Source organism: Lycorma delicatula, chromosome 12 (genome assembly GCF_047948215.1).
Source record: "Lycorma delicatula isolate Av1 chromosome 12, ASM4794821v1, whole genome shotgun sequence".
Taxonomy (NCBI): domain Eukaryota; kingdom Metazoa; phylum Arthropoda; class Insecta; order Hemiptera; family Fulgoridae; genus Lycorma; species Lycorma delicatula.
In genome coordinates, this window is record NC_134466.1 from 55,559,436 (window position 1) to 55,847,793 (window position 288,358).

Here is a 288,358-nt window from a genome sequence, read left to right on the forward strand (position 1 = left end):
CACACATATATACCATGGTCCATTTAAATTGAGATCTATCTATATCTCAAAAACTACACATTTTAGGAAAAAATGTTTTGTATTAACTTTTTCCATTTCAAGTGGTAAATACATTCACAACCTATGTTGACCTTGATAGGTCAAATAATGTCATTCAATTTCAAGGTCAAATTATTATTAATTTTTTTTTAAAGTTAGAACCTATATTTTTTATTGCAGAATCGAATTCTTTGAAAAAAGATAAAAAATTCATTTCAGACTTTTTTCTAAAACTGATTGTTTTTTAGTTATTCATCTTCAAAATTGCTGTAGGCCTATAAATTTGTATTTGTTCATAAGGGCTGGCCCATTTTAAATAAAAGAAAACTAAATTTTAAATAAAAAACAAACTATCAATGCTATCAATAATAAAGAAGAAGAAAAAGAAGTTGAGCATGTAAACACTAGCGAACGTTTTGAAATAGCCTAAAAATGAAGTTCAAGTTGCAACTGACATTTGTCTAAGTGAACGTTTATCAATGTCCCCAATTAATTTTTTTATTACTTTGTTACTTGCCAACTATTAAATTAATTAGTTTTTATTTATTGGACGTTATCGAATTACAATTAGAGAAAAAACTGAGGTAATTTTGCTTTACGGAAAACTCTACTGAAATGTTGATCAGACAATAGCTTTGTATGTTCTACGATTCCCTGGTAGAAATACTCCAAGTCATGCTTGTGTGTACAGAATTTTAAAACAGTTTAATGATGCTGGAAATGTGAGGGTCAAAAATAGGAAACGTCAAAATACAGAAAAACAATGAAATAGCGGTGGCTGTGGCGGTGATTGTAGATTCTCACGTTAGTTCAAGAAGAATTTAGCATGACTCCGTGATGTCAAAAACCAGTGTTCTAAGAATATTAAGACGCCTGAAATTCCATCCGTACATTGAATTACAATTCCATCCGTACATTTCACTGCATGGCAACGACTTTGAATTATGAGTAGGAATTTGGCGATGGGTGCTGGAAAAAGTACAGGTAGATCAAAATTTTTTTCTTAATGTTCTATTTTCGGAGTGTCTGACTTGACGTCAGAGTGATTGGTTGTTCCGTAATGGGCTCCGTATTTTGGTGTTGAAACTCGCTAAAGTTTCATGAAATCAGGGAAAATTTTCGATCCAGCGGTTTCCTGGTACTATTAATACTATTTTGGTGTTTTTTGTGAGTGTGTGAGGTGGATTGAGTGACTTTTTATGTGTTTTGCATTTTTAATAATGTATAAAACTCTATGTTAAATTTCATAAGGTTCAAACTCGCTTGATTTATATTATTATGGACGCAGATGTTCAGTATAAATTGTAATCTGATAAGATTACTTTATTTTAGTAAATAGCAATAGCTTAAAGTGATAAGCTACTGTTGCTTGAACAGAGTTAAATTTATTTATTTTGTTTGCGTTATCTTTTGATAAGAGACCTATAAAATATAATATTAAACTATTTCATATTATATTTAATACTGTGTGCGTTAAATACTTTATGTGTAGTAGTGAATGTATTATTTCATTTATTTACATTTGTGTATGTTATTAACATGCAGTGTGTTAGTATATAAATATTTTAATTTATAAGTTATTAGAATAGACTAATCTTGTCATATACAGACGTAGTTTTATTAGTCTTGTGGCTAGTAAGTGACCCCCCTGACCCCCGTTTTGGACCCCTTCTGATTATATCGAGTGGGGTACCAAATTAATTGGGATTGAACTGAGAGTCAGATTTTTAATTTTTTATAATTTTATCTGCTTCTACCGAATTGTGAGATGGCTGATAAAGGTTTTAAACCTAAAAAAAAAAAACGCTGGCCCGTTCCCCTGTTAGGATGGAAGTATCGTAGCAGGAACAGTCTGAGAGCCAATTGGAGAGCGTGTCTTCGCAGCCTACATCTAGTGAGAGGACGGCCTCGCTTCCTCAAAGAGACAAGAGGGTGGCCCTTGTTGATAAGGTTCCAAAACGGAAATTGGAGGAGATCGAGGCAAGTACTGATAGTGATTCTAACGAGGGTACGGACTTTGATAATTTGATGACAGAAATTGCAAATTTAATGATTTTAGTGCATGAAACCATCAATAATTATGGAGCGAGCTAGACACCTAGGAACTTCGATGCAGCTATGAACTTCGATGAGCTATCACATCCGAAAGAATGCTATGAGATTTCGACCCAGACTGAAACGATACGCCTAAGTCAAGTAGTTGACATAATGACTGATATAACCACGGATGATGATCTGATACGCCTCCTGCATAGGAAATGGCCGATTGAGTTAATGCAGCGTATGGTACAATTAGAGGAATATCCACAGGAGGGTGACACGTGTCACTTTTATGATATTGTGAAAAATAAAGGTGCTCAAGAATCCCGTAGGTATAGAGCCAAAGCAGGCAAAATAAAGCAAGATATCTCTACTATTATGTGTAGTGATGATTCTACGATTCAATCTACTCGTTTTACAATATTTTATGACTCTTCAGAGAACGAGGAGTCATTACTCAAGAAGATAATAACTGCTTTGAAAAGGGTCGTAAGTAGTGCTATAACACCGACTTTTGTTTTTGCCTGGAGGCAAATTTGGGACTAGCTTAACGCAAGATCATATTGTACTTGCTTCGTCAACAGGAGGAAAACATTAAGATTTATGTCCGACCTGGTGAAGGACCGCGTCAAGAAACAAAACAGGTCTTAAGAACTACACCGAGGATAACTGATAGCGGTACCGTAATCGTAAAAGCGCAGGGTAAAACATACGCAGATTTATTACGGACTGTTAAGTCTTCGGTGACTCAAGAAGAATGGTGATATCTTGTCACTAAAGAAAGGCATAAACGATGACTTACATATCCGGGTTCAAGGTTCAACGAAAGCTGCTGAGCTGAAAACACTGTTGAAAATTAAGGCGGCTGAATTAAAAGTCGATCTCAGGTCACGTGAAATTAGGCGGGCAGTGGTACACGTTAAGGATATTGCCACGGATACAACAGAGGAAGAGATAACCACTGCGATATCACGAGTACTCGGGGAGGATGAAGACTTTAAAGTATCGTCAATAAGACAAGCATACGGCGAAACCAAAAACGTCACCGTTATTACGAGTTTCCGAGCTGCGAAAAAAATTGACGGAAAGACGGGGTCGAACCTATATAAGGGATCCTGAAGACAGATGTTTTAGATGTTGGTCATTTGGTCACGTCTCTGCGACTTGCAAGGGTGTGGACCGAACACAACTGTGTTTCGGATGTGGAAAAGCGGGTCATCACAGAGCAAAATGTCAAGACCTTTCGTCGTGTATGTTATGCGGCAAGGAGGGTCACAGGACCGGTAGGTGCACCCTATCAAAATAAGATTTCTATAAATCAATTGCAATGGGAATAGAGAGCTGGCTATATTGTGGGACACTGCTGACGGAGCAGTTTGGGCAATATGGAGATATAGCCTTATGGTTTTGAATATTCTGTGATTTAGATAAATAATAAAAAATTGTAAAAATATAATTTATATATATATATATAAAATTCTACAAAAAATATATTAAAATATTTAAAAAATTAAAAAAAAAATTTATAAAATGTAAAAATGCCATTTATATACTGGAACTTCAACGAGGAAACACTTGTGGTTAAGGGGTAGATGAGGTTGGAGCTCTGGCTTGTAGGAGTTATTAAGAGGTGTAATGTAATTACATACACGAAGAAGGAGCATTTTGATACCTTAACTGAATGCTTGTATTTTAATAAGATTGTATAGGTTTATTTTCCTTACACGACTTTCAAAAAAATTTAAAAAAAGGTATAAAACAATAAAAACAGAATTAAAATCTATAAAAATAAATAAAAATGTCAAAAAATGTACATTATAAAAAAAGAAAATGATTAAAAAACTTTAAAATTCGTAAAAAAATACTGGAAATGTTAAGAGATACATGTTTATCGATGGGTTATTTAAGGTGGTGTTCCTGCTCTTTTTTTTGGAGAAGATCGGGTATGAAGACAGCAACAGATACGCTGGATGAACATCTATAAAATAAAAAAAAAGATCAAACCGGTTCGCTGACCTGCCGTGCCGGACATATAGACGGCGGGTGGGGAGCGAGTTTTGAGTTAAAGACACTCTTCTGGTTCGAGTCAAACTTAAGTGTAGATCCGTTCCAGAGGAGTAGGTGGGCAAGATGTTCCAAAAAAAAAAAAAATGTTCTATTTTCGATGAATCAGGTTTTACCAATTATGGAGCAGTAAACAGAAATAATATGCTTTATTGGACAGTGCATTATATCCGTTGTTGGACAGTGTAAAATCCACGGTGGCTAAGGGAAGTAGAACATCAACGTCCGTGGACAGGCAGTGTTTGGTGTGGAATTATAGGCTGTATATTAATCGGACCGAACTTTTTCGGTGGAAATTTAAACAGAGAGAAATATGCAGATTTTCTAGAAAATCAGTTGCCTTTACGGCTTGATGAACTACTCTTGGAGAAGAAAAGAACGATGTGGTTTGATCTAGATGGCTGCCCTGCATATTATTCAGTTATCACCAGAGTAATTTTGCACCGCGAATAGAATGATCGTTGGATTGGTCGAGCTGGTCCAGTACATTGGCCTGCTCGTTCCCCGACATTACTCCAGTAGACTTTTTTTTTATGGGGTTACCTTAAAGAAAAGGTTTACCTAGAAGAACCAACTACCCTTGAAAACATTAAAGATCGTATAACAAACCTCTGTAGAAATATCAAGAGAGGAATTCAGTTAAATGTTCATAGGTCGTTCTAAAACGTATCGAAAAATGCATAGAAGTAAAAGGAAATTTGTTGCTGTAATTTATACAGAGTAAGTTTTTCTAATTTTAAAGAACATTAAAAAGAAATGTTAAAGTATCAGCAATTAAATCAAATATTTTCATAGAGTCGACATAACTTAACCGACCAAAGCGTGTAACATACGTAGGCTATTTATCATACCGATATGTACTATTTGATTAAAAAAAATTATTAGAACGTAAATGAATTTTATTTAGGTTAGTGCTTTAATTGATTGGCTTTTATTTAAAATTTAATCAGCTGGATGTAACTCGTTAGCTAGGCCAGACCTAATGAAACTAAAAGCACAAATTTATACGCCTACATCATTTTTGAAGATGAATAACTAAAAACTATCAATTTTAGAAAAAAATTTATGAAATGAAATTTTAATTTTTTTACAAACAATTCAATTCTGCAATAATTCCTTTTTTTTAAATAAGTTGACCTTGAAATGACCTTTATTTTATCTTATCAAGGACAACATAGGTTGTAAACGTATTTCTCCCTTGAAGTGAAAAAAACTTTAATAGGAAATATTTTTCCCCTAAAATGTGTAGTTTTTGAGATATAGCTGGGTCTAAATAAGATAAATGGACCACCCGGTATAATAATGCCTAGCTTAATGGAAAGAGCAAAATTTATTTATTCACTTGATCATAAAAGGTGTAAGCTTTTACAATTATAATATTTATACGTCATTAACTGAACACTTTTCAAAAATTTCTAACATATTATTAAGTAGATCCTTTTTAAGTAAAACTTGCAGCATGTAAAATTAAATGCTGATAAACCTGTTAGAATTTTGTATTCACAGTTTATAGGGGTACTCGTACATTTAAGAGGGAGGAGATGAAAAAAATTATAAAAATAGAAGAATTATATAATCTATAATGTATTCTTTTAAATGTTGATGAACTACATGTTAAAGTGTGCTATTAGTGAACTTTGTCCTGATAGGAAGTATATTATTTGAAAGTTGTAAAAGAAGATAGGTATTATATTATACAAAACAAATAATTGGAAATGAATGATGGAGAATCATAGATAGGATAGAAACGTAGGTTGTCCAGAAAGTAAGAACCCTTTGCGCATCGCATGCGCGCAGTTTCACTCACAACAGAGGTCAGGCTAGCTGGTCTGTAATTTTTCTGCTAGTGATGTACGAAATTTCGCAACTATACTGCGATACGGAGTAATTTTGCGTCTGTTTAAAATGAAGAGAAAAATTGAAAATCATACCGACTGTGAGGTGCGATCGGTCATAAGTTTTTTGAACATGCAAGGTGTTCGTTCTGTGGAAATTCATTTTCAAATTACTGCCGTGATAGTGTAATGAATGAAAGAAATCTAGAAAGTAGTGTCTTTTATTTACCCATTTTTCATGACGAGAAATGCTCAGGACGTTTTACTCGGAACACAAAGATAGCGGCGATTTATATCCCCCTACTAATCGCAGAATCTGGACAACATTCCCTTGCTGCTGGATCTTTCTTATTATTGGGCGGGTATTTATTTAATGTCGGTTATATATATAAGTTTTGTTTATGGACGACGGAAGGCAAGGATAGCGGGAATTTATTTATTATCTTCCTACTAATCGCAGAGCCTTGACGAATGTCCCTTGCTGCTGTATCTTTCGTTTATTGGGCGGGTCATTATTTATTTAATGGCGGTTATAGATTTTTATGTTTTATTTATGAGATGAGTAGTTATTTGAGTTCCGGTCCTTTAGACCGTGAGATATAATTTACCGGGGCTGATCGTGGAAGACTAGGCGCATATGAGCCTTGTACTGCTGGCATAATTCCCCTTCAGTCCATCCACTGAAATCCATTTCGGTATAAGCGCCTTTCGGGCTAACAGGAATGTGCCTATGGGGGCCCTAGTTTTTGGTGGAAGCAATGCGCTCCCTTCTCCGGAGGTAGCCGCATGTGCTAGCTGAAGTAAAATTCTAAATTAGGAGAGGAAGGTGGGTAATTGGTAAGAAGAAATTAGAGAACTTCTTATTACATATATATATATATATAAAATGTGAGCGCGCGCACGCGTGTGTTGTAAAAATGCATATAATTAATAAATATATATATATAATAGGATAGAAATCAACTATACTAAACAGATTCTTTATGAATTATTTTACAACAGATTATAATAGATACATATTTAGTAACTTTACAGAAATTTTTAATGTTGAGTACATAAGATATTCCCTGATATAATCAGCCTTGAATTTTTAACTACAAAACCTAGATGCATTACATGGGTGGAATAATCTCTAAACTATTTTTCCCGTTTCATAATGTTTAATAACTCGCTTTGGTTACTAGATCAAGACTGTATCTTACATGTTCTTCTTCTTTATCATAACTCTGTATTTTTTTGGTAACATCATATTGCCCAGCCAATTTGCCCCTCAATAATCCCTCAGAGCCACCTTTTCCCTTCCTATAATTCTTTACAACTTTTCTCCCTCAATTCCAATCCATTTCCTTTTGAATATATTCACATGTTACAAAATTCTAAGGATGGCTCTTTCTTAAGGAAGTCTGAGCCTTGTCTGTAATGACCTTTAATACCTGAAGAAAAACAATTTTTTGCTGGACATACTTAAGCTGATATACATAAAATAGTAATAGAGTAATATATCACTTCACCCTGGGTAAAGATAATTCAGTTTCCAATGGTTTATGAGCAGAATGGATTTTCACTGCCTGTAGGCCTGAGATAGCTCTTTGGGTGTGGTTGCTTTGTTTTGTGATCCAGCTGCAGGTAGATCCTCAATTATCCTTTATTATAATAAAATCCTTTCCCTTACCCTTGAACCATTCCTGCAGGTGGTTTTCTATCTGTTTTTACATTAACCATTGAATTGATGTAAAGGATACGAGAACCACTTAGCCTGTAGACCTGTCTGAGGACTTTCCTATCTGATGGCACTGTGCAGACTCTATACCTGGGGTCAAAGTTCAGGAAGAGCTGGGCCTCATAATCTGTACTGTAAAGTTAACAGTGTAATATATTTACATTACTGTGAAATATATTTGTATTTCCTTATGTTGTACTTTAAATTCCTGTTCAGAATTTCAATTACCTCTTTAAATGGTTTTGTAAGAAACCCTGAATGGATTATTATCACTATAGGAGAGCTAGATGTACAGAAAAACTGTCTGCGTAGAGTATTACGACTTATCCTCAAAAATGAGATACTGAAGTTCCTCCAGCCCCCCAGAATAAATGTGTTCATCAACTCAGAATTCTGCTAGGGTTGGTAATTCAGCATTCCAGTGATTTCCTCAACTTAGCAGGTTGCGTGGTAAAGTTAAAAGGAGAAAAACTATAAGATATTTCTTGCATGAATATAAATTTTTATATCATATGATGCAAGTAGAAAGTATTGATGCATCAAAAATTCATCAGAACTGAAACTTCCCTGGGCTATTTACTATAGCTTATTATAATGTTCAGCCCTAATAGGGAGAATATAATAAATAAATATAGAACTGTACCCTTGCTCTATATTATTAAATAACAATGAGTTGTTTGAACAGTAATATTCTCTTACAATTAAAATATAATTCATTTTATTATGTACAACCTTTATTTCCTGACTTTGTGTGTCATTTAATTGTGGTAACATTTTATATATATTATTTATTTTTGAACAGATTAAAGTAATTATTATTTAAAGTTAATTAATAAGGATTGTATTATTATTATTATAGCTATTTTTATGTTTATGACTACTTTAATTATTATATAAATTTATTATTTAATTATTAAAAAAATATATAAATAAAGTTATTCAACATATAAATTCTAAAACCTGTTATTGGTGCATTCAAAGACTTTAATAATGTTATTAAATTAATATTAATAAATTATAAAATTGTAGAACGTTATTAATTAATGCTGCTTAATAAATATAAAAATAATGATAATTAAAGTATAAATTAATCTAAGTATTGCTGATTTTTCTCTATAATTATTTGTTTTATTAGTATTAATAAGACAATATTATTACTTATTTATTTATTAGTCATTATGTAATTATATAAATTATAATATAATTATTATTTATTGGTAAATTACTATTTTGATCATTTTAAAAATATTTGTAAATTTTGACCCTTGCTCAGGTAACTTATAATATAATATATTATTGAAGGAGAAAGATCTGTTATTGTAAATATAATGAAATTTTAAATGAATAAAATTAAATAAATAAATAAAAAATTTATAATATATATACATTAAGAGATTAAATAAACATTTGTCATTTTATATTTTTATTTAAAAAAAAAAAGACATGAACCTCTATTTAAAACAAATATATCATATTTTTATCGTTTTTATCATTTTCCTGTTCTTTACCACGATTTTAAAAATTCAAAATTCAGCTGGGAACTAGAAATAGGCAATGCAGTAGTGATTTATAGCGTAAAATATTTAATATAACTTAAAACTTCAATATAATGTAAAAATGATTGGAAAAATCCCTGAAACAATATATTTATTTATTTTTTATAGCATCAAATCATACCATATTTGGCATCATATTCTCTGTAAGAAATTTTAGGTCATTTCTGTAATTCTTCATTTCAATTATCTACATTTCATTTAAATATAAAGTTTATTCATATGCAGGTTGTATATGCCACAAATTTATCCAAGTAACTCCATTATTTTATGAGCAAACACTAAAACAGAGCTTGTGTAATATTTTACACCATCAATTTCTTTGTACTAACAAAAACTTAAGTGTTTCTGATTAAATTACATTTTCTAAGGGATACTACATGTGTACAGTGCAAAATATTTATTGAAATTTATTTAGATATTTATCAAAATCAAGTAAACTGTTTTTCAGATGTCAGTGACATAATAAAAGATTATATAGTATAAAAATTTACACCCTTTCAAGCAGAGTAAATTATATTTTGAACCAACTTTCTGTGTTTTAAGTGCATAGTAATTAATTATGCAAATATTTAAAAAAAAAATAAATAAAATTTGATGCAGAAGCTTAGATCATGAACTAATTTGCCTCTACTGGTATGTAAATTATTCCTGTTACTGCAGAGCAGCATTGTTTCACACTACTAAAGAAATTTCTGGTCAATTCAAAGTAATTGAATTGTACATGTAGGCTCTTTTAGGTAGATTTCATAAGAAAGCTACCTATTGTAATGGGTATCATGATTTGACTTCTGGAAAATTTTGACATATCTTCGTGTTTCACATTCCCCAGACCCCAAAACCATCGTCAGTTCAAAAGTTTATGTATACATTTTATACATATATCACTTTCTTGTGGACACGATAAATGTCGTAAGTTTTTACCAATCACTTTCAAATTGATAGATAAAATATAATAACCCAAAATCTTAGTTGAATTCATTAATGGGCAAAATTGGACCATGGGAGTGGAAATAGGGGGCTTTTTTGAAAAAGCAAAATATCGCTATAACTTTCTTATTAATTGAAATACCAAATTCGTTTAAAGTTCCTACTATTCTTTGAATAAAGGCGTAAAACTTATCGAAGAAGAGTTTTTTGATATCACCAACCATTGGCTCAGGGAGTGGAAAAAATGGGGTTTCGAAGCCAAAAAAAATCATACCTCCCCTAATAGGCATTGTATCGAATCGGTTTAAAGTGGTTGTTAGTCCTCTATATATTACCTAAAACTTTTGTCTGAAACAATTTTTGATATGACCAATCCTTATGGCAAGGGATGACCAAAATATTGCTTGAATTGTAAGATGGGATTTTTGTATGTTAAACGATTTTTCACATGCAACAATTGTCGTATTGAATAAATTTGAAGTTTTTCTTAACTTTAAGGTGGAAATCATTTTTATCTTTTTCATCAAATCTAAATTCTTATTTTTACTTTCTTTTCTTTCAGACAAATACCATTATAGAAAGGAATTCAGTTATTAGTTTACATTTTACTTTTGTAAAAGAAATCTTAAATGGAATAAATTCTGTAAGATTATGAATATATTATTAATGAATAATAAAATTGATAACAATTATTTCCTTTGCAACAATAGTGAAGATATTGCTGCTGGTAGTGAATTTTCTTTTTATTATAGAGTAAATAATCAAATTTTTGTGTTTATTTGTGTTTAATAATGATCTTGAGACTGCTTAAACTACTTTAAACTAACATTTTTTTTTTGAGATGTTTTACATCACATTATCTTTGATAATGTTGTTTCCACTCAATTGCTTCCACAATTCTATTGTTATGACTTTCAGTCACATATTTTCAATTTCTATGCAAACATTTTGAAATTTAGTAAATTTTTTTCAATTTTTCGTTATTGTAAATTATTTTTCATTATTTATAATATTTCCTTCAAATTTTGAATATTCTCCATAGAAAAAACCATCATTGCCACAAATTTTATTGGAAATAAATTATAAAAATCCTCCTTCTGTGAAATTTAATTATTATTTATTTGTTGAATAAATATAATAAGATGTGTTAATATTATAATTAATAATTTTTAATTAATATTTTTATTCATTATAGTATAAAATGTTTATTACAAAAAAAAAAAATAAAATTACATATACAACTAAATCTATTCTCCATAAACATGTAAAACTATAATTTAAAAAAAAAGGAAAACAAAACAAAAATATAAAATTGATTTAATAAAATTTATATATATAGTCAGCTAAAATTAATATTTTGTAGCATTTTTAAATATTAGGGTTCAAAATTCATTTTGTTTAGTAAAACTGCAGAGCAAGTTTTATTTCTACCAAAACACAAATTTACTTCAGATTTTATACAAACAGCATAACTTTTTCTTTTACGAATCTCAATTTTAGAAAAACCAGAATTATTTTTGTTTTTAAACCATGACAAAATCACCAATACTGTCAACATTTATTAGTGATATAGCTTTTTATCTTTTAGTTTGTACTGAAGACTACTGGAAAACGTGGAAGCCCATCCTATTTTCCTAATTGGCATTTACTATACAAAAGTATGTACATGTTCTCTGAAATGAATTAAATCTATTATTTTTTTTAATATATTTTTTTAAATTTTTACTGCACCCAATCAATCCTCTACTTACTTTCTTGTGTTCAAGCTATGCTTTTATGATGGTCACAAAAATTGTTTGGATGAATGTAAAGAGGTCCATTTTTTATTTTATTTTAATCTTCAATAGATTTAAATTAAGAAATCAAACTCGCCAACTCCATCCAAATGTTTATTTTATTGCATGATAAATTGTTCTTGGGATCAATTAAGTTTATATCTAACAAAGTTTTACAGAAATACATTTGATGTGTATCTACTTCTTCCCCCCTTCTTATATAATATGAACCAGCAAGTATAAAGACATGTCGATCCACCAAGTATTATACCATCAGCATATTTTTATGAAAAAAAAAAAAAAAAAAATGTAAAGGAGAACAGTTGAAGATTATACACATGTTGTAACAAACTTATTGGTCATGTACATAATATAAATATATGTTTTGTTATTGCAACCCCTACAGAGATAATTTTTCATATTGTTTTACAGTAAAATCTAGTGCTGCTAATTTACAAAAGAATATTTATATTATTTACAATTTTCTTCAATAGTAACAAAAAAAAACTTCATCTTTCATCTAAAATGACACAACCTTAAAAAAAATTATATAATTCTCAGTACAAGTCCTATACAGGACAGCAGGGATTAGTACAAAACATTAACTAATTTTTTAAATTATTTAAATTAAATATATACAGCTAACAAATCCCTCAAGAGAGGGATTTGTTATTTGTAGATAGCTCATCATATATATTTTATAAAAGTAAGGCTTCTTAAGAATATTGTGTATGAAAAATAATTTTTACACTAAATACACACTTTATTTTTATTTTTACACTTTTAAAATATTACAAATTTAAATTTATATACAAACATAAAATTCTAAAATCAATATGAGTATATAAAAAAAAAAATTTGTTAATTTATAGTAAATTCTACTAAAAATGTACATTTTTTTTAGAAAAATAAATCAAAATTAGTATTGGCAAGAACTAAAAGAAGACTTCTAACTATAAATTAAAATAAAAAATCTTCCTGTATTATTATGAAGAATAGCTCAAAGTAAAATATCACTAGTAAAGTAAAATCGCTATAATTATATCATATAATTATCATTTCTTCTGGGAATGATAATATCAGGCTCAGTATGTTATCACATCACCCAGATAGTGCACTATGACATCTTTTGTGTATCTATAATAAAATTTTCACTGACGAGTGTTTCCAGATACTTGGTCAGAGGCACTGGCTATCCCCATACTGAAACCTGGTAAAGATAAAACATGCCCCACAAGTTACTGCCCTATATCCTTGACCAGTACCCTATGCAAGGTGATGGAATGGATGGTAAACTATCATCTAGTGTGGTACCTTGAGAGAAACACCCAAATTGCCCCAGAACAGTGTGGTTTTTGCCATGGTAGATTGTCTATTGATCACGTAGTTGTCCTGGAAGCTGCTACTCAAAACGCTTTTTTATGTTGCCAACGTCTGGTTGCTGTATTTTTCACAGCAATGTTTGACATGACATAGAGGAGAGGAATCCTAAATACACTTCATGGATGTGAGGTGAACAAGGTAATCTCCTTGCATTTATCAGGGGTTTTCTTAGTAGTCGGTCCTTCTGAGTTCAAGTTGGAATGACAGTATCTAAACGTTTCACACTGGAAAACTGAGTACCTCAGGGAAGTGTCTTAAGTGTTACTTTGTTTGCCATAGACATAAATAATATAACAAACTGTGTGTGAAAACTGGTTATGTGTTCTTTATTTGTAGATGATTTTTCTAATTACATAGCATGTAAAACATTAGCTACTGGTGAGAGGCTGCTTCAAAACACAATAACCTGCTTAGAATTGTGGTGTAAATCTACTGGATTCATGTTTTCTCAGGAAAAAACCAAGTGCATTTGCTTTTCCTGATTGAGGGGACATGTTGATCTCAACTGTATTTACATGGTGAACTAGTTGAGGCATGCATGCGGGTTAGATTTTTAGGAATGTGGTTAGACCAACAACTAATGTGGGTAACACATTTGAAGGAGCTGAAAGTAAAATGTCTAAAAATATTAGACATGCTGAGGATTATTTAATACCCACTGCGGAGCTGATCATATATGCATGTTGCGCTTCTACTGAGCTCTAGTTTATTCCCGATTAGACTATGGCTAGTATGTCACCATGGGCCCCCACTCTAAAAATGCTCAATGCAGTCCATCATTCATTCATCTTTCTTGCCATGGCTGCTTTTTGCTCAAGCCCTGTGGTAGATCTGCTAGTGGACAGTGGTGAGTCATTTCTTTGTGACAGACGGAAGCAAATAATATGCTCATACATGGCTTGAATTAAAGCGCAACCAACTCATCTAACCTTTGATGTGGTACTCTCAAACCAGCATGCTAATTGATAACAGGAACAGCCAAGATTTACTGCTCTGCTAGGCATCAGAGCTCAATGTCTTTTCTCAGCTCTGAATCTACAATTACCTCCAGTTCTTACAGTTGCTCCATGTTATAGCCCCCTTGGCAGCCTTCTCTCATTAATTACTATTGCATTATTTTTTGTCATTATAATAAAAAGAACACAAACCTGGTTACCTTACAAAACGAATATATAATATTATAAATAACATGAATCTTGATATTACAATTTACACGGATGACTCTGTGGAAACCTTAATACTGTTGGTTGTGACTTTGTTGTTGGCAACAGATCATACATGTTTGGCCTTGCCGGCATCAACAGTATTTTCATTACAGAACTGTATGCCATTAATAAGACCTTACACATAATTAACCCAGAATATTAACATGTTCTTGTTTGCTCATATTCCATGCGTATCCTACAGGCAATTAATGACATGTACTCTAGACAACCTGTCATCTCTGAAATTCATTGTGTCATTTCACACATAATACAACAGTGAGCTTCTGCAGGACCCCCAGCCATACAGAAATTTCAGGCAATGAGCATGCATATTTTTCCACCCTCCTTCACAGATTGCATCCCTTCTAACGATCTTATCTGTTTCCTGAAAAGAGTGGTTCATAATGACTGGCAAGGTCATTGGAATACTACCATGAATAATAAACTTCACCCAATAAAGAACTGTATTTTACCATTGAGCTCCTCATGCTGAAATAACCATTGAGAGGAGGTTATTATCTGCAATTTACGAATAGGGTATACTAGGCTCATTCATGGATATCTGATGACTCAAACAGATGCACCAGTTTGAGCTCGCTGCGATTGCTGAGTTACAGTGCACCACATTCTTGTGAATTATATTTGTTATGCGATGCAAGTTTAAGCTGTAGGCTAACATTCAAACTATTCTAGGGACTAATGAAATGTTTCTATTCTATGTTTTACAGTTTCTTGGGGCTGTGTTTATATTCAATAATTTAAATTTCTGTATGTGTAGCAGCTATTCATGCCAGTTTCCTTACAGCAATTGAAAATTTTATTGTTGTAATTGAGACATAAAATGTAACATCTGCTTATTACAACAAATATGTTGTGTATAGGCAATGATAAAGCCGAAGTGTTTTTTGCCCAGAACGAACCAATAAAAAAGAAATACATTTCACACAATTGAATCACTTGTGAAAATAAAATTAATTTTATTGAAAATAATTATATAAAATAAATTTGTAAATTTTAAAAAAAATATGTAATAATTGGTGTGGAAAGAAAAATACTGAAGGAAAAAATAATGATTTTTTTTTGTAGGTTGTTAAATCCAAACAATAAAAATTGCATGGATTTTTTCTTTCTCCTTGTTTACTTTCCTAATGTGTATATAACTAGTGAACAGTAAGCAGCCCTCCCTGTGACAAAGAAATGAGGATTATATGTATGACATTTAAGTGAAATGTGGTCTTGTACCGGCAGGCCGACTATTCCTGAGATGTGTGGTTGATTAAATCCCAACCGCCAAAGTACATGGGTTTCCACTGCCTATTATTCAAATCCATGTAAAAGCAACCATCTTCTAATAGGAGTTTAACCTCAGAACCTTCGACATCGAAAATCAGCTGTTACACAAGTAATTTGCGACAAGTCATAGAAAATTTTTTTTAGCAGGTTGGATTTTCAATGTAAAAAAGGAACGAGCGTAATATCGACTGAGTTGGCCGTATTGTAGAAAAGTGAGGCAATAAAAAGAAAATAAGTATTTATTTACTCTGTGATGTAGAAAGTGTAGCTGTAATACACTTTTTAAACATATCACTTCTTTCGAATATTCAAACGTATTTTGCTTTTATTGTTGAAAAATGAAATCCATAATAACAAGTCACCCGCTAATACCTACGCACTACGCAAGGAAGTGTTTTTAGAACCACGCATAGTTTTAAATTTATACTAACAAACCCGCTCTCCAGCTGTCACAAACTCGCCACGTGTCAGTTACCCCCGCAGACAAGTGCTGCTGTTACGGACAATTTTTTTACCACTCATCTCTCATTATTGTAAGATTGGCGGTTTAAGAATTTTAATTCTTTTAGCAGTGCTTAGATTTATGGAAAATTTACAATTTTTCGACGTGACTTGTCAATTGATAATGACAGATTATCATTCTTTGCGTTATGAAAAGTACAACTCGACAGTTAAGTGAAAATGCTGAAGGATATACATGAAGATAATTTAACACTCAAACGTAGAGATGTCTGGAATTCTAATTATGTTACTTAGGTAAGTAAAATTTGTACCCTAATGAATCGTATTTGCATTTTATTCACGCAATATTTGTAGCAACAGATATTGCTTCAGTTATTAAAAGTAAGTAGTAGTCCTAACCTTAAAATGAGTAGTACAAAATGGAAGAGACCTTGAAAAGTACATTAAAAATTTTGGCGATGAAATAACATTTTTTATGTTGTTTTTATTTATAATTGTAATTGTTATGTAATGTTTCCTATATTTACATTGTACTTCATTTCTATGCTGATTAGCATTTCAACTGGGTTTTCAGCCCGCTCGCATTGTATTTTTCTTTTGCATATTAAACGTTTTACAGTTTGTTTTTAAATGTATGGTAATAATGTAAAGTATAATGATTTTAAATTTAAATTTGCCTATATACATAAATTGTTCCCAAATATTGACACTATAAAACTGTTAAGTCACATACATATTTTGGCTTGTTAACAATCTTCAGATTATTTTCACAATTATAAATAAATAATTACTGTTTTTATCTCCTTGTACGAAGTAAAGAAAGTATTGTAATCGTGAAAAATTTCGGTTTTCAGATTTCAACGGAAATATCTATTTGACCGTCCCTGAATTATTTTGACTAGTTCGGTGTGACAAATGTACTCTCATAACTCAAAAACAGTATTGCTGTTAAATGTTGAAATTTTGTATTTAGGACTTGTGCACCTAGTCCTAAAGTTCTAGTTGTGCACCTCCCCATTTGATTGCAATCGACTGGCTAAACATGTAATTACAGTCATACCTCTAAATAGATTTGGATTTAGGACTTTTTCTTAACTGTAGTAATAAGCCCTCGAGAGCTTTTCAATGATGTATCATAAGTGTTACTTATTTTCATTGGTTCCAGAGATATAGACAAATAAAATTTTAATTAAAGAAATATTTGGATCTTACAAAGAGAAGGCACAGTTATGTTGTGGTGCCTCAACCATTCAACTAATATGAATTATATTATGATTTTATTTTTCACTTAGTCATTTACAATGGATTCGTGAATTAATAATGACTATTGCATTATTGTGGACACCACATGAGTTTCCTTGTATGCCTATTAAATTACACATACACATTTTTTTTTTAAATGAAAAGTATATAAAATGTTATTTTACTAATAACTTCTGATATTTTTTCATATTTTTTTTATTGTTATATTGAATAACAATATTTATCCTAAAATTTTTTGTACAGTCAGAGGTTAATAATTATTAACAAATCAATACATTTAAATTAAGAAAAAAAAGAGATGAAGTCTGATTTGAACCGATGTGCCTTATCTTTATAAGATTCAAATATTTCATCAATTAAAATATTATTTGACTATAATTCTGGAACCAATGGAAAAAATACCAGTTATGATATATTGTTGAAAAGCTCTCAGTGAGGGCTTATTATTACAGTTAAGAAAAACTTTAAAATAAAATTGTTTTTGGATTTTGGGCTTTTTTGGACATTTTTGGTTCAGTTGATTACAATCAAAAGGGGGAGTTGTACAACAGTCCTAATCCAAAATTTCACCATCCTATGGCCAATTGTTTTTGAGTTATGCAAGATATGTGTAAGTGTGGACGTCACACCAGAATTAGTCAAAATGGATTCAGGGATGGTCAAAATTGATATTTCCGTTGAAATCTGAAATTTTCGCGATTACAATACTTCTTTTACTTTGTCGTACAAGGAATTAAAAAATGTATAAAACCTTTATAATGTTATTCTACATCTAATAATGTGTCAACACATAATCAATGAAAATATATTTTGTCAGTTAATTTCTTTTTTTTTTCTTTCTTTCTTTTAATAACTTTTTACAGTTTATTAAAAACATGAAGATTTGATTTCATATATATATTTTTTGAAAAAAATTAATTGAAGGTTTTTAATTAAATTAAAAAAAAAGTAATTTATTGAAGGGCAATTTATTAATAACCAGCCTCTAAATTTTGAGCTATTTATTGTAACACTTTTCACAGATGACATAACTATTATCTATACCTTAAGATAATCACTAAAAAGGATTTAAAAATTGTGCAGTAGTAGCTCAGAAATTATTCACTGGATGGTTTGTAACTGTCTAACTTGAAATAGGTTAAAATCATTGCGTTATTGCTTCATGGGTACAATTAAGTGTGTGATCATGTAGATAAAATTCTTGTTAATGATAACAGTATTATTTTTGTTACCTACAAAACAGAATTTCTGTATAATTTGAGATGACAAGTTCTTGTGGGATGAAATTGATTTCATTTGTAACAAAATCAAACTATAGTTTGCTCTGACGTGCTTTAATAGATACAAAGTTTGTCATCATTATTAAATATTTATTATGCCTACATATATTTTTGTATAAAGTATAATGTCATGTTTGGGGATTCCATATGAAGTCTGAATAAGTTTTTAAGATATAAAAATGGACTATTAGATCATTGTCTAGTGCCCATAAGTGTGAATCACATCTAGAAAATTAAATATGTTAATTTATCTGTGTGTTTATATTTATGAATGTGCAGTCGTTGCTTAAAAGAATAGTCGAATATTAACTCTTTAAAAAATAAATATTTACCCCTATCAAACCAGTCATTAGAGCTGTTTTTGTATAACTCAACAAAATACTTAGATTTTTGAAAAAGAGCCTTAATATACTATAACTAAACTTTTAATAAATTACTGAACCATTTAAAAAAATCTTCTCGCTAATTCATGCAATTAAAATATTTTATTTTCCTGAAATGGTATATATATTTTGTTGATGAATTTTTAAATAATACTAATTTAAAATCCGTATCCAGTTCATTGTGTACATAATAAATGCTCAATATAATATTCAGTAGCGGTTTATGATTTCTGTATTTTTCATAGTTAATTTTTTTTTTTAATGTTTAGGTTAATATTATTACATGTGTTTGTATTTTAATAATTAATGTGGACTTTAACACATCTTTTTTTATATTATAAATTTGTTTTTATATTTATTTTTTGCCTTATGTTGATGTGATCTATGTAATGTATTTTTTTTTTTGTACAGATCCAAATAAAAATTTATTTATTTATTTATTTAAGTAGAGAAAAAATGGTTTTGTAAAATGAAAAAAAAATAAATTTGTTATTTCTAAACCTGTTTTATGTAAAAAAATTATATAAAAAATTTAAACACATGAATAATAATAATTGAAACTAAAAAAAAAATTAATCAACAAAAAACAATTTTTACCTCTTTGAAATAGGAAAAATTGCCATTATTATATTACACTTAAAAATACATAAATATTAATTGCTAATTATTCAGTTAGATTAATATAGTTAGCTAACTTGAATACATTGCCAATACCACATATTGGCAACTATTTTCTGTTACTGGAAGAGTGGGAGAACTTAGGCTTAAGGTGGAAGAGTTTTGTAGTACTTAAGTCTTGAACTGCTTAGCACATGTATATTAATTTTAATATATTTAACTACCTATAAATTTGCTAAAAAAATCTGCAAGTAGATAGTCAAATAGTTTATTGAGTTTTTTACCTCTAATGTTTGTGAAAATTGGCTGAAATGGAATTCACAGTTGCTCATAACTTGCAGATGAAAAGAGATAGAGATGAAATGACACAAATATGCCATAAAATTGCGTCTTATTTGCTGCATAATCTTAAATTACTTTTTTCAAGTAGTCACCATTTAGAGATACACATTTCTTCCAACTGTGAACTAGATTTCTCATTCTGTTGTTGAAGAATGCTGGTGGTCTTTACATTCATGACTTCATTGCATTCTTCAGTTTATCATCTGTGATGGAATGAATCAATATTCACCTTACCAGCTTTTGTTACATAATAGTTTATTGCTACTTATTCACAGTATTTTGATCAACAGTGTTAATGATTCTTACTAGTGTTAACATTTTCCACTGTTAATAAAATTTAATTGCTGCATCTGTTTTTGATGCATTGACATAGCAAGTGTACTTCTTGATTCCATAACAGCGATGATGTGATAGAAAATGAGAACACATTGGTCAGCGAGTTTGGAATGTTAGTAGTTGTGGAGTGAAACTTACAAAATGGCAGCACCTGTTGCTTTGTGTGATATTTTGTTTTCTATATATGTCCTGCTGTGCATTGCATTTCAGTTGACACTCCTGTATTATGCTCATTGATTAAAAAATAATATTTTTCATTATAGATTATTTGCACGACAAATATCCATTTTCCACTGGATTTGAGTGCCACCTAACATGGTTTTATAGAAATATTATCACCTACAAATCAAAAGTTGTAATACTTAACTTCATTTTTACAAATCGGTACTTATTGTAATTCTCAAAATTTGTGCCAGTATTGAAACATATAAGTAAGCTTTTGTCCTCCTTAAAAAAAAAAACTTATGAAAAACTTATTTGAAAGAAAATTATACTGCCCATTGAAAGGGAAAAATTTCTGTTAGATTTTACTGAAACATTAATTAGAAGAAATGAACTCTCATGAGTACAGACATGTAAGTTTATTTATATGGTAAATAAGTTGTTGATTTATTATAATTTGTAAGAACGTAATACAGGATGTCCATAAAGTCTTTGAATAATTACAAAAATTTATTACAAAAAAACTGTTAAGTTACAGCTGTGAGATTTGTGGCAAAAGAAAGAAAAAAAATTATGAAGTTTTTTTTTTTACCATGTCAATAAACTTCAACGTGTGTGCCTTTTGTTGCTTGTAGAACGTCCAACCAATAATCAATTTCATGCCATGTGTTGGTCAACATTTCCTTGATAACACTGGTAACAACAGCTTCAGTTATTCTCTCTCTGTGTGTCCAGATCAGGAACGGGTATTGCGTAGACTCTGTCCTTAACATAACACCAGAGGAAAATGTTGAGGGGAGTTATGTCTGGTAATCGTGGTGGCCAGGGAATGAGACAGTCGCGCCCAATCCATCTCCCATGAAATGATTCATTCATAAAATCTCAAACTAGTAATTCCCAATGTGGTGGTGTGCCATCCTGCTGGAAAACCATCCTAGGTTGCATGTCGTTTAATTGAGGTATAGCAAAGTGTTGAGCATATCCAGGTAAATGCTAGTTGTTGTTGATTGTTCAATGAAAAAGAAGGGACCCATGATTCTGTTGTGCATCAAACCGCGCCACACATTCACTTTCTGGAAATCTCACCATAATTTTTTCCGTGATGAAATACGGATTTTCTGAGTCCCATATTCTCACATTATGGCTGTTTACTTACCCTGAGGTGTGGAAAGTAGTCTTATTTGAAAAACACACATGTTGCAGGTACTCATTGTTACTGATTTATTGCATAATCTTGATCACAAAGGCATCATGACGAGGGCCGTCATGTGGCTCTACATGTTGCAATATCTGAACTTTATATGTGTTCAACCCCTTAGTTTCTTGTGTAAAATTTTATTCACTGTTGACCGGGAAATACAGAGTTTACGAGATGCACAACGGGTAGATTTGGAAGAGCTGTGTAGAAATGCTTGCTACACAACCTCAACCTTCTCTTCACTAACGGATGACTGCTGTGTTCGCAGATGGTTGACTACACTTCCACTCTCCGTAAACTTTGCATACTACGCAACATTACTCTTGCTATCTGGTATTGGTCATCAGTATTCCCTTCTAAAATTTTGCTGCACAATAATTTGTGATTTCGACTTGTGATACCACAACATAAGTTGCATTTTCTCCTGGATTGACACCGTTTTATAAAAAATTGATCACAGTACCTTCTACTCTGCCTCTACTTGCAACAAAAGTTTAAAAAAACTTGATAATTTTTTCTTTCTTTTGCCACAAATCGCACAGCTGTAACTGTAATAGTTTTTTTTTTATAATCATGGAAAGACTTTATAGACATCCTGTATTAATGAAAATAAACTAAAAAAATGTTTAGAATGGTTTTTTTTAATGATTGGAGTATTTGCAAGGATGATTATTTGATAGAATTTGTATTATAAAACTTGAAAAACGAATCTGATGTGGACACCACATGCCTTCCTTGTACGCCTATTAAATAACATGCACACATTTTTCTAAAATGAAAAGTACATAAAATTTTATTTTATTAATAACTTTTTTCATATACTTTTTTTAATAATTATTGAATTGTTATTTATTATATATATATTTTTTTTTTTTTTTAGATTGGTTAATAATTATTAATAAATCAATATATTTAAATTAAAAAAAAAAGTTAAAAAAAAGGAGATGAAGTCAGATTGAATCGATGTGCCTTCCTCTTGTAAGATCCAAATATTTCATCAAATAAAATTTTATTTGGCTCTAACTCTTTAACCAATGAAAATAAGTACCGCTTATAATATATAGTTGAAAAGTTCTCGATGAGGGCTTATTACTGCAGTTAAGAAACAGTCCAAAATCCAAATTTTTTGGATTTTGACTTTTCTTTGGACACTTTTGGTCCAGTCGATTGCAATCCAAAGGGGAGATGCACAACTATATGTTATAACAGTCCTTAATCCAAAATTTCAACATCCTTTGGCTAATCGTTTTTTAGTTATGCGAGATACATATGTACTGACCATCCACCCTGAAACAAGTGAAAATGGATTCAGGGAGGTCAAAATGGATATTTCCATTGAAATCTGAAAACTAAAATTTTTCATGATCACAATACTTCCTTTATTTTGTACAAGGAAGTACATGAGTAAATTAATCTACTTCAAATTTGAAAATGAAAATGTTTATATCTTCCACTTATATAATATTTGCATACTAACATTTTTATAATCTTGATGACCTTGAAAAGTATATGTATTAATGCCCAAATTTTTTTATTTCTTGTAAGCTCAGTTTTGTGTTTTTCATTAAAAAATTGCCTAATCTGCATGAAAAACTTCACCAAAATATGCATTTAAATAAAAATTAAATTTACTAGAAATGTACTGATAGCAATGTCGATTTAAAGTCATAGATTTTGTAACAAATTGTAGTTAATTAAAATTGCTCACATTAGTATTTCTGTGGATTTTTAAATATATCTGTAATAATTTTTATGTACATTAAGATAGCCTTAAATGTACACATACTGTAAGAGAAATTTAATATTGTTATCGTTCAAATGTGTTAAAGTAAACGCTTTCCAATTTTGTAACATAATATTGTTAAAAAAATTATGAACAGAAACTGTAAATAGATTGTATAACTAATCTTGTCTGTCACTTTATATACTCAATGAACTATTCATATATATTCTGTGTACATATATATTGTATTTGGTCATAACTCTGGACTCCATTGACCGATTTTCTTCAAACTTGGTAGACAGGTACTAACCTCACGGGGAAAGAATGTATTAAAAATTGGAAGAAGGATTGGGGATTTCCCCTGAAATAAAATTTCAACTCTTCTGGGTCATTAGCAAAAATTTTTTCTTACAATATTTGAATTTTTTTTTATCAAGATGACAAATTACCAAAAATTGTTTTATTAGAATGGTATTTTTTTTTATGATTGGAGTATTTGCAAGGATGATTAAACAGTATAATGTGTATTATAAAACTTGAAAAATAAAAAAAATATGAAGTATAAATTAAGTTGCCTTGCAAATATGAAAATACTCTACATCTCTCTCTCTCTCTCTATTCGTCTCTCTCCCCCTCTCTCTCTCGGTCTCTTTCTTTCTATCTTTCTTTCTTTCTTGTAGATCTTTCCTATGACACGTTTCAATTGGATGTTCTTCACTTCTCTTGGTCCTGAGTGTCATCCTTCATTTCTCTATAACTTATCCCATTCTTGATATCCTCTAGCATTCCAGTCCATCTTCTTCCTCCTCCTTTTGTTTACCTTCTACCTTCCCTTCGATTATCGTTTTTAGTAGTCACGTCTCTTCCCTAGATATGTTCTAACTAAGATATTTTCCTCTTTCTTATTATTGCTGTTAACTTCCCCTCCTCCTTAGTCCTTGATAATACATCTTTATCCCATATTTTGTCAATCCACCGCACCCTTGTGTCATTCTTCTCCACAACCGCATTTCAAAGCTATTTAAATATCATTTTTATTTTTCCTTAATAGTCCACGACTACTTCCATACAGCACAGCACCATGCTCCAAATGTAGTACTTAGCAAACCTCTTCCTTAATTTAATCTATATTATTTTTGCTGTTAACAATCGCTTAAATCTTATCACATCCAGCTTACCCATCGCTGTGCTACTTTTAATTTCTTCCATACAACTTTCATCCCATTTCACCAAGTATTTAAAGGATTTTACTTGTTCTATATTAATTCCTACCAAAACTATATTTATTGAACCTTTTTTTCCTGTTTACCCTCCGGGAATCATCGTCAGGTATTACTTCACAGGATGAATGAGCATGATGTGTATGAGTGTAAATGAAGTGTAGTATTGTACAGTCTCAGTTCAACCATTTCTGAGATGTGTGGTTAATTGAAACCCAATCACCAAAGAACACCGGTATCACGATAGTATTCAAATCCACTTGAATACTAATGGATTTGAACCTTCTGTTCATTTTCATCACCTTGGTTTTTCCTATGTAATCTTCATCTCTAGTTCTTTACCTATTTTACTAATATTTTCTGGCATATGTTGAAGCTACTCGTCCGACTTCGCCAGCACTGGCTGGTCATCAGCATGTTTAATCATTTTTATTCTTTCACTGCCAACCACAATACCCTTTGCCTTTTCTAAGGCCTTTTCCATTTACTTTTCTGCGTAAATAAAAAACATTACGGTGATAACTACAACCCTTTCTCACTCATCTTCCAATACCTTATTGTTCTGATTCATCTTCTCAAGCCTTACACATTCCAGTTCACCCTACCAAAAGTTTTTTCCAGTCAATGAAACATATTAAATAGTCATATTTCTATTCACTTCCAAAATCCTTCTGCGAGCATCCTGCTGCATCTCGAATCCCTCTACCTGCCCTAAAACTACATTGGCCCACCCCCATGTACATCTAAATCCTTACTTCAATTTTCTTGTTCTTGTAACAGCTTTGGTGATATAACCAATTGTTCTATAATCTTTGCATTCTTTGGCATTCATTTCTTTGGTAATTGTATTAAAATTGTTTTAAGTAAATTAAGTAAATCTTCAGGCCATTACTCTGTTTCATAGATCTTATTGACTAGATTTGTTAATCTCAGAATTATACTTGTTCTCAAAACCTTTAAAGTCTCAGATAGTATTCCATCATAGCCCATTGCTTTCTTTTCTCTTAGATACTTCATTGGCTTTTCTAGTTCCGCTTTTAGTACTTTTGGCCCTCTTTGCTCCTCCTCCTCACATTGCTACTCCTCCTCAATCACCAGTCCTGACTGATCACATTCTTCCATTGTCTACGTTCATCCATCTTATCCAGAATAATCCAGTCCTTCCTTTTCGTCGTCCCTTGCATTACACCCACTTTTCTTTCAATGCTTTCAATATCAAATCAGGCCAGATGGGATGAGGCAGAGGGTGGGCGTTATACGCATGATCTTTTCCCAGACGTTATTAGTTTGCGGTGAACTCCTTGGGTTCCCCCTTATAAGTATATGACGTAATTTTCTTTCTGGTCATGGCACCTTCCGAGACTGATTCCAGCGATTTGGTCCGGTGGAATAAGGTGTATTGGTATGATATTTTCTTAAAATCAACGTTATTTGGAAAACCGTTGGTCATAAGTAACAAAATTGGAGGAGCACAAGGTGAAAGAATGAATTATGTGATTTATACTGATATTAAACATTTCCTTTGCGCATTGTACTTTCCTGATATTGTACCTTTACGATGTTGTACTTAAAAATAGTAGCCTTAAAAAAGGGCAGCGGGTACCATTCTTTAGTTATTCTTCAGTATTTTTGTTTTTTTCAATAAAATATTCAGTAGTGAAATGTAGTCACAACGGTTAATAAAAAAAATAAATGTGGCGTAAATTAAAATTACCTTTAATTTTTTTTTTTTAGTTGTGAACTAGTTGGTTTGTCGGTAAGGACCGTGAGTAATGTGGTATATAACTGTTATGAACGACTAATATAGTTCATATAAATATATATTAAAAAAAAAACCTAAAAAGAAAAATAACATAGTCATGAATTCTATTATTTTCTGATAGATATTTTTTAAATTAAATTCGCTCTATTGTACAAATGATATTACAATTTTCTTTCCTTTCTTTTATTATTTTTTTTTTTTTTAGAAAAAAAAGAAGATATTAAATACCGTAAAATTCTTTACCGCTTGTAATCATGTAAAAAAATCCTTCAATTTACACGACCGAATAAAAATCATTTCATTTAATGTTGTTTCTATATTAAAAGATAAAAGTGCAACGTGACACTTGGGTAGACAACTTATTTCTTACATCATTACATAGACTACTTATAAAAAAAAAATAAATAAAAAATAAGTATGTGTAACTATATTTTAACATCAGGTCGAATTGATTTCGGCAATAACAGATTTTTAACTGGTATAGTTAACGTAATAATATTATTAGTCGCTTCGTAGATCTGGTTCGGTTGTAATCGTTGTACATAGTAGTCCGGTAATCGAGTGTTAATTTCCATATTTAGTTTTTATTTTCATCGACACTGTGCTTATTATCTCTGCTAAATGCAATTTACGTTCATTTAATTGAAATACAGAATGGATATTAATAATATTAAATTTTATTGGTTTACGTAAGTAAATATTTTTAATATTATAAAAATATTTTTATTTTCTATTAGATTTTAGTTCTCGCCCAAAATTTATTTATTCACTTCGCATTAAATCGAATAAACTATATAGTATAATTAAACGTCTCTGGTTCAATTACCGGTTTTGTTTCGATACTTTTTGTATTAAAATTTCCATTTATTTTTTTATTTTTACCTACATACTAATTTATTTTTGATATATTTAAAAAAGTGAAAGGTTAAATTCTACCCGTGTATTACGTTGTTAAATTTTTCATCTTTTTTTTGTTGTTTGTGATCCCTTTTACTTTTCAGGCAACTTAAGTGGAAACATTCTTTTTAGTGGAAAATTTCATTTTGTATATAGACGATTTGAAGGAATTTTTTTTATCATAAATTTATTGTTGAATTGTGTAAGGCGTGATCTGATCTAACACACATACACACACGTCATTCTGATTTTTAAAGTAAATAAGCTCAATTCGGGTCTTTTTATAAGCTTTTATTTAACTTGCTTTAGTTATAATCAAATCTTGCAATGCTATATCTTTTGATCTATCGTATGAAAATCAATGAAATTTGGTACACGTATGTAACTTCGATGTGTAAAAATAAATATTTTTACTTTTTCGTATTAATAAAGAAACAAACTTGAACAAACAATAATATTCAGATATAAGTATTATTAAGAATATTTTATTTTTTGGATGTAAAAAGTTTATTGTTCATTAAGACTAAAAAGTAAAAAAAAAAAAAAAAAAAAATAAAAACACAAAAACAAATTACAAAAATATATTTGATTAAATATAAAACATTATTTTTTTAAAAAAGCTTTTATTTAATTAATATTAACATTAATAAAAAAAGGAAACAAATTAGAAAAACCCTCTAAAAAGTAAAAAATAAGAATTAAATCAAATTTAGAATTTTAAACAGAAAAAATATAATATATTAACAAATATAAAAATGCACTGAAAAGTAAAAAATAAATTATATAAATATCTAATAAATAAAAAATAAATAAATGTAATAATTATTAAATTTTAAAATTAAAAGTAATGAAAATATTTAGTTAAATAAAAGCGTGGCGCAGTTTTTATAACAATCTTTTCGAATAAGTATTTATAGATATTTGCTGTATTTTAAAATATATTTTTTGTTTAATGAGGTTGTTTAGTATATGTATATACTTTATTTATCTGTAATAAAGTAATTCAAGTTATAATTCTTTGATGGTTCAAATTTGTACCGAGGTGACCTTTAAGGATTAATAAGATTAATCCTTATTTATATTTGTACCTATAATTCATATTTGTACCAATAAAATTTTAATTAATGAAATATACGGCTCTTACAAGGGAAGGTGGATGGCACATAGGTTCGAATCAACTTTTCTTTTTTTTTACCTTTTTTTTTTATCTAAATATATTGATTTATTAATCATTTTTAACCCGTGATTGTAATCCACCGGGTTGGTATAGTGGTGAACGCGTCTTCCCAAATCAGCTGATTTGGAAGTCGAGAGTTGCAGCGTTCAACTCCTTGTTACTTTTTATATACGGATTTGAATATTAGATCGTGGATACCAGTGTTCGTTGGTGGTTGGGTTGGAATTAACTACACATCTCAGGAATGGTCGAACTGAGACTGTACAGACCACACTTCATTTACACTCACACATATCATCCTCATTCATCCTCTGAAGTAATATCTGAACGGTAATTCCCAGTGACTAAACAGAAAAAAATCCGTGATTTAAAAAAAAAAAATTTACAATAAATAATTATTCAATGATAATAAAAAAAATATATGACAAAGAATCATAAGTCATTAGTGAAATAAAATTTAATTGCTTTTAAAAATGTTTTTATGTAATTTAAATAGGTATTATTACATATGTGTATGTAATAGATTTGGTGAAACATCTGACTATTTAATATTAATTGAAAATTATAATTTAGAATCGTATTATTTTTGGATTTTCTGGTTTAATTTTGTTTAATTAATGTGGAATTTATGTTTAATTTAATCTACATTAAAGTAACTTACAGAGTGACTGAAAAATAGACCCTCCCAAAAACAGCATATACACAGAGGCATACATGCCAGTCTTTAATAAATTGCAAAAAATTCTTTTCTTTTAGTTCATTACTCCTTTGATATTATCGGACAATATTCTTGCATAAGTCGGAGTTGATCATCATTTCGTTTATTTGTTTTTTGTTGACATTCATTTAATCTCTCTGTGGTTTTGATATAATTTTTCTGATCTTAATTTGCGTACACGTTCTCTAGTTTTCAAATTTTCTCTCTTTTATTCTTTCCTTGTCGTAACCGTTTTCTTCCTCTTTATATTTATTATTTTTTCACGTTTTTATTCTTTCTTTGATTTTAACATTTTCTTCCTCGTTCATCTCTTAATTTTTTTATTCTTTCTTTTTTTAGCTTTAACATTTTCTTTCTTTATATCTATTATCTCTTAATTTTTTTTATTCTTCCCGTATTCTTAACCTTTTCTTCCCCGTTATATTCATCTTGTCGTTTTTTTGAGATATATTTCTTCATGTCATTTTTCTTTTTCCTGTCTGATTGTTTCTTTTTCAGTTTTTATTATTCACCAAATAATCCAATAATAAAAACCGATTATTTTACACCGTAAGGTCGAAATTAACATTTGTAACCAGTATAAAAGAGTTCATTAAACGGAATAGTTTAATTATTATTAACTATTAAAGTTTTTTAAACGAAGTGCAGTGTAAAATGTGTGTATGTAATTTAATTGGCGTTCATGGAAGTCATCTAGTATTCACATCAGACTTTTTTATTAAATGATTGAAACGTCTTTTATCAATCTAGAACTAGAGTTTAGATTGGTAGATTTATTTTCGACATCGATGTTAAGAATTCCTGTTTGGATTAATTTGTAGTTTTGTGGTCTGTTCCAGTTTTAACATTTTATAAGAACTTTCAGTTTTATTTTTTGTTATTTTTTTATATAATTTCATTTTTGTCGTATTTGTCGTCCCGAATGTTTTTTTTTTCTTTTATTCAGTGGAATCTTAATAAAATTGTACTAATCAGATTCTATATGAACACGAAATTAGCGTATGAACCGAATTTTGAATGAAAAAAAACAGTTCCTTTCATAAAATTATACCTTTTTGTTAATGTCATAAGTAAACTGTTAACCTTCATTATAATAGATTTTTTTTTTCTTGTTGGCAAGTCCTGAATACGACTGTTGGGTATAACTAGCGACAAGGCCTGCAGTTCGTGATACTGTAGGCTTATGTCTGCGTGGTCAGGAGAACCTAACGTCTTGGTTTGTCTGACTGCCAGTATCTGCTAGCTCATTTAGCGTTACCCAGGGTGCACCACGTTTGAATACTAGATCGTGGATACCGGTGTTCTTTGGTGGTTGGGTTTCAATTAACCACACATCTCAGGAACGGTCGAACTGAGAATGTACAAGACTACACTTCATTTACACTCGTACAAATCATCCTCATTCATCCTCTGAAGAATTATCTAAACGGTAGTTAACCGGGAACAGGAAAAAGAAAGAAAGGGTGCACCACGTGGAGGCGAACTACCCTTTATTGCAATAGAATATTAAAAAAACCTGTATGTAAAAGGAGGTAAACTAACCGAACCTTAGCTTAACTTATTGATATGTGGGAATTCAAACTGATAAAATTTTAGTACGGTATAGCGTAACCTTTGGATTTAAATTACTGCGTGAACCGGGCTGCGGAAGACTTCCTAAATTTTCAGGCAAAGTAAATAGAAAGTCTCTAATCTCTGTTATTTTTTTTTCGACTGTGGTGGTTTTAGCGAATTTGAAATAAATGTAACGAGACGTAAAATACAATGTAATGAGGCATTCGGAAAAATTCAATTCAAAAGTTTTTTTGGATTTGATTTATATTTTTTGATTGGGTTTTTTTCTCGTTGTTTTAATTATTTAGAAGTCAAACGTTTTTGTGCCACGATAAAAATTAATGTAATTTTGTTCATTTTTATTTAATAGTTTTATTTTATACAGGCAAATTAAATAAACCCATCATTTAAAATAACCTGATTTCCTTCCTATTTATTACACCGGGTCCGGATTATAAAGCTAACGATTTTTGAGGGATAATAATTAAACTGTGTTAGTACGAAACACAGTTTAAAACATTTAATATATCAAATTAAAAATCAATTTTTGCAATTTATAGTGAATTACTTACATAGATTTTTTTTTATTTGAATATTATGTCGTCCAAATGTTTTCCATTACTCCTCACGCACTCGCTTAACCTCATTCTAAAATTTGACATTACTCGCTCAATCATCACTTGTGGAACCGCTTCAATTTCTCGTTGAATGGCCTCCTTGAGTTCTGCAATTGACTGTGGTCGACAACTGAAGACTTTATGTTTGAGATATCCCCACAGAAAAAAATCACAAACAGCCAAATCAGGTGAACGCGCTGGCCAAGGAATGTCGCCAAACCGGGAAATCAAACGTCCAGGAAAGGTTTCTCGCAGAACATCCATTGCAATTCTCACCGTACGGGCGGTGGCACCATCCTGTTGAAACCAAATTTCGTGTCCTTGAAAGTCATTCGGTTTCGGTAGCAGAAATTCATTCGACATGTTTACGTATCGATTAGATGTTACTGTTACTCTGCGATTTAACTCCTCAAAAAAATACGGGCCAATTATGCCGAACTTTGAAACCGCACACCACACTGTAACATATTGATTGTGAAGTGGTTTTTCAAGAATTTGCCGTGGATTATGCGAATCCCAATAACGGTAATTTTGTTTATTCACAAATTCTGACAAATGAAAATGCGCCTCGTCATTTAAAAGAATAATGGCATCCTGGTGGACATTTTCGAAGATGATCTCGCAAGCTGCTTTGCGAGGCGCCCAATCATTTTCATTAAGTCGCTGCACTGATCATCTTATACAAATGGAATTTCAAGTCGGCATGAAGAATTCGTCGAACACTTCGATCAGAACTGCTAGCGCAGCAGCATGTCTTGCTTCTGAACGCCGTGGAGACCGCGTAACAGCGGTTAGCTGTTTTGAAAACATTAGCGTTAATGTTTTCAGGCGTTCTCACAGTCCGTTTTCGTCCTGTCGGTTTCATTTTTAAAGCAGACGATGTGCTCCTAAAATTCTTCACCCGCAACAATATCGTATTCCTACTAGGAACAGACGCGTGTCGATTTAAATTGAAATGTCTGCGAAATAAACGTTGTTGTTACTATAACAGAGTCATTATTTTTAAAATAGGCTTCAATCACAAACGCTCGTTGTTGACCCGACCATGACATACTGGCTACTGAAATAGCATGAATAGACCTGTCGATGTACAACACTCCCGCCTTCTCATTGACATTGGTGCCAACATAACAATTACTACAAAATCGTCAGATTTATATGCCGGACCCTGCATTATTATTATTATTATTGTTTATTACTATTGTAGAATCGAATTGCCGATTTCTTTGGCGAAATGCTAGCAGTGTATCATCAAGAAGTTCCGGGCGTATTCATAACTAGTTTATTCATATTATGGAGATTAATACAGTGACTGTAAATGTTTAAAACCTGTTAAGAAAAGTTTAATTAAGTTTTTAAGAAAGTAAATTGCGTTCACAGGTATTCGGAATAATACTAGTATTGTTATAGTGTGAAAGTAAATTTAAATATTAAAAAAAAAAAAATTAATTTTTTTTTCACATGCGTTTATATAATACATATGTATATCATAATTTTATAATCTACATACAGTAGTTGCATGTTATAATGTTATTGTTTTGTTTTATTTATTTGTTAATTGATTAATGAGTGTTCTAAGAATAAACATTTTTATATGAAAATTATCCTAAATTAATGTGTGTATTTGCTTTAATTTAACAATTAGTTAAAAGATTACTTGGTTATGAAATTTTGTTTAGACTTTAAATTAAGCTTATTCTGTGCAATGTAACATTATTAAACTGTCGTTGAAATAGTTCGGTTAGAAAAAACGTTTTTTTTGTTTTTTTTTTTTACTTAAAAAGTAATGCATTTCTTTCATAAATGATTATTATTTTCGTAATCCTTGCGCGTTAAGCCGTAAATAGTTAAACGATTTTATTAATTTCGATAATCGAATTTGGAAATCACATAAATCGTTCCGATTGATATTTAAAGGTAAGCTTTTTAATATATTTTTCAATTTATAATTGGTTATTTATTGTTATTTTTTTATTTGAGGTTTTATTGTTTATTGTTTTATTGCGAAAGATGTGTAGTTGAGAATTTAATAACTTAGCTTTGTATGTTTATGTTTTTATCAGGATGATTATTTAATTATTCTGTAAAAATAGAAATTTTCCGTTTTTTTAATATTATAAAAACCTATTTTTACTCTTTACCTTTGGGATAAAAAAGTTTTCAATTCGGGCAAAAAAATTGTATTTTTTTGTATGTTCATGCCTTAATCTTCAATAATGGTCGATTTGGATGTTCTACTAGTAGATGCATTTCTTTTGATTGTCTCGTTACTTTTTTCTGCGTTACGTAGTTTGTAAAAATTTGTTAATGATGTCTTCGTTACGTATTTATTTTTAATTATATATATATATATATGGGATATTTACCTTATCGTTTATTGTGAACAGCTTTTCTTAGCATTTTAAACGAATGATGTGTATATTTAAAAAGAAAGTTAAATGTTAAAAACTCTCGCTTATTTCCTTATTACTGATTCTTTGTACCCAAAAAATTGAAATCTATTAGTTACTAATGGCAACATTTAATTAGTAAGCATAAATTATCCTTTCTTTTCCTGTTTAGCCTCCGGTAACTACCGTTCCACCGAACGGTAGTTACCGGAGGTAGGTGGTTACCTACCGGTAACCACCGAGAATGAATGATGGTATGTGTGAGTGTAAATGAAATGTAGTCTTTCTTGTACAGTCTCAGTTCGACCATTCCTAATATGTATGGTTAATTGAAACTCAACCCACCAAACAACACCGGTATCCACGATTTAGTATTCAAATCCGTGTAAAAATAACTTACTTTACTAGGACTTGAACGCTGTAACTCTCGACTTCCAAATCAGTTGCTTTGGGAAGACGCATTCACCACTAGACTAATCCGTAGAGTTAAGCATAAATTATCCTGGTCTATTAATTCATCTTTAAAGGAGTTGAAAAGAGATTAAAACGTCTTCATATCGAAACAAAACAAAATATTTAGAGAATATTTTCCTCTTAACATCCCGCGCAAGCGTACGGCAGTATGCTTGCGCACCATAATGCCAGCTGATAATTTTTATTAATTTACTCTTATTATTTATAATTTTTATTACATTTATTTGAGGAAATAAAAACGCAAGCATACTGCCGGGTTAATTGTCTGCAATAAATCGATTGTCAACGAATTTTTACAAATGAGGTGTCATTTTGTTATTAGTAAGTTCAACTCGTTGAGAATTTTACTGAATTCTGTTATTTCATTATTTTTGACAAAGAAACTGTACCATTTTAATATTTTATAAAAAATATAAATTTTTCAAAAGCCAAATGAGGCTAATCTAATTTTCGTGGGTGGTAACAAGGGTTTTTTTTGTGAAATTATAATCGTGTAGTAATAAATTAAAAAAAAAATAAAATAAAAAAAATATTTACCGGTAACAAAACAATAAATTTGCAACGCCGTAGATTTGGCTTCAAATTACGTACTTATGTAGATTCAACTGGGCATGAAAAGTAGTTCCTGGTTGGTTGCATGTAGAGAGAAAAATAAAAAAACAATAAAGTATATTATTTTAAATGATGTTTTCTATAAAAGAGATTACGCGTTTCTATTTATAAAAAATAAAATTGGTTACTATTTTGGAAAAATGAATCTATTTGAAAAATGTTTATACCGTATTTTAATAATAAACGCCCAAATAATTAGCCCAAAATTTCGACATATTTTTGTTTTTCCTTAAATTCCAAGAGTGCTTTACAAAGGATTAATGACATGTACGAGTTCTAAACACACCCTGTTGTATGTGAGATTCATTGTATCATTTCGCAAATGAATCACCCTAATACAAATGTAAGCTTCTGCTGGATCGTCAGGCAAGGAGCGCGCTGCGCTGATGGGGCTGCAAAGTAGGCTTGTTTCCAGCCTCCTTTCACCAATCGCGTCGCTTCAAACTAGAGTTTATACAAAAACCGACTTTATAAGAAAACCGGTTTTCGAATTTTAACTTTCCTATGAACCGGTTTCAAATTTTTACAGTTAAAAAACAAGATTTATATTCAATATAAGAGAAAAGCTTTTAATTATTTTTGTTTATAATAATTTAGATATGCAAAAAAGGAAAACATTAGGTTCACGTGCGTACATACATAAAATTATTAAAATTTATAAATTTGTTACAGAAATTAACAAATATTTTGTATTTATGTAAATTATTATTTTACTTCTTTCTTTGTTTAATAAAATATGACTTCAAAAAGCAAAGAACCTCATTGGATTAATTGTTAGTCGTGTCCTTATTTTGCACATAAAATTACCAGAAATAGAATAAACTCACTTACTTGCTACTTACTACTGGGCTTAATGTCTTTAAAACATTAAATAATAAGTCTAAATAATTTGTTTTTCTATTTGTAGCCTCCAAGACCAAAAAACTCCTTCTTTAATGTTTGAGGACTACAGGAAGTCACTTCTTCAGGTTCTTGCAGATATTTATTTATTGATATTTCTATAGCATTTTTCATCATAGATATGTCTTTATTTCTCTTTCGTCACTTTTTTCTAACGTTGCAGTCATCCTCTGTATAATAATCCTTATATAATTTTTATAATATCTGTTCGGATAATTTAATAATGTCAGTTTTTGTAGCTAATGGAAGAAATATACTAGAAGATTTTGTCCAAACAGTCTGTGAATTTTGTAATTAGAGGAGTTACTAGAAGATTTTGTCCAAACGGTCTGTGAATTTTGTAAATAGAGGAGAAGTGTTACTAATTCCGTGTCTCTTCTTTCTTCAATTCGTGTCTTTATAGCGTGTAATAATTTTCAATTAATTTCAGTTTTCAAATTTTTTAATTCACCAAACAAAAATTGATATATGCCTTCACTTGTTAATAAATTCGCGTCTTGTCTGCCTAAGGCTTCGGCTGCTAATCTTATTGGTCTTAAAACTAAAAAGCTCTACAATTTTGCAATATTCTTCTTTCTTCTTCCTTCGAGACACATTAAGGTCATTCAGTGAAAAAACAACATATTCTTTTAAGTGTACAAATCTTGCTAACATGGTCTCCAAACTGTTGCATCTCGTTTGACAGTGAAGAATCGCGTTTAATTCTTTTCCGTATTTCTGTTTCACATAATTCTGAAGAATGCTATTCTTCAGAATAATAAAATCGACGTTTATTTATGCAACCAACACAGCCACTACTACCGTAATTGAGACTGGCCGCAGTTACCTTCAGTACCTTGACTAAAAAACATAATATAAAAGTAATTAAAAGATTAAAAAAGATGAGAAACGAAATACGGTCAAATGTAACATGTTTAGAAAAAAAAGAGGAGGAAGAAAATATTTACTACGAACAAAACAAAAATAATAATATTAAGTACAAAGTGTAATGGGTTGCATAAAAAAGTATAAAAACGCATTGAAATAAGTAAATTCATTAAGATAAATTAGTACAGTACAAGTTATAACCAATAATGAAGTTAGTAAATGTATTTTACTAACTATATTTATAAATAGAATATAGATTTATCAAATCTGATAAGAAAGAAAAGTGAACACAGCAACCGGAGGCATAGAAATATTCCCTACAGTACTCGTTTGGAAGCTTATGATTTATTTATTATTTACTGATAATTTATTATTAACCTCGCTTAAATAAATGGAACGGAACGGAAGAAGGGCGGGAGTTTCATTATTTCTTCCTACAGATCGTAGAGCCTGGACAATGTTCCTTGCTGTCTTTCTATTATCAGGCGGGTTTCATCTGTTATTTAGTGGCGGTTATAAATTTTAAGTTTTATTTATGGACGGATTTGGTAATTTGCGTTCCAATCCGTATGGATCAACGTGAAATTTATTTAGCGGGTCTGATCGTGTGATACTAAGCTTTTGAGCCCAGTACTCCCGGCGTGATTTCCCATCAGTCCATCCGCTGAAGTCCTTTCGGACTAGCAGGAATACAACTACCTGGGGCTATAGATGTTTTGGAGGAAGCAGTGCGCGCCCCCTTCTCCGGAGGGATTTGTATGTGCTGACTGAAGTTTAAATAAATGAGTCGTTCAAACCTATTTAATAAACATTCTCATGTTAATAAAAACAAATTATTAATAGTAAAAAAAATTAGTCGTTAAAGGAATATTAAGTAAAAACATCTTTAAATTGAAAATATAATTTGGTAATTTATCGCAGACATAACACCTTAATGACTGAGAAAGAAAGAAATCAAAAATGAACGCGTAGTGTAATCTAACAAAATAAGAAAACACATAGAACTAGCTACAACAATATAATAAATTCCAGACAATATTTCCTTCTTATTACTTGTCAAACAAAGTATATCCAATCATTTTTCTAGCAAAAACAAAGGAAAAGTAATAATAAATAAATGAAATTAGAATACCTTACACAAATCATCCCTGCTTTCTATTTTCAAGGTGATCTACTCATCGGACTTTTTTACATAATTTTTTCGCTGTGAACCCAGACATATTTATAATTGAAGTCTTTTTTGAACTTTTAACAGGCGAAAGGAGCCTGCAGTCAGAAATGTAATTTGTTTACATTAAAAATTAATTTTAACGTCAGGAAAACATTTTTGGAAGTATATGTTTGGAGCATAGCTTTACATGGAAGTGTCTAATGCTTGACACTTTACTTGATTTTAGTCTGTCGTAGAAAGGTCCCATTAATTTTTTTTTGTCTTCAATCATTTGACTAATTTGATGCAGCTCTCCAAGATTCCCTATCTAGTGCCAGTCGTTTCATTTCGGTATACCCCCTAAATCCTACATCTCTAACAATTTGTTTTACATATTCTAAACGTTGCCTGCCTCCACAAGTTTTTCCTTCTACCTGTCCTCCAATATTAAAGCGATTATTCCAGGATTCCTTAATATGTGGCCTATAAGTATATCTCTTCTTTTAACTATATTTTTCCAAACGCTTATTTCTTCATCGATTTGCCGCAACACCTCTTCATTTGTCACTTTATCCACCCAGCTGATTTTTAACATTCTCCTGTAGCACCACATTTCAAAAGCTTCTAATCTTTTGTTCTCAGGTACAGCATTTGGAAAAATGTCGTTAAAAGAAGAGTCAGAATTAATTTTTCTTTAACTCAGAAGCTCATGAATTTTAGTTAGAAAAAAAAATTACCGTGATTTCCGATGCTGAAATATAAGTATTTAAGTCGTACATATATTTACTTATATTTATGTAACGGTAAAGATTTTATTTTTGAGTTGCCCATTTGAAGTTATAGTTGAATCAAAAGTTAACAAGTTCTGTTTTTTAATCGGTGGAATGGTACAGAACATATTTACAAATTCAACGTCTGAGATATTAAATTTTTATTCATTTATAACTAGTTCAAAATTTCATTTTTTCATCTAAAAAATCTCATCTATATTCGTTTTTCTTTGTAACAGACGTGGTAAGACATTTATTTCTTGGATTTATTTGTTTCTTGATTTATTAATCTAAGCTTACTCTTATATTGAACAATGTCTAATTGAATCCATAAAATGTAAGGTAAATAAACATTTTCCTCTTTGTAACGCTAAATCGTGTAATATTTAATTCAGATCTATAAAAAGAATTAATTCCTTACCTATGTAGAATAAAGTATTAAAAAATTCTTATTAATTTGAATGTTATTAATGATTCGAGTAATGAAAACAAAACTGATCAGTCATGTAATATAAAATTAGCATTGAATAAATAACATAGTTAAATATGTACTATAAATTAAAGATGTATTTTATAGTAATTTCAAAATTATTTGAATAATGTAATACAGTTAACGTAAACATGCTTAAAGGGCATTCGGTTTTATAAATGAAATTATAATAGACCAAGGAAAAGGAAGACGGTTAATAAATGTGAATTATAAAACGTAAATAGATTAAAAATAATTTTCTGCAGTATACGTCACCGCATTATTATTCCCATTAATAGATTACCGTGTATGCATATCTGTGGTAGTTAGGTGAAAATTTAGACTCCAATATAATAGCAATTATTAATAGAACCAGTTTTATTCAATATAAGTTTTGCTGTTGGAAATAATACATTTATTAAACTTGTTTTATGGTAGATATGACCTTACAGTGGAAGAAGAAAAACAATCGATTATTTTATTGCGATAACAAAAAATAAATAAATAAAATTATTATTACCACCTTAATTTGTACTTTAATTATTAAAATAGTGTAACATAAATAAATAAAATACACTGGCTGAGCGAAACGCATTCTTATAATTCGTCTTCCTGGCGTGTCTTCTGTTTGTTTGGAGTTACGACTGAGCAAGTGCTTTTAATTTTACGAGATTTTTCAGCTTTTAGACGGATCTTTATTTGTTTAACGATTTTTTTTTTTTAATTTAAAGTTTAAAAATAGCAGCCGCTAGTTTTCGCAAGATTAAGCCGCAAGATTAAGGAGAAGTAGGTTGGAGGGAAGATTTCTATTATTAAGTCGACGTTGTTCCCAGAATGAATACATGATATTATCTCCAACGGGAAGTTAAATTATTCATTCTAATTGTTCTTACATATATTTTTCCCATATATGAAATTATACAAAAAAATCAGCAATAACATATTAAAGTTTGACTACGGAAATTAAAAAAAAACTCAGTTTACTGAATCGGATAACGTAGCATTGAAAATCGTTGGAATGGTCAGTCTTTAAAAACGTTTACACCTTTGAATGAGTCTACTGCAATTATCGTAGAAAAAGTATAAAACGTAAAATTTATAACAGTGTATTATCGATTCGATTCAATCAATCAAGTGCAATAAGATCGATGTGTAAGAAGGCATACGGAGATAATGCAAACCTTTCAAGGGAGAAATGTAAAAATATTGGGCATCAATTATGATTTAATTATATTTTAGATTTAAACTAAATATCCTTCAGATGTTTTTCAAAATTCTGTTCAAAAATTACTTTTCAGGTTAAGTTAACTAAATAATTTGATCATTTTAATACGCTTAATTCTGTAAATAATTTGTTTTTAACCGAATTTCATTAATTAAGTTCAACGGCGAAATTGATTTAAAAAAAAAAAATTGATAGAGTATAAAATGTAATTTTCTATGGTAATTGATTATGAAAGCTTTAATCAGTGCCAAAGTTAATTTTATTACAATATCGTAAGGACATCGCAGACTTTCGGGTAGGAATTTCCACTCTATTCCCAAATTATTTGGATTTTTTTAATATCCTTCTTTGGATTAATAATTTTGTTTTTGTAAAGAGAGTACTAGAGATAGTTTTTATAAAAATCGTAAGTATTTAATAGTGTAATGAAAAATGCGTATAAAATCACAATATATGGAGAACGGTGTCAAGAAATAAATATTAAGATTAAAATAAAATATAAACAGCCGTTTACGTATTAAACGGCTTAATTTATAAACATTTAAAATGTATTCAGAGTGATAGACTGGAAATTGTAATATAAGAAGTGTTTGAGGGGGTGGATGGTTTTTTAAAGGAGGGGGTGTGAGACAGAGAGAGTGATAGTCGGTGACTTGTGTGACAGAGAGAGAATGAGAGTGTTAGGGAGAATGTTTGCTTAATACACTAGTTTAGCCTTGCACGGGATGCTCGCTTAATACACTAGTTTAGCCTCGCACACAGGTACTCGCCTTGCCTCACACCAAGACGCACCTCACCCAGCACTGTCGGATGACCTTCAATTTTCCCCAACTTTGGTAAACCTACACTACTGTTACTATCTTATGTTTTACGGTTTTTAGGCCCGTCCGTTCATATTCAAGTATTTGAATTATTCTAGTGTTTCACTTATTCATACCATTTGCCGTAAAGCATATGGTAATTTTATTTTGAGATATATACTACAGTATAAGATATATTTCTTGTAATAAACGACGATATATCACCATATATCTTTGTTTATTGCAAGAAATGCATGGTTATTACAAGAAAATATATATAACGCGGAAGCGTTTTTCACCCAGAAAAACCCAACAGAAAAAATTTTAGCAGCTAAGCTATAATGGTAGAATCATGTAGACTGGGAAAAGAATCCCCAAAAAATCGGCTTATTTTTAAGTTTTGTACTTTAAGGAGGCATTAAAAAAATAGATTTAAATAAATTGTTAATATTATGCGAAAAATTATTTTATTCCAATGCTTCCTATTTTTGTGTGAGGGCGTTTGAGCGTACGAACGCATCTGTGTTTGCCTGTATTTGATCTTTTAACTGTGGACCCCGTTGGCGGATTTTCTACAAATAAATTTTGTAGGTGTTTTTTTTATATCATCGGAAGAAAAATGTATTAAAATTTTGTCAAAATTGAAAAAAGGTGTTGGGTGTTTTGGAATTAATAAAATTTCTGATTTTTACCGGACACTTTAGCGAAAAAAGTTCTTGAAAAGTTTTTATTAAGATCAAAACTTACCAAAAACAATTTTTTAATATTCACCACTTCCCAAAAAATGGCTACATATTTCCCTTTTTACTTCCTTGTACGTCGTACAAGGAAACATTTCGGTTTCCATATTTCAACGGAAATATCAACTTTGACTATCCCTGAATCTATTTTGACTAGTTCGGGTGTGACGTCTGTACGTACGTACGTTGTTCAGTTTCATGTTATTATTATTTATTAACAAACTGACTTTTTTCTTCTTAGTTACGTCAGGCATATAGATATGTTAATCAAGTTTAGTTAAAGAGCTGTTTTATAATATATATATTTCTTGTTGGTAATACTAAGTACAGGGTGTCCCATATAAAACGCAACCCAACCTTATATTGTTAGGTATTGAAATAATAAAAAGGAATGTGTAAATGTAAATGTAATTTTTATTATTACCATCCATTACCTTACATTTAGAGTAAATGTTGGAAGTGGCCGCCATCTTCTTGAATACAAGCTTCAATTCTTTTTACAGCGTTTCTTGCAACTTTTTTCAAAGTTTGTGGGTGGATATTTAATACAGCTTGTTCAATATTGACTTTCAATCGTTCAAGTGTTCGTAGTTTGTCGCTGTAGGCTTTTTGTTTGAGGTAACCCCGTAGAAAAAAATCCGCCGCAGTCAAATATGGAGATCTTGGTGGCCACAAGCCTCGACCGATAACACGACTACCAAAGAATTCCTCCTCGACGAAATCAGAAGTTGAACCTGCATAGTGCGATGTCGCACCGTCATGTTGTAGCCGGCAGTGTCTGTCTTACTCTTCCAAGAGTGCGATGAACCGAAATAAAATAACCTGATATCGTTCTGCATTAATGGTATACTCGAAAAAAATAGGACCGATTATTTTCTTCCTCGATATCGCGCACCACACGCCCGACTTCTGCGGGTGTAATTGTTTTTCGTGAAAACGTGGGGATTTTCAGCGCTCCAAATTCTACTGTTTTGGCTGTTTACGTAGCCATCCAAATGAAACCGTGCTTCATCTGTGAAAAATAACGAATCCGTAACATTAATTCCCTCACGCGGAAATCGACGGAACCGTTGACAATATTGTAGCCGTTTTTCTTTGTCGGGCTCAAGAAGTCGATGAACCGTTTGAATGCGATATGGTCGTAATTGTAATTGTTTGGTCGCCCGATGAATAGTTGATTCAGACAAATTAATTTCAGCAGACAAACGTCTGATCGATTTATTTGGCGAGGCGAGTAATCGGTCTTTGATTACAGCGACTGTATCTGTATTCAACACCGACGCAGATCTTTTGTGTTCCTTGTTATTATTAACAGAACCGGTCTCTCCAAATTTTGCAACTAACCTTAATACTGATGTTTTGTTACGAGCCGGTTTATCTGGGTACTTATGGCGAAACAAATTTTGCACTGCAACCGCTAATTTCGTACTGAAGTACGAATCGACAATGAAAACACGTTCATCTAGCGAAAACACCATCTTGTCTTTAGCAATACACTGAACGTTATGATTGCATTGTTGTTACTATCGGTAGTGTTGTACTGCGTCGCCGCGATGTTCAGATGTTGGACGAGTCCATTTCAGTAACGAGTAAGGGAGTAAGCTTGACTTTTGAAATTTCATGGATGAGTGATTGATGGGTTGCGTTTTATATGGGACACCCTGTATTTTCACTTTTAAGTTGTTATTAAAGTAAATTTTCTCACTTCTAAAATGTTGTTACAGTAAAATCATTCTTTAAAAATGCTATTAAAGTAAGTTTAATAAAATATGTCTTAAAGATTAAATTAATGCTATTTAAATTGTAATTTAAAAATATGAATTTAAATGTATTTACTGATTAATCTCAATAATGTGAAACATGTGTAGCTACTAGTATAGTAATAAAATAAATGAGTTATGTCTAAATCTATAATAAAATGTTTATATAATAAAAATATAATTAAATACATTGACAAAGTATTTATTGAAGTTATTATTGATTCAGTGGCATACGTTTCGAATACTGGAAGGTACAATTAGGCACAGTTACTCGAACAAACTTATATCGCATAACTCAAAAACGTTTAGCCGTAGGTTGTTATTTTGGATTTAGGATTTTTGTAACATCTAGTTGTGCACCTTCCTCTTTTGATTGTAATAGATAACCAAAAGTTTCCAAAAAAGCTCAAAATAAAAAAAGAATTAGGATTTTGGACTTTTTCCTGACTGCAGTAATAAGATCTCATTGAGAGCTTTTCAACAATATTTCATAAGTGGTACTTATTTTCATTGGTTCCAGAGTTATAGCGAAATAAAATTTTAATTAATGAAATATTTGCATCTTATAAGGGGAAGGCACATCACTCGAATCGACTTTTATTTAAATTTTTTTTTAAATTTAAATATATTGATTTATTAATAATTATTAACCTCCGATTGTAAGCAAAATTTTACAATAAAAATTCAATAACGATTAAAAAAGTTAGAAGTTTTTAATGAAATACTTTTTAATGAAGTCATGTGTTGTCCACATCAGATTTTTTTTAGTTATATTTTGCTTCAGAAAATGAGTTAATAAAAATTGTTTTGCATCTATATTTTCTACATCAATAGGTCCTTCAAAAATTGTTTGCCCATCCCACTCTAATGGTCTGTGGAAAACTAAAAATATTTTTTTAATTTTGAGAAATTTAAAAAAAAGTTATTTTAAATTTAAACTCATCTCGCTAGTTACGCATTGCATTTAACATGTAAAAAAATCTAAATTTTTTTTGTAGCCCTTAATTATTTTAGCGTTTCTTGAGAAAGAAAAAAATCTGCCAAAAATTTTCACCTCCTTATAAAATTACAACTTCCTCTTTTTTTTTTTAATTACGGCTGTATTTCTTTATTAAAAAAAAAAAAATGTTAAAAAGCTCTTTTTTGAAGTTTATTATCGCTACTTGGGATTATTTTCTTAAAAATTAATTTTATTCGAATACTTTCTTATGAGTTGGGAGAGCCGAAAAAGAAAAAAAAAGAATTTTTTACAATTTAAAATTTTTAATGCTCAAAGCAGGTTTTGTTAAATAAATAAAGTGACTAAAATAATTTTATAGCCCTCCCCTGATGATGATGAGCTTCCTAATTTAAAAATAAATCTAAATTTTTTTCTTAAGTTTCAATTATAATTTATTTAATCTCAATTTTAGTGAATCAATTTTTTGTATTTATTTTATTTATCTTTGTATCTTAAAATTAGAAATAAATATTTATACATAGAAATTTGAAAACAAGGTGTTCTTCCGTTAAGTGTCAAGAAAAATTATTAAATCTAGTTATTTTATTAAAAGTTTTATTGTATTATGTGATCTGAACAACATCACTTTGTCGATATCACTGTATCGATAGTTACTGTATATGTTATGCATGTCCGTACACGTCCGTACTGTGCGCATTCATACAGGTCCGGTTATTTACCTAAATTAATCAACATCCAGTCTCTTTTTTGCTTTCTGTCGTCTATCGTGAATTTTACGCGTGTAGTTGAACACGTTACAAATAGAAACGATGCTGTTTGATTTTCTAAGAACACGGCTTCTATAAAATCTGCGGAGATATGATCGGGGGGGGGGGCACGACATAATTTTACGAATGGGTGCGCACGTGAGTTCTAAGGAGGGGTGTACAGAATTTAAACGGTTACGCCGTTTAAATTTCTGACTTTGTTTTAAATTACTATTTCGGAAAAAAGTATTCTTCATTTACGCTTAGGCAAAGTTCAATATCATGATCCCTAAGGAGAAGACACCCGCCACGTGACGGATCCAGTCGCCACACCACCCCCTTCGTACATAACCCTTAGGGGCTTTACCGGGGATCGTCTTCAACAAGCCTCAAGATATTTTGCAGTATTGGGCTCGGTCAAGTTGCCATCAGTGCGAATTCCGCGTGTAACATTCCCAACAAACCAACGTAGGGGAAGACCAAAATCGTCATAAGGTGACGATTCCGGTCGCCACACCACCTCCCCCCCCATCGGGTTGTTCTAGTGGTTAACGCGTCTTCCCAAAATCAGCTGATTTGGAAAGTCGAGAGTTACAGCGTTCAAGTCCTAGTAAAGCCAGTTATTTTTACACGGATTTGAATACTAGATCGTGGATACCGGTGTTCTTTGGTGGTTGGGTTTCAATTAACCACACATCTCAGGAACGGTCGAACTGAGAATGTACAAGACTACTCTTCATTTACACTCATACATATCATCCTCATTCATCCTCTGAAGAATTATCTAAACGGAGGTCGTACTTTGACCCTCTAACTGATTACATATCACAGTTATCAGCCAGGTTTCAGTTGGGATACCACCGATGTAAATGTTTCGGTTGGCATTTTGAATTTTAACTCGGCCTTTAACTTCGCTGTAGACTTCTTTCAGATATCTTTGTCCTACATCGTTGCCCTCTGAACTACTAACCTAGTTCGCGGAAGCACAAATCCCGCGCCTAGTTGAATACTTTAGCTATGAGTGACTATAAATGTCTCATAATACGAGTCTGTTTCAGTAATAATAATGCACATCACGAGAAATGTTCATCGCAACAACGAAATTTAAACTTAAGTTCCCTTAGTGATCTCAACATCATGGATTCTAAGCCTTCAACTAAATTGCAACTACGGACTCCGGTCTGGTCTACCGGGGAGAAGAGGACAGACCTCTTACTCCCACTCGGCCAAAAATCAAACAGTCAAGTTTTGTGAACTTGAATTATAAATAAAATGCACTTTAGTGGACTGAAGTAACTATATGCGAAAGGGTTTGTGTTCACCATATCATTAACAATCTGGTGTTAATCGGCGAACCCGATATAGCAGTTGAAATTGACGTGAATGTATGTTTACGCGATGAAAAGATAATGTTGACCGTATACCGCCTCAGCAGTGGGTATTCGGTGACTAGTATTTTGGTCACGGTGCCAAACAAAGCCCGCAAATTTTATTACTTTTAATTAAGCAGTATCGACAATTATTTTGGACCAATGGCGAGCACATCGGCATTTGCAAATTTACCGGGAAACTACGTTCATCCAACAGTTAATCGTTCGTAAAAGTTTGGCCCACAAACGGGAGCCCGTATACATCCAACTATAGATAATACAAGGAAATTAGTGAAACACCGTAACATAATGTGGTGTGGTACAGATAGAGAAATGATCGGATCATAACTTACCGTAGCATCGTGACAGACATAAAGATTGAGATTTATTTTAGAAAATCTTCGTTGATATTACCGCTTATTGGATTCCTTAGTAAAAGGTAAGTTGATATTTAAGATAATGAAAAACCATCTTACTAAAAATGTAATGTAATGTAAAACCATTTTACTAAAAAACCATCATTTAACAACCGTTATTTTACTACGTTGTGTAATAACAACCGTTATTACACATAACGTAGTAAAAGGAAAAAAAAACATTTAAAAAAAAATTACTTCATAAAATCTTCAGTTACTTGCAGAATATTGTTGCCATGATAAACGGTAAAGTATCGGTTGAAAATTGATAATAGTCGACACGTAACGGAAGAGTACAAAAAAAATATTCATAATTTCGGTTATTGTTTTCAATAAAATGTAATTATTTTATCGTAATGAAATATAATTACGAAATAAATACGAGATAATTATTTTATCGTAAAAATGCACATTAAATGCATTATTTTATACGAAGAATGCTTAAAATTAATGACTCGAAAAAATCGGCGTAGCCGGTAAAATTATGCGATTCATTACCGGCATTTTTTATACTCACGAAAAAATAAAGAGCTATTTCAAATAAATTTATTACTTCCTTATACGAAGTATTGTCATCGCGAAAAATCTCGGTTTCAGATTTCAACGGAAATATCCATTTTTACTATCCCCGAATCCATTTTGACTAGTTTCGGTGTGACGTCTAGCTAGTCCAAGACGAATTTGCACAACCCACCAGGTTAGTTTGGCGGTGAACGCGTCTTCCCAAATCACCTGATTTGGAAGTCTAGAGTTCCACAAGTTCTAATAAAGGGCAGTTACTTTTATACCGATTTGAGTATACTAGATCGTGGATAACGGTTTTCTTTGGTGGTTGGGTTTCAATTAACCACACATCTCAGGAATGGTTGAACTGAGGCTGTACAAGACTACATTTCATTTATACTTATGCATATCATCCTCTGAAGTAATACCTGAATGGTAATTTCGAGAGGCTAAACAGAAAAAAGAAGCCAAATTGGTACAGATCTGATGAACAGCATAGCTGTATAGATTGCTGCCTAAGAGCACGGGTTTATAATACTACTCGATTAAAGACAGTATGTATACGGTACGATTATTATTCATTCCAATCGATGAACAAATTTACTTATTGTATTTATTAATTACTTGTTTATTCCTGAGTTTATAATTATTAGATTAATTTATTTATTTATTAGTTATTGAAATAGATATGTTGTGCAATATTATGCCGACTAATCGGCTGTTATTGATTACTGTTTAGCTCTAAATGTATTTATTTATAGTTTTATAACTATATAAAATATCCAAACCAAATACTACGCACAAGATTGACGTCTTCTCTTTTTGCTAAGCTTGTTAGCCCTTTGTTCTGGCAGGTATGGCCTAAAGAATGGGATGCGTGCACCCACTCTTTAGGCCATTCACGCTTTTGAAAAAATCGGCAAAAACATCAAATAATTTTAATTTGAAGCTACGACTTTCACATAATCTTATATCACCGTCATAGCTCGTCGTCAAATCCAGTCTGAGATACCATCCTAAAATTATTTTTTTTATCTTTTAGTGCGTTTAATTTAAGAATGGCGTTTTAAAAAAAATTTACATATTTTTTATGTTCTACTTTTTAGTGAATTTAATATAATAGTGGTTTTTAAAAACTTTTTTTTAATATTATTTATTTTCTTTTTAGTGTTCATAAGTTTATACTTTACGCGAACGGAGCGTACGTTTTAAAGATCGGAGCGGTACGTTTTATGGTAGGCGAGTGCAATCAAAACACAAGACTAAACAATTTAATTTCCGGATAATCAAGATCCGGTCGATCAAGAGTGTACCGGATGCGTTAAACAGTTAGCGCTCGACCTGCTGATACATACCGCCGTTTGAATCGTGAAAATCGGACGAGCGATTGCCGAGATATGGTGGCACCACATCGCACCTCTTCACCGATTTCCGAACGGCGTCCCGGAGACACTTGAAAATATTATCATCTGACGGGTACCACTGGGAGCGGATGGAATTATCGTGTAGGGGGGTCAAAAAACTTTTCAAGAGCACTAGGACCGACCGTTTTCGAGATATTTGCGATTTTCTTCTTTTTTCTTTTGGAAGAGACGTTTTCCGGGTATCGCTCAATTTCCAGGTAGCTTAATCGTATTTCAATAAAAAAAATTGTAAGAAATAGAAAGGAACAGATTTTTATGTTATCAAAAAGTAAATAAAATAATACGTCATCGATTTAGTGACGTATTTGAAAATATTATACGTAAATCGTAAAAATTGGGATGATTGTGCATATCGATGTGTAAATCTTATTTATTCTTAATGCTTTCTTGATGTTAACTGAGTGACGTCAGTAAGTGTTTTTTAATTTCTCGTCAAACGAGTAGCGAATAAGTTAGGACCTTAGTGCATCGCATGCAGTACACTCATGTTCTGAGAGTGGTTCAACTAGTGCAATCAAACTCAATGTAGAAACTGCTGTTGCATTAAGCGGTGTGATTGTAGTTGCTGCCGTTTATTATTCGGAATGAGTAATTTTCAATACGATTAGGCTATACGTGCTTGAGTTAAATTTTACTTGATGATAAGTGCTCATGCAATTTTTTTTTTATCTTAACATCAGTTGTTAACATCACTTGCTTAAAAAAAAGTCAGTAACACGGTTATTTGTATTGTAATTATTATATCGCATTTATTTTGTGTATAAATTTATCTATTTGTGAAATTTTTATTTTGGCTTTTAAAATACTCCTTATTAAAAAAAATTGGATTAATTTTAAACGAAAAGCATAACTCTTAAGTAAATATATTGGAATTTTTTTTCACTAACTTTTAAAAATTCAGAACGCTAACTACGAACATAATTCGGATCCGGTTAAAAAGTACTAAATATTCTCAAAAAAACTTCGGTCGCGAATTTTAGATCCAAACTTACTGAAATAGGCTAGTAATATATATGTGAACGAGGTTGCATAAGTTCAAGGGGAATTTTTTTCCACTTAACAATTAGCGACTTGGAAATGCTGCTAAAATGTGTTGTCATCAGGATGCAAAATTTCAGAGCGAATGGATAAGCGGGAAGTGCTTCAAAATTCGACTGAAAGGTTCCGTAGCATGAATCTTGCATTCATTGTCCAAAAGCGAGTTAATATACTTGCATATATATCGTAAAATTTATTATACCGTATATATACTGTCTTCCAGAAGTAGCATATTATAGTCCCGCGCTAGTTGCGCAAACATCGCCTAGATCAGATCTGGCTTGGACAAGCTATACGTATGTACGTATCTCGTATAACTCAAAAACCATTGGCCGTAGCGTGTTCAAATTTTTGGATTTAGGACTGTTGTAACATCTAGTTGTGTACCTCCTCCTTTGATTGCAATAGACCGGACCAAAAGTGTCTAAAAATGCCTAAAATTCTAAAACATTTATATTTTGGACTATTTCTTAACTGCAGTAAGTCTTTATTGAGAGCTTTTCAATGATATATATCATACGTGGTACTTATTTTCATTGGTTCTAGAGTTATAACCAAATAAAAGTTTAATTAATGAAATATTTGGTGTTACATATCGGTTCGAATCCGATTTCATCTCATTTTTTTTTTAAATTTAAATATATTGATTTTATTATTAATTATTAACCTCTGATTGTAAAAAAAGTTGCAATAAATAATTAAATAATGATAATTTATTAATGAAATAAAATTTTACGTACTTTAAAAAATGTGTAATATAATTTAATAGGCGTACAAGGAATTCATGTGGTATCCACATCAGATTTTTTTTTAACCATCTCTGAGTTCTTTCATGATGGCACAGAAAAAATGAATCTCTCTCTCTCTCCCCCCCCTCTCTCTCTCCCCTAATAGATATTTTGCTATGTAATATCTTTTTTCTTCGATTGGTGTTTCTTGTTTTTCAAGGTCATTAAATTCATTTTTATTCATTTTACGGTCATTAAGGTCATTAATTCGGTTTTATCTATTGGGCTAAGTATACATACGAAATACCTGAATCACTTATGATTGTTAGAATTTTTATTGTAAATATTCATTTATTTTAATCAAGCGAATTATCTTTTTTTTATTTATTTATTTTAAATTTATGCGATTGTTGTGTTTCTGTTGTTATGCATAATTATATTTATTTTTACTTTTTTATTTTTTTTGTTATTCAATTTTATCTAAGGCGTTATTTAAAATTTGACTTAATGATTGGTAAATATAAATTAACAAAAAAAAAAAATAATAGTACAAGTACGTATAAGTACTATTACGTATAAGTAATAATAGTAATTCTCTTTTATCCAATTTTGTTCAGTAGCTTAATTTATACGTAAACGTTTGTTTGTGGTTGGGGGGGGGGAGGATTTGGTAGATGTATAAAAGAGTTACTTGTTTGGTCGAAATCATTTTCTTTAGTGAATTCTTAAAATAATATTTTGTAATATAGTGTGATAAAACGTGAGTAAAAGTATAATTTTTTATTCTTTGTAGATGCATTATGAAGTCGTTACTTTTTAATTCAGAAAAAAATAGTGTAACACTTTATCGGTGTATATTTTTGTGTTGACTGATTAAATCTTATTTATGTATTTTAATTAGGCATTATGGTAAATTTCAAAGTTTTTAAAATATAATTTTAATAGCTCCCTATCGCAGCTTCGCCCGCGCTTTATGGTTATTTGCGTTTTCCATTAGCGTTCAATATTTTTATTTTATGTTTTTTAATGAAGTAATCGGAGACGGGTGCAGCCAGTCATACATACAGTATTCATAGCAGTGACTGTGTTGGTTGAGCCACAGCGCCGTATATTTTTGTGCCCCTTAAAAAAATCGGAATTCAAAAAATCCAAAAATGGTTTCTAAATATTTATTTGAAAAGTGCAAGCCCAAAATTTGGTGACTATCTCGTTTAGTGTTGTCGGGATTGGGAAAATTTACCATTATCATGTTCAAAATTTGTTTACTTTTCTTCACCCACTTTCAAGGTCAAATTAAAAAAAAAAAATAGAAATTGGTTTATTGGTATGAAGATTACGTTCACCAAAAATCAGATTGATTTCTTCATTTGTTACCGAGAAATTAAAAAAAAATTAGTAGGGTTTCAAAAAAATTCAAATATCCATTTTAAAGTCGGAATTTCAATTGGTTTCTAGATGTTCGCATGAAAATTACACGCACAAATAATCAAGCTGATATCTTCATTTGTTACAGAGACATTAAAAAAAAAAAATAAATTTCAATGTTACTTCATTTTACCCCTTTAAACTCGAAAATTCAAAAAATCCTTTCTTAGTATGCAGTTAAGAACATTCATACGTAAGAAGACAAATCTTCATTTTATCTTTTGTAGTTTTTGCTTGGCGTTGATTATGAATCGCTCACTATATATTGTCTTCAATTTAGCTAAGACCTCATTGAATATATTTCTACTGAAAAATATCTTGGGAGCGGCTCGCTTTAAAAAAGGAGCATGAGAATTTATTAGCGGCTTGCCACCTAGCGGTCCGAATAAGTGCAGCACCGTAATGGATTATGTATTATTTACACGTTTTAATCAACAATTTTTCGTTATTAGATAACATTTCCGAATAACCTTGATCTATTAGATCGAGAAAGTACCTGATGCATGTAAAAGTTATTCTTCAACCTACTAACAAATACCCCGTTTGAATTTTGAAAATTGGACGATTATTTGCAGAAATTTTATAAGAGCACAACATTGCAGCTCCCAAAACAACACGTCACGGCCTCTCCGTTTGTTATCAGTTGATGATAATAATTTGTCAGGCCTACCACGAGGTGCTCGTATATCTATCTCACCATTCTAACCTCATACGCAGTCCCCATTGGAAGTCCATTTTAGGTAAACAGAAATTTTTTTAATTTATTTAACGTAAATTTAATTCTATATTTTTTTGTAATATTATTATTCGTTCGATTGATTCGAATCATTCATTTCAAACCCAGCTCACACAGTGATACAGACTCGCAGTTCACAGTTCATTAAAGTTTGATTCGGATTCTGTTTGTAAAACTAAACAAAAAATATCCTTAGCAAAAGTTTCTCCTTCGTTCTCCGCATGAATTAAGACATTTATCGTAGCGACACACCAGCTTCAATTTACCCTCGTCATATTCTCTTGCCGCCAGTCAATTCAGCCACTGATTAACAGCATTTTTAAGTTCATCGACACCCGCGAATTGCTTACCATTAAAAACTCGTTCAATTTAAAAAAAAAAGAAGATAATCAGAAGGAGTTAAGTCCGAACTATATGGTGAGTGATCGTAAATTTCCCATCCAAATGTTATCAGTAAATCACGTGTCGAACCCGCAATATGTGGTCGTACATTATCGTGCAGCAGGACGACGCCGTCGGTCAGCCGCTCACGTCGCCGATTTTGAATGGCGCTCCGTAACTTACGTAGAGTTTCGTAGTAGGCTTCTGCATTTATAATCGTTCCACGCGGGCACGAAATCGATCAGAAGTATGCCAAACCGATCCCAGAAGAGTGTGGCAGTCAGTTTGCGTTCAAATGTCTGTGGCTTGACCTTTGTCGGTCTGGTTGGTGGTTGAGGATGATTTCTCTCTGGCATGTAATACGAAATCCACGTCTTAACGCCGGTAATAATTGAATTAAGGAACTCACCACCTTTTTCTGTGTACCGCATCAAAAATTCCAAAGCAGATCCTATTCGGATTTTTTGTGACGTTCCGTTAAGACTCGCAGCACCCAACGTGCGCAAACTCTTCTGAAGCCTAAATGGTCATGAACTGTGCGGACGATAACAGTTCTTCAAACATTAGGAAAAAGAAGGGCCAAGTCGGAAATCCTTGACCGAAGATCTTTTCTGATTTTTATCATCGAATCGTTTCAAGTCCTCGGTGATTGTCGAGAGCCTTCCCGAACGTTTTTCATCGTGCACATTAATTCTGTTATTTCTAACAGATTCTGTCATTTTCAGCCTGCCTATGAATTTCAGCCGGCTTAACGTTTTGATGGTTTAAAAAACGTATGACTCCACGTATTTCACAGTCGGCGGCAACATCGATTTTACTATTCATTTTATAACGTAATAACTCTCACGTAATCAAAGATACTACAACGCGACAACTTACAGACAACAATGCAGTTTGTACCATGATGAAAGTAACAAGGTGTCGCACACCCAGCGTTGCGCAGTGGCTCGTTCCAAAATCCTTTTCTCGCCATGATGTTTAAATTCGTTTATGCGGTTGGCGCACAAACAGAAACAAGACATCAATGTGATTAAAGCCAGAATTATCAAGGGGGAGGGGACAATTCATCTATGCAAATATTTAATTTGTATAAATCATATAATTTTTTAGATTAATTAATTTTTATAACTTAAAATTTAATAATAATTGAAGATAAAGTCAAAATAAGTTTAGAGAAAATTTCATTTCATTGATAGATTAGCCAGTAATATATTTTTTTCATTTTTCCCATACAGGCATTTGAATTCGAAATTTCATCATATTTATTTCGTCAAAATTTAAATTCAGATAAAAAACACACTTTTGAACTTACCATGTTCAATTTTTATATTATCACGTGATTTTCCGCATTTTTGTAGCCACACACTTTGTAATGCTTCATTCTCCGGGAACGGAATATATTTCACGTTCTTTTTCGCTAGCGAATCAGTTCTGCTCAAAAAATTGGGGAAATAACACGACGGCATATTTACATTTGTATCAGAATAAATTTGTATAAATAAAAAAAAAAAACACTGTTTAAAAGCGAGTAGTTATAAAATCGAGAAAATTCATAGACAAACTATCCGTGTAAAAGCTAAAACAGAATTGTGTCTTTAGAGAGAAAATTCTTTTCTGCTTTGTCAAGGTAAAAAAATGAGTCGGAGTTATAAAACAAAACGGATTAAGATATCAAACCTGAATGCAGAACAATTGTTCTCTTTATTGCACGCGGTTTAAAATGGTTTACCTAGAAAATCCGTTGCATTTCATTTGACTCATTAGAAAAATATGTTTATTGAATATAAAATTATTTTTCACTAAACAACAACTTTTTATTTTATTTTTATTTCAGTATTATAAGTAATATTCATTTTGGTATCCGTAAAAAAATAAGTAATATCTAATTTTTCCGTGTAAATTAGATTATTAAAAGCGATTTCTTTCAAAAATTGTTTTGTGATAATATTTTTAATTAAACTAAAAAATCATCAATTCCGAAGATTGACCAAAATAAATAATATCAGATCTTTAGTTATAAAATTTTGAAGTTGCACTTCATAAGATGTGTCCCCTGTTTGTTTGTTTAGGTTTTCATTCATTATTTTGAATTTTATCTTAATTAACAATCAATTTCAATATTCTTAAGAATCAATAGACTTGTATAAAATATTTATTTTTATTAAGGATTATTAAAAAAAAAAATTTATTATATTTAATAAATATTCGATTGTTAGCTCGTTTAATCATTATCATGTATTTAAAATTTTGTAAAATTTTTGTACAACTAAAAACTTTTGTCCCAAAATCCCTTACTTATATGTTCAAATAACCCGGTAGAAAATGAGATTTTGGGACGAGCGTATACGCATGCGCGCCGAATACTGTGCGCAATGCTACACCATGTGTTACTTTCATCATGGTTTGTACATTACTATCGTGGCCACGAACGACACAGGTTCGCCAACCTTAAGGAAAGAAATTTCCCAGTGGTCTTTATGTTAGAGGTATCCCTCGTATATGAACTGTAGATGATAACATGTTGTCATGTTTACTTCGATGGTAAACAGTTGATTTGATTCTTATGATTTTTCGGAAATGTTAAAGTTGTATGGAATCATTTTACTATGAAGTATACGTGGATCTTCCTGTCGTCGACTAGAAAGAAGATTTATTTTCTAATTTTTAGTTTGATCGTTCCTTTTATTCATTCGAACAGATTTTATACTTATCGTAGACACATGTTATCTTTTTTCTACGAGTTAGAAACTTTCCTAAGAAACATCGCTTCATAGTCACAGTAAAGAACCTTATGGGTACTTTTTTGTCTCCTAATCACACGTCTCTTATTATATGAAACTAAATCGTTAAAATTTTTATTTAAATATCTTGAATAAAAGGAAAGTTCTGTTTTGATTAATTTTTTTTTATCAAAGTTGACTTTATATTCTACTGAATTCTTCAAATAAAGTTCTATAAACACAGCTTATTAACTAAAGAAGATATGATTTTTTTGTTTTCCTTGTGAAATTCCGATTTTTTTGTTATGGAATTATATATTTATACTTTACAGCTGCGGTAACACACAAGTTTATGCGTATTTAGCGAAATGTCGGAGCGGTACGTTTTTCAGTGGGTGAGTACAATCAAAACACAGGGCTAAACGATTTAATTTCCGGATAACCAAGATCTGGTCGATCAAGAGTGTACCGAATGCGTTAAATAGTTTTCGCTCGACCTGGTGATACATACGCCGTTTGAATCGTGAAAATCGGACGAGCGATTGCCGAGATATTACGGTGGCACCCCCAACACACTCCTTCCCCAATTTCGGAACGGCGTCCCGGAGGCATTTGAAAATGTTATCATCCGACGGGTACCACTGTGAACGGACGGGGTAACCGTATAAGGGGATCGAAAATTTTTCAGAGCACTAGGACCGACCGTTTTCGAGATAATTGCGATTTTCGTCTTTCTTTTGGAATTTCCAATTTTTCTTTTTTGGAAGAGAGGTTTTCCGGTTATCGCTCAATTTCCAGGTAGCTTAATCGTATTTCAATAAAATAAAAGTAAGAAATAAAAATGAAGAGATTTGTTTTTTATCGAAAATAAAATAAAATAATACGTGATAGATTTAATGGTATTTGAATATTTTATAGGTAAATCGTAAAAGTTGGGATGTTGTGCATATCGATGTGTAAATCTTATTTATTCTTAATGTTATCTTGATGTTAGCTCAATGACGGCATTAAATGTTTTTATCAATTTGCTCGTCAAACGAGTAGCGAATCAGTTAGGACCTTTGCGCATCGCATGCAGTACACGTTTCTGAGACTATTGCAGTCAAACGCAGTGTAGAAACTACTGTTGCATTAAACGGTATGATTGCAGTCCTTGTTGTTTGTTATTCGGAATGAATAATTTTCAATACGATTAGATTATACCTGCTCGAGTTAAGTTTTACTTAATAAGTTGTCATGCAATTTTTTTTCTTTCTCTTAACATCAGTTATTTATAACTTGCTTAAAAAAATGATTTTTTTTAAGCAAGTTGTATTTTAATATTTTATTTTATTAAGCATATTTTATTTTAAGCATTTTTTAAAAATATGCTTTATTATTATATCGAATTTATTTTTGTGTATAAATTTAGCATTTTTTTAAGCATTTTTTTTAATATATTTTATTATTATATCGTTTTTATTTTTGTGTATAAATTTATCTATTGTGAAATTTTTATTTTGGCTTTTAAAAAACTCCTTATTAACAAAAAAGCAAAATAGGTTTAATTTCAAACGATAAGTATAATTCTAATATATTGATATGTTTTTATTTTCTTCTCTAACTTCTACAAAAATAATTCTTTTGCATGTCTATAAACTGTAAATAGGTGTAGGAGGATAATACAGATTAATATGTTAATGTTTTTTTTAATCTTAAATACAACATACGTACGAGGGCGAAACTGAAATGTGAAATTGGCGTCTTATCAGCTATGTTAACAACCGGTGGAACTACGGAATGTGAAACGTCATACTGTTATTTAAAATACTTTCAATTGTTTATTCCAATTTGTTTTTAACTCGTTACGATAGCTAATACAAAAAAACTGTGAAAGTTATATTGCATTTGATACCGTTAATCCTCATAATACATCTTATCCTTTCTAATTAATAAAGATTTCATTATAAAAAATCTGTTGTTGTGATGCCATTAATCCGTTCAGATTATCCAACAACATTCTTTACTGTCCAAGAAATATTGGTTTGTTAACCGTTTCGTGTTATAATTACGTTTTTTTTTTGTCTTCAGTCATTTGACTGGTTTGATGCAGCTCTCCAAGATTCCCTATCTAGTGCTAGTCGTTTCATTTCAGTATAATACCCCCTACATCCTACATCCCTAACAATTTGTTTTACATATTCCAAACGTGGCCTGCCTACACAATTTTCCCTTCTACCTGTCCTTACAATATTAAAGCGACTATTCCAGGATGCCTTAGTATGTGGCCTATAAGTCTGTCTCTTCTTTTAACTATATTTTTCCAAATGCTTCTTTCTTCATCTATTTGCCGCAATACCTCTTCATTTGTCACTTTATCCACCCATCTGATTTTTAACATTCTCCTATAGCAACGCATTTCAAAAGCTTCTAATCTTTTCTTCTCAGATACTCCGATCGTCCAAGTTTCACTTCCATATAAAGCGACACTTCAAACATACACTTTCAAAAATCTTTTCCTGACATTTAAATTAATTTTTGATGTAAACAAATTATATTTCTGACTGAAGACTCGTTTCGCCCGTGCTATTCGGCATTTTATATCGCTCCTGCTTCGTCCATCTTTAGTAATTCTACTTCCCAAATAACAAAATACTTCTACCTCCATAATCTTTTCTCCCCCTATTTTCACATTCAGTGGTCCATCTTTGTTATCTCTACTACATTTCATTACTTTTGTTTTGTTCTTTTCTTGTTTATTTTCATGCGATAGTTCTTGCGTAGGACTTCATCTATAATTACGTTACATTCAGCTTTATTTTTATGGATGATTTCACGCAAGTTTCCATTGTGATCCTGTGAAGCTGTTATTTTTCCACGATCACGGAAGTGAAGTATAGAAAATGGGGATATTCTACTTAAGCTTGATTATTTACCTGGGATTTTGAATTTTTTTTTTTTGTGTTAGGATGAGTTGAGTATCACCACCACTTTACTTGGATTGATTATGGATTCTGTGTTGTTTAAATAATACTCGAGTATGACCGATACTGTTCATCATGTATGATGTTGCATGGTAGCATTGCTCTTCGACCTCATGTAGTTTTGCAATTTTCACATCATCTATTAACTTCATCCTTGTTTCTTTTCTCCTTCTACTGATCTTTCCATTACCGTTGGGTGGGTGTGTGGGTGTGTGGGTGGGTGTGTGTGGGTGTGTGTGTGTGCGTGCGTGCGATACGTTATAGTTTCTGTGTTTAGTAATGTTTACCATTCTTAGCTTCAGCCTTTTGTCGCTTGTTAACGTGTTTCGGAACCACTCCATTGTCAAAACTTATTGTATGGTATTTTTAAATTTCTGTTAATCTTTATTTAGCGTTTAGTGAAAGCCCCTCCCTATATTTTACGCCATGCCTTATATGGCCTTCTTGTTTATTTGTTATTAATGGTTATTCGTATCTTTTAATACCAATAAACAAGAAGGCCAGATAAGACATGACGTCAAATATAGGGAGGGGCTTTGATTAAATGCTATATAAATACAGGGTTTCACAAAAGAATGGTGCGGTTTTGAACATGGTTTAAATTAAAGCAGAATTACTTACAGTTTTTTTTTATTTTTCAAATTTGTCGTCTCAAACATTTTTTTACATAATTAATAAATTTCAATATTAGTCGTTCGACAAATGTCCAAACGATACTCAACTTCTCTCCAAACATTAGTTAACATTTCTTCGTTAATGGTTGTCATTGCTTCATTAATCCTGTTTTTTAAGTACTTTAGGTCGCGAATTTTTTGTGTATTAACAACGCTTTTGATGTACCCCCACAAGAAAAAATCTTTTTCGTTCAAAGCGTCCGTGACCAATAAATTGAAGTGCGGGAGAGCACAATCTTGTAGAAAATGATGTCGATGAATGTTTTCGAGTTCATCCGGCTGAGGAAAGCAATAATCGAATCGGTTAACATGTCAAGATACGCAACTCCATTAATTATTTTTTCAGCAAAGAAGAAAGGCCCTGTTACACGATTTTCATCATACCACACCAAACATTAACTTTAAACTTTAAACATTAATGCGAATCGCGTTGTTTTTCAATAATTGCGTGTGGGTTTTCAGAGCCCCATATTCGTGAATTGTGTCTGTTAACACATCCATTCACATGGAATGTAGCTTCGTCTGTAAAAATTATATCGTCTAAAAATGATTCGTTTTCACTTATTCTGTCCAGCATTTCAACAGCGAAATTGTAACGTTTTACACCATCATCGGGTTTCAATTCCTGCAGTATCTGGATTTTATAAGCGTGTAATTTCAGTTTTTTACGTAAAACTTTGTGAACTGTTGATTTTGGAATACCTAATTAGACGCTTCGACGGGAGATGGACTTCCCAGGACTTCTAATTGCCGATCGTCTAATTAGTTCAACCGTTTCGTCTGGTACACTTGGTCTGCCGGTTGATTTCTGTTTCTTAACCGATCCAGTTTCTTTGAATCGTTTGAACCAACGTGTTATGCTATTTTTGTGTGGTGGATCTCTTCCGAATTCACGTCGAAAAGCACGTTGAACTAAAATTACGGATTTTAATTCAGATATCAATAAAACACACTTTGCTTTGTCTTTATCCGAGAACATAGTAACTCGCTAAACTCACCGCAACAACAATACAAGAACTGATTGGTTACAACTGCTGATAAACAAACCTTTGGATTGGAGGCTTTCAGGGATACCAATATAACATCTAGAAATGTCCCTACAATCTTCCTATGAATTACTGAAACCGCACCATTCTTTTATGATAACCCTGTATAACAGAGATTAAAAATACCAGTACAATTACTTTTTACCATGAAGTCGTTCCGAATTTCATCAAGTGATAAAAGAATAACCCTAAGAAAAATAAGCAGTACTAAACGTAGAAAATATATTAATCTTAGTAGAAAAGTTAATAGGAATTATTATCTTAACAACAATTTTATACGTTACAGTTTCTGTTTTGTACTTAATGGTATGAAGGCATCACGTTCTGGTTAATTATTTCGGGTAAAATGTTGAAACAAAATTTACTTTCAGTTCAGCCTTCGTATGTATTTGTAAAAAATTAGATAACAAAAATAATAGAGTAATTTTCCTCTAATCGTACTCCTGACTAATAGCTAATTATTTGTCAGGGCATAAGTAGAGGTATATTAAATATTCAGTTATATACATTTTTATCTAGTTAATGTTTTTTTTCTATCATTACCTAGTAATGTTTATTTCTGAACAATTAATCCTTGAAATCTCAGGAGTTTTCTCTTATGATGCCAAACCTGAAAGGGTTTCTCGAACCCTTTCGAGAATTTTACAAATTATTGAAATAAATTTTACAATAAATAAATTTTACAATTTATTTATTTAAATGTTTATTTTCTTTTTTCTTAAAAGTTTGACTTTTATTGATGTAAAATCAATCTGGTCGTAGAAGACATATTGTTATATATACTGTTGATTACATTTACAAATTAATTATACGGTGATCATATATGAGTAATGATTGTAATTTTGTATATAGTTATGGCCGCGTTGTGAATCGGTACCGATGCAAGGGACAACGTTTATTTATTCTTCACGGTATAAGCTAAATGAGTACAGTATAATTGTTTTCCTCTAATCGTACTCCTGACTAATAAATAATTATTTGTCAGGGCATAAATAGAGGTAAATTAAACATTCATTAATATACATTTTTATTTGGTTAATAAATTAATCGTTATCCGCTAATGTATATTACTGAACAAAAGAAAAAAACTATAGCGATGATTTCACCAAAGTTTGTCAACGTATTTTATTATAATTTACGTTCCGTCACTTAGGCGGTCAGCTTTAATTAATAAATTTCTCATAAATAAAAAGTACATCCGTGTAAGACTTGTAGCATTCGTTCTCAAAGTGGGCGATAACGCTCCCTTGTGGGCGTTGGAGCTCTTGGGGGGGGGGGCTAGAAGGCCCACAGAAAATTTGGGGGCGTTCAGGCGGTCTAGGAATTGCTGATTAAAAGAAGATAAAAATTATGTTTTCCTGATATTTCTAACTAAAATTAAATACCTAATACACTAGTCCAAAAAATTAAAGGGACACCTATATTTTATGATAAAAAATTATTGTATTCAAACTACTTTAACTTTGTAACGCTTAGAGATGAATAAAAAATAATAATAAAGTTTGAATACTCTACTTTTTGACAAAATATTCAGATTTCAAAAATCATCAAATTAAAAAAAAAGAAAAAAAAGAAAAGTTTAAAAAATGTTTTGCTTCGTGTTTGATCAAGCGCGTGGGGGAAACGGGCATTTTTTCAGCAATATGCATTAAAATCGTTTAAAAGCTTTAAGACTTTAGCTTTAATTAATTTTTTTTTTTGTATGTCTACGATTTTTCTGAACCGAAATATTCCTCTTTGAAGAGAGGCCAATTATTGTTTAAGAGAGAAAGCAATTTTAATAAAAATATTTCCAAATATGATTAAATATGCGTTTTAATTGATCTCATTTAAAATGTAAGTTTCAACTCACAAGTAGGATATACCACGTCAAAAAACAATAATTGCAATTGCTGTTTTTAACAGCGGATCTTAAAAATAGCAGTTGCTATTATTATTTTTAACAAATGGTAAGTTTAAAAATTTTGGGCGCGCTAGAAAATTTTTGATTCTCAATGTGGGCGATGGGCGATAAAGATTGAGAATCAATGACTTAAATTTGAGTAATTAGTAGTTGTAATTAAAATTAATGTAGTTTTAAGTCATAACCGTGCTGCTTAGTTTCATTCGACGCAGAATCTGAGTTGAACAGTATAATTTTAAAAATCGATACGCATTACGTTTTTTTAATTTAAACTGTAAATTAATGGATTTAAATTCAAATTCTTAGAATTAGTCGTCCAGATTTAAACAACGCAGTACTAATTTCCCCGAGACGCTCTAAGAAGTTACTTTTTTGTTTTTTAAATTTAATTTAGGCTTTATTTTTATTTGTCAATATTAGCTTTGTTTATATTATTTAATTTCATTATTTTTTTTTATAACACTATTAGCTCTGCGAATTGTAAACCTCGCTCATTTTGTACTAAATTTAACAGACTTATTTTGAATTAAATATTTTTAATTGTAGAACATACCAGAATTGCCAATCGTAAATGTTTTTGGAAAAGTTTAGCAGATTTCAAAATAGTTTTATTCTTAAATTTTATTCGCGAAATAGATATAAGTCTTAGATCATAGAAACAGTCAGCATTTTTTTTTTTTTTTAATAAGAAATGAATTTTGTAGCGTGTGAAAAATAAATCAAGGTTGAACAAAAATTGAACCCTGAATGTTTTTGGATTATATTGTATAAAAGAGACAAATATAATGAATAAATAACGTTTATCGGAAACCAGATTGATTTAGAGACTTTAGTCTGAATTTTATCTCTTGGACAGATGGTTAGTCTTAAAGATGGAGTAAATCGTGAATTAGTGAATATCTAACCCGTAGCCATTGATATACAGGCTGGAAATTATGTGTCGGCAGAAGAAATCACTCCCTCTGATTTCTTCTGCCTTGATGTATAATTTGTGAGATTAACGTGTCTAGCTGGAGCAGCAAAGTCTTGGTAACCTTAATCTGGCTTTCTGAAACGGAATTTAAAAAAAATTAAAAATCAATATTATTGTGTCTTTGTTGCCAGAGCCAACTGGGTGGGAATAATTCATTCATCGGCGTAAGAAACCAATTTTGTTGTACTATACACGATTTCATTAAGTAATACTGATAGACAAAAAGAACTTTTTTGTTTCTCTAAGTGTGATACCATTTCTTGAATTGCTTTATTTCGTACGTTACAGATCTGTAAATACAATTTTTCTATCATCCTTAGTTTTAAATAAAGTACGCTTCAAAAAACATTAAGGGAAAGTATAATTAAAATCTGTAAAATTTATAATTTTGCATGGCCATACCTGCATTAAAATGATTTTATTGATGATTTCCTTTTATAAATAGCCTCAGGTACATCCTGAATTAATGTCCAACAGTATTCCATTTCCCTTTATAGAGGCTTTCCATCACCGAAATGTCGTGTACGTCACCGAGGTTGTCGGCAAAAAATCCAGAGCGAGTGGAGGAAATGTATTTTCAAAGACATATTACATCCCATAGCCCTGTATGAAATAAGAAAGAAGTTGATTAACAATATCATGGTAATTTTCGGATTTTTGTTTGCCGAGAAAATGTTTGCAAACGTCTTTAAATGTAGCCCAAGCTGCATTTTCTACATTATTTAACATCGAGTTAAATACGTCATCTTTGACCAGCTCTCTTATTCAGGACCAACAAATATTCCTTCTTTAATTTTTCCTTCACTTACATTCGGAAATTTCTGCCTGATGTACAAAAATCCGGGAATATCCTTCTTCATTGCTTTTATAAAATTTTTCATTAGTCCTAGCTTGATATGGAGAGGAGTTAATATTTTTTGGGGTTCAACTAAGGGCTCGTGAATAATATTTTTCCCATTTGGAGTTAAGTTGTCTCGTTTCTTCCACTCTTTGGTAACATAATGTTTATCCCTAGCTCGGCTATCCCATTCGTAAAGAAAACACGTGTGCTTAGTATAACTTAACTGCATACCTAACAAAATAGCTATAACTTTCAAATCACCACGTATGTTCTAGCTATGTTTTTTATAATTTATTTTTTCAGGAACGTCTTTCATCATATCTTACGTCTCTTTCAAATTAATACCATAAGCGATTGGTATCGAAGGATAGTTTTTACCGTTGTGTAGTAGAACCATTTTTAAACTATACTTGGACGAATTTATGAAAGGGTTCCAGTCCTCAGGTTTATGAACTTGTCCTAAGTGCAACATAAGCTCATCAATATTTTTGCAATAAGCCAAATTATTTTCATCAATAAAGTGCTTTCCAACCGAAAAAATTCTTTTTGTCGGTTTCGAAAGCCCAAAATTTTTATATATTTTTTAAAAGTAAATTCCAACCTTGCAGTCTTGATGCTTAACAGTTCAGCTTGACTTTTTGATAAATTTAAATCCCTCATCAAGTCATTTCACCTTAAATATGGCTTATTAGAAAATAATTTAAAATCAAATCATCTTCTTCAGTACTGCCTGATTCTTCATCGCTGCTTTCAAAACATACATTCACAGGTGGCTCAGGAACTAGAATAATCTCATTGTGAGGTACATATGTGTTATTTATAGCTTACAAATTATGTTAACAAACAGTAAAAAATTTGCTAAAAAAATGTTATTTAAGAGCTTAAAATGCTATACGTTGTAAAATGAAAAAATCCTTTAATTAATTTTTTTCAAAAATGGTAGTGGTTGATAGAAAAATTCAAGTTCATATTCATTTGCAGCATCAAAAACGGATTAAAATCATGTATCACATGATAGGAAACAAAAATTATGTTATCAGTGTAATTTTTAACTGAAATTTGGGGATAAAAATGGATTTTCAGCAAGAGTTGAAATGTGGGAAATATCTCGAACTACTACCATTTTCGTGGTTATACAGGTGTACTTCCACCTTTTGTAGTCGTTACAAATTTTAACGTTAAAGGTACGATATTTTATTAAAATGACAAATTTGGTGAAACCAGGTAATTAGTATTAATATTATTCTTCATTTTTATTTGGCTTTTTATAACATCTAATATTGATGGTGGTGGTAAAATATAATAAACATATGCCTTTTAACGGGTTAAGCGAATAGTAAAATAGTAATTTTTAGAGATGCGATAGATTTCTGGGCTTTTATCGGGTAAGTGTATTTTGTATATTGCATAAGGTACGTACGTACCGGTTTTGTAGATGATTCTTCATATTTGCCTCGCTTGACTTAGTACTTTTCTGTAATTGAACATACACAGCATTTGTTGGGACATACGTCTCTCTAAGGGCGAAACTGGTTTATTCAGAATAAAGCTTGAAAATGATAGAATTTTATTTGTTTTTAGGCTTTATTAAATTATCATCAATTCAGTTTGTAATTTGTTGGGCACTTTTTTTAGATTTTTTGTTTAACAAGGTGCCAAATAAAAAGTATTTTGTTAAAGGTTGAATTCCGTTTGAATAAACGTTTTATTTATCCTCAAATTGTGAAAGGGGTGTTTTTTTTTGTCTTCAGTCATTTGATTGGCTTGATGCAGCTCTCCAAGATTTCCTATCTAGTGCTACTCGTTTCATTTCGGTATACCCCCTAAATCCTAAATCCCTAACAATTTGTTGTTCATATTCCAAACGATGCCTGCCTGCACAATTTTTTCCTTCTACCTGTCCCCCCAATATTAAAGCGACTATTCCAGGATGTCATAATATGTGGCCTATAAGTCTGTCTCTTCTTTTAAATCTTCTTTCTTTTTTCTGTTTAGCCTCCGGTAATTACCGTTCAGATAATACTTCAGAGGATTAATGAGGATGATATGTATGAATGTAAATGAAATGTAGTCTTGTACAGTCTCAGTTCGTCCATTCCTGAGGTGTGTGGTTAATTGAAACCCTACCACCGAAGAACACCGGTATCCACGATCTAGTTTTCAAAGCCGTTTAAAAATTACTGACTTTACTAGGAGTTGAACGCTGGAACTCTCGACTTCCAAATCAACTGATTTGGGAAGACGTGTTCACCACTAGACCAACCCGGTAGGTCTCTTCTTTTAACCATATTTTCGAAATGCTTCTTTCTTCATCGATTTGCCGCAACACCTTTTCATTTTGTCACTTTATCCACCCATCTGATTTTTTAAATTCTCCTGTAGCACCACATTTCAAAAGCTTTTAATATTTTTTTCTTAGGTACTCCGATCGTTGAAGTTTCACTTCCATAATATAAAGCTACGCTTTACTTTCAAAAACACGTACTTTCAAAAATCCTTTCCAGAAGTTTAAATTAATTTTTTATGTAAAAAAAAAGTATATTTCTGACTGAAAGCTCGTTTCGCCTGTGCTATTCGACATTTTATATCGCTCCTGCTTCGTCCGTCTTTAGTAATTCTACTTCCCAAATAACAAAATTCTACCTCCTGAATCTTTTCTCTTCCTATTTTTACATTCAGTGATCCTTCTTCGTTATTTCTACTACAATTTCATTACGTTTTGTTCTTGATGGTTTTCATGCGGTAGTTCTTGCGTAGGATTTCATCCATGCCATTCATTTTTCCTTCTAAATCCTTTTTACTCTCAGCTAGAATTACTATATCATCAGCAAATCGTAGCATCTTTATCTTTTCACCTTGCCCTGTTACTCCGAATCTAAATTGTTCTTTAATATCATTAACTGCTAGTTCTATGTAAATATTAAAATGTAACGTGGATCCCTAACATCCTTGACGGGCTCCCTTTTTTATTACGGCTTCTTTCTTATGTTCTTCAATTATTAGTGTTGGTGTTTGGTTCCTGTAAATGTTACCAATCGTTCTTCTATCTCTGTATTTGAACCCTAATTTTTTTTAAAATGCTGAACATTTTATTCCAGTTTACATTATCGAATGCCTTTTCTAGGTCTGTAAACGCCAAGTATGTTGGTTTGTTTTTCTTTAAGGAGTGTAGTTTTATGAAAAATAACTATTTATCAAGTTTGAGAAATCTTCCTTTCTGCACGACAAACTTTATTGATAATCTAAATGTATTTGTTTTATTTTTTTTTTTTACGTTGAAGAAATTCGATGTGTCAGAATGAGAATTTCGTTTCACCATTTTGATATAATTTTAATCGTATGTCGTAGTATTAATAAATGAATTATGTAATTATTGTTTTTGAATTTTCTGTTGAAGTTGGACTGGGTAAATATAAAATAAATTTTCTCTGATACGATATTCGTTTAGTTTTAAGTTTTTCGTAGAAGTTAAAAAAACCCTGCAAAATATTATATTAAAGCAAAGCAGTTGCTCTTTAAAATACAGTAATTAATTTTTTAAGAAGAAAGTTAAATTGCTGGTATGAGCAAAAAATTATTAATTTTGTGAATACCGAGCAAATTAAGAAAATTTAGGTCACCTAACAAGGGGAACGCAACCTCACTCCGGTCCGCGCAGGAGCTGGGGACCCCTCCCGCGGTCCAATCCTGGTGTCTCGCATCGCTTTACAATCTCACGATCAGGACCGCCTCTGGCGGAGGGAAGCCACACTTCCCTCCGTATGTTAACTCGGTCGCACGGGTTAACATACCCCGCCGGCGCGGCCACCCCACCAGCGGGAGTCCCAAATCGAATCGCAGACATTACAAATATAACCGTGTCGCACGATGCCAATGCGCCACGGGCATCGAATGTCTAAGCAATCCAATGTCTAAGCCGGAACCCTGGCAACCCTTGGGGGGGGGGGGGGATCCTACCACTTTCGAGTACCTCGATTTATATTTCTATTATCAACAACAGAAAAGATTACATCAAGTGATCGAGATAAAGAAACCAGAATCGATCGATAGGCAAGGTATCTTCTTCCATCACCGCCACGCCGAATACCATTCATGTTTAGGTGACCGTTCAAAAATTGAGAGAACTTGGCCGGGACGTTTTCATGCATCCACCGTTTAGTTCTAACCTTGCATCTTCCGACAACCATTTATTTCAGTCTTTTCGGAACTTTAACAGTATAAATCTGGCCTTAAAAGATGCTTGTGAAAATCACAATTTTTTGTCCGGAAAACAGAATGTCTAAAATTACAGGATTATGATGTGATTTTACTTCAAAAATTGTAAAACGTGGTCGATCAAAAGAATGTATATTTGGTTTAATATAATTCGTTTGAAGTATAAAAAAACTTCTTTTTTTACATATTTTTAAAATACGAAGTATCGTTTTACCCGACTCAATTTTATTAAAATTTTACTTTTCAAAATCTGTTTTAAAAATACCTGTAGTATTTTTACTTAATAAATAAGAAAGAAAAATTAACGAATTTTGTTTATGAGAATAAGAGGTCATTTTAAATACATATACTGTTGTTTTTTTTGATTTAGCCATGAAATCTTTCCTGAGCGTAATTGTAATTTGTTCGATGTATCTTTATAACCTGTTTGCCTGCGCATTCTCGGATATATTTTAATGACATTCGGTAAAATTTGACAAAAAAATGTAGTCGAACATTTAAATGATACTAAATCCAATTATTAATTGTTAATTGTTTTAACGAGTTGGATCCGTTATTATTCGACATACTTTCACAGTTTAACGGTTAACATATTCATTTATTAGGATACTAATATTAATTTAACATTTGAATTTTATTTTGTAAGTTATAGTTTTAAATTATGAGGCATGTTTATAATCTGTTGAGCGATAATCTTGTAGTTTTTATCTGTATAATTAATTATAAGAATCGGTGATAAGTATTTACGATAAATACTTTATCAGTATTATGTTGTAAATTATCAATTTATATGTAATCAGTCTTTATTTTTGATTTAATATTCTTACGATCGATGCTCGTTGCAAATGGCGCTGTATTAAAACCGCAGGTATTTATTAATTTTTCTTTAGTTTGTTTGGTTAAATCTAATAAGAATTTTGTTTTTTCAACATCTTATAATTTGAGTATCAATAAGACTTTTTCAATAAGTCTTTGTGTTTTGTTTTTTGTCGATACTGTTAATTCGGGACGGCCAAATTTAGAAATATTAAATTAAAAAACAAAATTAACAGTTTTAATATATAAACAACTATAAAGTAGATAAAAGAACAGAAAAAATTGGTAAATTAAATAATACGTACACAAATTAAAATATCTTAAAAATAAATCTATATTGAAAAATTAAACGTTTTGTTTTAATTGTGAATTTCATCTTTTTCATTGAAGTTTGTGGCAGATTGAAAATAATTGATTAGTCATAGCTCTCTAGTCCTTAATTTGATGCCAACTTTAATAATCTGATGTGGACACCACATTGTATCCTTTTTACGCCTATTAAAATATATATATTTATTCATATATATATTTTTTTTATTATTGGATTGTTATTTATCGTAAAACGTTTTTTACAATCAGAAGTTAATAATTATTAATAAAGCAATATATTTAAATTGAAAAAAAATTAGAAGTCGGATTTGAACCGATGTGCCTTCCCCTTGTAAGATCCAAATATTTCATTAATTAAACTTTTATTTGGCTATAACTCTGGAATCAATGAAAATAAGTACCACTTATGATATATCGTTGAAAAGCTTGCAATGAGGGCTTATTACTACAGTTAAGAAATAGTCCAAAATCCAAATATTTTGTATTTTAGGCTTTTTTTTGGACACTTTTGCACATCGAAAGGAATTGTGCCCGGCTAAATGTTAAAACAGTCCTAAATCCAAAATTTCAACATTCTACGGCTAATCGTTTTTGAGTTACGCGAGATACATATGTACAAACGTCACGCCGAAACTAGTCAAAATGGATTCAGGGATGGGAAAGTGGATATTTCCATTGAAATCTGAAAACCGTAATGTTTCGCATTACAATATTTCCTAAGTAAAAAATGAAAAAAGATTACGGTCACTGGTCCCTGGTCCTGGAAGGATTACGAGATAAAGGGACCAGAATCGATCAATAGGCAAGGTATCGTCTTCCATCGCGACAACGCCGAATTTTACACATCTTTAGGTGACCCTTAAAAAATTGACATAACTTGGGGGCGGGAAGTTTTGATGCATCCACCGTTTAGTTCTGATTTGCATCATCAGACAACCGTTTGTTTCAGTCTTTTCGGATCTTTAACGGTATAAATGTGGCCTTAAAAGAGACTTGTAAAAATCATTTATCACAATTTTTCGTCCGGAAAACAGATTGTCTAAAATGATAGGATTATGATATGATTTTACTTCGAGGTAGTAAAAAGTGGTTGTAAAAACTTCGATTGAAATAAAAAAAATTGAAAAATTATTGTAATTTATTTTTATAAAATCTTTCTGTATACTTTTTTGTCATACTTTAATCAAATACATACTATTATCATACATTGCATGATTATTGATGGTAATTGCAAGTGTAATAGTGGAATATTTTGTTGTCACTCGACCTTAGTAACTATGCAAAATTTCATCAATAGGCATTGTAAGGAAGTATGTTAAATTATTACACCTGCAACTTTAATTTACCCCAGTACGGTAGGATGTTTGCAAAAGGAATTTTTGATTTTCGTAGTATTTCTCCCGCCACCATCCCATTCGGTCGCCCTAAAGCATAGCAGACCGAATGTCGTGCCACAAACGGCTACTGAGCCTCGAATCAGTTTAGCGACCGGTGTCCTAACTAGCTCCTAGAGCTAACCTAATTGCGCGAGCGAACTATGCATGGTGCCACACACCACTTCCTTCGTGGCCCACCGGTCACTTGTCATATATTCCAAAACGGGTAGGCGCACCCCGTCAACTACTAAAATATATATGACATTCAATAAATTAAATTTATCTCGTCAAAACAGCAATTCGCTGCCACGCCTAGGTCGTCGAAGTCCATCAATATTAAAGCGCTTGGAGCATTAATTGGCTGATGGTGAGCCATAACTCTCGGGTAGCTTCGTACAGCAGCACGGTAGTTTTCTTTCCCTTAAGTTAACTACTGATGCCGGTTGAACAAAGCAACGGCATCAAGGAACACCCACACGGTCCGACAATTCGGCTCAAGCCACATTGACTAGCTGCTTATAAGTGGCCAATTTTTCCCTTGATCTTTAAGTTGTAGGGTGGCCTGAGTTCTAGGCAGTCGAACATCATATCTTGGTTCGACTGGACCTCCCCGCAGACGCACAGCTCATCAGCTGCCAGGCGAAACCGAAACAAATATTGGTTAAAGTTCTTGTGTTAAGTAATGGTTGAATATTATTCTATTGTTACCCGATCTTAGTAACTGCAAAATTTCATCAAAAGCCAATATCAAGAAGTATGTTGAATTATTTCACCTGCACCCTTAATTTAATCCCGTATTGGGGGATGTTTGCAGAAGTAATAGTGGAATATTGTATTGTCACACGACCTTAGTAACTGAAAAATTTCAACAATCGGCGATGTCAGGAAGTATTTTAAATTAAGGATACAAGATTGAGGACAGACATGAAAACAAAAACAATGTGAGTTAAAGAAAAGCAAAAAACTTCTTCTTTTTTACATATTCGTTAAAATACGAAGAAACGTTTTTTGTCCGACCCATTGTATTATTTTATCCCTGATTTATTATTAAGATTGTATTTATTCAAAATCTGTTTTAAAAACTGTAGTATTTTTAATTGAAATAAAATAAAGGGAGAATAATTAACAGATTTTATTTTGTGTTTTACGAGAAAAAACGTGATTTTAATTATGTAATTATACTGTTTTTTTTGTTTTTTTTTTGTTTTTTTTTCTATTTACCCATGAGATTATTCTGCGCGTGTTGTAATATTGCAATATCCTGTTTAAGTATTCTCCCATATATAAGGCGTGTGTATTCTCCCATATATAATTGAAGATAGATCGTTTTACCCTCCTAATCTTGCGCTGACATAGATGACTCGTTCTTGAAAGTGAAACTTCTGTAAAATCTCATTATAATTACATTATTACATTGTTGATGTGTGAAGTCAATAAACGAATAAGTTTAAATGTCTTTCGGTAAAATTGAACATTAAAATTTAGTCGGAACATCTAAATAATACTATATCCGAAGTATCGCATTTGTATTAACGCGTTGGATCCGTTATTCTTCGCCGTTTCGACTTTCACAGTTTAACGGTAAACATATTTCATTTATTAGGATACTAATATTAATTTAACATTTGAATTTTATTTTGTAAGTTACAGTTTTAAGTTATGAGGCGTGTTTATCATCTGTTGAGCGATAATTTTGTAGTTTTTATCTATAATTAATTATAAGAATCTGTGATAAGTATCTACAATAAATACTTATTTTGTAAATTATTAATTTTTCCTAAATTGTCCTTATATGTAATCAGTCTTTTGTTTTTGATCTAATACCCTTACGATCGAGTCTCGTTGCAAATGGCGCTGTATTAAAACCGCAGGTATTTATTAATTTTTTTTTTATTTTGTTAAATCTAATAAGAATTTTGTTTTTTCAACTTATTATAATTTGGTTATCAATAAGTCTTTGTATTTTGTTTTTGTCGATACTGTTAATTCGGGACGGCCAAATTTAGAAATTTTAAATTAAAAGCAAAATTAACAGTTTTAATATAAATATTTAAACAATTATTAAGTTGATAAAATAACAGAAAAAAACTGGTAAATTAAATAACAGGTACACAAATTAAAATATCTTAAAAATAAATCTATATTGAAAAGTTAAAACTTTTTGTTTTAATTGTGAATTTCATTTTTTGATTGAAGTTTTTACCAGATTGAAAATAATCGATTAATTATAGCTCTCTAGTCCTTAATTTGAACCCAACTTTAAACAATTTAAAGAATCTTTATTTTTTTGAAATTTTACTTTTTTTCTTTTAAAACTTGGCTGATAAAAAAGAAACGTTTGCTTGTTCGAAAAATAGCAATAAATTAAAAAGTAAACAACTTGTCTCTTGATTAAAATAAGAAAAGGATGGATAAAATGTCATGAACAATCTACTTCCAGTTAATGAGATAAATGAATACTTTACTCAAGTTTTTTCAACTATTTTTGAGCTTTTTTTTTGTGAAAATATTTTTACGTCAGAATGATAACAGGAATGTTTCTGGTCATCTGGAAATAACTTAAATGGGAACCACTGGGGAAATGTTTTGTACAAAAATGTTATTTAAATACCATTGTAAAATTTTATGCGAAAGTATTAAATTATTTCCAGTAACTAGTAGACGAAAAATATAATGTAGTTTTTTTACTGAAGGGATACGCTGATGAATTGATTTACTTTATCGGTTCACATCTTTCTTATATCTTTGTTGCATGTACAAGAGGCATTATTTACAAGTTATTTTCTTTGAAATTAGTGATATTCACTTCAAAAAAAAAACCCACCGGGTTGGTCTAGTGGTGAACGCATCTTTCCAAATCAACTGATTTGGAAGTAGAGAGTTCCAGCGTTCAATTCCTAGTAAAGCCAGTTATTTTTACACGGATTTGAATACTAGATCGTGGATACCGGTGTTCTTTGGTGGTTGGGTTTCAATTAACCTTACGTCTCAGGAATGGTCGAACTGAGACTACAAGAGTTATTTTCTTTGAAATTAGTGATATTCACTTCAAAAAAAAAACCCACCGGGTTGGTCTAGTGGTGAACGCATCTTTCCAAATCACCTGATTTGGAAGTTGAGAGTTCCAGCGTTCAATTCCTAGTAAAGCCAGTTATTTTTACACGGATTTGAATACTAGATCGTGGATACCGGTGTTCTTTGGTGGTTGGGTTTCAATTAACCTTACGTCTCAGGAATGGTCGAACTGAGACTACAAGAGTTATTTTCTTTGAAATTAGTGATATTCACTTCAAAAAAAAAACCCACCGGGTTGGTCTAGTGGTGAACGCATCTTTCCAAATCACCTGATTTGGAAGTTGAGAGTTCCAGCGTTCAATTCCTAGTAAAGCCAGTTATTTTTACACGGATTTGAATACTAGATCGTGGATACCGGTGTTCTTTGGTGGTTGGGTTTCAATTAACCTTACGTCTCAGGAATGGTCGAACTGAGACTACAAGAGTACACGTCATTTACACTCATCCTCTGAAGTATTATCTGAAAGGCAATTGCCGAAGGCTAAACAGAAAAAAGAGGAAAGGAATTGTTCACCACGAGTTACTCCGGATCTAAATTGTTCTTTACCATCATTAACCGCTGGTTCTATGTAAAGATTAAAATGTAACGGGGATAAGGAGATCCTTGTAGGACTCCCTTTTTTTATTACTGCTTCTTTCTTATGTTTTTCGATTTTTTTCTGTTGCTGTTATTACTGTTCTATTATTACTGTTACTGTAAATGTTAGCAATTTTGTTCTATCGCTATACTTGATCCCTAGATTTTTTAAATGTTACTGCGAAACACTACGTAAGTTACGGCCCGTCATTCAAATTCGGCGACGTGGGCTGCTGCACGATAATGCACGTCCACATGTTGCGGGTCCGACACGTGATTTACTGAGAACATTTGGATGGGAAATTTAAGAACACTCACCACATGTCCGGACGTAGTTCCTGATTACCATTTGTTTGGAAGATTGAATGAATTTATGAGCGGTAAGCAATTCGTTGGTGACGATGAACTTAAAAATGCTGTTAATCAGTGCTAAATGGACTGGCGGCAGAAGAATACGACGAGGGTATATTGAAGCTGGTGTATCGCTAGGATAAATCTGTTAATTCATGTGGCGATTATGTATAAGGTATGTTATTTGAGGAATAAAAAATATCTATAACGTTTTCAGAATAAATTTTTTTACAATGAAACAATCTTTACTAAAGATAACCTCTCAGATTTATTTATTTAGCGTACGGCACTATACACAACACCAATTACAGTCAAAAATAACAAACAAAGATTTAACAAATTAATATAAGCTACTGGCTATTAATATAAGCTCTGGAGTCGCCATCAGGAAATGTTCAAGAGTCCCTTCATAAGCTGTCCTAGGGCAAACTTCTGTGATGTGTTTAACAGTTTGATTTTCATCACACTCACAAAGGGGGCGTCGGTGTTTTACCCCTTTTATACAGGAAATGGGCGCGCCTACCATGCTGAGTTCGTATTCTGTTTAGCATTGACCATGTCTTACCTCTCATATATATAGTTACACACGCACACAAATATGAGTGTATCAGGACACAGAGGAGTGTATGAAGTGTACTTATACATATGTAGATACAATTATTCTTAAATGCTCCGAAACTGTCGAGAATATAAAAATTTTCATTTTCCGAAAGTTTCACCGAAAAAATGCGATTAGTTTTTCAACGATAACTTTTTGAATTTTTAAGCTATCCAATCGCTCAAAAAACTATTTCGCAGGGAATTTCAAGAGTTACAAGGCATGTAAAGTTCGAAGTCCTTGACCCCTTCGTTTTTGAAATTTTTGAGTTTAAAAGGCTTGGGGAAGGTGGTCCTCGCACTCAAATGCAAACTTCTAACGGTGATATCTCAATAAATTTTTATTCTGCTGAAAAAAAAACAAAATTTTCAGTAAAAAGAAAACTAAATTTTTTTACTCCAGTATTTTTTATTTTCTTTATTTTTTGAATTACTGTGAAAAAAGAAATTGTTTTAAGAAATTTCAAAACATTTTTCAAATTTGAATCAACCTTTTTTTCAAATCTAGGTATTCCCAACCGGTGAAACTTCTACAATATATTGTTAGTACTTAAATAAAGTAAATAGTAAAAGGATTACGTTCAATTCCAATTCTTGCGGAAAAGTCATATGTTTCTTTGCTGATTTTGTTTTCTCCGAAAAAGCGAGAAAACCATTTTATTTTCATCATAACTCTGTTAGTTTTCATGCTAATGACTTTTACCAAAGCTTTCAAGTACATTGAAAAATATCATATAAGTTTTCTTCGAAAAATTTTCCGCTTTTTAACGTTGAAAAGTTCGACTTCAGTTTTCGGTGAACAAAAAGTTACCTCCTACGTGGTATAACTCTGTTCGTATTGCATCTACAGAAATAAAATAAAAAATAATCTATTTCTTTTATAAATTTTATTTTTGCTAATAATAATTTTTTTTTTTCTCGATAAAACATAAGGTTTTTTTATTCGTGAAAAATCGTTCAATGATTAGATGAAAAAACAACGTTTTCAGTCACGAATAACTCAAAACGTATTGATAATTATACAAAAACATTTTTTGCTTAGAATTTATTCCTCCATCGATTTCTCGGTTATTTTGAATGTAATAATTTCCATTCCCAAGGTAAAAGTACACATTGGCACTATATAACTTTCGTTCTTTGAGCTATTCCCTAATTACTGCCCAAATTTCACGTCAGTCGGTTTTTTCCGAAAGAATTCTGAGCGAAAAACCGTCAAACACTACTATATGGTTGGACGTTGTACTCTGGAACTTGTTTTAGTAATGTTTATTTTTAATCGTGTGTATATATATATATATATATATATATATATATATGTGTGTGTGTGTGTGTAAAAGAAAAAGAAAACAATATTATTTCCTCATATGTGACTGAACAAGTTCCTTATAAAAAAAATTAAATAAAAACTGGTAAATGTTTAGTGGAAAGACCATTGTGTGATAGGAGAAAGTTGTAAAATAATGTATTAAAAAAAGAAGTAGCCGATATATAAGGTTTGACAAACTAGTTTTCAGCTGTTCTGTTGGTTAAATTAACAAAAATATTTGACCTCATTTGTTGTAAAAAAATTATAACTAAGATACCGTGCTAATATATCATTAATCAAGTATTAGACTAAAGTTTAATTTTATATTTTCTACGCAATGTTTTATTTTAAAACCTGTGTTTGTTTGGTTTGTGTACTTAAATTTTTAGTTATTGATGTACTTATTGCTTTTCGATTGTTTTTTCTCCTGTTTTTACTCGGCATTATAATAATTTTATTATTTGTACTACGCTTGTATGTAATAATGCTTCAAATGACACAAATGTACAGGTCATTGGACTTTCGACTATTATTTGCACAGGTTCGGCAGACGTAGTTCCCCCTGCCGCATGTATTGTAGTAGGGTGGATACTGCGAAACATACAATCTTCAAGTGTGACGAATGGCGCGTTTTACGTAGGTAGGCTGGCCTAGATGGGCTCCAGCCCATTTAATACGTTTTATTTTGACATAAGATGAAAACCGGATCAATTTTACTGTGGTAAGGTAAAAAATAAGTGCATGTTGAGATAACATATACCGATGTAAATAAGATATGATTGTGAAACGAGTTGTAAGAGGCAACCGTGAAAACTGATTGCACAGAATGGTACATTTCTGACACCAATATCTTGGCGTTGGGAAAATAAATTTCTTTGTACTCGGTAGATTGTTTTAAGGCGCATAACTCTGGTATGTCAACATTTATGTGTTACTGAAAGGTGACCTGAGTATTATGTGTCACTGAGTATTTTTAAAACTTCTGTGATGAATTAGTGTATTTATTTTAAAATTATTACGTCTTGAAAACGAGTGAAAATAACAAAAAAATTCATAATTTAGAAATTTTATTACAAATTCAATTAGGCTGGTAACTAAAAACGTATGTTAATGGACTTGATACCGTATCAGTGCGAGTGGATACAACTATTTCAAAAGTTTTCAATATGGAAATTTTGATACCGATGATGCAATTCGCTCTGGTCGGCTATAACTAAAAAAGTCGATAAAATCAAGGAAAAAATTGAACAAAAGCGGCACAGTTGTGATATCAGTAAGGAACTAAATATCACAACAAAACGGTTTAAACAGTTTGAAGAAGGCTGGAGACAAATAAAAATACCTGATATTTGGGTACCTGATGATTTAACAATGAAAGATTTAATGGATCGAATTTTCATTTGCGAATCTTTGCTAAAACAAAACGAAATCAAACCGTTTTTGAAACGGCTGATTACGGACGTTGAAAAACGGTTTGATCACTTACGACCGTAATGTATTGAAAAGATCGTGGTCGAATCAAGAAGAAGCTTCGCAAACTGTGGTAAAACCAAGATTGACATCAAGAAACGTTATGGTGCTGTACAATGGGATCGGAAAAGAGAATTGTTCACCACCGGCTTGGTCTAGTGGTGAACACGTCTTCCCAAATCAACTGATTTGGAAGTCGAGAGTTTCAGCGTTCAAAGTTCTAGTAAAGTCCGTTATTTTTACACGGATTTGAATACTAGATCGTGGATACCGGTGTTCTTTGGTGGTTGGGTTGCAATTAACCACACGTCTCAGGAATGGTCAAACTGAGACTGTACAGGAGTACACTTCATTTACACTCATACATATCATCCTCTGAAATATTATCTGAAAGGTAATTACCGGAGGCTAAACAGGAAAAAGAAAAGGAATTTTTCACCACGAGTTGCTCCGTATCTAAATTGTTCTTTACTATCAAATTGCTGGTTATATGTAAAGATTGAAATGTAACGGGAATAGGGAGCATCCTTGTCGGACTCCTTTTTTTTTATTACTGCTTCTTTCTTATGGTTTTCGATTTTTTTTCTGTTATTGTTATTACTGTTCGGTTATTACTGTTTTACCGTAAATGTTAGCAATTTTGTTCTATCTCTATACTTGAACCCTAGATTTTTTAAATGCTGAACATTTTATTCCAGTCTGCGTTATTAAATGCCTTTTCTAAGTTTATAAATGACATATATGTTGGTTTGTTTTTCTTTAATCTTTATTCAACTATTAATCTCAGCGCTAAAATTGTTTCATTTGTCCCCTATAAGTTTCCTGAAACCAAATTGGTGTAACAATTCTTTCACTCTCCTCTCAATTCTTCTGTACAAAATTCTAGTTAAGATTTTTGATGCACGAGTAATTAAGGTAATTGTTCTGTATTGTTTACATTTATCTGCTCCTGCTTTCTTTAGTATCATGACAATAACACTCCTTTTGAAGTCTGACGGAACTTCCCCTTTTTCGTAAATATTACACAATATTTAATCTATCTATCGCTTCCTCATCTGTACTGCTCAGTAATTCTGCTTGTATCCCGTCTATCCCAGGAGCCTTTCTCCAGTCAAATCTTTTAATGCTCTATTAAATTCAGATCTCAATATTGTACCTCTCCTCCTTATAACTCTTCACAATATTCCATCCACCTATCGATCTTTTCTTTCGTGTTATAAATCGGTGTACCATCTTTATTTAACACATTATTAGATTTTAATGTATGTACCACAAAATTCTCCTTAACCTTCCTATGTGCTCCGTCTATTTTACCAATGATTATTTCTCTTTTCAATTCGGAACACTTTTCTTTAATCAACTCTTCTTTCGCTAATTTGTACTTTCTGTTTTTAGTATTTCTTAATTGTCGATAGTTCCTTTTACCTTCTTCATCATTAGCATTCTTATACTTTCTACGTTCACCCATCAACTGTCTCCTTTGTTCTCTAAGTTCGCTTCTGCTGATTTAAGAATTTCCTTTTTAACATTCTCTCATTCTTCTTCTACATTTTCTACCTTAAAAATATATGTTCTCCTCCAAAAATCAAAAATCTTCTTTACCCCTAATCTAACACACCCCCTTCAAGAAAGACTAAAATAAGAAAAAGAAAATTTCCAAAAAAATCTGCGTTTTAGGACCGAGGTTTATAATTTTTTTTTTAATTTAGATATTTCTTGATTGTTTTAAACTTCCAAAAACCTTTGAAAATTATTTAAACCGAAAGAAGATATAGCGAAAGAACAAAAAACATATATCTCAATTTTAAGACATTTGGGTTGATTAACACATTTACTTTAATAAAGTTTTTCTGTAAAATGCTTCTCTAGAAGATCGAAATCTGTTTTTCTGCGATATACCCCATTCCGTTAAAGAATTTTGAAAAAAAAATTAATACGAATTGTGCTCCATATTTGTCATTTAGAAGAAATATTTGAGGAAAATTTTGAAGAGTTAATCGTTTCGGTCAATCGTGAGATGTAAGGTCAAAAGCAGTGCGACACAACATACATAAGTGTTTTTTTTGCCATGAACTAGTTGGATCCTTAAACGTTAGAGATTTGCCAAAAACCAAAATCTCCATTTCTGACATCACCATTCTTTTCCCATATAATATAAACATTCTAGCTATATTTGCTGGAACAGTAAAAGTAGAGAAAAAAAGACCAGGTAGATGTTTTTTGATTTTCTACACTGGAAATCCATATGAAGATTTCACAAATAAAAAGAAAATCTATTTTTTACTTTCTTGTACGAAGGAAAAGAAGTATTGTGATCGCGAAAATTTTTTTTTTAGATTTCAACGGAAGTATCCATTTTGATCATCCCTGAATCTATTTTACTAGTTTCGGCGTGACGTCTGTACGTACGTATGTATTTCTTATAACTTAAAAACGATTAGCCGTAGAATGTTGAAATTTTGGATTTAGGACTGTTGTAACATCTAGTTGTCCACCACCTCTTTCGATTGTAATCGACTGGAAAAATGTCCAAAAAAGTCAAATTCAAATTTTTTTGGATTTTGTACTTTTTCTTAACTGCAGTAATAAGCCCTCGTTGAATGTTTTTCAACGATGTTTCATAAGTGGTATTTACTTTCATTGGTTCCAGAGTTATAGTTAAATAAAATTTTAATTAATGAAATATTTGGTCTTACAAGTGGAAGGCACATCGGTTCGAATCAGACTTCATCTCTGATTGTAAAAAAAATTACAATAAATAATTCAATAATAACAATAAAAAAAAATATCAAGTTATTAAGGAAATAGAATTTTATGTACTTTTCATTTTACAAAAATGTGTATATATAATTTAATAGGCGTACAAGGAAGTTATGTCCAAATCAGATTTTTTTTTTGAAATTGTTATGTTCTTGTCACAACTTTTCATGATTATTGATTATTGATTTTCATGATTCATTGTGAAGCATAGAAATAATACCAATTGTTGCCTAAGTTTTCATGTTTATTGATGAATTTTGTTAGAAACTGTACTATTTGAAATCTAGACCAGCATCACTGATATGTACAATACATTTTATTCTTATTCTTATTATTGTAAATATACCACTGTAGCATTGTTATAACTATTATTCATTAGTGTTTTTATAGATTTTAATGAATTTAAATTCCTGAGAATATGTATGGAAAAAACCTTTATTTGTGCAATTTTAGTTTAATTATTTTATTTTAATTACTTGCAGTTTAATTACTAGTAATACGTAAAAGTAGGAACTGTGAAACAAGTATTCATGAAGGAAACAATTATTCGTGAAGGTTATTATATTAAATTGATATTAATCAACATCATTAATAATAAATATTTAATTACTTTCATGCTCTTATCACTTGTATTTACTGATTATTATCATTTATACCTTAATTTTTTCTCCTTCAGATTTAATTATTATTAGACAACTGGTTTTAGTACTTAAAAAGAAAAAAATGCTTATTATTTTTATGATATAAATAATTGAAAAATATTCATTAATGAAGCAAGTCAATGTTTTTTTAAGTATTTTAAACCTACCGGATGAGAATTTAAAACCAAACTGGTACAGACTAAACCCAATTACAAGATGTAAAATCTTAGGAATGAAATAAAAACGTAAATAAATTAAATAGTAGCGTATTGCTTCGAATTTAAGATGCACCTTTTTTTTACATATTAAAGGGTCAAAATGTCAGGTGCGTTTTTCAGTTGGAGGTTTAATGCCATTTGACATAAACGCATAGTTAAAGCTGAAGTTTTTGAATCCATACGCTAGTTCAACATCGATTAGAGACCAGACAGGAAACGTGAAAGAACATTTGTCATCGTGTATAGAACGTACACAAATTTCTAAAAAGGTGACTCATCTTAAAGAGCTTTACTTCTCAACTTACTTCATAATGGAATTTGTGCATGTGTTCAATACATGATACCAAAGTTGTTTTACCTTTCCTGTCTAATCTACATTCAATGTTGAACAGGCGTACGGTCTAATATTGTAGTTGTAAATCGATCCTTTCTTTTCATAACCGTTCCGTTCTATCTATTTGTTGTGTTTTTCTAACCGTTTCATCGTCATGGAAAAAGCATATTTCACAAACGATGCTTGTGCGTTAAACACAAATCGTGCGCCGGTAAACTGTTCTCGATAAACGAAGCGAATGGGCGTCGTCGGTGGCGCAGTATGAAACAGAAATTATTTTGTGTTTAAACGAACGAAGAAATCTTTGGGCGCACGTATTGAATAAATTTCAATACGTGCGCCCTTAGTCGCTCGACAAATGTCCAAACGATACTCAACTTCTCTCCAAACATTGTGGTTAACATTTCTTCGTTAATGGTTGTCATTGCTTCATTAATCCTGTTTTTTAAGTAGTTTAGGTCGCGAATTTTTTGTGTATAAACAACGCTTTTGATGTACCCCCACAAGAAAAAGTCCCAAGGTGTCAGGTCTGGACTCCTTGGAGGCGAAAGTAATGGGTCCTTGCCGGCCTATCCATCGATCTCCAAATTTTTCGTTCAAAGCGTCCGTGACCAATGCATTGTAGTGCGGGGGAGCACCATCTTGTTAGAAATGAAGTCGATGAATGTGTTCGAGTTGATCCGTCTCAGGAAAGCAATAATCGGTTAACATGTCAAGACACAAAACTCCATTAATTGTTTTTTCAGCAAAGAAGAAATACCCTGTTACACGATTTTTCATCACACCACACCAAACATTAACTTTAGGCGAATCGCGTTGTTTCTCAATAATTGCGTGTGGGTTTTCAGAGCCCCATATTCATGAATTGTATTTGTTAACATATCCATTCACATGGAATGTAAATTCGTCTGTAAAAGTTATATCATCTAAAAATGATTCGTTTTCACTTATTCTGTCCAACATTTCAACAGCGAAATCATAACGTTTTACACCATAATCGAGTTTCAATTCCTGCAGTATCTGGATTTTATATATGCCCTATATTTTACGCCATGCCTTATATGGCCTTCTTGTTTATTTGTTATTAATGGTTATTCGTATCTTTTAATACCAATAAACAAGAATGCCAGATAAGACATGACGTCAAATATAGGGAGGGGCTTTGATTAAATGCTATATAAATACAGGGTTTCACAAAAGAATGGTGCGGTTTTGAACTTGGTTTAAATTAAAACAGAATTACTTACAGTTTGTTTTCTATTTTTTAAATTTGTCGTCTCAAACATTTTTTCACATAATTAATAAATTTCAATATGTGCGCCCTTAGTCGTTCGACAAATGTCCAAACGATACTCAACTTCTCTCCAAACATTGTGGTTAACATTTCTTCGTTAATGGTTGTCATTGCTTCATTAATCCTGTTTTTTAAGTAGTTTAGGTCGCGAATTTTTTGTGTATAAACAACGCTTTTGATGTACCCCCACAAGAAAAAATCTTTTTCGTTCAAAGCGTCCGTGACCAATGGATTGAAGTGCGGGAGGGCACAATCTTGTAGAAAATGATGTCGATGAATGTTTTCGAGTTCATCCGGCTGAGGAAAGCAATAATCGAATCGGTTAACATGTCAAGATACGCAACTCCATTAATTATTTTTTCAGCAAAGAAGAAAGGCCCTATTACACGATTTTCATCATACCACACCAAACATTAACTTTAAACTTGCGTGTGGGTTTTCAGAGCACCATATTCGTGAATTGTGTCTGTTAACACATCCATTCACATGGAATGTAAATTCGTCTGTAAAAGTTATATCATCTAAAAATGATTCGTTATCACTTATTCTGTCCAACATTTCAACAGCGAAATCATAACGTTTTACACCATAATCGGGTTTCAATTCCTGCAGTATCTGGATTTTATAAGCGTGTAATTTCAGTTTTTTATGTAAAACTTTGTGAACTGTTGATTTTGGAATACCTAATTCGACGCTTCGACGGGAGATGGACTTACCACGACTTGTAATTGCCGATTGTCTAATTAGTTCAACCGTTTCGTCTGGTACACTTGGTCTGCCGGTTGATTTCTGTTTCTTAATCGAATCGTTTGAACCAACGTGTTATGCTATTTTTGTGTGGTGGATCTCTTCCGAATTACGTCGAAACGCACGTTGAACTAAAATTACGGATTTTAATTCAGATATCAATAAAACACTTAGTAACTCACTAAACTCACCGTAACAACAATACAAGAACTGACGTTGTGGTTACAACTGCTGATAAACAAAATTTTGGGTTGGAGGCTTTCAGGGATACCAATATAACATCTAGAAATTTCCCTACAATCTTCCAATGAATTACTGAAACCATTCTTTTATGATAACCCTGTATTTTCTAAGTGCTCACATAAACAATTATAAGGAGGATCACTTTTTCTAATTTTTCTGACTTCCCGTTCGTCCCAGACCAAAACGCTTCCGGTTCTCCATCGATCCCGGCCTTCGCTATCTCCTGCCCCAAAATTCAAAAACCCCCAAAAAATTACCCCCCCCCTAAAAAAATCTTCGCCAGATCAAATCCTTCTGTTTAAAACCGTTTTTCGCCATTTCTGATCTTTTTCCCAAAATACTCAATCAAAAAAAAAAACATTAAACGCCTAGAAATGGCAAGATTTTGGCGACGAAACTTTTTTTGGGAGGCGTAATTTTTGGGGTTTTTAGGATTTGGGGTCAAGTGATGGCGGTGGCCCGGATCGGTGGAGATCCTGAATGGTTTTGGTCTAGGATGAAAACAGGAAGTCAGAAAAATTAAAAAAAGTGATCCTCCTTATAACATAGTGATACATAGATTTTCTCCTAAAACTGAGATGAGAACGGTTGTATACAGTAAATCACGAAGAGAAAAACCACCCCGTTTGAGAAAAGATTTTATCGGATCGCGTTAATTAGTTATTAACGATTAAAGTTAATAATTTTTTGACTGTCAACCATATGATTTTTTTGATATGTGTGTATTGGACATTTTATACAGAATATGAATTTCTGAAAATTATATCAAAAAAAAGAAAACAAGAAGAATATTGATGTCTGAAAAATAAATAAATAAATCGAGAAAAGGTGAAATCGGGAAATACCTTCAAACAAGTGTTAAAAATAAGCTATAAGGGTAATAAACAGTGGTTTGCCGTAGCATTTTTGGGCCGCCGTAGTCTTTACAATGAAAGGTACGATAAGTCTCTTAATTCATGTGGTGATTATATAGAAAACTATAGATTATATAGTAGAAGGTATGTAGTTTAAGAGAAATAAAAAGTATTTATACAACGAAACTGTCTACTTTAGAGATAACCTCTTGTACAAGCTGTGTGCAGTTTGTTTATTTCTTTTTTTAAATGACAATTCAGCATGAAAATGTATAACTTTGATGCAATTATAACGCATTAGATTTATTATAATAATTCAATAAAATTATATTTTTTATTATAATCGCTTATTGTTGTTTTCATTATTATGTTTATATGAAGTTAAACTGAACATTTTAAGTTATTCTTTAAATTAAACTGTAAAACTGCCAAGTGTTCAAAAACCATTAATAAGAAACGTAGGTTTTACATTTAAGTAATTTTGTAGTAAACAGTATTTTTAGTGCTTTCTGCTTATCTAATATATTTATTTTTATGTTCATTGTTATTTAACTTTGTATTTATATTAATTTTTTTTACAAGATGTGCTGTGTAGGAAAAAAAATTTATTTAAAATTTATATGCAGGGCTTTTAACTTTTTTGTAGTATTGTATTTAAAAATACTAATATATTACTTAGTATTGATCACAATTTTTTTTTTTCGTTTTCATCAGTTAACTGGTTTGAGGCTATTCTCAATCTCTTTTTCTTTATCATACCTTTCTTGCAGTGTTGAACCCTCTAGTCGCTTTCAATACTAATTTTACTCTTCTTTCAGCCTCCTTAAAGTATAATTAATCTATTCCCCTTTCTCTCCCTAACTCTTTATTTATTGTCTTTTTCTCTCCTAGATGTCTCCTCTTCTATTTCCCTGTGTTCTTGCTTCATATATCTGTCTTCTCCCTTTTTATGTTCATTCTGACCTAGATACTTGCTCCTTTTAATGAAATTTAGTGTGGTTCTTCCCATACAGTTTATAAAATTCTAACTTTACCTTTTAGTTTACATCATTATTCTTAAAAATTTCTTTTCAAAAGCTGCTGACAGGTACTATCGACAATATTCACTTGGTTTTCTAGCACTTGTATCGTGCATCAATGAAGAGAGGTAGGTTATGGTTGTTTATTTTTTCATCTACTTTGCTGTCCCTTCAAATATTAGATCTGCTTAGTGTGACCCTTCAAATATTAGATCTTATACTTGTTCTGAACCAACTTAACTTTCATTACATCTTATCAATTTTATTCCCCCCCCCCTCACTTTTATTGCTTTATTGTTGCTTGTATTGTAACTTTCATTTCTTTTTCTTTTAGTGCAGTGATCCATTCCAAGATTGCTTCTAGATCTGATTTTTCAGTAATAAAACAAAATTCATGTATTTGAGCACCCCAACCATAATTGGCCTTACATTCCAACATCCAATCTTAGACTTTTCAGTTTGTTGCCTACATTGATAACTGAATTCACAAATATGTTAAACAGGAGAAGTTTTCAGGTACTCCTTTGTTTCATTTCGTTTTCCCACTTTGATTTTGCCTGTTTTCTGTTCATTCAATCTTTAGCATGATAGACATTTATTTATACAATTTATATCATATTTCTGAATTATTTTGTACTTTCATTTCCCTCATTGTTTTCCAGATATGTGTCTTTGTATGGTATTAAAGACCGAAGCAGTATTTAGAAAAATGCCAAGTTTTGCCTGTTTTTATATGATCTTGCGACTAGTGTCAAGATGTAATTCTGTTTGTTTTTTCTCCAGTTTATTTATATTTCTCTTTTTTGTCTTATTTTCAGATTTCTTTTTTGCAATTTTCATTCACCCCTAACAAGCTGAATATTAATCCCTTTATACGTTTTGCAATTTGTAGTATTTTCATTTTTATGAATAGGTATATAATTACATTTTGTTACTATTTCTTAGGTATACATTTTTCTCCCCATGCCTCTTTAAATGTACTGTGTAACCACTCCTTCAGTTAGTTGGTTTCCACTGTATTTAATAATTTGTAGAGTTCAATCATGACCTGTAGCTTTACCTGTTTTTCTCTTCACAATTGCTCATACGGCTTCTACACTAGTATTATATTCTCCAAACTATTGTATTAAATAGTACAATAGCAATAAAAAAGTAATATTAGTTTCTTCTGCAAGTTCCTGTTACTTAAAGACTACTTCATAATTTTCCTTCTGTACTTGTAGGAATGTAGTTTCTGTGTTCAGTATGTTCAAGTGTACCTCTGACTTGCTTCCCTTTTGTATTTCTTAGATCTTTATAATTGTTGTCAAGCACTTTCTATTATTCATTTAAAAATTGTGTTCACTTACAAAATTTTCCCAGAATTCCTTCTTTACTGCATTTGTGCCATAAACATAGTTATTTAGGTTTCATGTCTTAAACTGTGAATATTTTTTCTGTACAACAATTTTTATTTCTTCACTTTCTACCTTACCGACTCATTGGTATATTTAATATGCTTATTATTTATGCCCACAATGTACAACATACGTCTTCAGTTGACAAAAGACATTCACTTCAACTGACTGATTTGAATGCCTACTACTGTTCTTGAAGAGATTGTCTCGATTACTTTGTTACAATCTTTGAAGATATTTTATGAGCTATGTTTAACAAGCTTATTCCCTATGTGGTTCGAGCACTGAGCACTCTATAAACAACAACTTCTTGAAGTCTTGCTTCTCCTTCGCTCTCATCACGGATATCTATTGTTTGATTTTGTTTCACAGTTCTGTCTTTATTCTGCTGTAGTATGTTTTCTTATTTATTAATTTTGGTGATTGAAAATGTGTTTTCATTATCAACAGTTTTATGTTGATAACTGTGTTCTACACTGCAGTAAACACTGACATCCCAGACTCCATTGTATACATGAAGCAGCTATTTTTTACTCTTCTCTTTCCACACACAAAACTTTATAACTTCTTGTGATGAGAAAAGTGTTTTACCAATCAGTATAATGAATTCAAGCTTTCTTATCTTTCTTACCTTTCTTATCTTTGAATCAACTTAGCACTGTAACTTCCCATTTAACCCTGATTATTATCACATGTGTACTTTCATTTGTAGTTACTGTGAGTTTTCCGTAGTTTCTTAAAGTTTCTGTGTAATTCATTAAAGAAGAATTCCTTTTTCAGCATATCTTTGTCTCTAGTAGGTGTATATGCCTATATGAAAGGTATCTTTTTTTTAGTTCAATTCTTAAAATATGTTGATTTCCAGGTTTCTGGTTCCCAATATAAAATTTGAACTTATTTCCTTTCTAAAAATAATATAAAGTCATTTTCTATTATAATATTTTCTATAAATAATTTTAACATACATGAAATTGATCTCAGTGTGCCTTTACTTTAGATTTTTTACTGAAGTTATCAAGTCATTCCTACAACGTGAAATATGTGTATTGTTGCATGCTGTATAGTTTCTTCTCATTTGGATATAAAAACGTAGTTGTGAGCAAACAGTAAAGTTTGGACGCTGCCATTATTTATACATGTTTGTCTTAAAAGTCTCATTTTCCAATTTCTTATTGTTCCCTGGTATGAATATCCTTGAATCCTTATGCACACATTTAATCACCTCCACTAGATGACTTGGAATTCCTGTCCTCAACAAAATATCAAACATTTTCTTTCTTTGTACTATATCAAAACTCTTATTATAATCCAAAAACAGAAAATTAGTCTCTTTGTTAAATTCTTTGCATTCAACCTCCCCGTAGGACCTCTCTGTTCTAAAACCTGATTGCTTCAGTTATGATCATTTTAAGTAATTGTCTCGATTACTTTGTTACAATCTTTGAAGATATTTTATGAGCTATGTTTAACAAGCTTATTCCCTATGTGGTTCGAGCACTGAGCACTCTATAAACAAACATCTGTTAGTTGTATAATTTTGTGTTTACTAGGAAACAGTTAGTTGTACTTCTGCTCCCTCCTGCAACTCTTGAATATTTATAGATCACCTAAATATGGTATTTACTCTTTTGAATTAGCTTTAGGGAAGAAAAGTCACACAATATTTTCCCATTTGAATTATATACATTCCTGTTACGGTTTCCTGACATTGTATTCCTATTTGTACATCTCTGTCCCTTGCATTTAGATCACCATTTTTTAAAATTAAATTATTCTTATTAAAATCATCTACTTTGTTTTTTTAGTAGAACATAGAATTCTTAAGTTCTATTTTTTCTTCCCTCTGTTGTGTAGACACATACAGAAGTGATATATTCTCTTTCCAATTATATATGTATATAATAATATGCCTTGCTACAAAATGATGTTCATAGAGGTGGATCTTGCATTGATGATGTAACTAAGTGATTGAAAAGAGGAGGAGTTTGGTTTGAAACACCATTGCATTTGTTGATAATGAAAAACCTTTGGATTGTATTTTAAAGCAGAAGCTTTGGAAAATTATGATAAAAAGGAGTTATCCACTTCATCTAATAAAAGTGATTAAAGTCTACATATTAAAACAAAAAAGTTAAATAATGCTTTTAAAAACAAAAGTAATAATGCCTTTAACAGCAGTGTATTGGTAGATATTTACATACGTATAGGACAAGGATGTTGTTTATCGTCTAGACTTTTCAATATTTATATTGACAATGTTGTGAGACAATGGAAAAGTAACGTTTATTGTGGTATAATGCTCATTCCAAGAACTACCGTTTTAAATGCATTACTTTTTGCAAATGATCAGCTTATTATGCAGCCTTCAAAAGAAGCTTTACAGAGAGATCTTTATATTAATTGTGTAATACTATATTCAGTGTTTTAAAATATCAATGTGTAAAAAAAGTTATGGCCTTCTGGGCAAGGATCTGATAAGATCAAAAATAATTTTGGAAAACAAACTAATTCAACAGGTTTCAAATTTTAAGTATTTAGAATGTGATATCCACTTCAGATCAGATATAGATGGAGAAAATAAAATTCAGAGTTTTCAAAATATGTGTGGTACAATAAGAAGAACCGTTAACAATAAAGTTAGAAATGCAATGCTGAAGTTATATAGAATAATGGCTATGCCTCTTACAATATATGGAAGTGAGGTATGGGTTGGTCACACGAGGACTAAGTCAAAAGTTGTAGACTAAGAGGCAGCAGAGATGGTATTTCTTAGATTGCTAAAAGCTTGTTGTAGATAGGATTGTTTTAAGAATAATAATATAGGAAGAGAGTTAGATACATTCTCTTTTAATGAATGAACTGCACATTACAAGGAGAATGGGCTTCAGGATATTTCTAGATTTGTTAGATAGGTTAAGAAAGTAATTAATTATAAACTCAGAAGAAAGAGGAGTTAGAAAGACCACTAAAGAGGTGGTTATGATTTCTGCTTAAAGTTGGTACAGGTTTAATGCCTATCCAGGATAGCAAAAAGACGAAAAAGAATGTATATGTATATATTATACATATCTGAAATCCAATTATAAGAAAGAATTTTATGTTACATTTTTTTGTTCACGATAATGGCTACTTCCAATGCTGCACAAACCTGGATCTCCAGTCCGCTATTATTCACTGTATAGTTGCTTTCAATCATAAGATATTTTCTGTTTTCTGTTTAAATAAATTAAATATCTAACAACTAGGTTTTTAACTAAAACTGTTGCATTTTAAGGTATTTTTTATTTTACAAATTTAAAAAAAAATCAGAATAAGGTTTAGTGTAACACGACTATGTTTAGGAAATTAGCTTCGACCTTGGAACCACCAAAGATTGAACTAATAGTCAAAAGAATGGATTAATATATGGACACAGTAAAACTGTATCGGTGTACAGTTTTGTAAGGAGAAAAAGAAATACTAAAATGATATTGATATGACCTGAGATTCAGTTGGGAAAAAATTATTTTTAATCTAACAGCTTCTATATATTTTTGTTAATGTTGAGATTAAATATAATTTATAAATAGTTGTGTGGTGTGCTTGTGAGCATATACATGTTAATTTAAATTTCTTTCAAGACTGAATTATGTTAAAAAAAGAGGAATTAGTTATTCTGAAGTAGTTATCGTGACAAATATAATTACATTGGTTAAAATTGAATAATTTTAGTGTATGAAAACGGTATATATGTAATATTTTATTAATCCGATCAGCCCAAGTACAGAATTAATAAAATAAAATAGGATGATACCTACCTTATTCCATAATCCAAGCAAGAGCACTTTCGCAAGTACTTTGCATCATCAGTTGTTCTATAGTTTTTCAAATTTTTCGTCACAAATTACACATTAAAATTAAAATTGTATGTACATTGTAAATTGCACATTAATTAAAATTGAGATTTAAAAGTGTTAAAAGATCCTTGTCCAATTAATTAAACAGAAATAAAACTTAATATTTTTTACTTTTTTTATATATTCAAAATTTAAAATTAAAAGTTAAAATTAATAATAATAAAAATATAATAAAAGTCTATGTAGATTAGCTAGCCAAAGTTATGCGACTCAATATTAAATTAATTTTATTTCTGTTTTGATTTAATTAGAAAAGGATCTTTTAACAATTTTAAATCTCAATTTTAGTTTTAATGTGTAATTTGCAACAAAAGATTTGGAAAATTGTAGAGCAACTGATGATGCGAGATACTTGCGAAAGTGCTCTTGCTTGGATTATGCAATAAGATACTTGTCATGGTATTTTATTTTATTTATTCTCTCTGGGGTTGATTGGATTAATATAATTTGTATAGGGCAGAGGAATATGATTTCCCAAAAGGATTGATTTTATAAATAATATATATATATATATATCTTAATAATAAATATCAAACTACATTATTATTTCAGCTGTTAGTAGTATAATTTGATTTCATCTTTCAAATATGTATTTTATAATTGACTTTTTGAAGTTGTGCATATGTAATTTTTATATTTCTATGTATATGAATAACATTTATAACAATATTTTTGCCATTGCTATGAATACACTTTATTTTTTAAACTGAAAATACAGTTTTATGGAACTTTCAGTTCCATAAATTAATAGTGCAGGATTAATCCATATTGAATAAAGTTAATTATAATAAAATTTGTTATGTTTATTAGTAGTAATTATAAAAGCAAATAACCAGCTTAATGTAAATTACATGAACACTTGTAGTACATACTTGCAATCCGTCTTGTAACCACATGGATGTTGTGTCAAAACTGGTGGTGTAGAAGTTATTAATTCACAATTTTTCCACCTTCAGTATTAACTTGGATGGTTTGAAATTAAATATTATTTTTGTTAATTAAGTACCGATTATTAATGTTAATATTATATATTAATCTTTAATTTTATATTTCTTAATAAGTAATAAAAAATAATAATTTTATGTAGCAATACTAATTAAATTGTAATAATTTTGTTATTACATAATTATCAATACAGTTTTATTACCATTGATGGGCTAGGTTACCTAAATTAGTTAGGAAATGGATTATTTACTTCTCATCACGATACAGTTGTCCGATTCTTTTTTAACATATGTGTGTTTTTTATGTAGAAGTTTACCTGTAGAGTTTTATAATGTAATCAGTAATAGTTATCTTTTTTATTATTATTTCCATATTATTTAATGAATGTTTGTATAAAATATTCTGTGATTTTAAAAACTGATTGCAATAATTATTATCCTGTATTTGATGTTTTCATATCATTAGTTTATGTTTTGTATTAGTATAAAGAATTCTATTAAATTTTTAGGTAATGCCTTTCTTATTTTATTTCATTTATTTTTAGATCTATTTAAATAAATCGTAAGTAAATTCATCACAGTTTAATTTTTTTAAATTTATTTAGAAATATGATTTATTGTTGAGTTATAATCTTTTACTGTTAATTTATTTCTTATTTACTATCAAAGTTTTTAAAATATGTTTTTGTTTTTGTAATTTATATTGTAGTGATTTTAGTAAATGCTACATCAAGGATACTACTTGATGTATACTGACAATAGAATCAAATTTTTTAATTATCCACATAGATAAAGGATACATTAAACAATGTATTAATTTTTCACGAAGTGTAATATAATCAGATTTCAAAATAGTCTTGTTTTTTTTTCTTTTATATAAATAAATAAATAAATAAAGTGTTTTTCTAAGTTTTGAGCAAGATTGTAAATTATTTCTATAGATTATTTTATCTTATCCTTGTGTTTGTATTTATGAATGTTCAATCTTTGCCAAAAAAAAAATTGTCACTCATTCATAAAAAATATAAATATAAAAAACAACCTCTATCAAACCGGACATCAAAAATGTTTTTATACAAGTCAACTCAATTACTTCAGCTTAACTAGAAAGATCTTATGCTTTCATTTTCACTAAGTTCAGAGAAATGTATAGAGGGAAACAAATGAGTATTTGTTAAACCGGTCCAAAACAGATCATTGGCAACACTTCGGCAGGTAATTAAAAATTATATTTATGAAGGAATCTTGTCATGGATATTTAACAACTGATCTTGAATGTGGGGGTTTTGTCATTTCAAAATGAACCACTGCTATGACTTCATCGACCAGAAACGGGAGTACATATCTGAATGATCGAATGGTTGGGGATCTCTGAAATGGCAAAATAAGGTCCATCATGGGTCAGTTCACCACCATCTGGAATCCTACTAATACAAATTTATTTGGGCTCGTTTGTTCATGACAAGGACTCTTTCAAAGAAATTTTGTTTGCAGTAAAGGATTACTAGCCTCTGTCAGTAGGTATGTAAATACGTGAATCGCTTCAAAATATACCATTATATTTTGCACTAGTAAATGGAAAGTTAGTGTTAAATAACTGTTGATTTGTGTTATTAACATTAGAGTTATTTAACATTACAAAAATTGATGTGGCACTGAAACTCAATTAGTGAGTTTCTTTTACTGTTACAAGAGAGGTAGCATGTCTAATTATCTTCCAGAAAGTTTTGGGTTCAAATTAAAATTTGGCTAAATAACTCTAATAATAAAATATGTGTAATTGGAGGATAATTGTAATTGGATGTCAGTAAGTTTTTGTCAGAGGAATAAATAAATACATTTCAAAAGTTTAAAATACATATTTTGGCAGGAATTTATTTCTTAACCTGTTCTTGTCTATTATTATGTTAGTATTTCTGTGCGTTTAGTGAATTATTGAAAGTTTTATGACTCACTCCTACTGTATAAATTTTACTGTTATTGTTTAAATAACTCTTTCTTTTTCCTGTTTAGCCTCCGGTAACTACTGTTTAAATAATTCTTCAGAGGATGAATGAGGATGATATGTATGAGTGTGAATGAAGTGTAGTCTTGTACATTCTCAGTTCGACCATTCCTGAGATGTGTGGTTAATTGAAACCCAACCACCAAAGAACACTGGTATCCACGATCTAGTATTCAAATCCGTGTAAAAATAATTGGCTTTACTAGGACTTGAACGCTGTAACTCTCGACTTCCAAATCAGCTGATTTGGGAAGACGCGTTAACCACTAGACCAACCCGGTGGGTTATTGTTTAAATAACTACCTTTATTTAATTTTTATTATTTATTTAAAAATTATTTTCTATTTTATTCTGAAAATCTTAAATTATTTTTCAAGTGTGTGACATTACGTACAAGTGACATTACGTTTAAAAATTTATGTAAATATTATTTCACATTAAATGATATACATTCATAAAATAAAATACATACACACAAAATAATAATATACATAAATTGCAAATTTGGAGTCCAGGTTTTATTATTCGTTGTTTAACTGGAAATACACAGCAGTGTTTCAATTGTAATTGAAATATTCACTTTTAAAATCGTTACAAAACTAAAAAAAAATCATAAAATAGTTGTGTTTTAAATCTGTTGATCCAATAGTACAATTAATTATTAATTAAAACAACAAATGTTCTATCAGTTTATGTTGTTAAATTGATGATTTATTGTATAAAGAACTTAAAAATGCACGAATATATTGTATAAATTAAAATTTGTCTGTTGATCAGTTCAGAAAACTTGCATAAATAATTTATCCGTGTACAGTAAAATTTTCAAGTTTATATATTTTTTGTATCGATTGAAATTTAGGTTATGCAATATTAAAAAATGTATGCTCAGGACATCTCATGGGTTGACTTCTCATATGTTCCTTCCTCTTGGCTGGAAATAATCTTTTTCTCTCTAATTTTTTTTTATGACATTTACATAAAGAAAAATACTGAATCAGGCTAGCAGTGACTATCAAGATAGTGCTTTATTTCTATTCCTTCTCAAACAATAATGAAATGTAAATAACTTTCTGGATAGCCATCGTAAATCTTAGTAAAATGATGTGAAATCTAATAAATAAAAGTTAAGATAAATGAAGATAACTGGTTGTAATAAAGTTGTTTTACATTAATTAATAAGAATGCGACTGTGACATAATTTAAAAAATAGAAATCCTCATGAATTAAAATAAAATATTATACCTGAAAATAATTTTTTATGGTGTCTTTTAAATATTTATGGTAATTCCAATAAATCTTTGAAAAGTAGAATGAAAGAGTGGTATCTGTAGAAGATAAAGGACTAAAATTTTATTTATGGTTGTTACAAGTTTTAAGCCACCCTACACGTACATACTAGTATTTTATTCTATCAATTTTACACATATTTTTGCCTTCCATACATGTATCTGTTCTCTCTGTTCGTTAAATATCTGCATTATATTTGAAATTTTTTTAAATTTCTTTAGTATATTTAAAACAATTTCTCCTTCTCAAATTAAATAGCCTCCTTTTTATATAAGTAGTTATTGGATTTATTATTTTATGAAGTAAATATAATAATTCAGATAAACAAAGAAAAGTTGAATAGGAATTTCAGGGTAAGAACTGTGTAAAATTCTTAGCTCACCAAAATATATCGATTAAAATTACATATTTATTAAAATTGGTATCTCATTGTGTTTATATATTATGCTAATATTATACTGTATTGTATTGTAGTTTTAATAATTATTCATTATTTAATTGTTTGTTAATGAAGGAAGTTTATAAGGTAAATTTTTTGAAAAACTTAGTTATTCCATATATCCATATATTTTATAGGATAAAGGGATAAAGAGTTTTCCTTGTTCAGAAAAAAGAATTGTAAGTAATGGCTAGAAGAGTATTAGAGAATCATTCCAACCTTTTTATGAACGGTTTAAAATTCCTTTGATATGGTTTAAAATTCTTCCTATTCTAAATGTATGGTTGTGATATAATGAAACTGATTATCATCCTTTATAAGTAGGAAGTATTTAATGAAAGAATATTATTTTATTTGAGCATCTTTGTTACCTGCTAATTTGTATCATTTCCATTGTTACTTATTAAAAATTCAAGAATTGCTTAATGAATTGTTTAGTGGAAAATAATTTATTTAGTGTTAGTGAATTATTACAAATGTAATATTTCTGTTTATTGGATATGTTTTTCTGCTAAATATTGATTTCTTTATGTTGTTTTTATTATTTCGATATATTCTTAATTGTGATACACGTTTCTAGCCTGTAAAGGATTGTCTCTGTGATGATGTAATAATATTAAATGCACCAAATATATTCAGTGATTCCCTATTTAAGGATTGCAAAGGAAATGTGTAAAAGGGTAATAATTTAGGTCAAGAATAATGTAGGTATGATGAAAGGATTTAACTAGACTGAAGGCGGCAGAATACCTCTTACAAGTCTGTTATTTAATATTGTAATAATTAAATCCAATATTTAGTATTTGATTTTGTAATATATGAGGGGTGGCTGAAGTGTACTGCGCAGTTGCTTATAGCTCACAAATATATTTAGAAATGAAACAAATCTGGCATAAAAGTACATTTTATTTGCTGCAACACAACTTATTTATTTTTACATGTAGTCACTGTTTACAGCTGCACATTTCTTCCAACATTGAACCAGTTTTCTCATTCTGTCAATGAAGAATGGTTGCAACCATTATTAGTAAGCTCATGGATCATGAAAAGTGATCCGTGACCTCATGTTATTTCGCAGTGTGTATCTCAGTTTATCATCTGTGATGAAATTTATACCCTTAGTAATTAATTGCAGAAAGTAATGAAAATCAAAGGGTACCAAATCTAATGAGTATAAAAGGTGTTGAATAGTTCAAAATGTCAGTTTTACAAGAGTATCATGTTGCATACAATTTATCTGGCCAAGTATTATTGTGTTGCAGAATTATTGGTTCTGCGAATTGTTGAACACAAGATAAACATCTTGTATATTTATTAGCATACATTTTAGAAGCACCAAATTATTATTTTCCCCTCTTTTGGTGCTTCTCATTAGTTATAGAAACCGGTCTATCAGGTTCATCCTCAATATTCACTTTGTCAACTCCTGATTCACAAATTACTATTTCTTGCTACTCACAGAACTTCAGTCAATAGTTTCTCCAACATAAACAGCTTTTATATGATGAATGTTACTAGCGTTCACTTTTCTGCTGTTAAGAATTCAGTTACCATATGCTGTTTTAGACACATCACAATATAGCTGGCTTATCATCTCATTAATAGTGGTGACTGACAGAAAGTGAGAGGTTGTGGATCAGTAGTTTTGGAATGTTTGTGGTAGGAGAATGAAACTAAAAGACAGCAACACTTGTCACTTTGTGCAACATTTTGTTTTCCCATTATGTTCCAGTATTCATTACATCTAAGCCGCCCCTTGTACGTGTGTTTGAGGGATTAGAAGAGTAAACCACCGTGGAGTATGTTGTTTGTTTGAAAGTATTGTATCGTGTATTAACAAACTGGAGGAATAGAGGAAACAACTTGAAATGACTGTGTTCATTTTCATGAACACAGTCCAAAAATGAAGTGCATAGTAAAAGAAGGAAACGAGTTATTTATAAAATTTTAGAGTGAAAAGTTACCAAAAACTAATATAAATTCATCTATTAAGAAGCAGAAGTTGAAAAAAATCACAGCAAAAGTGCAATTGAAGAAGATAAAGCTGCTGGAAATGAAAATTCTTGGCAGATGAATGAAACAATGGGAAGTGGGTAGGTAATGGGTCTTGGGTAGTAATGGCACGACCATCACTGCAGCCTCATACTGCGTGACTCTTCAACATCTACGAAGGGAAATTCAGAATAAGCGGAGAGGAATGTTGTCATCAGGCATTGTCTTTCTCCATGACAATGCTCGACCGCACACTGCAGCTGTAACAAAGAAGCTCCTGCAGCGTTTACATTGGGAAGTGTTTGATCACCCACCATACAGCCCGGACTTGACTCCATCTGATTTTCACCTCTTTGCTCACATGAAACGCAGGGCTAGGAGGACAACATTTTGACACAGACATCGAGCTGCAGATAAGCGTAGAAACATGGCTGAAAACACAGGCGGCTCCATTCTATGACGAGGGTATTGGAAGGTTGGTACCACGCTATGACAAATGTCTAAATCAGAGTGGCGACTACATAGAGAAATAGTGTAACTATGTAAGTACTTGTTACAAATAAAAAGTTTTTTATCCTCGCTGTGGTTTTAATTTCGTGTCCGATCAGACCTTGAAAAAAAATAACCCTCGTAAACAAAAACGAATTCTTTTTTGGTGATGTGAAAAATCTGTAAAACCTAAACTTGTTAAAAATTCTAAACAGTTGTAAAATAAAAATTACTTAGATAATAATTCATCTATTAATGACAGAAATACCATAAATTATTTGGAAATTTTTTTCAAAGTTGGCAATAAAATAATAACGCTGATTAACAATGCGCAATACTAAATATGGTATTATATTTTATGCTAAATATAGTATTATATTTAGTATAATATTATACTATATTTATATTTATATTCAGTTCACAGAACCTGATTAATATATCAGGTTCTGTGAACTGTGTTGTCGTTAGCAAACGTTTTCTATGAATTTTAGTTTGAACATGATCAGTTTGCCATTGAAGTAATGCTGCACTTATTTATATCACTATGTAGTATTCATACCAGCTACGAACGACCATTCCAACACGACGCTGTTATTGATGAAGTTATTATCAATGCAGTCCAGGTGTCACTACTTGACGTTTTTCTAAGCGGATCGCAGTTTCGTAGTCTGAGATATGGGGGCACACATCAAACAAAACAAGTTTTAAACTTATCATAAACAACCGTTCAATATCTACACCCAGGAGATGGTTCGCTTCGGTTGGAGTTCTGTTGGGATACAAATTGACAACTCTACTAGTATGTTTTTGTTAACCAACGAGGCAAATTTCACTGACGTTAATTTCACTGAAGATGGCATCAACAAATTACATAATGAGTATACATGGGCAGAAGTAAATCCTCAAAACTGAAGGCAATTTTCAACACTAATTTAGCATCAATGTATGGTGCGTCCTTCATAATCAGTTGTTTGGACCGTTCATATTACCTGGCCACTTAAATGGTGAGGTCTATGTGCACTTTCTTCAAGAAGAATTTTGCAGTCGGTTGTGGAGGCCCACATTCTTGGCTGCCAAGATCGTCTGATCTAACACGTTTAGATTTTTGCATCTTGGATGAATGAAAAATATTGTACACAAAACAAAAATACATTCTTGTGAGGAATTAATAGTCCACATTATGGATGTGGCTGAGTAACTTAAGGACAGCCTTAGAGAACTAAAAAGAGCAACAAAAATAGTACAGAAGCATGCCAAGAAATGTGTTGAAAACGGCAAGCTTGTTTTTGAACATTTATTATAAAGTTGTACATATAGTGCTTGGTGCTGTTTTAATGTTATAAAAACTAATATATTTAAATCTCAATCTAAGTAATTCTTTTTCATTAATTATTTCATTGTTTTTTGGTAGCCTGTAGGGTATCACCTGTACTGTAGATGGGTTTACTAAACAAATAATTTTTTTTTTTTTGTTGGATTGTTTGCTACTCATCAAAGCTACTATAATAAATCATTTGAACAAAAATCATGCTATAATTATAAAGTTAATAAGGCTTTAAACATAACAGGAACATATTGATGACTGCTGATCTCTTCTCAGTTTCATTTACCACTGAAAATATTTGTTATCTTGAGAAACTAGCAACTCAAGCTCTTTATATTCCTTTTTTTATAGTTCTTGATATTATAATCTCTAATGTAATTTAAGTGCATTTCTCATCATCATCATCATCACTCTCCATAAAAAAGGATGTTGTGTGTGTGTGTTTGTTGTATCTGTCAGTGCACGAATGATTTATACTTCTTGAATGATTCATTCATTTGAACAATTTATACTTCTTCATATGAATGATTTATCTAAAATTATATTTTTGTTTTGAGGCTAAAAAGAAAAACATTGGAGTTAGATTTGTTAAAAAATGATAACTCAATAAACAGCTAAAATGTTGAGGATTTTGAAGCTTTTCGTTGTAAAAGTTTTTGTTGTTAGTATGTTAAATTCATGAACGTTATTTAGTTAACAATTGGCAAAAACATTTAACAAAATTATGTTTAATGAAACATAAATTATGTAACATTTTTGGGGCGGGCCTTATTCCTAGTACAGTATTAATATTAAAACTCACTACACATTTTTTTTTTAAATAAGTAGATATATATTAATGAATAATTTGGATTTCAAGAGTAGAAAGTAGTTTGAACAACTTAGGCATTTAATAAAATAATTTTTAATGTTGTAAAATTACTCATCACATTAGTCATATCAGTGTTTGTCTTAACTCATTCTTAAATAACCTTGAGATTGTGTTGGGCCAGAAGATCGTTTCAGTGCCAATTGTATGACACCTTTGTCAGTAGAATTATCAGAGGTATTCACCTTGAAATGATTAGAAAGCCGTTTTATAATTGAGTCAAGTAATTAATTGTGGTGCTGGTTCTATCAGTAAATTTCACGTTATATTTTGAAAGCCTCTATTCTCTTCCTTTCTGTTGTACCTGCTCTCCATGATTCACTATCATAATGCACTCCATGGAAATATTTTCAAGAATTTCTTTCTAATTCTTAAATCTAGTTCAATTTATTCATATTAAATGATATCTTCTTATTAACGAGGAATTCTGAAAGACTTAAGAATTTCTATAAATGATTTATGTTTATTGAGCGGAAAAAATGTATTATATAATAAAAGAAGAAAAATGAGATATAAATATATGATACAAATTTTTTTATTCTTACAAATAACATGATTATCTACAGATTATATAAGATTTTTAAATTTTTTTTTTAAATTAACTCAAATGATAGTTCATATTATTGAATGTTAATGACATACTAAATTTTATTTTATAGGTTATTTTAAAGGATATTGTAAAGGTTATTTCTATATTTCTGTTTTTATTTTTTTACAGAAGTTACTCAAAACTCCATAACACGATGGCGAATTATGTAAATATGACAACTGTTGAACATGTACGGTTGTTTATTGAAGATCCTAATCATGGTTTGTATATACTTAAATACATTTTTTATTAAAAAATAAAAAACTTAGACAATATTTATTTTAACAGTGTAGGATTAGCCCAATACTACAAAATCTCAGTATGATCTGGGAATTTGTAGTGTATTTCTGTTTTCTGGTTCTAGCTATAAGGTAAAATAATATGTTTTCTATTAATTACATCCATTTAAATAAATTACTAAGAACAGGACATGAATAATATCCAAACAATAGTTCAGGTTATGTACTGTACGTTTACCCTATACACATTTCAGTTTTTAAAAAGAAATTACAGTTTTTATGAGATTCTAAAAAAATTAAATGTATCATTTTGATTTAATAATTCGAGACCTTAATTATTAGCAAGTTATTGTGCTTTAGTTGCAATCTTTTTTTTACTTAATTTGAAAAAATAAATGAATACAAAATTTTTTTACGTCTTATTACTAAAAAACTTTTTTATAATACATGATGTACTCATCATGAGGATTTTTTAGCTCATGATGATTTTTCTTAGCATAACACCTTCAGGTTTGAGGTTTATCACACTCAGCTCCCTACACAAACTTACACGCTGACCCAGAAGTCCTCTGAAATTGTTCATCTAGCTTTTCATTGGGATTTTCAGCTCGGCAATTAATTTTAGATTCTGTTAGATGAGTACAAACACACACACACACACACATACAGTCTTTTTCTAAAGGTGTCGGAAAAATGAGTAAGTTCACAATAGTTGTTGAAAGCCGCCTCCTTTATGTGACTCACTTAATTAAATGTAACTTTTGTTTAGGAATTTCAGCAACACATCATTCAATTTCACTCTATAATTCGAGAATGGTGTGAGGATGAGTTTTGTAAAAGCATCTATGAGGTATCCCACAAGAAAAAGTCAGGAGGGGGGGGGGGGATCACAACCGGTTTGAAATCACTTTTCATTAAAATACTGATCCTAGAAAGTCATAATGTTGTTGGCTGTATAAGCTGTAAGATTGCCTAACTGGTCTGCAGGTGTAGCATTTTGAAATTGTTGCACCATCTGTATGCAGCATAGAGTTCACTGTGTTCACTATGGCTAACGAGGCCAAACTGAACACTGTGGAATTTGATCAGTACAAGGGCAAGAAGGTGACCTCCGTTAAAGCCACAACTGGCAAGGAACGAAGGGGTGGTGTAGCGACCAGACACGCTATGAGGCGGGATCTTCTCCCCTGGAGGGGGGGCTCTATGACATGAAAGAATGTCATGAAGATTCGCTTTCGTGACATTGCACACCAAACAACCCACTTTTTGTCCGTGCAGAGGAGACTCGTGTAGCTGATGTGGATTTTCTATACATCAAATGCGTGATAAATTCTGTGCATTCAGGTATCAATCAAGGTGGAAACGTTCCTTGTCAGACCAAAACCTATCGTAGATTTCTTCCCCATTTAGCATTGCAGATGAAATGAACCACTGACAGAAAGCTAGATGTTTTCCAGTATCTCCAGGTAACAACTTATAAACAACATGAATTCATCTTTAACACTTGCCTGATGCAGTGTGGGCCCTAGCGATGGAGAGACCAGACCAGCTAGATAGGCATTGCACAGACTTCTTGGGACTAACAGAATGTACAGCTTGTACATCGATCAACGTTTCTGGTATTAATATTTTCGATCGACCATTGTAGCTGCATCTGCCACATTTCCTGTCTCTTTGCAGTTGTCGACAGTCACTTGATGGATGACTTGGTTGCATCCGCGCCATACTTTTCTGTGAAGGCATTATGGGTCTGGGCACAACTGGCACATCTAATGTATTAGGAGACAATGAATATTTTCTGTTGCATTGTGTAACCATTCTTCCTCAATTAAACCTGCAACAAAAGAAGGAAACATTGTTCCATAAGGTTGTGTCTGTTTTTGAACATCTATAGAAGTAACCATTAAAATGTGGATCATTTGAAACAAATTCAAATAACTACCCACAACAGCCTTAAAATTACTGGGACCCTTATATTCAACATAGCCAATATATATGTTAGACATTTTTAGAAATGTAAGGATTGTTCTGGTAAGTAACACCTTGGAATGTTAACTTCTGTTATATTAAGAGTAAGAAAATCAAAAAATGATAATAATCAATGATGTCAAGGTGTTGTCCCAGTTATGAAAAAGAAGTCATCAATGAGTTAGGTGGTTACTACAGGTCATTAACCTCAACGCAGTCTTCTGAATCATAAACAATACTCCTACAGCTGGTTACTAGGTTCCAACTTCTAAAGACTGTTACATAACATGGCTAGGTAAGGGCATGGTTACCATCAGCAAATTTGATAGGTCTCCCCTTAGCTTTCTATTGTATTTCCTAATACAATAAAAAAGTTTTTAATATACTCAAATATTAAAAACTGGAGATTACTCAAATTTTATTTTATGTATCTTTCAGTACTTTGCATTTTTAATAATAAGGCAACTATACAATAAGTTTCCCTTTTGTTTTTTTCTGTTTTGTTTGTTCCCTTTGGTTTCTATCTTTTTTTCCAACCATGATTGCCTGAAACTGTGGATTCTAATGGATGAAGGTTAACTAATGCAGGTTTCAGCTGATTTAGACTCATTATTTATGGTAAATAATTGTTTTTTCATTATTCTATTATATCATTTTTTGTTAGTGTGTAACAATACAGTGCAACATAATTTTTCATATCTTTATTCTTTGTTGATTAAATTTTTTCCTTATTCGTTGCAGTAACTGAATTCATTACAAAATATAAAATTGTCAGATCAGCATTGCTGATTTCCTTTTAAAAAAAATTGTTATTTCATGTAAGTTTTTTAAGTACAGGGTTATCATAAAAGAATGGTGCGGTTTTGAGCATGGTTTAAATTAAAACAGAATTACTTACAATTTATATTTTTTATTTTTAAAATTTGTCTCAAACATATTTTTACAAAATTAATAAATTTCAATATGTGCGCCCTTAGTCGCTCGACAAATGTCCAAACGATACTCAACTTCTCTCCAAACATTGGTTAACATTTCTTCGTTAATGGTTGTCATTGCTTCATTAATCCTGTTTTTTAAGTGGTTTAGGTCGCGAATTTTTTTGTGTATAAACAACGCTTTTGATGTACCCCCAAAAAAAAAAAATCGCAAGGTGTCAGGTCTGGCATCCTTGGAGGCCTATCCACATCGATCTCCAAATTTTTCGTTCAGAGCGTCCATGACCAATGCATTGAAGTGGTGGTGGGGGGGAGCACCATCTTGTTGGAAATGAAGTCTATGAATGTTTTCGAGTTCATCCGGCTGAGGAAAGTAATAATCAGTTAACATGTCAAGATACACAACTCCATTAATTGTTTTTTCAGCAAAGAAGAAAGGCCTATTACACAATTTTTCATCACACCACACCAAACATTAACTTTAGGCAAAACGTGTTGTTTCTCAATAATTGCGTGTGGTTTTTCAGAGCCCCAAAGTCGTGAATTGTGTCTGTTAACACATCCATTCTCATGGAATGTAGCTTCATCTGTAAAAATTTATCATCTAAAAATGATTCGTTTTCAATTATTCTGTCCAACATTTCAACAGCGAAATTGTAACGTTTTACACCATCATCGGGTTTCAATTCCTGCAGTATCTGGATTTTATAAGCGTGTAATTTCAGTTTTTTATGTAAAACTTTGTGAACTGTTGATTTTGGAATACCTAATTCGACGCTTCGACAGGGGATGGACTTCCCAGGACTTCTAATTGTCGATTGTCTAATTAGTTCAACCGTTTCTTCTGGTACACTTGGTCTACCACCGGTTGATTTCTGTTTCTTAATCAATCCAGTTTCTTCTAATCATTTTAACCAACGTATTATGCTATTTTTGTGTGGTGGATCTCTTCCGAATTCACGTCGAAACGCACGTTGAACTAAAATTACGGATTTTAATTCCGCCATCAATAAAACACACTTTGCTTTGTCTTTATCCGAGAACATAGTAACTCGCTAAACTCACCGCAACAACAATACAAGAACTGACGTTGTGGTTACAACTGCTGATAAACAAACTTTTGGGTTGGAGGCTTTTAGGGATACCAATATAACATCTAGAAATTTCCCTACAATCTTCCCATGAATTACTGAAACTGCACCATTCTTTTATGATAACCCTGTATTTTAAAAATTTTTAGATAGATTTTATATCCATTTGGAAATCATTGCATAATTTAAGTTTGTCGTCTTAATTCAATCTCTAATAGTCTTAAAATTAGCTATGATTTTATATTTTTATTGTGTCACCATCTTAATGTGTTTTACTCATTGATTGAAATCATTAACCAAAACTGAGGGCTTCCTAAATTATGTTTGTCAAGTATGCAGTTTATTTTATTGCATCATTTACATCATCTAAAGGTTTTTCTATTAATGGTACAGATGTACCATTTTGAGGAAGAAGATTTTCTTCCTCATCACAAATATAGTCCTCAATAATATATAACGCTGCTACTAGCTAATTTTTTTTGTTTTTTCACTAGTGCTGTTTCACAAAATTCTTAAGCAGTTTTCTTGTTAATTCAAAATAAATATTTGGTTAGTACATAAAGGATAATGAAATTGATTTAAATATTTTTAAAAATGAATGTCATTATTTTAATATTATTTTTTTAATATTTTGCTTTTAGTAGCAGATTTTGATCACTGGTCGTTAATGGAAAGCCCATGGAAAATTCTGTTAACTGCAGTTATGTATTTAGCATTTGTTTTAAACATTGGTCCAAGATTTATGGAAAGACGTAAACCATTTAAAGTTAAATATTTTCTTATATTTTATAATTTAGTAATGGCTGTATTTAGTGCCTGGTGGGTTATACAGGTAATTTTTTTTTTTAATTTTTCGTTAATAAATGTTAGTATTTATGTATTTTTAAGTCTTACATGTAGGAGAAGGTGATTAATTTTAGAAAGATTATATTTATTGCAAACTGTACTTTTTATAGCAATTGCTTTATAAAATAATTTGTTGCAATCATTTCTGTTTTTGCTTACATATATATTATAACTTTATTGCTTTAATTAATGCCCACTGATAAACAATTTAATTTAATCTTATCAGATTTGTTGTTGACAGATCAGGTATCTCCTATATTATTCAGCCCAAAATATTTTGCCACCACTAAACTAAGACCAGAAGTGTGCAAGTGTTTATTGCAGTTTATAATGATCTACCTTGAAATATTGATCTGCCTTAATAACTGATGTATTAAAAATAAAAAAAAAACAAAAAAACAAAAAACAGATTCAAACAACACAGAATTTTTGGAAATGATGTAAACAGAATTGACCAATTTTCAAATTCATGAAATCAATTTGCATCATTAGTAAAACAATATTTTAATTTTTGGTTTTTTACCTTTAAAATAATTAAATATTATTAAAAATATATTTTTATTGCATTTTCCATTGATTTTTATTTATTACAAAACAATGTTACTTAATAAATTAATTTTTTTAGATTAAGGTTATACAAATTTTTGTAATAATACATTGTATGTCAAAAAAAAAATTTTTTCCGTAACAGTGTCCTACTTAATTTTTATTCTATTCGTTGAAATATTTTTTATAAATTAAATTCGCATGTGGTTTATGTAAGTAAGGTATTTATTACAGGTAATTATTTTGGAGACAACTAAACAATAGAGATAGTTCTTTAAGTTTTTAAGATGTCAAAAACTTGTTTTCTAGAAATTATGCAAATCTAGAAATTTTACTGCTGCAATAAATTATGCAGCAGTAAAAGAAGACTTAGTGTTTGAAGGAACATTGTTATGATGTGGAAAAGAAAATATTTTCAAAGAAAATAAATTTATCATACAGAAAATATAAGAGAATATCAGAGAAATTTTACGTAAAATTAGTAATGCAAGAACTATGGTGAAAAACCATTATTAGAAATAAAAAAAGAATTATAGGTAACAAACATACACAGAAGAACCAACAAAATTATGAACCACCAAATATTTCATGAATAGAAAAATGTTACTAGAAATTTAAAACAATCAAAAGCTTCAGATTGTAAAAGATACTCAGATACTCAGAGTATATGATCAGGTGCAGAAATGAATGAGTACAATTCTGTTTTCCCTTTATAGGTTTTTCTTTCTTTTAAAATAAAAATAATATTGTCAATTTAATTATTTTTTCAATATAATTATTTCTTGATTCTAGACTGAAAGTGGTCTAGTTCAAAAGATAATTTGCTAGATCTTTCCAATAATTTGCTATGTTTTATCAATTTCTTATTTAATTGGTTCATTTGTTGATAAAAAAAAGAAAACAAATGTTTTGTAATATCATAAAAAATGACATTTTATTAAAGTTACATGATTATTGATTCTATGATGCTGCAAAAGGTTTCCCAATATATATGGAATTTTCTTGATCTTTAATTACACTGATAAACATGATTTTAATCTATTTTTTGATGCTGAAAACGAACATGAACTCAGAATCAGTCTTCTATCACCCACCATTTTTGAAAATTTTTAAAATTTTAATTAAAGGATTTTTTCATCTTTCAATGTATTAGAAATGTTAGCTCTTATATTGTATTTTATTAGCTCATATTTTATTGTTTAACTTTGTTAACATAATTTGTAAACTAAAAATAAATATACTAAACAAAGAATTAAATCATATCATAGTCATGTATTATGACATCATATCTAATACTGAAGACTGAACCTTCATGGACAAGATTAATCATGTCTGTGCAGGCCAAAACTTGTAGCTGAAAACACAGCTTTGTTATTTTATTAACCACTGGATTTAGGAATGAATTAATTTTGTTCAATCTTATTGCTGTCTTAAGTTTGTTAACAGTGCATTATCATAATGCCTCGAAATTGTGTAAATGATGTGGATGCCTTTTGTTATGTACATGGTGAGTTTACTGTAAAATCAAATAGAAAAACATTACACCTTTAATTAAAAAAGCATATCATTTTTACCTTCAGTATAAAATTGGTGATCAGGATAAGACGTGGTGGACTCCTCATATAGTACGCACTAATTGTTTTGTATTTTTAAGAGGATGGCTGAAAGATACACGGAAGGCTTTCCCATGAACCAAAGGATCATGTAATCAATTGCTACTTTTGTTTAACAAGTGTGTCTGGAATTTCTAAAAAATCTAAACATACTGTAAAATGTCCTTCATTGCAATCTGCAATCAAACCTGTACTTCACAGTGAAATTATTCCAGTTCCTGAGCCACCTGTGAATGTATGTTTCGAAAGCAGCGATGAAGAATCAGGCAGTTCTGAAGAAGACAACAATGATTTTGAATTATCTTCCAGTAAAACATCTTATATCACAAGGTGAATTAAATGCCTTTGTTAGGAATTTAAATTTATCAAAAAATCAAGCTGAACTGTTAGGATCAAGACTGCAAGCTTGGAATTTACACAAAAAAAATACAAAAATTTCGGGCTTTTCGACAAAAAGAGTACTCAGTACTTTATTGATGAAAATAATTTGGTTTATTATCCAAATATTGATGAGCTTATGTTGCACCTAGGACAAGTTCATAAATCAGAGGACTGGGCGCCTTTTCGTAGATTTGTCCAAGTGTAGTTTAAAAGTGGTTCTACTACACAACAGTAACAAATATCCTTCGATATCGCTTATGGTATTAATTTGAAAGAGGCATACGATATGATGAAAGGCGTTATTGCAAAAATAAATTCTAAAAAAGATAGCTAGAACATATGTGGTGATTTGAAAGTTATAGCTATTTTGTTAGGCACACATGGCTATACTAAGTACATTTGTTTTCTTTGCAAATGGGACAACGGAGCTAGGGATAAACATTATGTTACCTAAGAGTGGAAGAAACGAGACAACTTACACCAAATGGAAAAAATATTATTCATGAGCCGTTAATTGAACCCAAAAAATATTTTTACCCCCTTTTCGTATCATATTTAATCTAGGACTTTTGAAAAATTTTGTGAAAGCAATGAAGGAAGAAACTATATCCCGGATTTTTGTACATCAGACAGAAATTTCCGATTGTGGTGAAGGAAAAATTAAAGAAGGAATATTTGTTGATCCTCAAATAAGAGAGTTGGTCAAAGATAATGTATTTAACTTGACTTTAAGTAATGTAGAAGGTGCAGTTTGGGCTTCATGTAAAGACATTTGCAAAACATTTCTCAGCAAACAAAAATTCGACAATTACCACGATATTTTAATCAACTTCTTACTTCATACAGAACTATGGGATGTAATATGTCTCTGAAAATACATTTCCTCCATTCACATCTGGATTTTTTCCCGGACAACCTTGGAGACATAAGTGATGAACATGGTGAATGTTTCCACCAAGACAAGACATTTTGGTGATGGAAAGTCACTATAACGAGAAATGGAATACTAACATGCTAGTCGATTACTGTTGGACATTAATTTGGGATGTGCCTGAGGCTATTTATAAAAGAAACACATCAGCGAAATCATTCTAACACAGGTATGGTCATGCAAAATTATAAATTTTACAGATTTAACTATATTTTCCCTTAAAGCGTATTTATTTAAAAGTAAGGGTGATAGAAAAATTGTTTTTACAGATCTGTAATGTACGCATAAAAGCAATTTAAAAATGGTATCACACGCAGAGAAATTTTTATTTTGTCTATCAGTGTTAACTAACTTAAGATTATTTTTCTACTCGAGATGTAAATCCGAGATGATGTTAGCAACATTCTGAGATAAGTTCTGATTTATTGTTTACAATAAATTATATTTACTTGGTTTGGTTATTGATGACATAATAAAATAGAACAGTGCTAAATAGTAAATGAGAATTATCAAAAACTTCAAACCATCTGTTATAATTGGTAATATGGTCAGAATAAAGGCATATAGATCAGTAATCTACCGTTGATTAGGGCTCATGTTAATATCGTGTTTACAACGAGCTAGTAACTTAACTCAGGATTTTGTACATTGGCCGCCTACAGTGATGATAGTGGTATGAAATGTTGGGGAAAGAACATGTTAAACATGGATTTGGTAGCCTAAAATTTCAGAATTTATGCTAGGGTTATAAGGCTATGGTGTAATAGGAATATAGGCTGTAAAAAAACTGTTGGCCCCAACAAATGATGTAGAATGTAACAGAAATTTTAACATTTAGAAATTAGAAAGGGATGGTGGGGAGTGTATTACTATCAAGGGACTAAGTAAATTTATATATTTTTGAATCGGTAGGAAAAAGTGTTTATTCATTATTATAATATTATTGTAATGATTTAAAAAAAATTTTTTTAATGATTTATTATTAACCTGATATTTCTTCTTTTACAGTTTTTGAGGTATAGATCAATAGTAGATGGATATTTTCATAAAGCTTGTCATTTTAATCATTATTATAAAAGTATGGATCCTGCAGAATTAAGTGGTGTAAGTCAGTCACAATTATGTGATTTACATAATATTTTTTTTATCTTATTATTTTTATTTTAAGGACCATGAAAGATTTTAATAGAATTAATTGCTTTTTTATGAATTCTATTATTTTCTTAATGTTTTTAGACAAGAAAAACATAAAAATTCACAATATTGTGAAAATTAAATTATTTTCATTAATATTTGTAATTTATTTTCAATTAGCATGTTGTGTCATTTTTGATAGCTTCAAATTTGTTATTATTCTACTCCCTTAATTTTTTATAGAATTTCATTAAACCCTTTCTTTTGTCATTTCTCCATTCCCTCTTTGGGGATTAATCACTGGTAAAACCTTGAAATTTGTCAGTCTGTAGGAAAGTTTTATTAGATACAGTAGTTCATCATCAACATCGTCATCATTCTTTCTCTTTACCGATTTTTATCGGCTCCGGACCCAGATCATGGACTTCCCCTCATACCTGCTGTCTTGTCAGTGTTCTTTTTCAAACACTTTCTCTACCATTATTATGACAATAAAAAATTACATTAAAATAACAATAAAAAATGTTACATCTTTTGCTAGGAAAGCTGTTATTTCGTAACAATTAGATAAAAATAAATGGTAATATATAATTTAAAATAAACATGTTTTGAAAATATAGCACCCTTTATTATGACTGTGAAGAAGAGACAGGTAGAGTAAACCCGTGGTATATAGTAGTGAAAGATATGAGATAAACTCCTGCAAAGCTATAATGATATTTACTCGCATTTTGTAGAAAAACAACCAGTTATTTGAGCTATTTCTTCTTTATCTTACAGGATCCATTTCAAAAATGTAGTACATAAGTTTATATGTAATTTTCTTTCAGGCCCTGAAAAATAGATTCTTTGTGCACGATACCTTTAACAGTGTTTGTCTGCTAGCATCCACTAAAATATTTATTTTGTAACTGAAGCCATGCAGTGTGATTCCTGATTCTAATGATTGTTTTTATTTTATGATGTAAAACTTTTTGACAGAATAAAGTACGAAGTTATAATGACACTGCAGGATAAAATATTATATTATAATAGCCACTTAATTTAATATGCATAATATATATATAACTTTGTTGTCAGCATATAATATTATGATTTAACATTTTCTAGTTTTTGTTAATTGCTAAATGATTCGTTCACTGGTGTAAATAATAAGAATTTTGTACAATTCATGTTATAATTTATTTAATTTTGTTAATTTTACAATTATGTGACTTACCAAACATATATTTTGTTTGCCTATTTTTGATTATTATCTGTTTGCAAAGAAAAGTAAAGTTTGGAAGTATTGACTTGAAATATATATCTGAAAATTTATATTGTAAATACGATTTTTCCAGTCATAATTGAACGAACATTTTCTTAAATAGTAATAGTACACTTTCTGGGCTTAGGAACTCGGAAATATAACATTTTTCGCCTCCACTGTATCAGCGAACATTTTCTGGCCAAGGATAACAATCCTGACCATTCACTTTTTAATATGATTCTACTTCCATCCAACATGTCTACTACAGTATATATGTATATATATATATATATATATATATATATATATATATATATATATATACTTCAGTCATTCTTCGAATGACCGAAGACAAAAAAAAATTTAACATTGATCAGGATATAAACATTTTTAGTTAAATTTTATTTGTGTGCCTGCATAATTCGTAATGGTTTTCAAATTACTGATTTTCTTTTAGCTACATTTTCACCAACTTTTAATAAAACTTAATGCATTCATTGCTGCCTTTCTTGATATATATGTATGGGAAACTGTGATTATAGTATCATACTGCCAGTGTATTGGTGGCTGGTAAGACTGGATTATATGTAAGCATGTCTGAATTATGTAATACTTAGTACAAAATCAAGTATATTATAAGAGTTCAGAGAATTATTACATCATTTATTAGCAAAACCTAATTGATAGCATGGAGACTACAGTAAAAAATTTGTAACTGATTTCATATACATACTTTCTGTTATTCGTTTACATTTTCAGGAATACAATGATAAACAACTTGAATCTAGTCCTAATCACAAATGCATAAATTGAGCATTACTTTAATTTTTTTTTTTAATTTTCAGATCGATGTACTTATATGGCTATATATGGCATCAAAAATAATGGAACTGACTGATACTGTGAGTATAAAATGATTTATGAATTATGTGATTATCTGTTAGATAAGATATGTTTGCATTTTTGTATGTGTATATTAATTATGAAAATAACTTTGTATGTAATGCTTTATCTTTTTTATGTCTTCTTTGAATACTTCCACAGTTATCTTTTCTTCTTCAGAAGATATTATTTATTCTCATGCTTTGAAATAAGATGAATTATCCTGCTCCATTGCAATCTATTGATCAATTTTAATTTGGATGACTGGCATAGGTAAAAAATAAATTTTAATTAAATTATTCAAAGTTTGTGCTTTACATTTTTTTTTGTCTTCAGTCATTTGACTGGTTTGATGCAGCTCTCCAAGAATCTCTATGTAGTGCTAGTAGTTTCATTTCAGTGTACCCCGTACATCCTACATTCCTAACAATTTGTTTTACGTATTCCAAACATTGCCTGCCTACATAATTTTTCCCTTCTACCTGTCCCTCCAATATTAAAGCGACTATTCCAGCATGCCTTAATATATGGCCTATATGTTTTTGTCTCTTCTTTTAACTGTATTTTTCAAATGCTTCTTTCTTCATCGATTTGCCGCAACACCTCTTGAATTGTCACTTTATCCACCCATCTGATTTTTAACATTCTCCTATAGCACCACATTCAAAAGCTTCTAATTTTTTCTTCTCAGGTACTCTGATCGTCCAAGTTTCACATCCATATAAAGCTACGCTCAAAACATACACTTTCAAAAACCTTTTCCTGACGTTTAAATTAATTTTTGATGTTAACAAATTATATTTCTGACTGAAGGCTCGTTTCGCCCGTGCTATTCAGCATTTTATATCACTCCTGCTTCGTCCATCTTTAGTAATTCTACTTCCCAAATAACAAAATTCTTCTACTTCCATAATCTTTTCTCTTCCTATTTTTACATTCAGTGATCCATCTTCCTTATTTCTACTGTATTTCATTACTTTTGTTTTGTTCTTGTTTAATTTCATGAATTAGTTTGTACGTAGGACTTCATCCATGCCGTTCATTGTTCTTTTTATTCTTTTTTACTCTCAGCTACAATTACTATATCATCAACAAATCGTACAATCTTTATCTTTTCACCTTATACTGTTACTCAGGATCTAAATTGTTTTTTAATATCATTAACTACTAGTTCTATGTAAAGATAAAAAGTAACAGGGATAGGGATCATCCTTGTCAGACTCCCTTTCTTATTACGTTCTTCAATTATTACTTTTATTTACTTCAATTAATATTTTTAAACATGATAATAAAATAATAGTTTCTTATTTACCAGTATATTGCTGTAGCAGAATAATTCATTTCATTGAATGAAAGGAAACATCTCAGTTTACAATTAAGAAATTGTGATTTTAATTAATAAATGATGATAAAATATATTTTCTAAAGAAACAGATCTCTACAAAAGTACTAAATGGACACATGCATTTTACTTTTTTTCTTGAAGCGTGGAAAACATGCTACTTTTACAAGAATGAATTGTTTTATAGTGTACATTTGTAAGAAATATTTAAAAATAACAAATCTCTGATTTTCCATTGTTACATTATTGAACATTTTTAATACTATAAATGAAACTGTAATATACAAATTTTTAATTAATCGTTTTTGCATGAAGAAACAAAACTATGCTTATTTATTATTGTTTAATTTTTGCTTGTGTTTTTGTTTACAAATGTGCAATTTTTGCTAAAAAGAATGGTCACTTTATCGTACAAAATAACAATATTCTCCTTTACATATCATATATGAAAGCGGAACTGTTTTCATTTTAAACAGATGAGAAAGGATCCATTAATGAAGTATGGAATCCATGGGATCCATGAAGTATGCTTCCATTGCCATTTTTATTAAATTCCCAATCCATTTGTGAAATCTTCCCACTAATTTATATAAAATACAATTGTAAGATTTTACTTTATGGAAATATTCCTCTGTTGATGAAGTTTTAAATATAACAAAAAAAAAATTATCTGCATCCAGCTTAAAGTGTACAAAAATATATGCTCAAAATAATTGTATTAATTTGTTCTGAATTGTGTTATTTTGTTGTAGTATTTTTGTATATTTAATATATTTACTTAACATTATTTCATGTGTTTGTATTTAAGTAATTAATATTGACTTAAAAAGCACATCTATTTCTGATTTGATCTGTCTAATGAATTAGACAGTATGTATGTTTTGAAAGTAAGATTACAACATTTTATTAAAATCAAAAAATGCATATTTATTAATGAAAGTTATATAACATATTACACAATTTACACATATTACAATATTTTACTTCATATTTTCCATTCAGTTCCAAGCATTTTATCAGCCGGGGTATCAACTTTTGTAACCCTGTGTCACATGTCCCTGCCGCCATCTCCTTTGCCTTAGACCATTCACACTTGTCATTCGTCACCTTTTTTGTCAAATTGAAAGTGTTTCCGCCCATAGATTCTTTTAAAAGGGTGAAAAGAAAAATCACTTGGTGCCGGGTTAAGTCTGTTGATAGGATGGTTGAGAATATTTCAACCAAACTATTGAGATCACCATTTTGTGTGCGCTCTGGAGCACACAAGAGCCGAGCATTAAACATGCAACAGACCCATTCCCTTTGTCAGCTGTTTTCTGTTTTGGATGCCTAAAACAAAAGAAGAAAACTTTTGTTTTGTTGAAGTTTCGGAGGGTCTTGCAGTATCTGTCTACATTTGTGGATTGACCTAGTCAAAAAATTGATAAAATAAAATTCCCGTTCAATCCCAGAAAAATGTCACCATGATTTTTTTTTACAGACTGTTGTGTTTTTAATATTTTTGCCAACAGGAAACCAGTATGCTACCACAGCATATATTGCCTTTTGAATTCTGGTGTGTAGTAAACCACTCAGGTTTCATTTCCAGTTACAATAGAGTCGAGGAATTCTTGATCCTTGAGCTCATAACATTGAGAAATTTATGATCACAGTGAACCTAATTGGTTTTGTGTTTTTCAGTTAACATTTTTGGTACCCACTATGCATACAGTTTTTGAAAATTCAAATAGTTGGTTATTGTTTCAACCAGCACAGTTCGACCGACTTCTAGACAGATATGAAGTTCGTCCACATCAAATGGTGATCTTTGTGAATTAGCCGCTCGACATTTTTTATCAAAATTTGTCTGTCACAATCAGTGGTCTTTCACACCTCTGTTCATCACGAATGTTTGTTCTGCTATTTTTAAACTCCGTACATCACTTTGTTACATTATCACATAACATTATATCACTGTAAACAGAAATAATTTCACAGTGGATGTTGGCAAACTTTTTATTTTCAGCGATAGTGAGGTATCAGATGAAGCTTGCAATTCATACGTGGTTGGATCAGGAATTGCCGGGTTGATGTTAAGACTTTTTTCAGTTAAGCATTTTTTCCACAGAGGATGAGATGAATGTTTCGTAGCGTGTGTGAAAAATGCCATGCCTGACCGAGATTCGAACCCAGGACCTCCGGGTGAGGTGGTGATGATGTAACCAATTATGATACTGAACACCACCTAGGCTAGTTCTCTTCATTTGGATCTGCCTTTCACACAGACATATTGACTTTGAAACAAAAACTTTCCCTGATGTTTTAACTTTATTTTTCGAACATACCTTGCATTATGTACTGATCAGAATAAAGATCTATTTATTATTCATAATCTAGTCACTATATACTTCCATTATTTCCTCTGAATTTTAATTGCATGAATCTTTTCACTTATAAAAATGAGCTCTAAATTTTTTTTTATATGTTTTAAATCTGGTAAACAGTAATAATATATTTTGTCATGAAACTTAGAACAGATTACGTTAATATATTACAGAGTTAACTGACTGTAACATTGGTGACAGGTTACATATATGAATGCTTTTCCCCACATCTTTTTTACTTTCAACACAAAACAGGATGTGTATATAATATATATTTTTTTTTTTTTTTTTTTTTATATATGTTGTTTATACATTTATTGACAATTTCTGTTTTAGGTTATTTTTGTGATGAGAAAAAAACATTCACAAATAACTTTTTTACATGTGTATCATCATGTAAATATGCTTGTGTTTACGTGGATATTTGTTAAGTATAATAGAAGTATGTATTGAAGTTGTTTATTCTAAACTAGTAATGTATAAGTTTCAGTTTGCTTGCAATTATAAACATAAGTATTTAGATTTACTCCAGTTTACATTGCGCATTCATTTTACAGTTATATTTTCAGATAATAATTACGTCCAGTTGATATGTTTACTGCTATACTATTATTATAGTCCCTGAGCTGAAATTGTTTTTGAATTTATGGTATAACTATTTTATATCATTTTTGTAAAAAAAAATTCAATTTGACCAAGAAAATTTATGTCTGTACCCGACATGTTCAACCTAACAGTTCAAAACAAATTTTAAAGTTTATTGTGCTTGGGAAATGCAGTATTGTTTATGTGCCATAAAGACTACTTTGTCATGGATGAAATAATGTACATTAATATATTAAAAGAGTAAAGCTTAAAAGGTTTCAATGTATGTTTGAAAACTTTAATAAACATAAATTTTACTAGTTGTTTATATACTTTTTTTCATGCTGCATATTTATTAAAAGTTAATTCAAAAAATTAATTTATTTATTTTAGGCTTAGTTTTATTTACATTGCTGATCTTTTAACGTGAAAACTTGTTTTCAAGAATTTTAAAACAGTTAAATAAAGCCATCTCTGAAGATAAATTAACTAGTTTGAATAAATTTTAAGTATTATATAATAAAAAGTTATGTTGTAATTTAGATTTATAGTTTCATTCTTAGATCCTCTGTTACTGATAAGACGTTATGGATTATTCAGGGTTTACTGACACAAAGCGTGAACGTTTTTGAAGATGATCCTTCTGCATACCTAGGTACCTAGGAACAAACTGCACAACAACAAACTTGATTGTTTGTACTGTTCCAAATGACACATCGATGATGTCAGAAATTTTGTTTAAAGTCATGACTTCATTTATGATTATGAAGTTTACTTTTACATGAGAATTTGATAGTTCTCAGCATGGGATGCTAACATGTATCTTCACCATTACTGTGCATGCATACCTGTGCTGTGCTCTGCTCTGCATGTTTTCATTTGGTCTAGTATCAAAAAAAATTTTAATTTTATTTCTAATAATTAAATATTATAATTTATAATAATTAAATAACATTTTAAAAAAAAGTTTGAAATGTAAAATATTTCTTATTTAAAATAATTGGGTAAAATAAATAGTAAGATTTACTTTGCCTTTTAACTTACACTGTGTGTTTCAAAATGAATATTGGGATTTTAAAGTTATATAAGATTTATTAAGTTTTATTTACATTGATAAATCATCACGGTGCATCATTTCATTTGTGAAGCTAGCACGCTAACCATAATCTGTAGTAGACTTTAGAGCTTGTAACAGTTGTAAACGTTATGGATGCAGTTGTAAGCATTTCCTTAACTCTACACTTAGACATCACTGGAATTGCTAATTTGTGGCTAGCCGTCCTAACAGATTTCCTAGGACTACGCACAGAATACTCTCTTCCACGTTCAATATTGCCTTCGGACACACTTGGTCGTCCTGTACTCTTCCCTTTACAAATACAGCCGGTAGTTTCAAATTGTTTTTGCCATCTACGATTGTTATTGTCACTCGGGGATCACAATGGAACTTCAAACGAAATGCACGTTGAATGGTAATTACAGATTCACACTTTGCAAATTGCAAAAACAGAATGCTCCCTGTTGGGGGATCGCCATCTTTGCTAGTACGGCTTTCAAGTGTAATTAATCAATTTATGTGAAACTTGAGAAATATTACTTAACTTTTAAACCCCGATATTTATTTTGAAACAGCATATTTACCAGAAATTATTGTTCACAATGACAGTAACGCTGTGTATAAGTGAGAATTACAACTTTGTTTTATATTTTATATAAAAAACTGTTTTCTTAAAATTTAAATTAATCTTTTAAAGATTTATATTATTCCTCTTTACTCTTAAATTATAATTAAATTTTATTAAATAAACCGCCTAATACAGAATATTGAGACAAGACATACCTTAATTTTTTATGAAAGACTTTTGCAGGATCCTGCATCCTCATCATGATTGAAATAATTCCATTATTGCATGATAAAAATATAAAAATAAATATTCAAAATAATAATTGTGTATTCATTTACAAGCATGTTACTATCTGTTGTAGTTATTTTAAGAAAAAATCATCTCCCACCTGTTTGAGGGAGGCATTTTTATAAAAACTGCAAGAGATAGCAGCACTCATTTAAACTAACAAGCAATTATCACTGCCCAACAAAAAATTTTTTTTGAATGTTTCCTTCACTTCATAAGTCACATCTTACTAATTTTGGATTGAGAAAAACAAATATGACAAAGAACAATTTTTATTAGCTCTAGTTTCTGTGATATACAGTAGGTAGAATAATTTTATCAACAGATTAAGAGAATAGGATATATTTTAATTACATATGCCAACAACATAGTAAGTCTATTTGATATTTTTTTAATGACAGTTACATTGTAAGAGTTCTTAATAGATGGAAGAATACCTGGCAGTTGGTTGGGGTCTGAAGAGAATCATGTGGTGGTTTCATGAGATCGTTGTCATTTGGTTTTCCTCTTGTAAGTGAGTTCCAGAGCATTCCTACTTGCAGACTAGCAGTAATCCGCAAGCATTGCTTCATTCCAACGGCCCTGATATGTTTTTTCCATTACAGAAATATCCTGGTCGAATCTTCCTCCGTTTCATCACTGTTAACTCCACAACTAGGAGGGAAAAAGTTCGGGTGTGAGTGGAGAAAATGGATTTTAAGAGACATTTTGCATATGAGTTGATGGTATTTTTGCAGAAGTACTGTCACCAACTGCCAGTAGTTTTCATCTCTTTTGTTGCCTAAAAATCAATGAATGACACCCTTTAAGGCTTCCAAAGCTTCATTTTCTTTCCCTTCAAAATTTGCCCCAACAAAAATACTTCCTTAACTTTTGCATTACTTAATGCAGGAAATTTGTCTCTTAAGTACTTAAAAGGCCTGTCCTTGTTGGTTCATACTTTTGACAATGTTTCATCAAATCGAGCTTTATATGAGGGGGTAGAAGAACAACTTTTGAGTCCACAAGAGGCTTGGCAACAACATATTTCTCGCTGAAATTAGATTTCTTGCAGGCCAGGCTGTTTTAATATAATGTGATTTCCTATCCCTGCTGTCCCACAAATATAAAAAGCAGCAGTATTTAGTGTACCCCAGTTGCATTGCTTTGAGTACAGTGATGACTTTTAGATCGCCACAGATTTTCCACTTGTGTTCAGCATATTTGATTGAGTCTAGGAGGATTGTTTCCTTCATGTGAAATCTTTTTTTCTGTTTAGCCTCTGAAACCATTGTACTTCAGAGACTGAATGAGGTTGATATGTATGAATGTGAATGAAATATACTCTTGTACGGCTCAGGTTGACCACTCCTGAGAAGTGTGGTTAATTGAAACCTAACCACCAAAGAACATCAGTATCCATGATCTAGTATTCAAATCCGTATAAAAGTAACTGCGTTTACTAGGATTTGAACCTTAGAACACTCGACTTTGAAATTAGCAGATTTGCGATGACGAGTTAACCACTAGACCAGCCCAGAGGGCTCCCTTCATGTGAACTACTGCACGCAGCTGACTGTCACCTTACACCCTCGACCACACCAGTTACAAAACTGGTGTGGTCGAGGGTGAACAATTTACTTCATGTGAACTGCATGACCAACAGGAATAGAAGGAAGGCAGTTGCCATTGTGAAGTAATACAGCTTTCAAACTAAGCTTGGAGGAATCCATGAATAGCCTCCAATCTTTGGATCATGATTCAAATTCAAACATTTCATCAAACCATTAACATCACAGTAAATAATAAGATTGTTTTTCTTCTCAAAAAAATAAAGCAGATCCTTATGATGATGTCTGTACTGTGAGACCCTGACATCATGTTGGAGAAGATTCCATTGCTGTAGACTTGACCCTAGAAGTTCTGGCTTCTCCTTTGACAAATCTAGGTCTCGAATTAGATCACTCAATTCTGCTTGACTCTCAGTCTGTGCAGTTTATCATCTTTTTCATCAAAATCTGAATCATGGAATGTAGAAGGTTTATTGGGTTCTTCTTCCACACTGTCTTCATTTTTTACTTCAAGCTCATAATTTTCTTGGGTGGAGTAGGAACGTAAACTATCTGTTGAATGTGGAATAGGTTGAACACCAGATGGAAGATTAGGGTATTGAACTGTTCCTCTTTTCTTCATTGACAATCCTGTCTTTATAGATTAAGTGAAGCAGGAATATCAGTTATCTGTATGGTTTGTAGGCTTCTGCCAAACCATAGGCACAGCAAAAGCCATAGATCATTTTTTTTTATTTTTCAGCCATTCTTTTAGTGTAACTGATCCAGAGTTGCAACATATATGTGGAGCCCATGACTTATCCTGGTCCCCTGCCTTCATACCAAAATAATTGGTGGTAGGCAGTCTTCACAAGAGGCATCAGATTGTTTTTCTGTGATGAAAATTTTATTTCACCACAAATTTAACAAAAATTATTCACTGAATTTACACATTTTCGTGACATTTTGATTTAACAAATTTTTCACTTCAAAAGCAGTCGAAAATCAGAAATTCTGTAGTAATTGCATCACAAACAATATGAAACTCACAATGACAGCAACAGTAATAATGTTTATAGCCTACAAACAGCTGGAGAACGTTGTGTTGTCATTTAGCAGGTGTGACAACACCAAAAACAAAATTACCCCCAAACTAAAAATGTAGATCGGGTAAAAAATGGCATGTCATTGTTTCTCCAAAGCAAGAGCTAATTGGTCATTTCTATGGTGATTTTTAAATTCAGTAGATGGAAATACATAAAAATAAGATACTTTAGAGCCTGAAAACATTTTCATTGTTGGGTAGTATTATTTTTATTTTATTTTGATATATTTACTATGCAATAACAGAATTATTTCAATCATGTCTGAGGATGTGAGATCCTGCGAAAGTACTTCAATGAAAAATTAAGGTAAGATATGTCTTATCTCAATATTCTGTATTAGGTGATTTATATAATAGAATTTAAATGTAAAAACCTTTTTATTACTAAAAAAATAACAATTTTTTTATCTTTTACAGATTTACAGATAATGTTTATTGCTCTGTGTAATAGTACAGTACATGCAGTAATGTACATTTATTATATGCTTTCTGCTTTGGGACCATCAGTACAGAAATACCTTTGGTGGAAGAAATATCTAACTGTATTTCAGATGGTACGTTAAATATATACTTAAAAAATATATAATTTATTTTAAGAATAATAAAGAATTATATTTTTTTGATTTTAGGTACTGAAGATATATTCATTAATATATAATCATTTCATTTATGTTTAGGGCTAATGTAAAAACACTGTTCTGCTACAAATTGGATTACTAAAACCATTCCAACCATAATGAATAGATCACCTGTATATATCTTTTATCCTTGGCTATTACCAGGGATTAGAAAAATAAAGATAAATTAGATAAACCATTTAAAATTATTAACAGTGTTACATGTGTATATGGGGATGTCGTACAGTAAACAATTGTCAGCGAGTTCAATGACAAGGCCTACCAATAACAGACTATTACATGTGTTTAAATTAATTCCATAACCATAAAAGGAAAGAATTTAAATTTTGCCAATTTGGAACTCTAAATTCAGGGAGTTGGGTGAAGATTTTAACACTCTTGTGAGTAAAACCTCTATACAAAATCATATGTTGTGGAGAGGGTAAAAATGTTATCACTTGGGTGTTGTAATGAGATTGGATTCATATCACCATATTGTTTTATCCTTAGTGGGCCGTTTACATAAAATGAAAAGATCCTATGAAATATATATATATATTTTTTTTAAAATCATTACATTGAAAACTGAACAAATTACAGTGGTATTGTTAGATAATTGATAAATCTCACTTTAGTATTTTCCACAAGCTGTTGTGGTGCGTTGCTCATAAGATTGTGCCCCAACTAATCATAGTTTTATGAGAATACATTGCTCTCACTTGCAGGAAATACACTTAATTACATTTTTAGTTTACCAAAATCTATTAATTCACTCTGTAATGATTGTGATGTTCTTTGAAATATTTACATTTTCCCAGGAAAATGTATACATATGGTTGAATTTTACTGTACGAGATGTTAAAAAAAAGACCAAACTTTTTTAATTATGCACCAACAGCAATATTTAGTGACATCCAGTTAGCAGCATTATGTTCCGCAGAACCTCCTCAGTAACCAAATCTTTTTGGATTGTTGATGTCTCATTTAGTTTTCGTGTTACTGTTATTTGAGTGCAACATGTTTTAAGTGTTAGAGCATTTGCTTTGTTCAACCGGCATCCATAGTTAGTTTTCCCTATGCATAGAATAGGGATAAACTCTTGCCGCGGTGCTGTGGGAAGCTAACCCTGAGTATGGCTGACCACCATACCAGACCAGCCAGTTATTATGGCTTCAAGCGCTATAAAATGGTGGACAGGTTCTTGCTGGCATTCAGCTACCTAGGCATCGCAACAAATTGCTGCCTAGACGAAATATATTTTATTAAGGATGTCATATATATTTTTAGTAGTTGACAGGGTGCGCCTTTAGCAAATAATCGGTTGACAAGTAAGCGGTTGGGACACGTAAGCCGGTGGTGTATGGCACCACGCTTAATTCGCTCATGCTCTTAGATAAGCTTTAGGAGCTATGTTAGGATAATGGTTGCTAAACTGTTCGAGGCTCAGTAGCCATTTGTGGCACAGACATTCAGTCTTATGCTTTAGAACGACCGAATGGTGTGGTGGTGGGAGAAATGTCATTTTAAAATAAAAGAAGGTGTTAGTAGTGATTTTTGTAATGTGTGTTTTTTGTAGTGTGGAAAATTTTGCATGAAACTGGGGAAAACTTTTACAGTAACTTTACAAGTTTTGAAACAAGCTTACAGAGATGATGCTGTAGGTTGTATGCAATGCTGTGAATGTTTTTCACGATTTAAAAGCGGTTGTCAGTCAATTGAAGATCACCTTCCACCAAGAAGGCCTTCTACTTCAACTGATGTCACACGTGTTCAGAAAATCAACAATCTGGTATATGCAATAGACTGTAGAAGAACTTGCAGAAAGGGTTAGCATCTCGATTGGATCATGCCATGACATTTTGACTGAAAAATTGAACATTCATCGAGTTGCAGCAAAGTTTGTTCTTCGTTTGATGATTGAACAGCAGAAAGAACATTGAATAGACAATTGCTGCAACTCCTTGAACAAGCTGATGATGAAAAATTCATGCAAAGGATCATAATGGGAGACAAAAGCTGGGTTTACGGCTGTGACATTGAAACAAAAGTTCAGTCATCAAAAAATCACTACTAACACTTAAACATGTTGCACTCAAATAACACAAAAAACAGGACGAGATATCAACAATCCAAGAACATGTGATTACAGAGGAGGTTATACAGAACACAATTGTTCCAACCGCATGTCACTAAATATCTCTGTTGGTGCGTAATTAAAAACATTTGGTTATTTTTTGAATAGATCTCGTATAATGTCAAAGCAATATAAATATATTTTTTTTTTTATATGAGTGTAATGGTTATTTTAATTTTTACATCTACTATTTTTTCCTATAGTACATTAAAGTTCCAAACGTTTTGTGATATACCATAATTCTATCGCTATACCCATGACCAGAATTCATAGAGCATATAGATTATGGGTTCATTAAAAATGCCCCACATTTTTGTAGAATTATGTTGTCTAGGTAATTATGAACAAACCTTTATCTTAAACGATGAACGTTTAAGATAAACTTCATCGATTATATACATAATCTTTCTCTCACAGTTTTGGATAGGTTCAGTTTTATCATTGCATAATAAATTTATTATGCTTAATTATTAATAATATCCTCATAATAGATTTTCATTACCATAAATGTTTGCATTGTCACATCAAGTTTTATTTTGAAATTAGATTTGTTGTTGAATATCAGATTCAAAATCTTAATTCAAATGTTTTCCATTTTTGCTAAAATCTGTCAGAATTCCTCATCAACATATTTCTATTTTTATCGGTGCACAGATGATGTTACAAATGCATTTAGAGGTATGTTAAAATTCTCTGTATAGTTTTCAGTGAAATGCTTGTTTCTAAATACTAATCAGTGGTGCAGGTTATGAAGTATTATTTGTAAACAAAATTATTGTTCAGTTCACTTATACATGTTCTATTAAATGTACATTTTATAGTTTAAACATACTCCAAATTCTTAGCTTTCCTTGATGGATCTTGCCAAAATTATTTTCGGTAATTCTTGCAGATTTCTATCAAGCTCGTTTTAGTATTTAATGTTCCCCATTGTGTCTAACAATGTTCTTTTTATTTTCAAAAGCCCATCCGAGTTAATAAATTGACGTGTATAAATTTTTCTGTTTATTACTATCAAAAAATAACAGCCACAAAACAGATATGTTTTGTGAAATTTGCGTAGCTCAGAAATTCTATAAACAAAGAGTAGCTAAAATAATTATAGTAATCGGCAAATTGAAATATGATCACTAAGGTATTCACCAAAATGACCTAATTTGGGAAAAGATGATGGTTATTAATGTACATTAATATGATGTAAAATAGTTACAGAACAATATTTAATATATATATATATATTTTAAATCTTTTTTTGAAAATTCAAGTAATTCATTAACATATTGACCACTGTGTTAGTAAAATGTAATTCTTTTAAAAAATTTATTTTAATTTTATTTTAAAATTTTAAGGAACACATTTACAATTTTGCTGTCCAGTACTGGACAGAAAAATTGATTCTTGGAAATTAAAATTATAACTTACCTAATTACTGTGTTTTGGTGGTTTATTTTCATATAATATTAAATATATATATATATATATTTTTTTTTTAGTTGGTTACAAAGTTATCAGCTCTAACTTGGGTATCCTCTTTCAGTGGCCAGATTATAGATGTTTAATTTATATTGTGTTGAATGTTATCAACTAACAATTGATTGATGAGCCATAGCCCCTGCAATTTTAAAATTTAATAGCTAGGTATTATTTTATATTAAAACAAATTAATTAATCATATATTTCATAACAACCTTAATATCGCAAACTCTGGTAAAAAGAAACAAAAGTTCTTTTAAAAGACACAATTTGCAAAAGCTTATGATCTAACCTCTTGAAACATGTTATAAGGATTAAGGAATTATATTAAACTAAAATATTTTCTTTATTTTTCTAATTTTTTGGGGGAGCTAAAGCTAAAGCTTGTGTAGCTTATATGTAAATCCAAATCCAGCACTGGCAACGTATGTATTTTGTAATGCTTTGTTGTGATGACTTATATACAGATATTTTTAGACCGGCAAAGATTCTGTGAGAATATTGGCTATGGTCTCTGGAATTCTTGCCTAATTTGTTTTATGTTTGAAACTGACTTCATATGCTACTTTGCTGGGATACCAGCATTATGAAATTTTTCTATTGACACGATTCTTGAAAGGATCCATAATACACGTAAGCCTCTGCTATATTAACTTTTTCCTTTATTGAATAAGCATTTTAGAAGAATTACAAAAAGTGAAATGAAGCTATATTGCACAGAAACAAGAACTATCTACAACTAACAACAGACAAAGTAGTAAAATACACAACAAATACTGGCTGTAGTAGTAGAAATGTTAAAGTTAAAATAATTACTTCATTTGCTTGTAAGAAAATTATAAAAACACTGCATTATTAACATATTAATTAATGATTTGTGAACATTGTTACAGGCCCAGTTCATCTGTATAATTATATTTTATGCGTGGGTGATAGCAAATGGCTGTGATGGGAGTAGAGCTTTTTCTATTTTCTCATTAGTTAACACTGCATCGTTCTACTTTTTGTTCTCAAAATTTTATAAAAAATCTTATAATATTAAGGAAAAGTTGAATTGTAACTAATTTTTTATTGTAATGCTACAAATTTGTGATTTTTTAAAGAATTTATTTTAATGTATATTATCTGCTGTGTGGTTTGGCTTAATATACACATACAACATTTTTTCTGTAAACAAAAAATAATTAATAAAATATATAAAAAATCACCTCTATTCTCGAAAAGAATATTATTATTTATGAAAAAGGGAATAAATTTATAAACTGAATTTTTATCTTAGAATTTATTATAGCACAGAAATCTTTTAAATTGTTAAAATTTATCTTTGAAATGACCAAAAATAATCAAAATAGCAATCCATTTAGTACAGTATTATTAACTAAAGTAGCAAAAGAAAGAAATATTTTCTCAAATTTAATAGAACAATTGTAACGTCTTTAAGATGGAGCACTGATACTACAGGCTGATGTCAGAGTTACAATTACTCTCTTTTTACGATGCGAGTTTTTTTGTAGCTTGTGAAATCAATTATGGATGAAAGAAAGAGGATACAACCGCATGTCGTATGTAAGGAGAGGATTTTAGAAAAATATTCAGTTGTAATGGGTTAAAATTTATTATTACTGTATACAACTGCTAATTCCTGTCATGAAATCTAGGATACTTAATAGTAATAAAAACTTATTTATATAGTATTATTTTTAACCCTCTATATTCTCAATAAAAAATAATAGAATAACATTCTTTATAAAGTAAATTTTAATGATAGTTTTCTATCATTCGTAAAGGTTTTATCCAGAACCGATGTAAAATTATTGGTAGGTGCTTCATTAGCTCTAGTGGTACCAAAAACAGAAACAGTAAACCAAAATGACATTTTTATCAAATAATTGAAAATGAAATTTGAGCTATTTAAATAATGATCTTTCTATTCATTTTAAACCATATTATATAAGTATTTATACATTTTTTCGTTTTTAATTTGTTAAATTATTGTATTTATAATAAACTATTGTTTTGTTAAAAAAAATGATTTATTTATTTTCACCTTTTGATATGATTTTATGAAAATAAGTTAAGCAACTTTTTGATTACAACTAGTAAACATCTGATTATTATATTTTAAAATTGTGAGAATCTAATATTTAGATTTCTTTTTTATATTGTGAGGCATATTTTTAAAAGGAAAGCTAAGAGTGGTTGTTGATGAATGTACAAATTTTATGAAATTCCCCGAGTGGAAAAAGTTGAAAAACTGGAATTTCTTATAGCCCAGTTTTCTTAGGAAAAAGTATCTTATAAAACATGTTGGATCTGGTGGTGGTCTCATTTTACCATGAATATACATACAATCTCTTCCAAATATTCTGTAAGGTAGACTCTTTTATACAACTTTATTTTATTTATAGCTTTAAAAATCAGATTTATTCATACTGGTCAATACATTGTTTTTCATTAAATTTGTAAAAAGCCTCAATTTTAAAAAAGTGTTACTTGCTGTTTACTGTAAAAACACAGGTCTAACACAAATCTAAATTTTACATTCTACAATTTTCAAATAATTTAATTGCAGAATGCAGAAAGTGCTTTACTTTAGAATACGACCTAATTTAAAAAAAAAAAACAAGCAGCTTGAGAATGTTTAAAAGTTCATCTTTGTTTTTTTTAAATTTGCTCATATTCTAAAGTAAAGCAAGCACTTCTATATTCTGCAATGAAATAATTAAAAATTGTAGAATGTAAAATTTAGATTTGTGTTGTTAGATTTGCAATTAAACAGTAAATAGCAGCAAATAACATTTTTTTTTTTTTTTTAAATTGGGCTTTTTTACAAATTTAAAGCAAGTGTTGACCAATAAATAAATTTGATTTTTGAAGCTATAAACTTCTTTGGTAAACAGCAGTAATCATCTTAGTATGGAAGTGAATTAAAGAGAGCAGTCTTACATGACAAATCTTTGAATTACATACAATTTTTGTATTTGTAATTAATATGGTGTTTGCTCTGCTGAAGATATTACTACTAAATATATTGAAATTAATAAATGCTAATTCTTTGTGAGTGTTCCTTAACACAAAGGACGTAAGGGTTTTATGCTTAAAACAAAATGACAAACATTTTAATTTGATATGAATATTAAAAAAAAAAAACAATGCTTTATAGTTTTAGAAAATGATAACTCTCTATGCCAGTCATGACTACTTCAGACCAACTATATGTGATTCATTACATACAGGTAATGTTATTATTTGTTAATGGTACAGTTTGTTTATCATAAGTTAGGTAAAAATAAATTAGATTGATATAAAAACCCCCACCGGCTTGGTCTAGTGGTGAACAAATTCGTAAATTGGCTGATTTTGAAAACAGGAGTTCCAATGTTCAGATCCTACTAAAGGCTCTTAAAAGGATTTGAATACTAGATGATGATACCAGTATTCTTTGATGGATGGGTTTCAATTAACCACACATCTCTGAAATGGTTGAACCGAAACAACAAGATTACATACAAATCACTTACACTCATACATATCATTCTCTGAAGTATGATGGTGATTCCTGGAGGCTAAACAAGAAAAAAAGACTGATAAAATTAAAAAATAAGCATATATAAAAGATAAACATTGTTTTATGATCGACTTGAAAAATGGGGGCAGCAACATTCTATAGCACTTTCGACTTCTTCATACCTATTACATGCTATTAAAACTCTGTTGTGGATTTTAAAAAAGGGAGAGTACTTTTCTGTGATTCTCCCCTCCCAATTTTTTTAACATTTTTCATTTTGAATTGTTGGGAAAATGCTTAAAATATGATATTCATCTCAATTTGGAATGGGGTAATCATTTTTTATCTTTGGCGGTTGGATTGCAATTAACCACAGATCTCAGAAATGATTGACCTGAGACTGTACAAGATTATACTACACTTCACTTACACTCATATACATTACCCACTGAAGTATGATGTTGTTTCCTGGAGGCTAAACAGGGAAAAAGAGATTGATAAAAAACAAAAATTAGGATATTTATAACATAAACAATGTTTTATTATTGACTTCAAAAATGGAAGCAGCAACATTCTACAGCAATTTCGACTTCTTATCTATTACATGGTATGAAAAATGAACACCTCTGTTGTGGATTTAAATAAGTGGGTACTTTTGTGTGATTCCCTCCCAATTTTTTCATATTTTCATTATGAATTGTCAGGAAAATGCTTAAAATATAATATTCACTTCATTTTGGGATGGAGTAATAATTATTTTTTTCTTTGTGGTTGGGTTTCAAGTAACCACACATCTCAAAAATGGTTTACTTGAGACTTAACAAGATTACACTACACTCAATTACAACACTAATACATTGCATCCTTTGAAGTCTGATTGTGATTAATGGAGGCTAAACAGGAAAAAGAAAGACTGGTAAAAATAAAAAAATAAGCATAATTATAAAATAAACAATGTTAATTATCGACTTGAAAAATGAAGGCAGCAACATTCTATAGCAATATCGACTTCTTCATACCTATTACATGCTATGAAAAATAAACACCTCTGTGGTGGATTTTTAAAAAGTGGATACTTTTCTGTGATTCCCCTTGCAATTTTTTTAACATTATTCATTATGAATTGTTAAAATGCTTAAAATATGTGATATTCACCTCACTTTGGAATGGAGTAATCATTTTTTATCTTTGGTGGTTGGGTTTCAATTAACCACTCATCTCAAAAATGGTTGACCTGAGAACTGTACAAGATTATACTAACTACACATCACTTACACTTATACATATCATCTTCATTCATCCTCTGAAGTCAGATGGTGATTCTTGGAGGGTAAAATACAACTGATAATAAAATAAAAAGTAATCATATTTATAAGATAAACAATGTTTTATTATCGACTTGAAAAAAGGGGGCAGCAAAATTCTATAGCAATGTCGACTTCTTCATACCTAATATCTGCTATTAAAAATAAACACCTCTGTTGTGGATTTAAAAAAATGGGAACTTTTCTGTGATTCTTCCTCAACTTTTTTTTAATATATTCATTATGTATTGTTTGGAAAATGCTTAAAATATGATATTCACCTTATTATGGAATGAGGTAATCATTTTTTATCTTTTGTGGTTGGTTTTCAATCAATCACACATAACAGAAATGGTTGACTTGAAAAAAATAGACTGATAAAAATAAAAAGTATCATATTTATAAGATAAACAATGTTTTATATAGACTTGAAATGTGGGTGCAGCAACATTCAATAGCAATTTCGACTACATCATACCTATTATATGCTATGAAAACTCTGTTTTGGATTTTAAAAAAGTGGGCACATTACTGTGATTCCCCCCTCCAAATTTTTTTTATGAATTGTTGGGAAATTGATTAATATATGATATTCACCTCATTTTGGAATGGAGTAATGATTTGTTATCTTTGGTGGTTGAGTTTCAGTTTATTTTACATATTAGAAATTATTAGCTTAAGACTGAACAAAAGTACACAACACTCATACCTATCATCCTCTGAAATATGATGGTGATTCCTGGAGGCTAAACGTGAAAAAAAAGACTGATAAAAATAAAAGATAAGCATATTTAAAAGATAAACAAAGTTAAAAGGACGTAACTCGAAAACGGTGCCTCCTAGCCCATCAGAGAGTGTATTATGAGTTAAAAAGATCAAAAAAATTTGAAAATGATACAAAATGTGCTATGTGTAGAGGTGCGATTAATGGGAAACATGTAAGACACCATTCACATAGAAGTGGTAAATTTATTGGACCGGCCCATGAACAATGCAATTTAAATTGTAAACATGCAACATTTATTCCAGTTGTATTTCATAATTTACGCGGTTACGATTCAATCATATTGTATTGGCGCTGAATGAATTGAAGGATAAATTAAAAATTTCTTGTATGGCAAATAACAGAGAAAAACTTGTATCTATAACACTCAAGAATGAAATATCATACTGCTTTATAGATTCGTACCAATTTTTATCTTATAGCTTAGATGATTTGGTGTAAAGTTTATTTGATCATTGTCATTTATTTAGTAAGAATAAGGAAGGTTTTTTAAAACAACATATCTTCAATTTAAAGAAAATATAGAAATTGCAAAGAAAAGGAAAAACAAATAGAGTTGTTTAATATGTTGATTACAAAATATTTGAAAATTTTCGTAATAAAATGATTGACACAAACAATTTGGATTTCTGTCATTATATATCGGCTCCATATTTATCATGGTTTGCAGCACTCAAGGTGACAAAAGTACAATTGGAACTTGTTACAGACCCCGATATGTATTTGTTTTTTGAAAAAGGCATTCGCGGCGGGGTCGTCCATGATTCCCAAATGTTATGCAATGGCAAAAGATCCCAATATAGACAACTATGATGAAAATAAACCAACGAAATTTATTAAATATTATGATGTCCGATCTCTTTATGGAAAATGTATGATGGAACCGTTGCCAGTAGATGGATTCAGTTGGTATAATGAAAATAAACTCGAATATTTGTTTACAAATGTGCAAAATGTAAAAGATAACGAGGAAATGGTTATATATTGGAAGTTGATTTAACATACCTTCAACACTTGCACGAAACACATAAAGATTATCCATTTGCGCCAGAGAGAAAATCCATTTATCATCTGTGATGAAATTTATACCCTTAATAATTAATTGCAGAAAGAAATGAAAATCAAAGGGTACCAAATCTAATGAGAATAGAAGGTGTTGAATAGTTTAAAATGTCAGTTTTACAAGAGTATCATGTTTCATACAATTTATCTGGCCAAGTATTATTGTGTTGCAGAATTATTGGTTCTGCGATTTGCTGAACACAACATAAACATCTTGTATAGTTTATTAGCATACATTTTAGAAGCACCAAATTATTATTTTCACCTCTTTTGGTGCTTCTCATTAGTTACAGAAACCGGTCTATCAGGTTCATCCTCAATATTCACTTTGTCAACTCCTGATTCACAAATTACTATTTCTTGCTACTCACAGTACTTCAGTCAATAGTTTCATCAACATAAACAGCTTTTATATGATGATGAATGTTACTAGCGTTCACTTTTCTGCTGTTAAGAATTCAGTTACCATATGCTGTTTTAGACACATCACAATATAGCTGGCTTATCATCTCATTAATAGTGGTGACTGACAGAAAGTGAGAGGTTGTGGATCAGTAGTTTTGGAATGTTTGTGGTAGGAGAATGAAACTAAAAGACAGCAACACTTGTCACTTTGTGCAACATTTTGTTTTCCCATTATGTTCCAGTATTCATTACATCTCAGCCGCCCCTTGTACGTGTGTTTGAGGGATTAGAAGAGTAAACCACCGTGGAGTATGTTGTTTGTTTGAAAGTATTGTATCGTGTAAAGTATTAACAAACTGGAGGAATAGAGGAAACAACTTGAAATGACTGTGTTCATTTTCATGAACACAGTCCAAAAATGAAGTGCATAGTATTAAAAGAAGGAAACGAGTTATTTATAAAATTAAAGAGTGAAAAGTTACCAGAAACTAATATAAATTCATCTATTAAGAAGCAGAAGTTGAAAAAAATCACAGCAAAAGTGCAATTGAAGAAGATAAAGCTGCTGGAAATGAAAATTCTTGGCAGATGAATGAAACAATGGTAAGTGGGTAGGTAATGGGTCTTGGGTAGTAATGGCACGACCATCACTGCAGCCTCATACTGCGTGACTCTTCAACATCTACGAAGGGAAATTCAGAATAAGCGGAGAGGAATGTTGTCATCAGGCATTGTCTTTCTCCATGACAATGCTCGACCGCACACTGCAGCTGTAACAAAGAAGCTCCTGCAGCGTTTTCATTGGGAAGTGTTTGATCACCCACCATACAGCCCGGACTTGGCTCCATCTGATTTTCACCTCTTTGCTCACATGAAACGCAGGGCTAGGAGGACAACATTTTGACACAGACATCGAGCTGCAGATCAGCGTAGAAACATGGCTGAAAGCACAGGCGGCTCCATTCTATGACGAGGGTATTGGAAGGTTGGTACCACGCTATGACAAATGTCTAAATCAGAGTGGCGACTACATAGAGAAATAGTGTAACTATGTAAGTACTTGTTACAAATAAAAAGTTTTTTATCCTCGCTGTGGTTTTAATTTCGTGTCCGATCAGACCTTGAAAAAAAATAACCCTCGTAAACAAAAACGAATTCTTTTTTGGTGATGTGAAAAATCTGTAAAACCTAAACTTGTTAAAAATTCTAAACAGTTGTAAAATAAAAATTACTTAGATAATAATTCATCTATTAATGACAGAAATACCATAAATTATTTGGAAATTTTTTTCAAAGTTGGCAATAAAATAACAGCTGATTAACAATGCGCAATACTAAATATGGTATTATATTTTATGCTAAATATAGTATTATATTTAGTATAATATTATACTATATTTATATTTATATTCAGTTCACAGAACCTGATTAATATATCAGGTTCTGTGAACTGTGTTGTCGTTAGCAAACGTTTTCTATGAATTTTATTTTGAACATGATCAGTTTGCCATTGAAGTAATGCTGCACTTATTTATATCACTATGTAGTATTCATACCAGCTACGAACGACCATTCCAACACGACGCTGTTATTGATGAAGTTATTATCAATGCAGTCCAGGTGTCACTACTTGACGTTTTTCTAAGCAGATCGCAGTTTCGTAGTCTATGATTTGGGGGGCACACATCAAACAAAACAAATTTTATCCTTATCATAAACAACCGTTCAATATCTACATCCAGGAGATGGTTCTCTTTGGTTGAGTTCTGTTGGTATACAAATTGACAACTCTACTAGTATGTTTTTGTTTACCAACAAGGCAAATTTCACTGAAGATGGCATCAACAACTTACATAATCATAATGAGTATACATGGGCAGAAGTAAATCCTCATAAAACTGAAGGCAATTTTCAACACTAATTTAGCATCAATGTATGCTGTGGCCTTCATAATCAGTTGTTTGGACCGTTCATATTACCTGGCCACTTAAATGGTGAGGTCTATGTGCACTTTCTTCAAGAAGAATTTTGCAGTTCTTTGAAGTTGTTCCTCTAACACTGAGATGCAAAGTTTACTTCCAACATGGTGGCATGCCTCCCCACTTCTCTTGTGCCATTTCCACTGACTTAAACCATCATTTTCCCTGAAAAAATGGATCGGTTGTGGAGGCCCACATACTTGCCTGCCAAGATCGTCTGATCTAACACATTTAGATTTTTGCATCTTGGATGAATGAAAAATATTGTACACAAAACAAAAATACATTCTTGTGAGGAATTAATAGTCCACATTATGGATGTGGCTGAGTAACTTCAGGAGTTAAGCGGAGGTTAAGGAGTTAACTTAAGCCTTAGAGAACTAAAAAGAGCAACAATAATAGTACAGAAGCATGCCAAGAAATGTGTTGAAAATGGCAAGCTTTTTTTTGAACATTTATTATAAAGTTGTACATATAGTAGTGCTTGGTGCTGTTTTAATGTTATAAAAATAATATATTTAAATCTCAATCTAAGTAATTCTTTTTCATTAATTATTTCACTGTTTTTTGGTAGCCTGTAGGGTATCACCTGTACTGTAGATGGGTAGCTCCTTCTCTTCAAGGAGCACCTTCAGTATGTGGCGAAGAAGGCAGTTGATGCTTTCTTCGGCGTTCTTCGGGGTTGAATTTCCGTACCATGCGGATTCTTTATAAAGGCGTTTCGAGGCCATTATGATGTACGCTGCGCCCGTCTGGGCTCATCATTTGCGGTACCAGTGTTATAGGGACATTCTATTACGAGCCCAGCGTCTTCTTTTGTTAGCGGTTGTCGGTGGTTACAGGACTGTCTCGCGAGAGGCAGTAACTGTGATCGCGGACATCAAACCTGTAGATATTTCGGCTACGGAACGTAGCCAGCGATATGTTGCAAAGAAGGGAGGCCTTCTTACTGCTGGGCGTATGCCTGAGATCGAAGACACACAGCTGAAAGGTGTAAACATCTGGAGGTAGTGTGCTTCCACTTTGTGGATGAGAGTCATAAACGAGAGGAGTATACCAAGACGTCGGAGGCACGACTTGTGTTAACAGAAGACGTCTTGGGAAGGACCATAAGCACTCTGTAAATAAGTAGTGTGCGCGTTATAATCGGGCTTTCATAATGTAATACAATTTAAAATTGTTAGATGGTTAAAATTCAGTAAATAATTGGGTATGGGTCTTATATTGCACAGTTAGAACTTGGCGAGATCGCCACGCGTAGGGGGTTGGATGTTGTCTTGTTGCAGTATCCTATGTTGTGTCCGGTGAACTGCCAGGTTTTTCTGGTTGGAAAAGTTTTTAGTTTGTTTCTGTTAGCATGTCTGCTGCAATGTGAAGAAACGAAATCATTCTACTGTACGCAAACGATCATCACTTTGTTATCCGTGCGATGATCAGAACTTGCAACTGTATTCTTCAAGTTCATATTTTCATTATAGAGATACTGCTGATCTCATTTTGAGGTCTGGTATAAAATCCTACGTTTCTCAGGTGGCAGTCGATTCTTTGTTTGTGCGGATGTAAACCCTAAGTCTCTTTTGTGGCATAGCGGCTTCAACGATGATGGCGGTTAATTAATAGGTTGGTTTTTTCGCACAACATAAGTTGCAGGTACATAATGTACTTGGTGAGTTGCCCACCTTAGAAGGTACGGAGACGAGCGTCGGGTTTTTTTACTTTGAACAAATACAAGGACAATGAGTTTGGGAAAATACTGTAAAGTGGTTGTCGCAGGACAATGTGGTGAATAAAGCCGTAGATTTATTACCAGTTGAAGCGCATTTACCAGGTTACAGTTATTGTGGGCTCGGCACAAAATTGGATAAAAAGTTAAAACGTGGGGATAAAGGCGTTAATAAGTTGGATGCTGCTTGTAAATCGCACGATATTGCCTATTCGAAATGTTCAGATACCAAAACCAGAGCCCAAGCCGACAAAGCACTGGCTGACAGAGCTTGGGAACGTGTAATTGCGGCGAATAGTAGTTTGACTGAAAGAGCGGCTGCATATGCGGTAACAAATGCGATGAAATTTAAATCTCAATTCGGAGGTCGATTAAAATTAAAGAAAAGTGGCGATAAAGTAAAAAAAAACAAAAATCAATTCAATACCTAGGCGTGCTTTATATGACAATGAATTGATTGAGAGAGTATGCAAAACGATTGAAAATTCTACATTTCAGAGGTGTTTTTATGTTGGACGCTTTACCAAAAAAGATTGGAAAAAATGAATGCGATATAGTCAATTTGGACACTTCAATGGGTAATGGTACACATTGGGTTTGCTTTAGAAAAGTCGGTAATAATGTAGACTATTTTGATGGTATAGGAAACGTACAACCACCGCCAGAATTGATGAATTATTTTGGAAAATCCAATGAGCGTACAATTACAATAGATATCAAGCCGATGATGATGTAATTTGCGGTCGGTTGTGTTTAGAGTTTTTATCCGAATAAATTGTACATTTTAATTTTAATTTTTCTCATTTTAGACATGTGGTGTTTGTTGTCGATTATTCCTTGATTAAAAAAAAAAAACATTTTTTCCTCTAATAGACCTTTCAAAAGGCCAACATGAATTGGAATTAAAATGGTTGATGACGGCCAATACGATTCCAAATGTTGAAGAAAACAAAAATAATAAATTGTGTTTTGCGTTCGACAAGGACGTTAAAAAAGATAACAATTATGAATTTACAAAGAAAAATTACATAAGTTATGAAATTGAAGATGAAATTGGTAAATATATGCAAAATGAAAAGAAGAAAATTAAAAAATCATTCACATTAAAGGCGAATACCAATACGTTACAATGTGAAATTAAAAGCACCGTGCGGATAGATTTTTCAGATGCAGATTCAAGTATTGGCAGTCTATTGGGTTATGGGGCGAGAATTCTCAAACCAAATCAAACACATCATTCAGATCGAATAATAAATATCGCTCCTGTAAATGTAATACATGTAAAATGCAATATTATTTCGGGTGGATATAAAAACGAAAAACAGGATTGCATTTTGTATGATTTCCAACTGAGTGTCGATCCTAGTGAAATGATTGAAGAATGTCCATTTTATATTACATTCGTACCGGTAGATGAAAAAGAAATTACTAACTTGTTAATAAAATTGACCGATGAAAACGATCAGTTGTTAAATTTACACGGCGAACGGGTAAGCATGTCGTTCGTATTGAGAGAATGTAATTAAGTTGTTGCAATTTGAATTTTTTTTCTTTTCATTAGAAATGCCATATAAAAGTGATGACTATGACGTCAAAAAAACATATACACTAACAGAGGAAAGCATTAAGAAATTGAAATCTCTAGGATTTGAAATTGTCGGTGGAAAATTAAAAAGCACCGATTTTTTTTGTCTTCAGTCATTTGACTGGTTTGATGCAGCTCTCCAAGATTCCCTACCTAGTGCTAGTCGTTTCATTTCAGTATACCCTCTACATCCTACATCCCTAACAGTTTGTTTTACATATTCCAAACGTGGCCTGCCTACACAATTTTTCCCTTCTACCTGTCCTTCTAATATTAAAGCGACTATTCCAGGATGCCTTGGTATGTGGCCTATAAGTCTGTCTCTTCTTTTAACTATATTTTTCCAAATGCTTCTTTCTTCATCTATTTGTCGCAATACCTATTCATTTGTCACTTTATCCACCCATCTGATTTTTAACAGTCTCCTATAGCACCGCATTTCAAAAGCTTCTAATCTTTTCTTCTCAGATACTCCGATCGTCCAAGTTTCACTTCCATATAAAGCGACGCTCCAAACATATACTTTCAAAAATCTTTTCCTGACATTTAAATTAATTTTTGATGTAAACAAATTATATTTCTTACTGAAGGCTCGTTTCGCTTGTGCTATTCGGCATTTTATATCGCTCCTGCTTCGTCCATCTTTAGTAATTCTACTTCCCAAATAACAAAATTCTTCTACCTCCATAATCTTTTCTACTACATTTCATTACTTTTGTTTTGTTCTTGTTTATTTTCATGCTATAGTTCTTGCGTAGGACTTCATCTATGCCGTTCATTGTTTCTTCTAAATCCTTTTTACTCTCGGCTAGAATTACTATATTATCAGCAAATCGTAGCATCTTTATCTTTTCACCTTGTACTGTTACTCCGAATCTAAATTGTTCTTTAACATCATTAACTGCTAGTTCCATGTAGAGATTAAAAAGTAACGGAGATAGGAAACATCCTTGTCGGACTCCCTGTCTTATTACGGCTTTTTTCTTATGTTCTTCAATTGTTACTGTTGCTGTTTGGTTCCTGTACATGTTAGCAATTGTTCTATCTCTGTATTTGAGCCCTAATTTTTTTAAAATGCTGAACATTTTACTCCAGTCTACGTTATCGAATGCCTTTTCTAGGCCTATAAACGCCAAGAATGTCGGTTTGTTTTTCTTTAATCTTCCTTCTACTATTAATCTGAGGCCTAAAATTGCTTCCCTTGTCCCTATACTTTTCCTGAAACCAAATTGGTCTTCTCCTAACACTTCCTCCACTCTCCTCTCAATTCTTCTGTATAGAATTTTAGTTAAGATTTTTGATGCATGACTAATTGTTCTGTATTCTTCACATTTATCTGCCCCTGCTTTCTTTGGTATCATTACTATAACACTTTTTTTGAAGTCTGACGGAAATTCCCCTTTTTCATTAATATTACACACCAGTTTGTATAATCTATCAATCGCTTCCTCACCTGCACTGCGCAGTAATTCTACAGGTATTCCGTCTATTCCAGGAGCCTTTCTGCCATTTAAATCTTTTAATGCTCTCTGAAATTCAGATCTCAGTATCGTTTCTCCCATTTCATCCTCCTCAACTTCCTCTATAACATAATTTTCTAATTCATTTTCCTCCGTATAACTCTTCAATATATTCCACCCATCTATCGACTTTACCTTTCGTATTATATGTAAAGCACCAATAAGTTGTTGAAATGAAAAATATTTTTTTCTTCTATAGAGATGAATTATTTAAATGTTAAAAAAGTTGCGTCTACTGACGAATCGTTAACATATAAACAAATACATAAACACATCCCATTTGAAAAAAAACTTTAAAACGGGCGATAAAATTATAAGAATAAATCAACCGGACGAGTATACTGTTCCGGGCGACAGTTGTCTACGTATTCGTGGGAAACTTGGTGAAAACAATAAAAATCGACAACATCAAAATTGGTTAATTTTGCCGGAGCCTTACTATTCGATGAAATTGTTTACAAAATAAACGGGCAAGAGGTAGCCAGCACTTAAAACGTAGAAGTGACCTCTATTATGAAAAATGTAATTTCAATAACAAACAATTCGATTCTATTGTTGGAACTAGTCGGCTGGGTTACTGGTACAAATAAAATTAATATAGACGACGATGGGGGACATTTACTTTATACATTCCCCTTTCAATGATGTTGGGGTTTTCCGAAGATTATAAGAAAATAATTATAAACAGCAGGCATGAATTGTTATTGAAACGTACTTTTAGTGATGTTGTAAACGCTATACTGGCCACGGTTTCAGATCATAAATCTAGACTAGAAATAACAGATGTTGCTTGACTTTTTAACCATATTTAAAGGTTTCGAGTCAATATCCGTTGGAATTGGCCAAATTGAGAGAAAAAAATGACGAATTGCGTATACCGTTTAGAAGTTGGAAAATTCATCAGAATCCCACAGTGCCACAGACAAAATCTATGGTTTGGAATGTAAAAACATCATCACAATTGGACAAACCTAGACACGTTATTGTAGGCTTTCAAACCGATATTTTAAATAAAGCTACAAAGAACGCGTCGGAATTTGATTCGTGCAACATTAAAAATATTAAAGTATTTATAAATTCAAACTGTTATCCATACGAGGATTTAGAGGCTGATCGGATGTTCATGTACAAAATGGTTGTCGATTTTAAACAGTGACCAATTCGCCATATACGTTTTCAGATTATAAAAACAAATATCCCTTCTACGTGACAGGATGAATCAATAAAAATGGGCGTTATTGATTTGAAAATTAATATTGAAGTTGAAGAAAATTTTAAACCAAATACAATCGCATATTGTTTATTAATATATGAAAATGTAGTGGTTTACTCGCCGTTAACCGGCAAAGTAATTAAAAAACCTTCATAAGTAGAAATTTTAATTACTTTTTTGTTTTCGCTGCAAGTAATAATGTCCCTTTTTTTTAAATTAATTTAAAAGTGATTAAAACAGTTAACCAAGCACATTTTCATTTTATTTAAAAAAATGTTGCGAAAAGGGCGTAACTCGAGAACGGGTGTTTGAAACTACCGCCAATCGATTCAAAAATCTGTAAAGTACCCTTTCGGTTAAGCCTTTCATAATCGCGTTAAAAATGGATTAGGATGCAACGTTTTCGATTTACGCCATTTTTTTAAAACTTTTTGTAGCAAACAGTCGCTTTGGTGGTGAGAATTTAACTGGAAAGTGGCGGTCGATCTAGTGAAAAGAGACCTGAGGTTCTCGACCAATCAACGCTCGTGAAAAAAACCCGCAAATTCTGGAGTAAAGTGGTGGGGGGGAAATTACTACAGAATGTGTGGTTTCCATAGTGTTTTATATCGACTTGAAACATGGGTGCAGCAACATTCTATAGCAATTTTGACTACATCATACCTATTATATGCTATAAAAATAAACACCAGCTTTGTGGATTTAAAAAAGGGGGTACTGTTTTGCGATTCCCCCGTCCTAATTTTTAAAAAATTCTTCTTTATGAATTGTTGGGAAATTGATTAAAATATGATATTCACCTCATTTTGGAATGGAGTAATGATTTTTTATCTTCGGTGGTTGAGTTTCAATTTATTTTACATATTAGAAATTATTGACTTGCGACTGAACAAAAGTACACAATACTACAAAATAAGCATATTTAAAAGATAAACAAAGTTTTATTATTGAAAGGGGGCAGCAAAATTCTATAGCAATGTCGACTTCTTCATAACTAATATCTGCTATTAAAAATAACACCTCTGTTGTGGATTTAAAAAAGTGGAAACTTTTCTGTGATTTCCTCTCAACTTTTTTTAATATATTAATTATGAATTGTTGGGAAAATGGTTAAAATATGATATTCACCTCACTTTGGTAATCATCTTATTTTATCTTTGGTGGTTGGGTTTCAATTAACCACACATCTCAGAAATGGTTGATCTAAGACTGTACTAGATTATACTACACTTTACTTACACTCATACATATAATTTTCATTCATCTCTGAATTATAATGGATTCCTGGAGGTTAAACAGGAAAAAAAATAAAAAGATAACAATATTTTATTATCGACTTGAAAAATGAGTGCAGCAACATTGTATAGTAATTTCGACTTCTTCATACCTATTATATGCTATAAAAATTAACACGTGTTGTGGATTTAAAAAAGTGGGTACCATCGCTTCTAATTTTTGTAACATTTTTCTTTATGAATTGTTGGGAAATTGCTTAAAATATGATATTCACCTCATTTTGGAATGGAGTAATCATTTTTTACTTTTGGTGGTTGGGTTTCAATTAACCACACATCTCAAAAATGGTTGACCTGACAACTGTACAAGATTATATATACTATATTTCACTTACACTCATACATATCATCTTCATTCATCCTCTGAAGTCAGATGGTGATTCTTGGAGGCTAAAATACAAATGATAAAAATAAAAAGTAATCATATTTATAAGATAAACAATGTTTTATTATTGACTTGAAAAATGGGGGCAGCAACATTCTATAGCAATTTCGATGTCTTAGTCTTTTTTCATATGCTATGAAAAATAATCACCTGTGTTGTGAATTTTAAAAAAGTGGGTACTTTTCTGTTATTTCCCCCCTAATTTTTTTAATATTTTCATTATGAATTGTGGGAAAATGCTTAAAATATGATATTCACTTCATTTTGGCATGGAGTAATCATTTTTTATATTTGGTGGTTGGGTTTTAAGTAACCACACATTGCAGAAATGGTTGACCCGAGACTGTACAAGATTACATTACACTTCACTTACACTCATACATATCGTCATTCATCCTCTGAAGTCTGACGATTCCTGGCAAAACAGGAAAAATAGACTTATAAAAATAAAAAATAAACTTATAAATATGCATAAGTTAAACAATGTTTTATTATTGGCTTGAAAAATGGGAGTAGCAACTTTCTATAACAATTTCGACTTGTTCTTATTCATTATATGCTTTGAAAAATAAACATCTCTGTTGTGGATATTACTAAAGTGCGTACTTTTCTGTTATTCCCTCTCCCCAATTTTTTCATTATGAATTGTTGGGAAAATGCTTAAAATATGGTATTCACTTCATTTTGGGAAGGAATAATCATTTTTTATATTTGGAAGAACCACAGAAAAGACCCCGGCATTGTTGAAAAATACGGATTACTGTATAATTATGTCATCTCAAGTGACATTCATTTCTGTTATTATAAACGTTGATACGAAAGAAAAAGCAATCCGGTTTCTTCAAGATAGAGGAATCATTCATAAGTTCAGAATATGTAAGATGAAACACAAAATGTCTATGAAAATTCATGCAAAAAATGATCGTTTGGTACGTAAAAAATGATTGCTGTGAAGAAAAACCATTCTGGAAACAAAAGAAGGTTTGTTTTATTCATTTATGCTTGGTCTCAGGAATATGCTACCCACCTGTTTTTCTGAACAAGAATTTGAAAATGAGCTGTGATGCCATTACAGTCTGGAAGAACTAACTATCTGTGTGAAGTTTGTGCAGATTCCGTACTGTGAAAAGTCCTTGCAAAATGGTGAAGGAAAAACTAGAAATCAATGAATCATGTTTTTCGAGAACAAGATATAATTATGGAAGAAAGGTTGTATCCCCACCAGTGGGTTTTCAGAGGAATTTGTCGCAAAGATAATGAATGAATGCTTTTTGTATGCAGTGCCAATTAGGAAAAAAGAAACATTATTAAATATAATTACCAAATGCATTTAAAAAGGTACTACAATAATGTCAGATAAATGGAAGTCATACAATGATATACTGAAAATAGAACGCATGAACTTTAAACATCTCACCGTGGATCATAGCTGGAATTTTGTCGACCTGGATATTGGTGCTAATACCCAACGGATTGAAGAAAGCCTTTGGAGAAACGCAACAAATGTGAATCGGATACTCTTCGTACTATGACTGATTCATATCTTTGTGAATTCATGTGGCGTCATAGATACTACAATGAGGACTACTTCCACCAAATTTTGAAAGACATATTGTTTTTTTCTATCCATTGAGTGATGAGTTGTTTTTGAAAATGAATTATTTGTGTGGGCTTTTTCACTTGTTACTAAAAGTTTGTTTTCTTATATCTTTTGTATTGAGATTATTAATAAAGAATGTTTATATTTTGTACTGGGTCTTAACTATTGCAATTATTTATTATTTAAATAATCAAAACATTATACTGTTAATTATAGTGGCTTAGGTTAAGTTTGGTTAGATTATATTTATAAAATAAATAAATGATTATAAAAATGGTAATATAAATGGTTAAATAGGGTTATTTCTCCAACCTGGTTATTATTATTATCAATATTTCCTGCTACTTAGAGTTATTTTCACATGAAAAAACTTGTTTTTTAACAAGTTTCAAGTAATTTAATTTAGAGGTATGTGTTCTGACAATAAGAAATACTTTCTCAACTTTTCAAAGAAGGCAAGCCGCTCTCTAAATATGATCGGAATGTGATAATTAGCAGCTGTCGACAATTTACTTAGATGATCTGTTTTTTTTTTTAGAAAAAGTGAAACAGTATAAATGTAAAAAGACAGATTCAGAGATAAAGATTGTGCATGAATGCCAAGTGAATCGCATGATAAGAAGGTTAGTTTGTTTATAGAGTAAAACCAAATTTAATTAATAAGTTTGCTATTTTAAGAAAAAGGAGAATGAGGTTAAACCAGTAAAGTTAAATTAATTTTTCTGTTTCATTCCTCACTACTGCTGTTTTTGCCAAAGCAGGGTACAGAAAGAAAGAAATTGTGCTACCTATTTTATAACAAGAACCACTTAAACAGTTAATGAAATATGAAGTTATTATTTTTTACTAAGTATCAACAACTTAATCCTATATTGAAAGAAAAGGGAATTCTATAGAAGACTATTATTCTATTTTTTTTGGGGGTGGAAGAAACAATTTCCTTTTTAATTGCAGTTTATTTAGTCACTTATATATAAAGATTTCAGCTGAAAAATAAAATTAGAGAATGCAGAATAAAATGTTTTATTCATGATAACAATTTATTTTTAAAAATATCTATCAATGTGGTTAATGATAATAATAATAATAAGTAATACTGAATATATAGATGATTTGCTTGAAATTTAATAAAAATAAATATGTATTTAATTGCTTTATTGTACATGCACACATTTATAATTTTTAATTAATAACAATCTTACACAATAAATTGCAAAACTAATTAATCTTTAACTGCTATTTCCAATATAAAAATAATGAATACACTGGCGTCAGCATGTTTATAAATAACTATTGTATTGTTGAATGTAATAACATTACGTTAATAATCCTGAGATGCAAACAATTTTTCATATATATATTTTAATATTATTTCAGATAGCACAGAGAAAAATAAAACAGTTTATTGATAATGCGTAAGCCGATAATAGAGTCTGAGGGTTTAAAAAATAAACAATAAAAATTAACAAATAAAATACAATATAAAAAAACACAGCAGCAAGACAATAATAAAGATCAATTAACACATTTTTTTCTTCATTTTTATTTATTTATTCTATTAAATTATGTTGTTTAAATGGTAGACACATGTAATATATATTAAACTTTATAATGTTACACTTATTCAACAGACCACAATTATTTAAAAATAATTTTGAAAGTAAAAAATATTAATTGGTGTGCATATGTGAATGTATATATTTAAACAACATGATTTATTAATTTAGGACTTTAGTATCAAAAGATTTTATCATAACATAAAAACTTTAGTCTGTAAGAATTTGAAAAACTGTCATAATTTAAAAAATATGAAACTGAAATATATGTTAAAACAACTTAAAACAGTAGTTAATCACATTTTTTTTTTGAAGTGTTACAATGTTTTTGAAAATTACGCTCATCATATTATAAAACTTAAGATAAAACATACTATCAAAACAATAAAAAATTTGAAATATTGGAACTTTTTTTTTTAATTTTACTTCAATTAATAACAGAAATAGAATATTATGTATGTAATAATAAAATAATTAAATCACAAGGTATCTCTTAGTTCAACATATAAATATTATAAAATAATTTAATAAATAGTGCAAAAATATTCGTAAATTTATATTATAAATATATTTATAATTATTATAAACAAACTATTTCCAAATTTTTTTCACACGGTGAAACTTATATTAATATTTAACAAAAACAACAACAACGATGCGCAAATTTTATTATTACATAATATAGAACATAATGATATAATCACAAATACGTACGCATAAATTGCATTTTTTTACAATTGCAATTGTCTACGATGCTACATTATAAAGAATAATAATAATAATAATAATACTGTTAAGGTTTAATTTTTCCTTTCTGCAGTAATAAATATAAATATGCTATGCAATAGTAAAAATATACAATTTTTGTAACTACAAAAACATTTTTGTTTTCTTAAACTAGACAAAAATGTAGTAGTAGTAATAATAATTTCAATATATTATAAATAATAGATATATACAAACTTTGTATAATATATATAATTAAAATAATATTGTATATATTATGATTTATTTTGGTTTTTACCCGACTGTATAATAAATAATAAATAACAAGATCTATAACTGTAAAACTCTCATTTTAATAATGCAATGCAGTTATAATTTTCTTTTACGAGCGATTATTATTATTTTTTTATTTAGATTGATGTTCATCATCATCATCATCATCATCATCATCTTCATCATCGGAAAATTCATGCGGATAATGTGATGCTGTATCTTTTTTCCCGATACCACTTTGCGCTAATTCATATCTACCAGCTTTGCACGGTGGTGGGCTGTAAACATACACATAAACTATTATAAATTTATTAAATATTTAAAAGATAATTTGGAGAAAAAGTGGAATGAAGTGAAGAAGACCATAGAAAGAGGTAGACAAGACATGAATATCCCATACCATGAGAAAAATTAACATCGCCAACTTTTCTAATGTAATAGAATTCAAGGGAAATAAACTATTTTAAAATTTAGAAAATTATATATAAAATTTTTTATGTTTTTAGAGTAAAATAATGCATATTGTATTTATCAGTAACAGGATCCAATGTGATACAAAGGCTAATTGTTTTTTTCAATTTTGCCCAGCTTAACCCAACCATCTTTCATTTACGTTTCTTTTTTCTGTTAATATTTTCCTATTCTTTCTGAGTGTTTTTCTTTTCTTTCTTGCATCTATTGTTCTTCTTTTTTTGGAAGAGATTTGTTCCAAAATATTTTCACGTTTTTGATCATTTTTCTCTATTTACAGTATCTCCTGCGATTATTTGTTCTTCTTTTAAATGTTAAGAGATTCTGCAAATCATTTTAGTTCCACTTTCTTATTTGTGAAGCAGTTAAATATTTTCTATGTTACTCTGTTATTATTCATTCCATAAAAGACTCGTAAAATTGGAGTGGTTTTTTTTAATTAGAGAAATTTTTCAGTTTATTCATATAGTTTTTCATTGGGTTGTACTTTCCAGCCTTCTTCGGATTTGTAGGTGGGAAGATCTTCCTTTTGGACTTTTCTATTTTTTTTTTTTTTAGTAAACTATTACTATGGAGAGATAAATATTTAGACATAAGTAAGTAAACCTGGTTTTAAAAATATGGTATTAGTGTCTTAATTCCGTATTTCTGGGTAAGGATTTTTTTATTATAAAAATTTTTATAACAATCCATAGGCTTTACTTTAGTTATTATTTCTTCTAGAGTTTTCTTTTGTAGTCTACATTGTTCTACGTTCTACTATTTCAATAGGTTTTTTATAAATATAAATAGCTTTTTTTAATGAATCTTGGAAAAGTTCAGTATCTTCCCTGTTATCACTTGTAGTTTTAAAAGTAGAAAAATCACATATTACCATTCATTCACTGTTTACTTTAATCAATTTTTTATCAGTAATAAATACAAATCTTCAAAAATAATAAAAAATAGGTTTGCTTTGATAATAATTTGTCAAGATTAAATCTGATTAATACTGTTTAATTTAAAAGCATTCAGTAATGAAGTGTTTCTGAGAAATAACAATTTCTTATATTACTTATTAAAGCAAGATGTTGTTTTCATTATTGGTTCATTTTCTGAGAATATATGTCTTGTTCTAACCAGGAAAAAATTATTTTAGCATATATTAAAATCGCAAAATAAATGGGGAAAGAGTTTAAGGTAAAAATAATCAATTGCAAAATATAAATAAACTGTTAAAAGTCATCTATAAATAAACATTTATTGTTAAAATTTATCTTCATAGAATTCTTTTAATAATTAAGGAAACACATTTAACTTATAGTTTCTACTCCCTGCAATGCACCGGGTGGCATAATTTCTGTACTCAGTAGTATAAAAGCTGCATTGAAATAACACTACCAAAGATAAGAAAGGATGGCTGCAAACAAACTCTATCCACGTGATTCTTTCACTACATTAAACAGTTAACAATTGGAAATCTTAAATTTTTTTAAGTTTTTGGAAAAAGTATTGCTTTGTTCCTTTTTTTATGGTAGAACCAAATATTATGTTAGGAATTGGCAAGGAGGAATATTCTAAAATCTGACAGAATTACACGTTGGGGAGAAAAGTTTAAAAAACCTAATGTTATGCAAACATAATTTCTGAGTAGCCTCTTATCATTTATTTGTTTATAGAGAAACTATGATGTTTATCAAATGAAGCTTGGATCAAACCTAATCTCAGTAAATAATGAAGCAACCACTGATAGCTACAAACAATGTGAAGAACATAGAGTAAAATCTTGATACAGATATAGTATGGACAGGAATTTCAATGGTTTTTGCAATACAGAAGTCATAAACAACATGCAAATATACAAACCGAGGGTTGAAAATATCTTTAGACAAAATGTTATTACAAAATTTTCAGCCTAAAGAGATTTCAGTTTATCAGTCGTTTAAGACATTTTTAAAAAAATTGTTATATTCCAAAAAATGTGAGAAATAAGATTTTCATAATTTTAATTCATTTAACTCATAAATTTTCCAAGAAGAAAATTAAAAAAAGATTAAATATTTTTTCTATAAAACATAAGGCAAATTATATACAGACATCTTATGGAAGTTTTTTGAACTTTTTATAATTCATTTTGGTAACAATTAATTAGCTGACAAATGTAAAATACAAACCTTGTTGTTTCATCATTACTTGATGACGGACTACTATCTCTGTCTCTACTTGGACTTGATGGTGGTGAAAATGCTTGCATTAATTTTCCTTTTCCTTCACTCCATATATGCGACTGTAAATAAATAAATCAAATATTACACATGCCTACAGTTTATCGTTCAAACAATACAATACAATAATAGTTACATTGGTTTTTTTACAAAATAACGTAAAAATATATATGACATTAAAACATGAATTTTTGTCATTAATCTGATCAAATTTTGGTAATAGCACAGGCCTTAAAAAAAAATTATACCTTTGTCTCTAGTTTTTGTATCAAAATTATTTTGTACAAAGTAAAGTTGCTGCCAAGAAACAGCGAGCTTTGAGTGGCAACGATTACTACCCATTGTAAAAACATGTTCTTTCTTAGTAATCCCCTTACCAAATAATTTTTCTATTTTTAATAAATGAATGCAATAATTTTGAAATGAAATACAATCTGCTAATTCTGTATTGTACATTGTAAATTGTAATAACAGATGACAAAATATTATCTATTTACACTAATTACACAGTAAATATTGCGACAGATGGTTATTACTTTTAAGTTTAATTACTTATAAGAAAATGGATTAACTGTAAATCCTCAGCTACAATGCTCTCCTCACTGTCATCACTATCTTCAGTGTAATAATTATAATCACTATTATCTCTGTCACTACATAGAGACAAATGAAAGATTCGGTCAGAGAATCTATTAACGATTTTTGGCTCCAGTATCACCTTTGATTTTTTTTATCTTTTTGCAGTAAGGTTTCCAATGTTCATTGCTCATGGAATTCACTTTGTCTTTGCATGGTTTCTGACATCTTAAACGTTGCGTTGTGGCATGCAAAATGTCATTTTACCTCTAACCATACCCTCTCAACTAGATTTAAATCAGGATGGTAAGGTGGAAGCTGCAGAACTTGATGCCCACTTCTTTCAATAATTCGTAAAATTGAAGTGTCTTTGAATTTTTTTAACTTTCACAACAGACTTAAATTCAGCAATAACTATTCGTTTGTGAACGAACTACTTTAAAAAGTTTGAACTGGAACAGTTCTCAAGAAAGGTCTGGAACAGTAAACATTTTGCTTATAGAAACATAACAATATTTCACTAAGTATAGTGTGTGAAAATATAAAGAACGCCAGTGTAGTCGTAGATCAGTTCTATGACAACATAAGTCTCTAACGCCAAAATCAATATTTGCTTACAGGGGTAGAGGTACAAAAAGAATTGTATAAAGGACAGTGCTTCTTTACCAAAAATAAAAGAACACAATTACTTCAAAATAATATTCAGCTTTGTATGGAAACAGGAACCTTAGCTATCCCAGCGAATCAGATTTATGGATGTAAAATCTTGAAAATCATAAATACAAGGATGTGGAATTAAAAATAAATGTCGAAGACCTAAGTCATGTTTAAAAAATCAGTCGCTCTAGATTACCAAAATCATATAACATCAGGTAAAATTTCAATTTTGATCAGATGCCTGTTTATCAATTATTGGTAAAAAGAGTAAAAATTAAATGTAAATAAACACTTACCAATCTTCCATCACGACCAAACAATAATAGAAATGCATCAATAAAATCTCTTGATTTCTCTTCCCATTTCTGTATCATATCAACTTTTTTTTCTCCGATATTTTCCATGACACGCTTACTTTTATCTTTCAGTTCTTCCATTTTGTTTTGAAATCGAAATTTTTTTTCCTAAAAATTATTACATGACTATATCAGTTTTAAAAATTGTGCAAACTTGCAATAATACTACAAAAAACCACACATTCTATCATGTTATTTATTGTATTTAAAAAACTTTATAAAATACTGTATTTATTATAGTGATACTTACTCATATAATCAGAATTCTGATTATCAAAGAATGTACAGTTTTAATTTACCCATGTTTTACTTTAACTTATTACATTAAATAACATGTAGAAGTTTACTATATAACATACTGTTAATTACATGTGAATAAATAACTTGCTCTACAGCTAATCAGAGGATTTCTTTTAATTTGTACAATAAAAAAACAATAGATAGTTATAATTTATTTCTATCACGTTAAAAATTTACATTATAATTAAAAGAGAAATTATATAAGTTGGCAGTAGAGAAATTTTACAAATTCACAATTTATGGCACATTTAAGCATGTGATGTCGTTTTTAGCAGATATGAGAACTGCTATTAATAAAGCAAACTTAGGTGCTAAAGTGATATAGGAAAAAAATTATGAAATTACACAAAAGCTGACATCACAACTCTTTTAAGAATTGCGGTAAAAGAATGTTGAATTTTCATTGACAATCACTTCTTGTTTATGTCTACATTTATTTAATCAATTTTGAAGAATATCTTTTGAAAACCTAACTGAAACTTTTTATTAATAATAGAAAAAAAATGAGTTATAATAATGTTGTATTTTATAAGATCTGCAAGTACCAATTGTTCAGGTTTTTTGAGTAATACAAAAAACTTTCCTTGCATATGTCAAGATGAAAGAAAAAAAAAATTAGCAATTTATATAAAGGAACACACATTTTTATACTCTGTATATAAAAATGACCTTATTGGAATTTCAGATGGTTTGGCAATGTGCTGCTATCTTTAACTCCTCATTCTCCTTGAATTGTTGGAGAACCCAACATTTCTTCATGTGAAGGAAGACATGAAAGTCTCTAAGTTTGAGATCAAGGCAATGAGACAGTCGATTCCAAACAAAATTGTAGCACTTTATTTGGGAACCTAATTGTGGCAATAATTTCTGGAATCAGCATCCCTAAAATTGACCAATTTGAATGGCATACCTCAGTTTTGAAAGTATCTTACAGTAACATCATTGCTGGAATTATGATTCTTTGTTCCATAAAATTCAACAAAACAGCAGTTTTTATTCCAAAAACTACATACAAAGAGATATATGCTAGAGCTCTTGGATTAAATTCAAAATAGAAAAAACACTAAAACTAGATGGTCATTAAATAATCATCATCAATGATAATCAGTTATTACTAAATATAGACTTAAAAAAAAAAAAAAAATACAAATAACAATTATTAATTAAATAATGAAATTGAATAAGTCCAAAAAAATTATTTCTATATATCTCGTTTATTTATAAAATGAAAAGAACTAATTATTAAAATCTCCTATCTCACCTGAAAGTATAAACTTAGTTTAAACCAAACCACTCGAATTGTCCACCAGGACAACCCCATTATATGCCTTGCAAATTAGGTAAAAATTTATCTCAAGAAACAGAGATCATAAACCTTCAACCAATAAAAGAAATATCTTTCTCAGAGTCAAAATTTAATCATAATGTTCTTATGATAGAAACATTTCACAAAATTATTTTTAATAAATAAGAAAATTCTAAAGATCTGTTCCCTACAGTTACTCAAGAATTACAGTTTTACATCATCTTTAATAGAATAAGTTTCCCAACTGTGTGATTACTACATCAGGTCCACTAATGAAGTCTCTTTAACAAATTGAAATGACAGTCTAGTTTAAGGTTTAAACAAATAATATTTTTCAAAATAACTTTTTAGAGTTTTCTATTTCCAAATTTATTTTTATTAGTTCTATTTTTCCCTCGTCTTCTTCTTTTACTCATTCTATCACTTTAGCATTTAAAAAAGGTTTTTCTTATTTTTTTAAAAATAAACGTATCTCACATATACAGCTAAATCTGAATTTAATCTATGATTAAAATTAAGTAATTAATTGATCAAAATTAGTTTTTAAAATCAAGATAATCATAAATTAAACTCAGATAAAGCTGTATATGTCATACTTTTCTTTAAACAAAATAAAAAATTAACAAAAAAACATTTTTAAATGCTAAAGTGATATATCTTGATTTAAAAAAATTAATTTGGAATTCTTTTTTTATTGGTTTACTTCAGTGATTTGTGTTTATAAAATGCAAGAATCATTCCATTGATTTCCATTATTATGTTATTTAATTTACTTTTTTAAAAATTAATTTAATGTTTGATGTTCACCAATTTTACTTTTATATTATAGGGGTTTGCTTATATTATTTTTTGTTTGGAATAGACAAAATACACTGATCAGTCACAGTTAATGGTATCAAAAATACAGTTACCAAGTCCAGTTATGCAATACTTTTATAGCAGTGAACATTTTTGAGGCATTTGAAAACACTGCAGCAATTCCAAGTTATAAGAAGATTCGTAGCAAGAAAACTATTCATGAAACATTGATTTTTCAAAAATTTTCATTCGGTTGTTCAACAAGCTCATTTATCTTTCACTCTTCATCAAAAATATTTACACAACCTTCATTACACTCACAATATAAATAAATAAATGCCTTACCTTTTTTTTACTCATTACTGTTGATCAGTAAATTTGACATCATTAATAGTGAATTTCAACATAATTAATTCTTTTTTTAAAATAAAAGATCAAACCACTGAATGTATTTCATAACTGGTAGAACTGTTTGTTGTTATGGTCATTATGACTCATTAAACGACGGCAGACAGACATTTTGTTACAAGACTATATAAAAAAATGCTGACAATTGTACACTAAATCAATTTTATTAAATTAATGTGTTTACATTATGGGATAACCTGATGTAATACAGCCTATCATTTTTTATTAACAATTACTCTTAATTTTGACGTAACCCTCAAAGAAATGCAGAATAGATAGGCATAAGGGTAGATTTTTTTTAATACAGAACCAAATTTCTGTTTTTCTACCATATACTAAAATTTCATCTAAAAATTATGTTTTTCTACATTGGTGATATAATGAATATATCACCATATATTGTTAATTTTTCTTTACGTCTTTTTTAATATCAATGCATATTAATGTGATATGTCCAATAACCTGACTCATTTGAGAAATATGCAAATTTTAATAAAGACACAAACAAGCTATTTCTGACTACAGAAAAAGAATGAAAATGTGAAATGTGTGTTTAGGATAACTGCATTATTTTTAAGAAGTTAAAAGAAAAACAATCACATTAAAAAATACTATTCCAACAAAAGATATAATAAAAAAAAATGAAAGCGTCGACAATGAAATCAGCTAAAGCAATACTTCAATGAGTTTATTAATGTAAATTACAGATCTGAAATATTATTATGGTAACAAAATATAAGAGCTATTCAGAAATTAACTTTCCTATTGCACGACAAAGTGGGGGGGTAGTGATTCTATCTTTTCACAGTTGAATACGTGTGGTTCTAGTATTGTTATTTGAAATACTACTCACTGTTTGTTCCTGTAAAACTCTCTTTTAAAATGGCAGCTGTCATAGAAAATCCTGCAAACCGTGAAGTGCATGCCGTCATCAGTTTCCTTCAAGCAAAAAACTTGTCAGCTGCTGAAATTTGTGAAGTTTGTGCATTATATGGATGAAATATCACGAGTGACGGTGCAATAAGACAACATTTTGAAGATTCGGGAAACTCAAGCAAACATTCACGACAATAAAAGTGGTCGACCCTCAATTGTTACAGATGAACTTGTTGCAAATATCGGTATGAAAATTCGAAAAAATTATCGATTCACGACAGAATTAACCCAATTAACGCTGAAACTTATTGTGAGACATTGAAGAAATTGAGAAGGGCCATAACAAAACAAATGACGTGGCATGCTTAGTTTAGGCATTGTTTTTCTTAATGACAATGCTTGTGCATACTCTAGTACGCGCTTGATGCCAGATCAATAGTTTCAAACGGGAGTTGAAAAACGGTGTTACTACCTGGCTTAATTCACAGGCACGGTAGAGTTTTATGACAAGGGAATTGAAAAACTTGTTTACAGATATGACAAGTGCCTTAATTTGGACAGCAATTGTGTAGAAAAGTAGCTAAAAGATGTAGCTGTAAGATATAACTTTAATGATAAATTGTTTTTTTATCAAATGGAGTTTTTTTAAAAACGAATTGCAAGTTACTCTCTGAATAACCCTTGTATAAATATGTATAACCAAAAATTAATTTTAACAAATAAAACTTAGGGAAAGAGAAAATAACTTACCTTAAGAAATGATACATTTAATTCCTTAGCACTGTAACCACGAGCTAGATTTCTACGAACATATATATCATAATCCCTAACAATTCTTGCAACAACGTCAGATGTTGATACACCTTCGGTACGTTCAGTAGCAACAAACATACCCTTCTTCTTTAAAAATGCATATACATCGTTACAACAATCACTTGAATATGGTATCTCATCATGTGCGACGAAATCTATCTGTAATGATATAACGTTTATTAATAAATATACGTAATTCATAACTAATAATATTAAATAAATAATAGTTTACCAAATTGCATCCATCCAGCGTTTATTTATTATTTTTGTAGTTCATGTTTGTTTTTTTTTATAATGTAAGTGTTCTATTGCTATTACGACCTGATGAAAGACAATGAAACTATTGTTTCATATCACATTCTTCATTGTTGTTTATCATTATGTGTATTATTTCAAGTGTAAGAGATTTAAATTTGTTGCTACTGGTTTGTAATAAATATGTAATTTTTTTCTACACTTGAAAATATGTATTTGTTTATTTTTCCTAATCTGATCAGCATAATTAGATTTTTATATTTATGTGCTTGTAAATATCAATGAGTCTGTAACAAAATTTTAGTTTGTCACTCCCTAAACATAATTTTTACAACTTTGCTTTCATATTCTTATACTTTCTTTATTATAAATATTGGAACTACATTTTTAGTTAATTCTAGAAACAATATTATAATTTTTTTTAATTTATACATTTTTTTTGGAGCTAAAAACACTTTCACATTATCATTGCCCAGATACATATATATGTATATATACAATATATATGTATGATATATTATACATATTGGTATTTTAATTATAAGAAATACAGAATATATTTTTTTGTCATTACAACCATTTTCAGTAGTTATGTAATTTAGAGTTCTATAAATCATCTTATAATAATAGGTTGGTATTTTCTTGATGGTTTTTGATTATATTAATTATAATTTGTAATATTATTCATTGATCAATACAAAATATTAATTTATTTTACTTATTCGTTTTTATAAAACTAAACTACAAAAAACAAAGTTCTCAATACAGCTGCCCTACAAGATAACACCAAGTATGGTGTCCAGGTTCCAGCATGGAGGATACAGATGTACAAGGTTTGTAAATGAAGTAATGAGACTAGTTTTTTGCAGTCAAAGTGGCAACACTGTAAAGTTACTAGTAAAGATATGGTTATATGGACAGCTGATTTATATTAAGTATTAATTTTTTAGTCTATTATTGCCAAGTGAGATGTAAACAAACTTTTCATGAAACGAGTTTTTGTTGTGTTACAAAAATGAGTGATACTAATTATGAGCAACATTGTGCAATCAAGTTTTGTGTTAAACTCTGTGAGGATGCTATTGAAACGTTTTCAAAATTGAAAAGGGCATATGGAGATGACAATCTGTCATGAGCTCTAGTTTTTAGGTGGTTTAAAGCATTTTCAAATGGCCGGGAATCAGTTGCAGACGATCCACGCTCTGGAAGACCATTATTGTCAAAAAGTGATGACAATGTTAAGCAAAAGAGACTTGATAAGGTACGACCAGCGATTAACTGTCAGAATGACTGCAGAACAATTGAATTTTAACGGTACCACAGTCCATCAAATTTTGACAAACAAATTGGACATGAAAAGAGTTTGTGCAAAATTGATCCCAACAAACCTCACTGTTGAACAAAAAAACAGAGTGGAAGAATGCTGCAATCTTCTAAGACAAATTGAAACTAATCCTGAATTTCTAAAAAAAAGTTATTACTGGTGATGAATCTTGGATATTTGAGTATGACCCAGAAACAAAATGCCAGAATAAGGAGAGGCACACTTCAAACTCACCACATCCCAAAAAAGCAAAAATGAACAAATCAAAAACACGCTAATTTGTTTCTTTGATAGTAATGGCGTTGTCCATAAGTAATTTTTGCCTATTATAAATCAATATGTTTACCAAGAAATTCTTAAAAGACTGTGCAAAACAGCAAAAAGCCTGTGTGTGACCAGCCATCACAGACAACTGGATGTTGCTTATGACAATGCACCTTGTCACTCTGCACTCTTGATTAATGAATTTTTGGCAGAGAAAAACATTACTATAGTTCCTCAACCACCTTATTCACCTGACCTGAGTCCCTGCAAGTTTTTCCTGTTCCGGAGAAAACACCTCTAAGGATACCATTTTGGAACAGTAGAAAACATTAAAAAAATGTAACCGACCATCCGAAGGATATTCTGATTTCTGAGTTCCAACACTGCAATGGAGAATGGGAAAACCATTTGAAGCATTGCGTGGCTTCCCAAGGGAAGTATTTCGAAGGTGATAGAGTTAATGTATAATTGGATTGCAAATAAAACGTTTTTCTGAACCAGTCTCATTACTTTATTTACAAACCTTGCACATTCTGGACAGAGGGTGGGTCAGACAAACACCCACAGAAAAAATTAAAAAAAAAAAAAAACAGGGATAAAGAATAAGGAAAAGAGATGAGTAATAAGAAAAAATAAACTATTATTAGAGGAACAGTACGAGGTGAACAACTCCAACCAGAGGAAACCTTAATGTCACCTCCAGACAGTAACCATCCATCCTACCATTAATCCCACAGGAAACTGGAGCATTTTTACCCAGATGGCAGCAAGTTACTGATTCATAAAATCAATGATTTTGCATTAATCAATAAAAATAAATACACTGTAATAAAAATCTATACTATTCCAGGAATTAAAGAGCCATTTGAGAACAATACATTCTTACAAGAACAATCTTTTCCATCTCCAGATTGTACAATTATGAGGAAGTATCTAACTAAATATATAAACATAACTAAATAACTAATTTACCTTGTGCTTTTGAAGAAATTCATCATCTAATTCCCATGGTGCATCTCTAACTACTTCATCTACATACCTACAATGACGTACTGCTTCATATCTGTCAGAAAAAAGTTCTGAAGATTAAAAAAAATTATAACAATAGAAATTATTTCAACAAAATATAAATTATAAAAATGCTATTATAATGCTATCATTATTGGTATCGAGCAGAAGGGCGTGCCATAGTGATTGTTTTAATATTAATATACTCCTTATATACCCACAATGATAATACCACATTCATTAAAAAAAAAACTACTTAATTACCTATTATTAGAAGAAGAATACAATCTTTTTATAAGAAGATACAATCTAAAAACAAGAGCGACTAATTTGAATTAGAAAAAAGTAATGTTGCTCTGAGGGCTTTCTCAATGAAAATTTTAACAAACTGAGAACTTAAAATATAAAGCACGACATCGACACACAAAATTACTGAAAGAAGAATGCCAAAAGAAATACACACTTTATCTGACTATTCAGCTATTAAAGATGTAAGTTTTGAAAAGAGATCATAGCAATCTGTGGATATTAGTTTTTGTAAAAATATCACAAAACAGAAAAGAAGAGAATAAGTTAAAAATGTTTCAAACAAGTGCAATGCATGGCAAAAATCAATATCTGTTCTTTAAAGCCTTGCATTCATTTAACAAGATTTAAGCAAGCAGAAAGAGAACAGCAGAGTATTTAAATGCATAAATGATCTTTTATCGTAATAAGGTCATCTTAAAAAGAATGAAATGAACCAGAATTGGGAAGATTTTACTAGCATATTATTTTTCTTAAGGATGTAAAATTTAATTTGAATTTTAAGTTTGTACTGAAACTATTATTTGAACAACTAAAAAAACAGTAGCAGAGGAGTTGTGCATTAAAAAAATAAATATGCATTCCAGAATCAAAAACTTCTAAGTGAAAGAACTGTGTGATACGCCAAGATCTGAAGTTGACATAAATGTAACCTTATATGCCAAGTGAAGCAAAATATAAATATTTAATAATAAAATTTTAATTAAAACTTCACAAATAGATTCTGAGTGCGGCGTTGGATAAGAGGCTGTGAATGCTATTTTAAAACAATTTTAAGAAACTAGTTCCTTTTCACCTCAAAGCAAAGGTAAATGTGGTCATTAAAGAAAAACTATTCCAACACAGAATAGGTTATTAGTGAGAAAAAGTAAACTTGATCCAAAATTATCTGCTGTAGTCTTAAATCAAGAATTAATTAGCAGTCAGTGGAACAGATTTACAAATGACAAGTGTTAGACACAGACTTCTTCAAGCTGGACAGAAAGCTCATCAGCCAGCTAAAAAGCAGCATTTAAAACTAGAGCAACGTGCACAAAAAAAAGGCTTTAAAACTGGACCAAAGAAAACGGGAGAAATGTTATTTTTTCTGATGAGTCACATTTTTATGTTAGGGGCAAAGTGTTCCATATATTAGAAAAGCATAAGATGATCAACAACCTCATATCCAACTAAAGTCATATTCAACAACCAACTAAACATCCTTAGAGAAAATGTTTGAAAATCCCTTGCTCATTACTTCCAGTAATGATATGTTGAAAAGTGACAGATATATCAAGTTTCTGAAGGAAAGGGTTGTGACAACTTCAAAACAAATATCCACAAGGCAATAGAATGTTCGAACAAGATTTGGTGCCATGCCATACTGCCAAAAAAGTGGAAAAATCTTTCGAAGAATGAAACATTAAAGTGTTCCTGTGACCAGACTACTCCCCAGACTTAAAGCCAATCAGAAATCTTTGGACAACAGTCAAAAAACAACTCTCAAAAATGAAATGTACCACAAAAATTGACCTCATTAAAGCAATAATATCGGTATGGTTCCACGATGAAGAAATCAAAAAATGCCAAATCGTGAACATGAAGTGATTAAGAATAAAATAGAGCATATTAATTACTAAATATTCAAAAACTGAATTGAGCTATGATTTTTTTTCTATATACATTTACTTTTTATTAAATAACATTTGTGTTCGTATTAATTTGCACTCTACTATAAATATTTATAGAAATATGACTTTTGGGCGACACTAAAATCCAGTTTGTATCATTACATATACCAGATAAATTTTCATATTAATACTGTCTGCCATGTGAAATGTATGCAATGCACACGAATGTTTCTCTGCAGGCTATGTACATCATAACTGAACACGTACAGCCATCTGATTTTCCTTTGTATTTCTCACAGCAGCATAGTATAAGACATTTTAAAAGGTAAATTAGTTTATTACAGCCTGTAAAAAGTATTTCTGTCCTTGGTTTTAGGTTGGCACCACTTTTTTGAAATCAACTAGTTAAAATAATCTATAAAATTATAACCTCTCCAGTGTATGTTTCTAAGCAAGCCGTTTTACATGGTTTATGTTTTCTTGTGAATTTCAGACTATTTTTATTATGTCCCTACTATATTAATTTATAATTAAAGTTTTGTGAGATGAAAAAGAAATTAAATGACAGTGAAATACTGAATTATCCTGACGATTTGTCAAGCAATTCTAGAACTTTTAAAAATTTTGATGGTAGTGATGTTTTCAAAAATTACAAATATTTTCAGACAGTGATTTTGGTGTTTTTAATGTAATCAGCCAAAAAAGTAAAAGAAAACTGTTTTTGACAAAGACTGGTAAGCTCAGAAAATCCATCCAAAATAATGTTAACTGTTCCCTCAGCATCTAATTTGGAAATTTATAGAAATTTAGTATGTTCAGTTGATATATTGAACCACAACAATATATCTTTAACCTTAAAATGTAATGTAGAACTGTACGTGGTAATAATCTTGTAATATGGGCCTACCTAATAATAATGATAACAATGAGACTATTCCTTCAACATCTGATTCTGTTTCTTCAATAACTTATACTCAAAATTTTATTGGGTTACGTAGTAGCTCTGAATTGTCTAATGCTGAAAATAACATTGATGTAACATTATCAGATGATAATATTCTTGTAAATACGAACAGAAGACCCTTAGTTATTTGTAATGTAATATGGTCAGATGTTGGGCAATCTAAACAAATCCACTTTTAATGATATGTGAGGAATAACCACTAAGTTTATTGAAAATTTAAATGATAATAATCAACCTATTAAGGTAAAGTTGATAGATGGGTGGAATATATTGAAGAGTTATACGGAGGAAATGAATTAGAAAATAGTGTTATAGAGGAAGTTGAGGAGGATGAAATGGGAGACAATACTGAGATCTGAATTTAAGAGAGCATTAAAAGATTTAAATGGCAGAAAAGCTCCTGGAATAGACAGAATACCTGTAGAATTACTGCGCAGTGCAGGTGAGGAAGCGATTGATAGATTATATAAACTGGTGTGTAATATTAATGAAAAAGGGGAATTTCTGTCAGACTTCAAAAAAAGTGTTATAGTAATGATACCAAAGAAAGCAGGGGCAGATAAATGTGAAGAATACAGAACAATTAGTTTAACTAGTCATGCATCAAAAATCTTAACTAGAATTCTATACAGAAGAATTGAGAGGAGAGTGGAGGAAGGCTTAGGAGAAGACCAATTTGGTTTCAGGAAAAGTATAGGGACAAGGGAAGCAATTTTAGGCCTCAGATTAATAGTAGAAGGAAGATTAAAGAAAAACAAACCAACATACTTGGTGTTTATAGACCTAGAAAAGGCATTCGATAACGTAGACTGGAATAAAATGTTCAGCATTTAAAAAAAATTAGGGTTCAAATACAGAGATAGAAGAACAATTGCTAACATGTACAGGAACCAAACAACAACAGTAATAATTGAAGAACATAAGAAAGAAGCCATAATAAGAAAGGGAGTCCGACAAGGATGTTCCCTATCTCCGTTACTTTTTAATCTTTACATGGAATCAGCACTTAATGATGTTAACGAATAATTTAGATTCGGAGTAACACTACAAGGTGAAAAGATAAAGATGCTACGATTTGCTGATAATATAGTAATTCTAGCCGAGAGTAAAAAGGATTTAGAAGAAACAATGAACGGCATAGATGAAGACCTACGCAAGAACTATCGCATGAAAATAAACAAGAACAAAACAAAAGTAATGAAATGTAGTAGAAATAACAAAGATGGACCACTGAATGTGAAAATAGGAGGAGAAAAGATTATGGAGGTAGAAGAATTTTGTTATTTGGGAAGTAGAATTACTAAAGATGGACGAAGCAGGAGCGATATAAAATGCCGAATAGCACAAGCGAAACGAACCTTCAGTAAGAAATATAATTTGTTTATATCAAAAATTAATTTAAATGTCAGGAAAAGATTTTTGAAAGTATATGTTTGGAGTATCGCTTTATATGGAAGTGAAACTTGGACAATCGGAGTATCTGAGAAGAAAAGATTAGAAGCTTTGAAATGTGGTGCTATAAGAGAATGTTAAAAATCAGATGGGTGGATAAAGTGACAAATGAATAGGTATTGCGACAAATAGATGAAGAAAGAAGCATTTGGAAAAATATAGTTAAAAGAAGAGACAAACTTATAGGCCACATACCAAGGCATCCTGGAATAGTCGCTTTAATATTGGAAGGACAGGTAGAAGGGAAAAATTGTGTAGGGAGGCCACGTTTGGAATATGTAAAACAAATTGTTAGGGATGTAGGATGTACAGGGTATACTGAAATGAAACGACTAGCACTAGGTAGGGAATCTTGGAGAGCTGCATCAAACCAGTCAAATGACTGAAGACAAAAAAAAAAAAAAAAAAAAAAAATTCAACCTATTAATTTTCTTCTTCAATTGGTTACTGATGATCTTTTAAATTATATAGTACAGGAAACAAAAAGAAATGGGGAACAAAATATTTTAAAAGGAATTCTTTCAGAATCATTAGAGCCATCTCCTAGGCTAACAATGCAGAAAAATGTAAATGCTCATGAACTGAAGACATTTATTGGTTTTATTATTTGAATGAGGCTGAACATAAAACCTAAAATTTAGGATTTCTGGTTTAAAATTCTACTGTACAATAATTGTATATATAATCTAATCTCAAGAAACAAATTTGGACTACTGTTAAGTTTAATAAGTTTTTGTGGCAATGAAACAAGAGATGAAAATGACAAATTCTACAAAATTAGATATTTAGTTGACAGCTTAAAAACAATTTTCAAAAAGCTTTCAACCAGGACCTATGTATAATTAAACCATCATTCCTTTCATAGGAAAAACGCAGTTTCACCAATACATTCCTGGAAAAAGGTTCAAGTATGATATAAAATTATATAAATTGTGTACCCGTCAGAAACATGTGAGATAGGGATACGACTCAGAATAGAGTAATGGAACTAATGAATCCATTACTTGAAACTAATCGTACATTATTTATACACACTGATAATTTCTGTACAAGTGTGGACTTGGCTAACAAATTATTGGGAAAAAAGTCATCTTGTTAGCACGTTTTGTTCCTGCAAGAGATTTAACTCTACACCTGCCACAAAGAAAACACTGAAAAGAGGTGAAATGCTTGCTTTGCAAAGTAATGGTAAAGTAGTTATCATGACAAGAGATATGCCTAGTTTCTAATTACCAAACATATTCCAGAACTTACTGCTATACAAATTAGAAAAGGTCCTGTTATGAAGACAAAAGTTATTATTGACTACAATGCGCTAAAAATATTAATTGTTATCTTGGATCAAATAAAAAGTCATGCATCACCTGTAAGTTAAAGTATTAAGTGGTACTGGCAGGCTGCTGTTCAGCAGCTCTGCACTGCAAACATTGTTAATGCATATATTCTTTACCTGAAAGTAACTGGAGAGAAAATTGGAATTACTGACTTTTGAGAAACTGTTGCAAGACTTGTTGCTGGTTGACTCGGTGTTAACTCCACAAGCTCCTAATTATATTTATGAGTTGATTGTATAGGGCATTATAACATTAGCTATTACAAACTGTCAAATATGTTTTGGATGGCAAATTGCAATTAAATACAGCAACAAAGTGGGACTCACATGCAGAGGATGTGATGTAAGTTATATGTGTACGAGATGTTTTTTCTAATTGCACAAATCAGTAAAACTCTAAAAACCATGTTCTAAAGTAATATTTCCTGTAAAGCAGAACCAATTTTATTTTATTCTAATTTGTTATTATGATTTTTCATAAAACTTAGATTACTCTGGTACTCTTATTTAAAATAGCCTACCCAGGAAATATACTAATTTTTGTCATATTTAATATCATCAGACTATTATAATCTCTCATTGTTTGATAATTTTTTATACATATCATTTAATTATTTTCAATATTTTTCCTTTTCTATTATATTACTGATCATATTAACTTTACAACAAATATTATTTTATATTTCTATTATATATAGCCCAAATTAAATTTTAATTTTAAACTAGAATTAAGTTGCCTAATGATAAGTGTTAACTTTCTTTTGTTAAATAAAATAATATGAATAAAAAATGACCACAATTCATTTGTGAAATCTGTTAATAACTATTACTGAAATTTTCTTATCTACCTTCTTACAATTAATATTTTCAAGCTATAACAAGTTGATAAATAGAAAACATATCTGCAGATATCAGATTCTATTATATACAATTCAGATATTTCAACAATTTACCGACAAACTGAATTAACCTTCTGTAAGTTTTCTATCCAAATTAAAATTGAGTTTTATAATTATTTCATTATTTAATTTTTTAGAATGAAAAAACATTAATAGATAACAATTTTTTATTACAACTATGTAAAAATAACTCAATTGACTAATTAGTCAATAATAAACTTCAAAATGTAAGATTTAAATAAAAAAAATATATAACTACCTTTCTGATTCTGTCATTACAGTACGTCCTTTCCTGCTGTGTGTTAACTCATCACTGCAAACTAAAACAACAAGTTAACCCATTTTAACTAAATGAATAAGCTTAGTTATAAAAAAAAATTCACTAAGAACAGATTTTGCAGAAGCAATCAATCACTTTTCAATAGCTTACTAAGTAATTGTACAACAGACAAATTTTCACAATTAGTTTTAACTAATCATTTATAAAAAGAAACTCTTAAATGTTATTATAGGACCTAGTAAATCAGTCAGGAATATTTGCAATTTGGGAGAATTACTGCAAATGACTACTTAAAGAAATCTTAAAAAACTAATTGACTGAACAGCTCAACATTAATTCAAAATATTATACTGAATAACCTTGTAAGAGATTACATTTTCAAATGTAAAACATGTCAAAAGTAAGGACTGTATGCGAACAATAAATGATCAATAATAGTGAATCAGATTTTACATATGTGATATGATATCAAATATTTTGTTTGATTCCCTAAGACAATGAATGATGCTGGCTGTAATAGTATCCCCAATTTCAAGTTCAGTTCATGTATTGATTTCGCATAATGAAAGATTTTAATACCACTGCTGATTGTACAAAATTTATGGGTTAGCAGTAATGAATGAAGGATAATTAGAAAGTGGCATCATGATTTTTCTATAATTTCATACAGATGAATAAATAAAATCATTACTGAAAAAAAAAAAAAAAAAATAGGCTGTTACAAACTGCGTAAAGTATAGGCCCTTCAAATGTTGATTGAAGTGCACAAAAATCAAAGGATATCATGCATTTTTGGAATGTTAACTTACAAAAAGTTTGTTCCTTAAAAATAGAAGACCACTCTCTCTCTCTTTCTGTTTAACCTCCAGAACCAATGTAAGGTATTACTTCAGAGAATGAATGGGAATGAAATGGGTGGTTAATTGAAACCCAGCCACCAAAGAACAATGGTATCCATGATCTAGTAATAAATCCATATAAAAGTAAATGCCTTTGCTAGGATTTGAACCTCAGACCCCCTTGTCTTCAAAATCAGCTGATTTGTAATGATAAGTTCACCACTAGAGCAATTTGGTGGGTAAAACAAGACCTGAAGAAACAATGGTGTCTATGTAAAAATAAAGTAGAGATACAAACAAATATCTTACTAATATTTTTTCTTGTACTATTTTTACATATTTGTATTTCCAAAATATATAATAATATATATTAATTTATAACTTTTTTGCAGTTACATTGATAAACATAATTTTTGTTTCACATGCGATACATGATTTTAATCTGTTTTTTTTTATGCTGAAAACAAATATGAACTCAGAATCATTCTATCACCCACCATTTTTGAAAAATTTTAAAATTTTAATTAAAGGGTTTTTTTTTTCATTTTTCAACAAATAGTTAGCATTTTAGGCTTCTATATTGTATTTTGTTAAGCTAATTTTTTATTGTTTAACTTTGTTAACATAATTTGTAAACTATAAACAATACTAGACAAAGAATTAAATATCATAGTCACATATTATGACATCGTATCTAATACTGAAGAGTGAGCCTTCATGGACAAGATTAAACATGTCTGTGCAGGACAAAATATGTAGCTGAAAACACAGCTGTGTTGTTTGTATCAAGCACTGGATTTAGGTATGAATTAATTTTGTTCAATCTTATTGCTGTCTTAAGTTTGTTAACAGTGCAGTCATAATGCCTCGAAATTGTGTAAATGATGTGGATGCCTTTTGTTATGTATGTGGTGAGTTTACCGTAAAATCAAATAGAAAAAAACATTACACCTTTAATTAAAAAAGCATAAATTTATACTTTCAATATAAAACTGGTGATCAAAATAACACGTGGGTTCCTCATATAATATGCACTAATTGTTCTGTATATTTAAGAGGATGGCTGAAAGGTACACGGAAGGCTTTCCCATTTGGTGTACCTATGGTTTGGTGTGAACCAAAGGATCATGTAACCAATTGTTACTTTTGTTAACAAGTATGTCTGGTATTTCTAAAAAATCTAAACATACTGTACGTACTGTAAAATATCTTTCATTGCAATCTGCAATCAGGCCATTACCTCACAGTGAAATTATTCCAGTTCCTGAGCCACCTGTGAATGTGTTTCGAAAGCAGCAATGGAAAATAGGCAGTACTGAAGACAACAATGATTTTGATTTTGAATTATCTTCCAATAAGCCAAATCTTATATCACAAGGTAAATTAAATGACTTAGTTAGGGATTTAAATTTATCAAAAACCAAGCTGAACTGTTAGAATCAAGATTGTAAGGTTGGAATTTACTTTAAAAAAATACAAAAATTTTGGGCTTTAGAAGCCGATAAAAAGACTCTTTCTCAGTACTTTACTGATGAAAATAATTTGCATAAATATTGATGAGCTTAGTTCATAAACCTGAGGACTGGCGCCTTTTCACAGATTCATCTAAGTATTGTTTAAAAGTGGTTCTCCTACACAACAGCAACAAATATTCTTCGACACCAATCATATTAATTTAAAAGAGACATTCTTGAAAAATAAATTATAAAAACTTATGTGGTGATTTGAAAGTTACAGCTATTTTGTTAGGCATGCAGTTAGGTTAAACTAAGTACATATGTTTTCTTTGAGAATGGGACAGCCGAGCTAGGGATAAACATTATGTAACCAAAAAGTGGAAGAAACGAGACAACTTAACTCCAAATGGGAAAAATATTATTCATGAGCCCTTAGTTGAAACCAAAAAAATATTTTTACCCCCTCCATTTGAAGCTAGGACTAATGAAAAATTTTGTAAAAGCAATGAAGAAGGATAGTCTTGGATTTTTGTACAACAGGTAGAATTCTGAAAGTAAGTGAAGGAAAAATTAAAGAATGAATATTTATTGGTCCTCAAATAACAGAGTCGGTAAAAAATGATGTATTTAACTCGATGTTAAATAGTGTAGAAAGTGCAGTCTGGGCTTCATTTAAAGACGTTTGCAAAACTTTTCTTGGCAAACAATAATTTGACAATTACCACGATATTGTTAATCAACTTCTTACTTCATATGGAGCTATGGGATGTAATATGTCTTTGAAAATACATTTCCTCTACTCACATCTGAATTTTTCCCCAAAAAACCTCAGAGACACGGTGAATGTTTCTACCAAGACATTTCAGTGATGGAAAGCCACTATAAAGGGAAATGGAATACTAACATGCTAGCCGATTACTGCTGGATATTAATTCGGGATGTGCCTGAGGCTATTTATAAAAGAAAAGCATCCGCGAAATCATTTTAATGCAGGTATGGCCATGCAAAATTATAAATTTTACACATTTTAACTGTAACTTTCCTTAATTTTTTTTGAAGCGTATTTTATTTAAAACTGAGGGTGATATATAACAGATCTGTAATGTACGCAAAAAAGCAATTCAAGAAATGGTATCACACTTAGAGAAACATAACAATTTTTTTTTTTTCAGTGTTATTATAAATGATTCATTAAACCAAGTAAAATAATTCCAGTTTGCACTATCCGACTTATATATACAACAAAAGAAATTGTAAATTAAGGAACACCAGACAATACAGTTAGTTATATGAGAAAAAGTCATGTTTATTTCCAATATTCCATAGTGCACATAATATCTATATTAATTATAAACCATTCAGTCGTTTGATCTTTTTAAACTGAATACACATAATCTTATAAAACACACATATTTAAAATTAAACAGAAAAATATAATTAACATTTCGCATACTTACCACCAACAATAAGGTAAACATTAGGAAATAAATTTTTTGCTTGCAACAATTGTCGAGCATGACCTTGATGAAATAGATCATATATACCATCAGCATAAACCCTTACTCGTCTTGGAGCTGAAAATAGAAGAAATTAACCAATTCTTATTTCATATATTCAAATGAATGGTTGCAGATAAAAGAAGAATAAAATTTACCAAATGTAGTAAACCAATTCATCCCATGTATTTCCCCTTCAATTTTCTTCTATACGAATAAATTTAACCTTTAATGTATTTGAAACAACTTCTATCAACTATCTGCTATGGTCTTTTTGTTACAATTCTTATACAGGGCACCTTCTTCAATTACAAGAGACCTGCAAGTTTAAATATATGAATTAGCTACTCTTCATTTTTCCATTAACTTGTTCAGTCTTTGAATTATCGAAAAATACTTTCAGTGAACTCTACCTAAGAATCTACGTTAAAGATATTTACTGAATGCCTCACATAAATCTAGCATGCAGGAATGTAGTATCAATTTTTTTTAAATGATATAAAAACACTGAACCATCAACATTTGAATCAAGAAACCAATCTGCCTTAGAGATTAGCACTGAACTAATCTAATTTTTTTTTTTTTAAACTGTTATTACTTATTCCATAAATAGGTCTAAAAACAACAAATTACATTTAGCACGTTTAAGGAAATATACAGCATGAGGAGCTTTTAGAAAAAGAAATGTACTAAGATGATGGAAATATAATCTATTCTTCAGTATAAAAAGTAACTAAACATGTAAACAATGGTGGAAATAACTGTTTTTTATTATGTGTCTGCACATGCACATACACACACACGCATGCATGCACACTTGCTTGTTAAAAATAAAGAATAAATAAATGTTTTGATGTTGCTTTTTTTATTTACTTTCAGACCATTATCCTGTCAAGACAAAGGTTTATTTTTCATTATTTATTAACAGTCTGAATATGATTTCAAAACAGAACCTTTCAGATGAAAAACATAAGTGCACTCTACCACAGTAAACCGATTTATTTTAATTAATATATTTTCTAGTGCTTTCAGATTTTAACTAATCCAGTCAGTTTTAACTAATCCACATCAATCTCTGTGGTGGAGTAATAACATCTTGGCCTTTCATCTGGAGGTCTCAGGTCTAAATCCCGGACAGGGATGGCATTTTTCATATGCTACAAAATTTCCATTTCATACTCCCATCCATAAGCTTCAAGCTTTTATGGTAAATTAATAAAAAAATATAACTGTAATTGAAATATTACAGTTACTTACCATGACCAGCTTTAGCAGTTTTGTAAGCAATCCTAACTGAATAATCACATTGCTCTCTCTCACATATAGCATCGGCTTCATCACTGAATGGTGCAGGTTTCGACAAAGACTGTAAACAAATAAAATATTATAACAACAATAGATTTAAAAAAGAATAATTTTATGTCATTATTAATCTTGTTCATTATATATTTTTTTACCATTAATCACGTAAGTAGTTTTTAATTTCTCTATCTTCTGATATCAACTTAATTTCTAAAAAATACCAGTTGTCAAAGTCGTCAGGTAAAAATGTGGAATGATCAGTCAAGTGACTTCTGTGACTGCATCATTTCATTCTGACTTCATATTCTTTTATTTACTTTTAAGTTACAACTACTTCCTCAGGTACAACTACTTCCACATATATATATATATATATATATATATATATATATATATTAGTTACTTTTTTTATATAAATATACTTTTATAATAATGAAGTAATTCTGGGATACCCTTCAACAAAGTTAAGTATCAAGAATAATGATAAATATATATTTAAAGACAACATTGTTTAATTTAGTTTTAATTATTTTTATGAATACATTTTATTAGAATTTTTTTAGAAGTTATTAATTACATATAATACGTATATATTTAGCTATACCTAAAATTGCTTAAAAAATTTTTTCATAGATATAACAGTTTACCAAAATGAGTCACAGTCTTTCATTTCTTTATTTGATTTTCAGGTCCAACGATTGTCTTTGCCTTCCATCACAGACCTCTAATTTCATGCTTTGGTACACTTTTTAATAACAAAATTAAAAAACACTATGCAGTACTTACTCTAAGGTAAGGCATCTACCTATAATAACGACAGGTAATAAATGTGTCAGACACAGCATGAAACTGCAGAAACACTACAATAAAATATGTATAAAAAAAATAAAAGAAGAAAGAGGTGACAAAATTAGGAGGCTCAACTTATAAATTTTGCACACTAGCAGGCTACATGGAGACAAAAGGTACTATTGAGTTGGGTGTGACAGCACAAGATAGCTAAAATCCCTCTAAAAACATACGATAATGCGTTGAAATCCATTTACTGGTTTGTTTTCAGTAGCAGTTAAAATAGAGTCGAGTACAGCCAATATGTCAACAAGCTTCAAACAGCTTGCAGTGATCAAATTTTTAACAGCAGAAAATGTGAATCCTACAAATATTTTTCATCGTTTAAAAGTGGTTTACAGTAGTGAAACTGTTGACAGGAGTATTGTGAATAGGTGGGCGTTGAAATTTAAGGAATGTGAATGTGAAGCGAATGTGACAATTGAGGACACACCTCACAGTGGATGACTAGTTTCTGTGACTGATGAGAAAAATCGAACATGCATGATTTGCTTCATACTGACCAGCAAATCACCCAACAATGCATTGCTATTCAGTTAGGCATATCTAAAGAATGAGTAGGCCATGTTATCGAGCAATTGGGTTACCATAAAATCTGTGCACAATGGATACCGCACAAACTGACAGAGAGCTCTCTGTAAGTTGAAATTTGAACCTATTCTGCATCCGCTACACTCTCTAGTCTTGGCTCTGTGCAACTTCCACTTCTGTCTCAACTTAAGAGGTATCTCAAAGGTAATCATTGCACCATCAATGATGAGGTGAAGAAAGCCACTTCGATCTGAGAAAGAACTCTAAAAGTTTTCAGTGATGGAATGCAAAAACTTGTCACATGTTGGAAAAATTGTAAATCAGTGTAAACAGGGATTATACTGAAAAATAAATACTGTATTTTGTACTTCTATTCCTTTTTTATTTCATTCAAATACCTTTTTCCATTCCCATGCTATGCATATATGTGCAAATTTTATCAGCCGAGTGTCATATATTATTTTGGAACAGTTATCTCTACAAAACTATTTTATAACTCGGAAAGCTGAACGACAGAGCATACTTAAACAAATCAATGCAACTGTTTTGGCTTGATCCCAAAATCCTGATGTCATATATAATAAGAAAGAAGATTCTCACTTTTTCTTTTTATAATTCATTCATATACTGTGCATAGGAATGTGGAATGGAAGTTTTTGTGGCATACAAAAAAATGTCATGCCTGACTGGATGTGAACCAGGGTCCTTCTGAATGAAAGGCTAAGACACTACCTTCTTTCTTTTTCTGTTTAGCCTCCGGAACCACTATAAGAAATTACTTCAGAGGATGAATGAGGATGATATGTTTGAATGTGAAGTCTTGTACAGTCTCTGGTTGACCATTTGTGAGAAGTGTGGTTAATTGAAACCCAACCACCAAATAACACCGGTATCCACAATCTTATATTCAAATCCATACAAAAGTGACTGCCTTTACTAGGATTTGAATCTTAGAACGCTAGACTTTGAAATCAGCTGATTTGTGATGTTACATAGCCTGATATCAATCTGATTTCAAAATTATCTGAATTACTTTTATTTTTATCAAGACATAATTTTAAAAATTTTGTTTCTCAATGGCTTTAATTCGTACTATTTTTTGTGGGCCTATCTGTATTTTAAATAAAAGATAACAATTTTTAAAAATCTTTAAATAAAAAATAAATAAATAAAAATTATGATTTTCTAATTTATTTCAATTTATACTACAAAAAAAAAAAAGGATTTATGTACTCATATAAATTAACATCACCCTGATAGATTTCAATAATATATAGAAAAAAATTATTATTAATTATAAGATTTGAAAAATTAATTATAAATTTGAAAATAGAATAAAAACTATTTAATTAAGAACTAATTAGAAATAAAACTACTTATTTTAATTAAGCTACATTCTGTAAAACTGATTTATCGCAATTTTTTTGATAACTTTAAATAATTAAAGATTTTATTATTTTATAATACAAAGGCTTTTTTTAACAAAAAAAAAAAAATTAGCGTACAAAAAACAACACAATTATGAAACAAATAAATTTTCTAAATATTATTCAAAATATAAAGGATAGTAATAATCTACATTGGCTGATGACAAGTAAAAATTAAAATCTGCAGTTATGGAAGGCTTTTACATTAACATAATGATTTTAATTTCATATTTAAAAGCTCAGCTAATGCACATAATATAACACATATTGTATTATGCTATTTCATAAGTCTAATGTTCATTATTGTGGTATAAGAGTTGTAGCAGAGTGGCAGTTTGTGTCCATTGTCATGACCGGACACCTTCAATTATTTTATATGCATATGCAATTATCTCAGTACTTAAACAAAGATTACATAACATCGATAATAAAAAAAATCCAATTTAATCATTACATGTAACAAAAACTCCTTAATCATGGGATTTAAATTTTGTAAAGATGTTCTATCCAGGTACTTGATATCTACTAAACAAATCAACACCCAAAGGCTTTAAATAGGGATTGACTAAACAACTGATTCAGATTAAAATTTCAGCTAAAACTGTAAGATAAAAACTACAACACTCAATCAATACTCAACAAGTACTGTTAAGTAATTTTCAGTTTTATATTTTTAATCTTGAATTCAAGACAGTATGTCATAGAAAACTTAACTGTTTGGTCATTCATATTTAAATTAATTTATCTTCTGTATTCAAAAACTCTATATACAAATATGTAAATAAGAATTTCAAAATGTTAAATTAATTAAAATGAAGCAGATTCAAGAATAGCAGTGAATTAAATTGAATAATACTTTTGTCTTGATAAAATAATGAATGTGAAAAAAAAAGAGAAAACATAATTGGTCTTAATAAACTAAGATCATGGATCCCACGATTTAATCAAACTGAGTGATAAGAAACAGTAACAGCTTGAATGACAATGAAAAAAGTAATTCTGAAATGTCTTTACGTGCAACCATTGTGCAATTTCACTTTAACCACCTCTAATGTAATTTTAAAAAAAGGGGTGGAAAGAAAACAAATATAATTTTTGAAGATGAAATTCCATAAATCATAATTGGTGTTTATGCAGTCTTTATTAACATAAAAAAATAATAAATAAAACAAAAATTATGTTACTTTTTCGTGCCTAAAACTTAACAATAAATTTTTTTAAGTTATTCTCAGAAAGTTCATATCTAAGCTTTTATATGATCAAAATCATTAATTTTTTATTTGATCTTCATAATAGTAATGTATGTTTATAAATAAACTTACACATGCCAAATACAGTTATTTAACAGTTAAATGGCTGTAATAATATTACAACCTCTCTATGAAGGAGATTAATTTTTATATGAAACATGTCAAGTCAGACCAAAATGAAAGACAAATGATATATTACCAGGGGTAGACTGGCTGGACCTGGTGGATTTGGGTCTGTGCCTACAGTGTAGGGTGTAGGACGATGCCATGTGTTGTATGTAGGCACTAAATACAATTTGGAACACATCGCAGTATTTGTCGACTGAATATCGTCGGAGCAATGCTTGACATCAGTCAAAAGTGGAAGGATACTGCACACTTTGTTTTGTTATGATTTCTTGTTAGTGTTGTATTGTTTTGGTTGCTTTGAAATTAGTTTTATTTTTGTGTTTGTGTCTCATGTGAACTCACTTTACCTTTCAGGTAGGTGATTCAGTTCCTTCGAAAAATACAATTTTCAGTCTTGCTTAAGGCTAGAGATTGTTATTATTAGTAATAGTTACACAGATGGGAATGTTGTTTGTGCCATTCACATCGATAGCATCCTGGGCCAAGGCGACTGAAAGATATCATATGCTGAGGTTTAAAAGATGACCTACAATAAAGCCCATCAGGGCTAGGTATGGATGAGTGGTTGAAGGTATCTTCCCCTAGGGAATCAGGATGCTATCAGTCTATCACAGATGAAGGCATACTATTTACAGACTGATAAAAATATTGCAATCTGGTAAAAAATAAATTCCGCTTTTAAAATATATATAATACATAAAATATGTATTATTTATACATGATCAAATTGCACAGAGAACGATAAAATAATTAAATAATAATAAATTACTATACGTAATTCGTTCACTTAAATCTGAAAAAATTAAGAACCTGGAAAAAAAGGGTAATAATTCTGATGATTTATTTTATTAAATAAACAGACAATCAGTTGCTTACCAAACTAATTTATATTATTCTTACCATTTTTCTAACATTAACATTACGAGAAACAACAATTTCCATATTTATAAATCACAACTAACATCGCTTTCACTAAATAATCTTAATCATAGTGTAATTTTTCTTTTAATTTTTTTCTGCTTAAGATAAATATGAATGAATAACTAAGTTTACTCATATCTACAATATGACAAAACATTTTTGATTTGGTTGGGACCCTTAGGACACTAAAGCTAGATCTAACACAACACAAAATATTCTGTTTTCAGCTCTTAAAAAAAAGTTCAGAGAGGACAAAATTTATAACTTAAATCGCTATAATTCACTTCTTATTTAACAATTATACGTCTGTTAAAATCCTTTAATTTGCTACACTACAATAAATTTACTTTCGCTAAATTGCACAATCAGTCAGTTGACATGATGACACTAGTTTATCAACACACAATAAAAACATTTCAATAACAAATCAAAACATGTTTTCACTATCTACTCAAAGCAAATAATTGCATACAAACATAAATAAGATTAATAAAAATGCACATTAATATTCATTTTTATTAATACTTCAACACACATGTGGACACACGTGCATGAGCATATTTCTAAATTTTATTTATATTTTTAAAGCAATAATAATCTGTAACTTAAACGTCTCAATATTCCAAAAAATGTGATAAATGCATTGGCCTACCTAATATTAATCAATTAGTACAAAGTACAGAGAGTTTTTCTTACAACATAAAGAAAATTATATATAAATAATTTTCTTAGAAGTCAATTACGATAATAAATTCTAAACTAGATAAAAGTGACCTAACTTAAAATTACATTTTATGATAACATCACTTTGATCGACTCATATGATACTTCTGAACTCACTGAATGTCTTGTGTTATTAGATTTGAATCAAATCCTGCATACTTTGTTAGCACAGCAAATGTAAAATGCAGTTACATGTCAGAATCATCAGGCCAGGATGTGTTGTGCTAATTATTACCAATCTAACAACAGAATGGTTATTAGGATTCAAAGAAACCTTTAACAACAGTAAAATTAACTGGTCTAGCATGGTTTTTCACAGTCAACCGTTTGAACATGCAGGCAAGTTTTAGTTATTTGTGTCATTCTAACATGTATCAATAAAGTAATTTGTAAATAACAATAGCTTGTGATGACATAATTAAAAACCTATTATCATAATGAAATTAGTTAACAGAAATGAAAGAAGCCAAAATGTTTCATATTTTATCAAACAAAAATACCTGAATTTTTTTTAAAAGTAGCATAGAAAACAAAAGATGCCTTATAAAAATAAAAAACTAGCCTTTTACATACATTTAACAAGAACGAGCCCTAAAAAAAATGATAAAATGGTTATGAAAAATGGTAAATATACATTTGACAAAATGATAAACAAACGATATAGTTAGATTTTAGACAAATATATGGAGATAAAATTAATGTCAGATGATGAAAAAAATCAAATATCTCACAACTGCACAAAAAACATACAGACACAGGGAACAGAGAGAAGGACTACGAAGGAGTCCAGAAAGGAAACTGAGTATAAATAGTCAGAAGAGTTAAAGAAAATCTTGAAAATGAAGGAGAGTTGTAATAATAGGTGACTGACCACAAATTAACTATTAATTATATTAATTCCTACTGTGGTTGAAAAACGATCCCAAAAAAAAAAAAATACAATAAGTTTTGACAATGGAGTAGTTCCGAAACATGTCAACAACAGTTAAAAGAATGAAGCTAAGAAAGGCAAGCAGTACTAAACGTAGAAACTACAGTAACCTAAGCAGAAATGGAAATAATAAATATTTCTTAAAAAACATCAATTTTAAATGAAAATTAAACATTAACAAGGGTTTGAAAAGGGAAATAAAAGATACCATCAGACTAAGTACAGTGTAATAATCAAACATTCAAACAAAAAAAAAAAGAAAGCATACATTCCAGAAGTATAAAAATAAAACAAAAAATATAATTCAAGACATAAATTTAACTATATTAAATATATTAACTGGATTAAAATTAATATTTTATAGCAAAAACAGGAATTGTAATAAATAAACAGACATATTTATAATTAAAAAATTATTACAAATTCAATAAACAGTAATAGGTATGTCTAAAGTAAATGAACTTGTAAAAAATTATAAACAGCATACCAGTATTTTCAAATAAAACAAATTTTTTTAATATTTAATATTATATAGGTGTTTTTTTTTTTTTACTATTCCACTATAACTTATTAAATATGTAGAAATGTAGTTTTATATATTGTATATTAAGCAGACTTGCTTAATACATTAACATGTTTAATCTATTAACATCAATTTAAACATGCTGAAATATAAAATGTGAAAAAATTCAATACTAGAATCAAAAATATGGAACCCATTGAGTTCAGTATAATAACAATATTTACTATATAAAATAAATAAACAAGTACAGGAGATATAATCAGATGTTATAAGAAGTAATAACTTATGTGAATGGCATTATTCATATCTAATTACAGAAATATAATGGTCGAAGCTGTAGAAAAAGGATTCTTAATAATTTTTCAGCAACATCATTAAAACATCACAAATTCTGGTAGCAGTTTAAACGTATACCTCAGTGTCATAAATACATTGAAGAATTACAAAAAATAATTAAATGGTAATAATACACTTATAAATTAGCTCAGAATAAAACAGTAAATGATTACCCTGATCTATCGAGCAGCTTACCACCTCTTTTATGTTTTTTTTTTAATAGATAAATATTTGTCAAGAGCATTTTAATTAGTAAAAAAATAACACACTATTACATCAGCAAACAACGAAATAGATTTACTTTTTTTCTAGGAGGGATTAAAAGGAACACCTTTAGTTGATAGGCCAGCCATTAGCATTATTATACGACCACTAGAGAGGAAAACAATTTGCCCCAAAATAATCCACAGCAAGCCATATCAGATAACACCAAAAATGTTACTACCATCAAGATATTCTCAATATTGAAGTGGTCAGATCTATATTCACAAAACCATTAATGGGGAAGGTCATTAATAGATAAATTAAGGTTAAGGAAAAATTGATGGTGAAAAAGAAAGATCCACCCATTAGGGTAAATTACCATTTTGCCCAGAATCAAATTCATACATTACATCATCTTTACCTCAAACACAAATGGCAAAAAGATCATAAATTGGTCGTTTTAATGACCATTTAACATGTCCAGTACGGTTAACCACTGTTATAATTATTGTGGTCACTGATCAATTAAAACAAAAAATTAATAATAAAAAATATTGTTACATCTCTGACAGATTCACAGAATTATTAAATTTACTTTTAGTACAGAAAAAAAATAGATGTAGACTCTTGTTCAGCAAAAATAAATTGAACAAGAAAATTTGTATTGTATATACTTAAAAATAGATATACTAGGCCCTTGAATTATAAAATAAGCAACAAATTAAAAAAAAATTAACAATTTTTTCTTGATGACCATTGAAATTAATGGTATAATACATTTATCAAAAAATAAATAACTAAACTTCATTTAGATTTTTGTACAACTCAACGGATACAAAGAAATAGCTAAATTAAATGGTTATCGAAATAAAATCAGAAAGAGAAAAATGGTCAAAAACAGTTTACAAAAAAATTTATTAAAACTTAGTTCTGAACTTTGTTACAGCAATCATCGGATGGAGGTATGAAAGAATTATCAAGTAAATGTAAATACAAAATAAAAAACAAAAATAAAAGTAGTATGTTAACAATAAAAAAAATGAAATATATATATATATTTTAAAACACAAAACTTGGTTTCACATATTTTGCAGTACAAAGGTATATTGATTCTTAACAAAACTTAATTTGAACACCCAAAAAAAAAAAAACAAGACTTTCTCCACTTACCATTATTACATGTACTCTTGTGTCACATCTATTTAAGTAGACAATCAAACAGTATAGTTAATTAACAAGTATAATACTTTTATTAGAGTGTTTTTAAATTTTTTATCTATCATGGTCAGAGTAAAAATTAATTATAAGGCTTTAACACTACATTAAGTATATTAATGGAAGAAATAACTAATATGATAACTAGAAAATAGTATAATAAAAAAAATTGCAAATAAAATTAAGAAACCTCAATGATATTAAAGTGAACAAGCTAAATTACTAGATTACCTTGAATTTTCAAAAACTGGTACTATACGAAACAAGGAAGAAGGAATGAATAGAAATCATGTCATAAATAATAATTAATAAGGTACAACTTAATTTGGATATTAATGATATAATTATCTGGAAAACTAAAATATAATTTTTCATAAAATTACATTTTTCTAAACTTTAATTCTTACAAACTTTGTATTTGGCACATTCTTATTTTTATGTGATTGTTACCAGATTCTTACAAACAAAATCAGACACACTCTGTACTTATATTTAAATTTTATTAAATATTTATTATGTTAAAAAACTATTTTTGCTAAAGATTAGCTCTGATAAAAATTCACACCATTTTGGTTCTAATTAAAAAATTCTAATACTACTAATAAAATGCATTGAATAAAATTACTGGGTGTTTGAAAAAAATTTCATAAAAAATTTGAAATCAAAAGTTTATTTACGAATTAATTATTAAGAAAACATTGTGGTAATGTATTTTTATGACAGAAATTTTCAGTTGTATTTTATTTAAAAAATTTTTATAATTTTTAAATAGGAATATTATGTTATATAATACAGAATTCTTAGGTGGAAGAAATAGAAAAGTAACCAATGAAAATAATTATAAACAAAACCAAAACACTGATAGTAACACAGTTATCACAATGGAAGATATATAAAAATATAAGGAGAAATAGGTAAAACAGTTTTATATAAATTGTGAAATACAAGGATGTAAACATCAGTCAGGAAATTGGCATCAATCATGAGTTTCTTTGCCTCTACTCTAATATACAATTCAACAATAGGTTGAACCTTCTTACCGCTGACAGAAATGAAGCTTTTAAAAAGCTTGGTAAGAAATACACAAAAGGATTGAATAAGAAATGCTACAATAATAAGAAAAGATTTAAAATGTACAAAACCGGAAAAAAAACTTAAATACATGGAACAATTATAAGATGGTTTGATTATTTACAGAGAATGCGAGCGATACGGAAGAGTAGAAGAAATATTTTACTTAATCATAGCATGAAGAAAACTTAGAGAAAAATAAGATAGATTGTTTTTAAAATAAAGCCTGAAAAAAATACAGAGGCGGAGAAAATTTTCAAGAAGGAATGGAGGTGAGTAAGAGTTAAAGTGAAATTCCATACCTACAGTCCAACCAAATTAGTAAGATTTACTACTAACTTCAAAGAAAATTTTTTTTAAAAACATATTTTTAAAGAGATCTTTCCAAACTACTGTTGTCCATTATATATATATATATATATATATATATATATATATAATTTATTTTTTTCTTTAATCAACTTATTTGAAAACAATCATAAATATACAGAAATTCATATGACAAATCAACATTCTTATGACTATAATAAAGGCTACTTTATAATCTCAAAATTTTGTTAAGTTGACAAAACCTTCATTTTTAAGGGTAGAAGAAAATTAATCCATGAACCTGTGATAAGGCAGTTGAAAAAACTGTTCCTACATTGAAAATGTTTCAATTCAAGGAAATATAATTTTAAATTTCAAGTTGAAAAGTAAAATCGAGAAATACTGCAGTTATAAAATTAACGTTTTTTATTTTTTTTAAAGGGCTCTTTTCATAAAAATATTCTTTTTTTAAAGTAGTATCTTTGTAGTATTTTTGTAAAGTAGTATTAGTAGTTAAGTAGTTTTTTAAATAGTAAAAAATCTTCACAAGTAAAGTTTTCATTAAGTCCAATACAATTCAAAATAATGCGCTTTTAATCATTTCTCATTTTTCCAATTATTTTGTGTCTTCTTCCATGTAAACTCCTTATTCCTCAAAGTTTTCCGTAAAGTTTTATATGTGCAATTTATTTGCAGATTTGGGTGTTTTGTTTTTAAAACCACTGCTTTGTTTTTATTGCGTATCTTTTAAACACATCGTTAATGTTATTCTTCATTCTTTTATGTGATTTTCCAGGCATACTGAAATATTTAAGATTATCTGATTCTGTTCTGAACAAAGCATGGACAGAAATGCTGCTGCAAAGCTTGAATTTCTGAATTTAAATCGTAAAGGTAAGTGTGAATGAGAAGGTAGGGTAAAAAAAGAACTGTTGATGAGTACTGAAAAATACTGCTAATAAAATGTGAAGAGAAAAAATAAATATTGAAAAATACTGTTATAAAACGCAGAAAAATAATATTGTTTGTAAGTGCAACAAAGCATCTGGCATCGTGCTATTTAAAATGCCTTGATGCAGTACACAATCTATTCCATTGTACTATTAGTATTAGACTACTTAAAAAAATGATCAATTATGAATGCCTTTCAATCAATCGTAAGTTTACATTCATTTATAAAAAATCAATGAATTGTAACCTCGCTTTATTTAGGTCTAATTGTATACACATTTTTGGCCCAGTCGACTGCAATCAAAAGGGAAGGTGCACAACTAGATGATATAACAATCCTAAATACAAAATTTCAACATTCATTCACAAATGCATGGAAAATCAATGAAGTGTTTTTATATGCATCAATATTATCCCATTATTTTATATCTAAGTAGACAGTATACAAGGTAAAGATGAATAATAATTTTGTTGAGCCATAAATAAAAAATCCAATATTAGTTAATTTAGCACGAGAAAATGTAGTGCGGGCAAAAAACTGTCATGGAAGACAAATATTGGAATATATAAGTGGATTACTAAAGATGAGGTAGAAGTATGACGTTAAGAGATAAGGGTATAAAACAGAAAAGAATGAAGATGAGGATAACCAAATTAAAAAAAAAAATTATAAAGAATAATCAGTAAAAAGAAGTTAAAAAATTATTTTATTCATAGACAACTTTTTGTAACCTCAATATATATAATTAATCCACATAACATCACTGACATCGAACAAAAGATACCCTCTGATAACCAGTGTCAAACTGATACCAGTTATACAACAGACATATTTAATATATTATTTTCTTATAAATGATAATCAACTCTGTCACATCTATGTTTTACAGTAAGCAACTTCTGTTATGTAATGAGATTAAAAGTGACAGTAAATTAAATGGAAAATTATTTTATTATAATTAATTGAACTAGTTACTTATGGTAATTAAATGTGAATTTAATATATAATACAAATATTCCTTCCATTAATATACAAAAAAATTTCATATGTGCGTAAATTATACATTCATAAAATTCACGATTATTCTTATGTGCGTACAATGGTGTGTGCAGTAATTTAATAACTACTTGCAACCTGACATGATATACAAGAAATAAGATATAAAAATGACATAAATATTCTCAAGAAAAATAAGTATCCATTTTACGCTAATTAGTAAAAAGGGAATTGTTAAACTGATTTCCTCTTTGCCTTCTGAAAAGAATTGAATAAAAAGCCCTTTAAAATGCCCTATAAGTGACACTATCAATCTGTCACCACAGGGGACTGACTGTGTAATGAACAAAGTAACCCTCAGAGAAAGAAATTTTTAAAAAGACATACTTGTTACATTTTTTACTTCCTTGTATGAAGTAAAGTAAAAATTGTAATCACAAAAAATTTCGGTTTTCCGATTTCAACGAAAATATCCATTTTGACTATCCCTGAATCCATTTTGACTAGTTTCAATGTGACGTCTTTATGAACATACGTATGTATCTTGAACAACTCAAAAACGATTAACTGTAGAATGTTGAGATTTTGCAAAGGACTGTTGTAACATCTAGCTGTGTACAACCCCTTTTGATTGTAATAGACTGGGCCAAAAATGTGTACACAGTCGTCAGACCTGCATATAAAGTGGAATTTCAATTTTGAAACATTTGGATTTTGCACTTTTTCTTAACTGCAGTAATAAGCCCTCATTGAGAGCTTTTCAACGATATATCATAAGTGGTACTAAAATTAAAATTTAAATAAAATTTGATTAAAATAAAAATAAAGTTTTATTTAATGAAATATTTGAATCTTACAAGAGGAAGGCACATTGGTTTGAATCGGACTTCAGATACATATTTTTTTTTTACTTTTTTTTAAATCTAAATATATTGATTTATTAATAATTATTAACCTCTAATTGTAAAAAAAATTAACAATAAATAACAATTCAATAATAATACAAAAAAAAAATATGAAAAAAAATGAGAAGTTATTAGTGAAATAAAATTTTATCTCCTTTTCATATTAATTCAAAAATGTTTACAGAGGTTAATAAATCAATATATTTAAATTAAAAAAAAAGTTACAAAAATATATGTATATGAAGTCGGATTTGAACCGATGTGTGCATGGTTACGGATCTGAAATGGTCTCACTTACACCACATACCTATGTAAGCGACATGAAACAAAATTAATCTATAAACTAGTATAAAATCCTAACTAAATTTATAGGACCATTTTTCTTGAGTATAATTTAATACTGTGCATTAGTATTTTGTGATGAAGACACGTAAACAATGTACTATTAACACACACAAAATGGTTCAAATCGATGTCCTAAAGCCCATGCCTTGCCCTTGTTAGCTACAGTAATGTGAATCTTAGGTGGTCTTTTAGTAATAGAATTAATAAATAATACTGCGACCATTAAAACTTGGTGAAATGAAGCGTATATAAAAACGGTTGCAATTCCAGCTTTAAAAGATATTTATGTTTATGAATGAAAAGTGATGACATGAATAAAAGAAAGACATTAAAGGAATTACAAGAAAGATGTGATTCAGGGCTATTGAATAAAAATTGTTCACAAAAAATACTTTCAACAGTGACAATGATTAAATGTCTTTAAAGTCTACATTCATATTATATACTGACAGTGGAACAAACACTGCTCATTATTCTGCAATTTTACTTAAAAGTTTGAATCTCATTCTTTTGAAACTAAAGTATAGAAAAGATGTGAGACCTACTGAAAATTCACAAACTATAGTAACAAGTGCTACAAATTCAGAATAAATATACAAAGACAAAAACCCTACAACACCATACTCATTTTAAACCCAGTAAAAACATGTTAAAAATGTAAACTAAAAATTTAGTAACCTTTTCCAGTTTTATTTTTATTTTCATTGAATTTAATGAAAAAAAAACCATTATGTATATATATTAATGGTTGTCTTGTGTTTAAGATTACGTTGACTTAACGTACTGTCATTATGAATTTCTCCACCATTATAGGTCGACATAATTTTAAATACTTGATGATCCCTGTTACATTTTATTACATTGCATAAACAACTTTACATGATAACAAACTTTTAGTTTTATTATGGATATAATATACATTTTTTAAGTTCCTTATGATGGAATTCTACTCTGAAAGAGCTTGAACGCACATATAAAAGAGATGTTGGTAAGTGGGTTTTTTAATTATTAATTACATCATAATAATTTTTAAAAAAACATAGTATTAGATAGATAGAAGACTTACATTTATTTAAAGAATATTAAAAGGACTTTTTACTCTATCCTAATATTTCAGATAAGAATGTTGAATTAATAATTGTATATATATTTGATGTTAATAAAAATCAATATTTCAACAATTGTGTATCTGTTCATTTTATTAAAGAATTGGAGGATCGTACCTCACTTTCAAATGAAATAAGTTTAAATGAAGTGCAGCAAAAATAATTGGCAATTGTAATTTAATTGGCAAATAAGGAAGTCATGTGATGTCCACATCAAATTTTTTTTTTATGAATCATGATTAAATTTACTTCTTAATAAAAAAAAAACTAACATAAATAATAACTAAATAATATTTAAGTATTCTTACTTAATAAAAAACCTAAATAACTGAAACTAAATAAAATAAAACTTACTAATAATACACAACATTTTAAAACTCACTAACGAAATACTGCTCTACTTATGTTTCCTTAAGTTTCAACTTAAACAATGTTATTTCTTTTCATTTTTTATTCGATTTTTGAAGTCAAATTTTATTATCGTTAGATAAGACTTATTTAAAAGTTATTTACTTTTAATATTAACTAATAAAAAAAACTCCTCTTGTGAAAAAAAAAGACCTTTATTAAGAAAAATAAAAGGCAAGAAACCTGAATAAAAATAACGTTAAGTATGGGAGCATTAATTAAGGTTACCTGGAAATCAAGAATAAAATATTTATTTTTTTTTAATATCAAATTTTCTTGGAGATTTGTATGAAAATACTGTAAAATATTAGAACGACTTCAAAGTATAAATTATTACTATAATAATCTTATAACAGTAAGCAAAATGACGGAAAAAGAATCTTCAAATCATTCATGTCAACAAGTAATTGTTTGTAAAAAAATTCTTTCACTGATATTACCTGAAAAATATTACTACACTATAAAAAGAAATCTTTGAAATACGTGCCATTTGGTCGTAAGTAAGGCTTAAATATACATAAGCTGCATATATGAGAAATCTTGTAGTACATACAAAATTTCAAAATAAGATCAATCCTATGATAAACAGATCACTCTTTTCATCTTTCTAATTCGCTGCTTAATCACAAGAAAAAAAAATATTTAGACTGCATCACTGATAAAAATATTAGCAAACATCTACAGTTAGATATCTTTAAAAACTGATCTTCAAGGTAAACTATTTTATAAAAATGCATCAAATTTCCAAATTTAATAAATGATAATAAGTTTCTACCTCAAATTAATTCTTTCGATTATCTAAATTGAAATAAAGACCTGTATAAATTAATACATACTTTTTCATAAGTACTCATATTGTGTACCATAGACAAATCCCAAACTATGAGTCTCAAAACTGATTAAAGTTTAACCACAAATTGTTTGAAATAAAAACAAATATATTATTAAAACTTTATTTTAAAATACATACAACAGATAACACAGATAAAAGCAGTACAAAATGATTCATGAAATGAAATATGAATAATATGAACTATAAAGTTCACTGAAACAAATTTCAAAGATAAAAAAGCACCACAAATTAAAATATAATTGACAGAAGATATGAAAATAAATAAACATTACCATTTGTAGTGTTTATTTATTTATTTTGAATTTTATTTTTATTTACTATCATTTATATTATTATATTATTTTATTTATTTTATACTTTATTGTAGTGTTTAAAATAAGTTATCCAAAGATAAAAACAAATCTCACACGTATTATAAATTTAAATTATCTTAACCGAAACAGGTAAAACTTCTCTATAACATCAGAAGGGGGCATTAAAAACTTATTTAGCTATTATATATTATAATTGCATTGTGTCTTGTGTCATTGAAAAACAGTCAAGACTAAAAGAGTTGGTAGTCTGGGGATTTCACCAGAAAATGCTCTTGAATTTCACGTTACCACATTCTATTTAATTTTTTCTTACTTGTCCCTTGTCTTGGGCAAGAGAAAAGGACCAGTTAATATTTCTCATCATTTACAGATGAAATCAATTAAAGAGAAATATTTACCCTAATGAAATATTAATACAAGGGATTTCTCTTTAACTCTCATGTGAAGGATAAAATTAAACTACATAGGTACGAAAGTGAATGCTGAAAAATATTGGTTTAACTGCTAGCAATACTCTACAGACATTTATTTATATTCTTGTGAAAGTGATTTTATATTATTTATATTCTGTCTCTTATTCATTCCTAGAATAATAATAATCAATCATTCATTTCTATTAAAAAATATAACACTATACTACTGGGCGATTCAAAAAGGACTAAAAAAAGCCTTTAAAAGGCTTTCAAAGGGCAACTTTAAAAGCACATAAAAATTTATTGAGGTAACTTACAGATTCGGTTTACGTCTCATTTCATAAAAAAAGATATCAAAAGTTTGTTACCCAACAACTTTGGTTTGATATAGCATCCATTTGTAATGCAACATACATCCCACCTGAAGATGATTTCATTCCAGACTGTAGTCAGGCATTGCCTCAACTGCTGCAGCATTAATTCAAAGTCTTAGTTGAACAAGACTAGTAGGCAAAGATGGTACATAAACTCGATTCTTAATAAAATCCCACAAGAAAAAATCGAACAGGGTCAAATCTGATCAAGACTAGTTGGCAAAGGTGGGTGGTACACATAAACTCAATTCTTAATCAAATCCCACAAAAAAAAAATGTAGCGGGGTCAAATCTGGTAATTGGACCTTCATGACCAATCCACCAACCTGAGTTGAGCTTCAAGGAAATCTCAAACTGCTAGGTGGTGGTGAGGTAGTGCCCCACCTTGCTGATATTGGTATCAATCGTGGCCATTACTGTTTAAGTGGTCACAATTTTTTTTTCATTTAGAAAATTTAAAAGCATGTCCAAATAAATGATACCATTTACAGTTGCCTCCTGGAAGAACTGGCTGTACAGCCTTTGTTTGGTTAGGGTACAAAAAACATTGACCTTAGGGCTATCATGAATGTGCTGTAAAGTCATGAGTTTTTCGCTACCCCAGATTCGGATTTATGGGTGTTCACCTTGCCATTGATGTGCAACATTGACTCATCATTAAAAATTATGTTTTCTAAAAACATATCGTTGTCTGCAATTCTACCCATTATTTCCAAACAAAACTGAAGCCGAGCAGCAACTTTGTCGTCATCTGTAATACGTTAAACCATGATTAGTTTGTATGGCTTCAATTACAATCATTTACAAAATACGTGCCAAACAGTCAACTGTGGAAAGCCAGTCTCACATGATGTTGATTTCACTTCACATCAATATGATTTCTCACTCGATGAATATCGAGTTGATTTCTTTGGACTGAATGCAAAGCTTTCTCTGAATTTTCCACAGCACTTCAGAGACGCGTGAACATCCTGATGAATTTGTATACTTCACAAAACTACCTGTCTCAACAAAGGTTTGGTGCCGAAAGTAAACTGTTCATATGTATAAACAGTTTATATATAGAATATAGTAAGTAGAGAATAATATAAACCAAAATTCATATGAATCAATCTGTTGCATAAAGAAAAACCAATTTAAGTTCATTACAATAAAAAGAGCAATTTTATAAATTCATCAGGTAGAGTTAAGATCTGATATGTAAAAACCGTATCATATAAATGCTCTAGCACCAATGTGATAACGTACTTTATGTCTCTCTGACTGAATTACAGTCATCCTCCCTTTGTTGTCATAATTTAAACATAAAATAATAATCTTTTTAGATTTTTATCAGAATAATGGATTTAATATAAAACAACCGGAAAAATAATTCTAAGAATTTTCACTTACAATTATTTAAGAATTGTAGTTCACATTATTATAAGAATATAATCTAAAATATTTGACATAATTAAACTGAACTACATTAGGGCAATTGCAATTACAGAATTGAAAATTAAAAACAAAAACAGTTACAGCTGGTAATTTGATATTACTGGTATCATATCCATTAAAAAAATGGGAGGTAATAATAGCAAAAAATAACAGAAATCCAGGGGTATAAATTTTAGTTATTACATTTTGGGTATAATTTTTTTTCAGAAGTTGTCAAGTTTTAGAACCAAAAATAGAATTATAAATATTATAATATGTTCACTTACATACTAATCAAACTGTTAAGATTATTTTTTAATTCTCCATTGACCTCCATAGCAGTGTGATAGTGTCTTAGGCTTTTATTCGGAAGTCCCAGGTTTGAATCATGATCAGGCATGGCATTTTCGGTATGCTAAAAAATCCCAATTTCATATTCTCATTGCACAAACTTTGAGCTTATGTGGTGAATTAATCATAAAAAAAAATTATCGCGTAAAGTTTTATAAAAGGTTTACATACTGATGTTTCTTGTCATTTCTTTCACTTATTTGAAGTTTCCAAGAATTAATCAAATAAATCGAAAGGATTCTGGAAGATAATTATGGGTAGCTTGGGCTTGATCCATTGTAGACAATAATACAAGTGTGTTTATTTCACCGTAACACCGATAAGAGTTAGTACCGAACAAGAGATGTAATTTTAAAAGCCTGATCAATAAAGTTACAAATAATTTCAAAGATGAAATACATTAATGGATATATAGTATGAAAAAAACTCATTACTTGCAAAAGCCTAAAGTAATCATAAAATAAATTATGACAATATGAATAAAACACAAACATTAATTACTAATGTAGAAAATAATAAAGTAATAAAAATAAGTTCACTTACTTCATAATAATGAAATGTAACACTATTCACTACGTTTGACGGTAAGTATGAATTGTGTTTTTCAAAAGTATTAAAAGGTGGCATTTTTTATAATAAAAAGGGAATTAACAACAAATATAAGTATGACTTTGAAGTAAAAAAGAGATTATTCACTAAAAATCAAGTTTAACAGTGCACTTTTAACAATCAACAATTTTGAACACAACAATAAATTATAATCAATTTGAAACACAACAACAGATTTTATTATACATGTTAAACACACAAAACCTGAACAATATTAAGAACATTTAACAAATAATTTACGAAATATATAGTGGTTTTTTTTCATAAACGTCAGCAAATCTATCTAATTATTGAAAGTAAAAAAGTGGTGTGACCAGTACACTGTTCAAATGATTTAAAAAATATTCCAACATGTATAAAGAATTAATAACTGCACTACTAAAATAATGATTACATATGAATGAACACACACACACATATGATATATCCCAACTTTTAATTATACTTTGAACTATCACACGATACACTCTAGATATGAATATATATATATATATATATATATATATATAAAATATATACATGAATTAACAAATAATGAACTAATCACATTTTGTAGAATTATATCTGACCTGAAATTAATTAACTTTATATATCTTACACTATGTGCATGTGAGCACACACATACATGCTATATAAAAAATTATATGCCATATTCCATTAGTGATTAGAAAATTAAGATAAAAGAAAAATAAATAATATTTTTTATGACTGCAAAATTTAATTCTAACATCATTTTATATGCATCCGTTCACCCCCCTCCCGCAACACAAAACACACACACCATATAAATAAAGTAATTTTTATTCTTGTAAAAGAACAACTACATTTTAGAGTCATTATATACTACTGTTCTTCCAGCCATAAATATAATTTCTAAATGACTCGCTCAAATAAAAAAATAAAATAAAATATAAATCAAACGTTATCAAAATTAAATGTAACTTTGCGATTGATATCTTTATATAAAAGAAATATTTTTATGAACTAAACCTGTAAAGGTTGATTCTGTTGTAAGCAATGCTTCGATAGGTTATTTTTAATCTACATATAATGTGTCTGATCTGAATAACGTTATATATTTAATGGTAATTTTAAATTAATTTGTATACCTTCGGTTGTTATGGCTCGCTATATAAGATAAACTATCAACACAATAAAAAATTTCTCTATCAATCTCATTCTGAACTTTAAAATATGATTGTAGGCCTCTCATTAATTTCATCGCGTTTGATATCATACATAGGAGTTTGCTGTCCTTTTCATCACTTTTTTGTTTTCTTTCATCAGCAATTATCCACATCTTCATTACCCACCAGCAAACATTTTCTTTACTTCACCAACAATCTCTTTTAATCTTGTTTCAGTAATAATGATTACATCAATTAATTTAGTTTTTAGTTCATTTGAATTTGTTGCATTTCCTTCCAATATGTTAGCATCTTTTTTTATCTCAATTATAGAAACAGATTTCATATTAAACTTTTTTTATCTTCATCATCATATGGTTGGTTATCTGTCTGGAGTCAGGTCTGTATCATGTCCTCTTCCACTCTCCTCTATACCCATCCAAGTATGCGTATAATTTTTTCTAGCATATCTTTCTTTTCTGCATCTTCTACTTTTCCTTCTAGCACTGTTTTGATCACTCCTCTTTCTATTCAATTACACAGTTATCACAATTTCCTATTCAATTAGCCAGTTATCTTTCCTATTCTGAATTGTTCAATTAAACTCCTATTCTATTTAATTATCCTTACTGCTTCTTCATTCTTCTTTTTATCAGTCCAATTCATCTCTCCAGAATTCTCCATGCCCAAATTTCAAATATTTCAATCCTATCTTATTCTTATAAGTCATGTTTCACATCTATAAAATACATTCCAAACATAACACTTTACAAGACGCTTCCTCACATTTAACTCCATCTTACTAAATAATAGATTTTTTTTTTCTGTTGAATAATTCTTTAGCCATTGAAATTCTTCTTTTTATGGTAATTTTTTAAGTTAATTTATATACCCCTGAGTTATGGTTTGCTATAAAAGACAAATTATTATCAAAACAATTTCTAAACGTCTTCAATTGTATTTACCAGTCATTTAGAAAGTTTATGGCCTGAACACAGAGAAAGCACAAGTATGACCAAATGACCATAAAATCTGTCAGGTACAATCCTTTAGAAGGTGTACTGCTTGAATTTAGTTACTTGATTGTGACGATCGAGTAAACAAACAAATTTTGAAATTTTCTACCAAAAAATTGAAATTTTCTTTATAACCAAACTAAAGTTTGGTTATAAAGTACTAATTTAAAAATTTTAACCTTGAAAAACATAAAAAGAGTTAAATTCCAGCTTAAAGGATTCTTCCTTTTCATTTTCAATGGTAAAAATATTGAATTTAAATATTATTGTTCATCTATTCAAAATATCAAAACAATGTTTTGCATATGAAAAAAGCTTTCCACTCAATGAGTGTCGCATTTGTTAACAATTGGCAAATATGTATTTGACTGAACACTTCTGAAGGACGTTTAAATTTATTTAAATGTTATTCCACAATTTCTTTTCTTTTTTCCCCCTGCTTCCCACAGCTAGATACTCATTAAAGCATCACACAGCTCCGGGAAGTGCCTTTGCCTCTAAAATGAGGGTGGGCAGCCAGGCCTGGCTATGCCGTTCCCAGCCATCCCACCTTTGTAACCGGGTCTTGGTCTTTTGTGCTTGCCTCTAACAGGGGTAATCCTGAGGGGAACCTCTGCCGAGTCTTGGTCTTAATAGCTCAAGGGCTCGAGAATCCCCAACCTTCAACGCTGCTGCCCACCCGTGTAACACGTTCCCACAGACAGATGACGACTCCAGCCGAGGCTGTCTCTCACCCCCTTGCTTCCATCTCTTTATCTTTTAGTATCCCGACAAGAACGTTGCAATCGTGTAAAAATTCTCCTCACTTGCCAGCATGGTCTCTACTATGGACTCTTATGTCGACTGCCCCCATGTTCATAACACATCCAGCCAGTGCCCACCTTGGGCACTGGAATACCACCTGTTCGGGTGTGTCAGGATTACCACAATAAGGGCAGTTGTAATCCTCCGCCCGTACAGGTAGCTCCTAAAGAACCCATATCTTGTCAAGAACTGTGTGAGCCAGAAGTTGGTCTTCTAGTGCTTTCACAGAGGTAAATTCTCCTACCTCTGTACTCCCCAGAAGTTGGTCTCACCAAACTTCCTCTCAACCCAGACCTTGATCGGGGGTATCAGCCGATGTGTCCACCTCCACGGTTTTTTTTAACATTTTATAACAGCACATGAAACATGGATTCATCAATGCATCCCAGAGACCAAACTATGGGTGGGAGCAGGCGAAAATGCACCAAAGAAAGTGAAAATGGCTACATCTGCAGTAAAAGTTATTTCGGATTCTTGTGGTAAAGTACACGTAGATGTAAAGGTCTCACTACCTGGAAAAAAACAAGACTTGCTAGAAGGAAAAGAAGTATTTTGCTTCACTACTGGCCCAATTGAAGGGTTCTATTCAGGTTAATGTCCATATGTGGAAAAATAGGTGTTCTTTCACTTTAAAAATGTATTCCTACACACACATCTTGGGTCATCACTGTAAAACTCCATGACTAATGATTCAAAGTGCTTCCACATCTGACATATTCATCCAATTTGGCTTGTAACAATCACTTCCCTTTCTAAATCTGAAGAAATAGCTTGCTACACAAAGATTCACTTCAAACGATGAGGTCAGTACTGAAATGAGCACTTATTTTCCAAACTTTGATCAATCAAACTGAAGTTATTAAAAAATTGAAAAACTGTTGAAATCTAACAGCAAAGTAACTACATTGAAAAATATTTCTGGGAAATCTTTTGTCTTTTTCAGAAAGAGAACTTTCCAAACCACCTAAGTAAAATCATGTCATTGGCACCTGATTAAAAAATCCCTTTTGGCATGCTGGAAGGCGAAGGTAGATTTCATGGTGCTAAGTACGGGATAAAAGAGATTTCCACCTTAAAGTTAAGAAAAACTTTAAATTTACTCAATACGACATTGGTTGCATGTGAAAAAAAGTTTCATATGTTTAGCATACGACAAGCCCCATCTTACAATTCCAGCAACATTTTTGGTCATCCCTTGCAGTATGGGTCGGTCATATCAAAAATTATTTCAGACAAATGTTTTACGTAATGTTTAGAATACTAACGACCATTTTAAATCGATTTGAGACTGTGCCTATTAAGGGAGGTATGATTTCTTTTTGTCTTTGAAACCCCATTTTTTCCATCCCCTGGGCCAGTGGTTGGTGATATCAAAAAACTTTACTTAGATAAGTTTTAGGCCCTTACCCAAAGAATAATAGGAACTTAAAATGAATCCGATATTTTACTTAATAAGAAAGTTATAGCGATATTTTGGTCCCAATTTTACCCATTAATGAACTCAACCAAGATTTTGGGTCATTATATTATAAGTATCAATTTGAAAGTTAATTGGCGCAAAATTACGGCAGTTATCGTGTCTACAAGAAAGTGAAATATACAGGATGATTAAAAAAAACGGGAAATTAAAAAAATTACATAACGTTAATGAATTTTTTTTCATGTAATTGTACAAATGTTGCCATTTTAGGATACATACATTTTAGTTTATTTTTTAAAGATGATATCTTGCAGGTGACCTCCTCTTCTACGTAAACACTCACGAAGTCTCTTCGTTAAATTGTTCACGGTTTGACGTAACATCTCAACTGGAATTTCAACAATTGCTTCTCGGATCTTTGCCATCAGTTCTTCCGTTGTAGCAGGTCTACTGTGGAACACTTTGCTTTTAAGGTGACCCCACAAAAAGTAATCGCAAGCTGAGAGATCAGGCGATTTGGGAGACCATCTAATGTCACCATTTCGTGAAATGACACGTTGTCCAAACAATCGGCGTACAGCTGCCATCGATATTCGTGCAGTATGTGACATTGCTCCGTCTTGTTCAAACCAGGCTGTGTTAAGAATCAATGGAAATCTCTTTTGTTGTTCCACAACAAAGGTTTCAAGCACGGCTACTCAACGAGCCGACGTCACTGTAATCGCAAGACCGTTGCCATCCTCAAAAAAATAAGGGCCTATAACACCGTAAGATGACATAGCACACCACACGGTCACTTTCTGGCTGTGAAATGGACGCTGGTGTAGCTGTGTAGGATTTTCTTGGGCCCAGTATCTGAAATTTTGCTTGTTAACAAATCCACTGAGGTGGAAATGCGCTTCGTCTGACATCCACAGTTCGTGAACAAACTCTTCGTTATCATTTATCTTCTGAAGCATTACATTACAGAATTGTGCTCGCACAACCGCATCGTTCAGTTTCAGTTCCTGGATGATCTGCAACTTGTATGGATGGTATTGCAAGTCCTTCACTAACATTCTTCGAACACTTGAACTATGCAATTGTAAAGATGCTGAGAGACGACGGATTGACCGATGTGAACTTCGTGTGACAGCATCTTGTAAAGCTTGAACATTTGTGGTGTACGGACGGTTCGCTCACGGCCTGGAGGTTTCTTTTTCATTGCCGAACCGGTTTCCTCAAAATTAGATATCCATGTTTTAATTGCATGTGCTGATGGAACACGGTCGTGCTGTCCCAGATTAAAATGACGGCGAAATTCTCTACGCGCTCCCTCCACACTGTCATTGTTTTTGTAAAACGCTTTGATAGCAAATGCACATTGCGCACCACTCCAAGGATCCATGACAACTAAATGGCAGGTTACCAATCGCCCACGGCTACCAACACAACTTTTAAAATTTCCCGTTTCTTTGAATCACTCTGTATATATAAAAAAATATATATATAAACTTTTGAACTGACAAAGGTTTTGGGGTCTGGGGGGATGTGAAATGTGAAGATATGTTAAAATTTTCTGAAAATCGAATCATGGTACCCATTGCAATAGGTAGCTTTCTTATGAAATCTACCTAATAGATGTCACTTTTATCATCACTACTTTAAACATTATTATTATATCCAGACCAGGTAAAAGTGTAATTGATTATCAGCATCTAACTATGATCATAAATGAATAATTCTGTATTAAAAATGGCACTGACTGTTACATTCTACTACAGAAATTAGTAATTTATGCCATCAATAAGCAGTGATACAGTATCAATCATATTTTAACTTTGTTGATCTATAAGAACACATTTAACTTAATTACTGCAAGGATAACTAACTTCATGATATTTCTACATGAAACATTTCAGGAGTTGCATGACCATCAGCTTGGTAATAGATACAGACTACCATCTAACCCAGGGCATAAAAAAAAGTAATTAATAAAATTTTCAATTTGCTTATTAACTGGGCTAATTATATATATATATATATATTTTTTTTTTTCCATATGTTCAAACTGATTATTATACCTTTTAATTATGTACATTAAAATGGAAAGATATCAGGAAGTTTTCCTTAATTTTTATATAAAAGAATAATATATTTATACAAAAAAAATGTATATTTATAATCTTTATAACAAATATTATTTAGAATACCTAATACTTGATTCATTCAATGAAATTCAGTGAATCACATTACTTTTTTTCTTAAATTAACAAGAACAAGTTCAAAAAAGAATAACTAACTAGATCAAAGGTCAAAAAGTGATTAGGGTGCATGTTTATATTAAATAGCAGTATTTCACAGTTTATAAATAGATTGTTAATAACACTTAACTGAAGCAAACAAAATGAGGCAGTAATTACTGATGACAAGTTAAAACAAACGATAAGTTCCAGTTGAACCTTACATAATACAACTATTATTGAGTAAATTAAAATGAAGAGTGATGTCAAAGGAAAAACAGCTGCAACTAAAAGTTATTAAAACATTAGTTTAAAGTTTAATGAAACAATATTGCTTGTGAGTTATCATAAGAGATTAAATAACAGACATTAATGATATAAAAAAATTAAAAAAAAATCTTAACTATTAATTTATTCCTCTTGTAATTAATTAAACTATTTAGATACTATTCAGCTGGTTTGGATAGATTGTTCAATTCATGCCAAGAGACTGGCATTTATTATCATTTTATCCATCTCATCTTTCTCATTTAAAGTAAATAAATATTTTATTCAGGTAAATAACAAAATTACATAATATATATTACATCAGGAATGGATGTGTGTATTACACCATGATTAGTAAAAGGAACTGCACCAATGTTTGCCAAAATGGATCAGGAAAAAAACCATGTTAAAACCACTTCAATCAGGCAGTATCACAAAATATACAATGAATGACAAAAACTGAGTCCCCCTTACATTTCAATGGTCCTATAACACCTCCAGATATAACAAAGAGAAATCAAACATCAACAGCCAAAACTAGAACCAGTTCCAGCAGATCATTCAGTTAAACAATAGTATTCAATACTAACAAAGGGTGGCGTATAAATGAAAATCTAAACAAATAACCAAGAAAATTCAGGCTTTTTATTGATTAATTTAATTTACAATTCATTAACAGATTAATAATATCAGTTTCTTGTAATTTACTTTTTAAAAAGATATTTAGGAAGATCTTTTAAACAGGTCAGCAAATTAATAAAAATAGCAACAGAAATGTAAAAATAGTCGCTTCTCATAAATCAAGGTAAGGTGCAATGTTGTGTGAAGATAGTTCTGCTGTATGATTTAATAGCAGTAGCTATTATCTTTTTGGAAGAAATGACTTCTTTTTTTTAAAGAAAAGTAACTGCGTTAATAAATATAGAAATTAATAATTAGTTAAAATTTTTATGTATACCCGTAAACAAACTGTTTGCAACTGTTAAATTCTTAATGATGTTCATTTCAGGTAGGATGTATATATTTACCCACTGGGTTGGTCTAGTGGTTAACCTGTCTTCCCAAATCAGCTGATTTGGAAGTCGAGAGTTCCAGCATTCAAGTCCTAGTAAAGCCAGTTATTTTTACACGGATTTGAATACTAGATCGTGGATACCGGTGTTCTTTGGTGGTTTGGTTTCAATTAACCACACATCTCAGGAATGGTCGAACTGAGAATGTACAAGACTACACTTCATTTACACTCATACCACCCTCATTCATCCTCTGAAGAATTATCTAAATGGTAGTTACCGGAGGCTAAACAGGAAAAAGAAAGAAAAAGGATGTATATATTTGGAAGTTGAAAGTTCCAGTGTTCAAGTCTTAGTAAAGGCAGTTATTTTTATATGGATTTGAATACTAGATCATGGATACCAGTGTTCTTTGGTGGTCGAGTTTCAATTAACCACACATCTCAGGAATGGTTGAACTCAGACTGTACAAGACTACACTTCATTTATACTCACACATATCATCCTCATTCATCCTCTGAAGTAATACCTGAATGGTAATTCTCAGAGGCGAAACAGGAAAAAAGAGAGGGATATATATATATATATATATATTCCTCTACTCTAATATATATATATATTAGAGTATATAACGAGATGCGGCTGAAATATTATGGAGTCACTTATAAATGGCAAATGAAAATAGATAATCGGCATAAAAATATATTTTACTTGCTATGTAATCTTGCACTACATTTTTCAAGTAAAGTCACCAATTACAACTACACATTTCTCCCAACAAAGAACCAATTTTCTCATTCTGTTGATGAAAAATGCTCCTGGTCTTTCCTTGATCCATGACCTCACTGCATCCTTCAATTCATTAACCATGATGAAATGAATACCCTTTTTTCATCTCTTTAATTCCAGAAAGAAGTGAAAATTGCAGGGTACTAAATCTGATGGATATTAAGGATGAAGAATAACTTCATAAGAGCATCGGAGGTTGCACATCATGTGTGACCAAGTATTATTGGCTCAGTGTTGCAGAATTATCTGCTCTAAGCAATATCAAACATGACATACACGTAGTATTTAACTATACAAAGTGTAGTCAGTTATGTATATATGTTTCAAATCCCAGAACAGGGGAATTTTTTTTGCAGAGGATTAGGTTTTGAATTTTTTTGATTACGGCAATCCATAGTACTGATATTACATGCCATGCCATTATTCCTTTGGGTCGTAATGATGCACCCGAGTTTCATCTCCCGTCACAATATTGAAAAGGAAGTCCTCTCCCTCACACAATAACGTTTCAGAAGCTGCTCACAACATTCCTTTTGTTGATGTCTGTCTTTTCTGTGAGTTTGCATAGCACCTACTGTGAACAGATTTTACAGCAGCCCAGGTCATGTGATGTGTCCTATTTGTTCTTTCGATATACCTAATTGGATCATGATGTACTGAGTGAAAAATTCATTGACTGGATGTGGTTTTAACACATTAACATAGCAGATATTTCGATACTAAAACTATGATGACTGGGAGAAAATGAAAAAGTCTGAATAACTGAGTTTGGAATATTTTGATACTAAAACTATGATGACTGGTAGAGAATGAAAAGGTGTGAATAATTGAGTTTGGAATATTAGTACTAAGGGAATGAAACTACAAGATCAGCAGCATCTTGACATTTTGTACTCCCCTTACGTTCCAGTGTATATTACATTTCAGCTATCCCTCTTATACACAGAACAAGATATTTATTATATGTTTTAACTGAACTTACAAAAATATATTGTAAAATAACCAATTATTGTGCATTATGCTTTGTTTAGTAAAATTAGAAATTATGGTATTGTTTGCCAAGAAGCAAAACATAATCAACTACAAATTTTACAAAATGGAATATTGAGAATTATTGAAAATGAAAATGATAATGCAGTTACATCTTTAACTGTAAGTCAATATATACATTTGAAAATAGCCATGTATAACCTTTTTTTGATTTTCAAAGGGATATGATGATAACAAATTTTTTATTACATATAGTATAATTTTAATTCTGAGTAGAAATAACTTTGAAGTAATTAAACATATAATTTACATGTGTGATATTGAATTTATACAATGAATCACTATTTAATTTACAATATCTAGTCCTACACTCAGGTACATTTGGTACTTATTGTAAGGTGCAAGAACATATGTACAGTACCTTTACAAATGCATATGTGCAACTAAATAAGTAAATCAGGAATAACTATGTATACAAATAATGTAATAAAATTAAAAAATCAATTCTAAATGTAAAACTAAACAATTGATTTAAGTATATTGCACAGTAATTGATAATTTGTAAAAAATAATAGCTGAAAGTTATTGGATAATTTTTTTTATGTTTTAAAATTAAAATTTCAATTTTATAAAATGGGAAAATTGTCCAGGCTAATAACTGCTTATCATACCATAAAAAGACTAGACTAATAATTTTTTATTGATTTTGGCTTAACATTTTATTTTTATAAACTATGTCATGGGTAATTATCTGGTAGAAACAAAACTTGCATGTCTGTATTTAACTTAATGCAATTATTTCCAAGTGTTATTAATAAATATTTTGGTATAACATTTCCGGTGACATAGTATTACTGTAAACATTATCCTTACACATTCAAAAATGATATATGTATAAACCACCAAAACACAGTAATTGCATAAGTTAAACTTACCATATTAATTTCCAATAATCAGTTTACGCAGTATCCCACATCTTCAGTTTGTATTAAATTCTGCAGCTATAACATTAAAACTTATTCTTTTTAATGATTTGTCAATTTTTTCCAAAATTATAATATTCTCTAATGTCAAATTTTAAATAAAATTAAAAGCGTACATGTAATTTTGCTGTCCAGTAGAGACTCTTAACGTTTCACTTAGCTGATACCAGCTGCCTTCTTTGTGATGTGCTTCTTCATCTTCAGTCTGCATCAATATGAAGATCCCACAACAGGACTGCCTCCTCTGCTTCAATAATAATTGTGAGTCCATGAAAACTATGCAGTGTAATTTTTGTTGTCAATACCCTGGCACAGCACCCCTATTCCTCAGAGCATTTGACATTGGCATCAACAGTTTCAAGAAACATCAATTTTGTGTAAAGGGAAGTCCGCACATCCCCTCATGTGTTTAGTGTTGATGCAAAGTTTCATGTAACTGTAAAGGTGGACAGCCACAACGTAAGGATACGGGGATCAGAAGACGCATGCAACAGTTGAATGTAAGAGAGAATCTCTAAAAGTCAATATCTTCTGTGCTATCCTGAGAAAAGGTTTATACAGTCTGTGTACTTTTCTATGGAAAACAGTATTACGAAAATCTCATATCTGAAAATATTGCAAAAGTGGCTTTTCCCACAGTTATAAGCATATACTGATGAATTCATTTCCCAGCAAGCAGAAGCAACACTGCCCTGTCATCTGCAAGTTTGAGCATTTCTTAACAATTAGCTTCCACAACAATGGATTGATGTATGGGGCCTAATGATCAGGCATTTCATCTCTGACAACCAACATAATCTGATTCTGTCTTTTTGTTTTTTTCTTGTGAGGGTTTGCGAAAGACTCCTTTTTTGTGCCCCATCTTCAGCAACTGTGGACGAACAGTGAAACTGTATAAAACATTTGCAATAACATCAGACCCGATTGATAAAGCATGGGACAAGTTTAACTACCATGTATTTCATGTATCAAGGGGAGAGGCCACATTGAACATTTATGAAAGTTTCAAATAAAAAAAAAAAACATGTATTTTATAATTTACTGCAAAAGGTTATATGTCCAATTGTTTATAAAATAAATCATCTTTTAGATACATACTGTAAAAACACGTATGAATAAAGAATTAGGTAAAAAGTGATGTTGAACTATTTCATACTAATTACTATAGCCTGATGAATTTATATATTCACGGTACATATACCACGACCCACAAAAAGTTATAATCGTACTATTTTCAGAACAGTACCCTCATTTCACAATTCCAAATTTTCACAAATTGACCATTTTTATAACGTCATGGATATAATACTTCCACAAAGTTTATGAAGCTAATAGGCAGCTCCTTTATCAGTGAGGTAGAGACATACTTCTGAAACTTTAAACTTTAACAATGAAGGAGCTGGTTAAAAAGATCTGGAAACAAAGTTTTATTGTAATTTGAAAGTGAGCATTAAAATGTTCTAATATTTTAAAAAGTGTAATTATGTTCTCCAAAAAGTCATTATTGAATGCTACATGCAATATAAAAATTGGTTTAAAATAAAAATCCACTGTTAAGAACAAAATCCTCGATGGTAATTAAATACCAAATACCAATGAATTAATAATTAATTATAAGAATAATAAAATAATATGAACTTACCATAGATGAATTATTGCTACAATTAGTTGTAATTTTTAACATACTATTGCTGTTATTAATTCCGTTTGACTTGTTAATTTCACTTAAGATCTCTTCTCTAGCACGTTTCCTCGACATTCTTGATATAACAATATTGAAATAATGCCATCAAATTAAACCTTCCTTCATCTGTAAGCAAAGATAGAAATATCTAAAATAAAAGGTAATAATTTAATTCAAAACTCATTAATATATACAGAAAAAAAAAACAAATTAAAATACACACAATTCTATTTTGATTTTAATATTTAGATTACACTTCAGGCACTTGGAAAACTAAAAGAATAATGAGAGATGGTTTACTTTATGGGTGTTAAGCTCACATATATGAAAAAGTAAAGTTTACAACCGCTCATATTTAAACTTCAGTGTCAATTCTATTTACATTTGCCACCTGTAAAAGGAAACTTTTTTTCAAATGACACATCAAGAGACGATAATGATGGATAATAGGGCACCAAACATTACTGCTATGATATTTAACCTTCATAACTTCTGTATGTAATGAAAATTGTAGTCTTTAAATAAGAGATTTTTTTCTATAACATACCTCTCATGGCAGTATTTGTTCTGAACTCCCATATTGGGCAATAATAATAATAATAATTGCTATAATAATAATAATTGCTATAATAATAATAATTGCTATAATAATAATAATAATTGCTATAATAATAATAATTGCTATAATAATAATAATTGCTATAATTGAGCAATTTGGAAGTAGAGTGTATACAATAAACAAAACCATGTGTGTGCATAAGTGCTTTTGACAAACAAAACAAAAATATAACAAATTATGATACCATGAATACTGAATAAAATAAAATAGGCTGTTATAAATACTGTAATATCCAATAAGTACTTTGGACATGAGACTTCAACTCAATAAAGAATATATTATATTTTTCAAAAAATAAAATTTACAAAATGGTTCAAAATTTTACACTAGATTTTAATTTGTCAAAATTGGATGCCTTCCAGTTTCAAGATATAATACATTAATATCAGTAGTTTCACTCTCTCTCTCTCTCTCTGTGGCGCGCGCTCGAGTGTGGGGGTAAATAAAAAAAATTACACAATAAACATACATAAATTCTTAATAAAACAACAAGCTAACTTACAACATTTAATAACACTAACTACTCTTCCAATTAAAAACTTATTTTTAAATAGAACTAATAAACAAAATATATATATATAAAACCACCCACCAAATTTTTCCCTTAACTTGCATCCCAAGAATTTCAGTAAACCTTCATTTTTATCTTCAGAGTAGTAATCAGGGAAAAATACTTTGTTAGATTAACACATAAACAAAACATCTCTAGACATAAGTTAACAGAAAATTTTTTTGCTTATGTTAATAAGCAAATCAGCTTCTGAAGTACTGCCAAGAAATTTTGAATAACTTTATATATATATTTATATATACACAATAGTAAAGAAATGAGCTTATAAACAACACTAAATTATTAAAAGAGATAAACAGTGAAAACAAATATAAAAGGTCACAAATTAAAAAAAAAAAAAAAAAAATGGAATTTTAACACAAGAAGTTACAATTAAGACATAGGTCAATGTTTCAAGGATCAAAGACAAAAGTCTTAAAATCCAATCAGGCATGGCTCCAGATGGGATGGGGTGAATATTAATGTTTCTTTATAGATAGACCGTGAAAGGCTGAAAATTAAAATTTTTCTGAATTGATACAAACATATTTATAGAATTATTTATTCCTGTGGTTACAACAACAACCATACCCAAATATCTGCATTTGTTCTACATTTGACAGTTATATAAGTTCTACACAGCAACATAAATAATAGCAAAGCATTACAAAAATTTTTCAAAATTTTTAAAAACTTGCTTTATACGTTTTAGTCATACTTTAATCAAATTATTATCATACATTGCATGAATTTAATTAGTAGGTTAATTTGGATTTCAAAAGGTAACATCATATATTGAGATTTCTAATATATTTATAGAATAACAAACAAATGAAATAAAAACTTCACTATCACAATTTTCGACCAACCTTTTTATGAGTTTTTATAAAAGATTTCCCATTTGATCCATCTCTGATAATGCATCATCACTGCAAGATTTTCTTCCTGTTGTATGTCAAATGGCTATCAGATCTGTCATCTGCGACCCCAAAAACCCTGCATAGCAGTTTTGAAATTTTTTATAACTGCACCCTTAATTTACCCCCTTATGGGGGTTGTTTGCAAAAGTAATGGTGGAATATTGTATTATCACCCGACCTTAGTAACTGCAAAATTTCATCAATCGACAATGTCAAGAAGTATATTAAATTAAGGATGCAAAATTTGAGGACAAAGATGAAAAACAAAACATTGTGAGTTAAAGAAAAGCAAGTAAAAACCATAATATTATCCTGTACGGGTTGGTAAGCATGAGTAAACAATAAAATTTAAACTTATGTTAATTTTTCTACCTACAGGAGGATCGAAAAGTTGAACTGCACCACTCCTCAAACACTCTCAAAAAAGTAATTTATTAATGATAACATCCTGTTGATGGCAAGCAATCATGAGTAAACAGCATTTTTGCTCATCTAAATCCCTGTAACTTACTGCATCTCAAATGAATCACTTCAACAGTGATATGAAGCTAGCCTTCAATACTGTTATGAGGACAATGAGAAAAAAAATCAGATTTTTTTTAACATCTTCATAAAATCTTAAGATCCATACAGACACATACCATAAGATCTTAAAATACGATAAGCCAAATCAAATTATTCTGGGACAAGAGGTGGTTTTCAAAAGGATTTGTAAAGCCATAAACAATAAACAGTATTCTCATACACACACTGCAGCTTTATTTTACTGAAAGCATATAATGTTGTTCAATTAAACTGCATGCAATTGTTCAATTCATTTCCGAAATGTTTGTAAAGTGTTGAAAAGTTTGTAAATGATTGGTTAAAAAATGTCTTAAGTTTTTAATCTCCATACCATCCTGCAGTACCTCTGATGGGGAATCTGACTGAACAGTTCATAGTGCAACTGGAAAATTGTACTTGAAAATTCCAGGAATCAGTGAAGGTGATTCTTTGAGATCTGAATTCTAATTCTATTTTTTCTAGAGGAAAACCAATGACATTAAGCTGGTTAAGAAAAAAATTCATTAATCAGCAAGATTCCCATTCCCATGTTAGGTTAAAATACCTCCATCTAATAAAATTAGAAACTACACTCACTCTAGAAAATTTAACCACTAATTTTCTAGAGTGAGTGTACACCTGTAGATATAAATAAATAAAGTAAACAATATTTACAATATAAACATTCTATTTATAAAAACAAAACAAAAAATTTATCTTAGATTATTTTTAGAATACTTTGACTAATTTAACTTAAGATTTTAAAATAATTAGATAGAATTTGATATTTAATTTTTATTTTTTTTTAGCAGGTGACTTTTAACGTCAAACATGGAAACATGGTAAAAAGAATCATAATAATTTTAAAACAATAAAAAGCTTGCCAAAATTTAAATTGTGGGATTTAGGTGACAGAATTTTTGTATTAGGACAATGTAAACATATTTAAACCGTATTTTTTTTTTAATTGGGTCATACATTTTACTCTTGCTTAACTTCTTTTTTGTTCAATTTTTATTATAAGACAGATTTTGAATTTCTTTATATGTTCTATGAATAAATATAACACATCCTACTAATTTACATTCTGTCATTCATGGCAATAACTGTGAGAATAAAATGTTGAAGGAAACAAGAATACTGAAAAAGGTTAATGAAAAAGAACAACCTACTAATCATGAATAAACCACAATAAAAGACAAACGAACTATCCAGAGAATAGAAAAAGCTCCATCCAGATACTAGGTGTTATTCCCCCCCCCCCATCCAGATACCACATTTATTAGGAGATCAGGAACTTTTTTGAACTACTGTTCCATGATTTTGTGTTGAACCATTTACATAAACCGTAATTACAATTGAGACAATCTCCAAAAAAAGCAAATTTTAACAAAATCAAGACTAAATTTATCATAAAAGTATAGTAATATCTTATTAAAATGTTTTTATTATAAGCTTGAAATAAAATCGCAATTAATATTAAAGAGTATTGTATCAAAAACGAATTATTTCAAACTTACAGCAAAATAAAAAAAAAATTGTAAGTAATAAGTACTCACAAAAACTGTATTCAGTGTTTGTAATAACATAAACATAATAATACCTTCTCTCACCCTATATTTTGCATTTTAAGTTCCAATGTTGATGAATCCTTGAAAAATTGATACAAACTGAAAAGTATGTTCATTTTATTATTAAGATGAAATAGAAAAGCTACTTTCTCATAAAAAGAAATAAAGTTACTAATTACTTAAGTTAGCAACTTTGGTTATACAATTTAAAAAAAACACAAGGAAGATGAATTAGCTTATTTTAATTGAAGAAAATGAAATGACACTGCATAATATTATTAAAAAAAGGATGAATTAAAAAAGTTACTAAATAATAATCAATATTATTTTAATATTCACTTTCATAATTATGATTTTAAAAAAAAACCATATTACATCACTTCTTTGACCTAACCAGAGCAAAGGAATGACATCAAAAATAAGATTTCAGGTAGCGCCCAATAACTAACACTACATTTTTTGGGCAGCGTAAGAGATTGTTTTTACATTTCAATTAAACATGCTTTTGAATTTGAAAATACTGTTAGCAGGATAATACATTATAGTAAGAATACTATTCACAAATAATAAATAAATAAAGTTAAAGGAGATGTTCATTAAATTCAAGTGTCTCAATTAACTTAACTAATGGTAGGTTTTCCTGCAGTCAAATTCAACTACCAAGTATTACCAACTACTAAATGAGTAGTTTAAACTATTCTTCATCGCTTGATTAATTCATTTATTATTTTAAAACATTAACTTTACATTTGTGTAAATTGTACTCTGCTATGCGAAGGGTGTTTGAAAAGTTCTCAGGCTGATAAAGAAAATACACAACATTTTTCGATAATTTTATTTTTGTTTTTCAACATAGTCACTTTTAATTTAATACATTTAGACCAATGACTTGCCCAACGACTACAAAATAAGCGTTTAAGTGAATCTCTTCTAGCGAACCATTTCTTCAGGTTTGGAAAGAAGAAATAACCACTGGGAGCCAAATTAGACATATATGGTAAAACTTCAAAGTTTAGGTCACAGAGTTTTGGAGTGACAACTCAAAACATGTTTGCAGGTGTATTACTGTGGTGAAAGAGTACTTTCTTTTTGGCCAGATGTGATATTTAGCCTGAATAGAACCCTTCAATCGGTTGAGTAGTAAAGCATAATTCTCCCGATGATGGCCCTGCCTTCTCCAGACATTCTATGAGCACCACACCACAAGAATCTCAAATAAAAATCGTAAATGTGACTTTTTCTAAAAATGGAAACTGTTTATGCTATTTTTTTAATTTTTCACTTGCTCAAATTCAGTGTTTGGTCTTTGACATGAAATGGTGAATCCATGTTTCATCTATTGTTCTAAACCTCAAAGAATTTCAGCAGAATGGTATTTTAATAAATCTCAACACCCTTGAGAATTCAGCCAAGTGCGTTTTTGACTGTTAACAAAAGCGGCACCAACCAAGAAAAAAAAACTTCCTTGCTTTATTCAATCACCATGTACAAGCAACTAAACACTCGCATCTGAAATTTCACAGCAAGCTATCTTAGGTTCATACTTGAAAAATATATTCATTTGGTAATACCTGCACCATTTCTGTCAGGCTTCGAACTTTCCAAACAATCCTCACGTGTGAATATTCTTTATTTATAATATTGCACTCTATATGTCAACAAGAAGAAAGAGAAGAAGTGTTTGATTAAATTGTTACACTGCTTCCTACAATTAATATTGAACAAAAAATTGTTCAACTATTGTTAAGTTGATAAAAACATGGCTGGGATTGATGTTATGTGGAAAAAAGTCAATATGTGTCTGTTTGGGGAAAGCCTTAACTGCTGTTCCTCCAGAAATTAAATTACTATCCACAAACAAGTACAGGGTTCGTAAAGGAATGTCAATCATCTTTAGATATTTGACATATGGAGAACCCTAAATGAACTATGCTGTTCAGCCACAAGCCGATTAGAGGATCCAGTTCTTTTACAAAGATTGTTCTGCTTCTATGGACATGTAAAAAACCTACCTGTATCCTGACCTTTTGTCTCATTTCTATAGTCTTATTTCAATTAACTAAAATTGAAATATTTTAATATTCAAAACTATTCTTTCTAAGAATGTGTTCTAGTTTCTAGGCAAAGTATAAAGATTTAAAGAGTTTAAAATAAATTTGAATGAATTCGCACTCTCCTATTAAAGGGAGTCCTCTCCTTTAATTAACTAAAATTTAATACCATATATTCAAACAGTAATTTATCAAAATGTATTTACAGGGGAAAGTAAAAACTCAACGGAGATAAAATGATTTGCACCATCTAACCCTCATTTAATGTCCCTAGATATTTCAGTTGCTACTTCATAGCCCTTTTATTTGTTAAACAGTCCCTCTTCTTTAACAATAAAGCTTTTTCTTGGATGTTCTACAGAAATTACTTCTTTTTTTTAAACTAAACAATGAGTGCACCATATAATAATCAAAATTACTTACAATCAAAGTAGGAAAATTTGATTTAAAAAAAGGATTTTATCATAACAAAACCTTTTAATTTGAAATAAATAAAAATATCAGTATATACACGCACGCACGCACGCACACACACACACACACACACACACACACACACACACACACACACGCACACACATATATATATATATATATACACATATCTTTAAAATTAAAATGCCATAATAAAATGTGAACATTCTTTTCAACACAATATGTAATAATTTGCTTTTAACTAGTTAATGAGATAAGAAAAAAGTATTTTTGACATTAATAAAGTATTTCAAGGTTAAATAACCACCAAGATTTATTGAGCGTAAGATTGCATAGTTAATTTCATACCTTCTATTTTATATTTCATTTTTATTGGGTAACAACTATGAATGTAAATTAGTTTTTTACATTCATTGTCTTCTAAAAAAAATTCCTTTTTTATAAACAGAAATTTTTAACTCCTTTAAAAGTATAGTACATTCATACAATCGATAAACATCTACTGAATATTTTTACAGTAGATCAACATCAAGATTTCATTAAGTTTACTAATCAATTTAGGGGAAAAAATGGTGTACTGCATCTACTTAAACGTTTACATCTATTAAGTTTTCTACATTCATTATAACAAATGGCTCCACAACATCCAAAACATTCATTAATGTCATTGTAATTAAAGGATATGTAAAACAACGATAGAATGTTTATGTTGAAAAATAATTTTTAGTAGACCGACTCCAGTAAATACAGGTGTTTATTACTATAGGATACAGCTTCAACATTACTAACTAGTAAATAATAAAAACGTGCTCCTCAATCAACCACATCTGTGACTATTTTTGCATAACTTACAATAATACTTCAGTGGACAAGAAACTTGAACTTTTCAATCTTCTGTATTAACAAAAGAAAGAAAGAAAGAAAGAAATAAAGAAATTATTTCATTAAAATGTAAACATTTTGCTGTGATATTTTATATTAAGTAAATATTCAACGTATATCTATAAAATCTCCTTAAATATAACAATATGACGCATTCTTTTTTAAAATAATAAAATGCCAAATTTAAAAAAATTAGCAACCCAGTTAAAAGATCTTCCCACCATTCTTTCAAACCAAAAATAAAAATTTTAACAGAATTACTTTGTCAACTATTATCAAAATAATAAACAAGTTCTAAATTGTTATTTTTTAAAAATATGTTTAGTATTATATTTGGTTGTATTGATTTTATGTATTTCATGATTTTGTTATTTTCAGTAGTAACTTAACCAGTTCTATAATTTTTATAATTAATTGTATATTTTGTAAATCTGCTATTATCAAGGCTTTACCATGATTTTCTTGATTTACTGAAACAAACATAGGGGCAATTTCTTTTTTTTATATCCATGGATAGTATACCAATCTACTCCAGATGTAATCTATTTAATGTATATAATTATCTATCGACACGAATAAATATTTACTTATTTACAACATGCCATTACAATTTACTAACAGTTAATGACCATATTAGTCAATGCCAGAATAATTTAAAAAAAAAAAAAAAACATACATATATAACGATTTATTTCACAATAATGCAACATCTAATAGAATAGTTAAATACTTATAACTGGCTTTTTTTTTTTTGAAATATAGTAATCAATGAAACTTGTTTTTTAATTTATACAAATAATTAATCCAATAGAAAAAATACATTGTTTTTTGACATAATAGCAATAATTTCCTTAAAGGGTGCTAAAAAGATAAATAATAATAAAAGTGTATAATTTAATAAGAGCTATTAACATAATATAAATATATTTTTAGAGAAATAAATTTTACATTTATCTTAAATAATTTATCTTTCCCTTGGCATGTGACAATAATTAACATTTAAACGTTAGCTTAGGTAATGTATATACACCCAATTTTATCTAGGTTAATATGCAACTGAGAGAGAGAGTTGTATAATGCAAGATTAAAATTTTGCAATAAGCTTCCTAAGAAAATTAAAACTAAGAAAAATTTACAATTTTAAAGTTTCCTTAAGGAAATATTTAACAAAAAAAAGGTGTAAAATACAAAGGAAGAATTTTTAAAACAAGTGTCTTAATCACATAAATAATTTTCATTTTACTAATGTACAGATATTTTAACAATTTAGTTTCATGCAGTACAAACTGCCACTTCCATCGGCTTTGATGTGATGGGGAAGATCATGCAGCACTGGGAAACATTCATGATCTTTAAAAAGGTCATTCTCAGCGCAAGATGGTTAACTACTCAGATCAAAGATAATCCATTTGCGAATTGATTGTTTGATTTCTCATCCCTCCTCTTTCCTTATCCTTTATTTCCTTTAAATAAACAGCATAGTACTCATATTTTAAACAGAATTATTAAAACATGAACGGTTTCATTTTGAATAGAACAAACTGGGTGCTACTTAGCCCAGAAGTTTATCACACAGAAATGAATTGTAAAAGATTCATCTGAGTTCAATAGTTTTAACAGAGAAACTACTGACCAAAAACAATCGGCAATAAAAATTTAACAAAACAGCAACAGCCTAAATTAAGAAAAATAAAAAACCATCAGAAAAAGCACAGGCATGCAAGACAACCTGCCTTTATAAACTAGCAAGATAAACATTTTTTAAAAGATATAAGTATTTTGAAACAATTTAGATACAAACTTTAGAATGTTGATACTTTAAAAGGCTATAACTAAAAAAAGTAGCTTTGTCCTAGGAAATAAAAAAAGATGAAACTAAAAGAATTGAAGACGTGAGGATTTATAAATTGATCTGTAAAAACAATATTCGCAATTTACAATATTAAGGTAAACTAAAAAGATCTGATGTGGACACCAGATGACTTCCTTGTACGCCTATTAAAATACATATACACATTTTTTTTAAATGAAAAGTATATAAAATTTATTTCATTAATAACTTTTGATATTTTTGATATTTTTTTTATATTGTTATTATTGAATTATTATTTATTGTAAAAATTTTTTACTATCAGAGGTTAATAATTTATTAATAAATCAATAAAAAAAGGGAGATGAAGTTGGATTTGAACTGATGTGCCTTCCCATTGTAAGATCCAAATATTACATTAATTAAAATTTTATTTAGCTATAATTCTGTAACCAATGAAATTAAGTAAAACTTATGATATATCGTTGAAAAGCTCTTGGAGAGGAATTATTACTGCAGTTAAGAAAAAAGTCCAAAATCCAATTTTTTTGCATTTTGGGCTTTTTTGAACACTTTTTGTTCAGTCGATTACAATCAAAAGGTGAGGTGCACAACTAGATATTACAACAGTCCTAAATCCAAAATTTCAACATTTTACGGCTAATCATTTTTGAGTTATGAAAGATATATATGTATGTATGTACAGATGTCATTCCGAAACTAATCAAAATCTTTACTTGAAAAACTGATGTTTTTCACGATCACAGGTTTTTTTTCCTTCCTCGTACAAAGTAAAGAAAGTAAAAAAAAAAGTTAAAATAGAATAAAGGAGCATCTGACTTATAAATAGATAAGACCGCAGAGATAGGCAGAATAACTAGCCATAAATTTTTTTATTGGGAAGTGAGAGTAAAAGTATCAGAACCAGATGCAGAATGTGTGATACATAATGATATGAACCAAAACCTAAGAGTAATGAAACTTTAAATTTATTAAAAATTTTTTTATGAAAAATGTCATTAAAAAAGATTTATTTTTAAAGTTGTTCTTTCATGTAAAATATGTTCATGAGCCAAGATATCACAGATTGGTTTAAAAGATCCTTACACTAAATCTTTCTTGAGATAAATTCTTTATACATTTCTATGCAACAGGTACGAATTAGGCTGAGCTACAATTTGAGCAGAAGATTCTCAGTGCTTTTCAGATGTCAATTTTAAGGGATATTAAAGTGGTAACAACAGTTGTCCATTTTTCCTTTCACATTTATTTATAAATTCTACAATCTTTATAAGAAGAACTTGTTTTTCAGTGTTCCATTATTATTGTTCACTTGTTAATATTTTTCCATTAGTTAATCCTTTTACATGACTACTTCTTCTGTACCTAACAATTATGAATGATTAACGACTGAAATGCCAATCTAATTGTAGATCAATATCATAAATAAATTTTTAATGTATTTTATTTTGTTTTCCAATTTAATCTAAAACTGAATTACAAGAAAGAATTACAAAACAATTTAGACTCCAAAAAAAAATCTTTGTAATTATTTATTTGAGATCACCCTGAAATCACAAAAAACACATCAAATTCATTCAAAATTAATATTTATTCATTTAATGATGTATTTTGGGTGTCGGAAATAATTAGTAAATTATTAGTAAAGAATTAGTAAATTTTTACTAATTTTTTATTTTCCGACACCCAAAATACATCATTAAATAAATAATAATTTTGAATGAATTTGATATTTTTTTGTGAATTCGGGGTGAGGCACCTCAACTACAACTAAATAATTACCAAAATCTTAAATAACAATAAGTATGAATTATTCTTTTAACTATAAGTTTTACAATTTTCCTTAAATTTCATATGAAAATAATTTGAATTTCAAAATGATATCCAGCTTAATACATGATAGCATTATAAGAATCTAATAAGTAATAGTAAATAACGAAAACAGATATGTTTTAATCAATTTTATTTTTAATTGTAATTGGTAATTTATTTTTAGTAAGCAAAAGAAAAGGAAAACAGGTGACAAAACCACCTGACATAAAAAAAAAATATTTAGAAAAAAAGCATTTTTTAAATCATATTTTTTATTATTATTTACACTATTATTATTAATTTTGTTTATAACATCTGTAACAAGAAAACCTTAAAACTCTTTTTTATTATTATTATTTTTGGTTGTTTTTTTTTTTTTTTTTAGATTAAGTTATAATAATAAACATTAAACAGTGAATGTGTAATTTAATAATTAATATATATTGTTCAAAAAAAAAACAAAAAACAACAGAAATCTTTATAAAATTCAAGTGTTTGTTATTTATATTAATATTCTGTAATTAAAAAAAAATACTAGTAAATTAAAACAGTGGTAACAAAGTAGAGATTATCTAATATAAAAAAGTAGGACCATGAAAAGATCAATTGCATCGCACCAATTTGTTCGACCAAACTCTACAGGCGATGACGAAACAGATTTTAAAATGTTAAATACCAAATATAAAGATAAAGAAATAAATTTAGACGAAGAAAAAATGAAATTAGAAGAATTTACAAATTACTTAAAAGATGATAAATGCACAGATAAATTAAGTCGTGGAATAAATTATTTATTAAAAGAATCATGCAAATATTTAGTTGCAGAAGAAGCATTTAGAATAAATGCATATGATGAAACAGAAGTTATAAAAATATTAGATGAAAGGCGAAAAGAAAGAGACGAATTAAAAAATCAGTTTTCACAATTAATGAACCAAATATGTGATTCACAAATTAAAAAAGTTCGATACAAGAGATTATTAAAATCGGATATACCGCAGGTTATTGCTAGATCTAGTGGACATCCAGGAAATAAGTTTGTATTAGGTTACGGTTATAAATATGGTGTAGGATACACAGATTCAGAAAAAGCATCGACAGCACCTGGTTTTGAAATGACTGTGCCAGATCACATTGCACTTGTAATAAAAACATTTGGTCCAATAAAAGCAAAAAAGAATTTTGACCAGCTTTATGAAGATATATTTGATATTAAAAAATCAAATCAAAACTCATAGGAGCAGTGGTATAACTAATAAAGTACAGAAAATGAATCTGACATTTATTGAAATCTCTGCAAGTTTCTTTACAAGACATAAGGGAGGAAAAGTTAACTAAATAAATGCTTAACAATAAAAAGTGTAATATTCATTAAAATCTTTAAAATTTCAAACAAAATTTCTCAGATTGGATTACAAGACAAACTATTTCAACAATCAACAATTTACAAACTGAAACCAAAGTCTACTCAACCAAATCAGACAGAGATCAACTGAGGTGGCATGTACCCACCTACGCAACCTTCACCTATAAGAAACTTTTAATCTAACTTGAAAAGAATTCACTCGCTGAACAATTTTCAGAAAAGGAAGAACTCTTAAAAAGAATTTGAACAATCTTCAAACTTGTCTAATAGACATTGTACAATTATATACTTGAGAAAAGGTGTGTTTTTCCTTATTGTAATATTCTGTCAACAATAAAGCAAAACTTATTTTTTAAACAAGTTTGAAGTTTAAACAAGTTTAAACTATCTTTGAGAGATTTGAAAATACTGATTTGTTATTTTTGGTAAATATTATAACGTTATAATAATAAATAGATGTGAAGGTTAGTGACTGACATCATTGGAAATTTTGTTTACAGAATTATGGCTCTTACTTGTTAATAATTCTGATTATTTTCATTTGTATTAGAACTAATCTCAGACACTACTAGAATAATTACCCATAATTCAGATATAAAATAAACAACAGCATAAAATACCATTTTTTATCTATTGTATGTAATAGTGTGTGTTGGAAAATAGGCTTATTTTAACTTTGGTTCAAAAATTGTGTGTAATGTAAGTTTACAAGTTAAGCGTACTCTATAACTGCACTAAACACTTTGTAAAAGATGAATGGACAGCAACACAAAAAAATATATTTAATTAAATGATTTCACAATTGGAATTAAATTAGATTTACAGAGTATTATTACTTTTGAAATGTTCAATGATTCTAATAAAATTATTTATCGTTGGGTATACAAAAGGATGAACCAATACAACAAAATTTATTTTTTGGAGGGTATTTTTAACTTGTGGGGAGTAGTAAGGGGACAGGCAAAGTAATTTGACAGTTTATCCTTGGATTTGCTTCAAACTTAAGCTTTTCAAGTTCTCAATAAGAATTTCATTGTAACAAGCACTGTTTATTGTTGAGCCCCTTTAGTGATGAATGACTTTTGAATTTTTTTCTGGTAGGCGATTGTGGATGTTTCCTTCCATACAGCAGACCAAATATTGTTGACATTTCTTTATGTATACTGTAAGTTGTTCCACCTTGCACAAACTTTATGATAGTTAAGTCTATTACAGCTGATTCTGTAGGTAAAACCATGCTTAATTTGCAGATTGTTTCTCACTATTCTCTACTTCAGAACAATGACAAGCTCAAGTAAGACATCTGTTGTAACCGTAAATGGGTGTCCAGTTACCCTTCTTCATGTATAATTAAAAAATTGTATAATTGAATTTTGCAACCCATACTGTTAAAACACTGTTTTGGTAAAATGCTGTCTCTGTGTTGTGCTAAAAATCATAAATACATTTCAACCCCTGATACACCTTCAGATCACTAAAGACATTAATGAAAGCTGTTTTTCTTTGATACAGACCGAAAGTTGAACGACTACAGTTAACATTATGGCTATGACAGCAGGGCTGACTTATTGATTTCAATTCAACATTAAGTGTTAAGCCAGAAACAATGTATAGCATCTGTATGCAAATATGATTTTGTAGTCAACAGAAACACAAATGTAAACAACACATTCCCTATGATTACTAACTCTCCTCATAGTTAAATAAAATATTCTACGAGGGTTATTTTTTTTTCAAGGTCCGATCGGTCGCAAAATAAAAACCCGCGCAAAAATCGGATGAACCTTTGCGCATATGTGTTGCGCAGCATCTCTAGTATGGCCTTCAATCACACCGCATCACCTTTTTTAGTTCTGTACACGCAGCTAGCAAGTAAACATGTCTACAACAATAGCATCTCCTGCAAAGTGTGAAGTGCATGCAGTAATTCGATTTCTTCAGGCTGAGGGGTGTAATGTGGCTGAAATTCATCGACGAATAAGTAATGTGTAAGGTGAAACTTCAATGAGTGACAGCAAAGTGAGACAATGGTGTAAGAACTTTAAAGCAGGATGTACAGATAGATGTTCATGATGCAGGCGGTCAGGGAAGGAAGCGAGTGTCAACCATTGAGCTCGTTGAGCGAGTGGATGAGGCAATTTGAGAAAAGCATCAGTTCACAATTTCTGTATTGAGTGATTCGTTTCCTGAAATTTCAAGGTCAGCGCTCTACACCATTGTGAGTGAGAGACTTCAGAACCGCAAACTGTGTGCAAGATGGGTTCCCAAGATGCTGTCCGACCACAACAAAACAATGAAAATGGACGCCTCCCTAACGTTTCTCCAGCGCTACCACAACAATGAAGGAGAACATTTTTTGAACAAAATTGTCACAGGGGACGAGACATGGGTCCATTTCGAAACTGAAGAACAATCCAAACAGTGGATGCATTCTCATTCTCCCAGTAAACCAAAGAAGTTCCAGTGAACCTTCTCCAACAGAAAGTGTATGGCTACTGTGTTCTGGGACCGGAATGGAGTTCTCTTGGTAGGATTGATTCAAGGAACGTGGCACGACCATCACTGCAGCCTCATACTGCGTGACTCTTCAACATCTACGAAGGGAAATTCAGAATAAGCGGAGAGGAATGTTATCAGGCATTGTCTTTCTCCATGCTCGACCGCACACTGCAGCTGTAACAAAGAAGCTCCTGCAGTGTTTTCGTTGGAAAGTATTTGATCACCAACCATACAGCCCAGACTTGATAGGACTTGGTAGGATTGATTCAAGGAACGTGGCACGACCATCACTGCAGCCTCATACTGCGTGACTCTTCAACATCTACGAAGGGAAATTCAGAATAAGCGGAGAGGAATGTTATCAGGCATTGTCTTTCTCCATGCTCGACCGCACACTGCAGCTGTAACAAAGAAGCTCCTGCAGTGTTTTCGTTGGAAAGTATTTGATCACCAACCATACAGCCCAGACTTGACTCCATCCGATTTTCACCTCTTTGCTCACATGAAATGCTGGCTAGGAGGACAACATCTTGGCACAGACATCGAGCTGCAGACCAGCGTAGAAAAATGGCTGAAAACACAGGTGGCTCCGTTCTATGACGAGGGTATTGGTAAGTTGGTACCATGCTACAGCAAATGGCTAAATCGGAGTGGCGACTATGTAGAGAAATAGCGTAACTATGTAAGTACTTGTTACAAATAAATTTTTTTTTATTTTCACTGTGGTTTTAATTTTGTGACCAATCGGACCTTGAAAAAAAATAACCATGTAAAAGGTGTGTATTAATATAATTTTTTTTTTTAAAAGGTGAGCAAGAATAGAACACATCATTTTTTTTTAATTATGCAGGAATTAATACAGGAAATGGAAACAATGACAATAGAAATATATTACAATGTCAGTTTCAATTAAAAATTTTTTGCAAAACCTTAAAAATACTGAAGTTAAGGTACCTAAAACCACAAATTAAATTTGAAATTGCATTTTGAATTAACTATGTTACCTTTTCTTTCTTGCACAAGAAATTCTGATTGTAATTCAAGCCTTCAGTTTTTTGCATTTCCTTATAATAAACAAAAATCCAATATAAAATTATTATTTCCAAATATCAGAGGTTTGTATAAATAATATCACTTACAGATTTTTCTTACTTTATACAGCGAATTGCAGTTTTATAATCTAGAAGTACTGACTTATGTTTTTAAACTCTGTCAACTAAAACACAACATAAAATTTAATCACCTGATATGCCAATATCTGATACCTATAACAGCAAGGTAAAGATGGAAAGTGATTAACACACTTATTGGTGCTGGTACTGTTCATTAGTTGTTATCCTATTGGTAATACTAATGTGCAGACACAAATATGAAATAATTATATTAAAAAAATGAGTTAAATTATAAAATATTAATATAAGCATTTAACAAAACAAAATTTTGGGATTTCAAGCAAAAAAATCTCAAAAATTTAATAAAAAATGAATCCAAAACACTGCCTGTCTAAATTTCAGATCTAAATAAACGAGAGATAATATTCTATTGGACTTCAATTACCTCAAAAATCAAACAATAAATATTCTTAAATCTGGTCTATCAATCAACAACAGATAATCAGGTTACTAATTACAGCATTTCAAAACCTTCGAAATAATGATTAATAAAAAAATCATAAATTCTTGAGCTGGTAATCCCAGATAATGGTGATGCAAAAATAAAAATCTTCATTATCAGTACAGTTTGTTAATTTATTATTGCTGTTCATTTGCCTATTTGAGATGTACTGATTAGAAATGCAATAAATTATTATATCTAATGTAGGTTATCACAAATTAATTCATTACAACTTAGGTTATTAGCAGAGAATTATTATGAAAGCTTTGCTCCAGTAAAAGATTGTTTAGATAGATTTTAAAAGGGTAGTTTAGAAAATATCATGATTCTAAGGGAAAGAGTGGTGATCAGGGGAATATATGATGCACAGATCTAAGAAGTATTCATCATATTTAAAAATATGATAAAATATCAAAGTTTTTATATCTTCAGACTACTAAAAATCTGACCGATCATCATATCTTAATGATAAGCCAAAAAAGAGAATTGATGGTTCTCCATTATTTATATAGGAAGATGTATCATTTAAAAAACGCCAATGATTTTCTTAATAATAAATACTGAGTGATGACTTAATACTATGATTACATATAATTATGGCTAATTACTTTCTCATTAAGAAAGATTTTCTGATTGGATAAGTAGAATAATAATTCTTAGCAAACTATAAGAACAAAAAAAATTACTAATTCCACATAAACAACTCTTTTTACACAAATGCTTTTGAAGGGAGTAACAAAATATATTTCGTTGAAAAAAAAATTATACCTACCTACCTCTTAATGAGAAATACTTTTTTAAATATGAACGTTCACATCAAATTTAAATGAAGTAATGAATCAATTCTCAAACTGATTAAGGGGCAACAGCCTATTCAGTAGTACTTTATGGTACTAAAGGGCCCTATTAAAGATTAACTGGGTTGATAAAATGCAAAATAAAAACATTTTAATTCAAATACGTTCAGAGTAAAGGTTTTGACAGACATCTGTACAGAGATGAAATGGTTGGTCGTTTATGAAAAAAACCTTAATAAAAAAATAAATTTTGAAATTTTCATTAAAAAACTACTTTCAAAAATTCTTAGGTATTGTTAAAAGTTATATTAGAGGTATGTGAATTAAATAACCTGCTTCTGTCATAGGATGGTATTTATCCTTTAAAAGGCACAATGAGTATTGTGATATTCAGGATCAAGGCAATAAGCATGTGCTATAATAGGTTTAAATGTAGATATGAATTATAAGTTACAACTTATGTAAAAATTATGTCATAAGATCTTGTCTATAAGACAAGAAAATAGATTGAATGTTTCTTCAAGCATAAAAAACACAATACACAATAACCTTGTGCAACTAATGCAAATCAGTAATTAAATTAATCAGAATATCAGAATAATCGATATCACTTTTAGTAGCCATACCATTAAATTAAAAATAGCACAGTAAATAAAAAAGTAGAAAATGAATTAAGGGACAGGAAGAATAACGCTCCTGGACCTAATGATTATTTGATAAATAATGAAATGGTAAAAAAAAAGATTGCATTAAAAGGATTCTTTAAAATAATATGTATGAAAATAAGAACACATGTAACTGAGTGAGTATATATAATATTAAAAAAATTCTGAAAGAATTACTATAATTACAGTGTAATTTTGCTTTACAATTTTCTCGTTTTTCATTAACAGGAATCCAATTATGAAGGTATGGAAGAACAATGCTAATTTAGCACTCTAAGATCTTGTGTAAACTACAAAGTTTTCATTTTAGGACAATGGTTACAATAATATAAGACAAATAAAAGTTAAGCGACTTGATTTATTTTTAAGATTTTAAAAATTAAACAATAATATTTGAAGAAACTTAATAATTTATCTCTCAATAACTTAATAACAGAGATAGAAGAATATTTGCTAACATTTACAGGAAGCAAACAGCAACGATAATAATTGAAGAACATAAGAAAGAAACCGTAATAAGAAAGGGAGTCTGACAAGGATATTCCCTATCCCTGTTACTTTTTAATCTTTACATAGAACTAACAGTTCAATGTAACAGTACATTGTGAAAAGATAAAGGTGCTGCGATTTGCTGATGATATAGTAATTCTACCAGAGAGTAAAAAAAAATTTAGAAGGAACAATGAACGGGATATGGATGAAGTCCTACGCAAGAACTACCTCATGAAAATAAACAAGAACAAAATGAAAGTAATGAAATGTAGTAGAAATAATGGACCACTGAATGTAAAAATAGGAAGAGAAAAGATTATGGAGGTAGAAGAATTTTGTTATTTGGGAAGTAGAATTACTAAAGATGGACGAAGCAGAAGCGATATAAAATAATGAATAGCATAGGTGAAACGAGCCTTCAGTCAAAAATATAATTTGTTTACATCAAAAATTAATTTAAACATCAGGAAAGGATTTTTGAAAGTATATGTTTGGAGCATAGCTTTATATGGAAGTGAAACACTTGGACGATCGGAGTTCCTGACAAGAAAAGATTAGAAGCTTTTGAAATGTGGTGCTGCTATAGGAGAATGCTAAAAATCAGATGAGTGGATAAAGTGACAAACGAAGAAGAGGTGTTACGGCAAATTGACGAACAAAGAAGCATTTGAAAAAATATAGTTAAAAGAAGAGACAGATTATAGGCAGCATATTAAAGCATTCTGGAATAGTCGCTTTAATATTGGAGGGACAAGTAAAAGGGAAAAATTGTGCAGGCAGGCAACGTTTGGAATGTGTAAAACAAATTGTTAGGGATGTAGGATGTAGAGGGTATACTAAAATGAAACGACTAGCACTAGATAGGGAATCTTGCAGAGCTGCATCAAACCAGTCAAATGACTGAAGACAATAAAAAACTTATCACAAATAACCAGTATTGATGGCTCCATAATTACGATACAGAAGAAATGGATGATCCAGTAATGGATGCAAATTAGAATAACTTGGGTATTCATTTTAACAGATGTTCTAAACTTTTATAGAACAAATGTTTATTAAAACGAATAAATAAAAACTTCAATGATTTATATAAAAGGTAATACATTATTATCTATTTAATTATAAACAAATTGGATGCATTACATCTTTTAAAACACCTTCAGTAAAAACTAATTATTAATGTTAAATATTTTTTAAATCTTGTGTGTATTCTAATATTTTTTATCAACTCGATCACATATATTATAATGAACAAAATTATAGTCAAAGTTACATCTATCAAAAATAAGTGATGTCGCATCTATAATGATGTAAGCAGAAGTCTGAACTATTTAAATAAAATATTTATTGAACTATTATTTTAAAAACAATAATTTTATTCATAACATTACTACTTTCCTGCAAATCATTTTAATAAACAACTTTTTTGTAGCTATTCATTTTAAAACAATTATCTCATTCAATTTTAATTTCATATGAATAAAATGGGATTAATATCAAATGTGTAATGTATCATATTTTTAACTACATTAGCATTTTTTCTTTATTTTTTCATTTATTATAGTTTTGCTAATAGTGTTTGTGACCTATAAGATTTATGCTAAGACCTAGTATAATCACACTTGGAACGGTTTACACTGAATATACTGAAATTCCTGAATTGTTGTTTATATGTATATATATATATATATAAATTATTTTTAGTAAAAATATTTTTATTTAAAAGTTTTTCTAAATTATTATCTGTAGTAAAATTTAATTTATTAATAGATTTATTTCTTTATGTATCTCAGTTATTGTAATTAAGAATTAAAATTTTATCTTTATCTTATTAGAAAGGGTAGAGAACTTGGCACTTTAAAATACCTATCATATAAACAAATATAACAGTACAATTAATGACATACTCCTGGATAAAATATATAAAAATAGTAAAACAAAAAATACATCAAACTAGCATAGATAATAAAGATCTGAAGAAAATAGTAACATTTAACAAATCTGGCAACAGTATGGCCTTCAAAACAATAATTATAGACTAAACACATCATAAAATATTCACAATGTTTCTAGAATAAATAAACTGAAATGTTTTGACTGCGCTGTTATACATCAGTCAACAGGATACAACTTCAAACAAAGGTACCATAAAAATTTTCCATGGCAACACGGATTCAACATTTGTCAATGAACTTATCATTAATTCACCAATACTGTCAACAACCTTGATATTGTACACATATGCAAAAAAGACTAAACCATAACATGGTCTAATAAAATGAAATATACAAACACACAATATACTATATTAAATAAACAAGACATAATTTAAATCCAATGTCTTTGACTGCACTCAAAATAATAAAAAACTCCTAACTAGATCATGGCTGATTCTGGGGGTAAGAATAAAAAAAAGGAAATGAAACCATTGACTTGACTTAAATTTTTATAAATGCTATATTTATTAAATTTTATTATTTGCTTTTTCTTAAAAATGTTTTTAGTTCTAAATAACTAACTCTGATTATCAAAAACATAAAAAAAAACATTTTCTTTTCTTAGTGAAATTAATTTTTCTTAAAAAATGGATTGCACTCAGATTGTAGAAAGTTTGAACTGCATAAGAAAAGAATAGAAATAAAATTCAAAATTCATTTAGATGTAAATATTTTTTATTTATTTATTTATTTATTATTATTTTTTTTTTTTTTATGAAAAATGTTTAGCTAAATCCCAAAATCCAAAATAGCATCCAGCAAAATAACATCTTACCAGCAATTGAAAAAATATATTCAAAAATATTTAGAATTCCATTATTTATACCACACCTAATTTATTGAAACTGTAAGCAATAATATTATTTAATAAAATAAAAAAATTAATTTTAATAAACAACATAAATTTTAAGCATAAAGGTAAATGGAAAAACTTCTAACCGAGCAAACAATATATTTTACAGAACTACAAATATTCAGGAATGATAATAACACAACAAAAATAAGTTAAATTGTGCAACACATATTAATTAATATCAGATAACTAGTCTGATAAACACTGAATTAATGAGATAAATTACAATAGTTTGATAAACAGAAATCACAAAACTGATAACAATAAAATAAAATACACATGCACAAATGAATTCATGTAACAACGATGAATGATAATTCAATTAAAATATAAATTATTTTTTATTTTATTTTAAAATTAATCTGGTAATTTTGAAATAAATTTCAAGATAATTTGAATAGAAAAAATTTTAAACAAAAAATTACATGACCTAAGCTACGTAAGATTTTTTCCTTTTCTCATAATCATATAATCACTTAGACTTGGATTTTGTAGATAAACGACACACAGCATGATATTATTCTGATATTTAGTGAAAATTTAAGAAAATTTGCTGGAAAACTTTATGTACAATCGTCAAAACAGTGGTTGTAGATAACCTTAAATGAGTTATTCCTAATGACAGCACAGCCATTCTTGGACAATAAGCGATGAGCAACAAATATCCAATGCCAAGTTAACTAGGAAAACTATGTTGTATACTTATTACCGCTGCCTTGTGAATGCACTGTTCATATTATTATTCTAAATCCATTGAAATGCAGATGATATTTAGCTCTACATGACTCCTTCACTAAATTCACTCACAATAGAGAATAACTATATAATGAAAATCATTACTCTTAGAGAGATCAGTTTTAATTAGTAACAGTGTTACCAAAGAAATTACACGGGTCATAGGTCATAGCCCGTGTAAAAAACAAAAAACTGGGGCATAGAGCAAAAAATTAATATAATCGTTCTGTAGGAAACAATGGAAAAATTATAAAATTAATAGTGAATAAAAATTTAAAATGAATTCAATAATTTATTTTCAATAAATTAATTAAAATAAAATGGAAAATGAAATAAAAAGTTATTAAAATTTGAATACTAATATAACTTATATTATAAGTAATACTAAGTATAACTTCCAAATATACATAGAATATTTAAATTACCAATGAAAGAATTTTTTAAATTTTAAAATCACTAAAAAATAATAATACTAATTATTTCAATTTTTTTCTTACAAATGCTATAAATAATCTATGTTTTAGAGAAAATCTCGGCACTTGGGGAATATTGCACTTCGAAATAACAATGTTATAAATAAAACAAAAATTGTAAAGTAATTAATATTCTATTTATCAGTAATTTAAAACAAGCAGTTACTTTAAGAAATCAATAATCTTTCTTTCTCTCCAACATAAATACAACTATTGCGAAAAATTGTACTACTTCCAATGAAAAAGCTAAACAATGAAGATTCGGTAGAAATGTTAAAAACAATGCAAAAACAGTTCTTAAAATATTTAAAGGTGCTTAAACAATTTCTTTCAAAATAAATTCAATTATTTTTTTAATGACAATTATTAATAATGGTAATTATACACAATCACAGATTCATCGCTGACTGATAAATTTGGAATATACTTATTTAGTTCATAAGTTATTCATTACAATTGAAATTATTTTTGAACTAAATAATTTAGTTTCTTGAAATTAAATTAACAATGAAGTTAAATTCACTTAAAGACTAAATTATGTTAGGTTAAGATTAAGGTATAGGTTTTGGTAAATGTGCAATATATATTATTTATGGTGTAAATAACTTGGTTTACATAAAATTTAATTAGGTTTAGGTCAAGAATAAGGTAAGGTTGGTTTATAAGTAATTTGTAAATTTGACAGAAATTAACCATCCTTTATCTGATGAAGTCACAATTCAGGATTTCTGCTCCATTTAACTTAATTTTTAACCTTAACCAAATCTAACCTTATTCTTAAATAAATTTAAATGAAACCAAATTATTTAGTCAGAAATAATGTATATTATATTTGTATAATAGTGAAAAATAATGAATTTTTGGGTGTAAGTTCAGTGTTACTGCCTACGAGTATTGTTTATGTTCATACGTTTTATACAGTTGTTTCATATATTATAATTTTTATTTTAGGGAAACTAATTTCAGAGACTTCCGGTTTTTAATTGAATTGATAGTTTGTGATATTATTAAGTAGGCATATACATTTAGTTAGTTGTGAAGATACTTTGTTGTCGTTCAATGTGTTTTTATGGTGATCGTTTTTTTTAAACCAATCTCAGTTTATTTTAGTGAGGTTTACCTGACAGTAAAGTATATCCCAGGGAACATAACTTCGATGAAAGGTGTTTCTGATGATTAATTTTAATTATAACCAATATAATTTACATCCTAACGAAGGTATATTTCAAATTTCATCAAAATCAGAGGTGGGTCCATAACTTTATAAAACATATTTCTAATGCATTTCTGAATAGTTTAGAAATTTTAATTAACATATATACATCATCATATATACCATCAGCATTGTTTTGTTTAGGAGAGGCAGAACTAAATAATAAATTACTAAGCAGTATTTTTAGGAAAACGATAGAAGATACTTTAAAAACGTAATAGATGGAGGTTGAAAATTTAAGTGGTTAAACAAAACACAAAATGAATTCATCATAAGATGAATATAAATTTAGGACAGAATCACATGTAAAGAGTCAAACAAAGTTGATATTCATAATTAAGACATCTACATTAGGTTAATTTGGCGTTAGTAGTTTATTTAGCAGCCAAAAACTGTAAATGAAAACAAAGATAATTTCTAAAGCAGATAACTTAAGATGCAGTAATTATGTCAAAATTAAATGACTAGCACAAAACAGAAAGAAATGGAGAGTAGCATCAAATGTGATCATGCCAAAAAAATAAACAATCAAATTATTAACATAAGAAATATTTAAGAAATAAGCAAAGGTTTTTAAAAAAAATGTACATACAGATTTTGAACAGTCATAGAAAATTTATTTTCCTACCTATCAGGTTAAATTTCTGAGAAAAGTAAGGCTAATTTGAAAAATAAGTGTACTTTCTGCTCACACTGAATGTTCCAAATGGTGGTTAAAGTAAATGTTCAAAATGGTGGCTTCAATACCGATACATTTTTGAGTACGAGTCATAACCGATTCCATAGCTTGCACCAAAGTGTCCAATGGGATTTCTGCATAACCACTTGAATTTCATCCCAAAGTGTGTCCAGGTTATGTAGTTTATGACAATACACTTCATCTTTTACTGTGCTACATAAGAAAAAATCTGATGAGAACACCACATGAATTGCCTTGTATGCCTATTAAATTACATATATTTTTTATTACAATTTTTTTCAATATTTTATTTTTTTTTTATTACTGAATTATTATTTATTGTAATTTTTTTATAATCAGGTTAATAATTATTAATAAATCAATATATTTAAATTAAAAAAAAAAGTTAAAAAGAAAGAAAATGAAGTCGCATTTGAACCCATGTGCCTTCCCCTTGTAGGATCTAAATATTTCATTAATTATAATTTTATTGGGCTATAACTCTAGAACCAATGAAAATAAGTACCACTTATGATATGCTGAGAAGCTCTCAGTGAGGGCTTATTACTGCAGTTAAGAAAAAGTCCAAAATCCAAATTTTTTTTGGATTTTGGACACCTTTGGTCTAGTTGATTGCAGTCAAAAGGGAGATATACAACTAGATGTTACACATGTTACTAAATCTTAGTAACATAATGTTAGTCATCTTAGTAATCTCATGTTATTAAATGTTACTAAATCCAAAATTTCAATATTCTACGGCTAATCGTTTTTGCGTAATGCGAGATACATATGTCACGCTGAAACCAGTCAGATTCAGGGATGGTCAAAATGGCTATATCCATTGAAATCTGAAAACCGAAATTTTCCACGATTACGATTAAAGATTGGATGGCATAAGTTCTGGCATACAGGAAACTTGATTGGTCCCCTGAGTCCTATCCACTGGTCTGGTACATTTTGATCTCAGTGTGCTCATTCATCCCTATGATAGTGCCGCAGGGCGCCATCTGGTTGATAATAAAACCTGTCATTACCATACATTGCACGAATGAAAGGGAAAATGAAATCAGCAAGCATTGTTAGGCACTTTTCTCCAGTTACTGTACCTTCAAAACAGAAAGGCCCAATGAGTCATAATTGCATCGCACATATACACAATGAAAATTCACAGTATTTTCAACAGTAATGAGGAGATTATCTTCAGGCCAGTACACACAATTAACAGTTCCATTAAGTTTGAACTATGCTTCATTCAACCAAACAATGCTACCCATAAATCCCAGTTCACACATAACCATCCCCTGAACCCATAGACAAAATTGTACTCTGCGATCTGGGTCATCATCACTTAGCTGTTGCACCAGCCTTGGAATATACACATGCATCTTGCATTTCTTCAGAATGTGGCACACACTATTAGCACTTATATCACTCTCATGTGAGAGTGCCACGCTGCCACCTGTTGATGAAACATAGCATTACTTTTTCCCAGAAATTTAACCATGTTAAATTTTGTTTAACCCTAAAAATTATACTAAGCCTGGTGCTGTACTGTTTAAAACATGGCAAACATAAACAAGTTACACTCATGTGGAATAATTCAAAACTGTTGAAGATAAATGTTTGAATAATTTAAGAAATAAAGTTTATCAAAAATAGAGAATCTAATCCAAATAGACTTACTTCAGTATGAGATAAAATGAAATGTACGCCAAAATTACAAGTTGACAAGTTAGGTTAAACATCTTTCAAAACATAGGCATATATGACTCAGCTTATTTTGAAATCTAGCCAGTACACACTTATTTCTGATGATTCTAACTAAAACAGCATAATAAACTTTGTTTTCAATATGTCACACAGTTAGTTAAATGACTGAAAAAAATATTTATCTGAAAACTGCAAAAATATCTATTAATAAAAATGATTGATCCTTAAAACAAAAGATCGCCTTAGTTTCCTCAAATAACAGTATATAAGCTCAATAAGTTAAGTCTGAATATTGATAATTTTGAATGAATTATATTCTCTATCAGTTTAAAATAACCTAAAAATTATACATATGTTTAAAAAATATATACAACTTACCACAGTCGTAAAGGTACTGGATGATTAGATTAATAAAAATAATCACACAAATAAAACTCGTTTTAATTGATTATATTTTTTCAAATAAAGTCCTGACGTACTGTTCATTTATACTTTCTTCGGCATTAACAAAACAATTGTGGAGCACGATACCCGGAAACAATTTTATATAATTAGCGATTAAATAAACCAAAATTTCGCATTAAAATACCGGTTAGATCGACCAAGACATTCAGCTAAAACAAAAAAAAATGGGTCAATGCCAAATATTCAAATAGTACAACTAGCACGTAGTAGCAAATAGCAGCAATAGCATTAAGCGGAGAACTCAGAAAATTACGTTGCATTAGATTGAAATGTTAACATCAGCTGATGATTTTGACCAATAGGAAACAAGATACTAATTATTGGCAAACGAAGACGTTTTACGAAGGATCGTTATTTCTAAACTTTATTAAATAAACACTTAAGTGTATACGCGTCATATCATTAACTTGCTTCTATTGCATTTTATTAGATTGTTTTAGTTTACTATTATTGTATTCTAATAAAATTGTTAACAAATTAGTTTAATGCTGATACATGAAAAGTAACCTATCCTTTCAAGTAATTTGTTAGGTTAATTCAAATTAACGCGACCATCAAATGAAAAGAAAATATAAATATAATAAACTGATTCAAAAGCAAAACGTAACAAATTTTCCTCCTTAAAAAGCGTGTTAATTTTTGTTATCAATTAGCAAAAATATTCACGTGCTATTTTAAACATTTAAATTTTTCTCGATTTTTTTTTAATATTTATTGATATCAGATATATACCAAGCGATCATATTAAAAGTTTGGTGAACTTTTACGACATTGCAATCAATAAATTAGTTAGCTACAAATTTATGATAGTTTTAAGTAATTTAAAAAAAAATAGAATAATCCATACCATACCTGTTAGTATTGCAGGAAGAGCCATTAAGAAATACTTTTAATTCTAGTTAATGAAAAAACATTAATTGAAATCTACTAAGATGGGCAGTAATTATTGATTAATACTATTAACTTGCATTACCAACCCTTATTTTACTAATTAATAAACACTGATATTATTTATTGATAATGAGTGTGATAAAAATGATTAAATTCTGTCAACCTGAGCTAATGAAGGTAAAGTAGTTTTTATAAATTTAATATACTAAATGCCTATACAGGCATCATAAGTAGGAGGGGATTATATCATTAAACAATAATGACTCTCCCCTCTCAGGAATCTGTGTATATGCACAGTGAAGAGAAAGATATGATTGCACTACATGATTTAGAATTCTGTCATGCTAGTGTTTTTCACAACTGTAGTTGTTTCAATACAATACTATTTCTGAATAAGCTCTTTCACCATTTACCAGAATATAAACAGTTTTTCTTCCAGTTTCTCATGTATTATCTAAATTTTTTCTAGATCAATTTTATAAAGATAAACCTATTAAAAAAGATACTATAAAGAAAAAAGAGGTATGTAAATAATCTGAGGTACTATCAGGTGGTGGATAAATAGATACCATCAGATTAAAAATATGTTTCAAAATTATACAAAATTTTTTTCGTATGTATAATAATTTATTGTCGTAGCAGAACACACTTAATATAAAGCAGGGGTCATTTACTTTGTAATGTAATTTTTCTTTTAACCTTTTTATACAGGCAGACTTAACAGTCTGACCTTGAAGGAAATTAAGCATGTAGTTTTGAAGTTGATTTGACTTTGTTATTGGATCTTTAATACCTAAAAAAATCACGAGCTTTATTAAATATAAATCCTAACACAAGAATATTTTCTTTTTCAGAAAAATCTAAAGTATATTCCCACCCTCTTAAATCAAAAATACCTGTAGCCATAATTTGTTTAGCATCTACTATAAAAGGTTCTAATTCTGGTGAAGATTGAATACTTGTAGTGCAGTTATCTACATAAAAAGTACTTTGTAATTTTTTATGAGTTTTTCCAAGCTTGAAAAACAGCTTGAAAAATTATCTGGAATTTTTAATAAAAAACCTTGAAGGAGATTATGCATGTAATTTTCAAGCTAATTATTAAAAACTTTGGAAACTTAAAACTGACCGGAATCAAAAACCTTATGTCAGGTGGTCTTGCAGGAATTGGATTATCAGCTGTCCAGAAGTTGGTAAGATTAATGGCTCTTGTAGCTAGTGGACATTTTGATCTCAGTACACTAAAAAGTCAGTCAATTACACCACAATGACCACTCAGTGAATCTCATTTTCTTCTCAGCTGTCAAATCATTTGCTACCAACTGTTACAGCCAGATTGTCATGTCTTACCCATTGTTTAACAGCTGTTGCTAGTTGTGAACTTTTTGCATCACTCCTTATTATGCAGATGTGTGCACAGGAATTAATAAAGGTTGCAACAGGAGGTGTATCATTCTGTCTAGCATCAAGTTTTGCTGTCACACAAGCAAAATTCTTGCGTTTGACCACACACGATGGTGCATCTCTCACTGATAGTAGTATAGATGCTGAAGAGAAGACAGTAGTCCTACTGATATTAAAAATAATCCATTACTTGTAGATAATTCTTTGGCAGCCTGTGTATTATCTACAAGACTTTCACCTTTGTACTAACAGTGGGCTGTGAAATAGTTGGTAAAATGGCATTGGTTTAAAACCTGCAGGTCAAGTCTCACAGTTCTTAGGTGTTCTGAATGTGGCTGATCTCACAGGTGTACTATCAAAGGTTCCTGTAAGTTTTCTTCAAGAGCACAAAGACAGAGTTGCTTTTATATCTTGGCTATCTGATCAAGGTCTTCAGGCTTCATGTGTGTGTGATAGTACAGTATATATATGGTCTACAAACAATCTAAGTCTTGAACAAACCTTGGTATTTCACAAGTCAGAAAAAGTATATGGAAGTCAGTTACATGGAGAATTAATAAATTAGCTTTCTTGGTCTCCATCAAGCTATTTTATTGCAGCATCCATGGAAAACACTGTTAATATCTGGCATCTTCCTGAGAGTGGGAAAATAGGTGATGACTGTTTCATTGATTCACAATTTGGCTGGATCCCCACTTTATGTTGGCCTAAATGTCATCAAACTGATTTAAGTCCTGAACATCTTCTTATTGGACAAATCAGTGGTTCAATCACAATGGTCATGGTTCAGCCCAGCTTTATTCAAAAGGAAGAACTTATTAATTGCTCCCAACCTTATGCATCAGTAAATCCATATAGCATGGGTTGATGAAGAAAAACATTTTGCTATTGGTTTTTCTGATGGGACACTGAAAATTGGCCACAAAAGTCCTAATTTTGAACCTGTAACAATTATGGCTCCTCAGAGTGGTATCAATGCAGTTGTATGGGAACCACTTAGTAATTTAGTAGCAAATTCTGGTGTAGATTATTCTGTTAGTTGGTATATGGGGATTAATTGAAGAAAACTGAGAGCCAGTATTTTCTCTTACTCATGCACTCATTCTTGAGTCTCTTGACTGGTCACCTGTTGTTGGTGAATATCTTATATTGTCTGTTGGTACTGTATTCAGTGTAGTAAATGTTTGGATGGTACCACAGCACAGGATGTTATTAAACAACCAGTATTACTGCATACCATGCAAGGTCATATATATTCACCAGTTACTTCATTAGCAGCTGATAGTGAAGGAATATTTCTTGCATCCGGTAGTCGGAAATGTCTGATCGCATGTAAAGGTTGTTATTTTTGGTTAGTGTCTGTGCTGGCAGTGTTCCTGCCGGGGGTGGATAATTTGCATGCCTGCTGCCTTCCTTAGATGTAGTAGCCATTTCTCAGGCTCCCTCTCTGGAATCGAACCGTGATTTCTTTTTACCCATTACAATGAATTTTACATTGATGAATGTCCTGCACTAATGCTACAAAATGTTACGTTCGGAAAGGGGAAAAAGATAAGTATTTGTAATATTTATGATAAAATTTCTGCCTATGTATGTGCTCTCAAGACGCTTGATGTAACAACTAATAATTGCACCACTATGTTATATCCATTAGTAGAGTCATTACTTCCTGAATAAATCTTGAGAACATGGCAGCAGTCTTCCTTACGTGTCAAGGTTTCTATTGATGATGATGATGATGAAAGGTTTCAACATACGACTAGAAATAGAAAAATGTGACAAATCAAAAGAATTATCAAGATGAAACTCATCCCACAAAATCAAATTAACAAAAGTCCAAGAGCAAGAATCAGACATGACATTGAAAATTTAAGAAATAACCCAGAAAGTCATTCAACCTTCAAAGAAAAACTAACAGTAAAGTCAAAAATTGGGAGAACTGAAAGATAAAATAATAGAAACATCCTGACCTCCATAAGAGAAGACACCTGCCTTGTGACAATCCCGGTTACCACACCATCCCTTCTGTTCCTTGGGTAAAGCCCAGGGTTTTACTGGAGGTCATCTTTTAGATCCTCTAAACTTGATAACACAACATAGTCATCAGTTGACCTCTGTCAGGATACCACTAATGCAAATGCCTTGGCAGACATTTCCATCAGTGAATTTACACAACCTACCTTCATATAGCCTCATCTAACTACAACCACCTGCCATAACATATAACCGTCAACTAGCAAATTAACAGATTCGCAGAAGCAAAAACCCTTCCTCTAACACCGAAAGTATCACAAAAAATTCCTCCTATATCTAAATTCAGTTGTACTGTTTATTCAGATTATTACTTGATTAAGTCTTTAAACACCAAAAATATCCAGATTCAACATCATAAACCCAAAAATTCCAACCACCTAATGAAATAGATAAAATAATTTTGAAATTAAAGAAAAAGCAGGCAATAGGTGACAAATTGATCTAGAAGAATTATGAAAAGAATCAGGAAAACAATTGAGAGAAAAACAGAAAAATATTCTAGAAGGGATATGGAAAAATGCACAAATACAACCACTGCACAAAAAGGAGTTAAAACAACTAAATAACTATACAAAAAAGATTTCCCTTTTATCTGATATAAAAGTCCTTTCAGAAGCACTTCAAAATAGAATTTAAACAATCATAGACAAACAACCGAGAGAATTCCACTGGAGATTCGGAACAGAAAAATCATGTTTCAAAATCAGGAACCTTAAAACAATAATAAGGGATAGAATGACAAGGCATAGAAACTGTATAATCATCTTTGTAGATTTCAAAAATTTATACAACTTAGTTTATAGAATTTCCTTATTTAGTATCCAAGAAGAATTCAGTGTGTATTTGAAAAAAATAAACATTAATAAACAGACTCTTACAAACACAATATCAAAGTAAAATTCATGGGAAAACTCTCAGAAGAATTCAAAATTGAAACAGAAGTATAACATGGGCTTGGGCTATAATAACCTTTTTTTATTAATACTTTTTTTAACTGTGTCCTAGAGAAAGTAAGAGAATGGGAAAAGAAGGTGTAAGAAATTGGAACAAACCATCAAATAAAATTGGTTTCAAAATTGAAAAGTATTGGAATTAACTGCTAGCCTTTGCTGAAGATATTACAATTTTCATAGAGAATCTCAAAATGGCAGCAGAACAGTAAATCACAGAAAAATAGGACCAAAAATTTCCTTCAAAGAGAAAGATTTCATGACCATCATTAAAGATTCCCTCAAGTCCCTAAACATGAAATATGGAAAAGTCACAGTTAATGAATTTAAATATCTAGGAGAAATAATCCAAGTTAATGGTTTAAAGAAGACAGTCAAACAAGAATGAGAAAAATTGAATTGGCCTGCAAACTAACAAAAATTAATTTAAAACAAAAAGAACATCTCAATAAAAGCAAAAATCAAGCATTATAATACAATAATAAACCAGAAGGCCTGCAAACATCAGAATGCATCTTCAGTTTAAAATAAATTCAATAGAAAAAAGAAAGGAAAATCTTGAGAAAAATCCTAGGACCAATAAAAATTTTTGAAAACAAATTCCAATTTAGAAGTAATGAAGATCTTTACAAATAAATGAAACTGAGAAAATGTTAGATTCCATCAGAAAAAGAAGAGCCTAAAAGAAAAAAGAAGAGCCAATTTTTTTGGCTACCTTATGAAGATGAGTGATTAAAAATTTGCAGAATAAATCTTTAACTACACTTACAACAAAAAAATGGAAATTAATGTATCTCAGTAGTTCAGAAAGACCTAAAAGAAATGAAAATATCTGAAGAAATAGTACATAATTGAAAACAATTAGAAAATTGGTACAAGAGTTTGAGGGTTTCGAAAAGAATTAAAAAAATACATTCTTATTAATCTGAATTCTGAATTAACAATATCAGCATAAATCATTTCAGAGTAGTTTAACCTGCAAATGGTGAAATGATTAATATATGAGAGTAATTTTTCGTTAGTAACATCTACAATAAAAAATTGTTTCACTGAACATTGTTCTTAAAAATTAAAAGAATATCATAGTTAAATAAGTGATAAAAGTTATGTGTATTAAAATAATTACGGTGGAGGTTTACAGTTCTAAACAACTTAAAACTCAGAAGAAGACCTGGAAGACTTAAAACCCAGATCACATTCATGAATAAAATAGACTCAATTAGAGAAGACAAAGGTCTTGCCATTGGCACTAGAGAAAATTTCATTATAATTTTACCAAGGATTCCTACAAAATCAGCAGAAGCCAATTTACAGCCGATAAGCAAACAATGCTGGTCAAGGTCAGACAGAGCTAAAGAATGTTTTGCTCAAAACTATAAGAGAGTGGTATCCCACATCCTTATGGTTACACATGTTCACAGACGGTTCTGCAAATAGTGTAAGAAAGGATGGAGGAGCTGGAGTTAATGAAGAAGCTTTCCAGTTATCAGAACCTGTGGGAAAGCTAACCAAATAACTTTGACAGCGAGATCAGAGCAATTTTTCTCACCTTCGAATCTATAAAAACAGATCACACCACTGAAAGTCATTATCCTGATTCACAAGTTGCCATAATTACCATTTCTGATGCTTCCTTCTCTTCTGTAAATCAAGTTAATATATGTCAGGAATTGATTGAGGAGTTGATTTTAGAATGCATACAAGTCATTTTTTAATGGATATTAACACTGGGTTATCAGGCAATGAAATAGCTGATCAATTAGCTAAAGAAGGTGCCAGAAAGGATAAGCCAAATACCTTTTATGAAGGCAAAAAAATTAATCAAATCATCAATCATGGAAGAGTTGGAGCAGAAATGGCAGCTAGAGTTAAAGGAGAAGCAATGGGCATCGTTACTTGTTGAAAAGGGATGAGTGCCAGCAGATCTTCCAAGGGGGGAGGCCATTGAATAGTTTTGAATGAAGATAGGGCACGACTACCTACAGAGCCACTTCCATCGTGTTTGAGTCGTTAAATCAGCAAACACCCACTGTGTCGACAAGGGTCTATGACAGCCCTGAATCTATTGACTTGTCCTGAATTACGGGACATTAGAACCACAGGAAAAAGTGAGGGTGAAATGTATTGGGCTGCTTAACGTCACATGGTCGAAATGGCCCAAGACAAACAAGGCATAAAATTAAAACAAAATTATAAATCAGTTATTTTAAACTGTTAACAGGAATGCTAACTTATTATTTTGGCATTAAAAACTGAATACTTTATTCAGTTTAATTTAAAATTAAGTTAATTCTAGCTTTGGAATTATATACAGGTAAACTTTTTCAGAAAGATAGTTAAACTGTAATAGAAATAATAACTGCTGAAAAATGTAATGCACAGTTGCACAGTTTACTCAGTTATTTATAATAAACTTAACTCTTAAGCACTCATAAAATAGGTTACTGAGCACTTAATCCATGACCATAAATAAAATAGATTAATGCATGCAAGGACATTAACATGCTGTTTGGTTGAAAAAAATGAATTTTTTGAAAGAATAGTGAGATGTAAAAAGAACTGGATCCATTATTATGAGTTAGAATCCAAGTAAAAGAATATAAAAAATAATGAGAGATAAGCAGCAAAGCAATAAATATCTGTTTATTTATGAACTGGAAGCATCCCAGGTTTCCAATCATGACCAAGCCATCATTCAGTAACACCTTACTGTAGTTTTTTCAACTTGTAGAAGGTCCAACTTTCAGTGATTCTGTGGCGAGCTGGTAGTGATAATTGCATTTGTCTATATACACATACTCAGACCTGATAGTAACTGGAAAAACTGATTGGAGAAAATAAAACATATAAGCAATGCATTTAAATAACAATCTATCTATTATTAAGTAGATTGTAAGGATATGTGAAATGCTAGTTGGCAAACATATGATAAAAATATATAAATTACATAATTGTAATAATGATTCATTCAAAACTCCATATGACTGTTAAATTCATTAACTCTCAAAATAAAATGGCTTATATAAGATCCAACCTGACAGTACTCTCCAAATTTTATAAACTGAGGTATAATGAGCTGAATAAGGCAACATATAAATATGGTGAATCATACATTAATAGTCATTTTATGTTTGAATCACCCCTTTTTATTCGGTTGACTTTTATCTCATTAACTGACATCATGTATAGCAGAGCCGTTCTAGCAAGGCACTTTTTCCTCTACTTACAGCTGTACATCTACTACCCTCTGCAAGCGCCTTGATCTGCTTGGCTATACACGTGATCTCAGGCTGTACTGCATGAATTTCTCTCTTATAAACCATTAAGTTGAGACAATATACAAATTAATAACCTTCGTTGAACAGAACTTTGTATATATATATAAAAGCTTTGGGGCAACAAAAAAATTATTTCACTGATTAAAAAAATCATTTTTCTCTGGCATTCATTCAATTATATCTTAAAGTATTTATTTTTTGATAAGTTAATCCGCAAATCAAAATGGAATGGAGGGCAGGCTGTTTTTAGCAACAGGGTTTTAATGAAAACACAATTTTTTAAGGAATTATGTATACTGTAATATATTATCTTACCTAATATCTGTTTTTCTTTAGTTTTTCCAGTATTCAGTCTTTGAGATGTGCCTTTTCATTCTCCAGCAGTAATTGACAAGCATATTCGGCTTCCATTTTCCCTGGAAGCATGTTAATATCATTGATATCATTACTTACATTCTCAGAAAAAAGTGGAAAAAGTAAAAATGTAACTGTAACATGTGTATTTTTTAGAGATTTATTACATCCCAGTTTTTTTTATAGTTTTCAAGAAGTCCACTCATCAGTTTTATACAGTTTTCAGCCTTCTTTTTACTCACGAATGAGTCAACAGTATTTTGAAATGATACCTATACTTCCTTTCTCAGATTCATTCAAACATCTCTCAAAGTCCAATCAATAAAAAGTCCAAAAATACTATATATATATATATATATATATATAATATTTTTGGCGCATTAACACTGCGTTTGTGCATATATATATATATATATATATATGCACAAGAATACTTTTCATACTGCATTATCGTCAGTAAAAATTTCATATTGTCATATATTTCCTTTATCTATACTGCATAAACAATAGGAATTGATGGATTGTTATTTTTGTTATGCGGAAGGATGGTTTTCAAACTTGTTTTAGAGGAATTTATAAACAATCTCCATTCCATAGTATTCCAATACTATCATAAAATCCAATGAAGAATTATACCATAGCAAAACACTATTATTATCTTGTGAGAACAACAGGTGCTGAAATTCTTGCTACCTATCATGGAAAAACATTTTTTAGTGCCATTTTCAAAGAGGTTCCAGCCTTTTAACCTTGAAGTTGGTAACTGTCTGCATTTTAGATAAATTAGAACATTCAAGTTATGCTTGAATAATTTTATGAGGTACAGTTATCTCATCTTGGAAATCTGGATTCTCTTCTTCTTTATTACTTTTTAAATCACTATTATTTCAAATTTTCTTCTAAACCCCATGTTTCTGCAGAACCTAAACGGGTAACTCTTAACTATGTGAAATAGGTCTATGGTTGAAAGAAGACTAAACTATCTATTTGTTATGACTGATTTTTTATGATGCAGAAATAACAGACTGTTGTGTAGTCCTTAGTTTTTGTCCGTATCATAGATATAGCAAAAGCCATATTTCATGGCATCCCATTTAGCAAACTGCTTAGTAAAGTTACACAAGAATTGCAGCAGATATGTGGGGCCCAAGACTTGTCCTGAATTCCCATTTTACAACTAAAATTTAATTCATATGATTTCTTAATTGAAGAAATTCTTCTTTCAGATTTAAAAGTTAATTCACCACACATGTAACGAAAATTGTTAAGATGATTTATACAATTATCAGACATTTTCGATTTAAATTACCAACTTTTACAAAAAACAATATATATGAAGCACAACAAAAAAATACCATCTGCATCAGAAAAAGTAGCTATAAAACAAACAAAAAAATAAAAAATCAAGATTATATTGACATGAAAACCAGAACATTACTGATTCTCTGGTCTATAAAAATAATGATTGAAATGACTACCCTCAGTTATGATGTTATTTATAAAGGATATACTACTGAGATAAATTTATTTTTTCTAGAATGAATGAGTTATTGTAAACAATTAGTGTCAATATCTTTCTGTGATGCAACAGCATATTATGCTGATCACATGATCACTCCTCCAAATATTCTACTTTGAGCCATTTATAAATACGGTTCATTTATAAATTTCTTCAGAGGTTTGTAATTTATTATTAATATAAAAATTGACTAACAATAAATCTTTACAAATGTTTTGTCTTACTAGAGAAAATAAATCGTTCTAATAATTAAAATTTTTTATGAGTGACATTTGTAAAAGATTGAAAACCAAATGACAAAATTTAAGGTCATGTTTGGTTTTAGCTACAAAATATACATATGAATAAGCCAAAATATCTATATAACAAAACTCTTGTAGACCAGTTTTTTCAGAATTTTATTCTCACCCAGTAACATATTTCTTTTTCTATTTAGCCTCCAGAACCACCATAAGGTATTACTTCAGAGGATGATATGTATGAACACAAATGAAATGTATTCTTGTACAGTCTCAGGTCGACCATTCCTGAGATGAGTGGTTAATTGAAATCCAACCACCAAAGAACACCGGTATCCACAATCTAATATTCAAATCCGTATAAAAGTAGCATATTACTTGGATATGACTAATATACTCTGGAATTAATAGATCTTTGTTATGGAAATTGGATGAACTGATCAAATATAAATTACAGTGACTAGTCTTATAAATACAAATGAATATATTGTTTGTTTCAGGTTTTGTAGGAAAAACAGAAATATCATGACAAAGTATTCAGCTCAGTGCACATAAAAAATTTCAGTTTTACATATGTATATTTTTGTTATTATAAAAATATTACTAAAAACAACTGCACCGTTAACTGCGAAAACAAAGAAATGTAATATGTGTTTTTATTTATTGTATTGAGAATTGATTACACACATCTTTTGTTATAATGTATGTATAACAACTAAAACAATTAGAAATAACCATTCTATAAAACTTGACAGAAAACCTTTTTAATAACAAAAGTCATTATTATTCATTGTTGTCTAGAGAATTATGAAGGTAAATGAATTATAATAAAATTTTAATAGTATTATTATTATTATTATAGTGTTGTATTGTTAATGTGAAGTATTATTAAGGTTTTCTTTATTTAAAAAATGAAGTTATTAACAAACATAAGAAAATCTGCTTTTATAACTATTTCATACATTTGTACATACATTAAATTTATGTGTGTTTGCATGTATATTCATTCATCAGTATTACAATGCACAGGTATGATGGCAAATACTAATGTTTATATACAAAGTGATTCAGGAAGAAAAAGAAATAATTTTAGAACTTTTTCTAGAGCATGAAATAAGGAAAAACGTTCATGCAAACATATAACCAAAAATACTTTATTATCGAGTTACGGCTAGCGAAAAATTTCGCCCAGATTTCAGTTCTCCCAGTGGTCATACTAAAAATTTTTAAGGCATTATATAAGTGGTAAACTTGATGTTTTTTGACCTGAAAGATCGAATAAACAGGTCCCAAAGTTGTATCTACCGATGTTTTCATGATACCAACGTAAAACAGAAAAATTCTGTGACTAAAAACACTTTTTTTTAGGTTTAAAGTACAAAAACTGCATTAAATAACTAATTAATACATAAATATCATTTATAATTTGTAAAGAATTTAATTCTGAGAAAATTTATTAATAAAATCTATAAAAAATAAACTTTTATTATTAAAAACAAAACTTAACAAAAAAAATGTTATGAATTTGTAAAAATTAAAAACAGCCATAATTAATAGGCCCTTTCATACTAGAACAACGTGTCATGGTGAGAATTTTTAAACAATGAATTTCTTATAGTACTTGAAAATTTCTCATGGCAAAATGAATTGAAATGTACTATCAACTTGACACATTTCACGAATGAAGTAAGACAATTCTTAGATGAAAAATTTACGAACGTAGAGGGTCGGTAAATTGGCCAACTAGATTACAGGACCTTACTCCCTTAGATATTTTTTTTCTGCTTAGCCTCCGGAACTACCGTAAGGTATTACTTCAGAGGATGATATGCATGAATGTAAATGAGGTGAATGTAGTAATCTCAGGCCGACCATTTCCGAGATGTATGGTTAATTGAAACCCAACCACCAAAGAACTGGCTATGACGATCTAGTATTTAAATACGTATAAAAGTAACTGCCTTTACTAGGCTTTGAACCTTAGAACCACTGATCCCTATATAACTGGATAGGAGATCGTTACTTATAAATACTTGGGGTAATTTTGTAAACACAAAATTTACCCCAAGAATTTTAGTGTAGTTTTAATTTCACATAGAGAGCAGAAAATAGAACAAAGAGCCTTGAATTTCATATGATTTACCTTCTTTCTTTCTTTTCCTATTTAGCCTTCGAGAATTATCATTGAGGTATTACTTTAGAGGATGAATGAGGATGATATGTATGAGTGTAAATGAAGTGTAGTCTTGTACAGTCTCAGTTTGACCATTCCTGAGTTGTGTGGTTAATTGAAACCCAACCACCAAAGAACACCGGTATCCACGATCTAGTATTCAAATCCGTGTAAAAATAACTGGCTTTACTAGGACTTGAATGCTGGAACTCTCCACTTCCAAATCAGCCGATTTGGGAAGACGCTTTCACCCATTTGAGGCTCAGTAGCCGTTTGTGGAACAGACATTCGGTCTTATGCTTTAGGGCGACCGAATGGGGTGGTGGCGAGAGAAATGCCATTCAAACCAATCTTTATTCTTCTTTTCCTACATAATCACCCTCTAAACTAGCTAACAGAATGGACGACAGCACTTTATTATTAAAAATAATAATTTTTTTTCCAATACTATCTGTTTTAACTCTGCATTAGTAAAAAAACATAAATAAAAATAATAAAAAATACAATTAAAAAGTTTTCTTTAAAGAAAAAATATCTGTCGATTAATTTTTAAATAATTCTAATTGGAAAAAAAAATTATTATTATAAACTGTCAAATTTCCATTCAAGAAAACGGTATATAAAATGATATATGTACTAAAAATAATTTTAAAATGGGACTTCAGAATTAAAAATTATTTTGCTGTAATATTTTATGCATTTTATATTTACCAAAATATTATTTCGGGAAATTAAAAAAAAGAAAATTAATATGGAATTTAATAACATTTATTTTTTGTTTTATAATTTCATTTCTATATGAAAATTATATTATATTTTTTCTATTCTTTCTATTAAGTAATGAATAAATATTGAATTCAATAAAATTTTAACGAAATTAGAATAACACTTTAACTTGTTTACTTGGTTTATGAAATTACTAGACGAATACGTTAAGAAAATGATGAAATTTTATTAGAATTGAGTAAAAACAGTTTAGTTCAAGGAATGGTTCCGATAAACATACACGGTTTATATTTTACCTAATTTATAGACCTTCAATATAAAGAAATCAATAAATGAAATGGATACAATTAAGAATACGTTAACAAAATTAAATCGACTGATATACGTTGAACATAAAAATACTTTCTACGATGATGTGAAAACACTTATGTTGTTTAAATTATTTGCGGCATCACCAAATGAAAAAAAAGTAACAAAATCGAAAACGGTTTTGTATAAGACGAGCAACATTTCAAAATTCATATTGATAATTTCATTGTTAGGAGCTGTTTTGAACTTTTTAAAAGAACAGATCGATATCAACAATCTACAACAAATTGTTCGCATTTGTTGTTCATTATTATACAATGTTTCAAACATAATCAACATAATTACTGTAGTACATAATACGGAAAAACGTTGTAAATCGATAATTGAATCGATAGAATCAATCGATATTTTAATAGATAATTTTCCTTCAACGATTACAAAGAATCTAAAACCGATCAAGAAAATAAGAAATGAAATATGGAAGTTGATTATATTGGTCTTCGGCATGTATCAATTATGGCTCATGATATTCGATTTTCTAAGCAGTGGATATCTTCCTTTACATTGTATTCAGGCAAAAGTTCTGGGCTTATGCAAATATATAATAATCGATTTACTGACACATATGTTACCTTTGTATCACGCTTACTTAGGATATGAATTGAATGTCCGTGCAAAAATTGTGAAAAATCACATTGAAGAATTTTACTTAAGACCGAAAAATAAATGTCCATTTATCATCAGAACAAAATGTCTAGAAAAATACCGAAAAACATATGTTCAATTGACTAAAACTGCCGATCTGATTTGTAATTGTGTTGGTTCACACACAATGTTTCTCGTACAAGGATTTCTCCTATCTATGTTTCTTATCAATCATTTCGTCAAGTTTTATTTACCGATCATAATTTTCCACAATTTCTTCCAAAAACTAATTTTCTTTATGTTTATGTTTTTAATTCTACAGGATGTGCAACGTATTGTAAGTATATTTTTAGGAGTTATTTATAAATTTATTATGTTTCATTAATTAATTTTCAGCAAGAAGTGTTGATATGTTATATATTTATTATTTTCTTATTTCTTTATTTCATTCACTTTTACAGAATTAATAATTAATGGAGTAATCTTAATACTAATTATAATATTACTTAACTTAATCATACTTTATTTAACATTGTTTTATAATACAATTTAATATTTATTACTTAACTTAACTTAATTATACTTAATTTTTATTATTTGTAAAAGATGAAAGATCAGGTGTCCACAAGGGTCTTGCCTGTTTTGTGGCACCATCCCTTTTCTATTAATCTGTTTAGTTAGAGTAAGGGGAAAAAGTAAACAGTTTTATCTTATATAGGAGGATTAGTTTTGGTTCAATTCATGATTTACTCTGGTGGAAACTTATCTTTTCTGCAGTTAAGTATAGAGAAGATCAATCGTCGTAAAATATTTATGTTTACTAATAAACCTTTCATCCAGTGCTACCCGCTAAGTTATATATGTAAAAAATCTATTACTATGTTAAGACCAATAGTATAAAGCATTATAATTAATTATATATTTAATCATAAATCATGTAATTACATGGAACATACTTTCAGCGTCATCAATATTAATTAGCCATCGTCTTAGTAGCTTTAAAAAAGTGTTTAGGTTCCTATTGGTCTTTATATGATTAGGAAATATGTTATACGATCTAGGAGCAGTACTTGAAAAGAACTTCATATAACTCGTTTTATTTGCTCTGGGTACATATACATTCCTTTTACTTCTAAGTTCGTACTCGGTTATCGTACTATCGCTATGACCGCTTCAGGTAAAGAAAATTTTCATTACTTTATAAACATATAAATAACGTAGCGGTAATATAGACAATTCCCTAAATATTGGCAAAGAATGATCCGTAGTTCTTTTTTTTACTTATCATTCTAACGAATCTTTTTTGGATTTTGATTATGGAATCTAAATTTGTAACATAAGTTCCTCCCCGACAGCTGATGCCGTAGTCTAGTCGACTATGCGCAATAGCAAAATAAAGTTTTTTCATGATTATTTTTGGGGATAGTTTGTTTAAAAAATAAAATATCCTAAGATAGCTTAAAAGTTTTTGCTTTAATAGAGCAATATGATTCTTCCAGGTTAGACCACTATCTAACACAATGGCCAAGTATTTACAAATCACGTTGTTCGATCTCACTACATTCTAAACAGTTGGATTTATTTATCACACATTTTTTACTTTTATATTTTATTGTAAGCGGCAATTTTATTTTCCGCTTTAATTAGAAGTTGGTATACAAAGTTTTTTCAACGCTCAAGATCATATAATGATTTGAAAAGCATAACCGCAGTGCGTCTAAATCCGATTGCATGTTATCAACCGCTTCTATCCAGGTGTTGCGGACATAACACAAGGCAGTATTATCTGCAAACGCATATACATTACCTTTAAGCGGTGCCGAACAGACACTATTTATATATATTATGAATAGTATGGCTCCCAATACGGATCCTTGTGGGACTCCATATTGTACCCCAACAAAGTTACTTAAACATCCTTTTATTCTTACGCACTGTCGCCTGTTGATCAGATAGCTCTCAAACCAATCAGATGAAACAACCAATCAAGCATTATCGATCGAAGGTATCAAGAGAAAAAATGTGAAAGTAAGGAATTAAAATCAAATTCCAATAATGCACCACGAATATAATTACATTACTAATAATTAATTTTACGTCGATATTACTTTAGTTACATGACCAGAGAGACTATTGCGATGTTGAAATCCAAAATTATGTTGAGGGAAATTCAAAGAATTGAAAAATTTCATATAAATCAGAAAATAAAAATGTCAACAAAACATTTTCTTATTTATATATAAATAAATTAAATACAATCTTACCAACAATTCGTCCGCGTTCTCTTTTCTAGCACTTTCGGTCATTCTACCATCCACCGGAAAAGTTATTTTTCAATTTCAGATCATTAAAATTAAATTATGTAAAATGTAAATTTATAAAATGCTAAAATCACAACTGGTCGTCATAGTATAAAATTCTTCATGTCTGTTATGTAAGAAATTCGCAGTTTTTATTAATATTAGTGATTGGAGGGAGACAGTCTAGGCATCCTAATAATTATTAATTATTTAAAAAAATAAAATATCGTCCTCGAATCTGGTTCTTCATTGATTAATTTATTGTTATAATAGTATATAATGAATTTTACGAGAATACTGGTTTTATAAAAGTCGTACAAAATATAGAATATTTTAATAAAATTATCGGGATTGTAGTTGTGTTTATTTTGTAATATGTGTCTTTCTTTTTGCTATTTAGCCTCCGGTAATTACCGTTTAAAAAATAATACTTTACAGGATGAATGAGGATGATATGTATGAGTATAAATGAAGTGTAGTCTTGTACAGCCTCAGTTCAATCATTCCTGAGATGTGTGGTTAATTGAAACCCAACCACCAAAGAACACCGGCATCCACGATCTAGTATTCAAATCCGTGTAAAAATAACTGACTTTACGATGACTTGAACGCTGGAACTCTCGATTTCCAAATCAGCTGATTTGGGAAGACCAACCACTAGACCACTAGACCAACCCGGTGGGTTAATTGTAATATGTGTCTAGTATAATTTGGTTTATCCAAGTACCCTTTCTTTATATTGTTAATATGATCTTTGGCTCTAATAGAAACAAAAAGGTTACCTATATATTCTAAATGAAAGTCTTCATATTTCAGACTATAATCTCCTTATTTATCTAAGATATTTATATTTTTAGAGTTTACTATTTTAATGTGATCGTTATTGTTTATTTATTTTTTGCCTTCAGTCATTTGACTGGAGCTATCCAAGATTCCCTATCTAGTGATTCCCTATTCCCTAATTTACACTTAAAGAGAAAGGGCTCTAATTTTTTCACGTAAAGAGAAATGGCTTTATTTTGATTTCGTGCGGTTTTTATTAAATAATAATATTAATAAAAATAATAATATTTGTTTTGAAAACTACAATTCTAAAAATTAAATAATTAGAATTGTAGTATACGTTTCCTTAGGCAACTAAAAAAATCCTATTTTATAATAATGAATTACATCTAATTATATACTATATATGTTACATCTAACGGTACAATAATATTTTTTGTTTAAATCTTTCATACTACTGAAGAACAGCTTGTTCCATTCTATTTAAACTCAGTATTATTTAACTAAAATCAATTCATATTTTTCTTTTAAATATTGATGAGTAGAAAAATAATACAATTACTGTGAAGGATTGGTTTCAAAAATTAAGTTCCTTTTTAGGATAAAGATTCGATTTTACGGGTCACCTTCAAATTAATAATGATGCTCATGATCAGAGATCACTGAAAAAAATTTAGAATTACTGAAATTATGGGCTGAATATCAATAAGAGAATAAAATCTCTAAAAACATTTGCAAATTATTGACCATAAAAATAAAAAAAAATAAAACATTATGCCTACCCCTAAAATTGCAAAGGGAAAATATAAAACAGATATTATTTTCTTATTAGAATTGGAATATTATTTCAGTTGCAGGATATCTCTTTAAAGTTAATTTTAACAGAGAAACCGAAAAAGTACTTAAGATTTCTTAATTGATGGAACAGCTTCTTATAAAGATGAATCTATACTCTTACAATTTTTAGAATATAACTCGGCAGATTCTTAAAATTTATACATTCGTGAAAAATCTTTGAAAACACTTTTACGAGGTTTAGTAGACACAATATTTTCCATCATTTTTAACATTCACGCTCTACATGTCGATATTTAAGTACCTTAACGCCACTAGTAAAAGAATATTTAAAACCACCGTGTAAAAATATAAATGCTTCAAATTTAGATTGTAGAAGAGCGTGGTGGGGGGGGGGGGGGAAATGAATGTGTAATTACTGGCACTCTGGATATAATACGAGTAAGATATTTCTGGCGAACAACTACGAGTCGAATCTTATTAATGTACGCACTACGCCAACACTCAATTTCATATCCTTGTTGAGTTTCTACCAGAATCATGTAAAGCATTTTTAGGAGGCCTACTAGATAAAATATTTAAGATAGTAAAATTTCCTCACATAACAGTAGATTTCAAATTTTAGAGTAAGAATAAGTTTTCCTCAAGAAAGATTACTATCAATAAAGTACCAATAATAAGAGTACCAATAATAAGTACCAATAATAAAGTATCAATAGAGTACTAGTAATAAGTACCCAAGTACTTTTAACTATCAGTTTGATGATTTTTTTCGCAGCTACACCAATATTTCTGGAAGAAGTGAATCTATGGTATTTGGTATACGATTTAATATTTAATTCTTTAACTGAAAGATTATGTAATTGTTTTTTAGAATCATTTAATGTAAATCTATTTTTTTTTAATCACACCTTAATCTGAAATAAATCTTCAATAAATTTTAAAACTTTGACGAAACTTTTTCCTTTGTAAAAAAGGGCAGTATCAAATGTGGAAATGAGGTTAAAAAATCTGGAAACTTGTCAGAATTGAAGTCGTGAATATAAATTAAGAACAGAATTGGGCCCAAGACCGAACTTTGTGGGACACCAAATTCTATTACTCCTTCCTTACTAAGTATTTAAAATTTTAAATTTTTGGGTACTTTCCCTCAAGTAGGATTTAAACCGGGAATATTTCTATGCCTTCATTCGTTAGCCACTTGCATTTACCTAGAGTCTTTTATTTTTTACAATTTTAGCCTTTATCTATTGTTAGAAGGTCAATATCAGGATTTTCCTTTCACCTTATCTTAGTCCTTAAAAACATTTCCTAGATTCTCTAATACTTTTAGAGAGGTATTATTTTACAATAACCATATTAAACCTGTAAAGTTATGTTGAGAGTAGATATATCTCAACTGCACGAAAATAGTATTACTGCAAATTTTATTGAAGAAATATTAATAAAATTTGTAGAGATACTGAAAATCTTATTTTTTTTTGTTTAACCTCCGGTACAGGGATTCGAACCTGGGACCTCCAGGTGAAAGGCCGAGACGCTACCACTAGCGCCACGAAGGCCGGTACTGAAAATCATTTAAATGACCTATAAAACACGCAAAGTGCAGTAGTAGTGGTTTAATAACGTTTTAACTATAATTTTATAAATTGTTTTTGTTTCTAAATGTAATATTTTTTTTAGTATTGATTTTCTTTATTAGAAAAGACTTAATGGAGATGCTCCATTAATTTATTTACTATTATTATAGATTTATTTATAGATTATTATAGATTATTTATAGATTTCCTGACAAACAAAATGTCTTAATTACAGTAGAGAAATTGGGGTTTTCCACAAGCTGTACGAACAAAGAGTACTTCTTTGTCATTTCTAATATCAAATACTGAATTTTAGTCCAAAAATAATATACTCAACATATCAATAAAAATATTATACAAATTTTTTTTGTTTCAGAATAAAGCAATACTGAAAACACTGTTTGAATTTTTAAGAAAAAATTTGGATGACAACTTACAATACCAGGTAAGTAATTTTTACGATTTTCTTTTTGAAATTACGATGCGTTAGTGAAGCAAAAATATTAGTATGGTTGTATAAATAAGCACTATTAGTCCTTTAGTAACTATAAATAATAGATAGTTCAATTACAAATAACATGAATATTTATTGAAAAATAAAACCATTTTTAAAACTACTATGATTTTGAAATAACTGTTCATTACAGCCTGTAATATGAGAAGCACCGTAATTTTTTTAGAAGTATTATGACAATTTCACCCGTACTCGATTGTTTAATATATTTTCCAGCAATCCTTACTTTCCAGTGTATTTAGATGGTTAATTTTTTTAATTTCTATTTACAGAATATTTTTATTTCAATTATTCTAGCAGGTTCTTTTTTAATTTTTCGCATGATAATATTATATTTTAAAAATGTGATCTTGTTATATGTATTTGTATGATAGAGCAAGGTTAAATCTTTCTCTTATCTATATATTGTCACCGAATGGTTTCGAGGGCACGTGGCACTTACTCACCTTATAGTAGCCTTGAAAAGGGCTGTTTTTGTCGTCAATTGGCTTTGACAGTTCGTTGTAATTACTAACCTTATGGTAACCCTGAGAAGGGCTGTTGTCGTCGAATGGCTTCGACGGCTCGTAATTCATAACCTTGTGTGGCTCTGAAAAGGGCCGTTTTTTTGCGTTAGTTCTGAGAAGAGCTGTTGGGTCCGGCAGCTGGTCTCCGGCGAAGTCGGGGAGTTGCGGCTCGTCCATTGAAGCTAGACCGGACTTTCCCTCAGCAGCAGTTGGGTCCTCACTACAGCGTGACAGTGGTGGTCCCCAGAGCCCCGCAGTTTTGGGTCGATGTCGGTCGTTCTTCGCCGGCGCGGCCGAGGCGGTTCTCTCCGAGCGATCCCACGCTGGGCCGGCTACTGCCGCTGAATCCGCCGGCCAGGGCGATTGAACCCGGGCAGCTGTAGTGGAGCGGGAAGGTAGCGTCTACGTTCAGCGACTCCCTCGGCGGGCTGGCCAGGCCTGCTACTCCGGTGGGGATGTTGGCATCCGCCGGCAGGTTTCACGTTGAGCCGGCCAGGGAACTTCTCCTTCTTCTTGGTCTTCTCCAGGTGGTGGTCGACGATGAATTGCAAATTCACTCTCGTGCACGCCATAGCGCCATAGCGGCGCAGCGCCGCTATGGTGGAAGAACTGCGCGGCGGTAGTGATGCTTGTATCAGAGCTTACGGATACTGTGCGCCAGTTCACATCTGAGTTGCTACCGTGCTCGTCTGCTGATATCAAATTAGGCATATATGTGGTAACAACATACTAAACCTGATACATGTTGAAGGGTCAAAAATTACAATTTTTTACAAAATTTTCAGAGTGAAAATTTATTGTAACTGTTTAAGTTATAAGTACTGGTTTCGATACAAAATAGCGCTAGCACAATAAACATCAGATAAGCTTAAATATTGTCGTATTGTCATTCGATTTTCGTTCTGTAACACTCGAGTGGTACGTGATGAAATAAAGAGGCAGTTGCTTTTCCCAACCCAACGGGTTGGTCTAGTGGTGATCGCGTCTTCGCAAATCTGCTGATTTTGAAGTTGAGAGTTCCAACATTCAAATCCTAGTAAAGGCAGTTAGTTAATTTTATATGGATTTGAATACTAGATCGCGGATACCGGTGTTCTTTGGTGGTTGGGTTTCAATTAACCACACATCTCAGGAATGGTTGACCTGAGACTGTACAAGACTACACTTCATTTACACTCATACATATCATCCTCATTAATACTCTGATGTAATATCTGAACGGTAATTCCCGGAGGCTAAACAGGAAAAGAAAGAAAACGTAACTATAATACGGTTCATCAATTATTTGACAACCACTGGATGCACCCACCCAACCACATATCGCAGAACAAGTCCAAAAATATTCAAATAAATCAATTCGAATAAACAAGTGATGGCTACGGAGTTTTGAGACCTGAATGGAATTATTTTTATAGAATTTATGAAGCAGGATCGAAAATATCTCTACATATTTGTTAGGAAACATTTAGGAAAGCAATAAAATAAAAATGGCTAGGAATCCTAACTGGATCATTTTTATGCATGGTGATACTCTATCTTACACTGAAGCTATAATTAATAGTGTACTAACACTATTAATTATAGCTTATATAATTAATATACTTTTTATTAATATATAACAGATATTTTACCATCCCCTTTACACCCCTAATTTAGCATCGTCAGATTTTCATCTGTTTACAAAAATGAAAAGCTGGCTAGGTATGTAAAACTTCAAAGTAATGAACTCTTGGATAATCTCAATAAATGGATGGATATTTTTAGAGCGCGTTTTTTGAGTAGCGAAGAAATATAGATATTAGTAATTTTTTTCAATTTTTTGTTTATTTTTATTACTCGACCGGTTACTAGTTATTAAATAGTCCTATTTATCACAGACCTAGTATTATTATATGAAATCTTATTCCCATCCTGTCATCTAATATGTATATCATGGATACAATAACTTGGAAAATTAAACAGACTACAGTGCATTTAATTCTAATTTGTTTTAATATTTCTTAATATGAGTTAATGTAATCGTACGTTTAGTATTATCTAAGTAATAAGGCTTTTTTCGGAGAAGGGGAGGTGGACCTGGAGGCTTATCGCAAGGAATTGAATCGTGGCAAAGCAGAAGGCATGGGGAGCTGAATTACTACCTTACACAGCTCCTCACTGGCCACGGCGATTTTGGAGCTTATCTGCACAGATTCCGCCTACGTGCAGACCCTGTGTGTGTGTCTACTGCGAGGAAGTAGATACCCAGAGCACACGTTCTACGACTGTGGAAAGTGAACCAACTGACACCGGTTAATATGCTGTAGTATATGCTCAGGGGAGATAGAGAGTGGTTTGCAGTAGCAGAACTAGCCACAAAGATTCTGCGAGAGAAGGAGCAGAGTGGACACCTGAACAGATAGTGAGAAGAAACGGGATGCAACCGTGTCTAGTGTGTCACGGCTGACTCAACTCAAATGAGGAGGCGAGGCTCCCCGATAATAACATGCGGACCGTCCAGCAGAACACAGAAGACCAGCGAAAACTTCAACAAATGAGGTGTAGGATACAGGACAGGAGAGCGAAGGGAGGACAAATAGCCCTCTGCAGAGCTGGCGTTTCGTTCGTGCTTGCATGGATGGGTGACAGTGATGATGCACGGGAACTCTGAACAAACTGAGCTCGAAGGCACCTCCTGGGGCTGACTAATGCTTAAATGCGGTTTCCGGTCTCGGGAGGGGGCTGGTGAGGTGGAGGTTTAATCGGCAGGGCGCAGGCTACATACGCCGTTACATCTGCGGAACCTGTTAGCAAATCCGACATTTTTTTCCGTAAACGGGTTTACTCTCCTAATCAGAGGAGAAAAAAGTAATAAGGACTTAAAATTATTACTGGTGCATTGTTAAAATACAGTCTTAATAATTCTTAATTTTATGTATAGCTGTACTATTTCATGTATTGACAGGAGTATTTATTTTCCTTGACCTTAATGTAAATCATTTATATGGCATTTATTACAGGTTAACTTATAAATAAAAATATCATAATTTACTTTATGCACTGTGTAGGTGGAGGTCTTAAATATTAAGAGAATTTTTGAACAAAAATTTCAGCTGAAGTTTATATAAGTAGAAAAGATTTTGCATCACATTAAACAGATATATAAAAAGGGGTCCTTAAAAACTGTAGGATAATCTAATTATATTTTTCTGCTTAATAATAAAAATTATAAGGGAGTAGGAAGTAAATATAATAGAACTTTATTTTACTAAACTAAAACAAAGTCAGATACTTTGTAATCTAATCGTAATAAAAATTTAAAAAAAAATTATGCGTGATTTTATATCAAAAACATTTTTTACGAAAATCAACAAAATATACAGTAAATTTTACGATTTTCAGTTACTAAGTTATTAATACTTACTATTAAAGTACTTCTCATTGAATCTTCATGTTTGAAAATACCATAAAATAAGCAATTCTAAATTCTAACAAGAAAAAATTATAATAAAAACAATTATTTATAATAATAATAATAATAATATTGTTATTTAAGTTGAATTTGTTATAAAACTTTTTAATTATTATTCTTGTTATTTATAATAATTTAAATTATTTTTTTTAATTTTACATTTAATTGTTACATAGGTACAACACTTTATCCATCAGATAGAAGTTAGTCCTATAGTACTTCATGCTGATGGTTATTTTACGATCGGAAAAGCTATGGTACCAGCTGTAAGTGAAAAATCCTTTGATATAAAGAAATTGTGGTAATATTATTTATATAGTTGTTCATGATCGATGTGTTTTTTGTTTTTCTATACTATTGAAACTATAATACAATGTAAATAATGAGAGAAAATATAAGTACGTTTATGTAAGGAATAGTTTTTCTAATGTATATTAAATATATTATTGCAAAGCTTGTGTAATATTATGATATAAAAGCGCAGTATTATTTACAGTTATATATGCGAAGCCATACTTCAATTCCCAGAAATTGCAAGTTTATTTTTTAGATGACATACATACTGCTGAATGTTTACACGTTGTTGTTTGATCGGAACGGTCAGAATTAGTCGTAGATTTGGATACCGTATAATAACAATAAGAAACCGTATGCACGCTTTATGAGTTCTATATTTTTTCTTTTTGGTAAAATATATCGATTTTAAATAAAATTTTTAATTTGTCACGTGCTCGCAGCTTGATTAGGATATTAAGAGACTGTCAATTGAAAATGTTTATACAAATACAGTTTATTGGTTTAAAAACATACAAGAAAAAATCAATAATGATGACAATGGTATTAATAATTTTTTTTTCGGAGGGCGGTGGAAATGCATTTACGCGCGGAGTGTCTGGTTCCCATTAATGGAATTATCGAATCACCATCAGTAGACTACCGACTGAAACCAACCCCCTTACTACCAGGACTCACCCGGAACCGTTTAACACATTACTTCCGGTCAAGTCCTCCTATATCAGCCTGAGAAGACCGCTACCTAATTTTCAGAACGCCCAGCCCAGTAGGGAGAAAATACCCACCTTTTAACGTTACCGGTCGCCACACCGCCCCTTCCATTCATGAACGGAGGGGGTGGTATACCACCGATGTAAATGCCTCGGCAGACATTTGCATCAATAAAATACAAATCAAATTTTGCCTTCACATAAGCCTCAAACGTACATCTTCACATCCAACCTAACATGATTCCCTCAAACTAACTGACCGAAACCGCGGAAGCGCGAACCCCTCGCCTAGTTCAGATTTGACAGCACCGTTCGTAACTGTGAATGCCTTAGAAAACGAACTAGTTGAAAGTTAAATCGGTGCTACACTCATAACAATCAAAATTATGTTTTACGCAACATAGAAATTCAGACCTACACCCAAACAAGTTCACCAATTTAAGTCACCTTACAAGGGGAACGTAACCTCATTCCGGTCTGCGCAGGAGCCGGGGACAAACCCCGCACTCCCACGCGGTCGCAACATGGAATCTTGCGCGGCATTACCAAGTCACAACCAGGATCGCCACCGGCGGAACAAAGTCACGCCCCCGGTCGCACGGGCAACCATACTCCAGCAGCGCGGCCTTCGTTCTGACATAGCGTTTCTAGACTTATGTTTATATAAACCTTCGTCTTCATTTTCACCGGTAGAATGTATCTTGAAGGTTTGCAATATTCTTTGTATACACTCTCCCGCTCACTCTCTCTTCTCTCTCTCACTCTCTCTCTCTCTCTCTCTCTCTCTCTCTCTCTATATATATATATATATATATATAATAAAAAGACATATTTTACTTAAAAATATTACCTTTATTAATTTCTTGGGTTAACCAATCAACTATACAAATTTATAAATTTAAGTACACAACGTTTTACTTAGAATTTTCGAAGCTTCCTTAATCCTGAGGAATTACCTATAAGTTTATTTAATTTATAGGTTTGTATAGTTGATTGGTTAACCCAAAAATTAATAAAGGTAATATTTTTAATTAAAATATGTCTTTTTATCACATTTAATGCTATCCAATCAAGAGAAGAATATACTTAAATAAATTACATTTAAGTTAATATTCATATATATATATAAATGAAAATGTAAATGTTCCTTTGCTTAAAATCCTAAATCTCCGAAAGTTCTTCACCGATTGCTTTGAAACTTTGACACAACGTTGCATTCGAATACGGGCTTGTTTTTATATACCTACTATTTATATACTTAAGATTACATGATTTTTTGGAAAAAACAGCCCTATCTGTTGGACGTAAAACGCTATACTAAACATTTTACGATTCCATTTTTCCATCTCGAGAGTTCTAGCGTTCATTCCTAGTAAAATCAGTAATTACGTCAATAGGTTATTTACCTTGGAAATGTAGCATTCCTTACGCTCATTAGCCAAGATATCTATTGGTTCGACTCCGGCTATAACACAGACTGCCTCCCTCGAGACTGTTTTATAACAGCCAGCAAGAGGAGTCGCTGGGTCCGTAGCAAAATGTCCGCGTAATACCTAAAAGCCAAGCGGTGAGCCCAGACAGGTGCAGTATTTAGGACAATAGCTTCGCTGACCACTTCGGTTCTTCGCCGGCCACTTACCGGCGTGTTGGAAACATGGAGACTTGGTATTTTTGTTCAAAGATGGCGACGAAGATCCTACTATAAGTTCTTCTTACCGTCCACTAACACTCTTGCCTTCGATTGGCAACTTTTTGAGAGGAACTATATTTGCACATTAATGTTAGATTGGTCACTGATCATTTGCTGATAGACAACCAGTAATGGTTTCCGACCGGGCAAGGGCACTGAGGATGCCATCTAAAATGGATGATCAACTAAAATGTCCTCTGGAAGCGAAAGCCTTTATATAGTCATGAAACATCAGGTTCTACAATAACGAGTTAAGAATTGAACCCTGCTACATTCTCTAGTGACAGTTCTTTGGATTATTAGGAGTGCTGTTAATACAACAGTTCTATAAGATAATTACTGATAAAAGTTTAGGCAATGCGAAATTTAGGCATGGAAAACACGCAGCAGGAAAGATTCAAGACGATCGAAGACCCACTCAAGGAAAAACTTCTCTCTTGATGTCTATAAAAATTCGCAGAACAAATTAGTAGTCGATGCTTTCCATCTCTGACAGGGCAGAAAAAGACACCGTACAACGTGCAAATCTACTTAATGAGGCCTCATTGAATTTAATTTTGAATAATGTCAATGTTAATGTTCTTGAAAATTTTCTCAAGTCTTTCAGACAGCGGAAAACCAGAAGAGAATTCATAGTCTGATTTCTTCCGTTTATTATAAATATTTTAATTGGAACAGACTTCTGACCGTCCAGAAATAAACCTCAATAGAGAGATCCTAAAATAATGTGCAAAGAGATTTCTTGATATACTACTGGGGATAGTGACAATCTGTACATCAAGAATTGACTATATCAAGGGAATTTACAGACTTACATTCGAGGTAATTGGCCGATCCTTAATACCATCTTAAAAGTATTACCCGTAAAATTCTTTGGAAATATCGATTTATCCATCCAATAAGGAGGTAAATTACGTTCACAGACATGTAGAAATTTTCATAAACTTTTCAGAAATTAAACACATTAATGATTTATAGAAAGTATTTTTTTTTTTTAGAATCGATGGAAAACGAATCCCTTTCGTGTTTTTTTTAATCACAGCAAAAGATTAGCACATTTCATCCCATTTCGACGTATTTTTGTGCGCGTATGTTTTGTGTTGTAACGAAAAACGTATTTGGTAAATCATATGAAAGGTTGGTCTAGTGGTGAACGCGTCTTCCCAGATCAGCTGATTTGGAAGTCGAGAGTTTCAGCGTTCAAGTCCTAGTAAAATCAGTTATTTTTACACGGATATTTGATACTAGATGGTGGATACCGGTGTTCTTTGTTGGTTGGGTTTCAATTAACCACACATCTCAGGAATGGTCGAACTGAGACTGTACAAGACTTCATTTACACTCATACATATCATCCTCATTCATCCTCTAAAATAATATCTCAATGATAATTCTCGAAGGCTAAACAGGAAAAGAAAGAAAGAAAGGTAAATCATACGAAATTCAAGTCACTCGCGAAATTTTTATAGCCCTCTTCATGTTAACGACTAGCTCATGGTAGATTTGTAATTTCATTACGTTTTCTTTCTTTTTCCTGTTTAGCCTCCGGTAATTACCGTTCAGATAATACTTCAGAGCATGAATGAGGATGATATGTATGAGTGTAAATGAAGTGTAGTCTTGTACAGTCTCAGTTCGACCATTCATGAGATGTGTGGTTAATTGAAACCCAACCACCAAAGAACACCAGTATCCACCATCTTGTATTCAAATCCGTGTAAAAATAACTGACTACTAGGACTTGAACACCGGAACTCTCGACTTACAAATCAGCTGATTTGGGAAGACGCGTTCACCACTAGACCAACCCGGAGGAGGGTTGCCTTTCATTACTGAACCAAATATATCTACGACACATACCAAAATGATAAAACCAACCAAAATGAGAAAAAAACAATTTTTTTAACAGTAATAATCGGCCAGCTTACCTCGGATCTAAGTCTGTAAATCCCCTTGATATAGTCAATCCTTGATGTACAGATTGTCACTATCTCCAGTAGTATATCAAGAAATCTCTTTGCACACTTTTAGGATCTCTCGATTGAGGCTTATTTCTGGATGATCGGAAGTCTGTTCTTGTTAAAATATTTCTAATAAATGAAAGAAATCAGAGTATGAATTCTCTTCTGGTTTTCCGCTGTCTGAAAGACTGATGACAACTTATTAATAAATTCATATGCATCATTAATATTACTATTTATTTTACAGCTTATATTGTGTTACAGGTTTTCAATTGCTCATTATTATATTTAACTCTTTGTTACAGTACCTGAATTACATAGTCACGTATATCCTGCTAGCAATTCAGATAGAGAGTACATTCGTATAAGGACTATACTGTAATCGATTCCAATCTCTTGAGAAGCTAATTTTAACTTATTTAGATTAAATGTTAAGAATAATTCTCAATAATTAATAATCAAACAATGCTCCCGGATTTATAATCTGACAATACAGTTCTGAATTTTTAATATACATCATTTTTCATTCTTTTTCAACTTGTCATATTCTTTTAGAATAATTGAAACGGTCATTCAGAAAAATGAGGTTTAAAATTCAGTTATTATGTAATATGTAAATGTTGAAATTATATATAAAGAAATAAAGGTATATTTTTCTTTTATTTATTGTGAGGCTGATTTCGTTTCAGTGCTCCTTGAAAGATTATGGGAGTAATTATATTTATTTTACATTAATAAAAAAATTCTAACTATTTTTGTAAATACATATAATTAAGTATTTCAAATGATTGTTGATGAAACTTGAGAATTAGGGCAATTGAAATTATGAAACATGTTTTACAAGAATATTTTTATCAAGAATATTTTATCATGTATGTATATATATATATATATATATATATATATACTGAATGCAAAATACAATGTTTTACAAATTAAGGTTATAATAGAATACTTATATCTAGTGTAGTGTACTTATATATCTCGTCTAGTATACTTAGCAATTTTGTTGCGGTAGCAAAGTTAATTTACGAAATAATTTTTTCCTTTTTTCTTCTTCTCCCCTGGACCGGCTCAACAATCAAGTATTACTCAGCCCAAGGGAGTGACCTTGCGATTCTAATGATCCTCCCCGCGTACCGGCAATACGTCCGGCATGGCAGGTTGGTTCACCGGTTCGGATCCTTTACTTATTTTCATTTTGCCTCTGCCTCTAACCGCTAAGGCCAGGTACACCGGGCCTGGAAGACTATGCCTTTCCCAGGCCATGTCCCAGCAGTCGAGTTCAGTCGTTTTTTTAATTCTTAAAGTAATACCTCCCACTTCTTATGATCTACTTCCTTTACTTCCTTTGTCCCAGTTGAAGCGGCGTTCCACTTCTCTTACCATTCTTGTAGCAAGAGATTAGGGGCATCTTCCTTGTCCATACCCTCATAGATCCGTTTCATTTGGGTAGCCCGTAACTGGAAAGCCACCGGGTTGGTCTAGTGGTGAACGCGTCTTCCCAAATCAGCTGATTTGGAAGTCGAGAGTTCCAGCGTTCAAGTCCTAGTAAAGCCAGTTATTTTTACACGGATTTGAATACTTGATCGTGGATACCGGTGATTTTTGGTGGTTGGGTTTCAATTAACCACACATCTCAAGAATGGTCGAACTGGGACTGTACAAGACTACACTTTATTTACACTCATACATATCATCCTTTAAAGTATCATCTGAAAGGTAATTACCGGAGGCAAAAAAGGAAAAAGAAAGCCCGTAACTGGATGAAGCTGGTATAGCCGAACGGATTAAGGGAACAGACAGCCTGTAAATGGAGCTGATCTGTACGCCGCCACGTTTCAATCGTCTCTCCAATGATGTCATCATCTTCATATTCTTTTAGCTGTTAAGAAATAAATTTAAACATTGGAAACATACTGTGAAGGTTATATAGAGAATTTTATAGTTGGAATTGTAGGAGAATTACAACTCAGTTTATTTTAAATTCTAAGGTCCTAAACCTACAACAATATAATTGTTTAAAGGTGCTAGTTCTTGTGGTATATTTCAGAGGGAAAGAAAAGTTTTCTTACGTATAAATTTTCTACCGTTGTATTCAAAAGGTTTAGGAAAAATTTACTGAATATCACTGGGGTTTAAATAAACGAAGATTGGTTACACATTGATGAATTATTCGTTTGATTGAAAACTTTATTTTTATTAATGATGAAAAATATTTATACCATAGACTTACTTAATAGTATATAAATGAATTTAATTAGGCAATTTTGTTTGCTTTAAATCATTTAATGAAATCAATTACGAAAATTTGATAAAAAAAGGAAGAAATTAAATAAATTTAAGAAATCTGTGTGCGTCATCATTTGCTGTTCTACCTGGCGACATATCCCTTACGTCATTACTGTCTCTATTTATCTTTGACCCAATCCTTCTCCATCCTAACCTTGAAAAATTCCTTTGAAACTGTAAGAGGGTGGTTTACCTGTTAACTTCATCCATCTTTTTCTTATGCTTCTCAAGAGTGCAGACAAATTATCGTACAGTCAAAACCCCCACATTAAGTATAAAGGCTGTGTAATCAGCCGAGTGAGAGTTCATAAGTACCTAGGTGTTTTGTTTGATGAGAAGTTGCTGTTTAGCAACCACATTAGGCGAGTAGCGGCGGACGCCGTCTCAGTGATGCACAAACTTAGGAGGATTGCTCGGAAGGACTATGGGTTGTCTGGCCGTCAAATGTACATAGTGTACCGAGATGTCTTCGAAAGCATGACCTCTTACGCGGCGCCCGTTTGGACGCATAGGTTGGAAAGAAATCGAACAGTTGTTCAAAATTTAAGGAGTGCCCAGAGCAGAGCCTTATTGTATGCACTGGTATTTTTAAAACAACCTGCTGTTTAGACAAAGTAAATTTTAATATACGGATGTCATATATATTTTTAGTAGTTGAAGGGGTGGGCCTACCCATTTTAGTAACAATATGACAAGTGAGCGACTGGGATACGTAAGCAGGTGGTGTATGGCATCGCCCTTAGTCCGCTCACGCTGTTAGGTAAGCTCTAGGAGCTATTTATTGCACTAGTCGCTAAACTATTTCGAGGCTCAGTAGCCTTTTTTGGCACAGACATTCGGTCTTATGCTTTAGGACGACCGAATGGAATGGTAGCGGGAGAAATGCCAAGCAAACCAATTCCCACGAAAAAATCCTTCTTTTTCCTCGGTTCCTAACTGCTTAACTTACACTTTAGATGAACTTGCCAAGATTTTACTAACAAAAAATCACATATTCTAACTTTTCCTTTTCGATTGTGTACTTCAAATTCTCTCATTTTAGAGAAACCGGCAGGGTAGATGAACGAAAATAATTCAGCCGGCCAACAGTTTTAAATGACGAACCTTTAGAAAGTATCCATGCTTCCTTTGAAAGATCATTTAAAAAATCTATAAGAAGGGTTCCTCAGCGGTTGAAATGTCATAAGAAAGTGTCCGTAAAGCCACAATTTAAAAGTAATTTTTCAGTAACTCTGTATATATTGCGCTTCCACAACTAATTTCATTAAAATATTTTACGTCTCTATATAATACGACCACCATTATTGCGTTCATTTTAAAAAATTTAACCTTATTAACAACAGTACTCGTATCATAAATTTTTTTAATATTCATAATTGAAAGCACTTAGTCATTACTGACAACAAAAATCATTTCTCGTCTATTCCTGAGTTCATTAATTATCTCTGAATACACTTAGTACAAAAAATGATGTAATTTTAAAACTATCGTTTTTCATATTGGGAAATTTTTATACGTAGTGAAAAAATTATCATCCGATTTCAAAAGTCTTTAACTCCGCAATCGTTCACCGTTAACAAAACATCATATAGGATATAAGGAATATAGGATATATAGGAATACGAGGATACGCCTGAACACACCATCTTCAGATGTGTTAACTGGTATGATGTGAGATTACGAACTGGAATATCGGACGTGGAGCCGGAGCAACTTCCCCGATTCCTCCTATCTTCTGATGAAAATTGGAGGAAATTTGAAAAATTCACCTACACTGTCATGAAGGAGAAAGAAGAGGAAGGTAGAAGAAGAGGATACTAGCAATTTGTCACTTCAACGGCATAAGACATCGGAATTACGGGGAATAATAAAGTTAAGACCGAGACCCGGCCTCGTAGTTGGGGTCCGTAACGGCATAGCCGGGGCGGGCTCCCCGGCTGCGAGGTTTGAGGTAGGCATAAAAAAGACCGAGACCCGGTCCCTGGGGTGGGGCTGGGAACAGCTTTGCTGGACCTGGCTTCGTACCTGCGGATTTGAGGCAGGCAAATAATTAAAGTAACAAAAGATCCGACCGGGGGGGGGGCGACCTGCCGTGCCGGAATTATAGCCGGTGGGCGGGAAGGCCCTCTTAGAGTATAAGGACACTCTCCCAGACCGAGTATACTTAATTGGATAACCGGTCTGGGGGGGGGGAAGGAGAAAAAAAAAAGGATATAAGAGAGGGGATTTTGGAGTGTTTCACTTCGTCAGCCTCATGTACCTCCCTTATTACGTGCTCCCTTCAGTTTGCATCAAGATGGTGACTCCGCAATAGAAAGCATTCTACAGTCTCCTCTTCAATAATTGGGTGTCCTTAACATCCGTGCAGCTGATTTTCGCTACTAATACGCCGGCACTGCACTTAAATTGTTCACAGCAATAAAAGTTAAAATCAACAATTTCAAGTAATCAAAATGTTTATTTAAAGGGAAATCTGCAGGCCCCTTCCGTCAGTCGGATGAAGAGTTGAACGTATCTGAGTTACGTACATGGCCTAAGAAAGTCCATTCGTTTATCCAGCCGAGAGCTAGCCGTTACTTATGTGATTGTACTTATGTTACATATTTGATTGTTTTTCGCGCCGATGTCTTTACTTTAGATACAACCCGTTGGCAGACGTAATAAATAACGTCTTTTGGAGTTATTGAGCCTCGATAAGCACGAAGAAGATGACACTCGCGTGCATGCTTCAACTGGCTCACCATGTAAATACAGTACGGACAACAGTTTCCCTTAACCTAGTAAAGCAAATGCACTTGGTTTTTTCCAGGGAAAAGTGAATCCAGTAAATTTACACCACGATTCCAAGTGGCTTATTATGTTTAGTGGCAGCCTCTTACCTGTAGCTAACGTTCTACATGATACGTAAATTGAAAAATCATCTACAAATAAAGAACACATAACCGGTTTTTGCAGGCAGTTTTTTATACTATTTTTGGTTATGGCAAACAAAGTAACATTTAGGACACTTCCCTGAGAAACTCCATTTTCTCTGTGAAACATTCAGATATCGTCATTCCAACTTGAACTCTGAAAGACCGACTACTTAGGAAATCCCTGATAAATGAGAGGGGATTGCATTGTACACCCCATGCATCCCCAAGTGTATTTAGGATACCTCCCCTCATGCGGTGTCATGGGGGGAAATTTTTGTTAGAAAGAGCCTGTACAAAACTAACACTGAATGTTACAAGATTTTTCCTGTTGTGAGATTTTTTATTTTCCCTATAAGCCACAGGAAAAGACATTCAGTACAAATCCTTAATATAGCTTGTTCCTCTTTATAGTCAGTGCATTCTCAAGAGCTTGCCAAATGTAATCCTTTACAATTATTACACTTTTCAGCTTCTATGTATTTCTGTCCTGTATGTATTCTTTACATCATGTCCTGTATGGCTGTAACACATACAAACTTACTTCTTGGTGTAACCAATTCTGTTGTGCCCAAATATTTATGTAGCCAACGACACTCCTGTGTGAGGATTCCAATGCAGCGGGGTCATACATTAAATCGGTTCAGTCGTTCTGCTTTTATTGTGGAACAGACATACATACACTCTAAATACATTACGTTTCATTTTGGCAGTTGCGTAAAAACATTAAAATCAAAACAATATGTTTAATAACATTTTTTTTAATTATTAAAAATGGATTTTAATTAAAAAATTACTAGGGATTGTGAAATATACCTTTCTCACCTGACTTGAGGATTTTTTACAAAATCATTGTGCATATATGTATACATATATATAATTGAAAAACTAAGTTATAAATGGGTCTTATAGAGTTGAATGTATCTCTAAGTATCTCTATCTCTTAAAAGATAAACTTTATCATTTAGTTAATATTTTGTGTTAAATGGAAAAAAAACATTTATTTTTTTCTAAAAAAATGGATGTACTTAAACTCAAAACTGTACTTAAAGTTTCAAAACTACTATTCCTAAAAAAACTCTTAGTAATCAAAATTTAATTTTTAATCATAAACAAAAAAAAAATTTTATCCAAAAATTAATTATTAAAAAAAATGATGTTTGTGATTAGTTTTTGTAATTATGAATTTTAGAGTGCATTAAAATGTTCTGAAATTAATTAAAGAAGAGAGGTCACTGATTTGATAGTTAATGGGTGTGTCACACATGTAAAAGTTAAGAGTGTTAAAAAAAATTTTATGATGTCAAAGAAACACATCTTTTAAATTTAAGTATTTTTTAAGTATATGTCAAAACATTTCAGAAAATGAATAAAATAAAAAAAGAAGGCGATATTTGATATTTAAAACCTAGATATATTTAGAAAATTAGGCTTTCTTTTTAAAACTTAACAGGAAAATTTTGTTTTAAAACCATAAATATAAATTATACTTAAAAACTGAGTTTTAAAATCTATTTGTTACTTTATTTAAAAATTATGGCACATTTAAACAGACATTTTACCATTTATTATGAAAAAGCATTGAAAGAAATGTTGTGTGTAACATTAACTTTCTCATAACTATGTTGTTCATTTATTAATTTACTTAGTGGACTCATTCATCTCATTTTTATATTAAAATAATATAAAAATGAGATAAATGAATCTATGAATAGAAGGATGTGAGAATAAGAGGATACTAACTAAATTATCATATTAAACTAACATTACTAACCCCTCATGTCATTGTAAGTATAATAAATAAAACAATTACAATAAGTTTAATTGGTTTAAACTGTACTGAAGGAGATATCAAGATAAATGGATGCTAATCTTGTTTCAAAATGAGCTATTCAGTTAAAAATTCACTTTTCTAAACATAGGAAGCTCTTAACCTTAAAGCTGAATCTTTTAGGGGATCTGGGAACCTCCTGGAAAAAAGGGATCGTTGCATCCTCCACTGTGTCAACTTTTTGGTGAAAGTCTGTTCTGGTGTCCTTAGGGATAAGATGGACACTAAAAAGTATCACCCTTCCACAATCTACCTATAAAAATTCATTACGCTGCACAGCCCCATGTCTCCTAACTTGTTGGTTGTTGTGGTTTGGAACCCAGACTGCAGCAGTGCTGAGCAACTCCTGGAACCAATGGGGATCTTGATTCTGGTTCTGCTCGTTGATCACAACTAAGTCAGATTTTGTTTCACTTGCTACCTGAAGCAAGAGTTGATCAGCCAACTGGTTTGTAACCCTTATCTATATAAAATATACAGTGTGGTTGAGTGTTACATTCTTTTGCCATATGTTTTGCAGCTCCAGATTTAAAATAATATTTACTTCTATTTGGGACCTTGTTTCTCCAGGTCAGATGTCTAAACCAATTGCAATTGTAGCAGGAATACACTACCACTCTGGGTCTTACTCTATAATAGACCTAACCAATCATTATTTTGGATCAGGTGAGCAACTTAGCAGTGACTCTCTCTCTCTCTCATCTTCATGATAGCTGCCTTCCAATCCCTGATATTTGTGCCACTCAGAAAGATTTTGATTTAAAGTCATTAAGATCTTTATTGAGGGCTTCCTTTATATCCATTTCACCAGTAATCCAATCCAGATCGCTAATTTCAATAGTTTCCTTAGCTTCTAAAATAAGAATATTGGTATTTTCACCTAAAGTGGTTCTTATCACCTCATTGAATATATTTTTATTTACTGTGTCCTTTGCAGGCTCAATCAGGACATTGCAGGCACTTATCTTCCAGATAGCCTTTATCTCTGCTTTTGTATCTTCCAGTTCAACGTCATTCTGGATTGGCCCGGAATCTGAGAATAGGATCCTTCTTTAGAGGTCTTGAGCAGAGTGTCAGGTACAGGTTTCTTACGCCAGGTTTGCGTTTAATTTTATGAGCATTAGGGGTAAACTGTGTCTCTTTCTTTTCTGCTGTAAGCTTCAAGTCAGTTTTCGGCTACTTTTCTCCCTTTTTTTTCTTTCAGATGAAAATGAAATGATTACCTTGCTTATAAATGTTGCTATTACACTGGCAAACAACTTGAGAAAGCAATATTGTGAAAGGTTGCCAAGTACAGAGATTTGGAGGATCAAGTGAAGGAGTTATGCTTTATTCCTGTTTTGCTGGATAAGATTTCATACTCGCTATATAAGCATTAAAATTTCTTGATTTTCCTGCTGGTTTATTCCTTTCAGTGCAAAAGATTATCCTCTTGGGCACATATAGGTTAGTAAAAAGGTATATAACATCTGATCCTGGTGGATCACTAATATGGAATGAGAAACTTAAAGTCCAAATGTAATTAATAGCTCGTTTTATACATTGTGTATGTCTTTATAACACAATCCGATACAGATACACAATATTAAGGGCCAGCTGAATCACTGAAAACTGATGGTAACCCATGCAATGACTGTTAGAAATAATAAGAATGTTCTACAAATCCTGAAATATCTCTAATGCCAATTTAAAGAGGAGAAGTTTCAACTGCTAGAGATCAAGGCCAGTCCTTCTTCCTATTACAGACAGAATTATGAATTATAGGAGGAAATCTGCTATAACCTTCTTCAGGTTAAAAAAAATCCTTATTTTTTGTACCCAATGAAAAATTTCAAATTATATTTGTTACTTTCTAATTAACTTCTTGGAAAATATTTATACTGTGTTACAACAATCATTAACAAACAGATACATCCTATTGTATGAATAAAAGACAGAGAAACTGATCATTTTAAGTAGAATGCTTTAAGTAGAATCTATTTTTATGCAACTACAAAACTGACATTACTATCTGATCACATTAATACAGAATAAATTATTTACATACTGGCCGAGTTGCTCTTTCTGTGTTGCATAAGAGTTGCTGTTATGTATTTTGTTTAGATCATTGACTGCTGAGAATGAACACAGTTAAAAAATCCGTATCTTCATGGTTCCTGTCTATGACAATAAACAGATAATTTGTGTAAAAAATATACTAACCAGAATTTAAAATTTTTCAGAACAAATTCTTTTTTTTTATTGTTTCATAAAATGTTTATTTTTATCAGGATATTAATGGTAGGAAAGTATAGAGAACTGAAGTATCAGTTAGAACATAAGGACTTAACCTATGTCTGCAGCTTAAGTTTTACTATACTTACATTTCACTTTAACTATGAGTAAAAATTTGCAGATAAAGGTTAAAAGTTGAACCTCTAACTATCTCTCCTAAGCTTACTAACTGTATTCAGCTATAGGCATTTCTTCAACATCTTCAAATGACAGAAAATTGATATTACGATCTCCATTAAACAAGGATCAAGAAGTTAATATGTCAAAGTCAACTGATAAAATGACCACAACCACAGACTTTCTTACTATTAAATTTGAGCATACATACTCCTTGTCGCTCAGCATTAGACAACTGTTGGCCCAATCAACTAATCCTCTTATTCACTAGCGCATAATGCAAGTGCTCCAGCTTTATCATAGATTAAAAGAAAAGCAATAATAGAATATAAAACAAAAATCTTATAAACATTACATTTCTCAACTCAGAAAAAGAATAACGAAAAACTAAAAGATCTATACTCAAACATTAAATCTAAAAACAAGTTCAGATTAAACTTCAGAAAAATCAAAAAGAGAATGATTAGTTTCAATTGAAATACAAGAAATAAATACAAACAAAAAACAACAGAAAAGAAAAAATCAAGTATTCAACTGAAAGTGTTAAAAATTAATTAAATTAAAAGATTACAAAAATTCAAAACAAAAAATAATCTTTAAAAATACAACCTCATAACAAATACTTTGTGAAATTCTATGCATACAACCCAGTAAAGAAAAACTGAATTTAATGATCAATCAGCAATTATAATAAAATAAACTCTGAACCAGAACATCATAAAAAAATTAATCATAAATTAATCCAACAAAGTTGAAAGTAATAGGAAGTAACAATCAAAACAATAAAGAAATTACTAATCCCAAAACACGAACCAATAAATAAATAAAATGTATTTGCATGGAGATAGTTTTATTATGAATAAAACTTTAATATAAAGTTAAATAAAGATTTTTATTTCTACTATGAGTTTTGTTGTGTCATCAGTGAAGAAACCAATGGGACAGTCGTGACTTTAATGGAGCCTGTGGGATGGTAACACAGCTTAAAGCACTCCAGAGGTTTTACTTCCTGCTTGGAAATTGCATAAAATTTCAAATTATTGATCTTGGATAATCTTTGGTCTTGAGTTCTTAGTGTTTTAAGATCTTACCTTTAGTGCTTTTTAATGTTGGTAAATAAGATGAATATTGAACTATGAGAGTCTGTAGACTCAATAAAAAAATTCATAAATTTGAAAAATTTAAATAAAAAATTCATTTATTTGAAAAATTTATATTTTACAAAAAAATAAGTGTGAACAGATTTTGTAACAGAGTGACAGCTACTTTTAGGGCTAATTTTTAGATATTTAAAAAAAAGTATTTTATATCTCAGATTAATTATTTTTTATTAAATGGACATTGTTGGAAAAAAAATAAGTTTGAATTTGCTTCTCTTTCAGCTGATAGAACTTTTAATAGAATCAGCAATGCAAAATTACATTAAATTTGACTGCTTAATGTTCAAATTTTCCTTAAAAATACATAAAATGGTTAAAAATTTTGTTTTTACCATACAAAGCACAGACGTTTAACCAATACACTAACCATACTTTTTCAGTTTTATTAAGGAACAAAATATTTATTAAAAAAAACTACTAAAGAATACATGTAACAAAACAGACTGACAACTTACTTTTATTTATTGATGATTTTTATGTACTTGATAACACAAAAATGAAATGTTTTTTTGGAAGATACAAAATGTTAAAATAAATTTTTTAAAAGAAATCTTTAAAAAATATTCTCTCTTTATAAACAAAATTATTTTTATAATTTATTTTTGTAAATATTAATATAAATTATATTGTAAAATATTATTTGTAAAAACACAAAAACTTTCTTATTTTTTATGATACAATGAAACCAGGTTTAAAATTTTTAGTAATCTACTAGCGCTTTTAGTAGTATACAAGAATATTTTAAACCATTTGCTTTTTACTCTCACTTACTTTTAATCTAATTGTCATGAGTGAATATATATTATAATATTGTGATAAAATGATAAATTGTAAAATTATTATTTTTTTAATCATAACTTTATTTATTACTTTAAAAATGCACTTCACCTGTCAGCATTTTTTATCTGTCAACAAGTTAAACAAAATAGCTTTTTCTTTTAGCAGCAGAAAAATACTTTGATTGACAACATAATAATAGTAATAATAATAAAAACAGATTTTTAGTACTTAAAAAAAATATTTGAAAATTAGTTACTTAGATATTATTGTATGTGTGTTTACGTCAATAAAATTTTATAAATGATCAATTCCTAAAAACAATCTTGTTTAAGTAGGACCACTTAAGTTAACAAAAAGTATATAAATTGGGTGAAACTGCTGAAAACAAGCATTCCATCCTCTGCTAACATTTTATTAAGTAAGGTTCTGGCAAAAACGTATATATTCCATCCTGTGTTAAGATTTTATCACGTAAGGTAAGAAATAAAATTATTTACATTAGACTATAAAATTGTAACAGTGGACAATGTTGCAGTTTCTAAACCATATTTAATTTAAGAAACTTTCTTTTTATGTCAAGTAATATTTAGAAAAAAAAATCAAATTATAATTTCCCCTGTCATTTATCTAAAATTTAGTTTCTGATATAAAAATTGTTTAGTTTAAACAGATTTATACACATTAATCTTTTCAATAACAGAATTTAGGTATTTGTTTGACTTATATAATAGTGTAATTGAAATAAAAATCATGGAATGTACTTTAACCTTGAAAAAAGATCTAGACAGTTTGTCATTAATTTCAATTTCTGTTTAATGGATATCAATTGCTTGGTTTTCAGGGTAATTGTGAAAACATACACTTTAATTCACAAGGATTACATCTTACACATAAATAAAAGGTTAACATTAAAAAATTTAGTGTCTTTCATAAGGTATAAACTTATACCTAGTATAAGATAAGTACACTAGTGATCAATGCAAGATTTATTTCTATTATTGAAAAGTGATGATGCATGTTATCACAAAATTAAATATTATATATTTTAAATATATAATTATAATTTTATTATTATATGTTATAATGTGTATGTATATTAAATAATATATTATTTATATTTCATACACATGCACGCGTGCTAGCACACACACACACACACACACACACACACACACACACATATATATATATATATATATATATATATATATGTACATACTCATTAATGAATACATATATTATATTCATTAAATATCATATTTTAATACAGATAATATAGATTTTATCTATATTATTTATTGAGACTAAACAAATGAATATCAATTATTGGTAAATAAAACTGAAAGGAAGGTGATAACAACTTTTAAAGTGATTGCCAATACAAACAAACAGTTGTTACAACATTAGAAGTGCAGCTATGATAACTTCCAAGAAAAATGTGAAAAATTTATGATCAAATAAATTGTTGAGGGTAAGATTAGAGTAGTTCTTTACTTGCTCTACTGCAATATAATTAACAGAACAATTAGCTTGATAAATGCAAAACAGAACAACAAAATGACGCTTCACAAAGTTTTTAGTTTTAATTTCAGCCATATTTTTTCTATAGATACAATGCAAAATAATCTAATGGTAAAAATGAGAGAATAAGACTATTGTTATTGTTTATTGCTTTTTCATTCAGAATCACTTATAAAAGTTTAGAAAGCTCAGTCTTTATCAACTTTGATTTGAGAGGTTACAAGTCTGCACATGTTTATTAGATGTAATGTAATATGGTTCAAATAAGTTTAATTTAGATTTTTGTGTTTTGAATTAGAGTTAAATACTTAATCTAAATCTTCATGGTACATTTTAATATAACACGTGCTTATATATTTATTAGCAACTCTGGAACTACAGACTAGTTTTCTGTAAGAAACATATTCATTTATTTCTTACACTGAAAATGGGTGATAGGGAAGAAAAACAATGTAAATATATTGTACAAATTCTTGATGAACCTTTTCCCAATTAAGCGACAATGAGAGCTTGTTTGGTGATGATTCTGATTATGATCCTACCAGGAATCTTATTCCAACTGGTTATATTAATGACAGTAGTATTGATGAAAATTATGAGGAATTCAGATTACAGAGAAATAGAGGCTGATATTGAGAATTTGCCTGCGGCTAATGATGTAAAATCAGAAGAGATGGAAGTAGATATCATGATTGGACTGGCATAGGACAATTAGATAATTGGGCCCCTCTAAAAGTCAATCAACAATTAAATGTGATTCTTTACAACTCAAACAAAGAGCCTGTCGGTATAAATCCAGACTGACACCATGAATGTGTGTATAATCCCTTATGATTTCTGGAAATTATTTGTCACGGATATCATGATAAATATAATTGTTTTAGAAACTAATAGGTATGTACAACAGCAAACATACACAACATTACATGGATTTGAACCCTCTACCAACAATAAGTCATTACTGGAGGAATAGTTCACCATATTCTACACATATAGCCAAAGTTATTAATTAAATTTGAATTAATAATGAGCATTCCAAACCCTAATAATAGAATATATAAAATTGAGAATATAGAAGATTCAGTAGTTCACAATTTTAGGATAGCTATGTGTATTGATGAAAATACAATTCCTTATTTGCAGGAGAATATATTTTAGACAATATGTTAAGAATAAGAGACACAGCTATGGAGAATTTCTCCATACCTATTTCTCCTATTTCTCAGGCTGCGTATACTTAATTGGATAACCGGCCTGTGGGAGTTTGGGGGGGGGGGGGAAAAGGTTTGGAGAATAAGTATTCAAGCAGTGTACCAAACACTTTTGCATTCTCACTTTCCAAGTTTGTAGTATAAGGAAAGAGATGCTGCCTCTTTGTAAAGGTTATGTTTTCAAGAAATTTAATGCCAATAAATATTTAACAAGAACAAAAATCCATTACCATTCCAAAAGCAATCAAATGTAGAGTTTGTGACTCACAATACTACAAAGAGAAGGGTATGCACACAACTTATTTAACAAATAAACAACAACTTTATTAACAAATAAAGTGAAAACAAAATGTGCTTGGTGTAACATAACAAATTTTGCAGTTTGCTTCATCAATTACCATATTGCAGAGGTTAAGTAATTCTAAAATTTAATGAAGCACTAAGTGTGTGCCGAAGATAATTTCAGAAAAACTTTTTTATATATTAGATAAATTTTTATTTTGTCTGTGTTCTAAACTACTGTAAAACTGTACATTCAAAATCCATTCATCTAATGTAAGTACAGCTAATTTTTATTATTTTATAACATAATTACAATTCACTAAATAGCCTGTTCATCTTACCTTCTGTGAATTACTGTTTTCATAGAAGGTGCTTATTCTATGCCCACTGCAATGAGGGGTTCATTACCCAAACAAATTTTTAGTCATAATATCCACATTAGTTAAATCTAAACGATTTTAAATATTTTCTATTAGAACATTTAATTTTACACATGAAAAAAGAATTGTAGCAAAATTGACACTTTTTTACTTGGCCCTTAAATAATTCAATACCGAGGGGTACACAAATACCATACAGCAGTCAACCTGTTAATTGTTAATGATTAACCAGCAGGGAGGCACCAGGATAATAAAACACGAACGTGATCACACGTGAACCCATGCAAGTGAGTTTGCTAAACGGCTTAAGTGTTTGTTTCTCTTTATTATCCGCCTAAATTATATTTTTCTATTTGTTTAATTTTATTTTATTATTTTTTTTACATTTAATCTTTAGACTTTAATTTATTTATTTTAATTTAAAAAAAATTGGAAAAGGGTAACGGTTTTTTAAATTTAACAGCTCTATTCCATCCATTTGATTTGTCTAACAACAAACTTATCTCGCTACCATCGTCAGGCTAACAACGATAGGTCTGGCTAATATTGTTAGCTATTGCAGACATTTCGGCCTTCTACAACTCTTTTCTGTCTCTAATAATTCTTTTTTATTTTTAAGGCATATTTACGTAAGTGCTTCCGATATTTAACCTGCAGTTAAGAAAATATTTTGTCGGTGTTTTCTTTTTATTATGTTTTGCCGAAATAACACGTTTTCTTATGCAATTCAATTTTCTATTTTCGCCCTATTCAGATGAACCAACCTTAATTTCAGGGTGGTATGGTGACGATCTTAACATGTGACTGCAATTCTTTAATAACGAGTGTTTCAAAAAGGACGCCACCCTAAGATTAAGAAGGTAGAAGTCACGCATAGGTAAATTTTATTTCTCCCTACATGTTGGCAATACTGTACTCAAGATTAAAAGCTTTTAACAGTTGAAATATCCGTCTTGTGCACTAATGATATACCAATATAAGTTCGTCTCTATTGTGTTAACTATGTCGTTTTCCAAGGACGAACATGTGTTTATTATTGAGACTTATTGCGAACGAGTGAAAGACGAGCTTTGGATAAAATTTCCCAATTCTTCAGTTCCTAATAAGTCAACATATCGCGTTTCATTAATAAATTTTGTGATGCTGGGAGTGAACATGATCGGAAAAGCACAGCTCTATCAGTAGAAGTTTTGGAGGATGTGAAAGAAAGTTTAACTCGCTCACCCAGAAAATCGCTCAGCAAGTTATCTTCACAGGCTGAGCTTTCACTATTTTCAGCTTTCAGGGCTGCTAAAATTTACAACTGAATGCATATCGCATCGGTGTCATTCAAGAACTGAAAGAAGTGTACCCCGTAAAACGTTTACAGTACTATCGTTGGTTTCGTTCTCTTGTTGATGACAACGGTATTGAAATTTTGGATCGTATTTATTTCAGCGACGAGACATGGTTTCATTTGGATGGCTACATTAACAGCCAAAATTGTGGAATATGGAGGGCTGAAAATCGTCAGGCGTTTCATAAACGACCATTACAGGCAAGTAAAATTGACATTTGGTGAGCGATCTCCCGGCGTCGTGTAATAGGGCCTTTATTTTTTTAACAAATCTATAGACGGTGTGGTTTATCACGACTTAATTGTAAAGTTACGCCGTATTAAATTTACACGAACGAGATTGTTGGTTTCAGTAGGATAACGCAACGTGTCATATTGCTAATGAAACTCTGGATATGTTATGGGAGTTTTTTGGCCATCGTTTGATATCAAAAGGGTTGTGGCTTTCAAGATCCCCAGATCTTACACCAGCAGACGTTTTCATTTGGAGGTATTTAAAAACTGTAGTTTTAAAAAAAAACCTCATACACTTGACGAATTGAAGGCTAACACTGAAAGTTAAATTCAAACATTACGAAAAGTGGCTGCAAATATTATGAAACGTATACGAACCCTGTATCGGGATTACAGGTAATCATTTTTAACATCCATTGTAAAGTTATTAAAGGTAATTTGAATATTGTTGTATAAGTATTTTATTAACATTAATATTTTTGTAATAAATTCACGTCGTCAAATAAAGGGGATGCGTCATTTTTGAAACACTCGTTATTTTGTTGAATTAGTACTCTTCAAAGAGGGCTTATTTGATCGCATTATTTCGTTCATTTCAGTTTTTAATAGGTCAACTGAGCACGGAATATTTCTGTTTGTAGCAATTTTTTACTTTATAAAGCAAGTTCTTGTTTTCTGCTACTAGAATTCGGCTCGTCGGGTAATTTTACGTTAAATTATCCAGACATCTAGAAGTATCCAAACCTTTTTCGTAGCGCTCTAAACGTTCATGTTCCTCCGGTATTCTCCTTACTTCTGTCTCGATTTAAATAACATTGCATTAAAAATTTTTTTCTTGCAAAATTTACGACTTGTACCAACATCAGGTGCAATTCTTCGGATACCGATTTTTTGTAGCCATTAATAGAGTCAGTAATCCAACCGTAACTATTTACGTGTCGAGTTATACATTGCGTCTGAAAAACTAATATTGGCTTTTCTTTCAACCTGAAAATTTTCATTTCTTTTAAATAATTTACTCATTTGAAACAAATGTATTGTTTTTCTATCAAAATTTTCATATTATTTTCAGTTTTATTTCATCTAAAACCTTTATTCCTCAAAATTTTCCGTAAAGTTTTGTGTAACAACTTTATCTGCAGATCCAGAGCGTTCTGTTATCAAAACATCTAATAAAATTCTTTAATAGGCATTGTTATGGTAATCTACTATTTTTATCTGTTTAATGAATGTTTTTTATTGTTTATTTTATGTTATATTTGGAAACCAAGACCGAAACGGTCTAAGGACCAAAAGACATTTAACTCTTGTACAGGGAATTTTGATGTTATGTCACTCTATAAGATGATTTATTTATTAATATACGAGGGTAAGTCAATTATTATCCGCAATGTAGTTAAAAATTTTATTGTAATACAAATAGGAAACTTGCATGTACATCATTTTTCAACATGGAATCCCCTTGCATTTCAACGCACTTGGTCCATCGTTGCACAAGCTTCCTGATGCCCTCATAAAAGAAGGTTTTCGGTTGAGCTGCGAGCCAGGAATGCACCGCTTCTTTCACTGTTTCGTCCGAGGTAAATCGACGGCCCTTTAATGACTCTTTGAGTGGACTAAACAAATGGTAGTCAGAAGGGGCAAGATCAGGACTATACGGAGGATGAGCCAGTACTTCAAAGTTGAGTTTCTGGAGCGTTTCAGCAGTGTGGGCAGCAATATGTGGACGGGCATTGTCGTGCAATAACACACATTTCCACAGCAGTCCTCGGCGTTTGCTTCGAATTGCAGGCTTCAGTTGGCAGTAAGCATCTCACTGTAATGCGCACTGTTTACTGTCGCCCCCCTTTCCTCATAATGTTCCAGTACTGGGCCTTGTGAGTCCCAAAAAACCGTAAGAATCAGTTTTCCTGCGGACGGTTGGGTATTGAACTTTTTTTTTGCAGGACGAATTTGAATGTTTCCATTCCATACTCTGCCGTTTAATCTCCGGCTCGTAATGATGGATGCGTGTTTCGTCACCAGTAATGATTCTGTCTAAGAAGATGTCCCGTTCTTTACCATAGCAATGCAAATGTTTTTGGCAGATGTCCAATCGCGTTTGTTTGTGCGACTGTGTGAGTTGTTTTGGGAGTCATGTTACACAGACTTTATGAAACCCAAGTCTGTTGTGGATGATTTCATAGGCAAAACCGTGACTAATTTGCAGACGATGTGCCACTTCATTTATAGTTACTCGTCTGTCTAAGAAAACCCTGTCACGTGCACGCTCAATGTTTTCCTCATTTGTGGCGGTAAACGGTCGTCCGGCTCCGTCGTGCGTAACACCTGTACGACCATTTTTGAATTTTTCAATCCATTCGTAGACACTCCGTTGCGGCAACACACTGTTCCCGTACTGTACCGAAAGTCTTCGATGAATTTCGGCCCCTGATACACCTTCCGACCACAAAAAACGGATCACTGAACGTTTCTAGACTTTGATTCAAACAGAAAGCGGAGCAGCAGGCAGGGCAGCAAAAACGGAACTACCTAGCAGCATCAAACCTGCATAGACATAACAAAAATTAAACCATGCATGCGTCAGCTACGCAACACGATAGTACTACCAACACAAACAAAAATATAACTAAATTGCGGATAATAATTGACTTACCCTCGTATAACATACATACATATTACATATATCTTATACATAATGTAAGTAGTTAGAAATTAGCTTCATTAAAAAACAACAAAATCTAATTAATTGTATTAATTTTAGTATGGAAAAGTTGGTGGTAACATTTGCTGTAGCTTTCATAGCTGTTGTCGTGGCCACTGAATCTGATGACAGTATTATTGAAAATATCAACAGAGCTCAGAATATGTGGAAGGTAAGTATTTAATAATCTAATCGATAGTTATGACTTAGAATGATGTAATTATCTTATAAACCTAAAACTAAATTAGACTGTGCTAAAATGTATAATTTTTTGTCTTTTATAGTTAGTTTAGTATTTCATTGTTATAATTATTTTTTTTTTTTAATTAAACCAATCATTATATTATTATTAGAGAAATTATAACAATTTTATACAATCACAAAGAAAGTTATTACTGTGTTGAAATGCACAAGTGTTTTAATTGGAAATAAACATGTCACTGATTTTTTTTGTAAAAAAAAAAAAAATATTTAAAAAGCTATCAGTTTTGTAGAATTTGCTTAATGCAAGGGAATTTATTATTTAATATCTTTCTGTGTTAGTACTACGGTCAAACTTAGTATTAAACTACTTATCATTTATTAACTGGCAAAAAAGGACAAAAAAAGTAGTGATTTTTTTTTTTTTAATTCTTGTTTCTATCTTTTTGCATAGATTGTATACAGGAATAAAACTTTTGTATAGTGACTTATTATAAAAACTACAAATAAAAAATAATGTTAATTTTAGCCCACTTCAGTACTGCTTTAATTAAAATTATTTTAAAAAAATAAACAATAAAATGTTCAAATGATATCACAATTTTTTTTCTGGTGAAAAGATTGTTAGAAAAATTTAGATAAGTTCTGTCTTACAATTAATTATATATATTTTTTGTTATAAGCTTAAGTGAAATATTTTGATTAATTATGTAATTTTTACAGGCTGGAAAAAATGAAATTACAGATAAAGGAATAGAATACATGAAACGTTTGTTAGGTACCAAGATTCCTGAAAATTTAGATATTCTACCTAGAAGAGCTGATATAGAGATTGAAGAAAACATTCCGACATCTTTTGATGCACGTACACAATGGCCACATTGTACATCTATTGGATCAATTAAAAATCAAGGACATTGTGGTTCTTGCTGGGTATGAAAATTTACTCGTTTTTATTAATTAATAATTGAATAATATTTTTCCGCAGTAGTCACCGACTATAATACCTCGATTCATTAAAATAGTGTTATGCTTTTCTAGTGAATCTGAAAAACTAAATTCTACATTATGATGCTAAATAAAATTAATATAATTGATCATTTATAGAATCTTTTGTGAAATTCATTTTAAATCCATTTATTTTTAGAAATACCATAATACAAGCACAGACTTAAACAAACATCATTGCTCACAAATGTCACTCGTCATTGCAAATCAACTGGTTTCGAAGTCAAGATTTCTAAGCACTGATCTCTGTACAACTGGATAGAAAACCCAGATTGGTAAAATTGGTAAATTGGTAAAATTTGAATTGGGATAATTTCAGATTGGTAAAATTGGAATTAGTAAAATTTGAAGCATAACTAGCGCCACTAAATGAGTGGTAGAACCTGTAGAACTAAATAAAATGAAACTGTGCATGTGCAGAGGTAAGTGTAAGAGTAGGGATTAAACACTGGCCTACCATCACGATTATAGTCGCACAAGCGTACAATGGTTTTATTTAGTTCCCAGCATCTCATTCTGCAGTGCTGGAGTATGCTTCAATATTAAAACTTAATTGTATTTTACACCATAAGGATCCCCTATCTAGTTACATAGAGATCAGTGGTTCTAAGGTTCAAATCCTAGAAAAGCCAGTTGCTTTTATACAGAATACTAGATCATGGATACTGGTGGTTCTGGAGGCTAAACAGAAAAAGAAAGACTTAAACAAATATGGACAACTTAAACATAAAAACAAAATAAAAACTATACAGTAAATCGGTTTTAACTTAAATTATTATAACAACAAAACAAAAATTAGAGAAATAGATACTTGAAGGTGTAGTTACAAGTAGTTATGCCAATTAGTAATCTTTAATAAAATATTGCAAAAAAATGTATTTACAGCAAATAGTACACACAATATGAATATTAATGAACATTCAAAAAAAAAAATTAACGTTAATTTATCTAACAATTTTATCTTAACACACATTACCTTAAAGTAACTTTTACAATTAAATAAAATTATAAATTATTGATCCAGTATATTTTATTAAGAAAGTTACAAAAACTGTAATACATGAGCTTTAGAAAAAAAGATGTTTCTGTAATATTTTACACAGAAATAATTTCTTGTAGTTGTTTTTTATTAACTGATTTGTTTTTTGTGCCTAAAATACAACATAGAAAAATATGTATTCATTCAAATGAAATGCAAAATGAAAAAAAGTCTTCAAAACAAACATAAATTATTTTTTATTTTGTGGCTTCAACTAGCGTAATTTTATAAGTTATATATATATTTTTATTTTAACCCCATAAAAGAGAAGCTTCCTTCATTAATACAGCAGGTATGTGTGGCATGAAGTATGCTGCAATAGTGTTTCAAATGTAGTTACAGAATCTAAAAAAAATACAGTATTACCTGATTCATTTATATTATAATTTATTTTGAAAAAAAAACTAATTTATAAAAGAATTATAACAAATCTGGATTTAAAAGAGAAATGCAGTTCTTGAAACTCTTCAATCATTGTAATTTGGTAATTTTTCTTTATGCCAGTAAGAATTTATTTTTGTTCATTAACAGTTTTAAAAAACTTCATTAGCTCAATTATTTTACACTTTCTGTGTGAGTGAGTACACACACACACACACACACACACACACACACACACACACTATACCTTCATTTACATCTAGTATATAAATAAAAAAAAAATATTAATTTCATTAACTGTTGTTACCCAATTGTTATAAGCCATTTGATTTTTAAAAATCCAAATTTTTATTCAGTTAACTTGATCCACATTAGTAACATGTCAGAATTTGAAATTCATCACAGGAGATGAATTTCATCTGTGACTGATGATGACCAGTCAAAAATTTCCATTCTTGAGTGGTCAGAACCAGTCTGAATAGTTCATTATTGTGACTGTCATTTTCAATAACTGCTTCATCACTACTAACATCACTTTCATAACAAAATTTCTCTTTTACTTAATGACACAAATAATTAATGAAATCAATTATTCCTTCTTCATGAATTAAATGGGAGAGGACTGGCCACACTGAGTTTGAAAACCTGAATACATTCTTAAATCAGTAATGGTTTCTATGTCATCATAGTCATCGATTTCTATGAGAAATATTACCTAAATTAAAAATGGTAGAAAAAGGAACCCAAAGAAGTGTACTAAGACACTAATACAAATATATATATTTTTTTTATTTACAAAGATATAATTAGTTAAATGTTACATAGAAAAGCTCTGAGTTTCTATTATAAATCTTATCTAGGGCTCATTCCATACTATCTGTAGTATCTCTTCACCCTAATAGTCTATTCAATGCCAAAACCAAGGAGCTTTAATATTCAGAAAGAATGTATGTTAATTTTAAAACCTATTTGACCTAAAATAACTTTTGCATAGGTATTTTTAACTTCAAAAAACTCAAGTTTAAATCTTGTAATGATAGACAGTAAGTGCTTAAAATAAGCAGCTTACATTCAGCACCTTACACTTATTTACTTTTTTAAACCAATTAAAAAGCTAAAACTGTGAAGAAAAATTATTTGATAATTTAACGTGGTAAATAAAATATTGAAATCTTGAATAGTGGAATGGAACTTAAGATTTAGACATTCATAAAATGTGTAAATGTGTTCTTCCTGAAAAACAGATAATAAAAGGAAAAGATAAGAATACACTTTCTGCTGAGTGAATAGATCATTATATCTAATTAATAAATAAAAAAATATACACAATCGGTTGTAAAATTAATATATGTATATATCAATAGTCAATATCTCATGTTTACTACAGTTTAGCTCTTTATCAACCAGCAACTAATTTTTTAGTGAGTAAATTAGCATTTATATGAACCATTAATAGAGTAATAAGCTTTACAAAACCAATGAATGAATTGACACCTGTTTCATTATACAGTAGTCCCTGTGAGGACACTTAAAATTTAAATTAAAAACATTAAATTTCTGTAAAAAATATTAATTGTAGATTACTTTTAATTTGTAGGCTGTGGCTGCAGCAAGTGCTGCTTCTGACCGAGTCTGCATAAGTAGCGGATTTAAAGTCGTAGTTAACATATCAGCTGAGAATTTATTAGCATGCTGTTCTGACTGTACAGATCCAGGTGAGAGGGGTTGTGATGGAGGATATCCAGAAAAAGCATGGAATTATTTTAAAAAAATCGGTATAGTGACCGGTGGAGATTATGACTCAGCAGAGGTAATATACAATTTGTCTTTTTCTTTAAAAAGTATTTTTTTATTTTTCACAGTAAAATCAAAATTTTTTAAAAATATTACTCTGAGCTCAAAAAATATTTTTCAGAGATAGGTAATGAGTGATCTGAATCACTTACACCAAATAACACTTGAAGATGAGCACTAACACCGCATTCATGGGAGGAGTTTAAAATTGTAAAAAAAACAAACAACTGATTTCTATTAAAAAGGATTTCTACTGCAGAACTAAAATGAGGGTATATTTTATTTCACTTTGTACTTTTTAATGTATATTTAATGAATATATTATGTTGTGTGCTTTATTTACATAAATTCCAGCAAATTTTCTTATTACAACAAATCAGTCATATGAATGAAAGTTACATTATCTATCATAATCTTACAGAAAACTGTCAATTTATAATAACAAACTAAACCGAATTTACTTTAAAAAAATTTTTACAGTTTTAATGCTTTCAGTGCTTTGATAGTTATCTATAATTTCACAATAATTGTAATTTTTCAATGGTCACTCAAAATTTTTTACTCTAATGTAAGAGTAAAAAATTTACTTTAAGTAAATTTACTAATAAATCCTTTTTATCTTGTAAATACTTTGGGACTATATTAGTTTATATTAGTTTGAATTTAGCTCAGATTATTTAATATTTGTAACCTAATAAATACCTTAAATACATTATATATATATTACTATGTGTGTAGCCATAGGTTCAAACCCTATTAATGGCAGTATACTTTGTATGGATTTGAATACTATACTGTGGATACCAGTGTTCTTTTGGCGGTTGGGTTTCAATTAACCACACATCTCAGAAATGGTTGACCCTTTTTTTTTTCCCCCCTACATTCCTGGGCCGGACATCCACTTAAGTATACTCGGCCCAGGAACGTGTCCATTAGACTCTAAGGGGGCATCCCCACCCACCGGTTTTACACCCGGCACGGTAGGTCAACCCCCCCCCCGAGAAACGGTTGACCTGAGACTGTACAAGACCATACTTCATTTACATTCAAACATATCATCCTCATTCATCCTCTCCTCTGAAGTAATATCTAACGGTGATTTCAGAGGCTAAACTGTAAAAAAGAAAAGCCATTGGTTTACGAGATAGTATAATAATTTCTTTTTCATTTTTTCATCTCATAATTGTCATCTACTGAAACCACAAATCTGTATTTCTCCAGTCAACATAACCCAGATCTTTCTCTGCATTGCTGTGTCATCTGTCATTCAAGTACTGGTTTGTCTTCTCCATAGTCTGTATGGAGTTTATGTTCAAACTATTTTGTTGGTTCTGATCCATCCTATACATTTGTCCAAATAATATTCAGTATTTCAGTTACCATTCTCATCTTTCATGTTGTCTCTTCATAATCAACATCTTCTAGATGAGAAACCCTCCTAGCATGCTGCAGATAAGTTTGACTAAAAAGAATCTTAATTGCCAATAATGATTTGTCAGACCATAATTTTTAATTTAATTGACCTATCCAACTATCTTCCCTTTACTCAGTCTTTTATCTAATCCCTTCTGATATTCTTTACCCCAGTTAACTTTCTTAACAATATCTACGACATTCCCTACTATTTTTGTGTTTTGTCACTCAGTATGACAGTTACATACTTTGACTTTTAAAATTAGCAAATCCTGTTTCTTACAGTATTCTATATTTTTTCTAAATATATGTATAAATATGTGTTTTATGCTAAACTTATTTGAAGTAAAAATCACATGATCAGTAGTGAAGAAGAGAAAAGTAAAAGTTAAAAATAAAATAATGTTCTTTTGATGATATTAATGGTTAAATTGCAGTAGTAAGAACCTGAGTGATAAGAGAGAAGGTTGAAAGTTGTTAGTGAGTGATGTGTATGATGATCTAGAAGTTGCTTGGATGTGTAGTGCAGATTTTTATATTTAAGAGCAATAAATACCACCATTATTTTTTTTGGAAAATGACAAAAACATGGAATGATATTGGGTTGAAAAAGCCAAAACAAAGCTAATTAGAAACAAATAACAAATGACTAGAAGACAAAACTAAGCAATTGTTCTGTTATTTTGATAAGTAACATGAAATTCACTTTAGCAGTAAGAAGTAGACAAAATAAAAATTATTTGGTAATTCTGTATTGCTCTTCTGCAGTAAATACTGTAATATAACTGCAATTATCCAGCATAAAACTAGAGAGTGTTTGTCAGTCTTAATACTTTTGTAGTTTTGAGTTGGTTACGTACATACAAATTAGGCTAAGCACAACTGATAATACTATTTAGTGATCACTGTTCCGATGTTTATCCTAAGATATTTATTTCAAAATAAATGATAATCTACCATCACTTCACTGCCAATCTTCCCAGTTCATGCACAGTTTGGATTTAGATTATTTATTTAGACACAGTAACAAAAATATTCATATAGAAATTATAATTATTTTTTTATTCAACATAAGACAATTTTCTAAAATTTTCCTATTTTGTCTGTTTTACGAGTACCTTTTAAGTTAGCTAACTATCTGTAAAAATAATTAAAACCTAAAATTTATGAGATAAGATAAATGAAGAAGTGGCAGACTTTTCTAAAAGATAAATTTTTCAAGCATGGCACCACTGGTATATAAAATTAGTTTTAATATAAAAATAAAATAAAAATCAACCATACCAGATATTTATATTATGTTTCTAGTAATTTTGGTCATTCGGCCATCCTCAGGAGGAAACATCCTCAGAAAGAGAGATCCTCAGAAGATAATAACTGAAACATTCTTACATAATTACTTTTGTACAATGACGACCAGTTATAATGATTTTATAATTTTTTAATTTATGTTTTTAATTTTAATGCTTTAATTTGGAAAATAAATTTCTCACCTGAGGATGGTTGAATGACTGAAAGTACTAGAAACATAATATATATTGTTGTTATGGTTGATTTTTTTATTTTTATATTATAACTATTTTCTAAAAGAATCTAAAACAGATTATATTTATAAACAGCACCAAATACTGTCTTTGAAATATAGAAAATTATCAACAAAGAGTACAACAAAGAATCGGTATTCTGCTTGTTTGAGCAAACTTTAAATTGTAAAGAATTTTGTAAGAAAGTCTTGATCAGATGAACTAATAACACCATTTAAATATATATCTTTAAAGGTAAGATACAATTATGTATATTATGTTAATGAATTAACATAATATATATATATATATATATATTTATATATATTATGTTCAATGTAAATTCATTACTTTTCTGATGAACATAATACCATTAATATTGATTAAGAATCATTCTAACTGTTGAGAAATGATTTAGTCTCTAGAATATAAATATCTTATGTAGTTATATTATGGAGTTGGATCACTATTTTAATTTTTACTTTAGAAAGTATATCATTATTGTTGAGAAAGGAACTAGACATTTTTCTAGTATATTTTTGTTACGAGCTATTGAAATAAAAACATATTCCTATAAATTTATTTCTTTAGAAACGTGGTATGACTTTTATACAGAATTTAACATAGGTGGAATGGATGCCAATTCTTGTTATCTGCTATCTTAATCATTTTTAAAAGAATAAGCTTTCTTATTTCTTAACTAAGGAAAATGCATAGTGAATGCTTGGTACTGGCTACAGACCCAAAGAAGTTTATAAAAATAATATTGTAAACATTACTCTGCTATATTTCTGGTTAAAAAAAAAAATAAATAAACAATAACATTTTCATTAATTACAGGGATGCCAACCTTATGAAATTGCACCAAGTGATGAAGAAGTGAGTGAAAATGAAGAAAATTATTACACACCTCCATGCCAAAAAAAATGCACAAACAAAAAATATCCTGTTTCTTTCAGAAAAGACAAACACTATGGTAAATAAATTAAGTTTAATAAATTTTTGAAGCTTTGTAAAAACTTTAGGATGTTAGTTACAACTATAATGAAAAAAATTTTTTTTTTCAATTATGAGAAGTGAGACATTTCATAAAACACTTTTTTTATTGTTATTATTTTCATAGAAAATGGTATGTATAAAAAGGTGATTACTTTTTTCTGTAGTTTTGTCTATGAAGGTGACTTTTTTATAATGAATGATATATGGCTAAACATTATTTTCATAAATATTTAATCTGTAGTAGAAAATAAATAATCTAATTTTAAAAAGACAAATTTAAATGAAAATTTACAATGATTGAAGAATATAACAAAAAGGTAGATATTTTATATAAATTTATTTATCTTAAGTCATTTGATGTGTATTACATTTCAGAGTTTATATTGTAAAATTTTTTATCTTATTAAGATAAGAAAAAACTTACAAAATTTAGCATAATTTTTTTTTAATTTTCAACTGGGTTCAGAAAAATCTGATTATTTTGACTGTTTTGAACAAACTAAAGAAAAATTTAATAAACTTCTGATTAACTGGGTTTATAACTGAACAGAAAATAAATAATTACATTAAGGTAATATAATTTATTTTTAATTTTTCAATCAATATCCAAATTAAATAGTAACTTCTTTTATAAATGTTTTATTTATTATAATTATTCGTATGTCGTAGGATGTGTTTGAGTCATAAGTGAACACATTTCAACAGTAACATAATTTTAAGTGAATTGTTAAAAATAATGTTTTATATCAGTTTATTGTAAATAACTGACTATCAATGATGCAAACAATTATTTCAATTTTAACGGGAGTGAGGAGAGCCTATGGTACTCTTAGACAATGGAAAGAGAGAACAAAGATTGTCTTCAATTAGCAATATAATAATGTTACGTAAATTAACTGTTTATTTACTAACAATATGAAAAGTAAATTTTCTTTTCTTTTGCAGGAAGAACATCATACTTACTTAAACAAAGTGAAACTACAATTCAGTCAGATATTTTGAAATATGGTCCTGTTGAAGCTGCTTTTACAGTTTACTATGATTTCTATTACTATACTTCAGGTAAATATTAAATACAAACAACACTTACACATATTAAAAAATAATACTTTTACATCACAATAAATATCTAAAATAGAATGATTGTTCAATATTACGGTTTGCCAATCCACAATGTTCTTTTATAAAGAAATTTATAATATTCTGTAGGAGGTCAAGGTTAACCTTCTGCAATTAACCATTTTAAACAGTGATTATGAGTTTTTTTAAACTTTCTGAACTTTTGTTTTATTTTTTTATAGGTGAATAATGTTGTTTTTCAAACCTATACATTATCTGCTGAATAAATCCACTGGCTGCTCATATTGTACCCATAGAAAAAAATGGGTTTAAATGTTTATGGTTTTCTGATGTCCCATTCCACATTCACCAATATTATGGAAAATTTTCTATGAAGTTTAACAAGTGAATAAAAAAATACAATAATCAGTGTCTGGAATTATTCCTAAGGTCCTCGTTTTTTTACTATGAATATGAATGGGGATAAAACATGTAGTATTTTAATCAAATTCTGAATAGTTAGTAGATAATGGTTTAACAATTTCTTTTTTCAAATGAAAATTCTCTTTGTACTTTATTTGGATTCAAAATCATTATCTGTGTTTCAATTTTAGCCTAATACCTTTATAGTCAAAATTCATATTAAACTAAACATTTTTCTCTGTAATTTTTGTTTAACAATTTCATACAATCTCATTATAATATAGAAATTAGAACAAAATATTGCCAGGTTATATGAACTTGTGCCTTTATTTTTACTGGCAGAACAAATCCTAAAATTATTTCTGTTTTTTTTGTGTACATTCTGCTTTCAATTATTTCAACAATTACTAAAATTCAGTTTCTTAAAAGCATAGGTATTAATTTACACTTACAGTTTGAAGCATCATTTAT

At 30.4% G+C, this 288,358-nt stretch overlaps 4 protein-coding genes across 19 annotated transcripts in view; 3 read left to right on the forward strand and 1 right to left on the reverse strand.

Moving 5' to 3' along the window:
- The first annotated feature begins 839 nt into the window (after positions 1-839).
- Positions 840-128,913, forward strand: LOC142333082 (very long chain fatty acid elongase 7-like). 13 transcript variants are annotated; one of them, XM_075379918.1, is made up of 8 exons: positions 840-1,023; positions 102,138-102,229; positions 106,886-107,073; positions 111,567-111,662; positions 113,787-113,843; positions 117,865-117,970; positions 123,078-123,214; positions 127,778-128,913. In XM_075379918.1, exons 2-8 carry the CDS (start codon positions 102,163-102,165, stop codon positions 127,946-127,948), a joined length of 822 nt encoding a protein of 273 aa, XP_075236033.1. In that variant the 5' UTR covers positions 840-1,023; positions 102,138-102,162; the 3' UTR covers positions 127,949-128,913. The 13 variants fall into 13 exon arrangements, with proteins under 13 accessions (XP_075236033.1, XP_075236025.1, XP_075236022.1 ...); XM_075379910.1 differs by having other exon boundaries at positions 841-1,023; positions 106,883-107,073; XM_075379907.1 differs by lacking the exon at positions 840-1,023 and adding an exon at positions 16,371-16,593.
- Positions 128,914-146,254: 17,341 nt separating this feature from the next.
- On the reverse strand, positions 146,255-230,885 carry LOC142332740 (choline-phosphate cytidylyltransferase A-like). 4 transcript variants are annotated; one of them, XM_075379348.1, is made up of 10 exons: positions 230,760-230,885; positions 203,091-203,258; positions 171,312-171,420; positions 170,016-170,132; positions 166,242-166,302; positions 159,383-159,473; positions 156,505-156,726; positions 152,007-152,174; positions 150,427-150,539; positions 146,255-148,080 (listed from the first exon to the last, which is right to left on the reverse strand). In XM_075379348.1, the coding sequence occupies exons 2-10, from the start codon at positions 203,205-203,207 to the stop codon at positions 147,936-147,938; spliced, it is 1,143 nt and encodes a 380-aa protein (XP_075235463.1). In that variant the 5' UTR covers positions 203,208-203,258; positions 230,760-230,885; the 3' UTR covers positions 146,255-147,935. The 4 variants fall into 4 exon arrangements, with proteins under 4 accessions (XP_075235463.1, XP_075235462.1, XP_075235465.1 ...); XM_075379347.1 differs by lacking the exon at positions 230,760-230,885 and adding an exon at positions 229,821-230,147; XM_075379350.1 differs by lacking the exons at positions 203,091-203,258; positions 230,760-230,885 and adding an exon at positions 201,401-201,419.
- A 13,392-nt stretch (positions 230,886-244,277) lies between these two features.
- Positions 244,278-259,583, forward strand: LOC142332741 (uncharacterized). Its single transcript, XM_075379352.1, has 4 exons — positions 244,278-244,766; positions 250,264-250,332; positions 254,535-254,624; positions 259,319-259,583. The coding sequence occupies exons 1-4, from the start codon at positions 244,290-244,292 to the stop codon at positions 259,379-259,381; spliced, it is 699 nt and encodes a 232-aa protein (XP_075235467.1). The 5' UTR covers positions 244,278-244,289; the 3' UTR covers positions 259,382-259,583.
- Positions 259,584-270,699: 11,116 nt separating this feature from the next.
- Positions 270,700-288,358, forward strand: part of LOC142332930 (cathepsin B-like cysteine proteinase 4) — an 18,700-nt gene continuing 1,041 nt past the window's right edge. The window contains exons 1-6 of the mRNA XM_075379640.1: positions 270,700-270,855; positions 278,108-278,219; positions 278,972-279,181; positions 282,274-282,486; positions 286,247-286,382; positions 287,351-287,467. Coding sequence (XP_075235755.1) covers positions 278,109-278,219; positions 278,972-279,181; positions 282,274-282,486; positions 286,247-286,382; positions 287,351-287,467 — 787 coding nt within the window. The 5' untranslated portion in view covers positions 270,700-270,855; position 278,108. The remainder of the gene's footprint in view (positions 270,856-278,107; positions 278,220-278,971; positions 279,182-282,273; positions 282,487-286,246; positions 286,383-287,350; positions 287,468-288,358) is intronic.

Coding starts and splice junctions, on each gene's coding strand:
- LOC142332741 (XM_075379352.1), top strand. CDS start 244,290: ATGTATCAATTATGGCTCATGATATTCGATTTTCTAAGCAGTGGATAT. Junction 244,767..250,263: donor TACAGGATGTGCAACGTATT/GTAAGTATATTT, acceptor TTTTTGTTTCAG/AATAAAGCAATACTGAAAAC. Junction 254,625..259,318: donor GAAAAGCTATGGTACCAGCT/GTAAGTGAAAAA, acceptor TCTTTGTTACAG/TACCTGAATTACATAGTCAC.
- LOC142333082 (XM_075379906.1), top strand. CDS start 16,565: ATGTCTGGAATTCTAATTATGTTACTTAG. Junction 107,074..111,566: donor GTGCCTGGTGGGTTATACAG/GTAATTTTTTTT, acceptor CTTCTTTTACAG/TTTTTGAGGTATAGATCAAT. Junction 111,663..113,786: donor ATCCTGCAGAATTAAGTGGT/GTAAGTCAGTCA, acceptor TTTAATTTTCAG/ATCGATGTACTTATATGGCT.
- LOC142332740 (XM_075379348.1), bottom strand. CDS start 203,207: ATGTCGAGGAAACGTGCTAGAGAAGAGATCTTAAGTGAAATTAACAAG. Junction 166,303..170,015: donor TGTTTACCTTATTGTTGGTG/GTAAGTATGCGA, acceptor TTGTTGTTTTAG/TTTGCAGTGATGAGTTAACA. Junction 159,474..166,241: donor GTAATGACAGAATCAGAAAG/GTAGTTATATAT, acceptor TTTTTCTGACAG/ATATGAAGCAGTACGTCATT.